The 288,358-nt window shown below is 37.2% G+C and overlaps 7 protein-coding genes and 12 non-coding genes across 27 annotated transcripts in view; 16 read left to right on the forward strand and 3 right to left on the reverse strand.

Annotated features, from left to right (window-relative positions):
• ghrhr2 (growth hormone releasing hormone receptor 2) overlaps window positions 1-4,462 on the forward strand; it is a 10,734-nt gene extending 6,272 nt beyond the window's left edge. Inside the window, exons 7-13 of the mRNA XM_035956937.2 lie at window positions 811-964; window positions 1,044-1,104; window positions 1,187-1,253; window positions 2,757-2,848; window positions 2,932-3,061; window positions 3,772-3,813; window positions 3,901-4,462. Coding sequence (XP_035812830.1) covers window positions 811-964; window positions 1,044-1,104; window positions 1,187-1,253; window positions 2,757-2,848; window positions 2,932-3,061; window positions 3,772-3,813; window positions 3,901-3,993 — 639 coding nt within the window. The 3' untranslated portion in view covers window positions 3,994-4,462. The remainder of the gene's footprint in view (window positions 1-810; window positions 965-1,043; window positions 1,105-1,186; window positions 1,254-2,756; window positions 2,849-2,931; window positions 3,062-3,771; window positions 3,814-3,900) is intronic.
• Window positions 4,463-6,735: 2,273 nt separating this feature from the next.
• Window positions 6,736-15,759, forward strand: LOC111581339 (S-adenosylmethionine synthase-like). The gene is made up of 9 exons (XM_023289483.3): window positions 6,736-6,946; window positions 9,675-9,752; window positions 10,754-10,876; window positions 10,982-11,094; window positions 11,215-11,358; window positions 11,982-12,200; window positions 12,588-12,770; window positions 13,150-13,283; window positions 13,416-15,759. Exons 1-9 carry the CDS (start codon window positions 6,751-6,753, stop codon window positions 13,516-13,518), a joined length of 1,293 nt encoding a protein of 430 aa, XP_023145251.2. The 5' UTR covers window positions 6,736-6,750; the 3' UTR covers window positions 13,519-15,759.
• Window positions 15,760-16,098: 339 nt separating this feature from the next.
• On the reverse strand, window positions 16,099-54,012 carry LOC111581336 (transmembrane protein 150A-like). The gene is made up of 8 exons (XM_023289480.3): window positions 53,593-54,012; window positions 51,302-51,383; window positions 43,909-43,956; window positions 40,513-40,599; window positions 38,080-38,147; window positions 31,067-31,194; window positions 19,611-19,788; window positions 16,099-18,157 (listed from the first exon to the last, which is right to left on the reverse strand). The coding sequence occupies exons 2-8, from the start codon at window positions 51,364-51,366 to the stop codon at window positions 17,910-17,912; spliced, it is 822 nt and encodes a 273-aa protein (XP_023145248.1). The 5' UTR covers window positions 51,367-51,383; window positions 53,593-54,012; the 3' UTR covers window positions 16,099-17,909.
• Window positions 54,013-58,394: 4,382 nt separating this feature from the next.
• Window positions 58,395-76,435, reverse strand: LOC111581330 (elongation of very long chain fatty acids protein 6-like). 2 transcript variants are annotated; one of them, XM_023289472.3, is made up of 4 exons: window positions 76,192-76,435; window positions 70,339-70,470; window positions 67,289-67,440; window positions 58,395-64,210 (listed from the first exon to the last, which is right to left on the reverse strand). In XM_023289472.3, the coding sequence occupies exons 1-4, from the start codon at window positions 76,287-76,289 to the stop codon at window positions 63,780-63,782; spliced, it is 813 nt and encodes a 270-aa protein (XP_023145240.1). In that variant the 5' UTR covers window positions 76,290-76,435; the 3' UTR covers window positions 58,395-63,779. The 2 variants fall into 2 exon arrangements, with proteins under 2 accessions (XP_023145240.1, XP_054860498.1); XM_055004523.1 differs by having other exon boundaries at window positions 76,179-76,425.
• Window positions 76,436-90,142: 13,707 nt separating this feature from the next.
• Window positions 90,143-221,353, forward strand: LOC111572927 (PH and SEC7 domain-containing protein 1-like). 7 transcript variants are annotated; one of them, XM_055004477.1, is made up of 17 exons: window positions 90,143-90,456; window positions 128,530-130,949; window positions 133,240-133,357; window positions 135,955-136,504; window positions 137,856-138,323; window positions 150,390-150,584; window positions 154,117-154,197; window positions 157,064-157,176; window positions 160,230-160,288; window positions 162,998-163,087; window positions 191,171-191,214; window positions 201,387-201,580; window positions 202,978-203,048; window positions 206,799-206,956; window positions 209,316-209,460; window positions 210,989-211,132; window positions 213,735-221,353. In XM_055004477.1, exons 2-17 carry the CDS (start codon window positions 128,799-128,801, stop codon window positions 213,999-214,001), a joined length of 4,848 nt encoding a protein of 1,615 aa, XP_054860452.1. In that variant the 5' UTR covers window positions 90,143-90,456; window positions 128,530-128,798; the 3' UTR covers window positions 214,002-221,353. The 7 variants fall into 7 exon arrangements, with proteins under 7 accessions (XP_054860452.1, XP_054860451.1, XP_054860454.1 ...); XM_055004476.1 differs by lacking the exon at window positions 90,143-90,456 and adding an exon at window positions 111,939-112,084; XM_055004479.1 differs by lacking the exon at window positions 90,143-90,456 and adding an exon at window positions 111,939-112,084 and having other exon boundaries at window positions 150,393-150,584.
• trnaf-gaa (transfer RNA phenylalanine (anticodon GAA)) lies at window positions 103,913-103,985 on the forward strand. The gene has a single exon. It is a non-coding gene; the product is annotated as a tRNA-Phe (tRNA).
• On the forward strand, window positions 104,483-104,555 carry trnaf-gaa (transfer RNA phenylalanine (anticodon GAA)). Its single transcript has one exon. It is a non-coding gene; the product is annotated as a tRNA-Phe (tRNA).
• On the forward strand, window positions 104,726-104,798 carry trnaf-gaa (transfer RNA phenylalanine (anticodon GAA)). The gene has a single exon. It is a non-coding gene; the product is annotated as a tRNA-Phe (tRNA).
• On the forward strand, window positions 105,119-105,191 carry trnaf-gaa (transfer RNA phenylalanine (anticodon GAA)). The gene has a single exon. It is a non-coding gene; the product is annotated as a tRNA-Phe (tRNA).
• trnaf-gaa (transfer RNA phenylalanine (anticodon GAA)) lies at window positions 105,632-105,704 on the forward strand. The gene has a single exon. It is a non-coding gene; the product is annotated as a tRNA-Phe (tRNA).
• Window positions 106,537-106,609, forward strand: trnaf-gaa (transfer RNA phenylalanine (anticodon GAA)). Its single transcript has one exon. It is a non-coding gene; the product is annotated as a tRNA-Phe (tRNA).
• On the forward strand, window positions 107,176-107,248 carry trnaf-gaa (transfer RNA phenylalanine (anticodon GAA)). Its single transcript has one exon. It is a non-coding gene; the product is annotated as a tRNA-Phe (tRNA).
• On the forward strand, window positions 107,419-107,491 carry trnaf-gaa (transfer RNA phenylalanine (anticodon GAA)). The gene has a single exon. It is a non-coding gene; the product is annotated as a tRNA-Phe (tRNA).
• On the forward strand, window positions 107,643-107,715 carry trnaf-gaa (transfer RNA phenylalanine (anticodon GAA)). Its single transcript has one exon. It is a non-coding gene; the product is annotated as a tRNA-Phe (tRNA).
• On the forward strand, window positions 108,182-108,254 carry trnaf-gaa (transfer RNA phenylalanine (anticodon GAA)). The gene has a single exon. It is a non-coding gene; the product is annotated as a tRNA-Phe (tRNA).
• On the forward strand, window positions 108,546-108,618 carry trnaf-gaa (transfer RNA phenylalanine (anticodon GAA)). Its single transcript has one exon. It is a non-coding gene; the product is annotated as a tRNA-Phe (tRNA).
• trnaf-gaa (transfer RNA phenylalanine (anticodon GAA)) lies at window positions 109,083-109,155 on the forward strand. The gene has a single exon. It is a non-coding gene; the product is annotated as a tRNA-Phe (tRNA).
• Window positions 221,354-227,418: 6,065 nt separating the features above from the next.
• Window positions 227,419-288,358, forward strand: part of LOC111567460 (inhibitor of nuclear factor kappa-B kinase subunit alpha-like) — a 78,243-nt gene continuing 17,303 nt past the window's right edge. Inside the window, exons 1-27 of one of the 2 annotated variants that reach the window (XM_055004490.1) lie at window positions 227,419-227,557; window positions 228,014-228,132; window positions 231,051-231,145; window positions 232,222-232,339; window positions 234,373-234,442; window positions 234,537-234,625; window positions 234,701-234,790; window positions 235,382-235,506; window positions 238,827-238,934; window positions 239,130-239,265; window positions 240,562-240,756; window positions 243,233-243,335; window positions 243,448-243,571; window positions 246,681-246,832; window positions 246,924-246,985; window positions 247,082-247,191; window positions 252,430-252,479; window positions 252,589-252,694; window positions 253,329-253,476; window positions 255,186-255,322; window positions 258,899-258,998; window positions 270,275-272,561; window positions 273,615-273,655; window positions 274,844-275,021; window positions 281,297-281,524; window positions 284,651-284,769; window positions 284,979-285,279. In XM_055004490.1, coding sequence (XP_054860465.1) covers window positions 228,028-228,132; window positions 231,051-231,145; window positions 232,222-232,339; window positions 234,373-234,442; window positions 234,537-234,625; window positions 234,701-234,790; window positions 235,382-235,506; window positions 238,827-238,934; window positions 239,130-239,265; window positions 240,562-240,756; window positions 243,233-243,335; window positions 243,448-243,571; window positions 246,681-246,832; window positions 246,924-246,985; window positions 247,082-247,191; window positions 252,430-252,479; window positions 252,589-252,694; window positions 253,329-253,476; window positions 255,186-255,322; window positions 258,899-258,998; window positions 270,275-270,280 — 2,229 coding nt within the window. In that variant the 5' untranslated portion in view covers window positions 227,419-227,557; window positions 228,014-228,027 and the 3' untranslated portion in view covers window positions 270,281-272,561; window positions 273,615-273,655; window positions 274,844-275,021; ... (1 more) ...; window positions 284,651-284,769; window positions 284,979-285,279. Of the gene's footprint in view, window positions 227,558-228,013; window positions 228,133-231,050; window positions 231,146-232,221; window positions 232,340-234,372; window positions 234,443-234,536; window positions 234,626-234,700; window positions 234,791-235,381; window positions 235,507-238,826; window positions 238,935-239,129; window positions 239,266-240,561; window positions 240,757-243,232; window positions 243,336-243,447; window positions 243,572-246,680; window positions 246,833-246,923; window positions 246,986-247,081; window positions 247,192-252,429; window positions 252,480-252,588; window positions 252,695-253,328; window positions 253,477-255,185; window positions 255,323-258,898; window positions 258,999-260,472; window positions 263,363-270,274; window positions 272,562-273,614; window positions 273,656-274,843; window positions 275,022-281,296; window positions 281,525-284,650; window positions 284,770-284,978; window positions 285,280-288,358 lie in introns of those variants that run through there. The other variant, XM_023268609.3, reaches the window with a different exon arrangement.
• LOC111567465 (zinc metalloproteinase-disintegrin-like 2d) overlaps window positions 269,232-288,358 on the reverse strand; it is a 26,569-nt gene continuing 7,442 nt past the window's right edge. Inside the window, exons 9-23 of the mRNA XM_023268616.3 lie at window positions 288,261-288,358; window positions 288,100-288,181; window positions 286,875-287,014; window positions 285,075-285,261; window positions 284,692-284,781; window positions 281,302-281,500; window positions 280,410-280,512; window positions 280,161-280,326; window positions 280,001-280,081; window positions 276,780-276,864; window positions 275,080-275,200; window positions 274,833-274,992; window positions 274,706-274,747; window positions 273,284-273,334; window positions 269,232-271,928 (exon numbers count right to left, since the gene is read on the reverse strand). The exon at window positions 288,261-288,358 is cut by the window's right edge and continues 72 nt beyond it. Coding sequence (XP_023124384.2) covers window positions 271,800-271,928; window positions 273,284-273,334; window positions 274,706-274,747; window positions 274,833-274,992; window positions 275,080-275,200; window positions 276,780-276,864; window positions 280,001-280,081; window positions 280,161-280,326; window positions 280,410-280,512; window positions 281,302-281,500; window positions 284,692-284,781; window positions 285,075-285,261; window positions 286,875-287,014; window positions 288,100-288,181; window positions 288,261-288,358 — 1,734 coding nt within the window. The 3' untranslated portion in view covers window positions 269,232-271,799. The remainder of the gene's footprint in view (window positions 271,929-273,283; window positions 273,335-274,705; window positions 274,748-274,832; window positions 274,993-275,079; window positions 275,201-276,779; window positions 276,865-280,000; window positions 280,082-280,160; window positions 280,327-280,409; window positions 280,513-281,301; window positions 281,501-284,691; window positions 284,782-285,074; window positions 285,262-286,874; window positions 287,015-288,099; window positions 288,182-288,260) is intronic.

The following is a 288,358-nucleotide window of genomic DNA, read 5'->3' on the forward strand; positions in this document are numbered from 1 at the left end:
CAAAAAGTGAGAGCAGCCTCTACACTGTGACTAAAATGTTAATGCACACAAATAACGTGATTTAATTAATGAGAGTTGTATAACCCAAAGGATGAATGCAAGAAAGATCATTTCTTCAGATTTTATCCAAAACATGTCTGTAAATCCTGTTAATTACAGTCTAATTTATAAGATGAGGTGAAATAAGATAAGATGGCACTTTATTAGTCACAAAAGAAATCCTCCTACTAGATAAAAAAATGCAATAACATGAGAATAAATGCAATGTCTTATCGAACATCAATAAAATATATGCACCATACATTACTAAAAATGAAAATAATAGGCTAAAATAAGACTAGAACAGAAAAGTAAGAGGTGATACTGATAGTGATTCTGAGGTGGTATGCTAATATAACATTTTAATATTACAAACGCTTTAAAAATGCACATGAAATTGAAATATTGCAATCTTATTAAACTGGTTTTGCACAAACTGCAGCATTAACACTACAGGAAACTGCAACATTGCAGTATTTTTTAAATATTTTTACTTAAAAATTACAAAAAAGTATTTTTGATCTTCAGGTTTGTTAAAGATTAATGTGCTGCTTAACAATTAATCAGCCTAATTTCAGCTGCACAACTGGCCTTGATTGATCAAACTTTAACGCAAAACTAACTTATATATAACTGAAAATGCTTTAAGCTTGAGTCTTCAGCATACTGAATCACATTTTGAACGAATTACATGAGATTACACAAGATTTTTTTCTTGAGTTTTTGTCTTAACCGTCTGCATTGTAAAAATTTCCTTTTCTGTCCTCACAGTTCCAGTGCAAAGCCGCAGTGACCTTCTTCCATTTCTGCGTTCTGTCGAACTTCTCGTGGCTTCTGGTTGAAGGTTTGTACCTGCAGACGCTGCTGCTGCTCACCTTCACCCAGACCAGGAGGCTGCTGTGGATCTACGGCGTCCTCGGCTGGGGTACGTCATGAATTAATGAGCTTCCGTGTTCAAACTGGACTTCATTCTGCAGGTTCTGATGCGTGTTCTGGTGTTGTAGGTTCTCCATGGGTGACCAGTGTGATCTGGGTCCTCCTGAAGACACAGCTGGAAGATGAAGGGTAAGAAATGAGAGTCAGTCAGTCAGTGTGTGAGAATATTTTACATTTCGATATAAAGGAGGGTGTGTTCCTGTGTGTGCAGCTGCTGGGACAACCTGGAGAGCCGCTTGTGGTGGATAATCAAGATTCCCATTCTGCTGTCCATCTTTGTAAGAACAAACTGTGTCCTTATTTTCATCTTCTTTTGTTTAGTCTATAAAAGTTTGAAAAAATGGCATCCTAAAATGTCTTGTTTTGTCCACAACCCAAAGATATTCAGTTTACTGTCATAGAAGAGTAAAAAAAAACAGAAAACACTCAAATTTCAGAAGCTGGAATTAGAGAATTTTTACCTATTTTTCATTAAACCTTAGATGCATAAGTGTGTCAAAAATTAAAAATGGGTACATGTGAGGTTGTTTTGTAATATCTTTGTAACGAAAAGTTTTTGTCATTTAACATTCCAGTTATTCCTCAAAAAACATGTTTCTGATATCATTCCATTTAAAATTTTAAGTTACCTTTTATACTTTTAAAGAAATGATGTTTGTATTACTACTCCAAGCTCTTTATCACTGATAATATCATGCAAGAGGTGAACAAAAATGTCTACAGAATGGATGTTGACATTCTTCTATTGCTGTTCTGTGTAATATTCTACTTTTTCAATCATCAAAATGTTCAAAATCTGTTACGAAGTGAAAAATAAACATATATCAAACAATAAATCATTCTTGTGTGGACAAAAATACAATACAAACAATGATATAAATTATTATTCTTAACCAAAATGGCATAAAAACATTTATTTTTATATGGGTAATTTATGGAAGAGTGTAGGGTCCAATCACTGGAGCATCTAAGGTTTAAAAAATATACTCAAATCAATCGATCAGTTATCAAAATAGCTGCTGATTTATGTAATTGTTGCCAGCTAATTGATTAATTAGTGCAGCTCTAGCCGTCGTACAGCAGCTGGTTTCCTCAGCTAAACATCAAGACTTATGACAGAGAAAGTCAACCTTAGTCTTTCCAAGTATAACAAATTAAATCAAATGTAATGTGTTATTTAATGAGCTTTACGGGTGTTTGTAATAGAATTTTGCTGCTTTAATGTTTGGCTAGAGTCATTTGTTTCCCTCTTAATGTTAAGATAAGCTAATTGGCTGCTTCTGTTCCTTCATATTTATCAAACAGATGCAGCATCTTCCTGTTTCTTGCAATGAAAAGCAAATAACTTTGTTTTCCTAAATGTCTGCTTGCTTTAAAACACATGATCCAATTAAAAATATTTCAGATAACGACAAATGATTAAAATGGTTAAAGCTAGCTGCGATCTGCAGATATCAGCTTTCAAAGTAAACATTAGAAAACATAAGGATAAGACTGTTTTTAATTAATGCACTAATTCAGTTTTTTCTAATCCAGTAATTTATTGTTGAAAAGATGTTACAAAACCTTTAACACGGGAGAATATTCAACTGAAGAAGCAGCTATAAACCATTAACAGGTATTAAACTAACAGGCTGCAGCTACCAATCAGGTCAAATTACAAGAACACCTGGAATAAATGCATACAGTAATTTAGATAATATGCATAAAAAGGCTCTTTTAAGTGCTCGATTCCTGCACAAATAACAGTTCAACGTTTACTGTTTGTGTTTTATCCACAGATAAACCTCCTGATCTTCCTGAACATCAGCAGGATCATTGTTCAGAAGATGAAGGCAAGAAATACAAACCAAAGTGAGACACGAGTGTACAGGTAATGAATATTCTCATACCTGTTGTCTAACCTTGTCCTCCTCCTCTTATTCGTCCTGACCTGTCCTCTGCTGCCCCCTGCAGGACTCTGGTTCGCTCCACTCTGCTCCTCATCCCCCTCTTCGGTCTCCACTATGTGCTGTTCGCTCTGATCCCAGAAAATGTTGGCGTGAGGCCTCGGCTCTACCTGGAGTTAGTTTTAGGCTCATTCCAGGTGATAAATCCCTCAAAAAAATCTAATAAAATATCGATAGATTAGTTAGTTAGTGTCCAGTGGAAGCACATATTAGAGCTGCAACTAAGAAATATCTTCACTATTACTCCACTAAGGAATGTGGTGGAGTTATGCGATGATCAACGTTGGTTTGTGTGTCTGTCTGTCTGTCAGCAACATTAATCAAAAACAGACCAATGGATTTGGACGGAATTTTCAGTGAAGGTCAGAAATGACACAAGGACCAAGTGAATAGATTTTAGCAGTGATGCGGCTGATAGTCTGGATCCACGGATTTGTTAAAGATTTCTGTAGCATTGTGAGACAGCGGCATGGCGTCACTGTAACTATGACAGGTTTCGAACAGTTAAGGAGGATTTTTTGAGCAAGTTCCGTACAAATTTGAGTAATTTCTATTTATTTTGCACATATTTCAGGTAATCTTTGACAAATTTTGACATTTAGAGAACACACTTATTTTCTGACATCAAATTTGAGTCATTTTGGACGTGTTTTTCTTGTTTTTAGTCATTTTTGGAACCTTTCTAAGCCATCCTAGATGTTTATCAGGTGTTTTGTTTCATTCAACCAATCATCCAGAACCCACTATATTAATTTCCGTGTCATATATCACACAGAAAAACACATTTGACAGATTTTTTTTTTGCATGAAAAAGAAATAGAATAATGAAGTTTTCCTTCTGTTGCAGGGTTTTATCGTTGCCGTGTTGTACTGCTTTCTGAACGGAGAGGTGAGCTCAATTCACGCTAAAAAACTGTCATTAGAGCCAGATTTGTCCAAACAAGCAGCAATAAAAACACCATTTATGCTCTTCCAGGTCCAGAAAGAAATACAGAGAGGGATGAGAAGATGCTGTCCAGAGACTAAAACCAGCGCCATCAATCCGCCAACCCAAGAGGATGTTCCCTGATGTCAAAATAAAGGACATAAACCCAGCTTTCACACTGGTAAATTTCAGTCTCTAGTGATTTAACTGTAATGCCTGCACAAGTTTTTCATACTGGTTGTGTTTCAAGTTTTTCCTGCACCATCATGGTTCAGTATTTTAAAAATATCCTCTTTTAACTCAGTTGTAAAGCTTCATCTAATAACTTTTCAGACAACAGAGCTGCTTCTAAACACCTGAAAGTCACTTAAACTCATCTAATGCCACAAATGCACTGTGACATACAGATGTTTATTTACCAGCAGATGCTATTAAATACAACAGATTATACAAAAAGAGATCAATATTTGACGTTTACTGTATTATAATTATACTTCATCACTAACTGCACATTGGTATCTGCACAGAAAGATTGTTTTGTCTGTAAATGCATCCAGTATTTTTACAATTAAGTACAGTGTGTTAATTTAAGTGAATGTCTGATGTTATGTTGTCCATAAATAATAATAATAATAAATTTATTATGAGATTTAATTATTTGTGTTATTTTTTAAAATTTCAAACAGTATAAAAAAACTGCATACTACAACTACAGCCTTATATCCTGTGGGACAGTTAATATATAAACATGAGGATTACATGTAGTGTTTCAGTAAGTGTAGTTGCTGTATGTTGTACAAATGACTACAAAGAGTCACAAACCAGCAAAAGGTGCAAAATGAACATAAGAAAGAAAACACTGCAATGATGAATTAAAAACATACGAAACGGTACAACAAGCAGAAAGAGAAACTGATCACAAGACACAAACTAACAAAAAGAGGTACAAAAATAAACACAAAGATGAAGAAACAGAAGCAAATTGATCACGAATAAACAAAAAAAATCACAAAAAGAAACAGAAAAATGCAAATATGTACAAAATGGTCAGACAAAAAACGATCACCACAAGATACAAAATGCTTAAAAAAACTGATTCAAAACAGTCATAAAGAGACACAAAGCAACACAAAAGAGATGCAAACTGAACACAAATAAATGTAAAATTAGTGCAAAATGGGAAAAAGAACCAAACCAACAAAAAAAAGAGGGAAGAGATGGACACAGGTAGAACCACAATGACTGCAAGGAGACTGTAAAACAGCACAAAACCATTGAAAACAACGTAAAACAAATAAAGAGAGTCACAAACTGATCACAAGACATAAACCACATGTAAATACATGCAAAACTGCAACAAACAGACAGAAAATGAGCAGAAAGAGACACAAAATGACCACAAGAAGATGCACAATGGCCACCAAAATATTCAAAACAACCACAACCTGCAAGAAACAGAACAGCTATAGAGACACTAAATCAGCAAAACTACTCAAAACAACACAAAGAGAATCAAACTGATCACAAAGAGACACAAACCAACAAAAAGAGATGCAGAAAGAACACAAATACATCATCACAAGATGCAGAATGCTTAAAGAACAGATTCAAAACAATCAGAAAGAGACAAAAAGCAACACAAAAGTGATACAAACTAACAAAAAAAGAGATTCAACAAGCATGAATGCATGTGAAATGGGCACAAATAGATGCAAAATGGCAGGAAAAGGCACAAACGCATGGGAAAAGAGATGCAAAATAAACACAAATACATGAAAAACAACTGCAAAGCAACACAAACCACTCGTGCTTTGCTTATTTTACGTCTCTTTCACTCCACAGTTCTTCCTCTGATGCTATATTTACTGGGAGTTTTTGCAGGTCTGTTCCCAGAGGCCTGTAATCTAACAATTCATCCATGATTTTATTCTTTCTTCAGCCTCTCCTCCACATTATTCCTGCTCTCTGGGAATGTCGTGTTGGCAGCAGCTCCGCTCAGGGGCCCCCAGGTACAAAGAAACAAAGCTCAGGCATGAATGAGTCGGCCGAGGAGCTTCAAAGTGATGAAACCGAAGCATGCTCTGATTTATTACATGGATTCCAGTTTGATGAGTCCAGATTCTGACAAGGAGGAGTTTGAAAAAAATCATGACTGCAAAGAGTTACAGACCAATGATAAAAGGTGCAAAAAGAGCCCAAGAATCAAAACAACAGCAAAGAGATTTAAAAAAAAAAAAAAAAAAAAAAAGACAGAAATTAGATGCAAAAAGGTTGCAAAATGATTTAAAACATGGTATAAGAGACACAAACTAATAGCAAGACAAAAAAGGGGCACAAAATATACGCAAAAACCTGCAAAGAAGTGGAAAAATTAAACTAAAATGACTTAAAAGAAGAAAAATAGATGAAAACCGAGCACAAGACACAAACTAAATGCAAATTCTTGCCTGCAACATGATCTCAAATAGTCAAAAAGGGATGAGAAAGGGCCATAAATGCCAAATTAATACACAAAATGACTGAGAAGCATGAAATAGCTCCAAATATGATGCACAGTAGTGATCTGATTACAAAACAGAGATGCAAAAACCACCAAAGCACAAAACTACTGCAAAGAAGTGTTAAAAAGTAACTAAAATGACTTCAAACCAAGCAAAAACTGAGCAACTGATGCAAAAACCCACCAAAACTAAACAAAACTACTGCAAAATGACTCAAAAAAAAGCAGAAGCAGATCAAACAAGTCACATCTCGCACAGTACATGGAAAATGACCACAAAAAGACACAAAATGACCACGAAAGATGCAAAACAACCATAAAAACACAAAGAGAACATAAAAACAACCCATCAGCACCACCCTCCCCGTCCTCCCTCTGAATGGTCTGACCCGGCGGTTCACATGGTGCCCTCCCCCCATGTGGAGGTCCATGTTGTTCCTCCACATTCATCCAGCTGCACTGATCTGAGAGCCACACAGGAGGAACTCTGCAGCAGCACAGTCGCAATGAACGGGAGTCTGGACGGAAACTACAACCAGGTCCAGCATGGCGGATCCTTCATGTTCACCTCAGAGTCTGTGGGAGAAGGACATCCTGGTGAGTGGAGGAGTTATTATCATGTGTTCATGTTCCACGGATCATCGGTGGCTTTGAGGAATGTGAGGATCCTGATCTCTGCATGAAGGCACTGAACCGCAGAAAGTAGATCCACATGGGACTGAGCAGTTTTCATTTCAAAAGAGAAACTGTACTGTTGTAACTGTAAATCAGTTTAAGTTACCTTGAAGAAATTACTTTGATTTAGAGAAAATAATTTTAATAAATACAGGAGGTTATGATCGATATATAACTTTTTTTCCCACACTCAGTCACATTTTCTTTCTTTTTATGTGTTTTTTGGTTTAAATAATCATTTTTTTCCCTTGTTGGAGTCACTTTAATATCTGTGTTAGTGCAAATACTTGTGTTAAATAAAGTACAAGTAGCTCAGATTTAGATCAACTTTTTTAAGTTGTAAACAGTATTGTGATGGCTTGTGTTGACATAATAACTTTGCTAAATGTACTGACTTAATACTATGTACCAAGCAAAGTCAAATGTGTGCATTAGTTGATTTAAAACTAAATTCAAGTTGATGTAACGTAATGGAATTGGCTTGACAACTACGTTTTTCTTAACCTAGAGGTCAGGACATCAAGTCCTCTCTCCAATATGTTATTCCTCTGCCAAGGCTCCGCCTCCTTGGTAATGGTATTAACATATTATGTGACGATTCCCGTTGGTTTGTCTGTCTGTCTGTCTGTCTGTCTGTCTGTCAGCAACATTAATCTAAGCCAGACTAACAGATTCGGATGAAACTTTCAGGGAAGGTCAGAAATGACACAAGGACCAAGTGATTAGATTTTGGCAGTGATGCAGCTTATAGTCTGGATCCACGGATTTATTAAAAAATTCTGTATCGTTGCCAGATATCGGCACGGCGTCACTGTAACCATGACAACAAGTGAACACTACATGATCACATGATTGTGATCCTACTACAAATCCACCACTGAGGACTTATCAGGACTTATCTGTTAGAAATGATCTAAGGAACAACTGATTAAATTTTAGGGGTGTTTCTGAATCCCATCAATTCCTGCCGCCTGCTACATATTTAGGTCACGTGATTCAGTATCCGTACATAACGTACACATGAAGAACACACACCTGTGCTCAGCACAAGGTCATTTTGTTTGTGGGTACATCTATATTAGATGGACACATTCTATGGTGCCGTGATTTCTGTCATGGATTTTTTAAAAGATTTCAGCTGTCAGAAAACAACTGAGCAGCCTTGGAGGAGTACTGCGCTCTCCGAGTGCTTTTCTTTTTTAAGTATGTAACACTCCAAATTTCCTTATAAATAACATGGAAAAACTAGTTGGAACAACTTCATTTTTTATGAATAATCAACATGGACTTTTGTGTTTATACAATCATTATAAAAAATGCTTTTGTTTACAGAAGAAAAGCTCATTCCTCTGACAACTCAAATTTCAAAAAATTTGTGTAAAAAATGTGTTGAAAGTGGCTCGAGGGACAATTCCAAAAAAAAAAAAGATCTCAGAAAGTATTTGAAAAGTTTCGAGCAAATTAGAAATCATCGAGCCGAAAGACCCTGAGTGCTTGAAATGGAATAAGCCTCAGTCATTCTGGAATAATTGGAGTGATTTTGAAGAACAGAGAATCTGCATAAGAAATAAAAATTCATCTTAATCAAGCTGACATAAGCAGTTTCAAACCTTTCTCATGAGATGCCATGAAGTTAAAACATTAACAGTAAAACCCTAAAATATTATTTATTGTACAAAATTGTACAATGCTCCATATTACATAAAGTTGCTCTATATTAATTAAAGTTACTCAAAATGAGTTAAAGTTGACATATAGTACTGTTCAAAAGTTTGGTGTCACCCAGACAGTTTCCTGTTTTCCATGAAAACTCCCACTTTTATCCATGTGCTAACATAACTGCACAAGGGTTTTCTAATCATCAATGAGCCTTTCAACACCATTAGCTAACACAATGTAGCATTAGAACACAGGAGTGATGGTTGCTGGAAATGTTCCTCTGTACCTCTATGGAGATATTCCATTAAAAATCAGCTGTTTCCAGCTAGAATAGTCATTTACCACATTAACAATGTCTACACTGGATTTATGATTCATTTAGTGTTATCTTCATTTAAAAAAAAACTGCTTTTCTTTCAAAATAAGGGCATTTCTAAGTGACCCCAAACTTTTGAATGGTGGTGTAACTATATTTTTGAAGTTATGGAGTAAAAATGACAATATTCTTGTCTGAAACTAACCATAAACACTTTATGACAGGTTTGATTAGAAAGCACTTTACTAAAAATCATGGCTCTTTACAGTAGGTTTAATCAAGCCAGAATTTATTTATCATCATTGTCTTTTTTTTTTTTTGCTATATTGTTTTTATATGTCTGTAACCCTGCATGTTTTTATTTTATGTGTGGGACAATGGATGGAAATTAGTCCGACTTATTTACTGCAACCTTGTGTAAACTTAAGAGACTGTACGTTCATTAAAATGCACTGTCCTGTCCAAATAATTAAAGAAGAAAAATTTTAAAAAGAGAAATATAATCACCAAACTGAAGCTGTTAAGTCCAGTAACTCCTGATAGGTCGAAGTTCTCTGAAGGAGCCGCTAAATGTGATATTTACAGTCTCTGTCTAAACAAGGAATCTGACATCAATCTGCAGAAGAAACAATCCTACAGACACTGATGTATTTAAAGTAATTTCTTTCCTTCCAGATAAAATCTGTGACCAGATTAGTGATGCTGTTCTAGACGCTCACCTGAGACAAGACCCTGATGCTAAAGTGGCCTGTGGTGAGTTCATTAGCTTCCATCCAGCAGAGGGAAGCAAAACACAAGAAAACTGAAGCGTTTTCTCTCATTTTCACTGAATTATGAGCAAACTTCATTTGATAAGAAAGAAAAATCCAAGATGAGTGCACCATTCATTTATTAATTCAGTTCATGCACACAGTATTCCCTGGTAGTGTAATTATTTGTTGTCCTTAAAGGAGAATTATATCTATTTCAGACATATTCCAGGTGTTTTGGAGTTCTACTGCACATGAGAACAATGTTATATGAAGCCTTTAGTGTTTATAGAAAAGATTGCAAATACATTTTCTTAACAGATGACTACAAGATGGACAAAACATCTGTAAATGTAAGCTTGTCACTACAGATTTCATAGATTTGTTACCCCAAATAAGAACATAAAATAATCTTTATACATTACCCACAGAGGCAACTGTACCTCAGATAGGGGCAGGTCTTTTTTTTCCCTTCATTACTGGGTGTTTTTTAACTCTCAAAATGTTAATTATGAGCTCATACAACCACTAAATCTACTGTAGAAAAACCAATTTAGAGCCACGTCTTCAATTGTCACCTGGTACCTGAATTTTCTGTTGTCTTTTTTGTAAATAATGACAATTCCACCATAATTTGATGCAGAAACGACACAAATATTGCATAAAAATTCAGCAGAATCCAGGAAATAAGATGCCAGACCCCTTCCTTAATGTGTCACTTCAAACTTTGAAGTTTTTTTGACTCATGCTTACCTCTACTGCAGTGCAGAAGCTCCATGCTGCAAACATAACACACCTGAATCTCCACGTAATGTTTCCTGGTTGAGTTGCACTGTGGGTAATGTAGGCAGCAGGTTCCTGGAATAAAAAAGTTGATATCTAAGGATCTGCTGCATGAAAAACAAGGAATGAAATGTCAAATTCAACTGATTTAACAGAAAAGTACAATTACAAAAGCCGTAATAACTTCAGTCTGACTTTGTAGTAATTTTAAATCCATTCCAGAGACGGTGTGTAAGACTGGGATGGTGCTGCTCTGTGGAGAAATCACATCTCGAGCCACTGTGGATTATCAGAAGGTGGTGAGAGACATCATCCAACACATCGGCTACGATGACTCGGAGAAAGGTGAGAAGAAGCTGAAGTGAACATCTGCAGGGTTGTGTTGCTGTCAGAGGGAATCTGCAGCTTAAATCTAGTATATTCACATAACAGTGTGCTTTCTTTGTCCAGGTTTTGACTTTAAGACCTGCAACATCTTGGTGGCTCTGGAGCAGCAGTCTCCAGACATCGCTCAGGGAGTTCATGTGGACCGACCAGAGAGCGACATTGGAGCTGGAGACCAGGTCAGTACAGCTCATACATCTAAATCCTGGAGGAATTCCTGAGGAACTTCCTTAAAAGAGACCGAAACCAGAGAATAAACTTTCTGAGAAGGCCTCAGCTGTACTCATGTTGTGTTTCAGGGTCTGATGTTTGGATACGCCACAGATGAGACTGAGGAGTGTATGCCCCTCACCATAGTCCTCGCCCACAAACTCAACGCTAAGATGGCCGAACTGAGACGAAACGGGACGGTTCCCTGGTTCCGACCAGACTCCAAGACTCAGGTAAGATCAACTGGCAGGAAGGTTCCTCAACATCTTGGAGAACTTGTGGATTCAGTCTGTGTGATTCTGGTTTAGGACAATGTTTTCAACTTGGTTTTGAACTGATTTTTGTGGAGGTCTTGGTCTTATTCTGAACTCAATTATGACGTCGCAAAAACTAGTTTCGGACTGTTGTTCTGCTGTTCCTGAGGTGGTTTTTGAGCATTTTGGAAAACTCGGCACACTTTTTTTGTGGATCCAGTTTGTCTCTCTGTGTGAATACAAACTGACTCTATGATGGTAAGATCAGATCTCTGGTTCTGGACCAGGTTTCTGACTGTTTTGGACTGATTTTGAATTGGTGTTCGCCATGTCTCGGAGTTGGGTTTGGAATATCTTGGCCAACATGATGTTTGGAGGAGGTTGTACATGATGTCTGACACACAGAGTTCAGCCTCCAGCTTGGCTGTGTGAGCGAGTTGGTAAGGAGATGAAAACCACCAACGTTGACCACCAACGATACCACAGAACCAAGAAGAACAATCTGGCAAGAAGTGGAGGGATGAGCCAGGGTTTAGCTACTACAGCTTGTATATGCTGTAAAATCTGGACTAAATGTGAAAATTCTTTCCACACTCATGCAGGTAACAGTTCATTACATCCAGGAAAACGGCGCCGTGATCCCTAAAAGAGTCCACACTGTGGTGATCTCAGTGCAGCACGACGACTGTGTGAGTCTGGAGGAGCAGAGGAGAGTCCTGAAGGAGAAGGTCATCAAGGCCGTGGTGCCTTCAAGGTACCTGGACGAGAACACCGTCTATCACCTGCAACCCAGCGGACGCTTCGTGATCGGAGGACCTCAGGTGAACGTTTTACAGAGGCTGAAACTTCAGGAACACTTATAGCAGCTTAATACTACTTTCTTTTCTTATTTGCTATTTAAATGTTCTTTGTAAATTGTCATATGATTCTTTTAAATCACTTCTTAAGACCCACTTTTATAGACTCGCCTTCCAGTAAAGTTCTCTTTTATTTCTCTTTTATCACTATGTTCTATCTGTCAAAGCACTTTGTGAATGTTCTTCTGAAAGGTGCTATACAAATAAAATTATTATTATTGTTCTTATTATATACGGAACTGTACAAAGCTGCAAATAGCAGCTGCACATAATCTTTATTAATGTCATCTAATTTCAAGGACACAAGAGCACATGTAAAATAATAATATAATGTGAATGTTTCTCTGTTAGGGTGATGCAGGAGTCACAGGGAGGAAGATCATCGTGGACACGTATGGAGGTTGGGGAGCTCACGGCGGCGGAGCTTTCTCTGGAAAGGATTACACCAAAGTGGACCGATCAGCCGCCTACGCTGCCCGCTGGGTGGCAAAGTCTCTGGTGAAGGCCAAACTGTGCAGGAGGATTCTGGTGCAGGTGAGAACATTTGACAGTAAATGCTTCAAAAGTCCTGCCATTCCCATCCCAACACCTCCTGCACCATCTTTAAAGGTCTTTTAAAGATGGTGCTAGGAGGAAAGAAGGAGGTCCAATAAAGAGAAATGAGATGAGCCTGTTATAACGCAGCATCAGTTCAGGACCTCAGTAATGAAAACTAGTAGAAAAACCTTCCAATAAGGCTGAAATAGCAGCACTTTAATTATTGCACATGGCTTTGGAACAATCACAGACACAGTGTGGGTGTTTACGTAATATTTTTCACTAGCGAATCCTGACTGAGGCCTGAAATGCAGATTGCAGATATCACCCAGACATCATCAGTATTCTCCCGTGTGTCTTTCGTCTATATTTTTAGGTGTCGTATGCCATCGGAGTCGCTCATCCTCTCTCCATCTCCCTGTTCACCTTCGGCTCCTCTCAGAGAACCGAGAAAGAGCTGCTGCAGATTGTTAATAAAAACTTCGACCTCAGACCCGGAGTCATTGTCAGGTCAGGATTACGCTGATGATGCTCCTTTGTTCTTCTTCTCCTGCATTATTATTATGGTCAGATATACAGCAAAATTATACGTTAGCTTGGAAATGGTAGATTGTTCTGAATTTATCTTAATCTGTGCTGCAGAGACCTGGACCTGAAGAGGCCGATCTATCAGAAAACAGCCTGTTATGGACACTTTGGGAGGAAGGAGTTTCCCTGGGAGATCCCAAAGAACCTCAACTTCTAGTGTGAGATTTATAGATGTAGAAGCTGTAACCCAGTAAGAGAAAGGTTCAGGAAACAAAGAGGGTGTAGATGATGCTATTTCACTGATCTGAGGTAGATTTGGGTGAGAGGTGTTCCATCTGGGACATATTGTCACCTGCAGATGATTTGTTTCACGGTTTTCTTGCTTTTCTGTTCAAAAATAAGTCCATCCATCCATCCATTATCTATACACCGCTTAATCCTCACTAGGGTCATGGGGGGGCTGGAGTCTATCCCAGCTGACTCAGGTGAAGGCAGGGGACACCCTAGACAGGTCACCAGTCTGTCACAGGGCTACATACAGAGACAAACAAGCACTCTCACATTCACACCTACGGGCAATTTAGAATGATCAATTAACCTCAGCATATTTTTGGACTGTGGGAGGAAGCCGGAGTACCCGGAGAAAACCCACGCATGCACAGGGAGAACATGCAAACTCCATGCAGAAAGATCCCGGGAAAGCCGGGACGCGAACCAGGGATCTTCTAGCTGCAAGGCGAAAGTGCTAACCACTACACCACTGTGCAGCTTCAAAAATAAGTGAATGACCAAATTTTAAAAGATTATATCTGTGCATATGTTTATAAAATGTAGAGAATGATCTTTGTTTTCATTCAAATTCTGCTCAGTACCAGCAGAATTTCTGTAGCGCTGGGTGACCTGCAGCTGTTGTGATTATTAACAGTAGTTTTTATGGTGTTTCGTGGTCCTGAGGTTTTGTTTTGCAGCATAAAATCAAAGCTGTATGTTTGCTTTGAACATGAAGCATCCAAATAAAACTGTTTTAGAAGAGTATTAATTTCCTCAAGACCTATCGGCATTTAACCCGCAAAGCAAACATAAGGCGTGACTTCAAAAGGTGATAAAGACGAGCTAAAAACCCTCAAAAGTTAGAGGCTCAAAAGTCTTTTTCTCTATGCATCGTAACATTTATAGTGTAGATTTCTTTATTTTTGTAGACCTCAAAGAGTTCCTGCTGGTGTTATTGTTCCGCTGGATAATTAATGATGCTAAAGTTATTTACAATAGCTGACAGAGGTTTTTTTAGTCTGGATTTCATAAGATGTGCTCTCATATGGTGATAAATATGAGACAAAGAAGTTTCGAGGCTCATAAATCAAAGAAAATGTGTGCATCTTTTCCTGCAGGCATCACGACATTTTATCCATTGGAGAGCTGACTGCAGAGTTTCTGTAGGTGTTCATGGTACTTACAGTAGTTTATGTAGCTTTTATGGTTCCACTGTGTTGTTTTTTAACAAGAAATCAAATCTCCATGTTCGAGATGAGTGTTTAGAAAAGTCTGAATCTCTTTAACCCTCATGTCGTCCTGCAGGTCAAAATTGACCCGGTTTAAAGTTTGAAAATGTGGAAAAAATATATATATTTTCACAGTGAAACTTCTGATGTCCACATTTTCAACATTTTTGGGAAATCTCTGAACATTTTTTAGTAGAAAAGAAGAAATGTTAAAAATGTTTAAGGACATTCACATAAAAATCAACCAAAATCCAATGAAATTCGCTGGATTTTGGTTGATTTTTTTCTGAATGTTCTTAAAGAAAATATCAGAAGATTTACTGATGTATATATGCAATCACTTTAGATATTTTTAGTATTTTTTTTGAAGATTTTTACTAATTTTTTCAAAATATTTACAAAAATTTTCTTGCCAAATTTGGGGAAATTTTTAAAATAACACTTTTAAGGAAACTTTTAAGGAATTATTGGAATTTTCTTCCTGAAGGTTTTGCAAATTTTTAGAAATTTGGGGAAATTTTCTTCAGATTTTTGGGATTTTTTTCAGACAAGGAAACAATATATTTTGGTGCCTGTAAATGAAGACAACAGGAGGGTTAAGACCAGCAGTAAAAATAAAAGCTTCAAACTAACCGCAAAGCAAACAGAAGATATGATCTCAAAAGGTGATAAATATGTACCAAAGACGTTTCAGAAGTTTGTGTAAATCAGAGAAACCCCATACATCATTTTATACTGTACATTTCTATATAGTTTGGAGAGCTGTCTGCAGGCTTTATTTAGCGAATTAAAAACACTTTTTTTACTGTTTTGTTTTTCAGTAAGAACCTTCTCTCTGTATCTTCCCCCACAGTCCATAAATTGCTGTCATGGTTTTTAGATGATTTGCTGTGATAACAATTTGAATTTTATCTGCAGACAAAGAAAGCCAAATTAAAATGAGATATAAATGTCCTAAAGATGCCTGGAATGTTGTTATTGTTTTATTGCTGTTAGGATTCAGTTCAGTGTTTGATGTATGATAGACAGCAGCAGACATTACATGCTTCTGTAACCTGCATCACTGTCCATACTTTAGATTAAAGTTGTGTCTTTTTTGGGGGTTTTAAACTTGTGCCCTTTAAGAAGGATCTGAACATATTAATGGCATGTGATCCAAAGAATAGGGCTTTTTCCTGAATAGAACCCTGTGAAACTGCACATTTCTTATCTAAAAGTGAAGCATCACCCCGTCCCTGGAAACAGTCCGTCATTTCATCAGCGATACATATCTGATTGAATTACATGAAATAGTGAAATCAAGTTTTTTTCTATTTATTTTTTGTCTGTATATGTTACAGAATTTCGTTTCTTAGAAAAGCATTTCTGTTTATGATCAAACACAGCATTATAATAAGAAGCTCCTTTATAGTTTGGTCCCATTAATGCTATATAAAGTCATTTTCACTGAAAGAAATGATACAACTTTTTTTTGGCAAACAGCTGATAAAGGACAAAACAAGTTATACAACAGAACAGAGCTCATCCGGGAAATACAGCATCTTTAAAAAGTATTGATTCCCCTGGGAAGTCTTCCCCTTTTATGCTTTTCAACACAGTCAATATAATTTTACTTAAAAGAAAAAAGAATTTACAAAAACAGAGTCCTTCATGTCCAAGTAGAAACAGATTTATACAAAGAGGCTGGTGATCGAGGCCACCGAGACTCCTATGACTCCTCTGAAGGAGTTACAAGCTTCAGCAACTGAGATGAGAGGAACTCTGCATCCAACAACTGTTGCCTTTTCATCACCAGTCAAAGTTTTATAGGAGCGTGACATCATAAGAGAATAAGAGAGAGACGTCACTGAAAAAGGCTCATTTTAAGTCTGGAGTTGAATTCACCAGAAGGCCAGTAGGAGATGCTGAAGTCCAATAGAAGAAGGTTCTTTGGTATGATGAGACCAAAAGTGAGCTTTTGGTCCAATCAGACTAGATGACTGTGAAGCATGGTGGTGGCAGCATCATGATGTCAAGCATGGAGGAAGAATCATGACGTGAAGCATGGTGGTGGCAACATCATGACGTGAAGCATGGTGGTGGCAGCATCATGACGTGAAGCATGGTGGTGGCAGCATCATGACGTGAAGCATGGTGGTGGTAGCATCATGACGTGAAGCATGGTGGTGGCAGCATCATGATGTGAAGCATGGTGGTGGCAGTATCATGACGTGAAGCATGGTGGTGGCAGCATCATGACGTGAAGCATGGTGGTGGCAGCATCATGATGTAGGGAAGCTTCTCAGCAGCAGACCTGTGAAGGTCTAAAGCACATTCCATAAGTGAATGCTTATGGAATCACTTGTTTTACATTTTATAATTAATTGACAATATTTTGTAAAAATCTGTTTCATTTTGACCTGAAAGTCTGTTTTGTAAATTGTTGTCAGAAAGCCACATTAAACCTATTATGATTCAATGTTGAAAAGCAATCAAAGTAGAAAATTTCCAAGGGAAGAGAACAGTATTTCTAGGTGTTGTAAAGTCCAGCTATGTAGGAAATATTGCCATACAGAGATGCAGCAGGTATCGTGACTTCAACGATGGGATAAACTTAGAAAAACATTTACACTGCTGCCAAAATTTTTGACCACAAACGCACACTTTCACAAACAATTCAGGCACTTGAAGTGAAACAGATTATTTTTGGCACACAGTAACGTCCATCTATTGTCAGAAGTTTTTGGAAAGCTTGATCTTGTCGTCAAGGTGAAGAGCGAAAGCTGATGATGTAACAAAACTTCCTGAGTAAAAGCATCATGGGGTTCGACGTCTGAGCGTCTAAACATGGGAGGAAACTCCAGCGCTGACGCCGCCGCACATCTGAGGCACTTTCAGGACAAAAAGGCGACTCCAGCCAAGAGTTCAGAGAGCGATTGTTAGCAGAACTAAAACAAACGTGTTCAGAAAGGCACTTGAGGGCAGATGATGCTGTGCAATGTTCTGCAGCTTCTACTTTTACAAAGCAGGATAGAAGTCTGTCAGTCTTTGTGCAATAGTGAGCATGGCAGGATGCAGCTTCCAGGCTCCAGAATCCACTCTAGGGTCTTCTGACTGACCTCCAGCTCAGTTAGAGAATCGACAGACCGTCCGGCTGGTGGTGGCCTGGACCTCCGCCTACGTCTGCTTTGTGGTTGGAGGTGGAGAAGCTCTGCAGGCCGCCTCCTCTGGACAGAACCATCAGCGTGTCCCCCGACATCTCCCCGAACTCGAAGGCGAACGTCCCGTAGAAGAACATGATGAGCATGCAGTAGACCCACTCGAAGATGGCGGAGGTGTGCTGCAGGGCGAAGCTCTCCTGGCAGAAGAAAACTCCACCTGGGGATCAGAGGTTAAGGAGAACAATGGCCGCACAGCAGGAACGACGGAGGGTCAGCAAACACACCGTTACATAACCCCTGAAACAATTCTACATCTGTGGCCTGTATGGGAGTGATATCTAGTAGCGTTTTTGTAGTTAAGACAAACTTTAAAGAAGGTTTATCACAGCGGCGGGTTAATAGCGGTATGTGGGCAGCCAACAAAAATATTCAAACCTTCCTTTTGATGATTTATATCGCAACTTTAACAGGACTTCTCAAGACAAGACTCATGAATCCCTCTAATATATTAATATTAGGCACACAGTTTTATTACTTTTACATGTTAATATCTAATAAACAACAAAGAGATATCAGTTAAATTAAGACTTAGATCTATCTATCTATCTATCTATCTATCATCCATCCATCCATCCATGCATCCATCCATCATCTATCATCCATCCATCCATCCATCCATCCATCATTCATCCATCCACCCATCATCCATCCACCCATCCATCATTCATCCATCCACCCATCATCCATCCACCCATCCATCCATACATCATCTATCATCCAACCATTCATCATCCATCCATCCATCCATCCATCCATCCATCCATCCTTTTTCTGATCTGTATCGCAACTATAACAAGATTTTCCGTATGTCACTAGACACAGACTCAAGAATCCCAATAAATGTCCCCTTGTCACATCTAACGAAAACAATGATTTATATCTGAAAAACAAACAAGTAGCAGCTACAGAAATCACAACTTTACAAAATTTTTTTCTCCAGATAAAATAAATTCAGCATGTTACAGATAATTAAATCCCAAGTATCGTAACTATTTTTTAAATCTCAATTATTTGGTCTATAAAATGCCAGAAAATGGTGAAAAATATCTATGTCATAAAGTCCGAAAATGTCTTGGATTGTTTACAACCCAAAGACTTTCAGTTCACTGTCAGAAAGAAGCAAATAAACCAGAAAATATTCACACTTAAAAGCTGGAATCAGATCATTTTGACCCTTTTTTAATTTTATAAAAATGCTACATAAATGGATTAATCAACTATTGAACTAGTGCATGAATAATATCTTGCTCCTGCCACCATTTCTACAGCCACTAGAGGGCCACTAAACAACTGAAGCCGAATCACACGACCACTAGAGGTCACACAACAATAAAAACAACAGGTTGTAATAAGTTGTTGGCTTCAAAAATACCTTAAACACTTCAGGAAATTGTCAAATTTTACTAAAAATATCACACCAGAGTAATAGCTGAATAGTTAGAACAGCTGGTTCCCTGTCCAGTCCCCGGTTAGAGACCATTGCATCAAGTCTTATTGTGTTTTCCCACATTACCTCTCTCTCTTTCTACTGCTACTGGGAATCAAAGGCCTAAAAGATCCAAAAAACAATGATAAGTGTGAGTAGAAACACAGATAAGGTTGAAGGATACTGAGCACCAGGGCGACCAGAGCCAGCAGAGCCATCCCCACCCGGAGGTGACCCATCCGGTACTCGTCCTGGGTTTTAGCCAGTCTGTAGGTCAGAGCCGACTGGAGGCAAACGAACAGCATGCTGGACGGGAAGGCCACTCCAGCTCCAACGTAGTGCAGGACTTTGGCAAAATCCACCTGAAATACAGACAGAAAAACAGAGAAAACACTCAGTGGATCAGGCAGGAGATGTCAGACGTGGTGCTGAAAAGATAAACTGGTAATATACAGTACACTATTTTAAAAAAAAAATCCAAAATCAGAAAAAAATGTGGGGAAAAAGGTGAAAAAAATCAGTAAATATCAATAAAATAACTGCATTTACAGCTGATTTAAATAAAGCAACAGTGCGTAATTTCATGGTCACATATCGGAAAAGAAAAAAGAATAAATCACAATTAGATTTTTTCTGTAAACATTCTGTACAGTTTTGACTTTTTTTTAAATTAACATGCAAATTAAAAGATTTTTTCTGTGATTTTCCTAGATATTATCTGTAATTTAACAAAATATATAAAATCCTTAAAATATCAGTAATTTTCATTATAACTATTATAATACCACCAAGTTATTTAGCATTTTTCAGTCCTTGACACATATAATTTTCTTTCAAATAATGGCCAATATCTTTAAAATAATGCAGTTTATTGCTGATTTACATTCAGTAAAACGAGTCAAACACTGTAAAAGAATAAATCACCACCTGTAAAAATACAGATTTTTAATGTGGACGTGATGTTTTGACACGTTTTTTACAGTTACAGAATCTTTAGTTGACAGAAACACAAACTCACACTCAGAGATCATCCTGACCTCACACTGCTCACTGTTAGAATATTACAGGACAAAAAGAACAGAACAATCTGCACCAGAAAACCCGAATGAAACCGATTTTCAGTCCAAACCAGAGTCAGAGTGAACTAACAGCTCTTACAATCACCTGTTATTCAGCTTCAGCATCTCCACAGGAAGTTCATCCCTGTATTTATGATATTTAAAATAATACAGCAGCCAGCGTGATGATGACGCATCCTGAGAGGTGCATGATGGGAGCGGAGCACAGCTGTTTGGAGCTGTTTAATGACAGGGCAGAGCAGCAGAAAGCAGCAGACGCTCCTTCAGTCTGAGATAAATGTGTGATTATTCTACATAAAGCAGGTGGAAGCTCTTTGTTCCGTTGCATCGGATTCAGAGCATAAATTAACAACAACAATGATTCAATGGTTCAATAACGGAGCTGATGTTGGGACAAAAAGGTCAAGTTTGACGTGTCATTTATTTTTCACAAGCGCAGACGAGGCCATGCAGTTGATTTTACTGATATTATACACTGGCTGGCCAAAAAAAGGGGGCACCACTTGGATTTATCTAAGCAAATCGGTCAGAGCCTTCCACTGGATTATTACTGCAGCGATGAAACAACTTCTTTAACCCTAGCTGATGCAGTGAGGAGCTTCTCATTTCTGAAACTACCATGTTGGAAGACATAAAGGATGTTAATCTGTCTCAGAATTATCAAATTATTGGCCTGCATCAGGCAAAGAAAACAACTAAGGAAATAATCAATTTACCAATTCAGGAATTTCAAGGGAAAAAATGATCCAGTGAATGAAGTCTTACAGGAACCTTCATCTTTGTCTGAATCAGTCCTGATTCCTGAACCTCGTTTTCAGCATCGAGCCTCCGGACGTAAACAGCGTTTGTGTTGTTTATCGTGCAGCAGATGTGGTGTGATGAGACACACGTTTCTCCAGAACATCACCCAAAGAGCGGCCGCCATGTTTACTCAAACACCTCGTTATATAAGACGGAGATGGAAAGAGGAGGAGGGTCAGCAGCCAATCAGCAGCCAGAGCAGGGCCCCATCTAATTACTGGATGAAAGACGCTGAAACCGAGCCGTGCACGGAGCCCACAGTGCATGTGAAGGGGCCCAGATGTGGAGACAGAGCAGCTGTAATGTGAGACGTCGACCTCAGTTCAACACGTGACTGAATATTAACTCCTGGATCTCAAAACACACGACTGGAGGAGGAAGAAGGATTCAGATCTCTGACTAAACTCTGGAAAACCCACTGCTGCAAAAAGACATCAGTTTTATTTTTACTATTATTATTTTTTATTGTTATTTATTATATTTTATATAATTTTATTTTTATATATATATATATATATATATATATATATATATATATATATATATATATATATATATATATATATATATATAAAATTATCGAAATTTGGGATTTACAGATTACATATTTATGTACAAAAATAACAAATTGTATAATATATATAATTTCAAAAATAATATATAAAAATAATAATAAATATTATTTAGATATTTATTATATATGGTACTTTTGAAATTATATGTATATATATATATATAATTTATTATTTTTATACACATACACTCACATATATATTTTTTCATATATATACGTATATACATATATACGTATATATATGCATGTATATATACATATGTGTATATATGTGTATATATATATACACACACACAAATATATATATAAAATCTGTAAATCCCAAATATAGAAAAAATGAAAAATATACATAATTTATAATTTATATATATTATTTTTGCTTTTTTTTCTCAAATTTGGGTTTTGCAGGGTAAATCTGTAATCTGTATATTTTTTTTTAATCTGGATAAACTTAATTAAATTTTGTGCTAGAAGTTGAAGCAATTCATTTATGTTTTTTTAAACAATCTGCAGCTCCTCACAGCTTTGCAGAGATTTATAGCATCATTCTGTCTCAAATCATCAAACTATTTCTGCTCGACCACCTTTCCTTTGCCTGGAAATTCAATTCAAATCAGAAAATATGAATATTTATAAAGATATTTCTGAAATTTTACCTCAAAAACTTTACTAGATATTTTTTTAAAATCTTCTGTTGACCCACTTTCGGCATGTTTTAAATTTAAGGCTGATTGAAGAACATCTCAGGAAGTATTAAGGATAAAACCCTGAAATTTCCACTGTTATTTTCACTAGTTTTGTTTTACTGTGACAAACAGCTAAACATGTTCACAAAATATTATTTACTTTTGCATTATCATTTTTTTGGAAAATGTGTGGAAAAAACATGATATTTGTCAAGAAGGCTCTAAAAGGCATTCTGTTTTTATGCTAGTTTTATGTCTTATAAACTTAATTTAATGAGCTGAGTGAGCTGTTCAATAATCACACATTTACCTTAAATCAACTGGAAAAGATGAGCTGATTTGACTGACTTCCTTCATGATGTTTTACAGTGCGGCATATATGCTCAGTTTCTGCATCACAACACTTTTAGAACAAGCTTCAGAGGGTTTTTTCTTTCTAGTCAGACTTCCTTCATGCATTCAGAGTATTTTCAGAAGCTATAGCTACATTAATTTGTCATTTTCAGCTCCAGAACAGGAGAGAAGAGGACGAGGTTCAGTAAAAGGCAGTAAAACTCTGACTGCTTTCACACTCTTTTCACTGCAGACATGTTGGCAGGTAAAGCGCAGGTGTAACTGATCACATTAAAAGCAGCTGCATTCCACGTTGGTGATCTAACTCCAGCCATCGGTACCGAACACGCCGAGCATAACATGTGCTTCACCTGCTGCAACAAGTCAAACATTCTGCAGAGACGGAGGTGAAATATGGCGTTCTTTAATGGCAGGTTAAAAGAAAACCATTACGTGCTGGATCTGTGATATAATCTGTATTTTAATCTATTTTAAATCATGTACCACATTAAAGCAGCGGTGTCCAACATGAGGCCCGCGGGCCAAAAGCGGCCCTCCAGAGGGTCCAATCCGGCCCTCAGAGTGTAAACATTCCAGAGAAGACATTAACTGCAGATTGTAAATTAGTAGAACTATAAATTTAAAATAATTTCTAGACAAGTTGTTGTGATCATGAAGTAAAATATGATATTGTTTATTGTTCTTTTGTCTCATTTTTTTGATATTTTGTCGTTTTGTTGTTTCTTGTCTTTTTGTCTGACCTTTGTCGTTTGTCTCATGTTTTTGTCATCTTCTTTCTCATTTTTGTCATTTTGTGTTTTCTTTTTGTCTCGCTTGTGTTTTCTGTCTTATTTTTGTCATTTTCTATTTTGCTTTATTCGTTATTTTGTGTAGTGTTTGTATTGTTTTGGGGTTTTTTTGGTCTTGCTTGTGTTGTCTATTTTTTTGTAATTTTGTTTCTTGCTTTTGTCATTTTTTGTCTCGTTTGTGTCATTTGTCCATTTTTTGTCGCTTTGTAACTTTTTTGTCTCTTGTTTAGTTTCATGTTGTTTGTCTCTTTTGTTGTCATTCTGTGTCTCATTTTTTTCCTGTTTGTGTCTCATTTTTGTAACATTTTGTCTTGTTTTGGTTGTTTTTTTTTGTCTGACTTCTGTCATTTTGATCATACAGTAAAATACTATATTATTCACTTCCAGATAGCTGTGACTAAATGTTGTGCTCCTTTGTTGACACTCTGTGATCTGGAAGTTGTACTGTGGAAATGATCAAGTGAGGCTGAATGTTGTTGAAATTTAACTTATTTTTCTTTACAAATTTCACCCCAAAATAAGTGCAATTTACTGCTCCAGGTATGTATTTCTATGACACACTGAAATGCATGAGTGCAGTTATGATAATGTGAGTTTACACGTGAATAAATTAATGCATTAACTTGTCACTGTAGAATTCCTGAAAGCATGTTTTGTTCCTGACCTTCAGGTTTAATGCTGCAGGCTCTGATGGAAGGTAGGAGAACAGAAGTTCCTGCAGGCGTGATCCTGTATCTGAAGTATGTTCCTGTAAAAACACGCCTGTACATACATGTGCTGCAGCTCCTCTCTACTATAAACCTGCCTTAAAGTGAGCAGTTGCAACAAATCAGCGACCTTTACGTTCAGAATAATGTTATTATGAGAGCATGCCTGCAAACGGAACTGCACCGGAGTGTAGCGAGGACAGGAACGCTGACTAACAACACAAAATATGCCGTTTTTTTTTAACATCACAACACCGCAGACGACTTTCAGACAGAACATCAAAGCAGGTTTGACTTGCAAGGTCTACAAAGAGCCGAGAGGAACATCAGAGAGGCATCATATCTATCCTTCACAGCAGCCTTTAATGACATAATCCTGTCCAGACTCCACTTTAAATGAGATAGTCTGATTATTTTACCACTAGATTTACATAAGAATGATAACAAAGCTGCAAAGGAGCAAAACTGGACTCACAGTTTACTGTTAGGAGGCAAAAGTGAGGAGTTTACGCACGTAGACGCCATAAACAGCTGATATGAGCAGCTTGTTATGATGTAACTGCAAGTTTTTGATGCCTTTTCTCTTCAGAATTTTCTGCCATTTCAAGCATTATTTGTAGAGCTATCAGAGGGAGCTGCATCATTAACCCTCCTGTTGCCCTCATTTATGGGCACCAAAAAATATTGTTTCCTTGTCTGAAAAAAAATCCAAAAATTCAGCAAAAATTTCCCCAAATTTCTGAAAATTTGCAAAATCTTCAGGAAGAAAATTCCAATAATTCCTTAGTTTCCCTTAAAAGTTTTCTTTTAAAAAAAAAAAACAAAAAAAAACAAATTTGGCAAGAAAATTCTTGTAAATATTTTCAAAAAATGAATAAAAATCTTCCAAAAATCCTAAAAATATCTAAAGTGATTCCATATATATCAGTAAAACTTGTAATATTTTCTTTAAGAAAATAAAATCCAGCAGAATTCACTGGATTTTGGTTGATTTTTATGTGAATATTCTTAAGAAACATAACATTTGTTTTTTTTTTCCACCAAAAAATGTTCAAAGATTTCCCAAAAATGTTGAAAAGTGGACATCAGAAGTTTCACTGTGAATTCCCCCCCGCCATTTTCAAACTTTAAAATGGGTCAGTTTTGACCCGCAGGACGACACGAGGGTTAAATCTGCCTTCAATCCATCTCCTGTCTTCAGTCTGAGACTAAATCGTCTTTTTACTTCCTCAGTCAATACTCCAGAACAAGCAGCTGAGCTTCCAGTCGAGGTTTAGTCGTTTACAGGTTGATGTTTACATTCTGTGCTCAGATTTCTACATGCACTGAAAGCTTCTACTTTGAAGCAGCTCCTACATATAATCACCTGGAGTGTGGTAAAATAAAAACAACTATTTAAAGAGCTCATATTGTGCTTTTTGCGGGTTTATCGTTTGTATTTGTGTGTCATGTGGCTGCTTTTTTGTGCACGTTCACCATTTGCAAACTTATGAAGCTCAATATCCACAGTAAAGGTATTTTTCTCTCCTCTCCTTCCTGAAAGCAGCTCAGTCTCCACAAAATTACGTTCCTGTACAACTAATTCTCACTTACATTTTGAGAAAAACCTATTTTCTACCGGATTGTGTTCGTAATGAGTTACAAATATGTTTCTAAGCAACAATTTATTTCACTGCTTCACTTAAAAATATGAAATAAGTCATAAACATTTTGTCCCAATTGGATGGAGTGAAATAGATTGAATAAAACATTAACCTTTAAGAAAAAGACGTGAAGCTGACGGAAAGAACCAAGTCGTGTTTGTAGTACAGGATCAGCTGCTGAATTGTGGGTAATGAAGTCCTAAACAGACACTTGATTTAAACTGAAAATTTCAATGTGTTTCTCTTCGATACAACCTGCTGCTATAAAGACAGAATTTTATCGGACTTTAATGACGCTCCTCCTCAACCAATCAATCGTATATGAGACAGGGTGGGACTTGTCGCCATGGTAACCCAGGAGAAGCTTCAAATACGGAGTGAAAAGGTCATACTTTAACCCAAACCATGACAAGTATAATATTTTCCAAAACCCAATGATGTAGTTTTGATGCCTAAACTTAACTAGAAAACAAGTGAAAAAACAAAAACAGCGACAGAAAACCAAACTCAAGGCTGAACTGATGATCCCTGGTCACGAACTATATTTATTTCAGAAAGAAATTCTGTTCCCCTTCAAACATAATTTTGTGGTTTGTTGAATCACCTCATTTGAAATTTCTTCCATTACTTCTCTACGTCATCATATTGCATAACTTCTGTCTAACGAGTCTAAAAACCCTAAAGCGTAATCAAGTGCAGAGAGCTCTGACAGAATTCAACGTAAAACTGGTGCCCTCCACAAAATATACACAACCCAAGTGTGGATGATGCAGGGAGGAAGTTTCTCCATCAGTGACGGCGTCCGGCTGCTTGTTGTTGTGGGTTTTATCAAGCGTTTGTGGAGCTGTTTGTAATTTCAGTCAGACGTACAATTTACACGACTTTCCTGAGGTTTGTTAATTAGTGAAAAATGTATAAACACAGTAACGTCCCAAACACAGAGCAGCTCATCAAACTGAAACACAAGGCCAGGTTTGTGTTTTTTTTTATTTAAATAGCTTGTTTCCATTCAAAGTGTTCTTCGTTTTATACCATTTTGAGCTCTCAGAAACCTGCAAATTGAAGAACAACAGCAGTGGCATCCATCCAGTCAGTTAGGATTATTTCTTTTCTGCCTGAAACACCTCATTTAAAGTCCAGATGACGTATTGACATCATCATGTAACACATTTGCATAACGCCTTTCTAATTAGCTAGTTTAGGACACACTCAAACAATGAATGAGCCACTTCCCTGTGATGATTTCCACATTATAGCTCTTCTAATTTATCCAGAGATCTAAATTTATAGTACATAAGTAATATTTATTTGCTTTCATTGGACCAGCTGACCAATCAGCTGACCTAAGAGGGCCTTTAAAGAAACAAAAGCTAAAATGGAGTGAAAAAAGGTGCTGCAGTAATGTACAATATGAGCAAAATAATGCGTTTTTTGAACATTAATGTCTGTAAACATTTTCTAGGAAACCCCAAAAATAAAATTAGAAACCCCTAAATGTGCACAGTGTGGGCTCTTTAAATGACAGTAACTTCAAAATGGATGTTTTTGCTGCTGTAGAGTCTCGACAGCTTTCTGTTTTGAGGCACTAATGAGCAAAACTTAACTTTTTCCTGTAGAACACAAGATGACAGAAGATTTATCGAGAGTGTCTAAAAAAAGGAGCTTTCAGGGACTTCATCTAATGAAAAATGCTCCATTACCTTCACGAAAACGTGCAAATATTTCCTGTATTATCATATGAACTGTCCTCTGGAGATCCTGAACAGTCTAGAGTGAGTTTATGCAGCAACAGGTGTGATTAGCAATGCAGGGAATGTGTTGCTCTTTTACATTTCGTCCATTAACTCAGAGTATGTGTGTGTTTTATCTGGAGGGAGGCAGGATGATCCTTTGTGGTCGTCTCCAGTGTTACATTCAGATCCTCTGCTTCCAGTTGCCATGACGCCAACCCATAACTCATGTAAAGTCTTATCTAAGCAGCAACGACTCAACGCTGTATAAAGTCTACGAGTGAGAAACATAATCAAGCTGAGAGAAAGAAGCAATTTTTAAGACAGAAAAGGGCACAGAATTGCATTGGAATCAATCTATTTTGTGTTGCCCAGCATAAAGGCCTCGTGTTACGCTGCAGAAATAACAATCCGCCCCGCTGACTTTGTTGTTCAGCTACACCTGCGATACAGAACAGATCAAACGTCCAGCAAATTTTCAAAGAAAGCAGCTGCACAATAGCCAGACGCAGCTTAAATCGCCGAATGATTGTTTGGAAATTATGTAACTTACGTTTTGAAAGTGCAGCATTTATGAAGAAAGAGAACTTTTATTTATTTGTGATTTATTTTTCTGATACAAAAACCAAACCCTGAATTGATTACATAAGACTGATTATGTAATTTGGAACCTTTCAGTGGCATAATCTGATTTATTTCTCCACCTTTTGAAAGTGATTCCTGGTTTCTTAAAAAGGCTAATAAAACAATAAAATGAGCCCAAATGAATTGAAATGAGTGTCTCTATTAGAAACATTAAAATCAGGACCATGTTAACTAACGACTGGGCTGCAGGACAAACATTAAAGAGTCTTTTTGCTGTTTTTGTCTTTGTGTTTGCTCTCCTTCACCTTTAGCTGCACATCACACTCATTATATTTAACAAAAAGACTGAAAAACCAAACAGCACTTTGTATTCTGTAATAATTTGTAATAAGTTTTTCATTTTGTTTTGGAAATATGCACCACTAAAGCTCAATTCAAATTTAAATAAAAGTTTACAAGTGTGATATTGAGACAAGGTGCACTCAAAAACAGCACTCCTGGATTAAAAAACAAAGTGGTACAAGTATTACCGTTACTCTGTCAAGGACCACAGTGGAGTTATATGACGATCGGCATACGTTTGTCTGTCCGTCTGTCTGTCTGTCTGTCTGTAACATTACTCAAAAACAGACTAACGGATTTGGATGAAATTTTCAGGGAAGGTCAGAAATGACACAAGGAACAAGTGATTAGATTTTGGCAGTGATGCAGCTTATAGTCTGGATCCATGGATTTGTTTGCCTTTCCCCAACTCTACTACCCATGTTTCCTGTCTCTCTCCACTGTCCTATATAAAAAAGGCAAAAAAAAAAAAAAAAACACTTATCAAGATCTAGAACGTATTTTAAATTTGTGGTTTTACAAATGTACAGTTTGCAGTTAATATCTTCTCTGTCATTTTTACACTTTGCAAAGTCATCTCACGGGTCGGACTGGACCCTCTGGCAGGCCGCTTTTGGTCCGCGGGCCGCATGTTTGACACCCTTGAGTTAGATTTTGCAGAATGCTAATGTGCTTTTTGGGGTATTTCTGACCCACAGTCCTCTGCACAGCAATATCATATCTGTCATCTACACTACTGTTCAAAAGTTTGGAGTCACTTAGAAATAGAATAGAATAGAATAGAATAGAATAGAATAGAATAGAATAGAATAGAATAGAATAGAATAGAATAGAATAGAATAGAATAGAATAGAATAGAATAGAATAGAATAGAATAGCTTTATTGTCATCATACATGGGAGCATGACGAAAATATAAGTAGCTGCCACTGGACACTGCACTGAAACAAGCTAAATTAACGACAATAAATAATAAAATCGAATGTACATATAAAACAAAACTATACTAAGAATTCCAACAAATGCAGAAGAGGCCAGATATATACAGTATAGTCAGGAGGTAATGAGATCATATAAAACCCAATAAAATAGAATAAATATGGGCAGGAGATTGCAAGTAAGCAGCATTATTAAACGTGACACTGCGTTATTGCTTTGAGTTCAGAAGTCTGTAGGAACACAGTAAAAAACAGTTTCTCAGCCTGTTCATCCTGCATTTTAAGGATCTTAAATGTCCTTGTTTTTGAAAGAAAAGCATTTTTTTTCAATGAAGATAACATTAAATGAATGATAAATCCAGTGTTGACATTGTTAATGTGGTAAATGACTATTCTAGCTGGAAACAGCTGATTTTTAATGGAATATCTCCATAGAGGTACAGAGGAACATTTCCAGCAACCATCACTCCTGTGTTCTAATGCTACATTGTGTTAGCTAATGGTGTTGAAAGGCTCATTGATGATTAGAAAACCCTTGTGCAGTTATGTTACCACATGGATAAAAGTGGGACTTTTCATTGAAGTTGTCTGGGTGACCCCAAACTTTTGAACAGTAGTGTTTGTGTCTCATGAGAATACAAACACACCTGAACAGCTGAAAATGCACACACAGATGACACCTTATTTTGTACTGGTTGAAGTTTAAGATGCAATATAATGACAAACCGACTGTACGCATACTGCATTGCATGAAACAGCACATATTTGTAATGGCAGCTGTATCTACTTAAGGTAAAATAATTTCTTACATGTTTCGGAAAGCATTTGACATGAGAAATAAGTGGTGTAGCTGCTGAGTCTGAACTGATTTTAGATCAGCAGCATTAATTTAAAAGTTGTTTGGGAGTTTCTAGAGGCGGTGAGTCACATTGGATGCCTAAGAACTGCATAAACAAGCCAAGATCTCGACTTTACGCGAGTGAGAAGTGAAAAACACACTCCCTCCGTCTCTTATAACACAACACATGGCTACTAGAATGCATTGCCTGGCAAACACAATGAGTGGAAAACGCATTCTGTGGACACGTACCATAAAGCTGATGTTATGATTTTAGCATCTGTGAGTACATGAGGGTTTGCCAAAGTCCAGGTGACGTAAATTTCAGCATCTGCCCAAATCTGAAAGAGTCCATGTAGACTTTCCACATTATCGTTGCTGTTTTTTTACTATCTTGGGTCCCAGAGGGTTTCTCACTTTTGGTAATTCAGCCTTGAATTTCCAGTAGATGTTCACTTGTATGCTAGTAAGTAGCTAAAACTGTGTTATCTACCAACAGACGCCAACATCAGAATGATTACAGACCTTTCTGTTCTGTGTCGGCTCATTCCTTCAAACTAACATCCAAACATTTACCTGGAAGTTTCCCACCATGATGAGCCCGGCGGCACAGATCCAGCCGGTGGAGAGTCCGGCCGTGTTCAGGACGCAGTTCTGGTGCTTCTCGATGACGTGGGCGTATCTCAGCAGGCCGATCAGCATCACTGCAGGAACCAATGACGAGAGGGAGAAAATACAAATCAGGACAGAGACAGCCTGAAGCCGTTTGGTCACACAGTGAGGGAACATGTTGATTTCTCTTCCAGGAACTCTGCCCACAACACAAACTGCATGCTTCTTCTACAAACAGCAGAAAAACAACCTCAGGGTCACGTTTTACATTCAACAGCTCACTTTGCATCTCATTTTATCATCCAACCACTTTCAGAGTTTCAGCTGAGCCACGTTAATCTCTTCTTCAGAATCTCAGTTTATGGTTTTTCCTGCACAGAAAAAGGTTTTATTGTCTTCAAAACAGATTTGAAGGAACATCAGCAGCAGCAAAATGATACAAATTTAAATTAAAAGACAATTTGTATATATTTTTAAGCAGTTTTGTTATTTGGAGTTCCATTTACCTAAAGATAACAAACATTTTTTCAATCAAATAGTCAGAACTAACAGGAAAATGCATGGATTTCTGTCAGATAAGGTTTCACAGATTCATTGCCTTTCCTATACATACTCCAGTCATGTTTACTGTTGTTTCTTCACCTCCCAAAGACTCATTCTGAGCAGGAAAAACCCTGCAGTTGAGGGAAAAAAAGCTCATCTATGCCAATCATAGCTATTTCAGTTCAATTTCTGGAAAACATCACAATATACAGAGGTTGTTGTGGTCTTCGTTGTTCAGTTCAATTCAGTTCAATTCAATTCAATTCAGTTTCATTTATATAGTGCCAATTACAGGTCAGATTGTCTCAAGATGCTTTACAGAACCCATATGACTGAACCCCCAGAGCAGCGCTAAGGCAACAGTGGCAAGAAAAACACCCTTTGAACAGGAAGCTGTTGTGTTTTTCAACATTCATGTCAGCATATTCATCTGATTGGTGAATTATCTATAAAGTCCTTTTCAGACCTATGACACGAAACATTGCGGCCTTGATTAGTCTGTTAAAGAGACGACACTGTCATCGGACAGCCCCATGTAAAGACACCACAGTGATGGAATAAGCAACGATAGGTTTGCAAAATATGTCATGCAGCAGCAGTGGACAGTACAACGAGGATATAATGCAGAATAATGCACTAACATTCACTTTCCCCTGGTGTTCCCCAAGGCTCTGTTCTCGGCCCCATTCTTTTCATTATTTATCTTCTCCCCCTCAGCCGTATATTCCGTATATATAACATTCAGTTTCATCGCTATGCGGATGACACCCAGCTCTACCTTTCCACCAAACCCACCCATCCATTCTCACAAAAGCCAACAGTTTCATCATTACCACTGACAACTCCTCTGCCTCCCCCTCCCCTTGGGTCAAGAGTTTGGGTGTCATCTTCGGTGGTACTCTGTCATTCCAAACTCACATCAGTAACATCACTCAGTCTGCATGCTTCCATCTCCGCAACATCAACCGCCTACAAACAGCTGGAAGCAACAAACTACACATCAGCTCCTGTTAAAGGTCACATATTGTGCATTTTTCAGCAATTTAATCAAACTCTCATGTCCTCACAGCGTGTCTTTCAGTTTCTCAGCTCAAAATCTTGTAAAGACGGTTTATTTTACCATTACAGTATAACAGGCTATAAAATAGACTGTTTTGTTATGAAAACGCAATAAAAAAAATCATTCTAAAAAATGCTTTTTCAACCTTATTGTGAGGAAAAGTCTCTAAAGTTTAAAAGCTTTGTTAAATAATCTTATTCAAGAGTTTAAATTCAAAAGGTGCGGTGTACTGTACAAATTGTAAAGCGCCTCAAGTGTGCAAACAGATAAATGAAACATTACAGGAAATCTATTGCCACAGTTGCAGAGAATAAACTTTTAACCTGAGATGGAAAAGCAGCATCAAAGCACCAGAGAGCTCAGATGTAAAAGGTGAAGATGCTGCAGATCTGTGGGAGCAGATTCCTGACGTCTGTTTACCGATCGGCTCCATCAAAGCTTCGCAGCAGTTTCCCGCTGTTCTCCCACACTTCATCTCACATCTGGCGCTCATCACCGCTAACGGCCCACAGCGACTGTTTTCACGTTCCTGTCGTCGTCCAGCAGCGAACACAGCGGCCTCGTTCTGATGATCGAGCGTCCGCGGCGATGAGAACCAGTGTTTGGGGTTCTGTACGATTCACACAGCGAGGCGTCGACCTCCTGATCCACAGGCCTCCAACAATTAGCATTCTTCTAATATCTACGCACACCTTGGAGTTAAACAAACTCCCTCACAAGCATAAACCCAGTAATGTTTATGAGAGCGGAATCAAAAAAAAAAAATGAAGGGAGAAGCTTTCGATGTGGGAAAAACTTCCAGAATGTGAGCTTAAACGTGTAAACTTACAGCTGAAACGACTAAATCGGCAAAAAATGGCACATTTAAGTCATTTTATGAGAAAAAATGTCAAATATTCCCCTTTTACAGCTTCTTGAATGTGAAGATTTGTTGTTTTCTTTTGTCACACAAAAGGATGAGCAGCGATACATGGAAGCATTAAGGTTTAGCTCAGATATTTAACTCACAATCTCTCATAATTTATCATTTTCTGATGCTACAGGTATCTGCAAAGAAAAGAAATGATGTTGCATACAAATATATGAGATAAATCAGCAACAGAACTAATAAAAAATACGTCATTTAGAGTTTAAAAATGGCTTCTTCAAAGTCAACTAAGCAGCAGCAAAATGCAACATTTACAGGAAGATGCTAGACTTAAATATTTATTGATCATCCATGACATTAAACTAAGAAATTGTGGCATTTTTAATAACTTTAATTTTCATATCCTGTGTAGTTTGACCTGTAGCAGAACATAAATGAGAAGCTTTATTGTCATTATGATGCAGTTCTGACAGCTTTTCAATGAAATGTGTCCTATAGTGGTAATATTCTGATCATGAGTGCAGAAAAATCTGGAACGAAAAGCAGAATTAATCAAATTTTTACTGCAGTGCTACAAAAGGAAGTCATTAACATTATTTTACTGTATTGAGACTATATTTTAGTGCATTAACATTCTATTTTAGTGTATTAACATTCTATTTTACTATATTAACGTTCTAGTTTACTGTATTAACATTCTTTTTTACTATATTAACATTCTATTTTACTATATCACCATTTTATTTTACTGTATTACCATTTTATTTTACTGTATTAACATTTTACTTTACTATATTGACACTATATTACTGTATTAGCACTCTATTTTACAGTATTAAGACTCTATTTTATTGCATTAACATTCAATTTTGCAGTATTAAGACTCTAATGTATTAAGACTATTTTACTGTATTAACACTTTATTTTACTGTATTAACATTCAATTTTAATGTATTAAGACTTTATTTTACTGTATTAACACTTTATTTTATTGTATTAACATTCTATTTTATAGTATTAACACTATTTTATTGTATTAATATTGTTTTTACTGTATTAAGACATTATTTTACTGCATCAACATTCTGTTTTACTGTATTAATATTCTATCTATCTGTCTGTCTGTCCATCCGTCCGTCCGTCCATCTATCTATCTATGTATATTTTATAGTCTTTTATTGTTAAAATACATTGAAATCTTGTGAATTTAAAGCTACAATCCATATAAAGTCAGCAGCCAAATCACCTGTAATGCAGAATTAAAGGTGTAAACTCCATGAACGGACAGAAACGTAAAAGCTCTCCTGATGTATGTGTTTAACAGTGAAATGTAAATACTGAAAGTCTGTCTGCTGTCATGTTTATGTGCAGTCATGGAGAGCCGAAGGACACTGGGTTGGAGTTAACAGCCAAGATAAATAACCCTGACACGGAGCTGGGACGGGACTCGTTAAACGTCCTGCAATTTCTCAGAAAATCTGCAAGAAACCAGGTGTTCACTGGGGAGAGGAACATAAAAGACTAAAGGCCGAAGGCTTCAGTCAGGACACTTAAGTATAAAGTTTAACCAGTTAGTGCAGAATATTATACATTATACCAACCTGACATAAACTCCTAAACCTCCAACAGAGCTGTAGATACAACAGGACCTATGAAAATGACCAAATAGAGCCTAACAGTCTGAATTAGACCTATAGATACCATATAAAGCTCAATATCATCATATCATAACTTCTTAGTGCTGTAATACCGACAAATACTGATAAATTAGTGTGACTTGTGTTGCATCTAACAGCATTTACATTATTGCACATGTGGACATTTACTTCCAGCAGAGTGTCGAGATGAGACAAATGATCTGCAGCACTTTATAGTCACCTTCCACAAACACATGAACCACCACCTCCATCATGCAAACATCTAATAATTACTTCAGTGTCACCTTTTTTGTCATCAAACACAAGATGTAAGCTTTGATTTTACAAAATCTGCATGTCCAGAAACATGAAACAGTGTATGAACAGTGTAAAAGCACTTTAAAGGTCGATGATGTGTTGTTTCTGCATCTTTGTGCTGCCCGATGTGGACATCAAACGTGTCTGTACAGACAGCTATATTCATACTACTATATATATTTAATAGTACCTGTTGGTCTACTGCAATGATGGCCTCACATCAACACAGAAAACATGCAGGACTCCTGCAGCTGCTTCTGAAAGGCCGTGACTTTGCACCTCTTACAGGAAATAACAGCTATTTACAGGTTTAACCATAGCACCATGTCAGTGATTATTCCTGAAATGAGCCAAGCAAAGTTTTGACATAGCACAGGCTTTCTGGAGAATTTAGAACTTCCCAATATGTTTGAGCAGATATCAAAGCTCCTCCAAAGTCCTGCAGCGGCGACTCCAATCACAACTGTTCAAACGGTCAATTTAAATGGTCAAGATGGAGAAGAAGAAGTCGGTGCGTTTATAGTGCAGACAGTCGGCATGGTGAAAAATCTTGGTCAGCATGAGGACATCTGCAGATGAGACCCTCAGACTTGGGTGGATAATGAAATTTTGCATCATGCAGACCCCTGCAGAACTATTTGAATTGGCCTTTATATTGTTCTTGAGGTGTGCTGAATGCTACAGAATAGCCTACTTCTGGAGTTTGCTGAATTGACATCACAAGCACAGTGGGCTGTTAAAGCACAGGACTTCTGGAGAATTTAGAGCTTCCCACTGTGTTTAGGCAACACCAGTGGAAACTTAAAAATCAAAGTAACTCCAGATTCCCACAGCAACTACTTCAATTAAAATTGTAAGTTACACTATAAAGGTGTGGATGATGGAGAATCTCTTAGTGCAGCTTCTCATCATAACAACCACTGAGCTACATGAGGACGTCTGTAGAGGGGACCTTTGCAGACTTGGGTGGATGAAAAAATTTGCATCTTGTGGATTGTTCCTGAGGTGTGCTCAGTGCTATAGAACAGCTTACTTGTGGAGTTTGTAGAACTGACATCCCAAGCTCATTGGGTGGCTGGCCATAGCACAGGACTTCTGGAGAATTTAGAGCTTCTCACCGTTTAGGCAACACCAATGGAAGTACCTCCAAAGTCCTGCAGCAACTACTTCAATTACAACTGTTTAAAAAGGTGTACATGATAACTAGATAAAGAATTTTCTTGTAGTCTGTCCCAAGCATCATTTGTTTTCCTGGTGCATGTATAGTCGTTGCTGTTGCAGTGCAAACAGCCTCAACAGTTAAAGGTTTGGGGCAGTAAGCAGACATTTGCAGGCTGTGGAAAGCATGAACTAGCCTCATGTAACAGTGATAGAATTTGTATATGCATATGTATCAGAGTTATGGGGTTTATCCTGGTTTTGATCATGTTTAGGATACAACATTTACATGACGGCAGAGAAACCTGGTTCTGCATGGTCCCGTATACATGATAAATACTAGCATCCTGTAAATTAGTTGTGCAGCCAACAAAAACCAACAGTTTTTAAATAGTTAATTCCTGAAACCATTAACTTTAAACTAATTAGTGTCTCGCAACCTATTCAAAATTAACCTAAATGTAGTAATCAATTTGATTTATTGTAGGAAAAGTATTTGTTTAGACTAATCAACTAATCAGTAAAATAGTTTTAACTTCCAGCTCCAGCTCCCCTTTAGGACTTCACTATCGCTGCCTTCAGATCAAGATGTGCTGAATGAAGATCAACTACAAATCAGAACCAAGAATCACAAAAGCATTTTTCTAACCCGGCATCCTGTTTCATATTTCCTGCAAACATTTTCATCATTATCTCCAATAACTTCTGCCTTCCATCAATGACAGAATCCTGCAGAGTTCGGACTGTGGAGGTTAAAGTTCAGCTTAGATGAACTCTGGCTGCAAAACCTGGCAGAATATCTGCATGGTGCCTCCACTGAAGCTTCTTCAGTCTCTGTCTTAACCCCAGGAACAAGTGCTTTGCTCTATTTGATGTTGAACTTGGGCGTTTACAGTGAAATCGTCCAATCTAAGTATTGATACAACCCATTTATGGTCAATTCTTAGAGTGCAAATTATCAGAATCCCCGCAAAAGCAAATAAAAAAAGAAAATCAATACAGACTGTGCATGTAGGAGCACTGAACCCTTAGCAAAACACCCAAAATAGAGTGTTTAAAGCAGCTTCTGCACACAGAAAAACAGAGTGGCTGCCCTAATGTTCAGAGGGCGAATTCTCGTGGGTCATGCAAGGTATAAAAAAGCACCATTCATGGCATAGAGTAAATTCTTCCCTCACATTGAGGGCCGAGGCGGGACCTGGCAGCGGGTTGTGGGGAACAGAGACTTGGCTGGAGAGTCTGCAGCTGAAAAAACAAGCCTGAGGAGTCCAGCTCAGCCAACAGCAGTATGTTGGGTAAACATGAGTGAAGGTAAAAAAAAAAAAAAAAAAAAAAAAAAGATCTCTGCACAAACACACATATTTCTGATTTTTGAGCCTGCATTCATACTCACCCATGAAGGATCCGGTGCTGCATATGAGGCTGAAAAAGCAGCTTTCAGGTGGCAGAGTTCCACATTTACTACAATGAAAACAGAGCAGGGGAGGGCGGTTAGTTCAGGCACACATCCAGGCCGTAGTTCAGACGAGTTCTCAGAGAGTTCCAACCTCGACCTCCTGTTCTTTCTGTCGTACACCTCCTCATAATTTCTGGTCCTGTGTCTTTACTGTGCAGCTCTCAGTTCCTTAAAAATAGTCATGAAAAAGCAGAAAGGCCTCATACGTGTCCTCAGCTACTCTGTGGTATTAAAACACTGCCAGGCATTTTTTCTTGGAAACTCTATAAATGGACAGTTTTTCTGGGAGGTCGAAGAAAGAAAGACGCTGAGATCTTTATCTATAAACCACAAAAACCACATTATCACAGAATTTTCCTCAAGACAAGCAGAGGAAGGCATCCACAGCAACAGAAAGCCCTCGTTCATCAGCCTGGTTGTCTTTGTATGAGGAGGGGAAATCAGTGTTTACATTATGTGACTTGGTGGAGCAACATTTCAAAGTCTGCTGAAGGATCTACTACACTGGACAAAAGCTCTGCTTCCTGTAGAGGTGAAGAGTCAGTCAGACAACAAACTGTGCACCAAACATCTCTGAAGCTGGCTAAAACAGACAGAACTGCTTTCTGGATGCTTTATTTTCTGGTTTTTGTGTTTTGTCTAGATCAGAATATAGTTAGAAGCCAACGTTTGGGCAACTCACAGGTTGGTATGTTTACCGAACCTGTGTAGGAAAAAGAACAATTTGTGTCTATATGTGCGCTTTAACAGCCCAACTTGGTCCTAATGTCGCAAAGAAGAAGCATCTGAGTAAGGTTTAGTTTAACAAGAGGGTTATTCCATCTCAAATCATCAGATTTCTTCTGCTCAAGATGATCTGATTTGCTTGAAATTTTTGTTAACCATGAATTACGGAGGTTTAAAATGTTAGCTGTGAAATTTTGACCAATATATCAAATACTTTCTGAAATAATAGTTTGTAAAAATTGTTCGTAAATGCATTTTTAGCATGTTTTATGACACAGCGAAAGTTTAGGTTATGCTTAAAAAACAGTAACCCAGGAACTATTTTAGATAAACTTACTCTGGGCGATGCAATGAAATGAATAAGTGACTTTATATGGCTGCATACAAAAGGTACTTTTCTTAGTTGTAATTGCAGAACAGTTCTATTCACTTCCACTTGGATTGGACTATCAATGTGGATGTTTGATATCAGCCTTTTTGCCAATAACCGATATGCTGATATTGTCCAACTCTCAATTTCTGAGTCCGATATCAACTGATGCTGATATATGCGGGCTATTTAACTAATTTTAGGTAACATCACATATCTCCTGTCATGGAATTAACACATCCATTTTAGTTTTTCTCATTTTTCTTAAATGTAACATGTATGAACTACTGGATTCCTTGATTTCCCCATTAAGAGAGCTGCTCAAAACGTCTACTTTTTCATCAGAATTTCTGCCTTTACATCTCATAACACATATAAAATTGTGCATTAACCTTTCAGTCATGTACAATATATTAAGTATACATTTATTTAAAAACACAATGATCCTTTCTTTAAATGTTGATGATGCTTTTTATTATTCATTTATTTGATTCATTCATTCAAACTCTGATTACACTGAGATATGAAGGCCTCCTTTGCAATGTAGCCGAGTAAGACAATAAAAGATGTCGGCACAAATAACAAACTTAGGTAGCAAAAAAATATTAAAAGACAAAGTTAGAAAAATAATATAAACGTTAATCAGGGCATTTAAGTGTTAAAATATCAAATAGGAACCGCAAGTTGAGCAAAAGCTTGTAAGTCAGGACTTTGTTAACTTCTCTGGCCTTAATTGACTCATTTGGACTTTAGAAGGGACTTTAAATACACCATAATTACAACTTAAATGTCTTGTATTTCACATTTTGTCCATGAATCCCACTGATTAGTTTGCTCATTAATCACATTTTCTACTGAACATCAAGAAAAACAATCGAGTGTTTCTTCAGCAAAAGAGGACATTATTTAAAAAGTGACCAAAAAACAAGCAACGATTTCAATTTTAAAAAACAAAACCAGACATTCCGGAGCGTAAAGAGTCGACTTCAAACCGCAGACTGCAGCAGAGTCAGGCTGTTATTTCACATCATGGACGTTTGTGGTCACATTGTGTGTACAGCGAGTGTTTTCTTGTGTTTGACTGATATTATTACTATTGTTTGAGCGGAAAGCAGATCCTTGCGTTTCGTCATTGTGGCTTTTAGAAGGCCGGGACTCAATGTTCTCAGTGCGGAGCCGCTTGGTTCATTGGGGACCAGAAACATTACAGAAACCAGACGTTTAAATGTAGAACGGTATGAAGCTATTTAATCTGCAGAGGTGGCGTCACGGACCTGATGAGTGGGATGTTGTCCAGAGTGCAGCACAGCACAGGACCCCTCTGTAGTGGAAGAGGCTCCTCACAGGACTCATTGTAAAGCCTGCAAACACACACATGCATTCACTTACTGCAATCTGTAAGCAGACGCTGTACACATTTAGAGACTTTTTCGAGTTTAGACATCAGCTGCTTTCTATAGATCAAAGTTTAAAGCATAAAGTTTCATAAAGCAAGCAGCAGGCCAATTATCCTGGACCCAACAGGACCCAAGCATCCCTCCTAAATGCTTTTTCTGCCTATGTGCTTACTATTATTTCTATAATTAATACTCTTTTTTATTGTAAATACCAGAAATTTTTGCACCATATTTCTTCAACCAGCACAATTTGCACATTAATTGCATGTTCTTTTGTATACTAGTTTTCTTATTTTTCTTAAATGTACCGTGTATGAACTACTGGATTCCTTGAATTTCTCCAAGGAGGAGAATAAAGTATCCATCCATCCATCCATCCATCCATCTCCATCCATCCATCCATCCATCCATCCATCCATCCAACCAACCAACCAACCAACCAACCAACCACACACATGCATTCACTTATTGCAATCTGTAAGCAGATATTGTACATATTCATAGACTATTTCAAGTTCAGACATCAGCTGCTTTCCCTAGATCAAGTTTAAAGCATGCTTCATAATGAATCTCTCTTAATGCAGGAAAGTAAGCAGCAGCAGCAGCAGCAGCCTTAAAACTCTGTTAATGGTTGAGCATCGACAGCATCACTTGTGGCATCAAAGCTCTTGTTCTACGCAACAGACAGTAGAAAATGAACCCAAAGTGTTTTTTAGGTGAAAGGTCCCTTAAATACCCAGCTGCCTGTGGTGTTTGGATTATACAACTGTGAGACGCACAAGGGGTTCTGGTGCGTGGTAAAAATAACAAATTCCCACACGGGAAAGCTTTTCTACAACACAGTAGATCAGTAAAACTTTAAATGGACTTTACAGGTTATGAGAAATTGTTTTTGCAACCAAACATTGTTTTATTTGCAGCTTTGGGTACAGTTGAGTGTCTTAAACATTTGATGGTCACATTAGGTTCAGCTTTCAATTGAGTTTTTTATTATTTATAATCTCTCAAATAAAAATTCTACGTGACTGTTACAAGTTAACTTACGGAGTCCCTCAAGGCTCTGTCCTCGGTCCCTTTTCTGTTACTTTTTGGTTGTCACTTTTCATTTTCATACAGATGATTATCAGATCAATTTTTAATTTGACTCCAACACAACTGGGCAAAAATACAATCCTGTCTTACAGATGTCAACTAGAATTACTGCACTGTGGTTGTACGCCTCTGCCAACCAATCAAGACGCAATTTACGTCCATGTCAATCCAGACTTGGTGTTTTCCATTTTGAATATAAAACGTCATCACAAAGGTGGTCTAATAATTTTTTACATGACTGTATCTTACGGCCTTTTCAAGCAACAATTTTGGCTGTTTCATATTAAAAAAGCTTTTTGTATAGAGATGTATGAGACAAATTATCTGAAACTGGACATATAATCTAATTCAACAACAGTTACACCTTTTAAATATCTTTATAAACTTTTCACACACTCAGGTAATGCAGATGTTTACTGATAAGTTTCTTCTAATTTATGTCTTTAGAAACAATTTGACATAAGGTAAGAAGTTATTAATGTACTTGGGGTTATTAGTGTTGTTTCTGCACCAGCTGGGAAGGTTTTTATTAAAGAATCAAACAGGTGATTTAAACCATGTTTGTGCTGCACATTCCAAAGAAGTCGCTTAATATCACAGATGACAAGTTCCTCCTCTTTCCCTGCATTTAAACCATCTGTCTGCATTCTTTATCTCGGCTGCAGCTTTGGTTTACTGAATCCCGTCGTTTCACTCCCACTTTTCCTTCACATACTCTTCCTCATGTCAACATTTGTCTTTATTTCCTTCATGTCTTCATTCCTTCTCCGTCTTGTGCCTCTCAGTGTTTGACTTAAGACTGAGCAGCTTCCAAGAACCCAGGAGAAAAGATTCCTCAGTAAAACGGAGACCACCAATCTTGAATCACTGCTACATAAATAAACCTGGTGAGAAAACTGGATTTTATCTTTCAACAAGTTTCACAGTTTTCACAGCGATGAGTAATTATTCACAGTCAGCGAGAGAGCTGCTGAGATCTGTAATACATAACAGTCACTAAAAGTACATCAACAGTGTTTTTTCCTCACAAATAGTCTCCAGATTGAGTACATTTGAAAATACGCGCGTCATTTTTGAGCTTCTGGAAAACCAAAAAAGCTGAAAAGTAATAATAAAGCAACAAGTTTCTGTCATGTGTCACTAATTTGATCCATTTACCAATTACTGTCCTCCTTTGCAAGCACTCAGTTCTTTACACAACCAACAAATAAGAGGCAATATTTATTTGGTATCATGTTAGTTATATTTAAGTTCATTTAAGTCTAAGATTCGCTCACTTTTAGTGCTGTTTTTGGTGTCTACAACTCCTGGAGGATACATCTGGTTCTTTAGTTGCTCCACTTTGTTCACCAGCTAGTTTCTAACTGCGTCTGTTTGATCCGGTATCGTACAACTGTTTTTTAGAGCTTTTTCACCTGCAATTTTTGCACCTTTTTTGTTCAATACAAGTAATTTTGCACCTTATTTCTATCACCAGCACAAGTTGAACATTAACTGCACAATCTTTTGTACATTAGGTTCCTTATTGTTCTTAAATGTAGCATGTGTGAGCTACTTGATATGTTGAATTTCCCCAAGGGGGTAAATAAAGTAACCATCCATCCATCCATCCATCCATCATCCAACCAACCGACCAACCAACCAACCAACCAACCACTAACCAACCAAGCAACCAACCACTTAACCAACCAATCAACCACGCAACCAGCCAACCACCCACCCATCCGGCTGTCCGTCCGTCCGTCTGTCCGTCCGTCCGTCCGTCCATCCATCCATCCATCCAACCAAGCATCCAACCAACTACTTAACCAACCAACCAACCAACCAACCAACCAATCAACCACTTAACCAACCAACCAACCAACCAATCAACCACCTATCCATCCATCCATCCATCCGTCCATCCATCCAATCAATCAACCAACCAACCAACCAACCAACAAACCAACTTATGAACCAACTGTTCTTAAGAAACAAGAGTTTTCTAATATTCTTTTTCCATGTAGCTAAATACATTCAAATTCAAACATAACATAGGAAAATCAATAATTTAGAATAATTAAGAGACAGAAAAACAGTCTTTCAAACTCATATTACATATCAAAGAAGCGTGCGTGTGTGTGTGTGTGTGTGTGTGTGTGTGTGTGTGTGTGTGTGTGTGTGTGTGTGTGTGTTTTGTACCAGTTTTGCACAGGACAGACATGCTGGTTGTAGAGGGACATCGCATATCTGTAGAAATAAAGAAAAAAAAACAGATTATTTGGTTACAAATCTGAACAGTCAGGATGATTTAAAGATTTTAATACAGTTTGGACATAATCTGTGATTTATCAGCTGTGTGTTTGTCAAGACTTAAATCAGTTCCTGTGCAGCAGAAGTTCTGTTTCACCCACTGAAATGTAGTATTTGAAAGCAGAATCAACACCAGTCCAGGCTCCAACATATTTCTTCACTAACAAAACACACATGAAATACCGCCGAGTCGTTTTCACACACTGAGGCGGTTCGTCTTCATCACACGTGCTCAGAGGCTGGATTTTAACTTCCACAGTGAAGCCACTGGTGCTTTTTAAATCCCTTAAACCTGTCAGCGAACCAATGAGCGACTCCACAAACACACAGCTGAGCAGCAACACTGAGATAATTCAATAGACACACAAATGAAGCTCATGTTCAGAGGCAGCAGCAGCAGATGTTGGCTGGTCAGATATCTCACAAACAACCAAATGGATTTCCATGAGGTTTAATGCAGATATTCATGTTCCCCAGAGGATGAACCCTTCTGATGTTGGCGATGTTTAATCTGGTGCCAGCATAAGGTTTAAGGCACGAAGGTTCAATAGTTGACATTTTGCACAAACAATCATGTCCCACACATAACTTTAGTCACATTAGTTGATGTTTTTCTCACTTGACATTTTGAACTAAATATGTAAGAGTAGATTTATGTAACACCGTTTGTAAAAGAAGACATTTTTACAAAAAAATGTCATAAATTAAGAGTATTTTCATTTCTCCAGGCATCACTACACCTGATTCTTGTTTTAACTGTGACCAAATGTAAATATTTTGTTATGTCAGGCTTAAATAGATCATGAATATCAAAATCATGTTTTAAAAAAAAGCACTAAAAAAACACAAGGATCGAGGAACTGAGGAAACGCAGTCCTATATAACACATGCAATGAGGAAACTCCAAATAAAATAAAATAAAATAAAACATCTATTATTAACACTGAGATAGAAGTTAAAAGTAAATAAAACTGAATAAAAAATTAGAAAAATGAAGTAATAAACTACATTAAATATACTAACATGTAAATATCAAAAAATAAAGAAATATATATTACTAACACTGAAATAGATGTCAAAAATTTAAAAAAATGAATAAAACATTATAAAAAATAAATAAGCTACAATAAATATACCAACTTGTAAATATAATAAAATAAAATATGTATCATTTACACTGAGACAGAAGTTAAAAATTTTAAAAAAGAATTTAAAAATTATTTTAAAAATGACGTAATAAATTACATTAAATATACTAACATGTAAAAATCCAAAAAATAAAATATCTATTATTAACACTGAGATATAAGTCAAAATGAAAAAAACGGAATAAAAAATTTGAAAAATGAAGTAATAAACTACATTAAATATACTAACATGTAAACATGAATAAATAAAACAAAATAAATTGTCTATTATTAACACTGAGATAGAAGTCAAAAATTAAAAAAATAGAATTAAAAAATTCTAAAAAATTAAGTAACAAACTACATGAAGTATACTAACGTAAATATCAGTAAATAAAATCAGTTATAATAATAATAATAATAATAATAATAATAATAATAATAATAATAATAATAATAATAATAATAATAATAATAATGATAATAAATAAAAAAGATCTATTAAATCAATCAAAAGCCTGACTAAAAGGTAAGCCTTGAGTTTGCTTTTTTTTTTTTTTAAATCAAAAATAAGCTCAAGATTAAGGATTGTATGGATTAAAAGAGTCTCCAGTGTTGCAATAAACTCTCAGGTCTTTCCAAAACAACAAAAAAGACAAATGATACCACAGATAAGACACACAACACTGAGCAGAACAAGCTGCTGATAGACGTTACTGTACACAAAGTGAAAAACAAGACTATTGATCACGGATAAGACTCAGGTCAGAAGAACAAATCTATTTTTACTTCAACAAACAATAGCAGTGAGATAGAAAGACGGAACATTGAGTTTTGAGCTACTGTTTCACCATTTGATGGACTGATCATATCTACCGTCTCTTCGCAGGTCAGAAAAAACAACAAAATTAAAGACAGCGTGGGCAATAATCTTTTAAACTAACTCTTAGCAACATAATCCAACATGTTAAACTATTCCTTCATGGTGCAATGACCTTAACTGACCTAGAATATGAAAATAATTGTGAATTTTCCCAGTGAGGGATCAGTAAAGTTGATCTTATCTTAAACCGAACATGTGATTCAGCGACTGACCCCTAAATCTCTCTGCTCTGTGGAAACACTGCCTGCAGTTCAACTGAAAAGTTTGAATTTTCATCACAAGATGGTTGGTCGCAGTAGAATCAATGATGACTGCTCAGCTATACTAAGGATCACAAAATCTTTAGTTTTTTACAGCTTAGAGCAAACGGTTTATGAGTGATAACAGGTGATTTTGATTCAATATAATAATAATCAATCATCATCATCATCATCATCTATTTATATAGCACCCTTAAGAACAGTGTTCACAAACTGTTTTGACAGTTAAAACAGACAATCAAGCAAGATATAGGAGACAAGTCAGAGCAGTCAATTAAAATAAATAGCAAAAATGACAATAAATTAAATGAATAATCAGCTAGATTAGCAATCATAACAACAAAGGAACTAGGCAGCTTAAAAATTCCATCCATCAACCCAAGTAACCATCTATCCAACCAACCAACCAACAAACCAACCAACCAACCAACCAACCATTAAAAAACAAAAAAAGCCACAGAATTTTAAAAAAATAGAAAGACGACATCACACCAAAGAACCAGGCAGCTAAAAGTAAAATTTAAAAAAAGAGAGAACATCTAAAGTAAACAGGGAATAATGCAGAATAAAACACTAAAACTAAATAAAGCAAAAAGCAAACTTCACATAAAAGCTAAAGTCTGTAAAAGTGGGTTTTCAGAAGTGATTCAAAAGAAGTTACTGACTCTGCAAGTCTCATCTCCTCAGGTCGTATATGACTCTATATATATATATATATATATATATATATATATATATATATATATATATATATAGAGAGAGAGAGAGAGAGAGAGAGAGAGAGAGAGAGAGAGAATATATATGTAATATTACCAATATGACAATTGTTTGCTGAGATTTGTCTGTTTTGTTTGGTGATAAGACTGCACACACAATGCATTCATGTTCAGTCAGAAAGTTGAAAATCTGATGTTTAAGTGCAGAACTTATTGTGTTTTTACAGGATTTGTTTAGTGCAGATGATTTATTTTGAGGGAATGTATGAATTAGACATCAAACAAGGTACATTTACAGACAGGAAGTTGAAAATCTGATGACTCTTTCTGTGTTTTTTAGAAGTCCGGGCTCTGATAAATGGTGCAATTTTGCTGTTTATTTGAAGACAAAATGCTGGTTTAAGCTGTTTAAAAAGTGACAGGTTGTCTGTTGATTTGTGGCTAGATGGTGAAATCATGCAGAAGATGCTCTTGAGGAGCTAAGAGATGACACAAATCTAGTGTAAACACAGTTCCACAAACACTGCAGAGTTTCTGTTTGATAGAAATAATTCATTCAGCTCTGGTTAAAATGTAAAACATCTCCTCATTCTTTCCCACTAAACCTCCTCACAGCTGGTGGAAGCTGCAGTTTCTGGGTCCAGCAGCTCTTCAGGATTTAAAGGCATCAACAGACAGAAAATCGGGGATTTCAGCCTCATCTCTGACGACTTTAGAGACCCAACGTGAAACTTCTCGTCCACTAAACAAAAGGTGTGAAAGCTGTAAATCAGATCACATCGAGGAGAGAAAGGAGGTGAAGAAAGCCTCTGTTTCTGCATCCTGAGTCTGCAGAAGGTGTTAATCAGGGAAGAAGTGACGAGCTTCACGACCGCCGCAGAGCCAATGTTTAACCACAGATTTGTAGTTGGTTTCTCAAACAATAACTAGAAAATGTGACGGTGAGCAACCAGGCGAGACGTAAACTCACTCATTCCTGACATGCAGCTCAACGGGTTTGCAGATCTGAGGCGTTTCCTCAGCTAAGACTCCTCAGTGTTTATAAAGAATGTGACAAGGACTAGAAACTCTGAACTGAAGCTGTGCAACATCAGTTACCATGGCGATCTAGCATTTTAACACAGGGCCGCCTTTGAGTCAACGCAAACGCTGGACATCAGGGCCAACATACGCTCACTAACCTATTGATCACATGTACTTTCAGGAACAACAGCCATAAAACTGTAAAACAGAAGAACATGACAGAGAAAACAGCAGCTCTTGTCTAATTCTGTCAGAATGAAGCAGCAAATGCTCAGTTAACCCTCGTGTCGTCCTGTGGGTCAAAATTAACCCGTTTTAAAGTTTGAAAATGTGGGAAAAACAATATATTTTCACAGTGAAACTTCTGATGTCCACATTTTCAACATTTTTGGGAAATTTTTGAACATTTTTTGGTGGAAAAAAAAGAAATGTTAAAAATGTTTCTGAAGAACATTCACTAAAAAATCAACCAAAATCCAGTAAATTTTTTTGTGAATGTTCTTAAAGAAAATATTAGAAGTTTTACTGATATATATGGAATCACTTTAGATATTTTTATGATTTTTTAGAAGATTTTTACTCATTTTTTGAGAATATTTACAAGAATTTTCTTGCCAAATTTGGGGGATTGTTTTAAAATAAAACTTTTAAGGGAAATTTTTAAGGAATTATTGGAATTTTCTTCCTGAAGGTTTTGCAAATTTTCAGAAATTTGGGGAATTTTTTTGCTGAATTTTGGGATTTTTTTCAGACAAGGAAACAATATTTTTTTGTGCCCATAAATGAGGAGAATAGGAGGGTTAAAACCACTTTACATCCTAAACATCATTCATTATATCTGTAACCTTTTCTGCATCTTCTTATGTCATTTTAACATGCACACAAAATGAAAAATAAAATAATAAAATAGAATAAAATGGAAATAAGGCAGAAACTGAATCAGAAAATTAAAAAAAAATTAAGAAAGTGGAATAAAATGTAGAATAAAATGCAAAAAATATTATAAAATTAAAATAAATTAACAATAACGTCATATTATCTGAAAAAAATATAAAAAAATGAAACAAAAAGAAATTGAAAGACAAATGTATGTGGTTAAAATAAAATAACATAATAACTCAGGACAAAATAAACAAAAAATGTATATTTGAATAAATTTAACAATAACATTGCATTTAAAAATTAGATTAAATCTAAAAAATTGACACAAATAAAAACATTCTAAAAATAAATAAAAACAATAAATATTAAATGAAAGAACTGAATGATAAAAGAATATTAAATAAATAAAATGAAATTAAAATAAAATAAACAAGCACATCCAGACACATTCTGTCACTCTTGTATATATTGTTGATTTTTCTATTATATATTTCATATTATATTTTTTTAATCTTATTTCACTAATTTAATTTAATTTTTATTTTACTTTACCTCAGCTTTATCCCCTAATATTCTGTGTTGTCTTATTGTTCACCCCTTTATTGAATATCCATGCTGCCAGAACAACTTTATTTTAATAAAACCATCTAAGTCTGAGTCTTAAAAGCAGCTCTTACTGTATGCAGATGTTCCAGCTGTGAGTTCAGATGACTGAGAGAAAACAAAAAGGAAGGAAGGTGGAGGATAAACGTAGCGACGCCAGGATCAGATCAGGGAGGAATTTCAACAATGACTGCGGCACAGTTGGTGAATAAACAGCGAGCTGTTGGTGTTGGCCTTAAAAAGAGGAAACTTTCTACATGTGAGGACTTTGAACAGTCAGCTGAGTTGAACGCTGAAGACTCTCATGAACATGACCAAAGATTCTCATGAACACGACTAAAGACTCTCATGAACACGACTAATGGCTCTAAAGCTGCTTGTTGGTCCTTAAATTTCATTTTTTACTGATTCTGAGCCACACAGTTGAGAAATGTACATTATTTTAGCCAAACTATACACAGTTTTATCCACTTCAGGTGCTTTTACAACATCTAGGGTCAACTATTTTAATGCACTTTTGTCTGACAGCAACAACAAAAACTAACATTTGGTCCAAAATGAACCTGCAAGAGTCATTTAGAGACCTCAGGAGTTTAATTATATAATACCTGTCCTCATGTGTTTGCATTAATCTCCAACACAAGCAAGAACTGATTTCCATTTTCCTAATGCTGGTTCATTAATTGTTTCTCAATTTAACTAAAAAAATCTGCTTTCCTGAACAATATCCACTTTTTGCACAATCAGGAACAATTTGCATTAGTTTCCCCATTTATTTTCAGGTTACATGATTTCCATTTTTATATGACTAACTTTAATTATGTTTCTGTTTAATTGTATTTTATTATAGCAATTTTTTTTTTAGAATTTATCAGTCATAATATAAACAGACAAAAATATACACAATGGTTATAAAATAAAATGAAATGAAAGTAAATTAAAACAACTATAATATTAAATCAAATTAAAAATAAAATAAAAATAATATTAAATTACTTCAAAAATTTTATAAATAACACAGAAACTGAAGCAGAAAATGCACAAAATAAAAAATCGGCAAATACAATAGAATAAAATGTAAAAGATTTATTACAATTTTAGAAATAAGACAGAAAATGAAGCAGAAAATGCACAAAATAAAAATAAAATAATGAAATTTAAAAAATTATAAATTTTAGAAAAAAGAAACTGAACCATAAAATGCACAAAATAAAATAAAATAAAATAATAAAATCGAATAAATGCAAAAATTACATAAAACTAAAATAAACTAACAACAATATCATATTACATGAAAAAAATAATTAAAAAATCTAATAAAAATAAACTGAAACAAAAATAAAAGAACAAAATAAAAATTAGTTAGTATAAAATAAACAAAAAAATAATATGTTTGAACACATTTAATAATATTATTACATTTAAAAATTCTATTAAACCTATATATATATATATATATATATATATATATATATATATATATATATATATATATATATAAAATGAACACAATAAATATTAAATGAAAAAAATATTGAATGAAAAAGAATATTAAATGAAATAATGGAAGGAGGTTTGTAGTTAGAAAAAAAGGATTTTGAAAGATGCACATTTACTTTAAAAAAAATAAATTACATGGGGAACCTTTTTCCTGAACAACAAAAACACTAAGTTGTCAATCAATTTTTCAGATTCAAAACATTTAAATAACTGCTTCGTTTACACACAACAAGTTCCTATAAATGCTGACATTGGGTGTATTTAAGAATAAAAGTGGGAGAAACTCACACGACCCATATTCCTGTGATGGTGAAGACGGGCAGACTGACAGGAAGAATCAGCCACAGGGACATGATGCTTCAGTACGGAGCTGCAGAGACACAAAAACACCAAGTTACACTTTAAAAAAACCTATAAATGAACTCAACACGAGCAAAATCAACTGTTAGGATGATCAAATAACTGTTCAAGCTGGTTATAAAAGTTTAAAAATGCCAAAAACCTTCTTGTTTCAGCTCCTTAAATGTGAAGATTTGTTGTTTTTCTAATGAAAGTTCAATATCTTTGAGGTTTGGGGGGTTTTGAGTGATTAAATGGTTAACTAACTTAATCAGTTAAGGAACGAGATCAATACTCTCACAAAGGGCTGCATCAGACGACAGAACATTTGCCAATAATTTACTGATCGATCACCAGACTCAGGTGTGTTTTATTTCTAACGAAGGAGACACATGTTCATATAAGAACATTTTCTGAAGCTGCTTCTGAACTTTTTTTACTTGGTAAAATCAGCAGAGTTCTCCTTTCAGATGCTCCTCGTGTTCAGATTAACATGTGAGGGGCTAAAAGGAGTTCTGTTGCCCCTCCTTCCTGCCCCTCTGCAGCTTTTCTACATTAGGATGTAATTTTTCTAAACTGATGCAATTAGGAATGGACACAGTTTGAGTGACTGGAGGATAAAACAGAGCTAGAAAAAAGTAAATGAATAAATAAAATATAAATAAATAAAATAAATAACTGTAATATAAATAAAAACAGCATATCCAAAAACTTTATAAAGTAAACAAACAACCCATAAATAATTATATGGAGCTGAAAATTGCTGTTTGTTCCATAAAAAATTATAAAATTAAGTCAGCAAATAAAGAAAAAAAGCAGAAAAATGCAATAAAATACAAATATGAATAATGATAGGGTAGCCCAAAAAAATGTGTATATTTCACTAAATAATCCAATTGGAAATTATGGTGCTGCCACCCTTTAAACTCCATAAATAGAAATAAATGAATAAATAAAAATGGTTAAAAATACAATAAATAAAAATAACATCATTTTAAACTTCTGTCTATTCCACAGAAAGAATAATAAAAATCATGGAAAATACAGTGCTGCCATCCTAATCAAGCATTTATTGTTAAATAAATAAATAACCACAGCCTTTTAAGTTCTGTATATTCCACACACAAAAATCCAACCAAATATGGGAAATTCCAGCACAACATGTAGATGAAATGCAAACAATAGTGTTAAAAATAAATAGAAATAATATAATAATATAATATAAATAAAAACAGTATATCCACAAACTTCCTAAAATAACAAAACTAAAGTAAACAAACAACCCATGATATGGAGCAAAACACCTCCACATGTTCCATAAAAATTACACAAAATCAGAAAAATAAAGAAAAACGCAAATAAATGAAACGAATAAATGAAAATGATGGTGCTGCCATCTTGATCAAGTGCAATTCAAAATGTGTGCAAAAATGACTCCAAATATGTTCATAATGACTCAAAATGACAGAAAATCATTCAAAATGTCTGGAAAACTATTTAAAAAAAAGACTCAAAAGTGTCCAAAGTGAAATAAGTTCTGTCCAAATGGATTTGAGAACGATGCAAAAATTTTTCCAGAATGACAGAATGATCACCTTAATAACCTAAAATCTGTCTGAAACGGCCCAAATTTTGTCCAACATGACTCAAAATCTGCACAAAATCACAGATATTGTCTAAAATGTCTTGAAAAATCACTCAAAAGTGTCATAAATGAAATAAGAGCTGTCCAAAATGATTTGAAAATCTAAATCTTTTGTACATGGCACAGAGAAGTCATGCAGTATTGGAAATACTGGTGCTGCCATCTTGATCAAGTGCAAGAAATAGTATTTAAAAACTGAAATATTGTCAAAAATAAACAATAACTTGGCTTAAACTTTAGTATATTGCACAGAAAAATCATGACATATAGGAATACAAGGCTACCATCCTATTTAAACACAAGAAATACTTTTTAAAAAAGTAAAACAGGAAAAACAAGTTTAAAACGTAAATAACAGCATGAATATAACGCAAATCCGCACCAAAAATAAAGTAAAATCCTCCTTGAGCGCTTCTCATTTGCAATAATAAACACTTTTGTTCTCTGCTTTCTGTCTTTACATTAAAACTAATGTCACTTCTTCACATAAAACCTAATTTTTTCCTCTGATTCTGTACCGGAGAAGCGGGACTTCTACGCTCCACAGAACTTTTACGCGCAGCCTCGGTGCGTAAAGCGACGCGTCTGAACTCACCTCGTTGTTTCAGAGAAAAAGCTTCATCTCAGCGCCTCCAGACTGCACGGAAAGTGGCATAAGTCCGAGCTGTTGCTTCTAGTTTCATCGTCCACATGTGAGAGAGTCGCTTTAAGGAGTTTTTTTTCATTCATCCTCCGTCCACAGCCTCGTGTGTTGTGATCAGAGGAGGAGAGAACAGCTGAAGGCACAAACTTTAACTCCTCCCAGGAAAACTCACATTTTTCCCCCAGCTCTGCTCTATAAACTCTCTTCATCCACTAAACTGTCATAAAATCGGTCATTTTAGCCATTTTTGAGTTTCTAAAGTGAGCGTTTCTGTGCGTAAAGTGGACGTTGTTGATCATTTTGTCTCCGTCTACTTCCCGGAAACTGATTTCACAACCGAATTGCGTGTAAATTACGCATCAGTCGGTGGTACTCCGGTCTGGAATCTGAGATACTGGAGTTCCAGGGTTTTTTTTCTCCTTAAAGAGCTCAACATGTTTTCCGAGAAAGCAGCGATGCTGCATTCAGGTACCAACTAAAAGCTCGGGATTCCCAGTTGTCTGTCGTGGATGGAAATGATGTGTGATTTTCTGCAGCAAAGAAAAAATAATTACTGTGTTTAAAATGTCCACAGAGGAAAATATTACAAAAGATTATTTTTATTTTTATTCACTTACTTATTTGGTCATTTATGTATTTAATTTTTCCTGTCGTGATGCGTTTGTGAATGAAACACAAGAGAATAGATAAGATAAGATAAGATAAAGTTCTTTATTTCTCCCCACTCCAGGGGAAATTTACATTGTTACAGCAGTTTTATTTACAATATATACAAGGGTGGCAAAATTTTTAACAGAAAAAATAAAAATAAAAATAAATGATGGGAAATGTGGTTTGTACGGTAAAATAAAAGTTAAATTAGCAATAAATGTAAGTTTTTAACATTTGTTATTACTTTTACTTGCATGGAGTATTTCTACATTGCGTTTTTCCTACAGTTAAGTCAAGGATCTGAATATTTTTCCATTAATGTTGTGTCACATCCTGAGAAAAATGCCAAAATATCTCTGAAAAAAAAGCATCAAAACATCTAAACTTTCAATACTTGGCATTAGAACTACAACAGAAGGTTTCTTTGCCTGACAAGCTGTGAAACGCTGCTGACTTTAAAACCAAAGCACTTGATTTTTAGGGAAACATTTGAAGGTAACACAACATTAAGGAGTCTATCTGAGAGGCATAAACTGGATTTTAAAGTTTAAATGCATCCACTTTTTACTATATATCTAACTTGGAATGGTTTAATCTGAAATAAAATGCTTTATACTTTACTGTTGTATTTAACTAATAAAGGTTTAAGGCCCAGTTTTCATTTTTATCTCTTGTTGTTGCTGCACTTTTCTATGATTTTCAGCAATAAAATCAATGTAAAAATAGTTCATAATGAGTAAATGTTGTAGAAGTACAGACATTACTCTGCACCTGTGAGGCTTATATTATTATATCTCAGAATTAAATGTTTATTATGAATAAATACATGAATCTGGCAGGTTGTGTTATGAATATCTGGGGCAAAAAGAAGAAAAAGGAAGTTGATTTCACCCAAAACACTACTTCCTGTACAGGTACTTACAGTCTTAAAGGTTTATTTCACCCAAATGATGCTTTCCAACTACTTTTCTGTTCTCAAATAGTATTTTCTAACTAATAAATCTCAATTTAAAGCTTTAATCTACCCTAAATACAATTTTTTGTCTCATAACTTATAGTTTTAACGGTTTATTTCTCTCAAAATACACCTACCTGTTCAAATATGTGTAGTTTGAAAGGTTTAGTTCACCCAAACAGTTTTGTCAACCAACAAAATGTGGTATCAAAAGCTTTTTCTACCCAAAGTACCAGTTTCTGTCCAAGAACTTGTAGTTTTAAAGGATTGTTCCACACAAAATACTACTTTCTGTCCAAGTACTTATTATTTAAAGGTTGATTTCACCCAAAATACCGCTTCCTGTTTTAGTCACAAGTGGCTTTAAATCTGTCCAAAACGGCAAAAAATTTGCCTAAAATGATTTAGACAGAGATAATATGGATAAATACATGAATCTGGCAGGTTGTGTCATGAATATTTGGGGCAAACAGAAGAAAAAACAAAGTTCTGCAGCACAAGTATATGTTAACTTTTGAACTTTTGTCTAATCTTTGGTTATTTTTGTGACATATTGGGTGATTTCACCTCTTCTGACCTCAAAAACAGGAAACCATCTAAGTGTTTTACTGCAGATTTGAACATTTGAAGAGAAAAAAAACAGTGGAAATCTCTTGGTTAAATCTCTGCAACTCTTGTTTTTAAATACAAACTCTGAATTAGTAAAGTAAGTGACAGTTAGGTAGTTGTAGAGGTGTAAAAGAGATTAAATAATAGTTTAAACAGTTGAAGTTGAACGCGGGTAAACATGGAAATACCCAAGAGAAAAGTATGTCAGAACTGCACTCATAAAATCAGCCTCTGCAGACTAAACAATAGGTGGAAAATCAGATCTTTACTCATCAATAAACATGTTTTGTTCAGGAGTTCTTTGGTTTGTTTTTTTCCTAGAAAAGTCTTTTCACAGTAAAAGTGTTTCTAAGGAACAGCCTGAACTCGTGTAGATTCTCTATTTGGCCACATGGAGGAGCACAGTTCTGATTTTGTTGTTGAACCTTTAATAATTTATTTTCCATGTATCAAAAATGCAGTAAAAGTAGAACAATCAGTAGATTTTCTGCTGTCTGCTTGTGTTCTAGTATTATTATAAGGCATAAAAAGCAACACTGGAATGCAAAAATAGTCATTTATAAGCAAAAAGGTCCTGCTTTCAAAAGGTTTACTGTATTATAAGCCTGTAATCAGCAAAACACACTTTAGCATAGATGTACTCAATGTACCAAATTACTAATTTTACGCATTTATGTTTATTTATTGTATTATTATGGATGATTTTATGTAGTTTTAATATCATTTTTTAAATGTTGACACACATATGTGACCAAGTAAAGCAATAAGAAGTCAGTACTTGTTAAATAAATGCTGTACAATGGATTAAAAAGTACAAAAAAAGTACAATATTACGCTGTGAAATTTAAGAAAAGTCATTATTTTTGAGCAGTATTTCCACCACTGGTCATTATTGGTGTTTGTTTGTTTGTTTGTTTGTGTTTTTTTGCACAGTTTTTAACATAACGAAGCTATAAAACTTGTGTGAGGGCACCTGAAGGCATCGTCACGTGTCTCCCAGTGTGACTGACCATCCAGAGGTTCACAGCTGGTTTACATTAACGTGTTTAAATAGAAGCTGTACAGTGTGGAGCTGCTATGAGCTGCCACTAGGGGGCGCTGCAGGCTTTAATATAAAGTCACTATCATAGAGACTGGCCTCAATATGACGATTTAGTCTCAAAACAGGATTATTTTACTCAAAAATGTCTTTTTCAGTTGATCTCTAGAGACATTTAAACACAGATGACATAACAACAGATGAAAATGCAAACTACAAAGTGAAAGTACTCAGTAATGATAGAAGAAGTCAGATACTTTGGTAATTAGAGACTGAATAAAGTTAGAAGACATAAAGAAACAGATTCTGAAGGCAGAACAACAACTGCAGCTTCAGGACTACAGTTGTAAGACTCTAGTTTGACACAACAGCGCCACCTACTGAACTGGATAGTAGATAAAGAGTATAAAGTATGGTTTTAAAAGTGAATTTGATTCAAAAATAGGACTTTCTGCCCAATTACTTATAGTTTTAAAGGTTTATTCTACACAAAATACTACTTTCTTCACAAGTACTTAGAGTTTTAAAGGTTTATTCCACCCAAATATGACTTTCTAACTTAACAAAATTTGGTTTAAAATGTTGATTTCACCCAAAATACTACTTTTTGACCATGTACTTAGAGTTTCAAAGGTTTACTTTAACCCAAATACTACTTTTTGTTCAAGGACTTGGAATTTTAAAAGGTTATTCTACCCAAATATTACTTTCTACTGAACAAAAATTGGTTTAAAATATTCACTTCACCCAAAATATTACCTTCTACTTGTAATTTTAAAGGTTTATTCCATCCAAATGACACTTGCTAATGAACAAAAAGGAGTTGAAAAGGTTTATCCTGCCCAAAACAGTATTTTTTGTTCAAGTATTTATTGTTTTAAATTTTGATTTCACCCAAAATACAATTTTCTGTTTAAACACTTGTAGTTTTCTTTACCCAAAACAATAGTTTCTGTTCATGTACTTGTAGTTCTAAAGGTTTATTCTGCCCAAATTACTACTTTTGTCCACGCACTTATCATTTCAAGGTTGATTTCACCCAAAATACGACTTTCTGTTCAAGTATTTGTCGATTTAAAGGTTGATTTCACACAAAATACTACTTCCTGTTTAAGTACCAAATTACCTGAAATCTGTCCAAAATGACAAAAGTTTGTCCAAAATAACTCAGAAATTCTCCAAAATGATATAAACATGTCTAGAAGGATTTAAATATTGTCCAAAATTACTCAAAATGTGGTCCAAAATTAACCAGAAATCGGAAAAAAATTGACAAATAATCACTAATTGCTAATTCTATGTCATTCCAGACCATTTTTGACTCATTTAGACCAAATTTGACATCAATATGTACATTCCTTCTTGGTTTATTCCAACATTTGTTTAGGCTGTAAATGTAAAAAGTGGAGAAAACAGCAGAGAAAACTGGAAAATCTCTAAAAAATATAACAACGAAGGCAGCAAACGGACACATTAGAGAAGTTAAAACCAGCAACCAGAGACGTTTCTAACCAGAATGGGTTTATTGTAACAACATTTCAACGTTAGAAGCCCTTAAATTGTGTTTGTTCCTTCGAACACAGCTGACGTTAGAATCCACAGGCGTGAAAATCAGTGTTTCACAAACATTAGGTTCACATTAATGCATGAGAGGAAAACAAAAACAGAAGCAAAATTTGGCACATAAATGATCCAAAATTACAATTAATTCCAGTCTGACAGAACAAGTTTCAGGAATCAGTTGGTCTCTGGCAGTTTTTTCTCCTCAACGTAACCCTCATGTCGTCCTCTGGGTCAAATTGACCCATTTCAAAGTTTGAAAATGTGGAAAAAAAGAAATTTTCACAGTGAAAACTTCAACATTTTTGGGAAATTTTTGAACATTTTTTGGTGGAAAAAAGAAATGTTAAAAAAAAAAAGTTTAAGAACATTCAGAAAAAAAAATCAACCAAAATCCAGCGAATTTTGCTGCTTTTACTGATATATATGTAATCACTTTAGATAATTTTAGGAGTTTTTTCTGGAGATTTTTATTCATGTTTTAAAAATATTTACAATTTTTATTTAGTTTTTTAGTTTTTTTACATTTTTATTTCTCGCAAATTTTTATTTTATTTATTTATTTTTTTTTTTAAATAAAACTTTTAAAGGAAAATTGCACCAATTTTTTTGGAATTTTCTTCCTGAAGATTTTATACATTTTTATAAATTTGGGAATTTTTTATTTATTTATTTATTTTTTTGCTGTATTTTTGGATTTTTTTCGGACAAGGGAACAATATGTTTTTGGTGCCTGTAAATGAGGACAACAGGAGGGTTAAAGGATGAGAAAGACAAACTAGTGGACTGGATGTTGGAGCTGAAATTATCAAAACTTCGTCTTTTCTAAAGCACAGACATAAATGTAAACCCCCTTCTGGATCAAACACCTTTAGTGGTCGGACATGACGGCAGAATTAACTTTAAATGAGCCAAACTCCTCCTCAGTGTTTAACTTCATGAAAGAAGCAGCTTCTGTGATGAAAGTCTACAGTAAAACACAGGACATGGTCTGGAATCACAAACACAAAAACTACAGTGCAACACATTTAAACATCAACTATCAGAGGTTTTAAGAGTCTTTCTTCACGTTAAAGAGGCAAAAGTGGCTTCACGATCAGTCTGTCAGCAGATTAAATGTAGATAATCGTGATATTTGGATGGAAAAAGCAACAAAATGACGTCTATTTTACACGTGTGACGCTTCAAGAAAACCGAGTGGTTCAGGTGTAAAACACACTTTGGTCCAGGGCAGGAAATCCCTGCTTCGAATACCGCGTTTCTTCCAGTTTTCTGCCTTAAAATAAAGGCAGAAATGCTTCAAAGCAAACAGATCCATTAGTATCTTTTATTTGCTTTAACAGCTTAAGAAAATTAATTTTGGTCACGTTTTGAGACATTTTGGACCATTTTTAAACCTATTTCAGACAAATTTAAAGTCATTTAGGACACGTTTACATCATTTTGGATATTTTTTTTATATTGTAAATTATTTTGCTGCTTCTTTGGATAAATTTGGAGCAATCCTGGACAATTTCTGATTCATTTCAGACAAATTTTGAGCATTGTGGAGAAATTTCAATGACTGCGAGCAGCTTTTTAAAAATAATTCTGTGCATTTTATGGACAGGTTGATGTTACTTTGGCCAATTTCGTCTCATTTTGGGAAAGGTTTGAGGCTTTTGAACATTTTTTTTTAGTATTATGACAGGTTTAGGTCATCTTGGACAGTTTGGGTTTTTCAGTCATTTGGCCAAAGTTTTCTAATTTGGAAAAAAGTGTCATTTATGAAAACTAAAGAGCCACAACCAGTAAAAAATTCTTTATGGATAAATGTTTTCTCAAATAATTGATTGTTTATGCTGGTAACAAAGTGGTGAAAAATTGCCAGACAAACTGGAAAATGTCCAATAAATGGTCATATAGAACAATGAAAACTAGAAAATGTTTTTAAAAAATGACTAATCAGGCAAAAGTTCTTTTTCTGGTTGATTGTAGAAATTAACGGCAGGTTTATGCACGTTTTGCTTAGTTTTTTGGCATTTTCCCTTTATATTTTGACAGGATCATTAAAAAAAAGTCAAGAAATATGAGGAAAGAGAGCAGCAGAAGGCCAGCCTTTAAAGATGTGGCTCAATTATAACAGCATAAAAGCCACGTTTTTGAACCCCAACCACTCAGTCGACCCAAAATCAAACTATCTAAACGTGACAAAGGCAGTGCAGTGTTTACAGTAATCCTGTCTCTGTACGCATCTATACATGTGGTTTCTGCAGAATGTGCAGCTTTTAAAGAAAAGCATGAAAACATTAGGATTTTAACTTTTACCCTCAAACAATCCACCTCCTGGGAGCAGTTTGCTCTGGGACGGCTTCCTCTCATTAGTCAGACGTTTTAAAGCAACAAACAGCACATGAGGTAAGAGCAGACATGAAGGGAAGGTCAGGTTACACTGATGTTCAAATCAGTCGCTGTGTTTGCAAATAAATGCCAACTGAAGCAGTCACGAGCTGTGTTTCCATCAAATGATCAAACACATTTATGGCAAACTTTTGAAATGTTGCAAAAAACATCTAAAAGAAAATGCAAATTGGACTCGTTTTCCATTAATCATTGGAGCTAACAAATGAGGCTGCAGGTGGCAGTATGTTGCACAAAGACAGCAATCACAAACGCATTTAAAACCAGAAAGGTGACCCAAAATGACCCAGACTTTGTCTAAAAGGACTCAGAATTTGTCCAGAATAGCAATACTTTGCCTCAAAACTACGCAAAAAATAGTCCAAAATGACAGAATGGTTGCCTAAATAACTGAAAATCTATCTGAAATGGCTCAAATTTTGTGCAAAATTTACTCAAAATCTGCTTAAAGTGACAGATATTGTCCAAAATGTCTTGAAAAATCACTCAAAAGTGTCCAAAGTGAGATAAGATCTGCCCAAAATGATTTAAAATTTGTTTCAAATATCAAAATCTTCTCCAAATTGACTCAAAAAAATGTCAAAAATAACAGAATTGTCCTAAATGACCAATAATCTGGCTAAAACGGCTCAAATTTTGCCAAAATTAATTTAAAATTTGCCCAGAGTGACTAAATCTTTGTCCAAAATTACCCCATTATATGTTCATAATGACTCAAAATGTCCAAAATGACAGAAAATCATCCAAAATGTCTTGAAATTTGTCCAATAAAAGAACCAAATTGTGTCTAAAATGAGTCTAAAATTATTTGAAATGTGTCCAAAACAACAAAACCTTAACAAAAATGACTCAAAAACATGAGATAAACGTGTCTTTAATGACACAGCTTATTTTTCAAATGCTGCCAATTCTATAGACTTTCTTCTAATGCAATCCTTCAAATTGTGCATAAAAATCCTTAATGGAAACACAGCTGGTGAGTCATTTACTGTAGCTACAAACAGTCCAGTGCAAAGGTCTGTGGTTTACATGATGAGCAGCACTGGGAGGGTTCAACGCTGAAGCCTTCATCAGGTCGGTGATTCTAGGAACACGATTATTTCCAAAGGCAGCTTCAGATCTGCATATTATTAGTGGAAAACATCCCTTTGTCATCAGTGCATTAGTATTTATTCCCTTTTAGTTCCTATGCTGCTGGTTGCAGTTCAAAACAGACACTATTTTAAAGGAATGGTTCAACATTCTGGTGGAGGCGGTTAGCCTAGCTTGGCATAAAGGCTGTAGAGCCGAGGGAAACGGCTAGTCTGGAAAACACACCTCTAATACTCACTAGTTCACACATTTCTCTGCCATAGGAACGAAATCAGACAAGGTTCCCAGTCAGGATTATTTCTAGGTAAACAACAGGTGCTAACAGAGACTACACTGGCCAAGTTTTGGAGAATCTTCTCTGTAAAGAAAGCAAAATCTAAATTTATCCAAAAATCTAAACAGCAAATGGGTCAAACTAGAGCTTGAGTAACAAATCAGTTGGTCAATATTGTTGTTTGATATCGGATACATCGAATATAATGCAGAAAAAGACACTAAAAGGTCATTTAGAAATAGTGTCATTGCATAGCTTGTCCAGCAGGGCGGCTCTGATTCCATTATATCCAAGATTTAGCTGTCTGCAGCACATGTAGCAGAGCAGTCAGTGGTGCTGAGTCAAATGGTGTCTTCATGGGGAACTGATAACTAGTACGTGGAATACATCCTGTAAATATTACTCAAACATACATATGATATATATAAAATACTGGCCAATAAAACAATATTAAGATTGAAGATGTTTTTACCTTCTCAAAATCAGCATTGGCTCCAAAAATCCACAACCAGTTGGGTGCTGAATCAAACATCTCTGCTCATATACAGGTCACATTTCATATAGTTAGTGTTAGAAGTGCTTTTCCAATCCCCTCCTTCCAGTCTTTATGCTAAGCTAAGCTAATTTCGATCCTCTCATCTCACTTTCAGCATAATTACCTAACCGTCAAATCATTTCTTCAACAATGCAAAAATCAACAAGTGCTTCTATGTCAAGGACTCACTTCATAGTTTCAACAAACAAACAAACATTATGGCACTTTTCCACCAGCACCTACTCAGCTTGACTCTACTCGGTTTGTGAGGTTTTCCATTAGGTAGGTAGGGTAGGGTAGGTAGGGTACTATTTTAGTACCTACTCGGCCGGGGTTCCCAGCGAGCTGATAACGTGACGTCTACAGAGTGCAGGCCACTGACTGGACAGGGAGTGACGACACACGAGAGCGACTCCTTCATGAAACCAAACCCGCCATTTAAAAAAAAAAAACTGGCAATAGCGACGGTGAACATTGCTCTTCATGGAACTTGGAAAAATTTGAATATGACCCAGCAGCAGGTATACCGTCGTTCTCCATTGATGTGTTGCGTTTGTGTCGCACACAAATGACGTTAAGGGACTTCTGGGCTGCCGTGCTACGACGACTCCACCCACGATCAGGTGGTACTCGATTGTAACGGAAAACCACCTAAATCGATTCAAGTCAAGTCGAGCCGAGTAGGTGCCAGTGGAAAAGTGCCTTTAATAAACCCCCTCTGACGAATGTTTGGCCCCCGTACGGCTGTTTTTAGCTACCGGTCAAAAGTCTACGTAGCCAATGCAATAACTTAAATGAAGTGCGGTCTACTCCTCTCTAGTCACCCTCCATAGCTACTCAGGAGGTCGTATTAAAATGTGCTGAGTCCGAGTCGGTCTCCTCTTCCCAAACGCTCTAAATCCGTAGATGTATCATTGTTTTTGTTGTCTAGTACTGGGACTTGGACCACGTTCATGGCTTCTCGATGTTGGTCACCTCTACTGATGGCACAATTTAACACGACCGTGAGCGCAGTACAGACGAGTTACTCGACCTTTTGTCCTTTCTCCTTGGACGATCCTTTGAGGTAGCTGTTGTAGAAGAACGAGGCGAACAGGACCAGGTAGCTGAGGTACATTAAGGAGCCCCACGTGATGTTGTGCAGGTTGGACGGACAGCGGACCTCGTGCATCCAGCGGTACACCAGCCCCACCACGGCGAGGCCCATCACCATCTGCAAGATCTGGGTGGCCGTGATGATCATGGCGAAGGGACGAGGCACCCGGAGGCCGGCGGCCCGGGCGGCGTAGTACGTGTACATGAGCGAGTGGACCAGGTAGTTCATGGTCATGAACCAGCCACCGCCCGCCACCTGGTCCTTGTAGGAGTACCAGGAGTAGAGCAGCACGGTGATGTGGTGGTACCAGTGCAGGAAGATGAGGCGCTGCTTCCTCAGGACGATGAACACCGTGTCTCCTGGGACAGACAGCAGACAGGAAGTTATTTACACACGGACGCTGATGGGGCTTGTTCTTGAGGACTCCATGTAAGTTGTTTGAAATGTGTAGACGTGGGCTTTGTACAAAACAGCGTTAAAGGGACATGTGTAGGGAAATTATGTGTAATGTAGACAGGGATATGTGCAATACTGATTAAGAGAAATGTGCAATATTATCATGTGCAATAGTGACAATGGGAAATGTGCAATAGAATGTAATAGTGTCAGAGGGATACATGTAGAGCAGGGGTCAAAACCAGCCCACCAGAAGATCCAATCCAGCCCGTGGGACGACTTTGTAAAGTATAAAAATTCCAGAGAAGATATTAACCCTCCGTTTGTCCTCATTTACGGGCACCAAAAAATACTGTTTCCTTGTCTGAAAAAAATCTAAAAATTCAGCAAAAAAATTCCCCAAACTTCAAAAAATTTGCTAAACCTTCAGGAAGAAAATTCCAATACTTCCTTAAAAGTTTCCCTTAAAAGTTTTATTTTTTAAAAAATTCCCCAAAATTGGCAAGAAAATTCTTGGAAATATTTTCAAAAAATGAGTAAAAATCTTCCCAAAAATCCTAAAAGTATCTAAAGTGATTCCATATATATCAGTAAAAATTCTAATATTTTCTTTAAGAACATTCACATAAAAATCAACCAAAATCCAGCAAAATTCACTGGATTTTGGTTGATTTTTTTGTGAATGTTCTTATAAAAACATTTTTTTCCACCAAAAAATGTTTAAAAAATTCAGAAAAATGTTGAAAATGTTGACATCAGAAGTTTCACTGTGAAAATCTTTTTTTTCCCCCCACATTTTCAAACTTTAAAACGGGTCAATTTGACCTGCAGGACAACACGAGGGTTAACTGCAAATTGTAAATTAGTAAAACTAAAAATTTTAAATAATTTCTAGACCATGACAAGTTGTTTTGATCATCAAGTAAAATACTAGATTGTTTATTGTTCTTTTGTCATTTTGAGTCTCATTTTTGGGATATTTTGTCTCGTTTTTGTTGTTTTTGTCTTCACTTTTGTCATTTGTCTCATGTTTTTGTCATTTTGTTTCTCGTTTTTTGTCGTTTTGTGTTTCCTTTTTGTCTCACTTGTGTTTTTTGTCTTATATTTGTCATTTTGTGTTTTGCTTTATTCGATGTTTTGTATCGTTTTTGTCGTTTTGTTTTTTTTTGTCTCGCTTTTGTTGTTACTCTACTTTTTGGTTGTTTCTTGCTTTTGTCATTTTTGGTCTTGTTTGTGGCAGTTGTGTAATTTCTTTTCCGTCTGTCCATTTTTGTCGCTTTGTAATGTTTTTGTCTCATTTTTTGTCTCTTTTTGGTTGTTTTTTTGTCTTTTTTTGGTCGGTTTTTTCATAAAGTAAAATCCTAGATGATTCAGATCCAGATAGCTGTGACTAAACGTTGTGTTCCTTTGTAGACACTCTGTGATCTGGAAGTTGTAATGTGGAAATGATAAACTGAGGCTGAATGTTGGTGAAATTGAACGTATTTTTCTTAAGAAATTTCAGGTTGTTGCTGTTGGATTTATTCCCAGTTATTACCAACAGGAGCCACACCTATTAAACTAAAACCCAGGTAGTGATGAACCAGGATTACTCTTTATTTCTGCTTTAAACAGCTCAGATTACATTGTGTTCCTTCATAATGAGGTTCGGTTCAGTCTGTATCCTGTGGTATATCATTGGTCTGAGCAGCAGGAAGGTGAAAACGTCCTTCCTGGCTGCCATCAATCAGCACTAATGGAATTTTCTTGCCACCTCAGCATCCGACTCCATTTCCCAGAACGATTTCTTTCCGACGGAGACGAGATTACATGGAGACAGAATCATCGTCCAGAGGAGCAGCTCTTAAGATAATTGTCTGCTGATACGTTTACTGGAAAGTTTAGAGGTTCAAACAGTGACATGATTTGGTCACTGAAGGTTAACGTTTGGTTCAGAGTAAAACCCTGTTTCAGCTGCATCCCTACCTGGAGATACAAATATCATCTGGATGGTGAGTTCTCAGACTGTTCAGATCATGTTTTTATTCCCATTTTTACTCCACTACTCAACAGGCAGCAGTTTAATCTGAACTACTCGTGTTCGACCACATATTTAATCTATATTGTTGATCTGTTTTGTTCTACTGGCATATTTTATCTGCTTTTCAGGGAAAAAGGGGTTGAAAGGTTGAAGTTACACGGATTAATTCCACATTTCAACAGCATTTAAATAGCTCTATTTTCATGTGTATAGGATCTGCTACACATTTATTTTTTTAACAGTCAACATGTAAATAATACTTGCATTCTGTAACTTTAATCTGTAAAATAACAGGTCAGAAAATTATTTAACATTTTTCAATCTGTAATATATGGAATACTTTCCAACAGAAAATATCTGTAAAATAGCATCATTTTTTGAGGACAATTTCACGATTTGTAAAAATATTGACCGTTTTTAATGAAGATTATTTGCAATTTACTCCTGTTTTTACAGTCAACATGTAAGTTATACCTTTATTAAACTTAATTTTACAAAATATTATCTGTAATTAAAAAAAACTGGGAAAATCTGGAAGGTAACTTCTTGTATATATGTGTGTGTGTGTGTGTGTGTGTGTGTGTGTGTGTGTGTGTGTGTGTGTGTGTGTGTGTGTGTGTGTGTGTGTGTGTGTGTGTATATATATATATAAAGAGGAAATGGCTATTTGTAAAACACAGATTTTTAAATGTTGACAGTATTTACAGTTTTTTTCTGTTTTTACATGTAAATTTACACTTTTTTCTGTGATTACACCAGTTATTATCTCTAATTTATCAGGGAAAGTCTGCAAAAAAACAACAACATTTCAATAGCATTTAGCACCTCTATTTCCATATGTATGGAAGTGTAAGTGGAACCTCAAAAAATTTTAAAAACTTCCAATTTTCTACCAAAGTGAGTCCATATTTTTTCTTGCCGACCTCCGAACCAGTAACATTTCAGTAGCCGCTGTGCCTCTTTAATAACTGTATATGTGGATATTTAGGTCTTAATGAGCAGAAACTAGAAGAATCCTCACCCAGCTCCGGAGCTTTGCTGAGGACGAAGGCGTAGGCCCAGAACTTGGTGACGGGGGCGCTGTAGAAGCTGTTGTCACACACCGACTGTCTGAAGCCGCTGTTTGCCAGGACATGCAGCATGTAGAGTCCCGTCCTGAACGCCCCAATGATGCTGCACAGGAAACACAACCAACAGCAAACAGTTCAGCACAAACATTTTCACTGTTTCCAAACAACAACTCAAAGGATTTCTGAATTTTCAGCAGAATAACCCAAAACTGACCCTCAAAAACACAAAATTATAGTGGATCTGTAGTTTCTTGTAATAAATTATGCAGTTCTACATGTCTAGGATGCCTATTATGCTTAAGATTTTATGGCAGAATATAATATTTTTCACATATTATCAATAATTCAAAAGGATTACTTGCCAATACACAATTAATAAGGATTTACTAAAGCCAATGTGCTAGACAAAGGTAACAACATAATAATAATAAGGTTTATTTATAGGGTTCTTTTGAAAATTAAGGTTACAAAGGCCACAAAATAAAACAGACAAGTCATGAAATCAACATGTATAAAACGAACATGGTGTTAAAGAGACAGCAGATGACGGTTTCCACCACAGAACATTGATAAATAAAATAACAGAAAAAAAATCTAACAAAAACAAGAAAGGCTCTTCAATTAGTAAGTAAGATACAGTCATGGAAAAAATGATTAGTTCTCCCTCGTTTTCTTCAATTTCTTGTTAATTTTAATGCCTGGTACAACTAAAGGTAAATTTGCTTGGTCAAATACAGTAACAACAAAAATAGCTGATAAGAGTTTAAGAGTTGATATCAGACATTTTCCATGATTTTCTTGGTTAAAACCAAAATCCCTTCAGTTCTTCCATCAGTAGCTATAGCATTGTTCTGCCAAAAACAGTGCTTTTAGGATTCCATGATTTCTTTTCTGTCTGTTTTAGTCACATGATCCACACAGGAGTTAGTACTGATTCATAACCATTGTTTCTGATGACTGCATCCATGCGTCTTGGATGTTCTCCACCAGCTTCTGACATTGTTCTGCTGTCACAGCAGCCCATTCCTGTTGCACTAATTCTAACTAATCTGCTTTGTTTTTGGGCTTGTGGTTCTCCATTTAGTGTTTGATGATTTTCCACAGGTTTTCAGTTGGATTTAGATCTGGTGATTGAGCAGCCAAGGCATGGTTCCAATGTTCTGGTTCTCCATCCAGGCTTTAACTGATCTTGTCTTGTTGGAAAATCCAGTCACTGGAGGCAGGAAAGAGTTTTCCAGCTGATGGAAGAAGACTGTTTTCAAGAGTAGCCCCAGACATGACCTGGTTCATTGGTCCTGTTCCACCCAGACTGAAACTACCCCAGATGGTCACTGATCCACCCCCATGTTTTACTGTAGGGGCAGACAGTCTGGTTTGTAGCTTCTCCAGGCTTCCTACTAACCAGTAAGTTGTCTGGAGTGGACATCAACTGAAAACTGGATTCATCCCTGAAGAGAACCTTAGTCCAATCATCAACAGTCCAATCCCTGTGATCCCAGCAAAGAGTAACCAGCTTTCCTCTGCCTTTCCTTGATGAAGGGCTTCTTCCTGTCCTGTGGGACTTCAGACCAGCTTCAACAAGTCACTTTCCAACTGTCTTTGCCCAACAAGTCCCATTTCTCCACAGTGTCCACTCATTTTTAAGGTTCCTGAAGGTCTGATGACGATTCCTGACAGGAATGGATGAGTGACGGTCATCTGGTGGTAGAAAGATGTTTCCTGACCAGCTAGCAGTTTGGTAGAACCATGTTGGGCTTGTTTTTTCTTGGTGGAATTAACGGCTGTCTTGGAGATCTTCAGTTTTTTCTCTACCTGTCTCTCACTCATGATGTCTGCCTTTGTAGCTTCACATAATTCTCTAGTTTTAGGCGTTATGTGAGAGCTGACAACTTCTGACTTGTGCTACGGCTTGAATGTCAGCAGGAAACCACTCTAGACCTTTACATGTGCTGCTGATGACATGAAATGGCCTCTTATAGACCCTGAAATACAATGAAGCTGAAGCATGTCAAACAGGAAATAAAGTATGGAATCAGCTACATTTTTGTTGTGTTCATTGTATTCTTTAGGTAATATGAGACAGTTTTAAGTGTTGTTTTGCTTTACATCACGCCATCAGGTTGAAATTATTAAATGTTGCTGCAACAGCATTCAGAGACAAATCTCGGCTTGTTTAGGTTAAAGCAACACCAGCTAGTGAGTCAGCAGTGTTGTGAAATCTTAAATCTGAGTTTAAATCAAACCTGCAGGAGCAAGTTGATGAGTTGATTCAACAAAAACGAACACGTGCATCATTCAATGTACAGCTTCTTTATAAGCCCCATAAACTAGGAGTGTCTCTGAAGGGTGATAGCTCCACGAGTGTTTACGGAGGAAGGAGGAACCGGCCACAAACGTTTCTCATAAAACTACAACTGAAGCAGAGCTTTGTTCAAATTTTACTACAACCACAAAGACTCGCCCCACTAATGTCAATAAACTCTCTCAAAGCTGCAATCACACTTCAGTGCAACCAAACTCTGAATTATTAAGTCTTCTGTAATCTGTAAAATAACACTTTTAAAAAAATATCTTAAAAATATTTGCCATTTTTAAATCAGCAATTAGGATTTAAAAAAAAAAAAAAAAAAGATATTTTTAGCACATTTTTAAAAAATTAACACAGAAATTAACACAATTTTACTGGTTATTACCTGTAATTTCACACAAATCTGAAAAATAACAGTAAATTGATTTTTAAAAACGGCTTAAAATGTAAGTTTTTTTGCAGAGTGCAGTAGAAACTTTAAAAATTAAAGTAAATAATACAAGCTTGACTAATGTAGAGCTACAGTTTTGATCTCACAAGAACATATATGAAAACCCAACAAATCCAAGTACAACCTGAATTCCCTTTGTTTGAGTGAATCGTTTCGTGTTTTAATACATTAAATTAATAAATGATCTCATTGATTGATTGAATTTCCTGTCTATTGACCAATCAGAGTGCGGCGTTGCTCACCTGAACACGGCGAGGCTGAGCGACCACAGCACCAACGGACGCCTCAGGTTCAGTTTGGGTCGTTCCCTCATGTAGTGCTGACCGAGGAAGACGAGTGCAGCATAAAGGCCACAGAACATGAAGGACTGCCTCCTGCACAGAAGGGAAAAAAGACTAAATTTACATAATTTATCACCTTAAAAGTACTTCTATCATACAGGGCATGAATAGAATAAAAGTCAAACAATGTAAAGCAACATTTCTGCAGTAAACACCTGCAGATGTTTTTATATTTAAGGCTCCTTCACACCATCTAACTTACAAAATACATTTATTTTTAACCAGGTAAATTCAAGGTTCTAGTTTCTGCTACTGCAGTTTGTTCCAGGTCTACCTATCAATCAATAAATTAATCAATCAAAGCTTCTTTATGTGAATGAACCACTTAGTACGTACTGACTTCCTGCATAGTAAGTAAAAGCACCAAAATAAAAGAATGTGACGAGTAAAATGTATGTAAAATAAATAAAAAATGAAGTGTTAAGGAAGAAAAGATTTATTGAAACCTACTAAAATAAGCAAATATTTAAATGAAACAATAAAACACAAGTTTAAAAGATGAAGACTTTCAAATTACAAATAACTAAATACGGAATAAATAGAATTAATAAAAGCTAGTACCAAAAGTAAATATGAATTTAAAATAATAGAACAAAAGCTAAAAGGAACTTAATTCTAAAATTACAAAACAAAATAAATAGATTCCAATAAAATTGCAATTTTAAAATAAAAAATAATAAAATATAATAATAATTTTGCAAAAAAGGAGATCACCATAGCACAATTAAAAAAAAATAATATAAAAGTCAAATCATGTTACTGAACAAATAGAACTAATAAAAGCTACTACGAAAAGTAAATATGAAATTAAAATAATAAAACATAAATTAAAAGAAATTAGATTTTTAAAATGCACAACAAAACACAGAATAAATATATTTCAATAAGTTTGTAATTGAAAAAAAATAACAATAATAATTTTTCAAAAAGAAAATCACCATGGCACAACAAAAAAAAAAAATACTAAAATTAATCTGTTTTAGGTTTTAGTCAAAATTTAAAAATATAAATATTTGCGATCAATTCTCACATTTTGCATTTTTCGCTTAAATGGTAGCCAATAATTTTTCTTTGCTGCAGCTAAAATGTTTTGAATTTCGCAGAAAACATAAAATATAAAACAAGAAGAGCAGAGCTGTGTAGGAAAAATATAAGACCCAACTGATTATTTAATAAAGAACAAATTAAAATTTGTTAAAATACAGAGATCATAATATTTTATGCAGTTTTACTAGATATTATCTGTGATTTAACCAATCTTTTACTTTCGACTTTTACTGTCAAACAACTGAAAATATCTGCAAATTTTGCTAATTAAATTAAAAATTACAACAAAAATGCAGTGTACAGGTGTCTTTAACTGTACATATAAATCATTTTTAGTGGCATATAGCACCCGTAAATAACAATAAATATAAATAATTTTATAATAATAATAATAATAATAATAATAATAATAATAATAATAATAATAATAATAATAATAATAATAATAATAATAAATAATTTATTTTTGGCTGATTATATAAAAACTTTTATAATGATAACATCCTCTAAACATAATAATTTTATTTATATGATTTAATTTTATTTTTAGTGACATATAGCACCCACAAATAACAATAAATCTAATCTTATAATAATATTAATATTATTAATAATAATAATAATAATAATAATAATAATAATAAATAAAGCAATGTATCATTAAAATAATTTCATTTTTCAAAAAAAAGCAGTGTGCAAGTATCTTTTATTGTAGATATAAACACATTTTAGTGACATAGCACCCACAAATTATATAATAAATATCATGTGATAAAAATAAATAATATTATATATTATAAAAATTAATAAATAATTGTATTTTTTGCTGATTATATTGAGAATTTAAACAAAAATGCAGTGCACAGGTGTTTTTTGAATGACATCCAGCACCTGCATACAAAAATAAATAATAATAATAATAATAATAATAATAATAATAATAATAATAACAATAATAATAATAATAATAAATAATATAATAACCAATAATCTTATTTTTGGCAGGGTACAGGTATCTTTCACTGTAAATATAAATACTTTTTTACTGACTTCTAGCCCCCACAAATAACAATAAATGTAAATAACCTGATAATAAATAATAATAATAAATAATTTAAGTATACGATACAAATATTATAATAAAAAATCCTTTAAACACAAATGCAGCGTGTAGATATCTTTTACTGACATCCAGCACCTGCAAATAACTAAAAGGGTGTGTTCATGTTTGTTTTGTTTGATTATAAGAAAATTTTCCTTCGTCATACTTTGAGCTCTGTAAGGTTACAATAGAAGAGGAAGAAGATGATGAAGATCCTCCAACAAACAGCTGTTCAAGCCTAACTCACCTCCAGATGTGGAGCTCTTACATAAGAAAGTTACACAATTAGGGTGAACGGACCAGACAGCTGCAATTAAAAACAAATACGACTCGATGTGACCGTCTGCTGGGATGTTTGTTTGCTCGACACGCGGAACCTGTCCAGGTCAAACTGGAAGTTTAAAGAAAAAAGCCTCCTGACTGCAGCCTCCTGGTTTATAATCGAAGCAAAGGATGATGGGAGATTAACTGCTGACAAAAACGACAACAAGATGAAAAAAGTCGACTGATGTCGATTTTTCTTGCATTAAATTGGATTTTTGTTACAATCCTTTTGGTCTTTATGTGTAAATAAAGCGACATAAAGCTGCTGATGTGTGTGAGGTCGTTGGAGAATACAGCAGATGACTAATCCTGATTGATGCAGTATCAGTAGATGCTCCTGCTGCCTGACCCACTTTAACCTACGGGGGGTTTCTGATCTCAGGTCACTTCTGTGGGACACAAAAATAGAGTTTATTGATGCACAAGCAGGAATTTCCTTCAGAATTCAGCTTTTTTTGTGCAACTGAATCATAATTTAGGGGTTAAAATGTCACAAAAAAAAAAAGCGAAAAACGCACAAAAATCTACTTAATTGTTGGCTTTGTCTGATCAACAGGCTGATAATTAGGTTTAAATAAGATAAAACATAAAAAAGCAGCAGATTTATGATACATTACACTGTAAAATTAAAATAATTTTGTTAAAATAAGTGAAAATTTGGCAGCTGTGACAATAATGGTAAATATCTGCAAAATAATAATATAAATGCAGTGTACAGGTATCTTTTACTGTAGATATGAAGAATTGTAGTGACATCTAGCACCCACAAATAATAATAAACATAAATAATCTGATAATAATAAATAATATAATGATAAATTATCTTATTTTTTGCTGATTATAGCAAAAAAATTTAACAAAAATACAGTGTACAGGTATCTTTTATTGTACATATACAGATTTTTAGTGAGATATAGCACCGACAAATAACAAGTATAAATAATTTTACAATAATATAATATAATATAATATAATATAATATAATATAATATAATATAATATAATATAATATAATATAATATAATATAATGCAGTAGAACAATGCAATTTAACTGTCATAAACTGCAAACAAAAAAAAAATCCTATTGTATTCTGGCGTTGGCTACGGTCCACAGTAGCCTGTATGAAGGTTCAATAAACCAGCAGAGAAGCAGATAAAGTCTCACTCATTCATCACAGAGGGTCGCTACAATATGTTGACCTGTTTTTACAACTTGACCCATGTTAGTCGGTGTTTCTTCCTGTTCCCAGTGTTTCATTCTATCTAATTTCACTTCCATGGAGACGCTTTCCTTTTCTTCCAAGCATCAGAAGAGTCTGACTTACACTGGGAGCCATAATGAAGGACAAAAAGTTAGTGAATGTAGCACAATCCAAGGTGGAGTACAACCAGAGAATGGAAACAAAGCTGTCTGATAGCGCCGTGACGACGTATTCATCCGCTCCAGAAGCCCTGTGCTATGTCCACCCTCTGTGGACTATTTACTGCCCCTGTAGCTGCTGTTTCCTGTAAAATAGTGTTTTTATGGGTTGGGCTGCCGTCTGCCTATCAGCAAACCGACATGGAAAGCATGAAATGGCCTCATAAAACTTGTAAGATGGGACTTGCGAAAGGGCAGAGGTAAATTCTTTCATATCTTAACAGCTTTTACTTTATATATCCAAATTAAAACCGCAACAAAAATGGATTTTCACCATATTGGACCTTTATTTCTGCAGGAAACACGTGTGCTGTCCCTTTAAGGAAGACGTGGAATCTGCAGCGAGTTATCAGCGACTGAATCAGAAGCTTTCATAACTCTGCAGTGACACGGACACAAAGACGGAAGCAGGTTTACCTGCAGGCAGCGGCTCAAAAGAGGAAGAAGAGATAATTAGTCTCTGCAGAACTTCACCTCAGAACGAGCTGCTGAGAGAAAATTAATAATCCGCCAACTGTGAGGCTTTACAGCAAAGTTATGGAGTTGCTGAGGAGAAGAAACCTTAAAAATTCTGCATTTTCACAAACGTTTAATCACTCTTTTACAACTCTGGATCATAAAATTACACAATTTTTTAATATTATCTTAAACATTTTCCTTGTTTTGTTAAATTATAGATCATATCTATGAAAATCACAGAAAATAATTCTTAATGTGCATGATGACTGCAAAATAAACACTGCTACATTAAAATTTTTACTCAAATAGTCACTTGTTCTTTTAGAATATTTACAAATATTTGTCAGAATTTTCAATTTTCAAACATGACAATATTCCACAGTTTTTAATTCATTTCTTCTGGCACCCTAACTGACAGATTTTTATGATTTACTTTAACTTTTTTAGAATTTTTTTTTTAAAAAAGAAAGAGATACTATTTTGTACTGGCTTTACTGTTTTCCAGTCAGGAAAAGCTTCACGGTTTTCTTGCTTTTCTGTTCAAAAATAAGTCCATCCATCCATCCATCCATTATCTATACACCACTTAATCCTCACTAGGGTCATGGGGGGACTGGAGTCTATCCCAGCTGACTCAGGTGAAGGCAGGGGACACCCTAGACAGGTAACAGTCTGTCACAGGGCTACATACAGAGACAAACAATCACTCTCACATTCACACCTACGGGCAATTTAGAATGATCAATTAACCTCAGCATATTTTTGGACTGTGGGAGGAAGCCGGAGTACCCGGAGAAAACCCACGCATGCACAGGGAGAACATGCAAACTCCATACAGAAAGATCCCGGGAAAGCCGGGACGTGAACCAGGGATCTTCTAGCTGCAAGGTGAAAGTGCTAACCACTACGCCCCTGTGCAGCCCCACATGAAGCTAATGTGCTGCTAATTAAGAAGCATGAAGCTAACATGCCCTGTTAGCTGCTAATTAAGACGCATGAAGCTAACATGCTACTAATTAAGTCACATGAAGCTAACATGCTACTAATTAAGAAACATGAAGCTAACACGTTCTGCTAACTGCTGCTAATTGAACCATCCCTGTCCACACAGAGCAGATGCACAGCTCCAGCAGCTCAGCTCACAGCATCCTCTAATAAAATTAACAAAAATTTCAATTAAATCCAATAAAATATGCTTCTTAAAACCAGTTTAATCTGTTTTTTGACACTTTTGTGTTGAGTATAAACCGAATTAAAAGTAAAAAAAGATGAAGCTGGCTGGACAAACACGGAGGAGATACAATGTAGAGACAGAAACGTGCTTCTAAAGTCGGAGTTTGTGGTTTAAATGATATTTTAAAGGGTTGATTTGTGCTCTAACTTCCTACCAGTTCTTCCTACCAGTTCTCCTGCATCCATTCCAGAGCCCGTCTCTCGTCGAACCGCCGCTCGAAGCCGTACTCCGCCAGCGGGGAGCTGCTCGGTTCGCTGTCGTTCATCTTCCTGCTCCTGAAGTTTCTGGAAGCGTCGATAAAAGCGGAGGAGTGAAAGTGTGGAGCTGCGGAGAGACTCCTGCTGCTTTAACCCGCAGATATGATCAGGTTTATCAGCGGGGAAAGTCCGGAGGATGCGCTGGAGCAGAGGTCCTTCTGACGGCCTGTAGACAGGAAGCTGCTGCTGACACACGAAGCGGTTCCGGTCTGGGCTTTCAGAATAAAACATCTAGGGCGGCAAGCGAGAGGCCCTTGTTGCATCTCTTTTCATTTAGTTTTTCACTTCACTCAGTTTTTTTAAACAATTATTATATTATATTATATTATATTATATTATATTATATTATATTATATTATATTATATTATATTATATTATATTATATTATATTATATTATATTATATTATATTATATTATATTATATGTTGATCATTAGAATTTCATTTTCCATCTAGTAGTTACCATTTTGTGTTTCTTGGCTGTTGTTTTGAATAATTTTGTCTTCATTTTATTTATACTTTGTTGTTGGTTTGTGTCTTTTTCTGCTTGTTTTGCATCTCTTTACTGTCATTCTGTATCTTGTAGTTGTTATTCTGTACACTTTTGTTGTTGTTTTAGATGTGTTTGTGTTTATTTGTGCCTGTTTGTTGTTGGTTTACATCTCTTTGCGTCTGTTTTGTCTTCATTTAACTGAACGTATCTTTCTTTTCATTTTGCTTCTTTGTTATATTATATTATATTATATTATATTATATCTGTACAATAGCCAGTATACCAATGAATATGTACAGTACTTTTTGCACTAAGAACAGGATTCTCTGTTCTATATGTAATATATTTAATTTAGACTAATTCTGAGCTTTAATAACTTCTCACTGATAATTTTCATCTCTAATAATCTAATCAAGCACAAACTAAATCTCTTAATTCATCGTGGACTCTTATTTTGAAGGCGGATGCGTCCATTTGCGACTCTCCTCGCGCTCTCACTCGGTGTTTTGACGCGATCGGAGCACGTTCTGCGGCGTGCAGTGACGGAGGCGGGGAGGATGGGGCGTGGCCTTGGCGTGACGTCATATCGTCAGGCGTCAACGTAAGCAGTGACAGAATGGAGAGGAAATGGGAGCAGTCAGACCAGCCAGATGTCCAGATGTTCAGAGTTTATACCAAAATCAGCTCATGTTTCATAAGAGTTCTCTGAAGGTTCATGAGCCGAACGTAGTTTAAAGTCCAGTTTAGTCAGTTTCCATCAGTTTCTGGTCGTCCTGACATTTTACAGACACCAGTTCTGTTTCTCTGCAGTTGTTTTAAATCATTTCGTGTTCATTTTATTTGATTTTTGTTGTTGGTTTGTGTCTTTTTCTGCTTTGCTGTCATTCTGAAACTCATAGTTTCTGTTTCTCTGCAGTCATTTTAAATCTATTTATTATATTTTGTTTGTCAGTTTGTGCCTTTTTGCATTGGTTTTCTATCTGTTTGTCTATTTTGTGACTCTTTTAATCAGTTTGCGTCTCTTTTTGGCCATTTTTTTATCATCTTTTTTGTCATTCTGCAGCTTGTAATTGACATGGTGTATTCCTTTGCAGTTGCTTGAATCTATTTTTGCTCCATTTTTGCAGCTTTTTTTTGAAAAAATTGTCTCTGCTTGCTTCAGTTTTGCTCTCTTTTCTGTACATCTTCTTTTATTTTTCATTTTCCATCTTGTAGTTACCATTTTGTGTTTCTTGGCTGTTGTTTTGAATCATTTTGTCTTCATTTTATTCATATTTTGTTGTTGGTTTGTGTCTTTTTCTGCTTGTTTTGCATCTCTTTGCTGTCGTTCTGTATCTTGTACTTGTTATTTTGTACACTTTTGTTGTTGTTTTAGATGTGTTTGTGTTTATTTGTGCCCATTTGTTGTTGGTTTGCGTCTTTTTGCATCTGTTTTGTCTTCATTCTATTTGTGTTGACTGAACATATCTTTCTTTTCATGTTGCTTCTCTTTGTTTTAAACGTTAATTGAAATTCTTTTTAAAATTGTAGCATTTATTATATCATATTATTATATTATATATACAAAACAACAGCACATATACCATTATTGCTTTGTTAAAAATAGTGTTAAAAATGCAGAATTGTATTCATTATATTATATTATATTATATTATATTATATTATATTATATTATATTATATTATATTATATTATATTATATTATATTATATTATATTATATTATATTATATTATATTATATTATATTATATTATATTAATCATATTATATTATATTATATTAATCATATTATATTATGTTTTATTGTATTATATTATATTATATTATATCATACTATGTTATATAATTTTATATTATATGATTATAATATATTACATTAAATAATATTACACTATATCATATTATATTAATTATATTGTATTGTATTATACTATATTATATTATATTATATTATATTATATTATATTATATTATATTATATTATATTATATTATATTATATTATGTTAAATTATATTGTATTGATTATATAATATTGTATTATGCTATATTATATTATATTATATTATATTATATTATATTATATTATATTATATTATATTATATTATATTATATTATATTATATTATATTATATTATATTATATTATATTATATTATATTATATTATATTATATTGTGTTGAATTATACATGCAAAAAACTGCAACACATGCACAGTTATTGCTGCAGTTAAAATAGTGTTGATGCCAGAATTTTATTTTATTTTTATTCATATATTTGGTATCGATCATATTTATCAAAATGATACTAGTATTTTTTTTAATTAAAATCAAACTCCATTTTTCATATGTCTATATCCTTCATTAATTTTCTATTTATATATTACTATTATAGTTTAGATTTTTCTGAAAGTTTTCTTTGTATATTGAATATCTGTGCAGACATGTAGGCTGCTTTATGACAAAATAAGCTCAAATTAAATGTCTTGATTAGACATTTGTTAGCTTGAAATGAATATTTGCAGTTTACTTTCTTTTCTGGTCATAAACTGATTATCTTTGGACTCTGGACTTTTGATCGGTGAAAACAAGACATCTGATGATGGTGACCTTGGACTTTGAGAAACTGTGATGAACATTTTTCACATTTTTCTGAAGTTTTATTAATCAGGAAAGTAGCTGCAGAACAACTGATCCTTAAAAGTTTTCATTAGTTGCGACTCTAAATTGTTAACTTTATTGGATTTTCATTACTTTCTTTATACAGGTGTGTTTATAATCTGGGGGAAACCCTTTAACCTTCAGTTTTAGTTGCATAAAATCCTCACACACCTTCTAATTCTCTGAGAACAACTCTTTATCTTTACTGGTGCAATAGTCCGTCTGTACAAAAGGGCAGTGAGTCAGTCGCTGTACATCTGGACTTGCAGTTACGTAACGCCACACATCTGTTAGATCACCGCCTTCTGACACTTCACGAGAAACTCTGGACTCAAACCAGGGCAAAGGTATCGTCCCAGGCAGGTTCACCGTGATGCAACCGCTTATGTGAATGAATGAAACTCAAAGGAAAAGTCAATAAAAGTTGATTTGTTTCTCTCAAACTTCACAGACCTTATCGACAATGAAAAAGCAAAAAACAAAGATAAAAATGCAGCATACCTGGCTGTTCAAAATGTGACTGTTTTGTTTGTCCAAAATGACAGAGGGTTGTCCAAAAAAAAACTTCTAAATTGCCTCCAAATTTGCTCAGAATAGCTCAAAAAGTGTCCTCAATTACTACAAACATTCCAAAATGATTTAGGATTTGTCCAAATTGACATAAACCTGTCCAAAATTTACTCCATATATATCCAAAATAAGTTTAAAATTGTCAAAACTGACTCAAAATCTATTTAAATTTGTTTAAAATTGCCTGACATGGCCAGAGCATCTCAAATATGACTCAAAATCCATAAAAATTGATCCATTTGATCCCAAATTTGTCCAAAATTACTCAAAAAGTGTCCATAACATCAGAAACCAGTCACAAATTAGTCCAAATTAGTCCAAAATGTCATAAATCCATTCAGAATCATTCAAAATCTGTCCAAAACAAGTTTAAAATTGCCTTTGTTGCCTCCAAACTTGTTCAGAATGGCTCAGAAATGGTCATATATGCCAAAATATGTCCAAAAATTATTAAATAAATTCACAGAATGACTCAAATTTTACTTAGAATGGCTTGAAATCGATTGAACTCAAACATTATCCAAAACCATTTGATATTTGTCTAAAATTACTCAAAAAACGTCCAGAATGACATGAATTTGTCCTAAATAACCCCAAATGTATCCTAAATGAAAATAATTTTTTCCAAAATCACTCAAAATTTGTCCAAAATGACACTAACATGTTTAAAACATCTTAAAATTTGTCAAAAAGTGTTTTAAATGACTAAGAAATTCCAGAATGATTTAGGATTTGTCCAAATTGACATAAAATTGTCCAAAATGTACTCAGAATCTATCCAAAATAAGTTTAAAATTGTCAAAACTGACTTAAAATCTGTTTAAATTTGTTTGAAATTGCCTGAAATGACCGGAACATCTCAAATATGACTCAAAACCCCTTAAAAAATTATTCCTATGACCCCAAATTTGTCCAAAATTATTCAAAATGTGTCCATAACAACAGAAACCAGTCCCAAATTATTCCATGTTAGTCCAAAATGTCATGAACTGGTTCAAAATGACTCAAAAATTGTTCAAGACAAGTTAAAATTTCCATTAGTTGACTTCAAACTTGTTCAGAATGGCTCAGAAATGGTCTTATATGTCAAAATATGTCCAAAAATTATTAAATAAATAAATTATTAAATAAATTCATGATTTACTCAAATTTTGCTTAGAATGGCTTGAAAGTTGTCCTAACTCAAATAGTGTCCAAAACCAACTGAAATTTTTCTAAAATGTCTCAAAAGATCACATAAATGTGTCCCCATAAATAACCCCAAATGTATCCTACATTATCATAAATTTTCCCAAATCACTCAAAATCTGTCCAAAATGACACAAACTTGTCCAAAACAACTTGAAACTTTTCCTAAATGACCCCAAACGTGTCCTGAATCACTCAACAGAAAAAATTCTAAACGTTGGTGGTTTGGTGGTAAAAAACCAACTAAATGAAGCTGTGTCTTGGTGTTAAGTTCCATCTGCACAGTCTTTAACTCCTAGTGAAGCAGATAAAATGAAGACAATGGACAGACGGCTGGAGGTCGAGGTCACGACTGTGGAAAAGATTCACGGCTTGGTCACATTCTCTAAGAAAACAATGAACATGAATACATTATTTCTCTGTTCTCTGAATGTTAGTTGTACGAATTCATTCTAATGCAACCTGGGAAAGTAAGAAACACAAAGCATGAAGGCCACCTGGTGGACAAAAACATGAAGCTACATCCGGCTTGGAAATGTCTCTTTGTTTCAGAGCAGCAGGTTGATTGATGCTGTTAAACGGGAAGATTTAACCAGCAGAGCAGCTGTCCAAAATGACTGTAAATTTATCCAAAATAACCTAGAACATGAATAATTGATGCAAAATTGGTTCAGAATGGCACTGAAATTGTCTTGAATGAGCTTCAAATTGTCCAAAATCTATGAAAATTTGTCTAAAATTACTTAACAGTTATCTAAAATGACATAAACCTGCCCTTAATGACAACCAAAATGTCCAAAATGACTCCAAATGTGTCTACATTGACTGAAGCATGTTAAAAATGACTCCAAATTCATCCAAAATAAGTTTCAAAATGTCTAACTTTACTAGAAAATTGCTCTGAAAAGCTCAAAAATGTTACAAATGACAGAAGTTTGTTGAAAATCACCTGTTATTTGTCCCAAATTACTCAGAATATGTAGAAAATGACAGTAATTTGTCCAATCTAACTATCCAAATAAAATCCTGTACAAATGATTGCAAATTTATCCAAAGTAATTTTAAAAAATGGCCAGACTTATGTAAAATGGCTTTGGGATTGTCCTGGATGAGTTAAAAATGGTCTAAAATCAATTAAATTTGTCCAACATGATTTAACAATTGTCTAAAATTACATAAACCTGCATTAAATGGCCCCAGACATGTCAAGAATGACTTAAAATTTGTCCAAAATGACTTTCAAATTTTCTAACTTTACTAGAAAGCTGTTCTGAAGGCTCAAAAATATTATAAATTACAGAAACATGTTGAAAATGAGCCATTCTTTGTCCCAAATTACTCAAATATGTGGAAAATGATAGAAACTTGTGACTCCAGATTTACCAGAAATAAGTTTAAAAGGGTCTACATTGAGATTTAAGATTTAATTGCACTTCAGAGTCATAGTAGAGCAACTGTCCAAAATAATTCAGTTTATCCAAAAGACAAAAACCTGGGCAAAATGACTGCAAATTTATCCAAAATAACTTTCAAAAATGGCTAAACTGATGCAAAATGGCTAAGGGATTGTCTTAAATGATTTAAAAATGGTCTAAAACCAATGAAATTTGTTCTCAAATTACTTAACAGTAGTCCAAAATTACATTAATCTGCCTTAAATGGGCCTAAACATGTCCAAAATGATTCCAAAATTGAATAAAATGACTCCAAATTTGTCCAAAATAAGTTTCAAATTGTCTAATTTTACTATAAAGTTATTCTGAAAAGCTCAAAAATTTTAAAATGACAGAAACATGTTGAAAATGGCCCATTCTTTGTCCCAAATCCTTCAAAATAAGTAGAAAATGACAGAAACTTGTCCAGACTTGCCCAAAGCAGTTTAAAAGTGTCTATGTGACTCACGTTTGTCCTAAATGACAGAAACATTTTAGAAACTACTCAAATATTGTTTAAAATGTCCTAAACATGTCCTAAATGATCCAAATGTTGTCCAAAATCACTCCAAATGGATCCAAAATGACAGAAACCTGTCAACAATTATGTAAAATTTATCCAAAATAAGTTAGAAATTGTTGAAATTTACTAGAAAGTTGTTCAGAATGGCTCAAAAAATCTTAAATGATAGAAAACTTTCAAAAGTGACTCAAATATTGTCCAAAATCCCTTATAATTTGTCTAACAATTAATCAAAAAGTGCCCAAAATGCCATGAGCATGTCCTAAATGACACTGAGCTCTAAATGCACTCAGAAACTGTCCTTAATGAGTTTAAACTCATCCAAAATGACTAAATATTGTCTTAGATCAGTACAAATATGTCCAATAATTGTAAAATGTCAAAGCATGAAGACCATCTGCTGGACAAAACCATGAAACTACATCCAGCTTGTAAATGTCTCTTCTCCTGTGCTGCAAAAAACTGCAGACGTTTTCTGTTTCCAAACAAGCGCTTTGTTTCTAACAACAGACCATTTGACGCATGAGGACGTTTAATTGGTCGTCAGAGTGTCAGAGCAGCAGCTGGTGGAGGACAGAAGAGTCTGCAGAGGAAACAAACCGAGTCTTTCAGCAGCCCAGCTTCTACTAATCGCATCATTTAGAGAGTAGAAATGTTTATTTTGGGGGAAGTTTTATTATCTGGGCATGTTTCTCTAGGAAATTTGAATTTGTGGCACCAATTTGTGTCTTTTCTGCATCGATTTATAGCAGAAATGTCTTTATTCATGTCAAGGAAAACAAAAACATGTTATGCAGTGAGACTTTCAGGCTTTCCGTGTTGCTTTTAAAAAGTAATTCTCCTCTACATCATTTGTTGAATCTTTGAAACACATGCATCTTTGTCAGAAAAGACAGTCATGCATTTTGGTTCTTTCACAGGTTTATTAAAGGTTTTCTGGAAATATGACCAAATCTACTGGGTCAAAAATCTACATACCCCTCAACTAGACGCTTTTAGTAGCTGTCTACAAGCTTCTGGCAAGTTCCTGGTTGCATCTTCAAACCTGAAAATCTGTAAAATCTGCTGACTTTCTGACACAGACTGGTTTCTTGATGAGGTTTTAGTCAGAACTTTGGGGAGGTTGGTCTAAAACCTTAATTCCAGCTTGATTGAACCATTTCTTCACCACTTTTCATGAGTTTGGGGTCATTGTCTCGTTGGAACACCCAACTGCATCCACGATCCAACCTTCTGCTGATGATTTTAGGTTTTCCCGAGGAATTTGGATATAATCCTCCTTCTTCACCAAAAAAGCCCCAGAGCATGATGCTGCCACCACCATGCTTTGGTATTCTTGGGGTTAAAGGTCACCTTCTCTGCTCCAAACATATTTCTGGTCATTGTGGCCAAATCTTTAAATTTTTGTTGTTTTGTTGTTGTTGAAATGAACAAGAAATTGAAGCAAACAAAGGTGGTCTAATAATTTTTTACATGACTATATGTAGCATAAACAGAACATTAAGCCAATATTTAGAGTGAAAGTGGAGATTTTAATGCTCTTTCTGCTGTCCACATTATAAACACATCAGTCAGACAGCAGCTTTACACCCGTTGTTGGTGAAGAGTTGAAGAATTAAGGGATTACATGGAGACGTAGGTGTAAATGGACAAATTAATGTCTTAAATCTCAGTCCTGACAGCTACATAAGAAGCCAGCAGACACACATAACGCAGCCAAACTGCCTCCCTATGGTAGATATCTTTAAATTATTCACTCTCCTGTTCTGACTCCATTTATAACGGATCCAAAGGGATTAGAGCAGGAATTATAGCTGCTGCCATCTAAATGCATTTGAGGTAAATTGGCGTTGATGCTTCAGGCTGGAAATGAGGTTTGACGGTTGAGACAAGCGTGAACATGATCTTCAGTTAATGTGAAAGGGAACACGTTTCAGTGGAAAAATACCTGCTGGTGATGGATGATGGGATGCAGTTTTATAGAATACGTCCATGAAGCATCAGTGACACTAAAACTGAACCAATAATACATGAAGGGAAATAAATAAGGAGGTTTTTCTGCCACATTTGGAGCCAATTTTCTGTATGTTCCACAGCTAGCAGCTGCTAAACTAGCTAAACAAGCTACTGTTGTAATTATACACTTAAATGATTTGACTGAAAACATAGTAAAACAACTGAACAGCCTCCAGAAGTTCACATTTTTTAACATAAGAAGGAATTTTGCAAAGAAATCAGAGATCACTGAGGTTCCCATAGAAATGAATTGAGTTCTGGTATTAAAATAAACTGAATTGTGAGCCCTCAGGGTGTCATTTATTTCGTGTTCATTTTGGAGTTATACATATTTTTTGTTGTTTGCATGACTTTTCTGCATGTTTAACATTTATTTATGTTTAATATTGTACATGGTCCCATTTTAAATAAACTGTTAATAATAAATAATAATAATAATAAAAGCTGTATAAGGAGCAGTTGTTATATAAAGGAACCTTTTTATGCAATTTAAATTTTATAATTTAATCTTCAGCCATTTTACACACATATGACTCATAAATATCTTGTAATATCAGCATTTTAAAGTCATATTTTCCAAACTTGCACACCCAAAAAACAAGATTGAAGAATGCAAAGGGGAAAAATGTTAAAACAATGCCAAAAAACAAATCAGACAGTCATTTAAAGCTCAGTTTACTAATGCACTCCTTTCATATATTGATCTTCAAAAGCTTCTTAATGCAGTGAGTCATTAATATACAGAAGAAAATGATACCAGATAAGCTTAGATTTAGTTTTTCTATTGTTTATTTTCACTATTGAGTATTTAAATGGAGCAGTTTTAGGTTTTATTTTTGTGTGTTTTTCCAGTTTCACATCACAAGAGTTGCCACAAAAATGAATCCAGACTGTGATTTGGTGACACCTGGTGGTAAAAGTTTTTCGAATGAATTCTTCTGTCCCTCAAGACAAGAATAATTACTGAAGCATTTATATGAAAGCAGCACAAACATTGCAGCTGATTTCAGCTCCAAGTACACCCAGATAAGTTTATCTATCCAACATGAAATGGTTAGATTAATATAATGGAATGAGAAGTACAATATCTGCCTTCACAGTGTGGTAGGTTCAGTTTTATTAAAATGGTATACTTTCTGAAAATTAGATCCCAACTTATAATTTCCTTGCTATGATATACAGAAAAAAATATGAAGAATAAACAACACAGAACTGATGATTCCATCTTAAACACAATATATCCTGAAACCACTTTTTGTTTTACTGGTCAGCTTGTATTTCGACATAAAGCGAACAGAACAACAACAGACAGTTGTTCTGAAGGGCTCAAAATGTTATAAATGACAGAAATGTGTTGAAAATGACCCATTATTTTTTCCAAATCTCTCAAAATATGTAGAAAATGACAGAAATTTGTCCATTTTGACCACAAATTTATCTAAAATAATTTTAAAAGTCTCTACATTGACTCAAAATATGTAGAAATGACAGAAATGTGTCCAATCTAAATACAGATTTTCCCTAAAAAAGTTTAAAAGTCTCTACGTTGACTCAAAATTTGCCCTAAATGACAGAAACTTTGCAAACAAGTCTTCAAACCTGTCTTCAATTTTTGAATTTTTTTAAAATTGTGTAAATTTACTAGAAAGTTGTTCAGACTGGCCCAAAAATTTTGTCCTAAATGACAGAAAAGGTTTGAAAACTACTCAAATATTGTTTAAAATGTCCTAAACATGTCCTAAATGACCCCACATTCTGTCCAGAATCACTCAAAATATGTCCAATTATTTAAAATTAGTGCAAAATAAGCTAAAAAATATAAATGACAGAAATGTCTTGAAAATGACCCATAATTTGCCCCAGATCACTCAAAATATGTGGAATGTGATAGAAATTTGTCTAAAATACTTTTAAAAGTCTCTACATTGACTCAAAATTTGTCCTAAATGACAGAAACTTTTTGAAAATGACTCCAATATTGCCAAAATACAACATAAACATGTTATAAATTATCCTAATTTGTCCAAAATTACTCAAAATATGTCCAAAATGACAGAAACCGGTCAACAGTTATTTAAAATTTGTCCAAAATAATTTTCACATTGTTTACATTTACCAAAAATTTGCTCAGAATGATGAAAAAAACATGTTACATTACAGAAAGTTGACAAAAATGACTCAGATATTGTCCAGAATCACTTAAAATTCGTCTAACAATTATTCAAACATTCTCCCAAATGACTTCTTATTTGTCCTAAATATAATTAAGTTCATCCAAAATTACTTTAAAACTTGTCAAAACGTATTCAGAAACTGTCCTAAATTAGTTTAAACTCATCCAAAATGATGAAATACTGTCTCAGATTGATTAAACTATGTCCAATAATTGGAAATTACACCAAGTTAATACTGTATGTAGTTGAAACTCTAATTCCTGTATTAGTTCATGTAAAACTAAACTTAAGTCGCATGCAATAAACAAAACTGTCTTGATAATGTTATTTTAAATAAAGCTTGAGTTCAGGTTTTAAAGCTCCTCCCAACAGAACATGTCTGGACAAGTTCAGATAGTTAAGATTGCACTTTCCTGAGGCAATATGTGTTCAAATACACAACCACAGTTTTAAGGAAACAAGATAATTACCTAACAATTATCTAGTTAAATGATTTAACCTCTTTAAAGATTCTACATGAACAAAACATGAAAAAGATAAAAACTCATTAAAAAATATAATCGAGGCAACTTTTTTTCTGAAATGACAGTAATTAGGCACAACACTTGAAACTGAATTTCAGGTAAAATGGAAAAACTTGTTGGAACAACCTGATTTTATGAGCAACCAACTTTAAAACTTGTGTTTATTTTACCAATGAATTAAAAGGCTGTAATTAAAATGCCTTTGATTGTAAATGTAGTTTGTTCGTTAAAGATAATTTCAGTAAAAGTTATCATAACTCAAAAAGACGTATGGAAACTGTATGTTTTTTTACATTTTATTATTGTCATTATTATTGTATTATTATCATATTTATCATTATCAACATTTTTGTTGTGTTTCATGATGTTATTCTTCTATTGTTGCTAAGCATTTTTAATTATTTTTTTATGCTTACATGTATATTTCGATCAAATATATCTGATAACATATTTAAGGAAAATTATGTTTGCTCCAATAAAGATCAGTTAAAATCGGTTTCTTTTAAGACCAGTATTGTCTGAACCATAAATCCATTTTTACACTCAATATTAAACAATTACCAATATTTTTTGTTACATTTATTAAATTTTATTTTAATAGAACGTAATAAAAACTTATTAAATTCATAAAAAAAATTATACAATTCATGAAAAAAATAATTTTAATTTATTGAATTAAATGTAATTTTTACATTTTTTTGACGATGCATTTCATTAAGGGGTGGGAATACAGTGCCTAAAACGAGTCTTGGGCTTTGTTCAGTTTATTTCCTGTTTTATTTTGACATTTCCTGTCCTTATGTGTCTCTTGTCGCTTTATTTCCTTTAACTTGATCGGCTGGCTGATTAAATCGGTAGATTATAGCCCTTTTCAAAATAATCGTCATCGGCCGGAGTCGATATATTCTTAATTTCTCATAAAACAGTAAATGCTGTTGAGTGTCAGAGTCGCGCAGAATGATGTCCTAGTGCCGTTTGTCCAATACATAGAGCTCTTTCTCCATTTAATCCTCAGTAAGTACAGGAGTTAGCTACAGCCAGGCTACATTACAGGAGTTAGCTCCAGCCAGGAGACATTACAGGAGTTAGCTGCAGCCAGGAGACATTACAGGAGTTAGCTACAGCCAGCAAACATTACAGGAGTTAGCTACAGCCAGGCTACATTACAGGAGTTAGCTACAGCCAGGCGACATTACAGGAGTTAGCTACAGCCAGGCGACATTACAGGAGTTAGCTACAGCCAGGCTACATTACAGGAGTTAGCTCCAGCCGGGCTACATTACAGGAGTTAGCTACAGCCAGCAAACATTACAGGAGTTAGCTACAGCCAGGCTACATTACAGGAGTTAGCTCCAGCCGGGCTACATTACAGGAGTTAGCTACAGCCAGCAAACATTACAGGAGTTAGCTACAGCCAGGCTACATTACAGGAGTTAGCTACAGCCAGGCGACATTACAGGAGTTAGCTACAGCCAGGCGACATTACAGGAGTTAGCTACAGCCAGGCTACATTACAGGAGTTAGCTCCAGCCGGGCTACATTACAGGAGTTAGCTACAGCCAGCAAACATTACAGGAGTTAGCTACAGCCAGGCTACATTACAGGAGTTAGCTCCAGCCGGGCTACATTACAGGAGTTAGCTACAGCCAGCAAACATTACAGGAGTTAGCTACAGCCAGGCTACATTACAGGAGTTAGCTACAGCCAGGCGACATTACAGGAGTTAGCTACAGCCAGGCGACATTACAGGAGTTAGCTACAGCCAGGCGACATTACTGGAGTTAGCTCCAGCCGGGCTACATTACAGGAGTTAGCTCCAGCCAGGAGACATTACAGGTGTGGGCGGAGCCGACAGGTGAGTTTATAACAATGTTGTGAAATTAACAATGACTCAACATGTTGTGAATGTTCTCAAGAAACATTTTTAACATTTATTTTTTCCACCAAAAAATGTTCAAAGATTTCCCAAAAATGTTGAAAATGTGGACATCAGAAGTTTCACTGTGAAAATATATTTTTTCCACATTTTCAAACTTTAAAACGGGTCAATTTGACCCGCAGGACGACACTAGGGGTTAAGGAGGAAAACTCTGAGGAAACGTCTTACAAAGTGAAGGTCAAATCCTGAGGTAGGATTTGTTAAAACACATTTCTGAGTGGAAGATGTCTCTGAATGCATGTTTTTAACAGATTTTTACCCTGCTGAAATAAAGGATGCGAGTGTTCCAGCACTGCCTTCCAGAGCTAAACTGCGCTGGAGGATGCAGGGACTGGGCATGCCCAGCCCGGTGGGGAGGGAGGAGAGGAAGCAGACACACGCATGGTGAAGAGTTGAGATGTCTGACAGTAAAATCCCGACGAGGAGCTGCTTCTTTCACGGCATCACGTCTGTTTCCACCTGACACGTCGTCCCTCCCATCTCCTCACACGACGCGCACGGTCACGCACGGCAGAGCGGCGGGGAGGACGCGATAGATGTGGACCGCAGTGGCACCGGCAGCGCGCCGCCTGCAGCAGACGGCGACGCAACAACAGCTCAGCATCTCCGGCACCGCTGCAGCCGCACAGCCAACACCGGCAGCGCGTCTCCTGGTGAGTAGCCGCTCCGGTGCACGCTTCACCGCCGTGTTGCGCCTTTTCAGCCCCCGCTCTTTGCGTGTTTTTCCCTCATTGTGTTGTTGTGTTGCTGCCTTGGATGCACGCAGTCAGGTGCATAACTTACAGTGAGTGTAGCTGCTGCTGCATCACCGACACACCGAGCCGGACCTGTAGGTTGCAGAACCACCGGAGAAAGGTCACGGTTACCGGTGTCATTGACGCAGCTGTGCGTGCACGTCTCAGCCCCGCACAGCGCCACTAGCAAGTTTGTGTCCTTGGCAGGAAAAGTTGGCTCTGGAGTGTTTTTATCCGAGGTGAGTGTGTACGTGAGAGGATTGTAGATAAGTTAGTCTGCACCTGGAGACGTACAGGTGAATGCAGCATGGTGGTGATTAGTGCATGAGCTGTTACAGGACGTGCACGTTCCCTCTTAATGACAAATAATTCACATTTATTGCCCTTCTTACCTTGATTCTTGTATAAATGATGAGAATTTATTAGGAATGAAAAGCAGGAAATGAAGATTATCATTCAAATTTAATCTTTAATCATCATTTAAAGCTTCCCTATCCATTCAGAGACTTTGCTGTTGCAATAATTAGTCAATAAACCAATTAGTTGATCAACTAAAATGGATAGTTTAACCAAAAAACACTGGTTTTCAATGACAAAATAAGGCATTAGAAGAGTTTATTTCTGGCCTTTTTCAAACAAAACAATATTTAGCAAAGTAATTAGTCCATTAGCCGTTTAGTTGATCAACAAAAACTCATTTGCAATAAAATGTTAAACAGAAATCTACTGGTTTCAGTTTATCTATTACATAGAGATGATCATTTTTGGTGTTTTTTTTTTTTTTTTTTTAACAAAATAAGCCATCTCAATCAACAAAAAGATTCAAATAACCAGTTAACTGATCAACAAAAAGCTGATTTGCAATGTTTTTAGGCCACAATCTACTAGATTCCACCTATCTATAGTATTAAAATTCATATTTTTTACTGATTTTGACTAAATACAGCATTTAAAATTTTATTTTTTCTTGATATTTCTCAAGGAAAAGATTAACCAACAACATAACAGGTTAATTGACCAGTTGTCTGATTAACAGATCAATGATTTGCACATTTTTTTAAAAGCAAAAATCTACTGGTTTCAGCTTATCTTCTTATTTTTTAATATTATAGTGAATATTTTAATTTTTTTTGACAAAATAAGGCATTTGAAGAGTTTATTTCTGGCATTTTCCAAACAAAACAATAATTAGCAAAGTAATTAGTCCATTAACCATTTAGTTGATCAACAAAAACCACATTTGCAATAAAATGTTAAGCAGAAACCTACTGGTTTCAGTTCATCTATTACATAAAGATGGATATTTTTAGTGTTTTTTGACAAAATAAGGCACCTGAAAATACATATTTTTTTCTGGCATTTTTCCAAACAAAACATTAATTTGCAAAAATATCTGAATAACTAGTTAGCTGATCAACAAAAAGCTCATTTGCAATATTTTTAGGCCAAAATCTACTGGTTTCAGCTTATCTATGGCGTAAAATTAATATTTTTAGTGTTATTTGACAAAATAAGGCATTTAAATATGTGTTTAACCAACACTATAACAGGTTAATTGACCAGTAGTTTGATCAACAGAGCATTGATTTGCAAAATTTTTTAAAGCAAAACTCTACTGGTTTCAGCTTGTCTTATGCTTTTTTTAATATTAGGGTGAATATTTAATTTTTTTTGACAAAATAAGGCATCTGAAAAAGCTTCTTCCTGGTATTTCCCAAACAGCAGATTAATGAGCAAAAATAATGAGTTAATTAACCATTTACCTAATCAAAAAAAACTATTTTGCAGTATTTTTAAGCAAAATTCAGTTGGTTCATGTTTGTGTTACTTTTCTAAGATAGTAATATGAATATTTTCAGATTTTATGAAAGATTATTCCACAAAATAATTAGCTGATTAGCCAATTAGCTGATCAACGAAAACTTAGGCTGCAGTTGTTTTTTACACGAATCCCGTCCCAGCTCGTCTCTTCTGCGACATTAAGCTGAATATCTTGAGAATTTTTTTGGACAAAACGTTTTTTTCCAAACCACAAGATTAATCAATGAATCAATCAGTAGATGAACCAAAAATCCTCAATTGCGGCTGCGTGAAATCTATAAATATCCTGGAGAATCTTGACAGCATCAGATTGGGCTGAATGCTAATGTAGCTCCCGATGATGAATCGCTCTGCAGGAAAAGTGTCCTCTCTGCAGCTCGGAGAGGACGAAGCTGCATGACCGGTTCAGGACCCCGTCAGACGTCCCTTCATACCAACCTGAGAGCAGATCTGTTCGCCGCTGCAGCTGGAAACATTTTGTCTTCATTTGTTGCCGTTTATGAATCCCCCATGTGGGACTCAGTCTAGACTCTGGGCTTCGGTGTGACGACGGTGGGGGTAAAAAAAAGACTCCATTCTTTTCACCTTTTCCAGGACATGCAGTGAAGTAAAACACACAGAAAACTCACAGCTACTCTATCATGTTTATTGGGCTGCTGGTCGACACATCTCTGAGGAAACTGGAGGTGTTTGTTAGACTGCAGATGTACAACTTCATGTCACTGCAATTCTGAGCTTGTGCTACAATTAGGATCCTTTTCAGGGACCAAACTCTGACAAAGATCTTTTTAATTCTAATCAAATGAAATGACGAGAACCAGCAGCTCTCAGTACTTCCAGACTGTTCCAGACTTGCATACATATATTCAGTAGTGTCCTAAAACAGCTAGGCGCTGTAGTTTTTTGCAACGATTACTCAAACCGAAGTAACTGATGCATTTGTTGGACTATTTTCTCACTGTTGCAGATTTGCTTCTCCGAGTCATTACAGCGTCATTATTTTCATATTTTCTGACCATTTAGTTCCATTATTTGGTTGCATTTGCCCAAACAGTGACAGAAGAAGAATTCAGCATTTGTAATTAAGAAAATTTAGAAGTCATACTGAGAACATAAGAAAAAAAGTACCAAAAGTAAAAGTAGAATGGGCATGGAGGTGGCATCATCATTGTCTGAGCAGTATTAATGTTGCAGCTGGTAAATGTTTGTCTATACACCAGTTTATTTGGTTTTGTATTGATAACCAGGATCTGTAAAGTAACTAGAGCTGTCAAATAAATGTAGTGCTGTGAAAAAAAGCAATATTTCCGTATGAAGTGTAGTAAAGTGGAAGTATAATGTAGGATGGAAAGCGTAATTTGTTGGATTCTGCCACTGCTCGCCAATGACTTTATACTATATATGTTTTGCTAACTCCTTCAAAACTACACTCAGAATGCAGGCCAGTATTTTTGTGGAGGCTGGCTTGCTTTTCCACTAAGGCGGTTCGAGGTCCGGTCCGGACAAGGTGTTTTATTCTGAACCAGTTCTTTGCATTTCAACAATTGAAGAACTATTGCTCCATCAGGAAAACTGGTTCCAGAGTGACACCAACACTTTTCTGCTCTACAACCAGGAACCACTAACATCAAGGACTGAAAATGTCCTGAACAACAAAACCAAGTAAAACTTTCTGACGGTCGTTAACAAAAACCCAAGCTAGACTCCCCAATCCAAAGATACCAAAGCTTCAGTATGAAATCGAAGCAGCAATGTGTGGAGAGCCAATGAAGACATTATTCGTGTCGTATTTCTTGGGTTTTGATGTTTTCATGTTGCTGGCTAGCATTTATAGAGTGGCTTTCAAAAACACAGGCTGCTACAGGAGGTCCTCGGTTTACGAAGTCCTCGACTTATGAAGTTTCGCTGTTACGTCGGAACTGATTGCAGACCAGTCCTCGGTTTAACGTACACCCTTTCATCGTAACGTTGGAACTGATTCAGTGGAACTAGTTGTTGAGCGGAGTGGACAAATACTGTATGTACAGTAGTCACACGGCGCTATAAGACAGCTTTGTTGCTAAGTTCATTATGGTTCCCAAGCGTAAGTCAGACTCTTCTGATGCTTTGAAGAAAAAGAAAGCCGTCTCCATGGAAGTGAAACTGGATGTAATAAAACGCTCGGAACAGGACGAAACACAGACGAACATCAGCCGGTTGCTTGGACTAAATTGCATGACTGTCTCAATGATCGTCAGTGATAAAAAGTGGATACTTGAACATGTAAGGTCTTTGTTTACATTTTCGCCGGTATTTTCCTACTGAGTTGTGTTTCAGTGTGAGCTAATGACAGTTTGTCGTTACTGTAGTTGTACAAATATGTAAACTGATTGATATCGTGATACACGGCTTTGTTTACATTTTCACCATTTATAAACTGTAAAATAAATAAGAATAAGTCTGTTAAAAAACCTTGAATATGTGTCAGAGGTGCCAGAAAAACTACATAAAAAGGTGGAGTACTAAAATTTTCAAAAATTGTAAAAATGGCAGAAATAACTGGTAATATCTGTAATAAGTAAATAAATAAATAAATATATAATACAGTCAAGATGTAAATAATAAATCCTTTTTTACTGAGTTTTTTTCTCGACATTTTCTTGTAATTTAAGAAAACCTGTAAAATAAGTTAAAAAAAGTACCATTCTTCAATCCTCCATGTACATTTTTGCCATAAATAACAGCAAATATTCTTAAAAAACAAAAACTATATATATATATATATATATATACATATATATATATATATATATATATATATATATATATATTTAAGTATATATATATTTTTAAGAATATTTGCCGTTCTTAAATAATACTACTACTACTACTAATAATAATGATAATTAAAATATGTATATGGAGCATTGAAAACTGGTAATGATTATATATATATTGATTTAAATATATATGATTTAAATGCATTTTTTAAACATTCATCATGTAAAAATTAATACTTTTTTCTGTGAATTCACTAGCTATTGTCTGTAATTTCACAAATACAGAAAATCTGTAAAAAAAAAAAATAGAAAGTTGTTTTTTAAAAATCTGTTTATTTTTTAGTATATGGCATCTCAACCATAATTGCATAAGACAAGTCGAGGCCAAAGTAAATTTCTACCGAGTGTCTAATGAATAAAACTCTTAACGTGCTCCACAAGTTCTTTGTTGATGACATTTTTTTATTTTGAGACAATTTCTAACAATCTAATCTGATGATATTTGAGATTTCTGCAGAGATTATTGACTCCAAACTGAATTACTGATATTTCTAGCTGTTGTTTTTCTGGTCGGAATATATGGTTGTTGATATTTTGTGTAAAAATTCAGACTTTTCACGGTATAATTAGTCCAAAGGAAATCTGTTTTTAAATTCCTCATAGTCAGACTGGGCTATTAAATGTTAAATCAGTGTGTGTTTACTGCTGGGTTTTTACCAGTGGAGCTCTAGTGTTTGTCGACAGTAAGTGGAAATATAGAACCTGAGCAGCCTCCATGATAAAAGCTTATATTGTTAGCTCTAACAACGTCTGGGTTCCATCAGCTCTTATTGGAGAGCCGGGCCTCTTTTTATCCTCATGTCGTTAATGGTGCTGAGGAAACAGCCTCACAGTGTCCAGAGCGCTTCTGAATTTCTGCTTTTTTTCTGCTTCCCACGTCTGTTTTTATTTCTTCCTACACTCTCCCACTCTTTGCTCCCTCTCGCTCGCTGCCTCGGCTCTTTTCTCATCGTGTTCTCTCAGCTTTCTTGTCTGGAGGAGAGCAGATATCACCTCTAGAGTAGCTGGAGGTGTGGTCTGAGGCGGTCAAAGAGGCCTTTTAGCGTTTGGATGATGGTGAGAATTAGCATTTTGCAATCCTGCTGTGTTCCCCCTGTAATGGCTGGTCGTCTGCTGCTCCAATCTGCGAGGTTTTTTTTTGTTGTTGTTGGCTCCTGTGCAGATGGAGCGCTTTGCAGTGGCCTGGATCCTGTGTGATTAATGAAATCTGTTGTAGAGGCGCTTCTTTCTGCCCAAACGCCTTCTCGTTCGGTCACTCAGTAACGCTGCAACATGAGTGCAGGGGATCATTCCTGGCTGTCTGCTAACGTTTCAGTGCCAGTGATCGATTTTTTTATTTTTTTATTTTTTAGCCCACAGCGTCCTGCTAAAGTGTCCAGCAGCAAAGTGAGATCACAGTTTATCAGACTCTGAGCGGCTTCATTGAGGTGTTGAGTTGCATAAATCAAAAGATTCTTCAGAATCAGGATTTACACTAATTTGACGCTATAATTGTCCAGTTTTTCTCTCGTTTGATACTATTTTGTTTGGTTTTCTCCTCGTTTTTGACCATTTTGTCCAGTTTTCTCTTCATCTATGGCTGTTTTATACACATTTCTCCTTGTTTGCAGTCATTTTGTACAGTTTTATCCTTAATTCTGTCCTTTTTTGTCAGTTTGTGGCTGTTTTCGTCTGGTTTTACACTAGTTTGAGGCTATTTTTGTGCGGTTTTCTCCTTCTTTGTGGCCATTTCCTCATTTGAGGCCGTTTTTGTCTGATTTTCTCTTCATTTGTGACTGCTATTGTCCAATTTTTCCATCATTTAACAATGTTTTGTTTGGTTTTCTCCTTGTTTTTGGCCATTTTGTCCAATTTTCTCCTCATCTATGGCTGTTAAGTACACGTTTCTCCTCATTTGTTGCTGTTTTTTGTGATTTTATCCTAGTTTGATACAGTTTTTTTACATTTATATTTTTTTGCAGTTCTCTCCTCATTTGTGGCTTGTTTTTGTCAATATTCCTGATTTGTTGCTGTTTTTTCCCATTTCCCCAGTTTATGTTCAGGTTTTCCCCTCATTTCTGGCTGTTTTTGCCCATTTTTCTTCAAATTCTCTTCTCATTTGTGGCTTCTTGTTGTCTGGTTTTCTGGTTGTCTGGTTATTGTCAATTTTTCTCGTTTGTGGCTGTTTTTGCCCAGTTTCCTAGTTTATCTTCGGGATTTCTCCTCCTTTCTGGCTGTTTTTTGTCCAGTTTTCTCCTCACTTGTGGCTGTTTCTGTGTGCAACCAGTAAACATTGCGACTGGTCCATTAATGGGGTCTAATCATTTTAAAACTAATCTAAATGCCAGCCTCTGTGTATTCCTGACCTTACACGAGTGCTGAAAGGCAGTTGAGAGTGAAGGACGTCCAGTGTTGATCCTCCTCTTGTCTCACCGAAGAGTTTATTTTTAAACCCCGTCGATCAATGAGACCGTTGTTCGGCCCCGCAGGACTCTCAAGATCACCGGCGGAGCCAATCAACCTAATCTCCTTGATTCGATTGTCCTTAACTTTATTTGTGGGAAATAGAAACGGGGAGCTGTTGCTTGAAAGCTTTTCAGAAACTCTCCTCTGCATCTGCCTGCGGACTGCTGACGCTGCTGGAAGCTGAAAGCTGGCGAGGTGGACGTTGGTGCAGTCTGTAGAGAGATGCTGCTGCTGCTGCTGATGGCCGCCTGTCACTTTCACCTGTTTCACCTCCAGCGCTAACAAACACTTTGTTCAGTCGGACTTCAGGGAGGAAATAAAAGCCAGATGAGTCCCCAGTCAGAGGTACATCATCCTCCCAACTCTCCGAGGTGTTAATGTGAGTAAATGTAAGCTGCTTTGGCTGCGAGTTTGTCGGATCCGTCTTCTTAGAGGATTAGCTGATGTTGTTGCTCGGAGCCAGATGTGATGCTCGACGTCCGAGGAAACTGAGTTGACGGCGCTGACGTTTCACTCAGTCGAGGTTTTATGGAGATAAATGAGCTGCTGCTGCTGCAAGGGCTGACTGGAGGTCAAAATACCAAATCAGATCTATTTATATGTGGATGTTTTGTCCGGTTTTATTCTAGTTTGTGGTCATTTTGTCCAATTTGATCCTTGTTTCTGGTTGTTTTTGTCATTTTGTGGCTGTTTTTGTCAGGTTTTACCCTGATTTGATGTTATTTTTGTCCAGTTTTCTCCTTCTTTGTGGCCATTTCCTCATTTGAGGCTGTTTTTGTCAGATTTTCTCTTTATTTGTGACTGCTATTGTTCGATTTTTCCCTGGTTTGACACTATCTTTTTTGGTTTTCTCCTCGTTTGTGGTCTTTTTGTCCAGTTTTATCATTGTTTCTGGCTGTTTTTGTCAGTTTGTGGCTGTTCGTCAAGTTTTACAATAATTTGAAGCTATTTTTGTTCAGTTTTCTCCTTGTATGTGGCTGTTTCCTCATTTGAGGCAGTTTTTGTTTTGTTTTCTCCTCATTTGTGGCTGTTTTTTTGTCCTTGTTTAATGCAGTTTTGTCTGGTTTTCTCTTGTTTGACTGTTTTAATTTCTTTTCCCCTCAACTGTAGCCGTTTTGTCTGGTTTTCTCCTAATTTGTCCGTATTCATGTCCAGTTTTGTCCTCATCTATGGCTGTTTTGTCTACTTTTCTCCTCTTTTGTGGCTGTTTTCATCAAGTTTTACCCTAATTTGACGCTATTTTTGTCCAGTTTACTCCTTGTTTGTGGCCATTTCCTCATTTGAAGCTGTTCTTGTCTGATTTTCTCCTCATTTGTGACTGCTATTGTCCAGTTTTTCCCTCGTTTGATGCTATTTTGTTTGGTTTTCTCCTTGTTTTTGGCCATTTTGTCCAGTTTTCTCCTCATCTATGACTGTTTTGTACAACTTTCTCCTCGTTTGTGGTCGTTTTGTCCAGTTTTTTCCATGTTTCTGGCTGTTTCTGTGAGATTTTATCCTAACTTGATACTGTTTTTTGTCCATTTTTTTTCCTTGTATGTGGCAGTTTCCTAATTTGTGGCCGTTTTGTCTGGTTTTCTCCTAATTTCTGCATGTTCATATCCAGTTTTGTCTTCATCTATGGCTGTTTTGTTCACTTTTCTCCTCTTTTGTGACTGTTTTTGTCCATATGTGGTGATTTTTATCCAATTTACCCCTAGTTTCTGGCCGTTTTGAAACAGTTCTCCTCGTTTGCCACTGTTTGATAATTTGTGCCCATTTTTCTCCTTTCTTTCTAATTGTTTAAGATCGTTTTTGTCCAGTTTTCTCCTCATTTGACACTGTTATGTTCGGATTTCTCTTCATTTGTAGCTTTTTTTGTGAGGTTTTATCTTAATTTGATGCAGTTTTTGTCTAGTTTTTTTCCTTGTTTGTGGTGGTTTCATCATTTTTTTTCTGTGTTTTGTTTAGTTTTCTCCTTGTTTTTGGCAATTTTGTCCAGTTTCCTCCTCATCTGTGGCTGCTTTCTCCACTTTTCCCTTAATTTGTGACAGTTTATGTCGAGTTTACCCCTCATTTGTGGCCATTTTGGTCTCATTTTCTCCTTGTTTGACGCTGTCATGACCGGGTTTCCCTTCATTTGTGACTTTTTTTTGTGTGTTTGTGGCCATTTTTGTCCAGTTGTCTCCTCATTTCTGGCCGTTTCTGACCATTTATGGCTGATGTTTGCTGATGTATGCCCCATTTTCTCATTTGTGGCAGTTTTTGTCCAGTTTTCTTCTCATTTGTTTACGTTTTGTTTGGTTTTGTCCAGTTTTCTCCTTGTTTGTGGCTGTTTTCTGTCCGGTTTTCTCCTTATTGGGAGTGTTTTTGGCAATTTTTCTCATTGTTTGTTGCTGTTTTGTCTGGTTTTCCACTCCTCTGTTGCTTCTGTTTGTCCACTTTTATTCTTCTTTGATTCAGTTTTGTCTGACTTTCTCTGGTTTGACTGCCTTTTCCCTCATTTGTGGCCATTTTTGTCTAGTTTCTCCACATTTGCGACTGTTTTGTATGTTTTTCTCCTAGTTTGTGGCTGTTTTTATTTGGTTTTCTGGCTTTTTGATCAGTTTTTTTCTTTTTTTTAGATGTTTTGTCTGGCATTCTCCACATTTGTGGTCATTTTGTTCGTTTTTTCTCCTCATCTGTGGCAGTTTTGTCAGTTTTTCTCCAAATTTGTTGCAGTTTTGTCCAGTTTTCTCCTCATTTGATGCCATTTTGGTCCAATTTTCTTCTGATTTGTAGCAGTTTTGTCAAATTTTCTACTCATTTGATACCATTTTGGTTCAGTTTTTTCCTCATTTGTGTCTGTATCGATATCAATCACAAACTCATCAGGAAAATTCTTGGACAAACGTCAGCATCTTAAGAAGGGCCTAATATGATAGAAAACATATATTTGGGGAAGAGGTAGGCGTTAATTAAAGGCTGGAAAGACTGTGTGAGTCCTTGGACCATTTAGAAAGTTTCAACTCAGCAGGACTTTGATTTGAAGGACCGTCATGTTTACGAGGTTTGAGTCACTGAAGGCTGTTTGGGAGGAGAAAGTAATTTTGAGAAGGACAGTTTATCTCCGGGTGTAAATCTGAGAGTTTATTGGTCAGTTGCAGTGACAGTACACAGACTTTACTGACAGAAAAGCAGGTCAGACACACAGCGTTCAAACGCAGACTGTGTGTTTGTGCCTGAATCAGATATTGTTGATGTAAAAAATCGTAGTTTGAAGTGGCTCGTCTGGTGTGTATTTGCATCAAATCTTTCTGTTTTCGTGTTGACTCTATCGATGCATCTCCTCTTTCAGTCCAGGAACATTTTGGGAGCTGAAATTCCTCCTCTAGCTGCTTTGTTCCACATCTGACTGACACATCATCTCTTTTTTGTCACCTCTTACTGATCGTTGATTCCACTGAGTTTGCTTATTGATGTATTTTTGGCAATAAAGATGAGATATCACACTGATCTCAAGGACATTTTCACTATTTTTAGAGCATTTTTATCAAATAAACAAGTAAAAGATTATTCAATTGTAGTTTTAAGAAATTTAAATTACACCGTGTGGAAAATGTAAAATGCAGGGAAATATTTCAGGCCAACTTACAGATTTATTGACTTAATAGACTGTCAGTCAAACTAATTAATTCAGGGGTGTCAAACATGTGGCCCACGGGCCAAAAGCGGTCCTCTAGAGGGTCCAATCCAGGTCTCAAACTATAAAAATTACAGAGAAGAAATTAACTACAGATTGTAAATAAGTAAACGGTAAATTTGAAATAATTTCTAGACCATGCCAAGTTGTTTTGTGTCTCATTTTTGTAAATTTTGTTTGTCTGACTTTTGTAGTTTCTCATTTTTTGACATTTAGTTTCGTGTTTTTGTAGTATTTCGTCTTGTTTTTGGTCTTTTTTTGTCTCACTGATTGTTTGTCTTATGTTTTTGTCGTTCTGTGTTTTTTATCTACTTTTTCTTTTGTCATTTTTGGTTCCGTTTGTGTTGTTTTGTGTAATAATTTGTCTCATTTTTGTCATTTGTCCACTGTTTTGTCATTTTGTAACTTTTTTGCCAAAATTTTTTTCTTTTTCTTTGTTTCATGTCATTTGTCTAATTTTTTTTGTCATTTTGTGTCTCATTTTTGTAATATTTTGTCTTTTTGTTGTTTTTTGTCTTTTTTTGTTTGACTTGTCACTTGTCTCCCGTTTTTGTAGTTTTGTTTCTCATTTTTGTCGTTTTGTTTCCTTTTTGTGTTTCCATTTTTTTTGTTGTAACTTTTTTGTCTAATTTTTTGTTTTATTTCATGTTGTTGGTCTCATTTTTTGTCATTTTGTTTCTTGCTATTGTCGTTTTTGTGTCTCATTTTTGTAATATTTTTTTTCTGACTTTTTTCATTTGTTTCATATTTTTGTCTTTTTGTGTTTCCTTTTTGTCTCACTTGTGTTTTTTGTCTTATTTTTGTCATTTTGTGTTTTGCTTTATTAGTTGTTTTGTGCGTTGTTTTTGTTTTTTTGTGTTATTTTTGTCTCACTTGTGTTGCTAGTCTATTTTTTTACGTTTTGTTTCTCACTTTTGTCATTTTGTCTCGTTTTTGTCATTTTGTATCTCATTTTTCTAATATGTTGTCTTGTTTTTTTGTCTTTTTTTTGTCTGACTTTTCTCATTTTGATCACAAAGTAAAATACTATATCGTTCAGTTCCAGATAGCTGTGACTAAAGGTTGTGTTCTTTTGTACACACTCTGTGATCTTTAAGTTATAATGTGTAAATGATAAACTGAGGCATAATATTGTTGAAATTAAATTTATTTTTCTTAAGAAATTTCAGGTTCTTTGTGATCTTTTGTAAAAACATTTTTGCACTAAAAAACGGAAAAGTTATGGTTATTTATAGGTTATTATGCTGTTATTTTATTGGTCACTTGAGATCAAATTGGGCTGAAAGTGGCCCCTGAACTAGAATGAGTTTGACTCCTCTGAATTAAAACAATGTCTTTTAATTAATAAACGTTCTTTAAGTCCTTTTGCAACTCTGCAGTTTAAAATAAATCAGCAGGGGAAACGGCACAGTTTTTGGGGACTACTTTTAGCTGAGGAGTAATACGCCGTGTAACAACGATGCAGAGGAAAACTACACCCTATCATCCAGTGTTTGTGTGTTTCCTGTAATCACAGATATGTTAATAACAGTCTGTGCATGCGACACCGAGGCCGTTTATGTCAGTTCGACCTTCTACCTCCGATGAAGTCCATCTGTCTGCATGTTTGTTCATCCTCTCCGTCTCCTTGACCTTCACTTTTAATACAGTCGCACTGCAGCGGATTCATGATTACATGATGATAATTAATTCAGGAAACATTTATTTAAAGAGGATGATCATATAAGCCCCTTTCAGACGTGCACACCTCGCTGTTAATCTGATGGCATCGTGTCTGAATCAGCAACCTTTTCCAGAAATCTTATTAGGTTGAACCTGGTAATGTTTCTGAATCACTTTTAACTGTCTGGACTGCATAACGTCACATTAATGGTTGTTACGCAGGTGTAGTGTTGAGTTGCATGAAGGGAAATGTAGGAATTTTACTACATTTTAGCACAAATATTGATTCAAAGACACCACAGAGAGCTAAAGGCAGTTTGTGTTTTTTCTGGTACACTGAACTGAACTGTCCATAAAAGTAAAATTAATGAGACTTACCAATAACCATCAACCAAATGGGTTCTTTTTCTGTGATAATCTTGGTGTCAAAACTAACTCCAACACACAAAAAAAATGAAATGCATTTATTTGTTACTTAATTAATCAAAAGAACTTTTCAAGATTCTCTGCTATTAAATTAACAACCAACTATTTTGATGATTGAATAATCAACAGCTTCTTAAACGTACAGTGACGTGATTTTACTAGGCATTATCTGTAATCGTACTAAACAGGACAAATCAGTAAAATAACAGTTTGAAAGTCATTTATAATTTTTCACCTGTTTACAGAAATTTTCTTTCAAATAATGATAAATATCTGTGAAAGCTTTTTTTTGCTAAATATAGCATATAAATATATATATTAATAGCAGAAACATTGTATAAGAATGAATTACCGTCATGTAAATATGCAAAAACCTCAAGACAAGGTAGCTGTAAATGTGGCCAGAAACCAGGCTGTAAACACGTTTATTTTTACTGTAAAATTTGCTGTTTTACATTAGAGATGTATGGGATATTGATATGCTTTTGAGGCCAGCCCCAAGTGGATATTAGAGGTTTTGCAGGTTTATGTGTGTGCTCTCAGGGCTGAAGTAGCTCAGTTGGGAGAGTGTTAGACTGAAGATCTAAAGGTCCCTGGTTTGATCCCGGGTTTTGGCAGAAGGAATCAGTTTTATCCTTGTACAGCAAGCCAACTCACAGTATGTACTTAGGATCTACCACTTTTCAGAAACAAGAAGCCTGTTTTTATTTGCTGTGTCTAAAATCAAGCACCCATTTTTTTCACAGATTGGTTTTGAGTGGTAAATCTTCCGCTGCCCATTTCTGCAAAATGCATAATTGGTGTGCATGAACGAAACTCTGGCAAGAAACAAATTAGAATCAGATTTTGCACAAAACATCTTGTAAGTAGCAAAGCAGCTGGAAAACTCAGGGGGAAATCATGTCAACAAGTTAGCTGGAAATGCAGCCAGAAACAAGCTTCTAAATGTGTTGGTTTCTGCTGTAAAGTTGAGTATTTTTACATGGGAATTCATTGGGATTGACTTGCTTTTGGGGCCAGCCTCTAGTGGCCATTTGAGTAACTGCAGTTTCTGGCACATTTGTGTTTCTTTTACTGTTCTGTCTGCAGATGTTGGTGGGTAGCCACTTCCAGGGCCGAAATAGCTCAGTTGGGACAGCGTTAGACTGAAGATCTAAAGGTCCCTGGTTCGATCCCGGGTTTTGGCATAAACAGTCGGCTTTATGTTTATACAGCAACCTGGGCAGTCACGGGCATTGACTTGCTTTTGGGGCCAGCCTTTAGTGGCCATTTGAGGAACTGCAAATTTCGGCACCCTTCTGTTTGCTTCCTTTTTTTAACCCCCAGATGTTGGTGGCTAGTGGAACACGACTTTATTGCCAAAATAGCCCAGTTGGGAGAGTGTTAGAATGAAGATCTAAATGGCCCTGGTTCAACTCCAGGTTTTGGCAAAGGGAACTGTCCTTATCTTTGTTAGTACAGTAACCATGATTCAATCAATTACTGTGGAGTGTTTTCAGAAAAGGTGCTGCCTGTTCCAACACTGAAGTTACCATACTACTAGTATAAAGCTTTTAAGAAAAAAGCTTCATGTACCAAGTTGTCCTACTACTTCTGAAATCCAGCATTTTTTTTTGTGGCTTTTTTGGGGTCAACATCTAGTGGCCATTTGAGGAACTTTTTTTTGACACCTTTGTCTATACTTTATTTCGCTCGCCAGATGTTGGTCAAGTGGACATTGGAGGTATTGCAGGTTGTTTGAGTTCTTGGAGCCGAAATAGCTCAGTTGGGAGAGCGTTAGACTGAAGATCTAAAGGTCCCTGGTTCAATCCCGGGTTTCGGCAAAGATAGTCGCCTTTATGTTTGAACAGCAAGTGCAATTGATTGATATGACACAGTCAAGGTGGTTCTTCATACTACGTCTATGAATTGTTTGGCCTGTTCCAGTGCTATACTACTGTATAGCATCCCAGCACAAGTTTTAGTATGCCAAGAAGTTGTATGAATCACAATCACATTTTGAATCAGAAACATCCTGTAAGTAGCGAAGCAGCTGGAAAACTCAGGAGGAAACAAGTTAGCTGGAAATGCAGCCAGAAACAAGCTTTTAAATGTGTTGGTTTTTGCTGTAAAGTTGGGTATTTTCAAATGGGGATTTATGGGGATTGACTTGCTTTTGGAGCCAGCCTTTAGTGGCTATTCGAGGAACTGCATTTTTTCCACATTGTTTGCTTAATTTTTTTTAGTGTCCAGATGTTGGAGGCTGGTGGAACTTGAGTTTGTAGCGGAAATAGCTCAGTTGGGCGAGTGTTAGACTGAAGAGCTAAAGGTCCCTGGTTCGATCCCGGGTTTTGGCAACAGGAACCAACATTACGTTTGTACAGCAACCATGATTCAATTGATTACTATGTTACTACTAAGTCAAGAAGCATCTTCAAAAAATACTACTGGTGTATAGCATACAAGGCCTACAGTATCTGGTTGCACTTTGCGATCCACTGTGTTTTTTGGTCATTCAGCCAGAAACCAGCTTGTAAACATGTTTCTTTATGCTGTAAAGGTAGTAAAGGTATTTTCACTTGGAAATTCATGGGGAGTGACTTGGTTTTGGGGCCAGCCTCTGCATTGGTTTCCTTTTCTTTAGTCCCCATATCTTGGTGGCTGGTGGAACATGACTTTGTAACCCAAATAGCCCAGTTGGGAGAGCGTTAGACTGAAGATCTAAAGGGCCCAGGTTTCAGCAAGAAGGTTCACCTGATTACTACACAATCAAGGTGTTTCTTCCTAGTAGTCTTATAAATATTTTGGCCTGTTCTAGTACTGAAATTATCATACTAATCTACCAGTCATGAAGCCTGTTTTTATCTGCTGTGCATGAATGGAAAACGCTGACATTGTGTACAAACAAATTAGAATCAGGTTTTGCATCTGAAACATCCTGTAAGTAGCAAAGCAGCTGGAAAACTCGGGTGGAAATCATGTAAAGTTAGCTGGAAATGCATCCAGAAACTACCTTTGTAACATGTTTGTTTCTGCTGAAAAGTTGGGTATTTTTACATTGGGATTTATGGGGATTGACTTGCTTTTGGGGCCAGCCTCTAGTGGCCATTGGAGGAACTGCATGTTTTGGCACCATTGTGTTTGCTTTATTGTTCTGTCTCTTGACGTTGGTGGGAGGCCAGCACAAGGGCCGAAATAGCCCAGTTGGGAGAGAGTTAGAATGAAGATCTAAACGTCCCTGGTTCAATCCCGGGTTTCGGCAAAAGGAGCTGTTTTTATCTTTGTACAGCAACCATGATTCAATCAGTTACTATGATATGGTCAAGCAAGGTTTATAGAAAATCTGTGGTTCTTCATAGTATTTCTAGGATTTTTTTTTTTTGCCCTAATCTGCCAGAAACGAGAAACAAGAAGCCTATTTTTGTCTGCTCTGTCTGAAATCAAGCACCCACTGGTTCACAAATTAGTTTTGAGTGGTAAATCTTCCGCTGCCCATTGCTGCAAAATGTATAATTGGTGTGCATGAACAAAACTCTGGCAAGAAACAAATTAGAATCAGATTTTGCACAAAACATCTTGTAAGTAGCAAAGCAGCTGGAAAACTCAGGAAGAAATCGTCAACAAGTTAGCTGGAAATGCAGCCAGAAACAAGCTTCTAAATGTGTTGGTTTCTGCTGTAAAGTTGAGTATTTTTACATGGGAATTCATTGGGATTGACTTGCTTTTGGAGCCAGCCTCTAGTGGCCATTTGAGTAACTGCAGTTTCTGGCACATTTGTGTTTCTTTTACTGTTCTGTCTGCAGATGTTGGTGGGTAGCCACTTTCAGGGCCGAAATAGCTCAGTTGGGAGAGCGTTAGACTGAAGATCTAAAGGTCCCTGGTTCGATCCTGGGTTTCGGCAAAAACAGTCAGCTTTATGTTTATACAGCAACCTGGGCAGTCACGGGCATTGACTTGCTTTTGGGGCCAGCCTGTAGTGGCCATTTGAGGAACTGCAAATTTCGGCACCCTTCTGTTTGCTTCCTTTTTTTAACCCCCAGATGTTGGTGGCTAGTGGAACATGACTTTATTGCCAAAATAGCCCAGTTGGGAGAGTGTTAGAATGAAGATCTAAATGTCCCTGGTTCAATCCCGGGTTTTGGCAAAAACAGTCAGCTTTATGTTTATGCAGTCATGGACATTGACTTGCTTTTGGGGCCAGCCTTTATTGGCCATTGGAGGAACTCCATGTTTTGACACCTTTGTGTTTGCTTTGTTGGTCTGTCTCCGGATGTTGGTGAATGGACAGTTTTAGGGCCGAAATAGCTCAGTTGGGAGAGCGTTAGACTGAAGATCTAAAGGTCCCTGGTTCGATCCCGGGTTTCAGCAACAGGTATTGACTTTATCTTTGTACAGCAACCATGTTTCAATTGATTATTATGACAACGTCAAGGAGTTCTTCATATAGCCTTTAAAATAGCCTGAAATTACTGTACTACTTAGTGTATAATGTACACTACACTGGTTGAGTCTTAGATTTGTAAGTAGCCTGTTTTTATCTGCTGTGCATAAATGGAAAATGCTGACATTGTGTACAAACAAATTAGAATGGGGTTTTGCATCAGAACAGCACGAAACATTTTGTGAGTAGTGAAACAGCTGGAAAACTCAGGAGGAAATCATGTCAGCAAGTTAGCTGGAAATGCATCCAGAAACTAGCTTCTAAATGTGTTTGTTTCTGTTGTAACGTTTGGCATTTTGACATGGGGATTTATGCGGAGTGACTCATTTTTGTGACCAGCCTCTAGTGGCTATTTGAAGAACTGCAGTTTTGTTGGTGGTGCTTGTTTTCATAGCCGAAATAGCTCAGTTGGGAGAGCGTTAGACTGAAGATCTAAAGGCCCCTGGTTCAATCCCGGGTTTCGGCAAAAGGGACCGTCTTTATCTTTGTACAGCAACCAACCAAAATTCCATCAATGACCATGGAGTGTTTTCAGAAAAGCTACTGCCTGTTCCAATACCAAAGTTACCATACTACTAGTAGAAAAAAGCATTCAAGGGCTCAGTGTGCCAGCTTGCGTCTGCAATCCAGCATGTTTTTTTGGGGGGGCTTTTTTGGTGCCAACTTCTAGTGGCTATTTGACAGACATCATTTTTTGACACCTTTGTGTTTGCTTTGTTGTTCTGTCTCCGGATGTTGGTGGGTGGATAGTTTTAGGGCCGAAATAGCTCAGCTGGGAGAGCGTTAGACTGAAGATCTAAAGGTCTCTGGTTCGATCCCGGGTTTCGGCAAAAACAGGCAACTTTATGTTTGTACAGCATGCATGATTAAATCAATTGCTATGACACACTCAATGTGGCTCTTCAGAGTAGTTCTATGAATTGTTTGGACTGTTCCACTACTGAAATTACCATACTACTAGTGTATAGCATCCCAGATGAAGGTTTAGTATGCCAGGCTGTTGTACAAAACCGGGAATCAGATTTAGCATCAGAAACATCTTGTAAGTAGCGAAACAGAAGGAACACTCAGTAGAAAACCATATCAACAAGTTAGCTGGAAATGCATCCAGAAACTACCTTCGTAACATGTTTGTTTCTGCTGTAAAGTTGGGTATTTTTACATTGGGATTTATGGGGATTGACTTGCTTTTTGGGCCAGCCTTTAGTGGCCATTCGAGGAACTGCATGTTTTGGCACCTTTGTGTTTGCTTTATTGTTCTGTCTCTTGACGTTGGTGGGAGGCCAGCATGAGGGCCGAAATAGCTCAGTTGGGAGAGCGTTAGACTGAAGATCTAAAGGTCCCTGGTTCGATCCCGGGTTTCGGCAAAAGGAGCTGTTTTTATCTTTGTACAGCAACCATGATTCAATCAGTTACTATGATACGGTCAAGCAAGGTTTATAGAAAATCTGTGGTTCTTCATAGTATTTCTAGGATTTTTTTTGCCCTAATCTGCCAGAAATGAGAAACAAGAAGCCTATTTTTGTCTGCTCTGTCTGAAATCAAGCACCCACTGGTTCACAAATTAGTTTTGAGTGGTAAATGTGCCACTGTCATAAGTGCTGTGCATGAATGAAACCCCTGACAAGGTGTAGAAACGAATCAGAATCAGGTTTTGAATCAGAACAGCACGAAACCTCTATTTGAAAACTCAAGAAGAAATCATGTCAACACAGATATCTTGCCATTACAGATCTACAAATTACAGTTTTTAAAAGTTTCAAGGATTTTAGGAGACATATTTGTAAAAATGTGTCTATAGAAATTGAAAAAAAAGGATAAATTAGTGTTTAAAGGTTTCATATCCTTGAAAGAACCCTTAAAGATGTTTGACTGCGGATGTTGAGTCAAATATGTTTATATTGGGAAAAACGGTGAGCAAAAGTCTTGTTCATGCATCTTTTAAATATTTCAGGAGCGAGCTTTTACTTGCTATGTCTTTGTTTCTTCAGATCCTTGAAGAGCACATATGGAGCAGCCGGATCTCGCATACGTCTCATTTTTCCTACATTTTCCATAAAACTTCTTCTATTTAACAGCCGTCGTGTATCGTAATGCATCTCCTCCAGCAGCATTAATACGTCGCTCTTCCATATATGCTCCACTGAATTATTAAAAAGCTGCCGGAGCAAAACAAACACTGTGATCACAGCATGTTCCAAAGATAGATGTTACACAACATGGCCAAAAGTATGTGGACAGCTGATTATCACCCACATATATAATTACTGAACATGTCACGTCTTGTACTGATGAGGTCTCATTAACGGCCGCTGTTCTACTTGTGGTTCTGTGCAGAGAAGTCAAATTGGGTGAACCGTGTCGAGATTTCCCCTGATAGCAGCTGAAGGTCTGAAAACCCAGCGCAAAATGGCTCTTATACGGGGTAATTTTGAGGTACTTGTACGTCTTTATACTTCTACTTCACTCCATTTCAGAGGAATGTTTATTTACTAGCTAATTCCTGGTTACCTCACAGATCAATATTTTGCATATAAATATGAAGTTTTGTTATAAATGGATTTCTTGCAGTAGATTTAACTAACCAACGTAGCTTTTTTGCGCATTTAAAAGGTTTAAATGCCTCGTTCAAAGTCCAGCTTTTTACTTCCTTTACTTGTCTACATCATTGTGTTACACATTTGCAAAACGCCTGCCTACACTGTAAAAAAAATACACTTTAACTGAAATGTCGTGAACAATTTTCAATTATTTTACATATTTTTCCTTGTTTTGTTAAATAACAATAACTAGTGAAATCACAGGACTAATTTGTAAAATATACTAGTTTGCAATAAAAGAAAATTGAGCAGAAACTTTAAATAATGTTCACATTAAAAGTCAGTATTTTTACAAATAGGAATTCATTATTTTTTAAACATTTGACTGTAAAACACCTTTTTAAAAACTATATTTAAATCAGCAAAAATTATTATTTTAGAGATATTTTCTGTTATTTGAAAGAAAAATGATGTATATTAAGGATTAAAAGGTAAATTGTAGACAATATCCAGTAAAATCAAGCATTAAAAAGCATTCATTTGCATTTTTACTTTTTACATTGTTCTCTTACAATACGTTACTATGAATTTGCACAGTTTAATTGTATTTAAATCCGCTAAAAAATAGTATTATTTGACAGATATTTGCCATTCTTTTTAAAGTCTTTATGAAAAAAGGATATTATAAAAATGTGATGTCATGCATCCCCTAATTTATTACATCCGAATTACTGAAAAACTTTTTTGTAAAGCTTACTCATATATTTGTCACATTTGTGATTATTCTTCACTGTATTTCATGTCTATGAAAAGTATTCACCCACCTTAGAAGTTAGTTCTTTTCAACTTTGAGTCATGGTCAGTATAATTTGGTTTTTCTGGCAAGAATTTACCCCCCAAAAAAGCCTCTTTCATACCAAAGTGAGAATTGATTTCTAAAGAGTAATGTCAGTTAATTAAACATATAAAATGTGTATGCATGACAGATCAACTTTATTGATCAGTCTCTGAGGAAATTTACACGTTACAGCAGCTGGATAGACATAAGAAATGAAAGAAGCAGGACAAAAATCACAAAAAATATATTACGGCTTTAAAAAAAAGATATTATAAAGATGTGACATCATGCATCCCCTATATATGGTGAATTTATTCCATCTGAATTCCTGAAACTCAAATGTTTATAGTTAGAATACTGGTATACATGTGATAAATTCCCTCTTTTTTGTAAAGTGTAATCATCTCTTTTCATATTTGTGACCAGCTGGGTTTTAACTCCCCGTCTTTGACTTGTTTTGGAGGAGGGGGTTGACACGTACTCGAGACTTTGGCGCCCTGCAGATCCGACCACACGTCCCGTTTTCATCCCTTCACATCTGCCGCCTTTTATTTTCAAACTGAAGCTGCCTTTTAAACGCTTCACGCCCCTCTCCCGTCGTCGTCTTCCCCTCCTCCCAGCACCTCCCATGCCCGAACCGAGCGCTCCACACTGACTCAGCATGTATGTGAGAGGCAGAGGGAAGGGAAAAGGGGCGGGGCTAGGTGATATGAGCGTGCTAATAGGCTGAAGGCGAGGAAGGGAAGGGGAGGCTGGCTGTGCTGGTCGGACAGGTCTGCACCGACTGCTCAGAGAGAGAGAGAGACAGGGAGTGAAGGAAGGAAGGAGGTGAAGATGAGAGGGAAGGAGGAAGGGACGACAGAGAGGATGAGATAAGCATGAGGGAGGTGTGAATCCTGCAGGATGAGAGGAGGAGAGGTGAGTGTGAGGTTGAGATGAAAGATTCGGTGTGTGTCTGTAGTACAAATGTAGCTGCGAGAGTCTCCGGTTTGTGCTGACAGCGGCGGGATGAAGATAAACAAGCTCCCAGGCAGCTGACAGCTCTGCACGGCCATCCAGATGATCCAGATGATCCAGATGTGCACGTCAGGGGGGAAGAGACTGGCAGAGAGATGACCGGTGGACACGGGAGAAAGTGTGTTTTGTGTGTTTGTGTGGGCGGGTGAGAGTGTGAAGGCATGAATGAGATTACATGAGTGACATGAGGGACTGCATATTTTTGTATAATCGGTTCGTGTGGGCATGTCAGTGCATGCGAAGCCACCCCTGTTTACGACAAGTTCCTTCCTGGTGTCATTTGTAGCATCAGTGAGCTGCTGAGGGTGGTGATTGGTTGTTGACAAATCATATGTTTGATCGATTTCCTTATCTGATTTTATCTAAGCAACATAGCATATGCTTCCCTGTATTTGCTGTCTAGAAGTTCTTTCTTTTCAACTGGATTTTTTGGCAGGAATTTACCAAAAAAGCCTATTTCATGCCAAAGTGAGAACTGATTTCTGCAAAGTAATGCCAGTTATTTTAAACATATAAAATGTATATGTGTGACAGATCAATTTTATATGAATTTGTAACACTATTTAAAGCTGCATCAATTTTTTCTGTGTTTTGTGGGTCCAATTTTTCCTCGATAGTTGTCCTTTAAATTCAAATTTCAATTCGTTTTTATAGTGCTAATTCACAGCATACAGTGAATATAAAAAGCATTCACCTCCTTTGGAAATTTTCCTGTTTTATTTCCTTTCAAACATTAAATTGCAGTCAATATAGTTTGGCTTTTTTTGACAAGAATTTACTGGAAAAAGCCTCTTTCATGCCAAAGTGAGAACAGTTTTCTACAAAGTAATGTCAGTTAAACATATAAAACGTAAATGCATGACAGATCAATTTTATACGAATTTGTAACCCTATTTAAAGCTGCTCAATTTCTCCTCCATAGAACTTTGAGATTTAAAGAAGAATTCATTATTCACTGCACTCAGATGCTCCTTCTTTCAGTAATTGTGTGATTTCTAGCACCAGTTGACTGCACCTGTGTTAAATTAGGTGCTTATACTTATGCAATCACTCAGTTTACATTTTATTTTTTAAATTAACTGACATTGCTATGTAAAAATCAGTTTGCATTTGAAAATCAAGTTACATTGACCGCGATTCAGTGTTAAAATGCTAAAAAAGGGGAACTACCTTTTATAAACACTCTATTTTGTCTTTCTGCACCGTTCGATGCTGCACATGTGTTGTCAAGGATGTTTAGTTGGGCCTTGTTCACATTAATTCAGAACAAAACAAACATTTTTCTCTATGCAATGGCCTCTCAGCCACACGCAAATGGTGTTTTAGTTCACTGTTGCTTTGTGTAATCAACAACAACAACGGCGGATACATAACAGTCTGTTTCATGCTGAACTTCACGTTGCTGCACCACTTCTGCAAATTTCTTCAAGTCATGCCAAAGAGGTGCATTAACACTGGCAAATCCACTGCGAATTATCAGCTGCTCTACAGAGTGTTTTAGCACCTTTGGTTTAATCGCCTGTAAATTTGGTCCTGTTCTCAAGTTGACAGCTCTGAGTAATCACTTCACACCTGGCATTCGAATCCGCCTAACCTGTGATTGAATCTCTACTTTTCTCTGTGTGCAGTTAAGCTTGTGCATGATTCCTGTTTGCATTGCTGTGCGACTTTGCCTTTCCAATCAGAAAACAGAAGAAGACGTAGCAGCTTCTCCTGTTTTTGTGGCCTATTGTTGCACTTTTGGTTCCATGGCTGAAGGATTTGGGAAAAATATTGATCATTGCAGCAGATATTGTGATTTAATTTGCAGTGTAGTTTGTTCAAACCATCAAACTTCAGTTCATTTTCCACTTTGATCTGATGAAACATGATGGAGCGTTACCAACATCAGATATCATCAAAATTGTGACTGTCCTACATGGATGCGTAACCTTTATCCTGAATTGCAGCCATTGTGATTTGGTAATTGCTTTGTTTCCAATTGCAATTTCAATTAATTGCTCAGCCCTAATGTGCATTCAGGTAAAGTTTGCAGCGCCCTTCTCTGACAAGTCCAATGAGTGCTTTTATTCTTTGCATTTTTGCATTTAGTTCTGCTCTGATTTTAGTCTTCTGTCATTGATAAACAATGTAAAGTTGTTGGTTGAAATGGCTGTTTTGATTTATCCAGAAGGGTTTTTGAAATCTCTCTGGTCTGACACTGTATTGAAGAACAGAAAGTCCTGTTTTAGCCTTTCACTGAGCTGCTGTCCTCTCTAAAGTCGACCACATTGATCCATACAGTGGAACACGACCCCTCAGCAGGGATTTTAGCCTGACCTCGTGGGAAAAAGTGGCCTCTGATTTGCTTTGAAATGTGAGTTACTTTCTGAGATCCCAAAGATGTCGCTGCTAGGACAAGAAATCTGAGGATATGGTCCAATAAAACCAAATTAGATGTCGATTTTCCTGCAGGGTCATGTCTCTGTAGGTTTGGAGATGAACACAGTGAAGACAGAGATGAATAAGCATGGAGCAAAATGAGGCATGAACATAGTAGATAATTGAATAAATCCCACAAACATTGATTATGTGTCACCGTGGCATTTTAGTGTCTTTGATAAAATGCAGTTTTGGATGGATTGCTATGTAAAATAGTACGTTGATGTTCCTCTCTGGATGATTTTTGGTTATCAGTTAACATTTAATTTAGCATTATTAGGTCTGATTGTTCAGCAGATGGCTACAAACTAAAGGAATTATCATCCTCTGCTGTGAAAATACAGATTTTTGATGTGGGAATTGTTTTTAGTTTTGTAAATTGACATTTTTTAAAAATTGATTTAATAATATATTATTTGTAATTCAGCAAATATCTGTAAGAACAGTTTAAAAAATTCCGTACAGTTTTCTAATGCTTATTACACATAATTTTTCCTTCAAATAACTGTAAATATCCATAAAATTGAGATGTTTATGCTGATTTAAATTATATTAAATTATATTATATTAATAATGCAATTGTAATTTAACCAAACAATAATCAAAAGTTGTTAAAGAACAAATTACTGTTTGTAAAAGTAAAATTTTGATGTTAACATTCTTAAAGTTGTAAATTAATGCTTTTTCTGAGATATTTATACAATTAATTAGGCTAATTTAACAAAATATGGAAAATCTATTGTTGAAAACTGTTAAAAACTTTAATTTTTTCAGGTTTGTGTACAATTTAAATACAAACATCCAGAAAGCATTTTGGTCTCTCAAGTTCATTAAAATTAAATAAAATAACAAAATACGTAAAATACTATAAAATAAATTTAAATTAATATATAATACTGCATGGTCTTAGCTATATTATTACATTAGTTAGGCACTGTAGAATCTCAGCCTTAATTTGCATTATAGCTAGGAAAAGTAGTGTTTTATATAGGTTTGGTAGGGTTTTAATCCCTAATATTGAGTAAATATTAGGCCATTTAACTCTCCAGTATTCATTCTTGTTGGGTTAATTTGTGATAAAACACTTTGGCACCATGGACGTTCATTTAAATAAGCCTTGACTAAAGCAATTTAAATACGTTATCCATGTATCTTATTAGATCTAAGGCCTGTGTCCAGCCGTTTTTTGTAACTTTCCACTCCAACAATCCCAAATTCATCATCATTTCTCTCAGCTATTGGCCAGCTGTGGAGGGGAAGAAATGTGCCAAAGATTCTGCATCCAAGGCTGAAATAGTTCTCCAGAAGAGTTTTGCAGGCATCATTATTTCCCATCCAATGTGTCTGGACAAGTCATTTCAGCGTGACCCAAATCCCGGTCTTGTTTGTGCATGGATGGTTCTGCAGAGTCACGGAGAGGCTCGTTTACTTTAACCCTCCTGTTGTCCTCAATTATGGGCACCAAAGAATATTGTTTCCTTGTTTGAAAAAAATCCCAAAATTCAGCAAAAAAATTCCCCAAATTTCTGAAAATTTGCAAAACCTTCAGGAAGAAAATTCCAATAACTCCTTAAAAGTTTCCCTTCAAAGTTTTGTGTTAAAAAATCCCCCAAATTTGGCAAGAAAATTCTTGTAAATATTTTTTAAAAAAGAGTAAAAATCTTCCAAAAAAATCCTAAAAATATCTAAAGTGATTCCATATATATCAGTAAAACTTCTAATATTTTCTTTAAGAACATTCACATAAAAATGAACCAAAATCCAGCGAAATTTTTTTGTGAATATTCTTAAGAAACATTTTTAACATTTTTTTATTCCACCAAAAAATGTTCAAAGATTTCCCAAAAATGTTGAAAATATATTTTTTTCCACATTTTCAAACTTTAAACGGGGTCAATTTTGACCAACAGGACGACACCAGAGTTAAACCACAGAGGAAACAAAGCTGTGAGATTAAACTCTGCATCAACAGTAAAGACTTGTGCCTTGGTGCAGCCGCTGTGTTTATGTGGGATTCTCCATTCAGTGAGTGAAGGTAGTGAGTGGAGGAGTTGTGCAGCAGCAAGGTCATCGCCGGCGTGGCGCTAATTGAATGTCTCTGCCTTCTCTTCTCCACCAATGAGCCTCTGTGCATGTTTCTGTGCTGCCTCTGCATGAGTCACCGGACCTGGTCTTTTGTCTGAGTGTGTGTTTGAAGGGAAGCGAGCAAAGCAGCCTTGTATCGAAGCTCCGACGCTCGCCTTTTGTAGTTCCACTTCATCCTCTGTAGCTGCCTCTTTGTTGATTAGAATTCGACGAGGTGGAAGTTTGGTGTGTTTCGGGTGTTTTCTTGCAAACTGTTTGGTGAAATCAATAGTTTCTACACTATCCAGAATGGACAGTTTTTCCCTCACTATTGACAGCTCCTCAGTTCCTCCTCCCCACAGGTTAAGAGTCTGGATGTCATCCTCAATTCCTCACTTTCCTTCCTTGTAAAGCGACCATGGGTGTCGAGAAAAGTGCTTACAAATAAAATGTATTATTATTATTATTATTATTATTATTATTATTATTATTAATAATAGTGTCTTTGATCCATGAGTGAGGATGATCAGGAGCTGGCTGTCGCTCTGTGAATATCCCTCGTCTCCCCATGAACCCAGCACAAGCCTTCCTTAATCTCCCGGGGCCTTAGTGTGCGACTACTTAAACTGAACAACCTGTCATGTTGCTGAAATCATAGCTGCTAGCGTTTGGTGCCAGCAACAAGCAAGCTGAGAGCTAATATTAGCATTCGCCCCCCCTCCAGCTCCCCATTGCATCCAGGGAGCTAATATTAGAGCTGCACACGCTGACTGAGGCTTAATTACCTGTGTGATTTGACTCATAAAAGCCGAGTGCGAGGACCCGGCAGAGTTCATCCATATGTGGGTGCGAGTGCATGTGTGTGTCCTTCTGTTAGCGTTGTAACCCAGAGGGACGACAACAGGATGAGTCATCAATACCGAGCAGCTGCAGCGTTTTAGTTATGGAGGTATGGCGAGAGGTGCTTCTCTGGGTTTTACATTTCATCCAGCTACATCCCATCAGGTCTGTCACTGCTTTGAAAATGTGAGAACACAGACAAGTTTGCCAAGTTTTAAGATCCACTGGAAGGCCACAGGAGATATTTTATTATGCTCAGTGCTCAGTACTGACATCAGTCATCCTATTTCCATGGAAGCGTCAAGCAAATTTGAAGCAAAAATATATTATTTTGTATATGAGGATGGAATTCAATAGCATTTTCCTAAATAAACACACTAAGTATTGTAGATTAGCTGTAGCACTGAATACTGTTTAATACTGTAGCAACCAGATAAGGCAGGCAGGCAGGTCCATGTTGACAGCACTGTGGAGGTTTAGCTAGTAAAGGGGCACCATGACAAAGCCTTCTGTGATGCTAAATGACTTTTGGAGAGCATGTATGAGTTTATTGAAGCTAGAATTAGGTAGAAGAGTTTAATCCGAGTCATGTAGTGTTTAGTATCTGCCGAGATGGAGTTTCAATTCGATAATAATTTCCTTAATAATACACAAGTAATGTAAATTAGTGCCAGATATTACAGCTAATCCACACAGCAAAAGATGAAGCTATTTACTGTTTAGTACTGCCGTGACCAGAGGTGGCAGGCAGTTCTGTGGCAAGCAGAGAGCATTGTAAAGATTTAGCCAGTAAAGGAGCACCGTGACAAAGACTTCTGTGATGCTTAATGACTTTTGGAAAGCGTTCATGAATTTATTGAAGCTGGAATTAGCTATATCAGCTTAATCTGAGTCATGTAGTGTTTAGTATCTGCCGATACTGAGTTTCATTGGATACCGATTGTCTTGGTAATGCACAGTACCGTACAGGACTACAGTAGACAAATACTGCAGCAGGCTGTTGGAGGGGGAGTTCCCTCGTTGATTTGTGTTCAAGTTTAACTCATTCGTGTGATTGAAGTGGTCGGCTGTAAATCAGGCCCAGTGTGGCAGGTGGCGAGTGGTAATGGTCTGTTTCTTTTGTAACTGCTGGCACAACGGCAGCGTCCCACCAGAACTGCTGCCAAGTTGGATGACTGTCAGAAGACTGGGAGCTCAAGGGCACCATCACTGCAGCACCCAGGATTTAAGATTATTGTTCAGATCTGTGAAGAAGGACGGTACTAGCACCACCTTAAAAGATGTAAAAATTTGGAATTTACTTGATTCCTGTAATGTCATACATGTAGGATCATCTTTTACCAGCTTTTAACTTTAACTCAGTGAGGCCTGGACTGTTCTCAGGGTAATTCCACTTATATCTCTTTCGCCTGTATCTTGTTTTTTCAGATTTTCTATCATTTGATACAATAATACTTGCAGATTTTTGCTATATTAGACTTTATTATCATGGGCATTAACATTTCACTATGAAAATGTGATGTTTTTGCATGCATCTCATGACAGAATGCTGGCAGTAGAGATTCCTGTTTATAGTTGTGTAGGTGAGTTTGTCTGGAATCTGGCGATATCAGAGCCATGATGGTGGGAAACTGTATGATGCAGAAATTGGGAAATAAAAATGTGCTTAGTGCTTTCCAAACGGAAATATCTTTATCTAATTCACTGAAATGTTGGCATACAGTCGCCTGCTTGCAGAGGTGACAAACCAGATATGCAAAGTAGATATGTAAATATCTCTGCAATGATTGCTTTGCATAGATATGAACAGATCTGGATATTAACATGTCTATGCAGTGAGAGTTTATGAGTAATTCAAACCAGACCAATAGCTGTGGAGATGCACTGTTGGTACTATGACAGAAATATTCAAAAGAGTTTTTCTCACTGGCACTTGGTTGCACAGATAAGCAACAAGATCTACTAGAAAGGCCAAGTTGTGCCATTAAATTTGGTATGTGTTAAACCTCACTACAATAGAAACTTCAACTGAGAAGAAGGGATGTACAATGTTGATCTCTAAGGGTTAACCTATAAACATTCAAATACCAAGACACTCTACTTTTTATATAGCTGTGTCACATCAGCAAATGGTGATATTATTACTCTTTCAAGCATCACTTTAGGCACATTTCTGCTACAATGCAACCTCAGATTTGGTTCTGATTTTAACCCGTTTCTGCAGCAGCTGTTTTGGGCACATTTTCACTTGATTCTTCCAAAGTATGAATGATTAAACCTTTAAAATTTTGCACGTCTTGTCCGCAATTGTACCAAATTTTAGGTTGTTATGTAATAAAGTTTTGCTGCACACAAGGCTCATTGGTTTGAAGGTAATTTTATCAATTACAGAGCAACAGTAGTACTTTTAAACTTAACATTTCTTGTAGATAGACAAAACACACATTTTAATCATAAAAACTTTTTTTTTTAATTTAAAAAGTGTGTGGATCATTTTACTAGAAGATAACAGAATATTTTAATGGACTGATGTTGTTGACATTGAGGTTTCAGTGTTTATTGTTCAGTTCCAGATTTACCTGATGTCAGTGAACGTGCCATGTTTAGTTAGCTCACCTCTGATTGGCTGAGAGTCAGCAGTAGAGAGAGCTGGGAACGGCAGCTAATTCTGGAGCTAAGTTATGGGGTTTTTCTAGTTATTCTGGTGTTGACTACGGTCCACAGTAGCCTGTGTGAAGGTTCAATAAACCAGCAGAGAACCAGATAAAGTCTCACTCATTCATCACAGAGGGTCACTACAATATGTTGACCTGTTTTTACAACTGGACCCATGTTGGTCGGTGTTTCTTCCTGTTCCCAGCGTTTTATTCTATCTAATTTCACTTCCATGGAGACGCTTTCCTTTTCTTCCAAGCATCAGAAGAGTCTGACTTACACTGGGAGCCATAATGAAGGACAAAAAGTTAGTGAATGTAGCACAATCCAAGGTGGTGTACAACCAGAGAATGGAAACAAAGCCGTCTGATAGCGCCATGACGACATATTCATCCACTCCGCCCGTCAACTAGTTCCATGTAACCAATTCTGATGTAACGATGAAATGCTGTAGGTCAATGACGTCATAAACTGAGGACTTCCTGTATACTGCTTTGTATCTGGTGCTCTTTAATTTAAACATGGAGGTAAAGGTTGTAAGTGATCATAGGCTGTCAATTCTGTTGCTGTAAATCTTTGGAAGCTTTGTCATCTTCGCTACAATTAGAGAACCAGAACTGCCTGCAAGACAAGATACCACCAGGGTTAGGGAGGCCACCAGTCTATGTTACTGTGTAGAAGAAGAGCGTTGTGTCAGATGTGCAGTTGTGTTGCTGCTTTTAACTGTAACTCTACACTCCCATCCCTCTGGCCGACTGCCAGCTCACCTCTCCTCCTTTCTGACATCCCTCCTTCATCCTGCCGTCCTCTACGCTTTCTCTCCATCACCATCTATCTCGTGCTCCACCGACTTCATCTGGCTTCGCTACCATCAACATCTGTGTCAGTCGGATGATGAATTAATGGATCAGAGGGGCACAAACGAAGTTCAGGCTCATCAGCTCTGAGCAGGATCGATACCGGCCCTCGTCTTCCCTGCAGACTTCCTCTCTGAGGATCTGAGCCTCCAGCAGCTCTGTCTGCTGTGATGAAGTGAAGATTGTGTCCACATTAACCCTCTGAACCCCAAGCAATTTCTTTTAGCTCCTGTCATGTTTTTGGTCACTGTGGACCTATTTTTCACTATAATGTAAAGTCCTGTACCTCTATGGAAACAGAACAAGCATGGATAGAAATAGAGAGAGTTCAAACTGGTCTTCTGTGCAGTTTAACAAACCTGTACTTCCATAAATTGTAGAAAAAGAAAAGTTAAAGTAGATTCTCTTTGCTTATTTGTTTGACAAAAATTCAAAAAAACCTGGAAGCAAGATGTCCAACAATTTTCTAAGCGCCCATGGGTGTTACTAATACTGGGGAAAATGCTATAGATATTTTACAACATTTAATGTTTTTTAATTTTCTTTCATACTTCATACACAGCCTGCAGTTCAGCTGAATAGTCCCCACGACTGTTGGCTTCTCTGTTGTGCTAATGAGTGCAGAATTTTTTAGGTTTTTAATCAAATCTGGTGCAAATTGTTAATTTTTGGGCAAATATTTTGGTGATTTTGATGAAATATCTCAATTTTAAGCTAATTTCTGGTTAGGTTTCCTGACTTAATTGTACCTTTGGATTGTGGGAAAGCTGAAAATCTGATGTTGTTCCAGTTTGTATAGTTTCTTGCTCTGATAATTGGTGTAATTCTGGCAGTTTTTAAAAAAACAGAACATGTCTGTCAAACCTTCTGGTGGGTGTTGGGGTTGAGAGCATTAAGCAGAAATGAAACTTTTTGTAACTTTTGTAATAACTTCTGCCCACATAAAAAAAAACTTTATTCTTTATTTTAAACTGTAAACAACAAAATTGTGCATCACAGTCCATCTGGCCAGAGGCGTGGCCCATAGTTGGGTTATATTTCGAAGTCTGTTTCTTTCTGCTTGCTGTAATCACTTTTACAGTCAAACCCGGTGATGCCTGCTAACCAGCCATCAGTTAATCCTGTAGATATACGCGCAAAGGAACTCAAACCAGCTTGTTTCATTTTTCCAAAACCTCCCTTTTAGTCAGCCACACTGAAAGGACAGTTTACTTTTGTAAATAAACTGTCACGTGTAGAAAAATATGCATGTATAGCCAGATAGAGATCACCAATTCGGCTAGTTTCATTTGGCTAATTTCTGTTTTTCTCTTTGATCAGATTAAAAAGAAACTCTGCAGGGAACTTGCATTAGTTGAACCTCAAATATGCTGTTTGCTGGTTTCCATGACCCACAGAGACATAATACACTCATTAAATAAACTATAATTATCCTTAAAATGTGAAGCCAGCAATTTTTAGGTCTGCTTCCAGGTGAGAGAAATGTCACCTTTAAATGCCACAGAGTGCTTCATCTAGTTTAAGGTGCTGAAGAGGTTATTCCATGGAATCTGCAGCAAACTCCACAATTAACATCTTTGGGAATCATAGACACAAACCCCTATGAGAATGCCCAAAAAACTGCACATCACTTGCGGTTTTAACACCAGAATCACCCACAGCGGTTTTGAGTAAATGATTTGTCAACAGCAGCGCTGACCTTGAAAGAATCAGTTTTGCTGTGAAGGTTCTCCCTGCATTGATTTTCTGGAAGTCTGTACCTGCTCTAATGAGAACTTTTGATCTTTATCGTGCTCATAGTTCGTTGTTCAACAGAAAAATGAACCGTTGATGAGTGTAGTAGGTTAGTTTTCCTCTGTTGTCCCTGATCAGTTCTTAAAAAGTAGCCTAAAATTAGAATAAAGTGGTATAACACAATAAACACATACAGATAATACTTAAAGACTAACAACCAGACCAGTGCAAAGTACACTAAGCAATGTAACACAACCATGATTAGTCAAGAACAGTCCATATAAAACCAAAAAGCAAACTGCCGTCATCAAAACAGATTGTGATTGTTGTGCGCTATAAAAATTATATATGTATAATTAAACTGCAAAAGCAAATATGGTTAGAAGGAATCGTAATGGTAGTATAATAAGGAAATATTCTTGTTTAACATGTGTTAAATACAATTATAGCAGTAAAATGTTTACTGACAACATATTGTCTGCCAAATGTACAAGAACAATATCACGTTTTTTACGATTTTATGGCTGTACTTATTTAATACAGAAACATCTACAATTACTTGAGACAAAATTAATTTATTTAAATCCATATCTAAATAGTTTTTATTGCCTAAAGCTGAATATGAACCGATGTCTGGTTTGAGATTCGACCGTTTTGTACACCCAGTCATCCACCCCAACCACCTCCGATGCAGTAACCATGAATAAAGTGATTATATTGTTTCTAAACATTACTTGGACAACAATTTAGTCATTTAGAAACTTAATTATAATCTAACGTAGGTTGGTCTACCTTAAAGAAAAAAAATTCAAACAAAAATTGCATCATCTTTGTGAACTCTGCACATTATTTTCTCCATTAAGTGATTATTTGTTTCGTCAATAAAATGTCAGAAAATGTGAAAAATGGTGACCAGTGCATCCCAAAGCCCAACATAACATCCTAAAGTGTCTTGTTTTGTCCACAGCTCAAAGATATTCAATTTACTGTCACAGAGGAGGAACAAAACCAGAAAATATTCTGATTTTAGAGGCTTGAATGTGAAAATTTTTACTTTTTTTTCTCAGAAAAGTCTAATCTGATCAAATTCAGCTAATTACACTGTAAAAAATGTATTTGTGAGAATGTAAAAAAATCCTAAAATGTCTTTTTTTGTCCACAAAAGATATTCAGTTTACTGTCATAGAGGATGAACAAAACCAGAAAATATTCTGATTTTAGAGGCTAGAATCTGAGAATTTTGACTTTTTTGTCTCAGAAAAATCTAACCAGTTAGTTGAACATCAAACTAATTGGCGCCTTTACAAAAAACGAGCCAAATTCAGCTGTTTTAGTGTAAACTTACACTTTCTCTCTTGGTGGTGATGATTGTTGCTTCATCCCTCCACCAGCCGAGGAGCCTCGTCGTCTTCATCACACCTTTTTAAACAATAGGACCTCTTGGAGGCACCAACAACTGCACAAAGGCCTTTGTTGTTGATGGTAGCTGTGGGAACAGTAGCTCCGAGGTGTGAAACACAGAGTGTGACAAATGGAGAGGCAGTAAAAGAAACAGAGAAACGCTTTATTGCATTTTAAATGAAGGTTAATGCTGTTGTCCACAATGAATAGCAAAAGCTTTATTAGGGGGTCGGCCCTGCAGCGAAACAGCCAAACCAGAAGTTGTAGAAGCCGGATTCGTTAATGGAGAGCTAGTTGGGCTGGAGGTGAGATTAAATGTGACGTCTCTGAAGTGGAGGCTGGAGCATCGGTTGGGGTTAAAAATGGGGGAAAGTTGGCTCGCCTTCATGCCAACTTACTCACAAGTTCTCTTTGTTCTGTCAACTTGGATTTTCAACATGCACGTTGTCTCCCACTGCTACCATAAGGACGCCACAATCTGTCGCTGCTGGCAGCCGGCTGCAGATCACCATCCCGGTTTGAGTGACTTTTTTTAACACAATAGTTCTGTTGTCTGCTGCATTATTGGCATGGAAAGTCGTTCTGCATGAAACAGGCAGCGACAATTGGAGGGAATTCAGCTCGACTGAGTTTAGTATCCATAGAAGGATTGAAACATGGAATAATAAAGAAATTTTTGTGATAAGAGTTTTGTGTTTGGTACATGAATGATGTTAGTGAACTTCAGAGTTTGACAGATGAGGTACTAAATGTCCCTTACTTTTAAGTTTTTTGCATTTATTAGGCCGTTTGCATCAACATCACAGCGATTCCTGAAGTAAAATCTGATCAAATTTAGCTAATTACGCTGTAAAAAGTGTATTTGAGCTACACTTACAGTCACATACTGAATCTGCTTTGGTATCTTACCTTAAATTTTATTTTCTCCCTTTCAGCTGGTTTCTAATTTCAGTAAAAGTGCAAAAAAAAAATCTAGGTTATTGGTCCTTTAGCATTGCACATCTGCCTCCATGATGTCCACATTTCTTCAAAATTTTTAGCTGCAACTCATCTCAAAATTGTGTTGTACATTTTACATTTGGGTAAAGCAAATATTTAAGTTGGAAAATTGAAAACTTCATGTTGGCTTTTCTTAAAATTAAGTTGCAGCAATACATATTCATTTGAGAGGAGTTAAATCAGGGGTGTCAAACTCATTTTAGTTCTGGGGCCAAATGGGGGCCAGTTCTTCAGCCCAATTTGATCTCAAGTGGGCCGCACCAGTAAAATCAGAACATAATAACTGAGAAATAACCACAACACCATTTTTTTCTTTTGTTTTAGTGCAAAAAAGTACATTCTAAAATGTTCACATTTAATGAGCTATCTCTTCAGTTTGTCATTTACACATTACAACTTCCAGATCACAGAGTGTCTACAAAAAGGCACCAAACGTTTAGTCACAGCTATCTGGAACTGAACAATATAGTGTTTTACTTTATGATCAAAACGACAAAAGTCACAAAAAAGGCAAAAAACAACAAAAACAAGACAAAATATTACAAAAACAAGAGAGAAAGTGACAAAAAGATGAACAAATGACACAAGCGAGACAAAAAACCCACAAAATGACAAAAAAGACAAAACGACAAAAACACGAGACAAATGACAAAAGTCAGACTAAAAACAACAAAAACGATAAAATATGACAAAAATGAGACACAAAATGAAAAAAACGAGGCACAAAATGACAAAAGAACAATGAGCAATCTAGTATTTTACTTTATGATCAAAACAACTTGTCATGGTCTAGAAATTATTTTAAATTTAAAGTCTTACAAGTCGTCCTACAGGCCGGATTGGACCATTTGGCGGGGCACTTTTGGCCCGCGAGCTGCATGTTTGACACCCCCGAATTAAATGATTTATCTACTTAAAAACGTGGCATTGGAATGACTTGTTTACTAAATTTAGGTGAACTAGAAATTCATTTATGTTCTGTTTCCAGTGCAGATCTTCTATGACTCAACTGAACCTGTGTATATCCTGGATTCCTGCGTGAATCCTGAATGTCGACTCGTCGCATTCAGTACCAGATAAACTGTAACCAGGTCTTATCTATGCTGAGTGAAAGAGCAGGACAGGAAGTGTCGGATAATTTCCTGTTTACCCTCCTGTCAGGATGAGCTCACGTTCCCTCCGACACCATGTTTTCAGCTACACACCTCAGATATCCCTCAGAGAATGATCTGCATGGGGAGCTTTAAGGCGAAATTCAGATCCTAAAGGCAGCAGTGCGACAGAGCATAGTGCTGACATCTCCCTGGAGATTTGAGAAAGCAAATCATCTCTTTGTCAGTCATTATCTGCAGTTCCACACGCATGATTTAACGCACATTTTTAGTAAAAATGAGACCTGAGTGTGAAAAAATGACTGCAAAAAATCGAAAACTTTGCACTTGACTGAGACAAAAATGTTGGTGTTAGGATAAAATCAATGTGACAAGAAGCGGGCTGCAAGAAGAAAAGTAGCTCCAGTTACAGAAGTTAAAAAGCTACAGTATGGTTGGAGATGATGAATATTTTTACTGCATCAAACTTGCATTTACAAAAACCCCAAACAATATTAACCTCTGCCTGATTGAAGGTGTTCATGTAGAAATTAGGGCTGCCTCAATTGTTTAGTTTGATAGTTGATTAATTGGTTTGAGTAACTTTTTTAAGAATAAAAAGGTCTAAATTCTTTGATTCCAGCCTTTTAGATGTGAATGTTTTCTGTTTTCTTTCCTCCTCTATGACAGTAAACTGAATATTGTTGGGTTGTGAACAAAAAATGACATTTAGGGAGATCACGATTGATATTTTTTACTATTTTCTGCCATTTTATACACCAAACTAATCGATTAATTACTAAAATAATCCACAGATTTTTCAACATTTATAATAATAATCAGTTGCGGTCCTGTTTGTCAGACAAAATAAGCAATTCAAGGACATTTCTGATGCTGTTTCGTCATTTTACCCAGTTTTCTGACATTATATAGACCAAACAATTAACTGACAAAGACAACAATCAACAGGTTCATTAATGGTGAAAATAATCAGTAGTTGCAGACCTGATAGAGATGATCAAATTTATTTTTGTTTTAAAAATGAACTATTACCCACTGCAGATGTTAGCTGTATCTTGTCATCAATAAGCGTAGGTGGAGTTATGTGACTTGTGTGTCTCTCTTCTTGTTTTTCTTGTGAACTGGAGTGGTAAAACTTGAGATAAGCACAAATCTTTCTGAAAATGTTGATGTTTATGTTTTGAATTAACTACATTTTGAAAATCCCCTGCATTATAGAAAACAACAACCTCCAGGCTGCACCCAACCACAGTGAAAATGTGAAGTTTTTTGAATGTTTGAATAGTGCAATAAAGTAGACATGTAATCTTTTTCCCCCACTGAATTGGCCTTTGTAAACCTCGTGTCGTCCTGCGGGTCAAAATTGACCCCTTTTAAAGTTTGAAAATGTGGGGAAAAAATATTTTCACAGTGAAACTTCTGATGTCGACATTTTCAACATTTTTGGGAAATCTTTGAACATTTTTGGTGAAAAAAAAAGAAATGTTAAAAATGTTTCTTTAAGAACATTCATAAAAAAATCTACCAAAATCCAGCAAATTTCACTGGATTTTGGTTGATTTTTATATTAGAAATTTTACTGATATATATGTAATCACTTTAGATATTTTTAGGATTTTTTGTAAGATTTTTTACTCATTTTTTGAAAATATTTACAAGAATTTTCTTGCCAAATTTGGGGGATTTAAAAAAAAAAAAAACTTTGAAGGGGAAATTTTAAGGAATTATTGGAATTTTCTTCCTGAATGTTTTGCAAATTTTCAGAAGTTTGTGGAGTTTCTGAGAAGTTTCTGAATTTTTGGATTTTTTTCAGACAAGGAAACAATATTTTTTGGTGCCCATAAATGAGGATAACAGGAGGGTTAAAGGCAAAATGAGGGAGGAAAAAGTTGGCAATTAAAAAGAAAGGGGAGGCTGGGTAAAAATAAATATGCTTCTATCAGCACACAATTTCAGACAGTCTTTCCTGGAAGACATTCATGGTGTTGCATGGAAATAGTTGTGCCAAGAATGACAGTTTACCAGTCATTGCTTAAAGTAGGTGTGATTTTTGGATGTTGGATGCAGAAATGGTGGCACACAGCCGCCCAATCAGGAATGAGAGAGGTATGAGCAAGTTTTCAACGAGCCGTTCTAACAAAGCAAACCGGAGCCTTTAACTCTTTGTGGTGTGAGCATCACAGACACTAGAATATTGTCTGTGTGTCATGCGTCATCTGAGGATATGAATAAGCTAACAGTGGCTGCTTTCTTTCATTCACAGGTATGAGGAATAGGGAGCTGCTGGAGGTGTCCCATGGGCATGTTTGTCCTCTGGCCGATCAGACGCTGTGTCTCTGCTCTGCACACAGACACTCTGGGAGGCAGAAGAAAGACTGTCTAAAAATAAACTGACACCCACCACCAGCAGAAAGCCAAAACCGACTCTCAGAAAAGAGGCGAAAAAAAGGACAAAGAAGAACCTCTCTTTCACCCTGCCCGACTCCTTCCCTGCTCCACTTCTGCTTCTCTGTCCTCATTAGTGAGGAGGTCATGTCCCAGTCTGGAAAAGTCCTTCATCTGTATGTGGAAGTGAGGTCTGCCCCAGATCAGAATGCAGGAAAAGGGCCGTTTGGGGAGAGTGAAGGAGGGATTGCTCAGGGGCATTCGGTTCAGGACAGTCCTGCGGAGCTCCTCTCTCAGCTAGCGAACCAGACCACCTGCCAGACGGTCAGCAAGGCCTCTACAGCTCACCGCCTGGTTCAGGACTGCACACACAGCCAGTCTCCATCTAAAAACACTGTTAGCTTCCAGCTCCAGCAAGCCGGCAGCTCACCGACAGTCGCCAAGCGTTGGAGTTCGCCCATCCACACTTCACCAACTTTGGGAAAGGTTCCTCACGCTCCTCCCATCGGCCAGAGCGATGGGAAGCGATCTGTGGTCACCTTCAGTTACGTTGAAAAGTCGAACGTGAAGACTTTGGACAGTCCACGAAACTCTGTGTGCGAGAGACGAACCAGAGAGGAACGATCGACCCCTTCCCACGTCAGAAAACGCTTCAGCGACCCAGTTTGGTTTGGGAGTCCTGATTCATCGTGCAGCTCCAGTCCCAAGCTGACATTCCAATCTCCGGGAAGTCACCAGCAGACGTTCTCCCCCGGCTTTCGCCAGCCTCACCTGGACCCTATCGGCAGGGCAGCTACCCAGAGGGCTGTGGAGGAGTTCGGCTCCCCATTACTGAGGATTAAACTGGCCCATGCCCTCGAGCACACCTCATCCTCACGCTACAACCAACAGCCACGCTGTCAGTCGTGGGCCGGGTCTCCTGTTCAGCGGCAGAACATCAGCGTAAACCCCAAAGACCACCTCGCTGACAGGAGCCAGGCTATTTGTGGGCTGCCTCGGAGCCCGGCGTCCGACCAGCTGTCTTTCCAGTCCAGGCCCCGTTCGAGACCCGTGTCCTGTGCCGAGCCCCAAAGCCCCCTTCACTGGTCGGGAGAGGACAGAACTATGGCAGGAAGTCCAGCCTCCAAAAGACACAGGGCCTGCAACAGGAGCGCTTCACCACAAGGAGCGATCCTACAACTTGGCAATAACGGAGTCGAGGGTTTGAACCAGTTAAGCGACAGCAAATCTTCGTCTCCAGCTCACAGCCCTGAAGTCGCCCGCAGGCTGGCGGAGGAGGCCACCAAAGTATCGTCGATTTTCACCGAGGCCAGGAGGTCCTCATTGCACAACGCTTTAGGCGAGCTCACAAGCAGTTCAAACTCTGGAGAATCAGCTCCAAATGCACAACAGTTTAAGCAAACGCTTAAGATGAACATCCCTTTAAACGACCAGCCCACGCCAGCAACTGAAAACACAGACTCTCACCAGCCTGAAAACTCTGTCTTGCAGTCACATGAGACAAACTCCCATATTAACAATGACACACAGCAGGAGGACTGCATTCAGAAAGCCCAGCATCAGAGCTCCGTTTTATCAGCAGCTCAGAGTTCTCCAGCTCTTCCCTCACGTGTCCTTCGTCCTTCTCATCCTCCCACTGAGTTCAGTTCTCCCATCAGGGACCCCAGGCTTTTCCAGACTGAGCTCCGAGCACCGGATACCCCGACCCTGCACCGCCGACAGCCACCACAGTACACCGGAGACTCCTGGTCCCCGACTCTGGACCGAAGAGGAGACCTGAGCTGCTTTGAGAAAGGGGACTGCACTGAGCTTGCTCGCAGGCTCTTTATTAATCAGAGTGTTGAGGAGGCACCGGTCAGCTGGACTTCCAGACAACAGTGGGGGGACCTCACGGAGAACAACCCGGGGCAAAACCCTCAGCCTGAATCCAACAATGACCAAACTCCTGATCATCAACACAGGCAGCGCCGCCGGCCGCTCAGCCCCACGGCTCAGCAGAAAAGGGCCGAGCAGAGGAGGAGGGAGATCCTTCTTCTGGGTCCTGTGGCGCTCGACTCTGCAGAGGAGGATGAGGGTTGTGATGAGGAAGGACAGGGCAATGAGGTGGAGGGATACGGTGCACCACAGAGGGTGGAAGAACCTGCAGAGGTGGAGCAGAATGGAGTGATGGGAGGTTCGTCCTCGCGGAGCTCCAGCGGGGTGACGGGGAGTTTGGGTGACAGAGACTGTGTTTCCCCAGAGTCCAGTCAGTCCAGTCACCAGAGCAACGAGACCGGAGCTGCCACCTCAGGAATACAGGTAGGTGCTGGCTGGTTTTTATACAGGGAAATGCATTATTTTACCATATGCTGTAACTGTAGAGTTAACCCTTGTGTCGTCCTGTGGGTCAAAATTGACCTGTTTTAAAGTTTGAAAATGTGGGGGAAAAAAAAAAATTCACAGTGAAACTTCTGATGTCCATTTTCAACATTTTTGGGAAATATTTTAACATTTTTTGGTGGAAAAAAAGAAATGGTTAAAATGTTTAAGAACATTCACAAAAAAATCAACCAAAATCCAGCAAATGTCGCTTGATTTTGGTAGATTTTTTGTGAATGCTCTTAAAGAAAATATTAGAAGTTTTACTGATATATATGTAATCATTTTAGATATTTTTACTCATTTTTTGAAAATATTTACAAGAATTTTCTTGCCAAATTTGGGGGATTTTTTTTTTTTGAATAAAACTTTTAAGGGAAACTTTTAAGGAATTATTGGAACAGTTTTTGCAAATTTTCAGAAATTTGCAGAATTTTTTTGCTGAATTTTTTAATTTTTTCAGACAAGAAAACAATATTTTTGGTGCCCGTTAATGAGGACAACAGGAGGGTTAAAAGAATAGTTTGATGTTTCAGCAATCATTAACTTCCTTGCTGAGAAGCAATAAGATGAGATGATAAAATTATCAGGTCCTTGCAATAAACATTAGAGCCCAACTGATAATAGATTTTTCGGGCTAATACCAATTTTTAGTGAGTAAAAAATTAGATAACGATACTTAAGTCGATATCGGGATATATGTGTATAGCTGTGTATACATACTCTGCTACATGTGCTGCAGATAGCGCTGAAAGTATTGTAAACAATCCCTGTGCTGACCCAATGACGTGATGACACCATTTCTAAATTATCCCAAGCATCTTTTTCTGTATCATGTTGTTAAAATTAAATATTTTCAGTGTGCATTTCAGACAACATACCGTACATGCCAATAATGATACAAACAGTCAATAATATCAGCCAACTGATATATCGATCGGCCTCTTGTGAATATGAAGCTGTAGTCAGGACACTGTTAGCTTAGTTTAGCATAAACACTGAACCTGAGCGAAGCAGCTAAATCCCCTCTCTCTCAAAGAAAACAACTGTCTGCCAGAAATGTTTTAAGGGTTTTGCTTGTGTTGAGATAAAACTAATAAGACACAACAACTAAATTAGTATGCTGTAAACATGCTGGGATGAGTATTTTTGAAAAAAGCCAGGCTAGCTGTATCTTATTGTCTCTAATCTTGATCCTAAGCCAAAGTTAACGACATTGTCTCCTGACCATAGCTTCATATTTACAAACATACAATGTTCAAAAATGCTTACTTTAAATTAAATTACACTGAAACATATCCAAACTAAAGGTATGAAACAACTAATACTAAGATAGAACAATTACATTAGCTTAACTTAAGGTCTGGTAGCAGGCTAAACAGCTCGCCTAGCTTTCCATTTCAAATTTTTTTCTGTGTATTGGTTAAACAAACAATATACAACATGTTGGCTAAGCTTTAAAAATGTTGGTTGATACACTTTTAACTTAGGAGAAATCCAGGCTAGCTGCTTCCCCCTCCCTTCGGTCTTTATGCTAGGCTAAGTTAGCCTCATCTCCTGGTAGTAGCTTCATGATACTGACATTTCCATTAAATCTGCTGCTCCCATTGTTTACTGAATACTGTCAATTTATTATATTTAGAAATGTTTTGAGTTTATGCTGACTTCTAAATGAAATTTAAAAAAGAAACTGATAAATAATTCTGCATATCTGTATCCTTAGTACTCAGCTAAAACCTGGAGATGATTAGTGTAGCATAAGGTAAATACCAGAGGCAGTGCTATACCTCTAACCTGGCAGTTACATTAGATTTTTTTTCTATATATTAAATCAGCAAAAGAGATAAAACATTCCAACTTCTGAGCTTCTTGCATCTTGGTTGATGCATTTTTATCTTAGGACAAAGCCAGGCTAGCTGCCTCCACAAACTAAGCTAGCTAAACGGCTAGCTTGGTATGTACCTTAGATTTGTTTTAATGTATTAGTTCAATTAAACAGATGCAAGTCTCTTTCAGCTAGTGAGATTCATACATGTTGGTAGATGTATTTTTATTTTAGGAGACTTGCCTCCAGTCTTTACGCTAAACAAAGCTAATTGCAGCACATTCATATAGCTTCTCTCCTCTAACTCCCTGCATCAAGGTGATTATTTCCCTGAAATGTCAGACTATTCCTTTACTGCTGCACTGCAGAGTTATGATCTCCTTTGTCTCTGCATGTGTGTTGCAGACGGACAGCGGCTGTGCAGCTCCAGTTCCTTCGCTGCACTGTCAGAGGATCGCAAGAGCAAAGTGGGAGTTTTTATTCGGGACTCCTGCTGAGGAGGCAGCTGGCAGGGGGGAGAAAAGTGAGAGCAACGTCCATCTACACTGCATCTGGTTTCTGCACGTTGTCTTTCATGTTATTCCTTTTCTTTCAAGATCATTTCACACAGATGAAAAGTCTGTCAAGTAGCAGCGCTGCTCATCACTGAATGTCATTTATGGCAGCGTGGTGAGAGTTAACCCTCATATCGTCCTGCGGGTCAGATTGACCTGTTTTAATGTTTGAAAATGTACAAAAAAATATATTTTCACAGTGACACTTCTGATGTCCACATTTTCAATATTTTTGGGAGATTTTTGAACATTTTTTGGTGGAAAAAATATGTAAAAAAAGAATCTTCTTAAAGAAAACAAAATAAGTTTTTTTTATATATATATAAATATATATATATATATATATATATATATATATATATATATATATATATTTGTAATCACTAGATATTTTTAGGACTTTTTTTGGAAGATTTTTCTAATTTTTTGAAAATATTTGCAAGAATTTTCTTGCCAAATTTTAAAATGAAACTTCTAAGGAACTACTGGAATTTCCTTCATGAAGGTTTTGCAAATTTTCAGAAATGTGGGGATTTTTTTGCTGAATTTTTTGTATTTTTCAGACAAGGAAACAATATTTTTTGGTGCCCGTAAATGAAGACAACAGGAGGGTTAATATGTCATTCTGTGCCTTTGATAAAGCTGGTTATCATTTCAAAATGTTCTATACCAAGGCAAATATAATATCTCTAGTTTCGCTACCAACTTTGAGGAATTTATGGACATATTTCTTTGTCAAAGTTTTGTTCAATTAATACAAGAACACAAACTTAATGTTAAAAATGTTCAACATAAACATTGAAAACACCAACAACAAAATAATCCTACTAACAAGTGTTGTGCATGTATATAATATGAATCGGCAAACTCAGTTCTTGAGGATTGCTATGCAAAAAGCTAAATATAAGAAAAAACTTCTTTTTTCTTTTTAATTCTTTATTTAGACAGCAAAATACAATCCCTTGGTCTTTTGCAGCAACAGTGTGGTTGTCTGTTAAACCCAAGGAAACATATTTTTTAATCTAAACAGCATCAACATGCAGGTCAGCAGTTACCTGAAAGTCTGCAAGAATTTTACAAATATCGAAGATGTATTTATTCGTCTAAACCAGGAGTTCTCAAACATTTCAGCCCTTCGACCTCCAAAATAAAAGTGCTGGAAATAATACTATTCCTAGAAATGGTTGACTCTTTAAACACGAGGAAGAGGAGAACACAAGAGAACACAACGGCCTAACAGTAATAATGCAATTTTATAGTAATTTAATATAGGCTAGTAACTGGACCCATCAGTCAAAAATAATCTTAATTCATAGACTGTAGTCCTGAGTGCACATTTAGTGGGTTATGAGCTGCAGATTCACAGGATTTTTTAAATATCTTCAGAAACAAATATGTCTTGATTGAATTGTGGCTTTTCTTAGTCAATTTTGAAAGCACTGGGCTAAACAATAACATGATTAGTTTGTGTTTTTAGGCCATTACAAGAGAGCAACAGGACTTTCAACGTTATTTTAGGACTCATTGCATCAAAATTTCCTGGTGAGGTTTTAGGAAAATATCACATTTTAGGTTAAAATACAACCCTTTAACAACATGTTTGAAGATTGTCCTCCATTTTCATTTCCATTGTTGAAGAGGAGTGACAGTAAAGCAGTAAAAGAAAAGGTATTTGAGGTATGGAGAGATAGAAAAAATACAGTTCACTCAAGACTTAATTGATAATGCAAGGTAGCTGTATGGAAAAGCTATTTTTTGTGATATAGGGCTGAAATCTGAGAGCAGCACTGGGTCACAAGCTGCTTCTCCACCATCACACTCTGTAGTTTATTTAGTCTCAGTCCCACATACACTGTCCTGCTGCCCCAAATACTCACTAGAGCACCAAATGAGTGTTAATCCACTCAAAATAGTCCTCAATAAATGAAACATTTCCACCTGCAGACTATAGTTCCCAGAAGACAAAACTCTGCATTAGTCCATTAAATATTTAGATGTTTTGTAGGAACCAAATCAACCAAATCAACCAAAAAAAAAAAAATCAACCAAAATAAAAAAAAAATCAACCAAAATCCAGCGAAATTCGCTGGATTTTGGTTGATTTTTTTGTGAATGTTCTTAAAGAAATACTTTTTTTAAAAAAAATTTTTCCACCAAAAAATGTTCAAAGATTTCCCGGAAATGTTGAAAATGTGGACATCAGAAGTTTCACTGTGAAAATGTATTTTTTTCCCCACATTTTCAAACTTTAAACCGGGTCAATTTGACCCGCAGGACGACACGAGGGTTAATAGGGTTGGGACCATCAGTTGTGCTGTGCAGAAGTCAGGTTGGTCCACAGTTGGCAGCCCTATTAGACAACTATTAGAATACATATTAAGGCAAGAACCAATCAGCTAGCCAAAGAGAAACGACAGTCCATCATTACTTTAAGAACTGAAGGTCAGTCAGTCGGGAAAACTTTGAATGTATCCCCAAGTGCAGTCGCAAAAACCACGAGGATCATCAGAATTTTCAGCCACATGCTCACATTATTGAGGTAAAATTTTATGTTGTCCCTCTGCAGATTCTCTGGAAGCCTCCACAGCGCCTCCTAGTGGTAACTCCAGCGAGTCTCCCACCCCGACTCCCCCGTCCTCCCTGCCGCTGCTGTCGGCCAACCACGAGGTGCAGCACGTGGAGGTGGAGCTGGTGACTCCTCCCCCGGCCGTCATCGGGACGTCCCCCAAAACCGGCATCATTCGCCGGACGCTGAAGTATTCGGAGACGGACCTGGACGCCGTCCCGCTGCGCTGCTACCGAGAGACGGACATCGACGAGGTGCTGCTGGCCGAGCAGGACGACGCAGACTCAGCGTTCGGGAGCAACCGGAGCGTCCAGGGAACCTCCGGGACCGGCAGCAGCCCTCTGGGGGGGCTGGCTTACGGGAGGACGGATGGGGAGGAGGTGGGGGATAGAGGAGAGGGAAGGGGGGAGGCTGAAGATGATGAAGAGGAAGAAGAGGAAGAAGAGGAGGAAATGGTGAGCTGGGCCAGCGTGAGGATGCAAGGAGACAGCAGGAAGCAGCAGTATGCAGCCGAGGAGGAACCGGAGGTGTTCGGACACCTTCTGAAGAGGTGAAACACAAACCAGAATATTTTCCTCCTTTGGCCCACATTTTGATCTGAAACTGGATCTCACTCATAACCTATTTCTCAAGTCAGTCATAAACAGGCCTTGCTTTAATTAGTCACTTACAGTAGAGTCATTTTACCAAAATCACAGTTGGAGTGTCTTTTTACTCCGTTAAGGAATGCTGCGGAGTTATGTGACGATCGGCGTACGTGAATCTGTCTGTCTGTCTGTCTGTCTGTCTGACTGTTAGCAACATTACTGAAAAACAGAGTAACAGATTTGGATGAAATTTTCAGGGAAGGTCAGAAATGACACAAGGACCAAGTGATTAGATTTTGGCAGTGATGCGGCTCATAGTCTGGATCCACGGATTTGTTAAACATTAATGTATCATTGCCAGATGGCGGCATGGCAACGCTGTAACCATGACGACAAGTGAACACTACATCAGATGCCTGCTGACGATCACATGATTGCAAATTGATCGCCACGGACTTATTGGAACTTATCCGTCAAAAATGATCCAAGGAACAACTGATTAAATTGTGGGGGTGTTTCTGAGTCCCATCAATTCCCGCCGCCTGCTACATATTTAGATCACGTGATTTGATATCCGTACATGATGTACACATGCAGAACACACACCTTAAATCAACAAAAACCTAAACAGAAAAACAACAAAAAGATTGAAACTGATAAAATAAGATGAAAAAAGAGCTAAGAGATAAAAAATGACAAAAAACGAGACAAAAAAATTGACAAAAAATTTTAAATGAAAACCACAAAAATGTTGGAAATGTCAAAATAAGATAAAAAAAACAGCAAAAAGACATTAAATTGAAAAAAAATTGACGTAAAAACAACAAAAAGGTTGAAAATGATAGAAAATGAGATGAAAAACAACAAAAAGACATGGTGCTGCTGACGATCACATGATTGTGATCCTACTACAAATCCACCGCTGAAGACTTACCGGGACTTTTCCGTCAGAAATGATCCAAGGAATAACTGATTAAATTGTGGAGGTGTTTCTGAGTCCCATCAATTCCCGCCGCCTGCTACATATTTAGATCACGTGATTTGATATCCGTACATAACGTACACATGCAGAACACACACTTGTGCTAAGCGAAAGTCATTTTATTGTGGGTACATCTATATTAAATGGACACATTTCATGGTGCCGTGATTTCTGATCATCAATAACTAATACACAGATGCTGTATTTTTGACATATGGGGGAATGAGCAGCCTTGGAGGAGGACTATGCTCTCTGAGTGCTCTTCTTGTTCCAGATGTTTTCCTCAGCTGTGTTGTTGTTGCAGTGTTACTGAGTCCTCCCTCTCTGTCCAGACCCATGGAGACGTTTTTCGACAACCACCACCCGGCCCTGAAGTCCCCCATCCTGGTGTCTGGGCCCCGCCTGGCCGCCGAGGACACCTTCAGCCGCCACTTTGAGAGCATCATGGAGTCGCACCGAGCCAAAGGGACGTCCTACAACAGCCTGGACTCCGAGGAGCTGCTGACCTCCAGCACTCAGACCGTCCTGACCTTCGACCTGCCCACGCTGACCCCGGCCATCCACGGCCCGGTGTGTCAGAGCGCCCGGCAGATCGTCCAGCTCAGCTTCGCGCCGCTGGCTCACGACGAGAGGCCCAGTCTGTCTGATTCTATCTTCACGGTGACGGGAGACTCCGACGCCACCAGAGCTCCGTCCAGCGAGAGGCTGAGCAGCGGTTCGGACGATACGCCACCCAGAGGACAGGAGTGTTCACAGCTGGGCAGCAGCTGGTACAGCAACCCCACGTTCTCCTTACCCAGGTGAGTGACCAAAACACCATTTACATTACAACGGTTTTAGGATGAAATGCAGATATTTTGATGCGTTTCAGCCTCCTGTTTACACCGAAACGGTGTTTTATGCCCAATTAGTATTAGCTAGGGATCTCTGGTAATTTGTGAATTACCCCCCCATGTCTGTGTTTCTTGCAGTACGTTCACACGGGGTAAGTGAAGTCTGTGTTTTACTCAAATTTACTGACATTACAGCCTGGATATGATGTCAAATCTGTGCACGTTGCAACATCCGCTGTTGTCACGTCCATGTGCAAAATGGCTGCCACATGCAAAAAAAACAGACAGTGGTCACGCTAAGAAACATGAAATTTAATTGCTGTGTGGGGTGAGCCGGAGTATCAGAGGCTGTTTGATGACATGATACAGAATCAGATCGTCTGGGAGGACGTTCACAGAGAACGATAAAGGACTTCAGAGAGTGGGTGAAAATTAAAGAAAGGTTGGACGACCTAAAAAAGAAGGTACCGCGACAGCTTAAAAATAACAAGAAGACCGGTTCTGAATGCATTAAGTGTCCCTATTTTGATGAGCTCGACCAAAGAGGTAGAAAAAAGCGCGCAATAAAAAAAAAAAAAAAAAAAACTAAAATACCCTCCAGTCACTAAGATGCAGATTTGCACAGGACTAGAAACATACTTGATCAGTAACTAATGATATCAGCATTGGTTTAACCCTCATGTCGTCCCACGGGTCAAAATTGACCCGTTTTAAAGTTTGAAAATGTAGGAAAAAAAAAAAAAATTCAAAGTGAAACTTCTGATGTCCACATTTTCAACATTTTTTGGTGGAAAAAAGAAATGTTGAAAATGCTTCTTCAGAACATTCACAAAAAATCTACCAAAATCCAGTGAAATTTGCTGGATTTTGGTAGATTTTTATGTGAATGTTCTTAAAGAAACTATTAGAAGTTTTACTGATATGTATGTAATCACTTTTGATATTTTTACTCATTTTTTGAAAGATTTTTAGTAATTTTTTGAATATATTTACAAGAATTTTCTTGCCAAATTTGGGAGATTTTTTTTTTTAAATAAAACTTTTAAGGGAAACTTTTAAGGAATTATTGAAATTTTCTTCCTGAAGGTTTTGCAAATTTTCAGAAATCTGGGGAATTTTTTTGCTGAATTTCTGGATTTTTTTCAGACAAGGAAACAATATTTTTGGTGCCCGTAAATGAGGACAACAGGAGCGTTAAATATGCCGTTGCTCCTGCCTCTCAGTGAGGTCAGGAAGCATATGGTTTTCACCAGCCAATCAGCGAAGATCACTCTACGTTACATCACACTACAGCATGACATTGGACCAATCAGCAGAGGCCTTGAACGTATCAAACTTTCTCTTTTCTCCGAAGTTGCAAAAAGACGGACTTGTGGCTCAGTCCTCTTCCATATTTGCTGTTGAAACGTCAAAACTAACCACGGTTAGTTGACCAACCTCACACATTTTAAAGTTGAGTAGCTGTGCTAAGTGATGATATATACAGTTCTTGGAATGTGTTTTTTAACAAGCAAGGAACCATATATGGTAACTTCATTGACCTAGGATTTCAATATGAAAATTACAAATTTTGAAAAAAAGGTCACAAAAGTAAAAAAGTATTTCAGTACTGGACAGACTTGTCTTGTAAATTAGTCCTGGCAAATGAGAACCCTGCGAGTTTATTCTTGAATCAAGCAGCAAAAACACTCACATGATGTGTTTGAATTCATTTGTTCACTTCACATCGCAGCTCTTGTGCAATTTTGATGCTGAAATAATAAATCCTGCAGCTCCAGTTGGACTCTGTGCTGCACGCTCAATCTAAGCCATGACATGTAATCAAAAAGACGTTTTAACCCGTCTTTGTCAGATCAATAATCATGCACCGTGAGACGTTCACAGGCCTGAAGTAAACATCTACTGTTCATTAGAAAGTAAAGGAGGATTGACAGCTGGAGGTTCTGTGTCATGTATGTGGTTGGTTTCTTTCTTTGTTCTTCTCTGAAATAAAGCAACAGGAGTTAAGTGTTTTTTAAAGTTATATGTATTAACCCTCCTGTTGTCCTCATTTACGGGCACCAAAAATATTGTTTCCTTGTTTGAAAAAAATACAAAAATTCTGCAAAAAAAATTCCCCAAATTTCTGAAAAATTTCAAAACCTTCAGGAAGAAAATTCCAATAATTCCTTAAGTTTCCCTTATAAGTTTTATTTTAAAAAATCCTCCAAATTTGGCAAGAAAATTCTTGTGAATATTTTCAAAAAATGAGTAAAAATCTTCCAAAAAAATCCAAAAAATATCTAAAATGATTACATACATGTCAAACTTCTAATATTTTCTTTAAGAACATTCAAAAAAAAAAATCAACCAAAATCCAGCGAAATTCTCTGGATTTTGGTTGATAAAACTGGACTCATATGCAGATATAATTGGCAGACTTTCTGTTGTTAATTCAGTATTAATGCAGCTTTGATTGCCTCCTCGGCGAGGTCGGAGCCTCGTTAATGGACTGTTGTCAGACTCCGGATGAATGAGCGTCTCAGTCTGTCGTTCTCCTCGTACAGAGCGCTGCTGCAGAGCTATTCTGGAGCTCGACGTGAAGGTCGTTGGAGGGCTGCCTGTGGTCCCTCTGCTGTGTCAGGAAGTGTGTGTGCATGTATCCATCTGTGCATGTCGCTTCGTGTATATACCTGTAGGTGCTGTTGTTGTGGATGTGTGCTTTGTGTAGTCATGTCAGGACAGCAGCAGATGGCTGCTGCAGCAATCAGGGACTCACCTTGACTGTTGGAGTCCCAAAGACTTCATTTTAACTCCACAGACTCTCACCTGCAGTTCATGAGACTTCATTACACACCTGGAACCTTTTTATTTTACCCCACATAAACCCTCCCTGTGGCAGATTCACTCTATAACCGTTATAAAAAGAGGGTGTGACAGGGAGGTAGTCTGGCTGTGTGAATGTCACCCTAACTCGGCGTGACAGCACTGCGGAGGTAGAGGGACTGCACGGTTGCAGGTGTGGCCACTAGATGGCAGGAGAGGACAGTAATCTCACTGCCAAGTGCAGGTCGACATGAGTGAATGTCATGTAGGAGGTTAACTGTGAGCAGCGGTGTGTTGGTGTGGCTCAGAGCTGGAATCCAGCGTCAGGTTTCAGCTGATTCATGCAGAAATGTTAAAAACAAAGCAGCATCAGGGCATTTCGATAGTAAAGTGGTTAAAGTACAAACTAGACGAGTGCAAATGTTCAAATCCCGACTACTACTCTCTTTCCCCCTCACCTTAAAAACAAAGCAGCTTTATTTTCGTGCACTCATGCTTTAGTTTTGGTTCAAATTTTTGATAGAACTCAAATCGTGAAGGCAAGACTGTGCACATGTAGAGCCTGCATGTCAACAAATGCTGTATCTGTTAAATTACGTAAAAAAAGAACATAATTTACTCTGATTTAAGGGTTCTTGGAGCCATAGTTAAGTGATGAAAATGAGAACCGAGCAAGTTTTCTTTTTCTATCAAGCTTGTGTGACTTTATTCGCTGTGCTTCACACTGGATAGTCTGGCGATATGACTTACACAAGGACATGTCACAATGTCAGGGCTGAATTCATGTACTGTGCAGCCCTAGTTGGACTCAGTCCAAGACACAAATGTACGCAAAAAACCCAAATAAAAAGCTCAAAATTCCCAAAAAATTTTCTTTAAAACAAAGCAGCTTCATGTTAGGTGAGATTTTTGTCGTTTGAAGTTAAAAAATGAAAAACTGTGACTCCAAGAACCATTAAGCCTCCTGTTGTCCTGTGGGTCAAATCGACCTGTTTTAAAGTTTGAAAATGTGGAAAAAAAACAAAAATTTTCACAGTGAAAACTTCTACATTTTCAACATTTTGGGGAATTTTCTGAACATTTTTTGGTGCAAAAAAAGAAATGCTAAAAAAAAAAATGTTTTCTTTAAGTACATTTGGGAAAAAATCAACCAAAATCCAGCGAAATTTGCTGGATTTTGGTTGATTTTTATGTGAAAGTTCTTAAAGAAAATATTAGAAGTTTTACTGATATATATGGAATCATATTGGCTATTTTTAGGATTTTTTTGGAAGATTTTTATTCATTTTTTGAAAATATTTAGATTTTTAAATTTTTTTTTATTTTTTAATTTTTATTTCTTGCCAAATTTGGGGATTTTTCTAAAAATAAAACTTTGAAGGGAAACTTTTAAGGAATTTTTGGAATTTTCTTCTTGAAGATTTTGCAAATTTTTATAAATTCAGGGAACTTTTTGCTGAGTTTTTGGATTTTTTTCAGACAAGGGAACAATTTTTTTTTTGGTGCCCGTAAATGAGGACAACAGGAGGCTTAAACTGAGTTTGAGATTGTATAGTATATAGTATACATAAAAAATGTATTTTCACAGTGAAACTTCCAATTTTAAACATTTTTGGGAAATATTTGAACATGTTTTGGTGGAAAAAAATGTTTTAAAAAAAGTTTCTTTTGTCAAATATTAATTTACTGCATGTCTTCTCCCATTCTTCTCCCTGCTTTCCTGTCTGCCTCACAACTGTGCCTATCAAATAAAGCCAACAAAAGAACCAAAAAAAACCCAATTCAGTTTTAACATGGATTTAGGTTTATTTCAAGACAAACCAACTTCTATCAAAACACAGTAATTATACTGCGCTAGTACTGAGCAATTTTTACTTAAATTAGTCATGTTTTTCCTGTTTTTAAACCTTGATTTGCTAGAAATAAGAAAATAAAAATAAAAAATATTATTTGCTCATATTTAGTATTTTTCACTTATTACTGGGTAATATGAAGTTTTATTTCAAGTATTTTGACCTGAAAATCAGCATTTTCAGCTTATTTTAATCTTTTTGGATACTTACTTGGGACCTTTTTTCTAGATTTAAAAATCTTAATTCAAACGTTCTTACCAAGTAAAGTTTACTTGCTACATGGACAGATAATTAGGTGATTTTCTTCTCAAATTTAGTGTTTATATCTTATATTTGGTCTACTCTTGTTTGCAGTATACTGCTTTAATATCCACTTTCGAAACCAAAATTGGAAGAAATAGCTTAAATAATAACATTTCCAAAAAGTGAATAAGTGATTGGGAATTATGATTTGGATAAATTAGATCTAAAATGTGAAACAAATAGTAAAACAGCTGTAAACCTACTTTTGACCAACCCTGTATTATGCAATCTCAATCAAAGCCAAATATCTGCAAAAAAGACTCAAATAAAAGCATTAATACAACTTTTACAACCAAGCAGCTTCATTTTCATAAATTCATGCTTCAATTTTATCTCAGGTTTTTGTCAACAAACTTGGTGTTTTTTAAATGAGGTAAATAAAAATGAAACTGTGACTCTAAGAACCCTTAAATTCTGATTACATTATGTTTTTGAATTCCCCTTGGGATTAATAAAGTATCTATCTATCTATCTATCTATCTATGTATCTATCTATCTATCTATCTATCTATCTATCTATCTATCTATCTATCTATCTATCTATCTATCTATCTATCTATCTATCTATCTATGAATGTATCTATTCATCCATCCATCCATCCATCCATCCATTCATCTATCCATCTTGCAGGCTTATCTAGTATATTGGTCATGAAAAAAGTTTTCTTTATGTATGAAAAAGCCAGAGCATCACATGTTTGAGTTCATTTTCCTTACTTTAAATGATATACTATACAATCTCAAACTCAGTTTAACCCTCCTGTTGTCCTCATTTACGAGCACCAAAAAAAAAATTGTTCCCTTGTCTGAAAAAAATCCAAAAACTCAGCAAAAAGTTCCCTGAATTTATAAAAATTTGCAAAATTTAAAAAAAATTTAAAAATCTAAATGTTTTCAAAAAATGAATAAAAATCTTCAAAAAAAATCCTAAAAATATCCAATATGATTCCATATATATCAGTAAAACTTCTAATATTTTCTTTAAGAACTTTCACATAAAAATCAACCAAAATCCAGTGAAATTCGCTGGATTTTGGTTGATTTTTTCCCAAATATACTTAAAGAAAACATTTTTTTTTTAGCATTTCTTTTTTTGCACCAAAAAATGTTCAGAAAATTCCCCAAAATGTTGAAAATATGGAAGTTTTCTCTGTGAAAATTTTTGGTTTTTTTCCACATTTTGAATCTTTAAAACGGGTCCATTTGACCCGCTGGACAACCGGAGGGTTAAGCCACAGAGCCACAAAATATCTGCAAAAAGACTGAAATAAAAGCATTAAATGCCCCCAGATACAACCTTTAAAACAAATCAGCTTCATTTTTCTAAGCTTCGGTTTTGGTTCAGGTTTTTGCTCAGCTTCCTGATAAATCTCAGACCGTGGAGGTAAATGTTTGCTTATCGCTGATCTTATCGCACTTTTACGAGCCGCCCAGAAGCCGTGGAATCCAGGAGCGCGACAACGAGGCAAATATCTGCGAAGGCTCGTCCGTACTTTGATGAAAGTTGGAATTTCACTCCTCGTACCTCCTCCTCTTCCTCCTCCTCTCCCTCCTCCTCCTTCCCCTCTCATCACCTCTTTTCAGACAGCCTGCTCCGTCAGACAGTGGCTCATTGTGCCGAGCCGAGTGAGGGCTCAATTATGCGAGGATACCGTTAAAGCCGAGGCCGACACCGGGGGAATTCTCTCAGGACCTCTGGGCATTGTGCTGCCTCTCTGTGAGACAATACCAACAGGTGGCAGAGCTTAATCTCACGGTTATGAGCACTCCTGCACATGAAGCGAATCCACCATGGCCTCCGATGTTTACTAAAAGCTGCCAATTCCTTCCCTCTGAGGGCGGTTTAAACCTGACACCTCGTATCTTCTCTGTAGGTGTGCGATAAAGCTGACAAACATACAAATAAGGTGGACTACAATCACACCCAGAGGATGGGCTCACTGAGTAATTGGAGATGCAAGGAGAAAAAGGGACTGAGAGAGGAATGAATGGACTGTAGGAGGTTTTTTAGCTGAAAGACAAGCCAAGTCTCATGCCATGCTTCGAATCCAAGGTCAGCAGGGGACAGTGAGAGTTTGCACAGTGGAATAAGGGAGGGAGAAAGAGAGAGGGAGAGAGGGAGGAGTGAAAAAAAGAGGGAAGAGAAACAACAGCAAACAGACTCGGAGGGGAAAAGATAGAGCCGGAGAGGCACCGCAGGACAAACGGCTCTTTTAGCTGGGGGGAAGGAGGCTTACTGTGAAGATCAAATGACAGCAAACACAGAGCGACAGTGAGAAAGTGGCCGGAAAAAAAGAAAAGAGGAACCCATGAAGTTGGATTTAAAAGCGAGCCGAGGAAACTTCAGATGTCTGCTGGCCTCTTGGGAGCGACTACAGGTGTTACCTAGATCTGGACGGTGATGCGTTCAGGGTACGAGTCGAGGGGGAGACGAGGGCTCAGCCGGAAGCGAAGTGCCGGTCGGGAAACGGGAATGCGGACGACGTCGGTCTTCTGCTGTCATGTTTCCAACGCAGCCGGGGAGGAGAGGTATTTGGCTAATAGGCGGTCCTGCCACAGGTACGTCTCCACCCAGGAAACCTGTCCCACCTGTATTTCACATGAAGATCTGATTATCGGTTGTCCAGAAGGAAAATTCAAATGTGCTGTTTGATGCATCAGGAACCTGTTCACTTCCCTCATACAGCAGTATTATTTGATTATTCTGGAAAATATGCCACTCATGAACTCAAAAGCCTCAATGTTAAAGTGGAAACACTGAACTGTATGTGCTTTCTAGAGTGTACGATCTATCCTGAAAGCAAAAAATTACCAATTTCAAGCTTAAATAAATATACTTTGGTCCCTTGGCAGCAGGAGAAAAAGAGAATTATATCGATATCACAGTTTAAGTTCAATATTTACTCTCTTTTAGCTCCATTTTTGGTCACCACCAGCTTTCTGGAGGGACATATATGGCTGTTTAAGGCATCAGGAACCTGTTCACTTCCCTTTATACAACAGTATTATTTGATTATTACAGAAACTCGTGAACCCAAAAACCTCAATGTTAAAGTGGTAACACTGAAATGTATGAGTTTGATTTATTTCTCTTGCAACAATAAATGTGATTAAATTGTGATAATAGGTCCCCTGACTTACTTTCTAGTGTAAGATCTATCCTGAGACCAAAATGTTACCAGTGTTAACCTTAGATAAGTATATTTTGGCTACCTGGCTGCAGGAGAAAAAGAGAATTACACAGATATCACAGTTTAAGTTCCATATTTTCTCTCTTTTAGCTCCATTTTTGGTCTCCACCATCTCGTGATGGACATATATGGCTGTTTAAGGTGTCAGGCACCTGTTTGCATCTCTAATACAACAGTATTATTTGATTATTGTAGGAAGTATGGAACTCATGAACCCAGAAGCCTCAATGTTCAAGTGGTAACACTGAAATGTGTGTGTTTGATTTGTTTCTCTTGCAACAATAAATGGGATTAAGTTGTGAGAATAGCCCTGCGACAGACTGGCGACCTGTCTAGGGTGTCCCCTGCCTTCGCACCCAAGTCAGCTGGGATAGGCTCCAGCCCCCCCGCAACCCTAGTGAGGATTAAGTGGTGTATAGATAATGGATGGATGGATGGAAGTTGTGAGAATAGGTCCCTTGGCTTACTTTCTAGAGTGTAAGGTCTATCCTGAAAGCAAAATATTACCAGTGTTAACCTTAAATAAGTATATTTGGTAACTTGGCAGCAGGAGAAAAAGAGAATTATATAGATATCACCTTTTAAGTTCAATATTTACTCTCTTTTACCTCCGTTTTTGGTCTCCACCTCCTGAGAGATGTATATGGCTGTTCTTTCTGCACTTGGTGGTTTGTTGGTTCACCACTTGAAATTTCTCAATTGCTATTCAATCCAATCGCTGTCAAATCCCAGAAAATAGCCTTTCATTAGCTTCACATTTGCATTTTTTTGACATTATTCAACAACTACTAGATGTATTGTTGTGAAATTTGCATCCATGTTCCTCAGAGGATACACCAAATTGGCTTTTCTTTAACTTCACTTCTAGCATCAGCAGGCTGACAATTTTGGCTTTTAGTAAGATGGTTTGCCACCTATGGAATGAAATGCAGTCCAGATATTCATGGTTCCCAGAGGATAAATCCTGATACCCCTTCTTTATTCCTGTTCCTTAGCACCACCAGCAGGTCAGCAGCCTAGCCCACTAGCATTCTGATGCTTTTTTGCTTTTAGTCAAGTGTCTTCGCAGCTATTGTATGGACATTGTGTTGCCCAGAGGGTGAAACTTAACAACTTTGGTGAACTGTTGTCCTCTCTAACATGACAAGAGGTCAGCAGTTTTGTTGGCAATAAAATTTGATTCCAGTATCCAAGCAGCAGGTTGATGTTTTTGGCATTTCCTTAAATGTCATAGCAAATATTGGAAGGATTGTTGTGAAATGCCTTAACCCTCATGTTGTCCTTTGGGTCAAAATTGACCCGTTTTAAAGTTTGAAAATGTGGGAAAAAACTTTATTTTCACAGTGAAACTTCTGATGTTCACATTTTCAACATTTTTGGGAAATCTTTGAACATTTTTTGGTGGAAAAAAATAAATGTTAAAAATTTTTGTTAAGAACATTCACAAAAAAATCAACCGAAATCCAGTGAAATTCACTGGATTTTGGTTGATTTTTTTTCTGAATGTTCTTAAATTTTACTGATATATATGTAATCACTTTAGTTATTTTTAGGACTTTTTTGGAAGACTTTTACTCACTTTTTAAAAATATTTACAAGAATTTTCTTGCCAAATTTGGGGTATTTTTTTAAAATAAAACTTTTAAGGGAAACTTTTAAGGAATTATTGGAATTTTCTTCCTGAAGGTTTAGCAAATTTTCAGAAATTTGGGGAATATTTTTGCAGAATTTTTGTATTTTTTTCAGACAAGGAAGCAATATTTTTGGTGCCTGTAAATGAAGACAACAGGAGGGTTAATACATCTCAAATTAGGAGGCTATATGAAAGCAAAAATCTATTTTTGAGTGAAAAACTGCTATTTTTTTTTTTTTTTAAAAGCACATCTGGCTTATTTTAAGACACCTAAGCTTGACAATCCTGGTAAAACAGAGCTTAAAATAAGTTTTCCCAGCTAATTTTAAGATCTTAATATTCTAAATATCATATCTTATTTCAAGAAATCATACCAAGCCATTTTTCACTTGTTCTATTGGCAGATATTTTTCACTTATTTCAAGGTAAAAGTTCCTTAAAATAAGTTTTTTTTTCTTGTTTTGAGAGGGGCATTTTTTCCAGTGTGGATGTATTCTTGTCAAATTCAGAAAGTCATGTTCAATGTTTTGATTGATGTCTACAAAGAAATACCATTAGCAGACGTTAGCGTGTTAATAAACTAAACTAAGGTGGTGAAGCTGGTGAACATTCTACCTGTTAATCGTCAGCGTAACGTTGACTCTTTTGTCTCGATCCTCTGTGTTCTTTGTGAAACCACGGCTGACCTTCAAACCCTGCTAGCTCATGTTATTAATCACTGTTTGCTCTGGTGTGATTTGCCTGACTAATGCTCCATCTAAGATGTGTAAATGAGAGAAGCAAAGCCGTGGGATTGGGGGTTTTCTTGGCTCGCTCCTCGGGCCGACAAATCCAAATGAGAGCTGGCCTTCTTCAGGAAGTGTTTCTTGCTTTTTTGGATTACAACTCCGGGCTGCTGGACGGTCTTTGTTTTCTGTGGCCGGCTGACGTGACCAGAATGGACTCGCAGCTCAAGTCGCTGTCATGTCAAATATTCAGCGGATGAACTCAGAGACCTCGTTTCTATCATCCACACTTCAGCAGAAGCTGTAAAAGCAGCTCTCTTTTTACCTCAGTGTGACATAACATGCTTAAATTATCAGAATAATTCAGATAGAACTAGTTTAGCACTGCTGGCTGCCGGCTAATGCTTCAGAGGGGCTTAATTGGGAAATGATAAGGAAAAAGGAGATTTGAGTGCAGCCATTAACCCTTGTGTCGTCCTGCAGGTCAAAATTGACCCGGTTAAAGGTTTGAAAATGTGGGAAAAAATATATATTTTCTCAGTGAAAATTCTGATGTCCACATTTTCAACATTTTTGGGAAATCTTTGAACATTTTTTAGTGGAAAAAAAAATGTTAAAAATGTTTTTGAGAACATTCACAAAAAAATCTACCAAAATCCATGATTTTTATGTGAATGTTCTTAAAGAAAATCTTAGAAGTTTTCCTGATATATATGGAATCACTTTAGATATTTTTAGGATTTTTTTGGAAGATTTTTACTCATTTTTTGAAAATATTTACAAGAATTTTCTTGCCAAATTTGGGGGATTTTTTAAAATAAAACTTTTAAGGGAAACTTTTAAGGAATTATTGGAATTTTCTTCTTGAAGGTTTTGCAAATTTTCAAAAATTTGGGGAATTTTTTTGCAGAATTTTTGTATTTTTTTTCAGAGAAGGAAACAATATTTTTTGGTGCCTGTAAATGAAGACAACAGGAGGGTTAAGCTGTATAATCACCACATTATGTTTGAAGATTTGTATATAGAAATTAATATAAAAATGCTCTTTGTTTACTCAGTTCTCTATTTACTCGTCCTTTGCCACGTTTTTCAATCTCACTTCATTTCACACACATTTGTCTTTCTTTTGAGCTACTTTCTCTTGATCTGCTTCACTATTTTCATGTCTCTCTTCTGTATTTTACTAATCTTGGCTCCATTATGTAACAGCTAGAGCCTCTGATTTAAGGACAAATCAGATATTAGTATTCTTAAATTATTAATATACTGGAGTTATTAGTTTTATTATTATATCACTATCATTCATTGCTCCTTCTTTTATCCTTTTTTCACAGTTCTTTTTAATTATTTACCGCTTTGTTCCACTTACCTCTCCTGAACCATAATGTGCTTCGTTTCCCATCTTTTTTTTTTCCTTTTCCATTTATTTCTTACCGTCCATCTGTTTCTCAGTGCCTCATTTTAATCGCTCCCTCTGCTGTGTCTTCCACCTCTGACCCTCCTCCCACCGACCCTCCTCTCAGCAGGGAAAAGGCCCGTCTGGCGACAGACTCGGAGCTGGACCAGGACCTCAGCGACCGGCTGGGTCTGGGCAGCAGCGACACGCTCACCAACGGCAGCCACCGGGCCGACGTGGCGGCCGCCAAACGCCTCGCCAAACGTCTCTTCAACCTGGACGGCTTCAGGAAGTCCGATGTGGCGCGACACCTCAGCAAGAAGTGAGGAGGTTTCTTTGTCTTCTAAAGTTTTAGTGTCAGAAGACAGTTTGTTTGTTGTGTTCAAATGCACAAATCATTCCAGAACTGGAGGACGTTTGGGCTTCAAGATTTTCGAGAAATAAACCTTCTCTTTTACAATTTTCTGCAACATATTAGACAAAAACAAGACATAAAACAAGACACAAAACAAAAGACACGAAACAAAAACAAAAAACAAAAACAAGACATAAAATGACTAAAACAAGACACAAAACGACAAAAATGAGACAGAAAACAGCAAAAACAAGACACAAAACAACAAAAACAAGACAGAAAATGACAAAAACGAGACACAAAATGACAAAAACGAGACACAAAATGACAAAAACAAGTCATTAAAATGACAAAAATGAGACAAAATGAAAAAAACGAGACAGAAAACAAAAACAAGACAGAAAATAACAAAAACAAAACATAAAATGGCAAAACTGAGACACAAAACGACACAAAAAGACAAAAAACCAAACAGAAAATGACAAAAACAAGACACAAAGCAACAGACATGAAACAGAGTGGTAGCTTAGCTCAGCTTCCACATCAATGGTAGCATTTTTATTCCATGTTTTCTGTGTTGTTTGCTAACCCTACTCTAATCACAGTAACAGGGTTGCTAATCCATGCTAATGTGATCTTTTTCTCAGCAGTAGAAGCTAGATATTTAGCTGCTGTTACTGCTGACCAAGAGGACAAACTGACTGATGAAAAACAGTCCAAAGAATTAGTCTGATCCTGATAATATGAGGTAGAGTGAGACATTCAATCAAGGCTGACAATGGGATGAAAATATGAAAAATAGAAGAGAGGACATAGCTTTGCTCTACCTATTCTTTAGGAAAACTGTTTGGTGATGGAAACAACAAAAACAAGACATAGAATGACAAAAACGAGACACAAAACAACAAAAACAGACATAAAACAACAACAGTGAGACAGAAAACAAAAACGAGACAAATGACAAAAACATCAATAAGGTTATGCTAACTTGTTGTGGGACACATAGACTTTTTTCACCACACAAAGTCAGAGTTTATCAGCTGCAGTAAAATCATTTGTCCTCAGGTTGAGTCCTGAGCTCTGTCACAACTGTCAGGAAATTGTTATTTGACTGATGGTAAACCAGTAGCTGAATTATCGTCACACGTGGACAGAGTTTTCAGTTTCGGAAATCATAAATAAACCAGTCTGTAATTTATTTATACAGTTTGATAAGCTGCCGTGAGTTCAGATTTAATCTATTGTTTGTTGCATCATTATGCATTTTACATCACTTGGTTTTTTAATCTCACATGCATGACAAATATTGCATGTGCACTGTGGCTGTCTCTGTGTGAATGAAGCCATGAGAAGAATTAATGTAGAAGTGACCTAAGTCATAAAGACAGAGTGCTGTGACTTTAACAGACTGATGTCGCACCGATGTTTTGTCTGAAAGAGGTTTAAATAGACTAACAGCAGCTTACTAGCAACAGTAACAAAGCTAAAAGCAACTATATGAAGAACGCAGCGCAGCAACTTCTTAGACGTGCATTAGCAACCACTGCAGTCACCCTAGCAACCATACTGAATCCCATAGCAACACTGAAGAACACCTTAACAACAACATCTTTACCACCGTCTAACCACAGACTGTAGGTACCACATAGCAACCACAACGATCTACTTAGCAACCGGCCAGGTGTGTGAGCCCTACAATAAGCTAAACTTGTTAGCAATCACTGCTAACCTTGGTGTTATGACTCATCTTGGGTTGCACCAACAAAGAATGATTAAATCTGAGATTAGTTCTAATCAAAGGTGGGGCTAAAATGAGTAAATCTGGATCACCAGAGCTGTTTCACAATTAAAAGCAAACCTTTTTTCAGTCAGTTTCTCATGTCAGTCGTCGTCGACGTTAACTTGTGGTCATTCAAACTCAGACATGGCAGTGTGCAAAAAATGGAATTTGCACTCACCAGTCATTGTTCTGCTGAGATCCTGTTTGTGACGGCAGTTTGTTGTGGAAGTTCAGCGATGTCGAGAGAGGATGAGGAGGCAGACACAGAGAGACAGACTGGAGACTCAGACGATTTAACCTTCATGTCGTCCTGCGGGTCAAAACTGACCCGTTTTAAAGTTTGAAAATGTGGGAAAAAATAGATTTTCACAGTGAAACTTCTGATGTCCACATTTTCAACATTTTTGGGAAATCTTTGAACATTTTTTGGTGGAAAAAAAGAAATGTTAAAAAAAAGTTTAAGAACATTCACAAAAAAATCTACCAAAGTCCAGCGAAATTTGCTGGATTTTGGTAAATTTTTATGTGAATGTTCTTAAAGAAAATATTAGAAGTTTTACTGATATATATGTAATCACTTTAGATATTTTTAGGATTTTTTTGTAAGATTTTTTGAAAATATTTACAAGAATTTTCTTGCCAAATTTAAGTTTTTGTTTTTTTTTTTTTTTTTTAAATAAAACTTTTAAGGGAAACTTTTAAGGAATTATTGGAATTTTCTTCCTGAAGGTTTTGCAAATTTTCAGAAATTTGCTGAATTTTTTTGCTGAATTTTTGTATTTTTTTTTCAGACAAGGAAACAATATTTTTTGGTGCCTGTAAATGAGGACAATAGGAGGGTTAAAGTAGGTTTAGAGTAAAAACTAAACTAAGGTTTAAAGAGAAGTTCAAGTTGAATCTATTTTAATGATAGTTCTGTGATTTAAAGTCAAACCAGGATTTAATGGGGTTAAAAATGAATCTTTTTTTTGGTGCAACTAAGCTCATCTACTGCATAATCATTCTGAAACTAACTGACATCCAACTGTCACAAAACAAGCAGCTAAACATTTTAAATTCCCGTCTCAAAATGCTAAAAAGCAGCTGATATGAACACAACATATTAGCACCAGCAGTTTCTGTTTTTTCTACATGACTTTTCCTACTAATGTCACTACATGTCCCACCAGTTATGATGCTGTATATAAACAATAAGAATCTATGTAGGACTCGTCTTATCCATGTTATGTATTCTCTAACTGTACTGTAATTTGCATGTTGTTGGATAAACCTCCTTCCTGCTGCATCTTATGTTTATTTAATGGATGCTAATCTACCGGGTCTGGTGCTCGTTCTCTCTGCTGTACGTTTACTGTCTTCCTGTTACTTTCTGCCTACAAAGTGCTGCGTTTTTCCTTCAGCGGTGCTCAATCAGGCCGTCAGTCTGTCAGCTGCTCGCTCGTGCTGATGAGAAAGAATTCGGGATTAAAGGGTTTCCTCACTTTCTGACAGATGCACCCTGGGAATCTCCTCCCTCTTTTCTTTCTTCTTCCTCTTGTGTTTTTCTCGCCTCCGGTTTGCATCTCGAGCTGTGAACGCTGACTGACTGACAGCCCAAACTGAGCCGTTCACTGAGAAAGCTGCCATTTGACGTTTTATTACTTGTTTGTATGTTGATTTTTATTGTGTCTTACACCCCTGTTTATATTATTTTCTGTCTTTTTGTTTGCTTGTCTGCAGTAATGACTTCAGCCGCATGGTTGCAGAAGAATATCTCAGTTTCTTCAACTTCACAGGCCTCGCTCTTGACCAAGCACTGCGGTAAGAAAGTCAACAAAAAACAGTTGTAGTCCAGCTTTTAAAGCACAATTTATACATTTCTTTTGGTTAAAAGTAGATGTAAACTGTACATTTTTATGTCATGACTGTGTTAAAACATCGGTATTCACATTCTCCTGTTTCCTCTGAGTGTCCTCGTGGTTTTGATTTAACCTCAGTTACATGGAAACTTACATTTTTGATGTCTTTATGCTGGCTTTTAGCTGTCAGCTGCTGGTAAACACTGCCCTCTAGAGGGCTGCTGTGGTGCTGCACTTAAAATGGAATCAGTTTGAACAGTATCTACACTAAATAATTAGGTTAATTCAATATTATGTTCATTTTATCTATTCAGATTTATTAATACTGGGTTGGATCCTGCATTTTGTGCTACTCATCGTCTTATTTATACTGTTGCAACATTATACCATTATTTAAATTGAAAAATTTGGTTTAGGTCTGGATTTTCCTCAGAAAATACAGAGATCCTTCACTAGAGTAGAAGCAGAAATTATACTATACATATTGCAAGAAAATAGTGCCGTTAAAAGTATTTAATGTGCAGAGACCTGTCACATTTTCATGTTGCACAAGATATAATATCATTGTATTATTAGTACCGATGTATTAATGTTTAATCCTCTAAACCCCAATGCGTGTTGGCACATTTAAAGGCCATTTTATCTTATCAAAAATCTCCTAAATTACACAATAAACCATAATAAAAATAGTTGGATGTTTAAGTTTCTGACTGTCCTTAAGCTAATCATGTGTGTCAAGCTTAAAATCATGATATTTCATCAAAATTACTCTATTCTACACGTTTTATCTATTTAAAAACATGATCTAAAATAAATAAATAAGTAAAATAAAAAATTCAGAGGAACCGAGCCGCCTTGAATGACTCAGCTGCTCAGTCACGTCATTAAAATTAAGGGACTATTTGGATGAACTGCAAGCAACAAAAAAGAGGCTGGTAGCAAAATAAAACTTACTTGAGTCATAAAATGAATTCAGCATGGCTCAAAAATGTTAAACAGAGGCATGAAGTTATTGGAAGATACATTAAACATGGTGAAACATCTTTCTAAAGCTGATAAATGTACAGAAATGTAAATAAATAAATATCTATAGCATGTAGATTCTCCTTGTTTCCAGTGCTGGTACCACCTCAGGGCACTAAATAGATCATTTTGGTAGATAATTTTGTACAATATATACATGTTGTGCACAAAAAAATAAATAAATTCAACTTTCATTTTTTCTTTATTTATGTTTTATGGCATTTAACTGCATAGGATATATATTGAGTTCACTTCTAGCAATGATTTTGCTGTTTCCATTGAGGTGCAGGACTTTATATTGGAGTAAAAAATGAACCCACGATGAGCAACAATGTGAGCAACAAATAACTAGAAACTGCTTGGGGCTCAGAGGGTTTTTAATCCAGCAGTAGGTAACTTCTTATAGCTTGTTTGGTAGTTGTTGTTTTTTTTTTTTTTTTATCAAAATGCATCATATTTTATTAGATGCAACTACAGCTGTTGTGTAATGTAGTAAAAAGTGCACTACACAGACATGTAGTGAAGTAGAAGTATAGACTACCTCAAAACTGTGCTTAAATATAGAACTTGAACTAATATACACTGGAAAAAATGCCCCTCTGAAAACAAGAAAAAAACTTATTTCAAGGAACTTTTACCTTGAAAAAAATCTGCCAATAGAACAAGTGAAAAATGGCTTGGTAAGATTTCTTGAAATAACATGTGATATTTAGAATATTGAGAGCTTAAAATTAGCTGGGAAAACTCATTTTAAGCTCTATTTTACCAGGATTGTCAAGCTTAGGTGTCTTAAAATAAGACAGATATGATTTAAAAAAAAAAAAAAAAGTAGCAGTTTTTCACTCAAAAATAGATTTTTGCTTCCATGTAACCTTCTAATTTGAGATGTATTAACCCTCCTGTTGTCTTCATGTACAGGCACCAAAAAATATTGTTTCCTCCTACAAAGATTCCTCAAATTTCTGAAAATTTGCAAAACCTTCAGGAAGAAAATTCCAATAATCCCTTAAAAGCATCCCTTAAAAATGTTATTTAAAAAAAAAAAAAAAATCACCCAAATTTGGCAAGAAAATTCTTGTAAATATTTTCAAAAAATGACTAAAAATATCTAAAGTGATTCCATATATATCAGTAAAACCTCTAATAGTTTCTTTAAGAACATTCACAAAAAGTCAACCAAAATCCAGTGAATTTCGCTGGATTTTGGTTGATTTTTTGTGAATGTTCTTAAGAAACATTTTTAATTTTTTTCCACCAAAAAAAAAAAAGTTCAGAAATTTCCCAAAAATGTTGAAAATGTGGACATCAGAAGTTTCACTGTGAAAATAGATTTTTTTTTCCACATTTTCAAACTTTAAAACGGGTTAATCTGACCCGCAGGATGAAACAAGGGTTAAACTTATTTTGAGTTTTCTTGTAAAATTCAACTCAAAACAAGATAATTTCAAGATTGTTTGACTTAACAAGATATTTAAGATGCATTGTCTTAAAATAAGTCCCTCCAACTGCTGAAATGTCTCTTGTTAGGTGAATTAATCTTAAATCAAGTGGGATTAGACATTTTGACTAAAAATAAGACATATAGACTTGGTAAGATTTTGAGTTTTTGCAGTGTATTTGATTGCATAGTGGGAATTTGATTTGTTAAATCCCATTAATGTGAGATTGTAGCTCATAAACAGTAATGAAACACTCCGTTTCTGTGCAGTGACGGTGCTTTTTTAGCAGTTTAAAGCAGGTCATCTTTATTCTGTGACCAGTTTGGTGTTTGGTAACCATCTGCTAACTCTGTGTTTGTGCTGCAGGACTTTCCTCAGGCAGTTCGCTCTGATGGGCGAGACTCAGGAGAGGGAGAGGGTCCTGTCACACTTTTCTAGGCGTTACTTGGACTGCAACCCTAAAGTCATGCCATCAGAGGGTAAGTGCTGAAGGGGAGTGTGCTCACAAGCAGCAATGGAAAATTTTGCAAAAAAAGAAAAAAACTACATGTCTATTCTTGAATATTTAATGCACCCAGGAATCCTTAAATAATCAGCTCTGGTGTGATTTAAATATATCAATTCAGCATGAGAAATTGGTGTTGGAACACAGCGTGCAACATAAATAACATAAATAAATCATAGATATATGCATGAGTGACTGTTTTGACATAATGTGGATCTGAAATGATGGAGGCTCTTGCCATAAATTCCAACATTTTAGGTTTATTTACATGAATAATTGTTAAAACATGATGGTGTTTCTTTATTTTGATGTACTCAGCATTTCCTGGAAAGCTGTTAAAAATATTAATCAAGCAAAAAAAGCTTGCTGCTGTGAATCTTACCAACATATACAGTGCCTATAAGAAGCATTCACCCACGTGGAAGTTTTCTCCTTCAAATGCTTTTCAACATTGAATTATAGTCAAGATAATCTGGCTTTTTTGACCTTATTTTACCAAAAAGACTCTTTCATGTCAAAGTGAACACAGATTTATACAAAAAAAAGTTAAATAACTAAAAATCTAAAATCTAAAACAAGTGATTGCATAATTATTCACTCTGAAGTGACAAATTCAACACGTGCAGCCATTTGGTGCTAAAAGTCACAGAATTAGTGAAATGGATTAAGGTGGCAGTATCATGATATAAAGCATGGTGAGGGCAGCATCATGATGTGAAGCACGGTGGTGGCAGCATCATGATATAAAGCATGGTGAGGGCAGCATCATGATGTGAAGCACGGCGGTGGCAGCATCATGACGTGAAGCATGGTGATGGGAGCATCATGATATGAAGCATGGTGGTGGCAGCATCATGAATGATGTGAAGCATGGTGGTGGCAGCATCATGATGTGAAGCATGGTGGTGGCAGCATCATGAATGATGTGAAGCATGGTGGTGGCAGCATCATGAATGATGTGAAGCATGGTGGTGGCAGCATCATGATGTGAAGCATGGTGGTGGCAGCATCATGAATGATGTGAAGCATGGTGGTGGCAGCATCATGATGTGAAGCATGGTGGTGGCAGCATCATGATGTGAAGCACGGTGGTGGCAGCATCATGATGTGAAGCAAGGTGGTGGCAGCATCATGATGTGAAGCAAGGTGGTGGCAGCATCATGATGTGAAGCATGGTGGTGGCAGCATCATGATGTGAAGCATGGTGGTGGCAGCATCATGATGTGAAGCATGGTGGTGGCAGCATCATGATGTGAAACACGGTGGTGGCAGCATCATGATGTGAAGCACGGTGGTGGCAGCATCATGATGTGAAGCACGGTGGTGGCAGCATCATGATGTGAAGCAAGGTGGTGGCAGCATCATGATGTGAAGCACGGTGGTGGCAGCATCATGATGTGAAGCACGGTGGTGGCAGCATCATGATGTGAAACACGGTGGTGGCAGCATCATGATGTGAAGCACGGTGGTGGCAGCATCATGATGTGAAGCACGGTGGTGGCAGCATCATGATGTGAAGCACGGTGGTGGCAGCATCATGATGTGAAGCATGGTGGTGGCAGCATCATGATGTGAAACACGGTGGTGGCAGCATCATGATGTGAAGCACGGTGGTGGCAGCATCATGATGTGAAGCATGGTGGTGGCAGCATCATGATGTGAAGCACGGTGGTGGCAGCATCATGATGTGAAGCAAGGTGGTGGCAGCATCATGATGTGAAGCAAGGTGGTGGCAGCATCATGATGTGAAGCATGGTGGTGGCAGCATCATGATGTGAAGCATGGTGGTGGCAGCATCATGATGTGAAGCATGGTGGTGGCAGCATCATGACGTGAAGCATGGTGATGGGAGCATCATGATATGAAGCATGGTGGTGGCAGCATCATGAATGATGTGAAGCATGGTGGTGGCAGCATCATGATGTGAAGCATGGTGGTGGCAGCATCATGAATGATGTGAAGCATGGTGGTGGCAGCATCATGAATGATGTGAAGCATGGTGGTGGCAGCATCATGATGTGAAGCATGGTGGTGGCAGCATCATGAATGATGTGAAGCATGGTGGTGGCAGCATCATGATGTGAAGCACGGTGGTGGCAGCATCATGATGTGAAGCAAGGTGGTGGCAGCATCATGATGTGAAGCATGGTGGTGGCAGCATCATGATGTGAAGCATGGTGGTGGCAGCATCATGATGTGAAGCATGGTGGTGGCAGCATCATGATGTGAAGCATGGTGGTGGCAGCATCATGATGTGAAACACGGTGGTGGCAGCATCATGATGTGAAGCACGGTGGTGGCAGCATCATGATGTGAAGCACGGTGGTGGCAGCATCATGATGTGAAGCAAGGTGGTGGCAGCATCATGATGTGAAGCACGGTGGTGGCAGCATCATGATGTGAAGCACGGTGGTGGCAGCATCATGATGTGAAACACGGTGGTGGCAGCATCATGATGTGAAGCACGGTGGTGGCAGCATCATGATGTGAAGCACGGTGGTGGCAGCATCATGATGTGAAGCACGGTGGTGGCAGCATCATGATGTGAAGCATGGTGGTGGCAGCATCATGATGTGAAACACGGTGGTGGCAGCATCATGATGTGAAGCATGGTGGTGGCAGCATCATGATGTGAAGCACGGTGGTGGCAGCATCATGATGTGAAGCACGGTGGTGGCAGCATCATGATGTGAAGCAAGGTGGTGGCAGCATCATGATGTGAAGCAAGGTGGTGGCAGCATCATGATGTGAAGCATGGTGGTGGCAGCATCATGATGTGAAGCATGGCGGTGGCAACATCATTGTTGGATGTTTCTTATTAATTTATATTTTTAAGTAATTAACATTAGTTTGTAGAAATCTGTGTTCACTTTGAAATTAAAGAGTCTTTTTTTGTAAATTCTTGTCAGAAAATCCAAATTATTTTGACTATTATGCAATGAATATGAAAAAGTTCCAATAAGAGTGAAAACTTTTTACAGATTCTGCATATCTGTGGGAAACTAACATGTTGTTTTGATCTTTTAGATGCAGTCCACACTCTCACCTGTGCCCTAATGCTGCTCAACACTGATCTCCACGGTCAGGTAAGCGATGTTTGGGTTTGTTTATCTGAGCTAATCCTGTCTGTGGACGCTTGTATGCATAAAGCTGCTGTACAGAAAGTGTGCAAACGCTCGCTGCAAACAAAGCAAAGAAAGGTTTTAAAAGCTGCGTTCTCGTCAAAAGGCCCTTTTGATTAAGTTTAGTGAATGTGCGACTGAGCCTGATCACCATCTGATCTGCAGGTCTGCCCGCTGAGCTTCTTTCACCGTCATTAATCTGCAGCTTTTATACTCAGAGCCTTCTCTTTGCAAATCTGGGCCACTGGCGGCTCGTCTCTGTGATAGTGCAGCTCGGTGGATGAATGATTAATTAAAGTAGCTATCGAGGTGACGGGATTGGGGATGAGCTCTGAGAGGGAAGTTTCAACACACTTTAAAGGATTTAAATTGACTTTTGTTGTGACTCTAAGTAGAGCTGTCTTCATCATCTTGATCATTATGATGGAAGAGGGGCTGATTGATACATTGATAGAGGATTAGGGCAGATTATTTAGTGATTAATCCATTATTTGTACTGAAAATGACAGAAAAAATGTGAGAAATGTTCATCATAATATCCTAGATGAGTCCAAAATGACAACTTCTTCTAGCTTGTTTTGTCCAAGTTAAATGTAAAGTGATATAGAAATGAAAAAAAGAGGCTGAATTGTTTTGGGTTTTTTTGCATATGAATGCCATTTATTAATCATTTAAATGTGCAAAACAGTTAAAAATGCCCTTGTTATTGATTATTAAACAGTTTTTACTTAAAATTTGGCAATATTTTTGTCGATACAGTGACAGAAATCCAATATAGACATGAAAAGTTCATTTTAATCTAACTACATGAAAAGCTTGATTTTTTTTTATTCAACAACTGTTTCATTGCAGTATGAATCTCTTCAAACCATTACAAACATTTCACAAAATGGCAGAAAACCTTGCTTTGAAGAAAAAAGTTTCTAAGAGAACTTAAAAATAGTACAAATTCTAACATTTTAGGGTAATTTAAATTTACAAAGTAAAAAATGATGCTAAAATGAAGCATAAAGCAGGTAAACGTGTCTAAACATAAGCAGCATCCAAGGAATTTTGCCTAAAAAGTAGCTTAAAATTGCATCATTTTGACTTAATCAGTAACTATCTGATCAAATAATATGCAAACAAGCTTATGAACTATTATATTTCTTATACTCCCAGTTTTAAAGCCCCTGATCAGGATTATAATCAGTGTCACCAGCTTTTCTGTCCAACCTCACTTTAAAAAAATCCACTGCAACACTCCAGTGACAGTATTTAATATTAATCGTCTGCCTCTTTTTAAATCCTGCCAGGCGGGGCTGTGATTAAACTTCTAAATATTTTCAGCTGATAATAAAGTGTTTAAAAATAGAGAGAACAGTTGCAGTTAACTTTTCACTTAATTCAAGAACAAGTGACATTTTGAGTCACTTATAGTGACATAGTTTTTATAGTATGTTGTGTAATTCAGTCTGGAAACTTAACCTGACCTCTGGTGCAAATGATTTATTCTTGGCAATGCAGAATAAAGGTATTTTGATGAATTATTAACTATTTAAACTTAAATTTGACTGATTTGACGACAAAACATGACAGATTATTAGTTCAAGTTCTGTTAGAGGCTGAAAATATGATTTTTTTTAGTTTTTACAGTTTCTAGCTCTGAGAAATGGCATAATTTTGGCCATTTTTAAAAAAGATAATATACCTTTCAAAGCTGGTTTTTGGGTTCAAATACTTAAAGAGTAGAAGGAATGGATAGATGTACTTAACCCAAATCACTCATGGCTTCTTGATTATACAGAATCTTGTGCAAATAGTTTATTTTTGGCCATTTTTTCCCATGTAAAATAAATATTCTTGATGAAATATTGTAAATGTAAGCTTAAAGTTATTTTGATTAAATATTACTTATTTAAACTTAGATTTGTTAGATTTTCCTGACAAAACTTGACAGATTATTCAACGGAAATATGATGATTTTTTCTGTTCAGTTTTTACTCGGATAAATGGAATCATTTTGGACATTATTATAAAATCACATGCTATTTAAACCTGTTTTGGGGGTTTAGATAGTTAAAAAGTATTAGGAATAAGCAGAAGAACAGAAATCAGAAATACTGATATTGTGTGCCATTTGGAAACTTCACCTCAGTCACTTACGGCTTCTTGATTATACAGAATTTGGCACAAACGGTTTGTTTTCTGTGATTTTTCTTAGTTATTTTTAATGAAAAAATACAAATGTAAGCTTAGATTTGGTAGATTTTTTCTGACAAAACATTAAAGATAATTAATTCAAGGACTGTTGGAAACTGAAAAGGTGATGTTTTTTTTCAGTTTTTACAATTTTTACTCCGATAAATGATGTCTTTTTGGCCATTTTTTAAAGATATCCTGCCTTTAAACCAGTTTTTTGTATTAATGAATGAGTATTAATGAAATAATACAAATTTAAGCTTAGATTTGTGAGATTTTCCTGACTAAACAAGATAAATTATTAGTTCATGGACTGCTAGAAGCTGAAAATGTGAGGATTTTTCTATTTTCACAGTTTCTAGCTCCAAAAAATTGCATCATTTTGGCCATTTTGTTAAAGATAACATGCCTTCCATGGGTTCTGATAGTTAAAGGACTGTGAGGAATCTGTATTAGTAGGAAATAACGTGTGAATTTATATCATTTCTCCAGAACATCGGTAAGAGGATGTCGTGCACGCAGTTCATCGGCAACCTGGAGGGACTGAACGACGGCCAAGATTTCTCCAAAGATCTACTCAAAGTAAGCGAGTGTCGGGTCTAAAATAGCTCCAACGCACACACAGACACACAAACATCCCTAATGAGAGCGAGCAGGCTGTGTTTGCCAGCACTGTATTGTCGCTCAGATCTGTGCGACTGAGCCTGGCTGCCTGGCTGCCGCTCGCTGCCAGCTGGCGCTCGCCTCCTCTCCAGAGGCCTCCAATCAGAGCCCTGCCTGGGTCCGCCACTTCCTGGTACGCCGCAGCCTCAACACGAGCTGGAAGAACGATATTAACCCTCCTGTTGTCTTCATTTACGGGCACCAAAAAATATTGTTTCCTTCTCTGAAAAAAAAATAAAAAAATTCAGCAAAAAAATTCCACAAATTTCTGAAAATTTGCAAAACCTTCAGGAAGAAAATTCCAATAATTCCCTTAAAAGTTTTATTTTAAAAAATCCCCCAAATTTGGCAAAAATTCTTGTAAATATTTTCAAAAAATGAGTAAAAATCTTGCAAAAAAATCCTGAAAATATCTAAAGTGATTCCATATATATCAGTAAAACTTCTAATATTTTCTTCAAGAACATTCACAGAAAAATCTACCAAAATCCAGAAAATTCGCTGGATTTTGGTTGATTTTTTTGTGAATGTTCTTAAGAAACATTTTTAATATTTCTTTTTTTCCACCAAAAAATGTTCAAAGATTTTCCAAAAATATTGGAAATGTGGACATCAGAAGTTTCACTGTGAAACTTTATTTTTTTCCCACATTTTCAAACTTTAAAACGGGTCAATTTTGACCTGCAGGACAACATGAGGGTTAATGCAGTCGGCAGCAGGGGGATCTGTGCATTAGATTAGCCTATTAGCTTAACCCAGTTGGTCACAAAAGACGGTGCTGAGGTTCAGTCGGAGGCCTCGGGGCCGCGTGGTGCGCCGAAATAACCCAATCAGAGCGGGTCGTCCGTCCGTCGGCGCTCCTAATGACGACGCTGCTGATGGAGTTTAGTCTTCTGAGTGGTCCGTCGACATGCCACTAGGCCCCAGAGCGCCAGTCAACAAGTTGTAATGGAGTATTTATAATGCATGAGGGAGAGAGAGGCCACGTCCTTCAGCCCAAATGACGGGAATGAATTCTGCAATGAAAAGCCCCTTATTAGGAGCAGATAGTATCCACGCTGCGAGCAACGAGCCGTGCATTAGCTGTTTTATTTATGCTCACATAAATCCAGGAACAGTCTTTTTAATCAGGCCCTTCCACTCTGCACCAGCTCTTTTATGCTCTCCACTTTCTTACCCTAAAGCCAAACTCTCTTGTCTTGGGACTCCCTAAATGTTCCTCCTTCCCGCTCTCTTGCTCCGTCCTTATCTGGGCTCTGTTTAGCTCCGTGTAGTTTAATCTCAGCGCCGCCGTTATCTTTCACCTCCACCCAGTTCTAGCTTCCTGACTTCTGTCATATCTGCCTCTGTCCTCGCTTTTCCCATCTCCCCTCATCCTTTCCTGGGTTGTATTTCAGCAGATATTTACTCGTGTTGAAGGTCTTACTGGTTAGCGTTAAACTAAAACAATCAGAGAGGTGTTCTTATTTCCCATAGCGGCTGGGATATTTTACTTTCATGTCGTCCTGCAGGTCAAAACTGACCCGTTTGAAAACGTGGAAAAAAATCTATTTTCACAGTGAAAGTTCTGATGTCCACATTGTCAACATTTTTGGGAAATCTTTGAACATTTTTGGTGGAAAAAAGAAATGTTAAACATGTTTCTTCAGAACATTCACATAAAAATCAACCAAAATCCAGCGAATTTCGCTGAATTTTGGTTGATTTTTATGTGAATGTTCTTCAAGAAAATATTAGAAGTTTTACTGATATATATGGAATCACTTTAGATATTTTTAGGATTGTTTTTAGAAGATTTTTACTCATTTTTTGAAAATATTTACAAGAATTTTCTTGTCAAATTTGGAGTATTTTTGTAAAAATAAAACTTTTATGGAATTATTGGAATTTTCTTCCTGAAGGTTTTGCAAATTTTCAGAAATTTGGGAAATTTTCTTGCAGAATTTTGGGATTTTTTTCAGACAAGGAAACAATATTTTTGGTGCCCATAAATGAGGACAACAGGAGGATTAAACCTTTGAGTCCTTGTTCTTTGCAGAATGAAATGTAAAATGCAAAGCTAATATAAGCATTTCATACAATTATCAATTAAATTCAAAGCAAACTTTTGTTAACAAAAATTAAAATTAGGCTTGTTGAATTGTGTACTTTGCGGCAAATAAGTTATTGTCAGAAGGTGGCGGTGTTGGCAGAAATTCAAAAAAGCTGGAAGCAAAACAAGTTGTTGAAAATTAAGAAACAAATAAAAATTTATCAGTATATGAGAGAAAAATGGAGAAAGGTCCTCAGGAATTGTTTTTCAGTTGATAAAGTTGTAAATTGTGGTGCAAATGGTTTATTTTTGGTGATTTTTCTTAGTTATTTTTAATGAAATAATACAAATATAAGCTTAGATTTGGTAGATTTTTCTGACAAAGCATTAAAGATAGCTAATTCAAGGACTGACGGAAGCTGAAAGTGTGAGAATTTTTTCTATTTTTACAGCTTCTAACTACAATAAATTGTGGAATTTTGGCCATTTTGTAAAAGATAACACGTCAGCTGGTTTTAACCATATTTCAGAGATGAAGACAACTAAATACATGGAAACAGTTGATCAATAATACGAAATAAATGTTGTCTACGTCAAAAATTAGTTGAAAAAAGTGTTTTTAACGCTTTTGTAAAAAGTCAAAAACCACCTCAAACAATTTTTTTTGCTAAATTTTGGGCGTTTCTTCAGATTTCCAGTTACTTTTTCTAACGTGATGCTTCAAAATGTGTATAAGAATGTTATTAAAAAGTAGTCTGACTTATCAAAATCTAGCTGTTCTCTTTTAAAGTTAATGTCTATTTAGAGCAGGGGTGTCAAACTCATTCTAGTTCAGGACCGGACCAATAAAATCACAGCATAATAACCTATAAATAACCATAACTCCTAATGTTTCCTTTGTTTTAGTGCAAAAAAGGACATTCTGAAAATGTTCACATTTAAGGAATTTTCTTTTCTTTTCATCCTGAAATTTCTTATTCTTTCTTTCTTTGAATGTCTTTCTAAATTCAGTTTCAACAACATTCAGCCTCAGTTTATCATTTCCACATTACAACTCCCAGATCACAGAGTGTTTACAAAGGAACACAACATTTAGTCACAGATATCTGGAACTGAATGAAAAAAGAGATGAAAAACTACAAAAACATACAAAATATTACAAAAATGAGAAACAAAATGACAAAAATGAGAAACAAAATTACAGAAAATGAGACAAACAACACCAAACAAAATAAAACAAGAAACAAAAAATTACAAAACAACAAAAAAATGGACAAATGACAAAAATGAGACAATAAATTACACAAATGACACAAACAAGACAAAAATGACAAAAGCGAGAAACAAAACAGCTAATAATAGACAACACAAGCGAGACAAAAAACCCCGCAAAGCAACAAAAACGTTACGCAAAACAAAGAATAAAGCAAAACACAAAACGGAAAAAATAAGACAAACACAAACAGGACAAAAAGGAAACACAAAACGACAAAAACATGACAAAATATTACAAAAATGAGACACAAAATTACAAAAGAACAATGAACAATCTAGTATTTTACTTTATGATCAAAACAACTTGTCATGGTCTAGAAATTATTTTAAATTTATAGTTTTACTAATTTACAATCTGCAGTTAATGTCTTCTCTGTAATTTTTACACTTTGAGGGCCGGATTGGACCCTCTGGAGGGCCGCTTTTGGTCCGCGGGCCTCATGTTTGACACCCCTGATTTAGAGCAATACTTCATCAAAGGTTTTTTTGCAACTGAAACGTAAACCTAACTTTTAAATAATGATCTGAACAGTGAAGATCTTGTAACATCTGTAGCCTCAGGAGCTTTAAAACAACCTCTGAATATAAAATAAATGTATTCGGACGGACTGGTCAGGTCTGCAATATTTGTAAAGTATCACATTGTTTGGTTTAGATCTGCATTATTTACACCAGAATGCATGTTTGTCCTGCAGAGTATTTCTGTCGTTTAGTGTGAGAGTTATTCATTTAAAATATATGTAGTGGGAAAAGAATTCTGACTTTTGACCTTGAAAATACAAGAAACCCTAAATATTTGACCCTGTTTATGCGAAATTACCACACATTATCAATAAATGCATTTTTTGTTACACTGAAAACATTTCAGTAATTTAATATAAATAGATAAATAACATATAAAAAAGAAGAAACAAGCTGTAAACTCACACTGACGTATCAGTTTAGGCTTGTTTTTACTATTAACATGTTAATTCATGTATTTTTTAGTGATTTTACTCTTAATATGTTTAACAAAATAGGGATCATCAGTAAAATGACAGTAAATTATTTTAAAAATGAACAATTTTTCAATTTTTTTTACAATGCAGTCTGTTTGTTTGTGTTTTTTTCCTGTCCTCCTCTTGTTCTCTGTTATCGCCTCATGATTTCCTGCAACTAAATGACTTGTAACCCCTCGGCACCTCCTCCACCCTCCATGTATTCCTCATTTCCTCCGCTCATTTCTTACTTTCCCATTTCCCCTTCGTGTCTGGTCTCTGTGTTTGCTGTAAGTACATTAGCAAAGAGCCACAAAACTGCCTCCCTCTCATTTCTGTCACACTGTTCGACACTTAGCATTATCTATTGAAAACTTAAAATTGATTGGTTCCTTAAAAATAAGAAATTTTTTAGTGTTGGGTCATTTTGGTAGAATTTATTTTTTTTAGTTTTTCTTGTAAACAATAAACAAAAAAAATATCATTTGTATTTATTTGTGTTTGTCTAATGCAGCCACACCTTTTAAAACACAAAAAAGATTTTTCCACAGATATTTCATGGTAATATTTGAGACTGTGGTAAATTTTAAGGGCGTTTAAGGGAACGTGTTTCCACCACTGTATATGTATTTATTCTAAAAATGCCAAAAATAACCAGTTTGCATTAATTCAGATGCAAACAACAGTTATGTGACAAAAATTCTGAGTTTTAGGTTGAACTGCAGGCTGTGTATGTGTATGGAAACAAATCAGAATGTCTTCAGTATGTGGTAATTGTGTGTTTTCTTATTGGTCTTGGTAACACTGGTTGGTACTTGAGAATATGTTGTTCATGTTGATTTGAAGTTTTTTAATTTCAAGTCATCCAAGAAATTCAAGTTTAATTTCCTTGTTTTTATTATTTATAGAATTACAACTGTGTCCTACTGCACAGTATACATTTATGAGTTTTCTCTACTTGTAATCATGACTGTGCTGTTTCCAGAGAGGTGCAGGACTTTATATTGTAGTGAGAAATGACCCAGCTGTGACTAAAAATGTGACAGGAACAGAAACTAGTTGGGGTTCAGAGGGTTAAGTTGCAAGTAAACATAATTTAGAAAGCAGTTTAGCCAAATCTCAGCTCTTAACTTCAATTCTCATTAGAAAAATAAGACCTGAATTGTAATAAACCAGAATAAACCTGCACCTCCGATAGTTTGTAAGACTGGACTATCAAATTATGCATGTATGTGATTAGGAATGAGTGTTTAGCTGAGCTGCCAGAAGCCTGTCAGTCCCTCACATGTCTGCTGACTGATCTCGCAGCGTGTTGGAGGAAATATCCTCCGGAGTGCATTAAGATAGTTTATGGGCTCATTATGAATCCAAGAACAAGAACATGCTGATTGAGACAAACAAGCGGCAGCACTCGATCGGACACGTGCTGCATGTACACGTCAATCCGTCCCCGCTGCTGCTGCTGGGTTTTTAACAACGTCGAGTTGGTTTCCATATGTGCCACTGCTCATATTTTATGAACATTTAATTGAGCTTCTAACTCCGCTGCAATCAACTTCCTATCAAGTTAGGCGAACATATGGCCTGAAACTAATGCATGAATTAATGTTGCTCTGTTCAGGGCCGCAGCGAAACAAAACAAAGCATAAAAACACAAGAACTAAACAAAAATAACTCCAGGCTAAATAGACAGTTGTTTTCAAACCTGTCGATGGTGAAAAACATGATGCCACAGTTTCCACTACACAAAAACACTGAAATTAATCAGAGTTTGCAGTGTATTTGTGCTGTAAAATATGAGTAAAATGAGACAAAGAGGTTCACCAATATTCTTAAAGGACTTTTAATTCTAATTTTATAGAATTAATGGATCAGATGACTACAGCTCTGCTCCTCTCTTCACCTTTACACCATGCTTTCCATTCTGCTGCTTTACTTATTTGGTTCACTGCTCACGAAACAGCTTTAAACACTATTAAAAGTCACTGTTCGCCCTCTGATCAGCACCAACCAGCAGACAGACACAGTTAGAGACTAACCTGAGAATATAATTCAAAATTTAGCAGCCAAAGCTTTGCAGAATCATGACTTGCAAACTAGTGGGGAGTAGTTAAAGCTTGATGCTGGTTTAATTATCTCCAGAAGAACTTAACCTTCTGAAACCCAGATTTTTGCTTCTTGTCATATATTTTCTTCACTGTGGGCACATTTTTCACTCCAATATGCAGAGTGTCTCTAAAGTCTGACCACATAGGAAATCTTATTAACTATATAACAATTTTTTTGCCTCCACAGATTAAATATGGCTTTGTCGAAAGAAGAAAGAGTTGAACTGGTACTTCTCAGTGGACGTGAAGGATGGACATATCAAGAGATAGGGTTAGGGTTAGTAGGGTTAGTAGTGTTAATGTTCATAGGGTTGAGGTTAGGGAAGTGATTTTTTTTTTTTTTTTTTTTAGTCTAGCAGGAATTTTAGCCGTGACCAATCTTTTAGTTTCAGCTGATACATTTGGTCGTCCAGAACGGTGTTTGTCCATGACAGTGCCTGTTTCTTCAAACTTTTTAACCGCCTTCACCACCGTGGAAAAGCCAAGTGGAATCCTCCTTAAATGACGTGCATTAAATTCATCTGCTATCTTTTGATATATCCATCCTTCACGTCTACTGAGAAGTACCAGTTCAACTCTTTCTTCTTTCGACAAAGCCATATTTAATCTGTGAAGGCAACAAAATGATAATGAGATTTCCTATGTATCCAGACTGACAGGGACACCCTGTAAAGTCCTGCACCTCTGTGGAAACAGCACAACCACGGCTGGAAGTAGAGGAAACTCACAAATGTCTTGTGCAGAATAATACAGTTACAATGCCATAAGTTCGACATAAAAAAGACAAAACAAAAGGGAATTTCTTTGAGTATTTATTTATTTTCCAAAAAATGAAAAAACCTGGAATCGACATGTCCAACATTGTGTTACTCATACTGAAAAGAAAAATGGTGGCTCTAGCTGTTCTACTACTTGATTTTTTTTTTCTTTTTGCTTCCCATCCTTTCTGCACTGCTTGCAGTTCTGCCAAAAAATTCCTGAATTTCTGTAGCATGACTGTTGATCGCAGCTGAGACACTAATTTCTTTTTGGTTGCACCAAGGCCCACAGAATATTTGTTTTTTACAGGATCTGGTTGGTGCAAATGGTTTATTTTTGGCAAAATTTATAATGAGACACATAGAATGAAATATTTTAATGAAACATGATTTGATTAATTTCCCAGTGGAACAGTGCATCTCAAACGACTGGTTTAAGGACTATTGGGAAGTCAATAATCCCACAATTCTTTCTGTTTTTACGGTGTCTGGCTCAGATAAATAGTGTAATAGTTCAAATACAGCTTGCTTTTCACACCTCCCACCTGGTTTGAGGGTTCAAGAGGGTTTTCTTTCATCAATTTTCTGAACATTCTTTTAAAATTTGCAATAAATTTAGGTGTAAACTTGACCGGTGTCACTGGCACTAGCTGTACCTGCTCAAGCACCTTGTCTTTGTTCATCTCCACTGTTTCTATGTCATGGACGTGGAGATGCAGTAAAAATCGTGAAGTCTATTACTTCAGTGTGCTGGAAAGTGCAAGAGCCGGTAGTGAAGGTGAAGCGTCGTACACTCGGTTCAGGAGATTGCTCCATTCTGCTGCTCTATTGTGGTGGCAATGGGAAACATATCAGAGGGTTTAATCAAAAGACGCTGAACTGGTGAGAAGGAGAAAGAGAGGGAGAGTCCAGAGGGAATAATCGAGAGAGTCGGAGAGAGAATCTGTGACAATAGAGAGAGCAAGATAAAGCCATAAAACAAGACAGGAAAAAAAAGCTAGAGAAAGAAAGGAGTTAATTGATGATGAAAGAAGAAGTGTCGCCTACCTGAGGGAGGGACGTGGAAATAAGTGTCATGGGGATGCAAAGCCGCTCTCATTATTTTCCAGTCCAGCAGGCAGCTGATTTCTGTTTTAGCCACCGGGTTCAGTGGTTCAGAACCATTTTAATGTTTGCTGCTGTCAGAATAAAGCTCCACCATATGGCACCATCTGTAATAATCACACTGTGCTGCTCTTTATGATGTGTTTTTCATTTTATCCACAAATGTGTCCAAAGTGTACAAGTTAAACCTTAGTTGTCGCCTGAGCTGCAGCAATAAATGCCCAGAATTTATCTATGTGGAGGTATTTTATAGAAGACAAAGATTATAGATGGATTTTGCAGTGGAAATAGTTGAAGTTACATCATATTTCTTGCTGGAAAGTTGCTCAAACAACAACATGAGACATGAAATAAAACCCAAAGCGACCACAAAGAGATGCAAAATTATTAGAACGTTGGAAGGTGGCTTTTTCAAGATTCACGGTGCCAATATTCCCCTTTGTAGTTACTACTGAGAAAGACTCAGTGCTTGCAGTTCCGTATAGTTATATAGATGCTTTGGGCTAAATGCTAGCGTCAACATGCTAACATGCTCCACATGCTGAATGTATCTTCCAACAATTTGCTCTTCTAAATGTTGTTTTGAGCCATGCTGTATTTATTTTATTGATCAAATATGTTTAATTTTCCACTCAGTCTCTTCGGTCGTCTCCTGTCTGCTCTGTGGAAACACTGCCTGCAGTTCAATCAAGAATTTTGTCACCTGATTGCTGGTTAACAATGGCTTTACGGTTTTAGTTTTGGTTAAATTTAGTACTGGTCTATCAAAAAGCTAAAAATCAGATGCTTGTTTTTCTATTTTGACAGTTCTTTCCCCTGGCATGGAAACCTGGCATTTCTTTTAAAGATAACATCCCTTTCAAACCAGCTGGGGTTCAGAGGGTAAAGCAGCAAAGACACAAGTGGTTTTATGAATTTTTGTCATGGGTTCTGCCTACATCAAAATGCATACTACAGAAAAGCTATTTGCAGTTTTCACGCTCTAGAAAAGATGTTGCACCATGCTGAGTGTATCTTTCAACACCTCTGTATATCATTTGAGCCATGCTGCATTTATTGTATTGATCAAGTGTGTTGTAATTTCCTCTTAATCTCTTTGGTCATCTTCTGTCTTGTTCTGTTGAAACACTTCCTGCATTTCAGTCGAGAAGTTGAGTCACAGCTGAGTCAGTTGTAGCTTTACGGTTGCACCAAGAAGCACATATCAGACATTTAAGTTTATTATTTTGTTGGTATTATTAGTCTTTAAAAGGTACGCCATATGTGATACATTTGGAAAGTTGAAAATCTGTTGTGTCCTTCAGCAGAAAACAGTGTAATATTGGTGTTTGTTTTTTTTTAAAGAAAACATATCTGTCAAACATGCTGGAGGTTCTGACGGTCAACGGGTTAATTATTGAGCATTAGAGATGCTGATAGGTGGATTTTATTACCAGTGGAGCCAGACTCCAGTCCCTCCAGTCTTTATGCTAAGCTAGGCTTCATGTACACTACTGTTCAAAAGTTTGGCATCACTTAGAAATGTCCTTATTTTTGAAAGAAAAGCAGTTTTTGTTCAATGCAGACAACATGAAATGAATGATAAATCAAGTCTAAACATTGTTAATGTGGTAAATGACTATTGTAGCTGGAAACAGCTGATTTTTAATGGAATATCTCCATAGGGGTACAGAGGAACATTTCCAGCAACCATCACTCCTGTGTTCTAATGCTACATTGTGTTAGCTAATTGTGTTGAAAGGCTCATTGATGATTAGAAAACCCTTGTGCAGTTATGTTAGCACATGGATAAAAGTGGGAGTTTTCATGGAAAACATGGAATTGCCTGGGTGACCCCAAACTTTTGAACAGTAGTGTATATCCAAATTGAGTGAAACTAGTACCAGTCTCATCAGCTAAATTTTCAACCAAAAAGCAAATAATTATCCATCCATCCATCCATTATCTATACACCCTAATCATGTAGACCCTAATCCTCATTAGGGTCGCGGTGGGCTGGAGCGTATCCCAGCTGACTTATGCAACATGTCCACTAGATGCGTGTTTCCCGCTTCTGGTGATACATCTGAAAATCGCCTGCTTGGTGGGTGTGTACTTGAGGCCAGTAGCCAGTGTTCAACTCCTGCCAACCTTCTTCTCTAACTATCCTGCACCTGATTGGACAAAAGTATCGACTTGGGAGCTGTCTGCTCCTGGATTTCAAGCCGGACCAACATGGCGGCTTGGTCACAATCTTTCTCTTCTATTACAAGAACACTTCAGCGAAAAGTATTTGAGGCAAGAAATAACCTGTGTAGTAGATGAATCTGTCCTCATTTTAGTTCACCAATGGCTAGTTTAGATGTTTGACGAAAGTTTTGTGATACGTCGGATCTCCGCATGCCGCATGAGATTTGCGTAAAGTAGACGTCGAGTCTACTTTATGCAAATGAGCCGTGCCTGCTCCAGGTAGATGCACAGGATCGCAGCTTGAAACGCTCTGCAACCGGACCAGTATGCAACGGGGTGCGTTTCACATAGACAATGAATGGGATGTGGGAAGTTGCCGGATTTAGTGGACACGTACCTTTAGCGTGAAGGCAGGGGACACCCTGGACAGGTCACCAGTTAATTACAGGGATATATATACAGACAATCACACTTGCATTCAACCTACAGACAATTTAGAGTTACCAATTAACCTCAGCATGTCTTTGGACTGTGGGAGGAAGCTGGAGAACCTGGAGAAAACCCACATATGTACAGGGAGAACATGCAAACTCCATGCAGAAAGATCCCAGGAAGGCCAGGACGTGAACCAGGGATCTTCTAGCTGCAAGGCAAATGTGCTAACTACCAAATCAAACTTGAAAATGATCAAAAAGATAAAAGTTGACACATTTCCCTTTGGTGTCTCTGCAAGACTGGGCTGTAAACGTCAGAGTTTTGTGACATGTAATAACTTGTTCATTTTAATTATTCATGTATTTATTAAGGTTTTCATATCATCAGTTTCTGCAGAGCTGCAGTATTTTGTCTAAATGTGTCTGATGAGTGGCTCAGTGTTTACCACAAGGAGGAGTGATGAAGACTTGTGGTCCCAGCGCCTCAGTAAGCTGTTAAGCCTTCATAACCTCTTCATGTTCCTTCTCCCTTCTGTAGCAGCATGCATGAAAAACAGAGCTGCTGTGTAGCTGCTGTGTAGCTACTGTTACCCCTTGCAGAATTTGAAGCTCTGGCTGCTGGCTCAAGCCTGTGCTTTAGAGGAAACTTTCTTCCTTTTATTGTGAGGCTCAGAGTTACATCGGTTTGCACTCCCTCATTCCCTCTCTTCTCAGCAGTGCTCAGGGCTTAAAGCTTGAAGTGGGAGCTAATGATGCACTGAAGTAGGTTACCAGCCCGCAGTCGAGCAGGAGAACAAATTCTGCTGAAATGAAAATGTTGTACAGCTCAATCAGACACTGAAGCGCGCTCTTCAAACAGTAATTAGGTACACTGATGTTATCGATTGCGTGGCAGCATCGATTGCGAGGGTGAGGAAGGGGGGGAGAAGACGGATGACTTATTTGCTTTTGTAAATGAGGGAAGAGGAAATCATTCTCGCACGTGTCCCTGCTGTCGGCCTGGCTCAGCTATGAATGTGTCTGAAAATCTGCACAGGAGACGCAGCGCCAGCCCGGGCAAAGACAAGCAGCTCACAGCTGAGGACAGATGCTACCATTTAAACGCACCGCTATGTGCACGCACGAAGACAGAACACGCAGTGGAAACGGCAAAACATGCGACTTCTGTGTGAACCTCCTGCAGCTTCGGTGTCTGAACCTCACATGACTGCGGGGTCATGAGATGGGTCGTCCTCTTCTATTTTTAACTATTTACAAGCACTCCAGATCCGAGCAACCCTTCGCTCTTCCCCTCTCCTCCTCCTCATATGGCATACTGCCCTTTACTAGTGTATTGCTGCTTTATTTATGGGGAGAAACCTTCTTCCTGCTGCAGAAGATATTGGAAGCAGTCGCATTAAACTCCATGAAAAAATTATAAATTCTCCTAAAGCTGAGGACGTTTTTGGTAAATCAGAGAGCGGTTGGCTGCAGGTTGCTGAATGTTAAAGGATGAGTCTGTATCAGTGTAATCAGAAAAACCCACAATAAATTAGTTAGAAATATCCCTGCCAAGGAGCTCCATTGAAAGCACAGCCATTGTTTATTTTGACTCAGTCCCACATGCACCGTCCTGCTGTCGCAAACACTCACCAGAAATCAACAATGCACCATGCCCAGATCTTTCATTTTAATTAAAAGCAAAGTATATGGTAATTTTTAAAACGCTTATATATTAACCTTGTATCCAGACCAGGCAGGCTTAATAAAACGCAGCCTGCTGCCATTTTGAAAAGGTTCCCAAGTGTGATGCACTGAATTGGACAGATTGCCTGGTAAATCTGTGGTTATATCGGTTGCAGAATTGTTGTGCTTCGTTTCTGTTGCAGCAAATTTGGTAGATGTGCAGCTGAGGCCTTTCAGAACAGGTTCAATAGCATCAGTTTTGCCAGTTCAATGTTATAAGGCTGTTATTTACATTAAACACATAACGTATGCAGACTGTTTGTGGAGCTGATGTGCCACAGAATGTAAATTTTTAGTGGCTACATGTGCAGCACAGAAGAATGGTCTGACTGCACCTCATTAAGAAAACGCTTGTTTGTATTTCCTGAAAGCAAACCAACCTTGGTGCTACAGCAAAGAGACTCAAAGATGTGAATGTAGGAATAATAATTGTTTTGGTGGTACATTTACATACAGGGAGGCAAGCACTGTCATTAAAATGGATAATTCACCCCCAAAAAAGAAGCATGGCCGCCTTACTGCACAAAATCCTCAGCAAAACTTGAAATCATGAGTGGTAGTTTAGGAGCTCATACAGTCATGGAAAAAATTTGCATCAAAAAACAACGGTTATGCAACAAAGTACTAACTCCTGTGTGCATCATTTGACTAAAACAGACAGAAAAGAAAACATGGAATCCTAAAAGCTGTTTTTGGCAGAACAGTGCCATAGATATTGATGGAAGAACTGAAATGATTTTGGTAATTATCAAGAAAACCATAGACAATGTCTGATATCAGCTCTGAAATTAAACTCTGATGAGCTATTTTTGTTGCAGTCATTATGTTTGTCCAAACAGCATTACCTTTAATGGTACCAGGCATTAAAATGAACAAAATGAACAACAAAACAAAGGTGGTCTAATCCTTTTTTCCATGACTGTAGATGGTTGTTTTCTGTAGTGAAAGGGGTTTTGAAAACAGTAATTTGTAGATACTGGAAGGGAAGGAGACGTAAAAACCCACAGTCTACATCTGGTGAGTCAGACTATTTAAAACCAGTGCAGCACTAAGTTTTTCTGTGAGTTTTTCACAGAGTTTGTATAATATGAATTTGCTAACATCTATAGACTGAAGTTGACTCTGGATGAGATAAAGTTACTAAGCAACCGACAGCTAGTACTGCCAAAATAAATGATCAAGATTCTGTTTAATACAACTGTGTCATTTCCTTTATAAAAATAAAGATAATTTTTTATCATTTTCTCGTGTAAAAGGGCTTATTTTCACATTGGAAGTCCACATTTTCACAACCATATATGCATCACTTATGGTACATGCCAATATAACCTGTTATTTCTACTCTAAGCTGACATGCAATGCATTCTAGTAGAAGTGTGCTGTGTTTCGAGAAACGAGGCGTTACGTTACCCTCTCCTCATTTCTTCTTGTAAATCAGGGGTGTTTAGTTGCCGTTTTCCATCTCTGGAAACTCCCAAAAACTTAAAATAGCCAGTGATGATCTAAAATGAAGACAGACTCAGCAGCTACATGGCTTATTTCTCACCTTAAATCTGTTTTTGGGTATCTTTTCGGAATAAAAGTGAGACTTTCCAAAAGATGTTGGTGTGGTTTGAAATCCAGGAGTGTATGAATGTTGCAGCCAGTGTTTACATGGTTTTATTTCAAAATTCATAGAACAAAAGTTTTGTCCTCATAGTTACAGAGCTGGTTCTGACTGAATTTGGATTTTTTTGAGGTAGAAATATAAAAGAAAAATAGCTTGAGGGTATAAACAGGAAAGAATGGACTGTGGGCCCACTATCTCCAGCCTTGTTTTTTTCTTATCTTGTAAAGTGAAAAGCTAATTTTAAGGCCTCAGTTTTGCAGCCTTGCTAAAAAAAAAAAAAAAAAAAAAAAAACAAACAGAAAAGAATCCTGTGGGAAGGCTTAGAGATGTGCCTGCGGTCAGTAGTTTGAGACCTCTGCGTTAAGTGCTGTGGTGTTTTTAGCATGTCAGAGCTGAGAGATCAGCTGTGAGTAAAACCGTGCAGCTGCCCTTTTGAAGCCAGTAAATAGAAAAATCTGTAGATGCAGCACTGAAGAAGCAGTAGAAAAAGAATGGAGGCTGCACATTTGTCCACGTGGATCAAAAATGATTCATTCTTTATTTTGATTTGTCCACTCAAGACGAGATTTTTTTTTTCAAGCCACTCGCATCCTCAGAGATAAACGGATTTTCTCTTCTCCAGCACCTGCTGTCCAGAGCAACAAATGCTACAACCAAAAGCAGACATTGATGGGATCTTGGACAGTTTTACTCCACTAGAAATAAATATATGAAATGCAGCGTTATTGATGGGGAAGGGGCTGAGGAAGATGTAGCGATCAAGGAAAGGCAGAGTGTGAAGAAGAGACAGCTGCTTAGGTCAGCGGAGACATGTGGCGGTGGAAGCATCCCCCTCTCCCCGAGCTGTCTGGACTCTCTGAGAGGGACAGAAGGAGACATTTAGACAGGATGTGAAATATTGAGTGGGAGGGAGGCAGGGAGGGGAGAGACTGACAGATGATAGAGAGCATAAGGTAACAGAAATGACACTTTTATTCTGATCTGTGCCGCCATTTCGGTTTGCTTTTGTCGAGCAGGTGTTCTTTGTCGGACGTGATTCGAGTAATTCGGGGTTAAGTGCCTTGCTCAGAGGCACTGCGATGGTCGCCGCCCACAGAGCGAGGGAGGAAGGGTAATTGTCAGAGCGAGGACTGCTTTTACCTCCCGCTCTACCAGGCTGCTGTCTTGATGCAGGTTGTTTGGGTTTTTGGGCGAGTTGTGTTCCCCCCGGCTCGCTGATGTTCCTTTTCTTTTTCCTCCTGATAGAGTCACAGACGCCAGGGGGAACATCTCGACTCACCAAAATGTCCACACTGATGTCAGAAGACAGATGCTGCTCATGAGGGGGGAACTCTCTTTCGTCTTTTTTTTTTTTAGTTCATGCTGCATAGTACAGCAGGCACAAATTTAACAAAGAACCAAGAGACAGAAGAACAGGAGTCGGGAGTCAAGTATTAAAAAAAAACACAACAATCTCATTTTCTCCAATATTTTCAACTCTTTCTCTGTAGTGTAATGATATAAGCCATCTAACAAGCCTGTCAAGGAGAATATACATTTCTGTGTTTGTTTGCCACACGCTTCAGGTAGCCAGAATTGCCTCGTGATAGCCCAAATCTGGCAGAATAGAAGAAATAACTTGGCCTTAGTGTGTTTGCCAAAGTCTTGCCAAACTCAGTATTGGCCAAAGTACATTGGCCTGAGTCCTGGAGCTGAAAATGAGTCAACATTAAACAATTTTCCACTGCAGGAACTTGCTGGCGGTTGCGTTGGCCTGAACCTTTGTGCATTGTTCAAACCACAAGAACTGCCCCTGTGGAAGCATTGTGGAGAGAACAATGCGTACTTCAGCAAAGGTACTTCTCAGCGGGACTAAAACGCTGCTGTCTGGGTCGTAATACTCCCTTTGAGAGGATGACAAGCGCCACTTTTTCTGCCCTCTTCAGCGACATCGCTTAACATTGCCATATATGTTCTAAAATTTACTATTAATTGGTATAGGAAGGGGGCTGCACAGTGGCTTGGTGGTTAGTACTTTGGCCTTGTAGCTAGAAGATCCCCGGAATCTTTCTGCATGGAGTTTGCATGTTCTCCCTGTGCATCATGGGTTTTCTCCAGGTTCTCCAGCTTCCTCCCACAGTCCAAAAACATGCTGGGGTTAATTGGTGTTTCTAAATTGTCTGTAGGTGTGAGTGCAAATGTTATTCTTTGTCTCTATGGGTAGCCCTGTGATAGACTGCTGACCTGTCCAAGTCTCCCCTGACTTCTCCCTAAGTCAGCTGAAATAGACTCCAGTCCCCCCACCATCCTAATGAGGATTGAGTGGTATATAGATAATGGATGGATGGTATTGGAAGGAAGCTAAACCCAATTTGCTTTGCTTCCATTGTAAGACAGGTACATTTTCTCTGCCCAAATTAGTACTAACGCTGGTCGGAGGTCATTAAGCGCCACATAAGACTTTGTCATGGTGCCCTTTTATAAAGCTAAACTGCTAAACAATGCTGTCCGCTTGCCAGCGCAGAACCCCCCGCCTCCTCTGGTGGCTACAGTATTATATAGTACCTAGTTGAACTGCCTGGTGTACTCTAGCTAATTTACAATACTTGAATTGTGTATTACCTAGGCAGATTGTATTGGGTAACAAAATCATTTTGATTAGGGTTAGCAAAAGTTTAAGGTTTTGGCTGAATAGTAATTAAGTAAATGTGTCCTGCTTTTTGCTTATTGTATGTCCCCACCGAGGTCAGCCCGAGGTCACCAAAACATAACTCGACATGAAAACTTTAGTTTGAATTTCCCTGAGAAAAACCTTTACTGTTGTCAGAGATACAAAGAGATCCTCAGACCCTTTGAGTATTTCCTTTTCATCCATTACCTTGAATGTTTCTTTATGCCGTTCATTGAATAGTGTCCTTTTAGTTCCCTCTTAGGATTTGCTTATTGATTTCTTTGCTTTTTTCACAGTAATAAACATCAACAGCTGTGGCTCCATTTTGGGGTCATTTGGAGTTCTTCAATCTGTGAGACAGCAAAAAATTCGGCAAGTAGTATTTGAAAAGTGACGTGCACAGCAGCAAAACACCAAGTATTTTAAAGTCTGCGGTTTGTTTACATTGTACATGATAATTTTTATCAATGAGGACAAATATAAGATGAATGGACGAGACCAGGGTTTTCCATCAAATCCTCTCAGTCCATTTAATATACAGTCAGGATACTGTTACAGATCTGTTGTGATTGTAGATCTTAAAAAAATCTGTTCATTTGTTGTCCCTACTCTTGATTGACAGGGTCATTAAACTCTAGGTCACACTCCTGGAGCTCCAGATTTTGAAGTCAATAATTGTATTTGACCAGCCTCCCTTAGGGAAACCTTTCATTCATTTGTCCTGTAAGAAAAGGTTTCAGTCAGACAATCAGTCTTTTCTATCTTTTTCTCTCCTGCTTTCACTTGGCCTAAATACTGTGTGGTTTCTGTTTAGTTTTCTAGTAGCTGTAATCACTGACAGGAATTTGATCTGGCTTCATGTAAGTTTTAGTTCTGTCCCTAGATATGACACTCAGATTGTTCTTTTCTGGATTTCCTGTAGAGGTTGTGTCTGGTTGCTTTTAAACTTTGATGTGAGGTGGGGTGAGTTAGCAGAATAAAAGCAAAAGTGTAAATACCGATGAATAATTAAAGTTGTTTCTGGAAGATTTAAAAGAACTATTTGCTTTCTTTCCAAGAGTGAGTTTAACATTATACTGTCCTGATTTGAGTTCATACTTGTGCACCTGCTGGAGGTCATTAAGCTCCAGAGAAGACTTTGTCATGGTGCTCTCTTACTAGCCTGACTCACCGGATGTAGGATGTTGGATTTAGATATGTTGGCTTTGTCCTTCCTTACAGAATTCACAATATAGGCTAACGTAACAGTGGTTACAGCCTTAGCGTGGGGCTGCCCATTTCCTCCAGCTCTGTACAATCAGTTTTCTTCCCAAAATGATGAACTGTTCCTTTAAATCAGTTTGATAGCTTGGTCATAGACACCTTTTCTTCGCTGTCCATGGGCAAGAAAATTGTTTAAAAAATTTATCCCCAATAAGCATACTTCCTAGAAGTCATTAAGCCTCAGAAAAGACTGTCATGGTGCCCTCTTGATAGTTTAACTCATTAGATGTAAGATGTACACTACATTTCAAAAAAATTGGGCTTGCCCAGGCAATTTCATGTTTTCCATGAAAACTCACACTTTATTCATTTGCTAACATAACTGCACAAGGGTTTTCTAATCATCAGTGAGCCTTTCAACACCATTAGCTAACACAATGTAGCATTAAAACACAGGAGTGATGAAAAATCAGCTGTTTCCAGCTACAATAGTCATTTACCACATTAGCAATGTCTAGACTGGATATATCATTCATTTAATGTTATCTTCATTGAAAAAAAATGCTTTTCTTTCAAAAATAAGGACATTTCTAAGTGACCCCAAACTCTTGAACGGTAGTGTAGATATAAGCCAGCGTCCATTTCAGTTGTCTTTCCTTTTAGAATTTACCATATAGGCTAACATAAGAGTTAGAGAAGTCAGACAAGACTTTGTCGTGGTGCCATCTTGCTAGTTTGACTCTTAAGATGAAAGATATAGGTATAAGCCAGCGTTCATTTCAGTTGTCTTTCCTTTCAGAATTCACTATATAGAATTGTTTAAAATTTGCTTCCCCAATAAGTATACCTGCTAGAGGTCATTAAGCCCCACAGAAGACTTTGTCATGGTGCCCTCTTGCTAGTTTGATTCTCAAGATGAAAGATGTAGGTATAAGCTAGCATTCATTTCAATTTCCTGTCAGAATTCACCATATAGGCTAACAGAACAGTGGTTGCAGACTTAATGTGGGGCTGTTTCCTCCAGCACTGTACTATTAGCCTGCTTCCCAAAATGATGAACTATTCCTTTAAATCAGTTTGGTATCTTGGTCACAGACACCTTTTTTTCGCTGTCCCTTTGCTGCACATTCTTCATATGTTTCCTCCTGCTCTTACCTTACCTCCCAGCACACCACCTCTGCATACTAATTGCTGTCGCGAGTGTATTTTTAAAGAAGTGTCCCTGTGTATAACCTCGGCTGCATGTGTGTGTATATGCATGGACGAGGCAGCTGGAAGTCTGTGATTTGCTGGCGATGACTGAGAACAGGAGGGAGGGAGGTTTTCGCATTGACGAAGCGAGAGAGAGAGAGAGGCAGAGAGAGGGAGAGCACTGTCCCTATCAGCTTCTTTCTGTGATTCGGGTGGCCAGCTCTCCTTTTCCTTTCCTCCTCCTCCTCTTCCTCCTCCTCCTCCTCCTCCTCCTCCTCCACAGCAGCAGCAGCAGCAGCAGGGAGAAGGGAAGAAAGAAAGGAAAGATCGCAACAAAAAAAAAAACGAGGGATCAACAACCAAGAGACGGGGAAGGTATGAAAGACATCAGCGGCAGGAGAGCGGCGTTTTTTCTTCTTCTTTTTTCATTTCCCTCCAAACACCCACAACCGCCGATGGGAAGAAACCAGTGCAAAGAGAGTGTGAGAGCAAATACTGACTGAGAGAAGTGGATCGTAGAGGTGGGGGGGATGAGGATGACAGCGGACCTGCACTCGTGGACAGAAAGCAGGAGGAAGAAGTGAAGCAGATGATCTGACAATCAGCGCTGTGACTGTTAAACTGATGGTGTCCATTTTACACCGGGAGCAACAGGAACCTCCACTCTTCTTCCTCAGCTCTTTCTGCATCTTTTTGTGTTTTTATTCTTTTTACACCGTTCAATTTATTTCCCTGATATCTTTGGGTTTGTGACGAAATCGAGGGTGCTCTTTGGAATCCCTGCTCTGAAGTCCCAGGGTGTCCGTGCCTCCCTCCCACTCCTCGGTATCTCATTTTATTGTCTGTTTTTTTTCCTACTGTGCCTTCATATAGGCATAAAGAGCTTACTGTATGTGTGTTTTTTACCTCCATCTGTTTCATGCTGGCTCTCCGTTCACACCTCTACCATCTGGGAGAGTGTCAGCTTCTTTGTGAGTGCATCTTTTAAGGACAGTAGTGTGCTGTCCTGTCGAGGCGATGCATCATCCGGCTACAAACTGCAGTTTATTTCTCCCGTAAGCGTCGACGGACGAGCCGAGGAAAAGTTGCAAGTGGTTCTCACCTGCAGGAGAGAGTCTCACCGTCTCAGAGGATGTATAATACATGGCTGCCTTATCAATAATTCAGCATCAGGTGGGCCCGCTGAGCCTTGATCAAGACGTCCAGGGTATGAGAGTGTTGGGTTTTGATGCCTGCTGATAGCTCGGTCTGCCGATGCCTGACAGCAGCGTGATGATGTGTTGCCTCCCTCCGCGGCCTCCGCTGATCACCAGCTACTTTCTTTAATCGCTGAATTCACTCCCAGCTGTCTGTTGGCACATCAGCTTCTCCCAGCGTCTACTGGACTGCTTCCAGAACCTCATTTCAGACTGGGATCAACTTTTCTTTTTTCCTTCTAGCAGCAGCGGCAGCGTGGTTTTCGGCAGGACTTAAAAATAAAGCCTGAATCATCTGACTCTGAACGATCTCTGGACTCTTCTGTGTAATCTGTGCTCCCTGACCATGATCGGTGTTAACAGCCTGCACTCGGCAGGGCGCCTACGCTCGCGCTCTCTTTGCACTGTGCGCTATGGAAGGGACTTCCGGATGATGGACCCGTTCCGCTATCCCAGAACCCCGCGCTCACGCTCCCTCAAGCCCCTGGTGTTTCCAGACCTGCTGGGCAAAGCTCAGGACGGACAGAACCACCCACAAGCCCGGAAGAGGAGGAAGGTACAGAAAACTGTCCTGATCATTTTAAGTTATCACACAGAAACCCAGAGACGACTCATAGTTAGTTACAGCACGTCTTAATGGGTGATATCATAATTTGTTTATTCATAGCCACCTACTGAAGCCTCTGAACCCTATAACCCGGCAACAGGTTTTAAAGGCATGTTGTTTCACATCAATTACATCATATATCAGAGCAAAAAAAACTCTGTAAAAACCAAGAGAATCTTCATATTTCTATCTTTCCTGCAGTCCTTGAACTACTCATCTGTGACGTTTTGTTGAAAAACAACCAAATCTAGGCTTAAAATCATAATATAGAACTGAATAATCCTATATTCTAAATGGATCTCTATTGTCTTTGTTATAGAACAGTGGAAGGCAGTTTTGCATCTATTTGAATTATCATTTAATAAACCAACACAAAGGCATCACAGAAAATATGCTAAAATACAGAGATTGCATTGCAATAAAAGGGCACGATTATTGTCATGAACCTCATTGGAACTACTTTATCTGCATGTGTTATTTAAAAATCGTCCAAAAAATAAACCATTGGTGAGAAACAGACTCTGAAAAAAAAAAAAAAAAGTAAAACATTTTTAGAGTCATCATTTAAGCCACAGAAACTCCAAACCTGCCAGGAAGTTTGAAAAACGTGTTGTTTCAACAAAATGATATCGCTTATTTGAACCAGAAGCCACAACATTTCATATCAGTTCATTCTGTGATACATTATTGATGATTGGTGCCAAAAATCAATATTTCTCCTAAAACATGCAGCCTGGTGCAGTGATACTCTGCTCCCTGTGCTCCTGCAACACTTCTAGCACTCACTAGAAGTCTTTGTAAACGAGTTATATTTAACAGTTTAAATGTGCTGCTGTTAGACACTTTAGTAAACATAAGATTTGAAACCACATAGGTTAACAAGAAAAGCACACAGACAGCGCAGTACTCCTCCAAGGCTGCTCAGTCGTATCATTTCTTGAAATCTTGAAAAAAATGTGACAGAAATCATGACAACATCCATTTAACATAGATGTACCCACAAACAAAATTACCTTGTGCTGAGCACAGGTGTGTGTTCTGCATGTGTACGTTATGTACGGATACTGAATCACGTGACCTAAATATGTAGCAGGTGGCAGGAATTGATGGGATTCAGAAACACCCCCACAATTTAATCAATTGTTCCTTGGATCATTTCTGATAGATAAGTCCTGATAAGTCCTCAGTGGTGGATTTGTAGTAGGATCACAATCATGTGATCATCAGCAGGCAGCTGATGTAGTGTTCACTTGTTGTCATGGTTACAGTGATGCTGTGCTGCTATCTGGCAATGATACAGAAATCTTTAACAAATCTCCACATTCATCCTAAATTATTAGAAATTTGTCCCGGAACTTGCTCAAAAAAATCCTCTGTTCCTGTTCACAATCTGTCCAAAATGAGTTAAACATCTAGGATGGCTTACAAGGGTTCAAAAAATGACTAAAAACAACAAAAACACGTCCAAAATGACTCAGATTTGACCTCAGAAAAGAAATATGTTCTCAGTATGTTTCTCAGAAATGACCCAAAATATGTGCAAAATGACTAGAAATTACTCAAATTTGTCCAGAACTTGCTCAAAGCAAAATCCTCCTTAACTGTTCAAACCCTGTCCAAAATGAATTAATTGTCTGGGATGACTGAGAAGGATTTTTTAAAAATTACTAAAAATTTGTCCAAATGACTTTAAAATGGCTTCAAACTATTAAAATGTTCTTTAAAAAGTAGTACAGTTTTCAGCAGTGCATTTTGGTGGAAAAAAAAAAGAAATGTTAAAAATGTTTCTTAAGAACATTCACAAAAAAATCACCCAAAATCCAGCAAAATTCACTGGATTTTGGCTGATTTTTATGTGAAAGTTCTTAAAGAAAATATTACAAGTTTTACTGATATATATGTAATCACTTTAGATATTTTTAGGATTTTTTTTGGAAGATTTTTACTCATTTTTTGAAAATATTTACAAGAATTTTCTTGCCAAATTTGGGGGATTTTTTTTTTTTTTTTTTTAAAATAAAATTTTTAAGGGAAACTTTTAAGGAATTATTGGAATTTTCTTCCTGAAGGTTTTGCAAATTTTCAGAAATTTGGGGATTTTTTTTGCTGAATTTTTGGATTTTTTTCAAACAAGGAAACAATATTTTTTGGTGCCTGTAAATGAAGACAAAGGGAGGGTTAACCATTAGTAGCCAGAGTGTGGATAAAGGCCTCGGCTTGGTGCAGCAGATTATGTCCAGCCACCACTCAAGACTAATGGCTCTCATTTGTCGGCACTCGGTGACGTTGATGAAGCAAGTAGGTGAAGGTGACGATCATCCATCCTCGTCTCACCGAGTCTCCAGACTGAATGAGTCTGATTGATTTGTACTCCACCTCCGTTTGCACAGTCACTCCACTGCGAATACTGCGCCTTCCCTCAGGAGTTACAGTACAAATAAGTGTATTTGTACAAATGAGAAATATTCCTTAGCTGTGACACAGTTGTTCTGGAATTGCATCACTTGTACTCGACACAGAGAAATGTGGAAATAGGTGCAAATATATATATTTTAATATGTGTTTAACCTTTATTTAACCAGGATGTCCCTTCAGATTAAAACATTTTCTTCTTAGGAGATCAAACCAAGAAACCACGCTGTTACACAGGTCCAAAAAAATGATAACATCAAACATGACAACAAAAAAGTACAATAAACAACCACGGTACTAAACTAAGCAGCGCTGTGCAGCCTCTTTGCTCTGCAACCTTCAAAACATAGTTTTAGTAACAGATTCAGGCTGGAAAGGGTGCAGCTAACAGTTATTTTCATTGCCAATTAATCAATTGATTGTTTTCTTGATTAATCAATAAGTCGTTTGCTCTGACAAATGTGGAATTTGTCAATTAGTGTCTCCCAAAGCCCAAGCTGTCGTCCTCAAATGTCTTGTTTTGTCCACAACCAAAAGATACGGTAGATATATAGATATATATGTAGATAATGTTCACATTTTTAGCCTTTTTTTTCTTTATTATGAAAATAGTTGGACATTGCACCTTTATTACTGACTCAAGTTTGTGTTTTAATTATCAATTCATGGATTTTTCAAACAAAATACAAACAATGTCGTGTTCCACCTGCTTTTGTTTGCCTTTAATCCTCCTGTTGTCCTCATTTACAGGCACCAAAAAATATTGTTCCCTTATCTGAAAAAAATCCAAAAATTCAGCAAAAAAAATCCCCAAATTTATAAAAATTTGCAAAATCTTCAGGAAGAAAATTCCAATCATTTCTTAAAAGTTTCCGTTAAAAGTTTTATTTTAAATAAAACAATCCCCAAATTTGGCAAGAAATAATTTTAATTTTTAATTTTAAAAATTAAAAAAAATAAAAACTGTAAATATTTTCAAAAAAGAAGCATTTTTTTTAAATATTTCTTTTTTTCCACCAAAAAATGTTCAAAAATTTCCCGAAAATGTGGAAGTTTTCACTGTGAAAATATTTTTTTTCCCACATTTTCTAACTTTAAAACTAGTCAATTTTGACCCGCAGGGTGATGCGAGGGTTAATCATCTCCCACTGGTATTTTTCGCTATTTGTTTTACATTTTATGCATCAAACAACCGCCTTACTGCTGTCTCATACACATATAATCATTACATTCAAATTTATTCCATCATTACATTCTTCAGTTTTGTTTTGCTGCCAGATCATCTGAAAATGAAGCACTTTTTCCCTCACTCGTACATAATAAGCCTCAGATCAGTGCACTTCTCTGCTTAAAAATTCACTGTTAATATTTGATGTTGACCAGATTTGTGCTACAGAAGCAGTTTGTCTTCTGCTTCCTGGGAAGAGGCTCGTCTGTTTTTCTGTCTGATTATTAAAATGCATGAGTGCGTTTTAAACGTCGTCCGAATGCTGAGATTTTTTTGTTTTATTTTACAGTAGAGCGAGTGAAACAGAACCAAATCTGCAACGGTCCACGCTGGACGCTCGTTAATATTCATGAAGTATTTGTGATTAGGGGCCCCGTTTCAAAGAAAACGCAGCAAGTGAACCTGATTAGGCACGCGGAATCAAAGCCCATTATAAAACCAATTTCATTTGACTTAAACTCACAATGCACAGAATGATATTCATAATAGGTTGAGGGTCTAAAACGACGAGCAGCAGCACTTCTTTAATCAAAGAAGTGTAATGGAAAATGAGGTCCCCCCCCCCCCCCCCCCATGGCGATTATGACGTGACGGGGTGTCGGCCTACGAGGAATTCAAAGGTGAACGAGGTGGAGATGAACTGCCTCCAAGTGTCCTCTCCATCACCTCGCCTATCACATCTGTCTATCAGCTGCGTGGATCTGAAGCTCTGAGGACTCCCAGCTCCTCTGCAGCACACTGGCTGTGAAACGGAGTCGCTATATCACATTCAAAATCACCGGCGGCCACTGAGTGAAAAGTGTCTAAAGGTCCCGATTGTCACTGCACATTCTGAGGAGGTTAAAGCCAAATGTGTGGAGCTTCACTTCATTAAACCTCCTCTCTGCTGCGTCGCTTTTTTTCCTCCTGATCGTGACGATAATGAAAGTAAAAGAGGGGAAACAATGACCCAAAAACACTACAACAACTGGTGCAAAGGAGTTGAAATGGATTTAGAGATGGGAAAACATAAACATAACCCAAATAAGGTTTGCAGAAACGAAGCTTACATGCAAATACATGCAGTGCTTCTTTGCGCTAACTGGTGATGATGCAGACTCTGAGAAAAACTGAGATATACATTCGTTTTCTCCAGAGTCAGCCCTCAAAAACCACTTTACGATACAATTAAAATGCATTCTCAATTAGGTTGAGAGGGAAGCATGTTTCCTGACCTATGTTTGTGACGTACGGCGGAGTTATGTGACGATCGGCGTACATTTGTCTGTCTGCCTGTTCGCAACATTACTGATAAACGGACTAACGAATTTGGATGAAATTTTCAGGGAAGGTCAGAAATGACACAAGGACCAAGTGATTAGATGTTGGCAGTGATGCGGCTTATAGCCTGGATCCACGGATTTGTTAAACATTTCTGTATCATTGCCAGATAGCAGCGTGGCGTCACTGTAACTATGACAACAAGTGAACACTACGTCAGCTGCCTGCTGACGATCACATGATTGTGATCCTACTACAAATCCACCACTGAGGACTTATCAGGACTTATCTGTCAGAAATGATACAAGGAACAATTGATTAAATTGTGGGGGTGTCCCATCAATTTCCGCTGAATGTGCCACTACATATTTAGGTCGTATTTAGGTCATATTTAGGTTAAGATTTCATCAGAAATTATATAACTGAGCAGCCTTGGTGGAATACTGCGTTCTCTGAGTGTTTTTCTTGATTAGCATCTGCTTATACCAAGTTCCAATCCCATACCATTGCAGAAAATATACACACTTAAAGTATTTTACTAGCTGTAGTATCTGGTAGCCTCTGGTTAATACTGTAGCGACCAGAACAGCCACCATGACAAAGTCTTCTGTGTCCTTCAGTGACCTCCGGCCAGCACACACAGCCAGGTTTACTCAAGCTGGAAATATCTTAAACAATCCAGTCTGTTCATTCATTTTTTTGGCTGTAACATTAACAATTCGTAATTGGACACCATTTTCTCGGTGAAGATTAACTGGAGCTTCTTACTGTTTAATACTGTAGCGACCAGAGGAAGTGTGCAGTTCTGTGTCGGCAAGCAGACAGGATTGTCGGGGTTAACTCATAAAGGGGCACCATGACTTAATGACTTCCAGCCAGCCCACGTGAGCAAATATAATGTTCATGTAGCCCCAGTGAAATTTGCTTTTGCTTCATACATTTTGTTGTTTTAAAATGTTTTCCGTGATTGCTTCCGGGTCTTTTATATATAAACAGTTTCCCAGTTGAGTTTATAGGAATTGAAAGTTTACACCTGTAAATTTGAAACACATCAAGGAAGCTGGAATTACAAATTGTTTTACTTTTTAAAAGAAAAATATACTCAAACCAGATATTCTGCTAGCACTGGAGAATGGTCTGACTTCATTAATATTCTGCTATAGAAGGGAACATTGCTTTGATGTGTTTGTATTCCTTTAAACTGATCATATTTGTATTGGTTAGCGCTAAGCCCGGGATGTAATGATGGTGCCCCTGCAAAATAGCATAGAGGGAATTGTTGTGATCGAACATTTGCATACAGGGAGTCCATAAAATGGCAAATTCACAAAATTTTATTGCACAGTCTTTTCAAAGCTTGAAATTTTCAGCATGTAAGTTGCTCCTTGGAGGTTGTTGTAGTGTGCAAACGGCAGACATACTTGAAATCTACATCTGGCAAGTCAGGCGACCTAAATTTTGGACTTTAGCATTGCTGATGAGGTGCTTTAGATGTAGTAGTGTTGCTTGGTTTATTACTTAATTAAAATTCTGCACTTTAATAATGAATCAATCTAAAGTAATTTAATTACTCAGTTCAAAACACAAAGCAGCAAATCTTTACAGTTGAAAAATTGTAAGCAGCAATTGTGTGCTTTAAAAATGAATGAAATGACCGTTTCAGGTCTGCAGCATGAAAACTAATAATTACGGCTAAGTTACCTTTTTTTTGTTCTTGTTGTTCCCAAAGTGTAACTTAATTTTGCCCCTCGCAGGTCGATGTTATTGCTTCAAAGTCTAAATTATTCATAGCCTCGTGTACGTATCGACAGGCCGGGTAATGGCTTTGTTAGCGATGTGGCGGCCGGCTGATTGGATAACTGATGGATTGTGCGGCGAAGAAAATGAGTTAAGCTCGGGCGAAAGTGCGGCGAAAAGAGATGGCTTTCCTCCGACTACAGTTTATTGAATGAAGCCCTTCACAGGACAAACACAATGAGGCCGCCTACCTGTAGCCGTCTGATCAGATCTCCACTTGAGCTTGTATTTGTCTGAAAATGTGATTTTCTTGTTTTCCCCCCGCAGGCTCTTTACAACTCGATCAAGAATCAGAAGCTGCAATGGACACTGTAAGTCGTTTTGCATTGACTTCATTTTACTATCACTCACCTTAAACTGCCATTTGTTTCCACCTGTCCGTCCGTCCGTCGTCCACGACGCGCTCAGAGGAAGGCGGGAAACAATGACGGGGTATTGATGGGCTTGTTTGCGTTCTCAATCATGACGTGAGTGTTGTCTGGCATGTGAGGGAAACATTAGTGTGTCAAGGGTTGCTATTCTGGATCACAGCTCTGGAGCGCCTCAGAGATGCCAATTAAGTCAGCTTTCCAAGCTTTGTTGCCATGGCGACGGCACCATGGATACGACTCCATAGCTACCGCATTGCTCTTTCCTCCCTGTGTTCTCTCAGCGAGCGCACACACACACTCACACACACACACACACACACACACACACACACGGCAGCAGAGAGATAAACTGTACATGTAAATATTCGTACGTATGCGAACACGATGTCCCCCTCGCACTCGAGAGAATAAAAAGATAAACGGAAAAAGAGAACGAGCCGCAGAGAGAGAAACTCCATCTGAGCGGCTCTTTTACCTGCATTCTGTACAAAGGTGTGACCACAGCCTCCCACTGCCTTTCCAAAAATAGCAGCAGCAGCGCTCCCGAAGCAGCCGAATAAAAAGTGGTCAGAGGAGCAGATCGAGGAGGAGATCCACAGAGAGGCAGGCAATCCAGTTCTGACATATAGACGGCTATTTAAGCAGCGAGGCCACGCTGGCATGGAAGAGATGTCATTTCTGGGCACGTAAACACCATGAAAAGCAGGAGAATCCACCTGCCAGTCCAAATAAATTACAGATTAAGAGATTGTGGCGGTCTGAGGCATGTTCATTTTGTATTTTTTTGATATTTTAGTGTCACTTTTGCCACCGTGTTCACACCCCAATGCATATTTCATCACATTTCACTTGCGTTGATGCAAGTTCTGCATCGATTCAGAGGCTGCAAACGCTCGCCACAAAGCCTGCCTTCTATTCTTGTCTATGTTTAGGTCGGCCCGTCTTTGATTCACTCATTTACTCCCAGATTGGGGCTCGATGGAGGTGCGATTTTCATACACTAAACACAAACTGGTGTATGTGAAATCTCCTTACAGGTGTGTGCGTTTGTGGGGGGTTTTTTTGCGCCCCGGTGCAACAAAAACGGTGGATGTTGTTTCACACCCCCGCGAGAGAAAAAAGACACGCACATGGCCACTGTGAGCGGTGCAGTTGGATGCACCCACATGTTCTCCACAGACGTACACAGAGCACACATGCTTCCTCATTGAGCGGCGGGGGTGGAGAGCCGAGGGATGGAGCTGCTGCTGCTGCTGGTGGTGCTGGTGGTGCTGCTGGTGGTGCTGCTGCTGCTGCTGCTGCTGCTGGTGGTGCTGGTGGTGCTGGTAGTGGTGCTGCTGCTGCTGGTGGTGCTGGTGGTGCTGGTAGTGGTGCTGCTGCTGCTGGTGGTGCTGGTGGTGGTGCTGGTGGTGCTGCTGCTGCTGGTGGTGCTGGTGGTGGTGCTGGTAGTGGTGCTGCTGCTGCTGGTGGTGCTGCTGGTGGTGCTGGTGGTGCTGCTGCTGGTGGTGGTGCTGGTGGTGGTGCTGCTGCTGGTGGTGCTGGTGGTGGGCATCGTGCTCTGAAAGGGAGACGCAACAAGTCGGAGATGCAGGAGGATGCATGGATGGCGTTTGGAGAAAGATTCTCCGCTCCTTTATTCTTTCTAATCCCTTTTCTCTTCCTCCCTCGGTGCCTCTAATCATCCCGTCTTCCTATTGTCTCACCTGCAGCGGGAGGCCAGATTTGGTGGCATCAACTCGAATCCTACCGACTGTAAGGCCGGGGTATTAAAAGCTCGGCTGCTTGTGCCAGCTTTGCCTTTTGCGAGCCGTTTAATGCTCAATAATCTCTCATTTAAACGTAACAGAAATCTGGTTAGGGGCCTTAATTGAAGAGGACACCTGCACCTTTAAATAGATGAAGATAGATGACTTGATTTACTGATCTGAATGGAAATATAGTGTAGCGTTTTTGTTGTTTAATTAAACATTTAATTGGCAGATATTTAGGTTGAAAACTATGTTTAGTGGTGAAATAAAATGACAGATTAAATAACAGAGTAAGAGGCGCAAAGAGATGCACAAATGTCCCTCTCCTCTTTCACTCCAGCTGGTTCCTGGTCCAGCAGCTCAAACATCCCAGAATGCACTGCTTTAACTTTTCATCTGTCCAGGTCTCACCAGAAAGGTCTCTTTCTCTTTGTTTCATTTCCTTTTCTTTCTTTCTTTCTTTCTTTCTTTCTTTCTTTCTTCTGCTGTATTCTGTCTTTTCTTGTCCCTTTTTCTTTCTTTTTCTTGTTTTTGTCTTTGCTGAGATTTCTTCAATTCCTGTAATTTCTTTCTTTCTTTCTTTCTTTCTTTTTCTTTCTTTCTTTCTTTCTCTTTCTTTCTTTCTTCTTTTTCTTTCTTTTCTTCTTTTTCTCTCTTTCTTTGTTTTTCTTTCTTTCTTGTTTTTCTTTCTTTCTTTCCTCTTTTTCTTTCTTTCTTTCTTTCTTTCTTTCTTTCTTTCTTCTTTCTCTTTCTTTTTCTTTGTTTCCTTCTTTTTCTCTTCTTAGTTTCTTTCTTTTTCTTTCTCTCTCGCTCTTCTTTTTCTTTCTTTCTTTCTTTCTTCTTTCTCTTTCTTTTTCTTTGTTTCCTTCTTTTTCTCTTCTTAGTTTCTTTCTTTGTCTTTCTCTCTTGCTCTTCTTTTTCTTTCTTTCTTTCTTTCTTTCTCTCACTCTATCTCTTTCTTTCTGTCTGTCAGTCTTTCTTTCTCTCTCTTTTCTCGCTCTTTCATTCTCTCTTTCTTTGTCTTTCTTTCTTTTTTGTCTGTCTTTTTCTTTCTTTCTCTCTGCCTTTCTTTTTTTGCTCATTCTCTCTATCTCTTTCTATCTTTGTCTTTCTTTGTCTTTCTCGCTGTCTTTTTTCCATTCATCCATTATTATCATCCATCCATAATATCATCCTCATCCATTACCATCCATCCATTATCATCTATCCATCCATCCATCCATTATCATCCATCCATCCATTATAATCCATCCATCCATTGTCATTCATTCATCCATCCATTATTGTCCATCCATCCATTATCATCCATCCATCCATACATCCATCCATTATCATCCATCCATACATCCATCCATCCATCATCCATCCATCCATCCATTATCATCAATCCATCCATCCATCCATCCATCCATCCATCCATCCATTATCATCCATCCATCCATTATCATCAATCCGTCCATCCATCCATCCATCCATCCATCCATTCATCCATTATCATCCATCCATTCATTCATCCATCCATTATTGTCCATCCATCTATTATCATCCATCCATCCATACATCCATCCATTATCATCCATCCATACATCCATCCATCCATCATCCATCCATCCATCCATTATCATCAATCCATCCATCCATCCATCCATTATCATCCATCCATCCATTATCATCAATCCGTCCATCCATCCATCCATCCATCCATCCATCCATCCATCCATCCATTCATCCATTATCATCCATCCATTCATTATCATCCATCCATTATCATTCATCCATCCATTATCATCCATCCATCCACCCATCCATCCATTATCATCCATCCATCCCTCCATTATCATCCATCAATCCATCCATCCATCCATCCATCCATCATCATCAATCCATCCATCCATCCCCCTGCTCTCAGCTCCACTTTGTCTCGGTGTGAAGAGGGATCCAGGCGGTTACCAGGCAACAGGCTACGAGCTCATTGGCTCCGTCTCAGCCTCTCGTTCTCTCTCCGATTCCTGCATGGGGTTAACTGCTGTTATGTGCTGTTGGTTACTCATAGCTTGGTCTCGGGGGGGTTCGGCATCCAGCCATTTTCTATTTTCAGGCTGAACTTTTGCACTGGTGCCGACCGGCGAGGTAACAAGTGGAATCGCTGCGTTACCTCGCTGGGCAGATGCTGCTGCAGCCCAAAGCATCTATCATCTCCTAATGTGACAAATCCCTTTACCAAGCAAAAGATGCATACCGTGCATTGTAGGGGATTATTTAGGAGAGAATGGGATTATCGCCGCTGTGGAGACGTTCATTGTTGGTATATTCAATCGTTGAATGTTTCAGAAATGTGTAATATACCGACGGATAAAATAATGTTCTGTATTTGGACTCAGAGAACAGAGGCAACCAAGAGATTAAAGGTTCAAATAGATGCTGTTATTAAAAATAACAAAAACTACCAGTAAGAAATAAATATTCAAATATTAGATATGGATTAAAGGGCTACAAGAAATGCACAGTAAAAAAGAAAAAAAATCAAAATAAAACAAATGCTAAAATGTGATATGACTAAGACACAAAGGGATCTTATAAAGTTTAATTTACATAATTTAAAGAAATAAACTAAAGCAAAGAAGAAAAATGCAAAACACTAAATCAAAAGAAAAAATATTTAGTAAAATTTAATTAAACTGTAAAAACTAAAATACATTAGAAAGAAAAAATGGACGAGACTACAACATTGCAACATTAGGTGATAAAATATATTTTTTTTAAAAACAAAAAGGTAAAGGCAGACATTTTCAGAGTTTTTTTCCATTTGTCATTCTTATCCCTGATTTAAAAAAAGGATAAAAATCTAAGAAAAATATAAAATTTTCTAATGGATTATATTTTAAAAAATGGCAATGATTTAGTAAAAAGAAACAAATAAAAACACAACAGAAATAGAAAAATAGGCTGGAAAAGGAAATGTGCAAAATGAATTTGTTGAGAAAGCATTTTACAAAATAAAACTAAATTATTTACAAAAAGAAAAATGCGAATATATGAGCAAAAAATGCTAAAAATTGACATTAAAGCAGTATTAATATTAATAAAATACATTAAAAATAAAAGGGGCTTGTGAAGGAGAATATGCAGGAAGACAAAAGCTAAAGTCGATGATGAAACATTAAAACTGGGTAAAAATTGGCACCGAAACAGTAAAAAATGTTATTAAAGCTCATTTAAAAACAGAAAAGGGGCTAGTTATGTAAGAAAGACAGCCTTCTAAACAGAGATTCTTTTAACTTTTTGGATGAAGAGTTGGAAAATAAAATCATAATGAGACTCTTCTTCCCAGAAATTCAGACTCACAGTTAGAAAGAAATGAAGCCTCTTCATTTAGACTGATACTTCCTCGAGGCCCATTTCTAATGAATGGAAGCTTCAAATCAGCAGCAGCTCCCAGCCCCAAAACTCAGTTTAATAAAGAGACAAGTAAATCATCCATCAGTGCTCCAGTTTCTTCACAGCAAAGACTAACAGTCACATAATCAGACAAGCTGTAAACACTTGAATCCGAGTTAAAGGTGAAAACATCCAACATGTCACTTTTGTTCTGTTATTGTACCAGAAAACTTGGTACTGCAGTTAAATTGGAGAATATTTTTTTATTATTAGACAAAAATATGGCTAAAAGTATGTAAGATTTTTAGTAATTCTTTGATGTAATGTACGGTTCAAATGATATGAACAGAAACCAAAAGAACAAGCAGAATTCAAATAATTAAAATGGTAGTGCAGTATTGATGGCATAAAATATTAGCTTACTAAATAAAAATGGTGAAGTTTCAATGGAGAGAAGTTATTCATCCTCTGAAGTCCTAAATCCATCATTTAAGTAATTTTTAAAAATTTCGAAATTACACCATTTCTCATAAATTACCCTGCTCTCAGCTCCACTTTGTCTCGGTGTGAAGAGGGATCCAGGCGGTTACCAGGCAACAGGCTACGAGCTCATTGGCTCCGTCTCAGCCTCTCGTTCTCTCTCCGATTCCTGCATGGGGTTAACTGCTGTTATGTGCTGTTGGTTACTCATAGCTTGGTCTCGGGGGGGTTCGGCATCCAGCCATTTTCTATTTTCAGGCTGAACTTTTGCACTGGTGCCGACCGGCGAGGTAACAAGTGGAATCGCTGCGTTACCTCGCTGGGCAGATGCTGCTGCAGCCCAAAGCATCTATCATCTCCTAATGTGACAAATCCCTTTACCAAGCAAAAGATGCATACCGTGCATTGTAGGGGATTATTTAGGAGAGAATGGGATTATCGCCGCTGTGGAGACGTTCATTGTTGGTATATTCAATCGTTGAATGTTTCAGAAATGTGTAATATACCGACGGATAAAATAATGTTCTGTATTTGGACACAGAGAACAGAGGCAACCAAGAGATTAAAGGTTCAAATAGATGCTGTTATTAAAAATAACAAAAACTACCAGTAAGAAATAAATATTCAAATATTAGATATGGATTAAAGGGCTACAAGAAATGCACAGTAAAAAAGAAAAAAAATCAAAATAAAACAAATGCTAAAATGTGATATGACTAAGACACAAAGGGATATTATAAAGTTTAATTTACATAATTTAAAGAAATAAACTAAAGCAAAGAAGAAAAATGCAAAACACTAAATCAAAAGAAAAAATATTTAGTAAAATTTAATTAAACTGTAAAAACTAAAATACATTAGAAAGAAAAAATGGACGAGACTACAACATTGCAACATTAGGTGATAAAATATTTTTTAAAAAAAAAACAAAAAGGTAAAAAAAATAATAATAAGGCATATTGCAGTTAGGAAAAATTGGTTGAAAAAAATGAAGATTGATGAGAAAATATTGACAGAATTCAACGAAACCGTAACAAAATTAAAAATATTTAACAGGGATGAGAATTTTCCGCGGATCCGTGGAATTCCGAGTTTTTTTCCGCCGAAAGTATAATTTTTGTGAATCGTGTAAATCCGTTGAGAAAATTGTAGGGGGGTAGGGGTAGGCAAGCGGCCGGCCGGCCGACACGTCGCGAGGCGAGGCTTGAATTTGAATTTGCTGAGAAAGCATTTTACAAAATAAAACTAAATTATTTACAAAAAGAAAAATGCGAATATATGAGCAAAAAAATGCTAAAAATTGACATTAAAGCAGTATTAATATTAATAAAATACATTAAAAATAAAAGGGGCTTGTGAAGGAGAATATGCAGGAAGACAAAAGCTAAAGTCGATGATGAAACATTAAAACTGGGTAAAAACTGGCACCGAAACAGTAAAAAATGTTATTAAAGCTCATTTAAAAACAGAAAAGGCGCTAGTTATGTAAGAAAGACAGCCTTCTAAACAGAGATTCTTTTAACTTTTTGGATGAAGAGTTGGAAAATAAAATCATAATGAGACTCTTCTTCCCAGAAATTCAGACTCACAGTTAGAAAGAAATGAAGCCTCTTCATTTAGACTGATACTTCCTCGAGGCCCATTTCTAATGAATGGAAGCTTCAAATCAGCAGCAGCTCCCAGCCCCAAAACTCAGTTTAATAAAGAGACAAGTAAATCATCCATCAGTGCTCCAGTTTCTTCACAGCAAAGACTAACAGTCACATAATCAGACAAGCTGTAAACACTTGAATCCGAGTTAAAGGTGAAAACATCCAACATGTCACTTTTGTTCTGTTATTGTACCAGAAAACTTGGTACTGCAGTTAAATTGGAGAATATTTTTTTATTATTAGACAAAAATATGGCTAAAAGTATGTAAGATTTTTAGTAATTCTTTGATGTAATGTACGGTTCAAATGATATGAACAGAAACCAAAAGAACAAGCAGAATTCAAATAATTAAAATGGTAGTGCAGTATTGATGGCATAAAATATTAGCTTACTAAATAAAAATGGTGAAGTTTCAATGGAGAGAAGTTATTCATCCTCTGAAGTCCTAAATCCATCATTTAAGTAATTTTAAAAAATGTCGAAATTACACCATTTCTCATAAATTACACCATTTCTCATGACCAAGAAACTGCATAGTATAGTATAGTATAGTATAGTGTGGTGTGGTGTGGTGTGGTGTGGTGTGGTGTGGTGTGGTGTGGTGTAGTATAGTATAGTATAGTATAGTATAGTATAGTATAGTATAGTATAGTATAGTATAGTATAATGTAGGACAGTATAGTATAATGTAGTATAGTATAGTGTAGTGTAGTGTAGTGTAGTGTAGTATAGTATAGTGCAGTACAGTACAGTACAGTACAGTACAGTATAGTATAGTATAGTATAGTATAGTATAGTATAGTATAGTATAGTTTTGTGTAGTGTAGAATAGTATAGTATAGTGTACTGTAGTGTAGTGTAGTGTAGTGTAGTGTAGTATAGTATAGTATAGTATAGTATAGTATAGTATAGTATAGTATAGTATAGTATAGTATAGTATAATGTAGGACAGTATAGTATAGTGTGGTGTAGTATAGTATAGTATAGTATAGTATAGTATAGTATAGTATAGTATAGTATAGTATAGTGCAGTACAGTACAGTACAGTATAGTACAGTATAGTACAGTATAGTACAGTATAGTATAGTATAGTATAGTATAGTATAGTATAGTATAGTATAGTATAGTATAGTGCAGTGCAGTGCAGTGCAGTGCAGTACAGTACAGTACAGTACTGTACTGTACTGTACTGTATTGTGTAGTGTAGAGTAGTATAGTATAGTATAGTATAGTATAGTATAGTACAGTACAGTACAGTACAGTACAGTATAGTATAGTATTGTGTAGTGTAGAATAGTATAGCATAATGTACTGTAGTATTCACAAGAATAAGGAAGTTCATATGAAGGGAAGCACAACAGACCATCTTCTGCTCCATGAAATGAATTTTATTTTGAAGGATTTCTAATATGAATTTATGCAATTAAAGCTGCAGACGAGCAGTAGACCGCTTTTCCACAACTAGGAGTATAGTATAGTACAGTACAGTATAGCATTATGTAGTATAGTGTAGTGTAGTGCAGCTATTCAGTTAAGTTTGTATGATCTCAATAGAGACCTGGATTCTAATAGTCCAGAGTGAAACTTGCACCTCTGATAGTTTTAAATGACAGTGAGTAAAAATCTTACAGGAATTAAAAATAAAAGCTCACATTAAAGACAAACTTAAGTCTGAACACATTAGGTATAAAAAATCAAGATATTAGATATAATATAGTGTAATATAAAATAAGGGTGCAACAAAAAACAGATTAAAGATGAATAACAGCAGCCATGTTCAAATCAGTCACCTTCCTAAAATAATGGCTTAAGTCATGATTTTGTTTTTTTTTGCCTAAATCATCTCATGATGCCGGCCACCTCTGGTAAAACATCCACAGCTGAACAGATGATTCAAATCTACCCCTGTTGTATAAAGGCCTGGCTCAGAGGTGTCAAACATACGGCCCGTGGGCCAGAACCGGCCCACCAGAGGGTCCAATCCGGCCCGTTTTGAGACTGCAAGATGTATAAAGGATGCCAAGTTTCAGGAGCAAATTAAACAGTGAGTAAAACTCATTTATGTAAAATGCTGCTTTAGACACTTGAAAACGAATTGTACTTTTTGTTGCACTAAAACAAAGGGAAACATTAGTTATTTATAGGTTATTATGCTCTGATCTGAGATCAAATTGGATCTGTATTTGGCCCCTGAACTAAAAAAGTATCAGAGTTCAATGTGCTGTGGCTCAGTTTTTTCTGTTTTCTGAAAAACCTGAAAAATGACTATTTTAAGAAGGTGTCAATATTTTTACTGACTTAACACCTATGTTGGCTTGTAAATTTCAGATTTGTAGACTGAAAATGGCCACAGAAGTTTAATTCTGGGACAGAATCAGGTTTCCTATGTCTTGAAAAGTCTTCAGAGCCTCAGTTTGTGTTGCAGTGAAGGCTGTTCTGCTGCTTCTTCTTCTCCCTGTGAGCAGTCGCAGTGATGCATCTGGCCCTCTGGGTAAAGATGCCCCTGTTTTTCACCTCAAAGCTGGAGCAAGATAGATGGTGTCACTCTGTTCCTGTGCTGCCTTCTGATCAAGGAGACTGGACTTTGTTCTCCGGAGCACCGAGAGGGAAATGTACAGTTAAAGCTTTGAAGAGTCAGGTTTCCCCCAGTGATGCGGCGCTTCATAAACGTCTTGGAGAGCAAAAAGCACCGACATTACTCATGTGTACATGTGAACGAGTGTGAAATCGCTTGTCCTCGTGCGACAGAGCGCAGGGAGGCGAATGGAAAGGATGAATGATGATGTGTTTATTGCTAATGAGACATGACACATAAGTGTTGATCACCATGGAGTCTTGTGGTTGTCTCCATAGAGACGAGGAAGAGCTGCGGAAGTCGTTTTCGGAGCTCGGGGACAGTCTGTGCGAGTCCAACACCTCCAGGTCCATGAAGAGGGTCGGCAGCAGCGGGAAGCCCCTTTCGGATGAGACGGAGCCATCGGGAACGCTGCTCTACAAGAACGGCTTCCTGGTCCGGAAAGTCCACGCCGACTCCGACGGGAAGAGAAGTACGAGATGCAAAGCTCATGTGCAGTTTTCATCAGTTCGTATGAGTCTCACCGCTGCCATGTAGACGAGTACAGTACCAACACTATTATATCAGTCTTGAAGAGCAGGAACATAGCCTAGTTTCACTGCAGTTAAACCTCAGTTTAAATCCAGCACACACCACTGTAACGCTACTTTCATTCCAGTTAAAACAACCCATATAAACAATCATATTAGCTTTAAAAATTTAGTTACATTTAGCCCATTTTTGAACAGAAACCTCAGTAATCATGAGAATAACAAAGCTCATATGAAGGGAAGACAAAAGGCAAAACCCACAATCTTCTGCTCCATGAAATTCATTTTATTTTGAAGGATTTCTAATATGAATTTATGCAATAAAAGCTGCAGACGAACAGTAGGTTACTTTTCCACAACTAGTAGTATAGTATAATATAGTACAGTACAGTACAGTACAGTATAGTACAGTACAGCATAGTATAGTGTAGTGTAGTGTAGAAAAGTGTAATATAGTATAGGATAGTGTAGAATAGTATTATATAGTGTAGTGTAGTGTAGCATAGAAAAGTGTAGTATAGTATAGAATAAAGTAGTATAGTGTTGTATAGTATACCATGGTGTAGTGTATAGAAAAGTGTAGTATAGCATAATGTAGAATAATACTTATAGTATAGTATAGTATAGTATAGTATAGTATAGTATAGTATAGTATAGTATAGTATAGTAGCACAAATTTTCATTGAAAATGCTTTTGTTTGTTAATGTTTTGATTAAATAAAAGAGAACTTATTGTTTATCATTCAGTGCTGATCGGCTCCTTGTAATATGCAACCGATCAGAAAGGGCTGGAGACCTCAAATCTCAAATTTAAGTGTTTAAGGTCGCCTCTAAAACCTCTTTAAGCAAACCTGAACAGCACAAAAGGAGGATTTACTGGAGGACTGTTGTGGTAGAGTACATTTTTACAGCTCAGTCTACGTAATAAACTAGAAACTGAGTGTGTATTTTAGTGTGCAAATGTAAAGAATGCAGCACATATAAGACACAGAGCAGTGAAATTGTGCAAATACATTCAAAGAAATCATTCAGCTGATAAAGGAGCAATTTGACTTGAAACTTGTGGATAAAAATCACCTGCAATAGAGAACACTGCATTGTTTACTTTGCATGTTGGTGATTCCTATTTAAGTGTATTTATATTTTACCATTTTACATCTTTTATGATTTTTATTTGTTTAAATTTGGAGAGCGATTAACTGCACATACAAAGCATCTCCTCCTGTTAGTGTCCATTTTAATGCCGTTTGTTTAAGTGTAAAAGTAAAACCTGACAGCCTGATATCATATTTGCATCCATGTAGTAATTACATTATTTACGTGCTTTGTTCTCCTGCAGCACCAAGAGGGAAAAGAGGCTGGAAGACTTTCTACGCCATTCTAAAAGGGCTCATTCTCTACCTGCAAAAAGTAAGTTCCTCCTATCGTTGTACACACAGTATTGAGAATGTATATCACCTGCATGTTTACTACTGCCAGTAAATAAATTAAAAAAACAGGCTGAGCGATTTGTAACAGCTACTGCTTGATATTCATTATTCAACCTTTTAAAAAACGCTTGACTGCATCTCCGTAAACATCCTGTTTCACTCTGATGCCAGCAGAAGGAGAATCTTCATCTCAGTGGTGTTTGTTTCTCCAGAAAAAGAACAGAAGTTTTTTTTTTTTTTAAAACCCGATGCTACCTGAGGTCAGAACTATGAAGCCTGTTCAACACATCCAGGCTTTCTTTGTGTGAGTCGGCCCGACAAAAACTAAAACCTCAGTCAGAGTTAACGGATATCACCAAGGTGGTTTTCAGCTTTCATTGTCAATTCAGACTTTCGGCTTTAAACTCTGTTCACGTTAAAGTGGGCGTTGGTTCTTCTGCTACACAAAATAAAACTCCAGCTTCCAGCTAGAATAGTCATTTACCACATTAACGATGTCTAGACTGGATTTATCATTCATTTAATGTTATCTTCATTGAAAAAAACTGCTTTTCTTTCAACAATAAGGACATTTCTAAGTGACCCTAAACTTGTGCACAGCAGTGCACCTCGTTAACCCACTAATGTCGCTTCGTAGTCCAGCCCTCAGCTCTCTGAGAATGCTTTATTTAAACTAGATATCAGGGACAACAGCAGGCCGTCCAGCATCAGGGGGAGTCTTCCTGTTTACAGTCTGAAAGCTGTTGTGACATAACGTCCTGGCAACCTGCAGAGAAACCATACGGAGCTAAAGGACCTGGCTGTGGTCCGGGTCAACCTCTGCCAGCACAACAGAGCCGCCGCTGCTGCTGCTGAGAAAAACGTGATCGACTCAACCTGCAGTCAGACTCTAGCTCTGTTCTCTAGAATAAAAACAATAAAAACTGTATTTATACGGCATTGTTCAAGACAAAGTGCCTCACAGAGCAGGAAGAAGAATGCTCAAAATTGCAACGAGACAAATAAAATCATTCAGTTAAGGACGAAATATAGAAAAATAATATGACATTAAAACAAGATACGCTGGCGTGTAAAGATATTCTTACTAAATGTGGCTCCACATGTTATAAATATGCCATTTGACTAGTCTGTACAATAAAAATAAAACAAGCAGCAAGGTGATGTGCTGTAGCATTCAAAACTATGAAAATAACAGCAAAAACCTGCAAAATGGTGATTTTTTTTTGAGTAAAAATACAGTAAAATAGCTTAATTCTGTGGTCACACTTTGTAAAAAACATAACTTACTAATAGATTATAGATTTTTTTCTGTGGACATAAAAAAAAATTAATAAAAATAAAATACAATAATAAAATATAATAATAATAATAATAATAATAATAATAATAATAATAATAATAATAATAATAATAATAATAATAATAATTGTATATTTGCTTTTATGGTCACTCAAAGACACTTTACAGGTAGGAAATGCATAAATAAATAAATAAATAAAAAGAACAACAGTGAAATAAAAGAGAGCAGATATAAAAGCAGAAAACATTAAAAGCGATCTTAAAAAGGTGACTTTTTATCAGAGATTTAAATATGTGGAGGTGTGAGCCGTCTCACATGTGTGGTGGGTTTATGTACAGGTTTTTTTTATTTTACAGCCTACATGTAATTTAATAAAATTTTTATTTAAAAAAACAACAGTTAAAATCTGTTCATTACCTGTTTAAATCTTACAGTCTCTAGAGAGATGTTTCACCATGCTGAATGGATCTCCAACTTGCTGCTCTGCTCCCTGTTTCTGAGCCTTGCTACATTTAATTTATTGATTATTTATTGATTATTTATGCTTTATTTTTCTGCTCTGTACTATGCTAATAATGAAAATGGTTAATTTCTTGAATGAGGCTTTAAAATATTGAAATTTTGATGAAGTTGTTAAGCTTAGATTTGTTACAGATGATACGTTTAAGGACTGTTGGAAAGTTGACGATTCTTTCTGTTTACACTAGTTTCATGCTTTGATCTTTTTTTCAAGAAAATGTAATAATCTGAGGATCTCAGGCTTAAAAGGCAGCAGCAGTTCAACAATTTAAACAGAAGCTGAACCATAAAATGCTTCTAAAGTCAGTTCTAAAACTACACTGTTTGTTAAAAGCTGAGTAAGTGTAAATAAATGATAAAACAACAAATGTATTGACAATAAATGACAGTAATATAAAGAAGATGTTATAAAAGGGCATGTAGACCTGTTTGAGATCAGGTTGAGAGAGAAAAACTTGATTTTTGAATTGGTCCTGAACTGGATTGAGGTGTGTTTTGCATAAATAAATATAATATTTAGAGAGTTTGGAGCTTAGATTTGAAATATTTGTCTTCTTTTGCTCAACAGAATATAATTTTGGAGAAGAAACATTTATATTTCTAAGGAACAATATGTTTTTGCTTAATGAAACTCAGGTATTGTATCTCCACGATTATCAAATCACATTATAGCAAGTTAAAATAAACCAAATGTCACCCAGACAATTCCATGTTTTCCATGAAAACTCCCACTTTTATCCATGTGCTAACATAACTGTACAAGAGTTTTCTAATCATCAATGAGCCTTTCAACACCATTAGCTAACACAATGTAGCATTAGAACACAGGAGTGATGGTTGCTGGAAATGTTCCTCTGTACCCCTATGGAGATATTCCATTAAAAATCAGCTGTTTCCAGCTAGAATAATCATTTACCACATTAACAGTGTCTACACTGGATTTATCATTCATAATGTTAACTTCATTGAAAAACAAACTGCTTTTCATTCAAAAGTTGGGACATTTGTAGGTGACGCCAGTAAAAATATAGAAAAAAATATAGCAAAAATACAGTAAAAATATAGAAAAAATATAGTAAAAATGCAGTAAAAATATAGAAAAAATATAGTAAAAATACAGTAAAAATATAGAAAAAATATAGCAAAAATATAGCAAAAATATAGCAAAATTGCAGTAAAAATATAGCAAAAATACAGTAAAAATATAGAAAAAATACAGTAAAAATACAGTAAAAAATATAGAAAAAATATAGTCATTTACCACATTAACAATGTCTAGACTGGATTTATCATTCATTTAATGTTAACTTCATTGAAAAACAAACTGCTTTTCATTCAAAAGTTGGGACATTTGTAGGTGACGCCAGTAAAAATATAGAAAAAATATAGTAAAAATATAGAAAAAAATATAGCAAAAATACAGTAAAAATATAGCAAAAATACAGTAAAAATATAGAAAAAATACAGTAAAAATACACTAAAAATATAGAAAAAAATATAGTAAAAATATAGCAAAAATATAGCAAAATTGCAGTAAAAATATAGCAAAAATACAGTAAAAATATAGAAAAAATACAGTAAAAAATATAGAAAAAATATAGTCATTTACCACATTAACAGTGTCTAGACTGGATTTATCATTCATTTGATTTTATCTTCATTGAAAAACAAATTGCTTTTCTTTCAAAAATAAGAATATTTCTAAATGGCCCCAAATTTTTGAACGGTAGTGTACGTATATTTTTGGGTTTTGAAAGTTCTCAGTCTTTGTGCTTCTTACTCCAGAAGTCGATGAGTTTCAGGTTGAGACTGGATGAAGACGGAACTGTGTCTTTGGAGAATATCGGCTGTTTCTAATCAGTATCTTCTTTAATAAATGTGTTAATCGTAATGTTTATTTCTGCGTTACAGGGCGAGTACAGGCCTGACAAGCAGCTGTCAGACGAGGACCTGAAGAATGCCGTCTCCATCCATCACTCTCTGGCCATGAAAGCTTCCGACTACAGCAAGAGACCCAACGTTTTCTACCTGCGCACCGCCGACTGGAGGGTTTATCTCTTCCAGGCCCCGTGAGTCTTCATGCTCCTCGCTGAGCCGGAATAAACACAAACACGTGATGTCCGATCAAACACACCTACAGTGAACAACATGCATGGATGGATGGATGGACATCAACATCCAAACCATGAAGAATGTGCATAAAAACAAGCTCCAGTTGACCTGCAGTCCCCGTCCAGACCATCCTGTACAGTCCAAAGTTTTACACATTTTGGCTTATTTTCATCTTAAGTTCAAATGAAAGGAAATCTGAACACAGTTTATTGATTTTACTTGAACTTAAAGCTGATTTGGTTCATTTCCACCTGGTGTATTTCTAATTATTTAGGTTCTTTTAGAGATAAAACAGACTAAACAGTGTACATGTTTGCAACAAGCACCAGCTCCCTGTGGTTTTCCAAAAAGCCAGATTTTTACATGAGTCACTTTAAAGGTTTGTTTTCAGTCTGACTCAGAGGAAACACAGAAATTAGCTGCCTGCTACAGACATTTAGAATTCCTCTGCACACGTCATTTTGTCAGCACGTGTCAGGCAAACTCTCTGGAAACTCAGCAATCAAATACATTTGACTAATATTAGGGTGCAGGTTATTTGCTGGGTAAAAATAATAATAAATATAAAATATTATAAAATGACAGCAATATGACAACTTTTAAGGACAATTTCTGAAATAAAATAAATGTAAAAAAAACAAACAAAAAAGACACAATAAGATAACAACTTGTAAGATTGAATTCTAAAACAAAATTAAAATAAATTACTAACAAGAAAACAAAGAAGTGTGTAAGATCGATTTCCAAAATATAATGAATATAAAATAAAAAATATATAAGACACAACAAGGTAAGGCTAAGAATTATATATTATTTTAATAAATATAAAATACCAAAAAAAAGACAAGACAACTTGGAAGGTCAAATTCAAAAATAAAATTCTAATAAATTACTAAAAAAGATTTAGCAGTTTGGAAGTCAGGATCCAAACATTACATCCTATACTTTATGGTATCTCAAGTATAAATGGACGGCGACAGTCAAAGTTTAAGGCACATTATTATTATTTGTATGTAAACTGAATTAAACAGCACGTGAGGACGTTTGTATTCAAAGGAAAAAGACGTTTAACCCTCGTGTCGTCCTGCAGGTCAAATTGATCCGTTTTAAAGTTTGAAAATGTGGAAAAAAATATATTTTCACAGTGAAACTTCTGATGTCCACATTTTCAACATTTTTGGGAATTTTTTGTAGCATTTTTTGGTGGAAAAAAATGTTTAAAAAATTGTTTCTTTAAGAACATTCACACAAAAAAATCAACCAAAATCCAGCGAATTTCGCTGGATTTTGGTTGATTTTTTTGTGAATGTTCTTAAAGAAAATAGTACAAATTTTACTGATATATATGGAATCACTTTAGATATTTTTAGGATTTTTTTGGAAGATTTTTCTCATTTTTTGAAAATATTTACAAGAATTTTCTTGTCAAATTTGGGGGATTTTTTAAAAATAAAACTTTTAAAGAATTTTCTGAATTTTTTACAAATTTTCAGAAATTTGGTGAATTTTTTTGCTGAATTTTTGCATTTTTTTCAGACAAGGAAACAATATTTTTTGGTGCCCGTAAATGAAGACAACAGGAGGGTTAATGCACCCAGTGTGTGAGTGAAGAATCAAAGTAACTTTCTAAAACTTTTGCTCAAACCAAACTATCTTTGTTCCCTCATTGGGGGAAACCAGGATGCTCTGATCACCTACATCCAGCCTGCAACCCGGTTACACGAGTGCCTCTAAACACACTTCTTCTTTTTTTTTCCTCCAACTTTGTGGTTTGAAGACGACTCTCTGCTGCTCCACATTCAGCTCATTTACCAGCTGTGGATCCAGCCGTGTTCGTGTGCACACGGACGGCTTCACATGTTGAGCGTGGTGAAGGTGAAGGTGTGTGGATGTAAAACAGGATCCAGGAAGTGGCACACCACTGGCCACATGTTCCATCCCCCAGGAGGACGGCTCTGTGCTCCAGTTGCAGTTTGTCCCAGATACCGAACCCTCCCAGAGCCTCTCGTCTCTCTTTGTCTCCACCTCGCCTTCCTTCTCTCCTCGGGGATTTAGGCGAGGCTGTCTGATTCCGTATGATATTTCTCTTGGGCCCCTAATGGGTCTGTTAGTGTAAAACAGGCCCTCTTCTCTCACGCCTTAATTGGCTCCAAAATAATTTCTTTGTCAACAGCAGCTCTTTTCTCTCTGATAATTACCCCTTTGATGCTGTAATCCGGCCGAGGATCAGCGGCTTTCTACCTACACCATGTGTTTGGGGGTTGGGGATTTGTTTGTTCATTAATTTCGCCTGTTTCTTTGTTTGTTTGTTTGCAGGAACGCGGAGCAGATGCAGTCCTGGATCACTCGCATCAACACGGTGGCGGCCATGTTCTCAGCTCCTCCCTTCCCAGCAGCCATCGGATCCCAGAAGAAGTTCAGCCGACCGCTGCTGCCGGGGACCATGTCCAAACTGACCGAGGTACCGCCACAATAAGAGACGCTCATCAGCCAGAAAGGAGGACGAGTCCAGTCCAGTCAAATTTAATCAAGTTCACTGAGGCAGCACATTTTAATACAGTTAATTATGCGTTATACAGACATCAGCAACAAAATAATATAAATATGAAATACAAAAAAGAAACAATAAAATAACAACTTGTAAGACTGATTTCTAAAATAAGATAAATATAAAATGCATACAAAAAAACTGACACTGAAAGATAACATTTTGTAAAACTAATTTCTAAAGAAAAATGTTAAAAAAAACTAAATTTGTAAGATTTTGATTTCAAGAAATATAATAAATGTAAAACACAAAAAAAGACACAACAAAGTCAGGCTAAGAATGATTAGTGAAATAAAATAAATATAAAATAACAAACAAAAAAACAGACACTGAAAGATAACGCCTTGTACGTCTGATTACCTAAAATTAAACTATTTTCAAATACAAAAAAACTCTGTCAAAAATATAGAAATTTGTAAGATTTATTTCCAAAATATAATAAATATAAAATACAAAAAGCAAAAAGGGTACAACGAGATAACACTAAGGGTGATTTCTGAAATAAAATAAATATGAAATACAAAAAAGACATGGCAAGACAACTTGGAAGATAAGTTTCTAAAATAAATATATAAAAATAATTTTAAAAAGACAACATTGTAACAAGTTGTGAGTTTGATTATTGAAATAAAACAAATTTAAAATACCCAAAAATGATGTCAAGATAGCAACTTGTAAGATCAATTTCTACAATAAAATAAATACACAATATTAAAAAGAAAAACACACAACAAGATAACAACGTGTAAGATCAATTTTGAAAATAAAAAATAGACAATACTAAAAAAACACAAGATGACAGCTTGTAACACTGATTTATGAAATGAAATAACCACCACCAAATCACATAAAATTCCCTGCTAGCAAGGTCTGCATCGCTACCTTTAGCAGTATTTTAATTATATTAAACACTTTCTGACCAAAATAGTAGCTATCAACAACTTTGATAAAACCAGTATAACTTCATTCCTATGAGACAGTCAGTGTACTTACCCTGGAAGAAGTGCAAACTATCCTCAGAAGTAGTTTGTCGTGAGCTCCAGCAGAGGGCGACTTTAAATTCCCAGTCAGCTTGACCTTTTCCATCTACTACTGACCAATCAGGCAACTTTACTACTAATAAATAAATAAAAATAGAGGAGGATGCTATTTGGTTTCCTCACATCAGAATCACCAACAAAGATGCAGATGTTTGACTTTTTGTAACGTTCATCCTAGAAAGCTAAACAAATCTGTGATCCATTGCTCTTATCTCAGCAGCATCTATCTGTTACTGTTTGTGTTCAAGCTATTTTAACTGTGAATGAATTACGAGATGAGTAAGAAATGAGGAGCAGGTGTGCAGGTAGTTGTGTGAATCAGTGGGACAGAATGAAAAGAATGACAGCAGCAGATGTTTATTGTTTACTTCAATGTGTTCTTCTTCACTCTGTGCTTCCAGGAGGAGCAGGTCAGATCTCATGAAACGAGATTCAGAGCTATTTCCACCGAGCTGGCCGAGCTGCGATCGTTTCCTCCCGACCGCAAGGTGAAAGGCCGCGAGCTGGAGGAGTACCGGCAGCGAGACGAGTACCTGGACTTTGAGGTGAGGAATCATTGTGGGCAGTCAGGCAGCTCTCAGGAGGATGTTTTCCACCGCAGGCCGGTTTTAGGACGACCTGAACCTTTGAACATCTTCCAACCTCAGAAAACATCCCTGGAGAACCTCTGGAGAACCAACAAACAATACGAACAGTAAACACTAAGAGATGGTTCATGTGTGCTTTAACCCACAACAGAGGAGCTGATAACTGAAGGCTTTACATCCCATTTTACTTCTGGAAACTCTGGAACAACAAAGAAACCTGCAGTCTGAGAGCAAAGCTCTCTGTTAGGGAAATATGGTGCAATAAGATCTTTAAGATAAGATGGAGTTTGGTTATTAAGAGTTTTATATGTGAAGAGAAGGATTTTAAAATCTGTCCTGGATTTTACAGGGAGCCAATAAAGAGAAGCTAATATGAGTGAAATTTTTAGAGACTTTAGATTCATCACAACGCAGTCATGGAGGCATCCGATCGTCTTAAACTCATTTATTTATCGAACAACCAACTCAAATATACAGACAGAGTCATAAAGAATTATCTACAGTCACAAGGAGGGAGTCAACATCAGCATCATACGGAAGTTTCTCACTGCAGGAACGGCTCATTTTAGTGCAACTTGAACCTTTAAACATGCTCTAACTTTAGGAAGCAACCCTGTAGAAATTCTTATAGAACCGTTTGTGGGGAAAATACCCTTAAAAACTGCTGTTAAGGTCCCAGCACTGATTGGTTAAACTCACCAAGCATCGTTTTTCTGTCCTCTTGATGTTCTCGTCAAGCAGCAGTCTCCTCCATTCTAACATCAGCATCAACAATTTAAAATGTACCTTATAAGCTAACACAACCCACCTCCACCTTTCTATTTCACCACTTAACACTGTTTGTCGTTGTTTTAGCTCACTTGAAGTTAAAGTTATAAAGAAGTTAACATTATAGTCGAAGTTGTCAGATTTTACACTGTACTGTAAACGGAAAGCTGAAAAACTGATTAAAACTAAAGCAAGAACTACTTCTCTGTGCAATAACACAATTAGAACTGTATACGAACACTTTAATTATCCTAGTACAATGTACATTTTTACATCTTATGCTTATGTTTTTCTATTTATGTTATATTTGTAGGACGTGTTTTTCCTTGAATGTTTTTTCTTCTTCTTAAATTTCTAAGACTTTGAATGGGAGCAACTGTAACGGATCAATGAAGTATTTCTGGTTCTGTTTTCTGATTCTGAAGAGAAGGGATGATTTCCGGCGGAGTCTGCATGGTATTTTAGTTTCAGAAATGACTAGATCGTCTTTCTGTCACTGGACTCACTTTACATGCCTGGCTGTTAAATGAAGCAATAAAACGTAATTTTATTTGTTAAGGACCCTTTTTTAAAATAATAATCCATGCATTAGCTATGTACCGCTTAATCTTCATTAAGGTCGCGGGGGGCGGAGTCTATCCCAGCTGACTTAGGGTGAAGGTAGAGGACACCTGGACAGATCAGCAGTCTATCACAGGACTACACGTAGAGACAAACAATCACATTCACACCTACGGGCAATTTAGAATCACCAATTAACCTCAGCATGTTTTTGCACTGTGGGAGGAAGCTGAGAAAACCCACACATGCACAGAGAGAACATGGAAACTCTATACAGAAAGATCCCAGGCCGGCACATGAACCGGGGATCTTCAGGGCAACAGTGCTAATCATCGAGTCACTGTGCAGCCCTAATAATAATGATAAGAAAAACAAAAGCACTCAGAGAGTACAGTACTCTGCCAAGGCTGCTCAGTCATTGTAACATTTTTGATGGATAAAATCTTGAAAAAAATTCATGGCAGAAATCACGGCAACATAGAATGTGTCCATTTAATATAGATGTACCCACAAACTAAATGATGTTGTGCTGAGCACAGGTGTGTGTTATGCATGTGTACGTTATGTACGGATACCGAATCACATGACCTAAATATGTAGCAGGTGGCAGGAATTGATGGGACTCAGAAACACCCCCACAATTTAATCAGTTGTTCCTTGGATCATTTCTGATGGATAAGTCTGATAAGTCCTCAGTGGTGGATTTGTAGTAGGATCACAATCATGTGATCATCAGCAGACAGCTGATGTAGTGTTTACTTGTTGTCATGGTTACAGTGACGCTGTGATGCTATCTTGCAATGATACAGAAATTTTTAACAAATCCGTGGATCCAGACTATAAGCTGCATAACTGGTAAAATCTAATCACTTGGTCCTTGTGTCATTTCTGATCTTCCCTGAAAGTTTCATCCAAATCTGTTACTCTGTTTTTGAGTAATGTTGCTAACAGACAGACAGACAGACAGACAAACGTACACCAATTGTGCCATAACTCTGCCGAGGCTCCGACTCAATGATAAAAAAACAATTCTGATTTATTACGTGCGCGATGACCGGTCCGCAGAACATTTTCTTGCTTGAAACCAGTCTGTGGTGCACAACAGGTTGGAGACCACTGATTTAGGGGTAGTTCCTGTAAATGTTCATGCTACCTTCTACCTGCAGATTAAAGCCACCTTTAGTTATCAAATTCTAACTTTATTCTGTCTCTTTCTCTCCCATCTTTCCAGAAAACGCGATACGGGACTTACGTGATGCTGCTTCGAGCTAAGATCCGGAGCGGCGAGGAGGACCTGTCGGTGTTCGAGTCCCAGCTCCTGGAGGACAACGGCCTGCAGAGGGCGCACTCCAGCCCCACGCTGCAGGACAGCAGCCAGGCCAGCCTGGCCAGCAGCACCAGGGACGGAGGCAACAGCAGCAAAGCCAGCGGCTGCAGCGGCACCAAGCCTCGGCAGGAAGGCCAGAGACACAGCTACCGGCAGGCCGTGAAGAAGTGAGGCGGGGCGGGGGGCCGGGAGCGGCACGGCGTTGCACTGCCAGCATCAGGCCGTCTCCCTGCACGGGCTTTTATTTGAGATCCAGGAGGGTTTGGAGCTCTGCTTGAAGGGGGGAGCAGGAGTGAGGGTCTGACCCCACGCCCTCCCCCGACCACGACGCCCCACCCGGCACCCCCAATCTTCTCATCCAACAGAGGAGGTGCAGATCCTGTGACTGGCGGAGCGGCTGGAAGCAGCAGCAGTGAGGTGCAGGAGGTCACAGGTGTGCAGGGTTGAAGGTGTCTTCAGGACCTGGGAGCAGCAGCAGACTGAGCTGAGCAGCCTCACCAGGAGCTGCAGACGGATGACCGGGGCTCCACAGGGCCCTCATCCAGCATCCTTTCCTCCCCTTCCCTTCTTTCCAGGCACCTCACATTCTCCCGCCTTTTTTTTCGTGACCTTGCACTCTGTTTTTTCGGGACCAAACACGTTTACACACTTTAACTTTGTCATCGCATCGCATCCGGCCGACGGTTTGGCTTCAGCTGAACCGCTGCGGACTTATCGCCGGCTCCTTTCTTTTTGCCACATCACCACGGTGTGTTCACATTCCACACAGGAGCCGGAAGGTACAGCTTTTTTAGCTTCTCTGCGTTTCCCCTGAAGGCGGCATCAGGTTGAACGAGTCGTCTCTCTTCCGTTAGTAGATGTTACCAGACTCCTGATATGCAGCGACAGAACTGCATCTCACAGACAGAGGTGGTGTTTTTGTTTTTGTTCTGTTTTCCTTTGCTCTACTCGAACATCTTTCCCAGTTTGCTTTGCTTCTTGTCCCGTGACGTGCTTCTGTTCTCCTTCTACTTCTTGGCTGAATGTTGTTTTCTGCAGTGATCCGCATGCCTGCATCCAGCGCAGCTTCTTTTAGGGCCTTTTTACTACTCTGAGCGCAGCACCAAATCAATCATCCTCTGGGGGTTGTTTTACATCGTTCTCCTCATGCCGGTGCCATAATCCAACAACCTTTCGTCTGTACTTATAGCCGCTCATTTCTGCTGTAAACCCTGTGTTGACACTCACCGGGCAGACCCTGAATGTTGTTGTTTTCTCTGTATTTTTACGGTATTTTACAGTCATTTGTTGTTGTTGAGCCTCCTGTGTGTGTCAAGTGTACGATGAAATATGATATTGAAGATGTAAAAGGAAATATGTTACCCATACTCTTTGTAAACACCCAGGATATGTTGTATATAACGCACCACCTGCTTATATTGTAGGATACATGATGGTATATTTACAATATATTCAGCACACTGATGTGACGATGCATTATAGGTACACTTATCTTCGTGTAAGTCCCGCAACATGATAATCACGTGTTGCTTTTTTTTATTATTTAATATGAATATTATAGTATGTACCTATCAAAGATTAGTAAAGGTTGTTTTTGGCGGCGGGTTTGCGCAGGAAGTATTCCAAAGACAGCGCATGGTTTGCTACGAGCATGATTTTAGTCGGATCAGGGCTGATTGTGTTCTTAAAGATGCATGAAAAAGGGTGAGGAATGTGAAAGTGTGTGTTTTTAGGGGGACGGACTGGTCTAAAATATGGAACCATGTAATGTTTGGTAGCCATATACACCTCATAGCATTACCGATGCATAGCCATTTTCTACTCAGGCTTTAAAAAAGAAAAAACACACCTTTGAGCAGCTGCAGCGCCAGCGTTCAACCAGCAGGGAGAGCTGTCAACATTTCAGCCATAATCACACCTGCTGCACCTGCAGTCAATATGCACGGCGTCGTTTGCTTAAAAGGAGGCGACGCAGGGCTAAAAAACTACTTAAAAAACAAGGAAACAGGACGTGTTTGTGTTTACCTGCGGATGTGGAGTCTGTTTGTGTGTTGGGAGTGTGTGTCGGCGTGTGCATGCTGGGAACTGCGCTGGTTCCTTCACTTTGGGTTTGTCGTCATCCAGCAGCAGCTCCCCGTGTCGTTGTACTTTAGATTTGTACAGTTTCTAGTACAGATGATTGAATATTCAGGCTTCAGCATAGCAAAGTGTTTGTCTCTCAGTCGTGTTCCTGCTGCAGTGTGGAGCTCAAACATTTACAGGTTGACGGAATATTAATCCAACAGTGTTTTCGCCATCGTCTGAGTCATTGTTACGCAAAAAATCTGAAACATTCTCAGCTCCAGTTTCTCCATCATGAGGGTCAATATACAATTGAGGGACTTTTGAAGTTGAAAATTGTCCAAAATGACTTGAAAATGATCCATAATTACAGAAAATTAGTCTAGAATGACATGAAATTTGTCCTAAATGACTTGAAAATTATCCCAAAGACACATAAATGATCCAAAACAACAAGAAACGATCTGAGCGGATATTAAAAAGTGTCCAAAATGACTCAGAAATTGTCCAAAATGACTCAAAACTTGTCCAAAATGACTTGAAAATGATTCATAATTACAAAAAATAGTCCAGAATGACATGAAATTTGTCCTACATGACTCGAAAATGATCCCAAAGACACAAAAATGATCCCAAATGATGAGAAACGATCCAAGCTGACATAAAACTTGTTGAAAATGACTCAAAAATTGTCTGGATCAGTATATAATTTAGGGTCTTTGAAGTCCATGGGATATATCTTCATACGCCTTTAATAAAAATAACAAAACTAATGTTTTTTTTATGTTCACAATGATCATGTCTTTACAAATTCCGTAATTATTTATTATGGAAACAATCACTTATTCATAAAAAATGACTTGATATCACTAAAACATCAACTAAATAACCGTCCGAATTTAATACCAACCACCTTCTAATTAGCTAAACAATAATAAAATGAGCTGATTCAAAAAATTTTTTGATTGTGTTCTTTTTATTAAGTTGAGATGACTCAAAACTTGTCCAAAATGACTGAAAAAATGTTCAGAATAACTTGGAAAATGATCGATAATTGCAGAAAATTTGTCCTGAATGACATGAAATTTTTCCTAAATGACTGGAAAATGATCCCAAAGACACAAAAATGATCCAAAGTGATGAGAAAGATTCAAGCTGATATTAAAACTTGTTGAAAATGGCTCAAAACTTGTCCAGAATGACTTGAAAATGATCCATAATTACAGAAAATTAGTCTAGAATGACATGAAGTTTGTCTAAAATGACTTGAAAATTATCGCATGTCAACAGGTTTACTACAATATCTTTATAAATAACTTTCAATTTTACTCAGTTGTATATATAATATTTAGAAGAATCTTTCTCTAAAATGCCATGTGGTGTTTGGTTATAGGTGACCATTTGATTTTAGACCTGAAAACAGCAAAAATGTCAACTATGATACAAAAAGTCACACAATTATATATTGACCCATGAGGATTTATGTCTTTTTATTTGTCTTGTGTGACAGTAGAACTGACTGTCTTTGGGCTGTTTGTCAGTAGAGCTGCAACGATTAGCCAATTAATCGATTAGTTGTCAACTAAGTAAGTCATTTTTTAAGCTAAAAAGTCTAAATTCCATAATTCCAGCTTCTTAAAACTGATTATTTTATGGTTTATTTCCTCTTCTATGACAACAAACTGATTATCTTTGAGGACGTCATTTGGGGCTTTTGATTTTCACCATTTTCTAGACCAAACTAATTGATTAATCAGGAAAATGATCAATCATTAGAATAATCATTGGTTGCAGCCCTATCCGTCAAGCAAAATAAATAATTCAAAGACATTTCCGATGCTGTTTCTTCATCAGTAATGGAAATAACGACTTATTTTCATCTCGTCTTGGGCTTTTCTTGTCTGCACTTCCCACCTTTTTTTTAAACTTTTTCTTCTCCGTGGCTCACTCTGGTGTTTTTAAAAAGGTTCATGTGTATATTGTTGCCATAACTGACGCCCTGTACCTTTTAGCAGTTATGTAACTTGACTTTACAGTTGTGTATTTATTAATAGTGTTTGACTGTGCTGTTTATAATGTCAGAAAGCAGCCAGACTCACGTTGAGCTCCTCAGCGTTCACTTACACAGAAATCTCATGCCCACACTGCGTAAATGTAAAAGCACTTCTCAGATTTTCACTCCTAACAAGCTGTCATCTGAGTTACTTTTGGACTGACAGTAACATCTTTGTGCACGTTTGAATCGTTTTAGTACCACGTTGTCAAAACATTTCATGAGAAGCCGGCTGCAGCTGCTCTGAAGCTTTCAGTCATCTTCAGGTTTAGAGAAGAGTCACATTTCTACTTTGTTTTGCTGCTTCCCACATCCAGAAATCATTCATTAATTTACAGCTGTTTGGTCAATTGATTAATCTCTGCAGTCTTTAACCCTCGTGTCGTCCTGCGGGTCAAAATTGACCCATTTTAAAGTTTGAAAATGTGGAAAAAAAATATATTTTCACAGTGAAACTTCTGATGTCCACATTTTCAACATTTTTGGGAAATCTTTGAACATTTTTTGGTGGAAAAAACGAAATGTTAAAAATGTTTCTTAAGAACATTCACAAAAAAATCAACCAAAATCCAGCGAATTTCACTGGATTTTGGTTGATTTTTATGTGAATGTTCTTAAAGAAAATATTGGATATTTTACTGATATATATGGAATCACTTTAGATATTTTTAGGATTTTTTTTTGAATATTTTACTCATTTTTTGAAAATATTTACAAGAATTTTCTTGCCAAATTTGGGGGATTTTTTAAAAATAAAACTTTTAAGGGAAACTTTTAAGGAATTATTGGAATTTTCATCCTGAAGGTTTTGAAATTTGGGGAATTTTTTTTCTGAATTTTTGTATTTTTTTCAGACAAGGAAACCATATTTTTTGGTGCCCGTGAATGAGGACAACAGGAGGGTTAATCAAAACAAAACCACTTAAATGTGTTTTGTTTTCTTTATTTGTGCACAAAATCAGTTTGGATTGTGAAGATTTTACACTAATATTTATGTAATTTATTGTAAAAGTATGTGATTTTCCCCTTAAAGTCCTAAAAGATAAGATTCTTCAGTTTAATGCACACAAGATAATAGATTATATTAACATTTCAGATCAGCCACAACACTAAAACCACAGGCAGGTGAAGTAAATCACATGGATTATTAAAGATTAATGAGATTAAAGAAGCCTTTATCATCAATGCACATGAAAATACAATGAAATTCTGCTCGTCGTAGTGGACACTTTTTAAGAAAACGTCACAACTGGATAAATAGAATGTAAGACTATATATATGGAAATATATATAAAAATTGTGATTATAATGCAGTTTTCTGTTGGAAACCTTGAGTCCTGGCATTCATGTGGAAGTTGCTTTGACAAGAGCCACCCATTAAAACGTTCTTTAGTCACGTCCCAACAGAAGAAGCCTTCCTCCGCTGAAACAATCTGCCCTACTAAACTGTAAAACTGCTCAGGAATGACTCGAGGAACACGACCAAGAGCCTCAAGACTCCCCAGATCACAAGCTGGGAACAAGCTTGATCCATGGCGACAGAATCAGCTGTCAAAGCACCAGAGTCTGACACCACAGGACACCTCTAGATGTCCATATTTCAGTGGGTCAAAGCTGTTTTGGCAGCACAAAAAGAACCTACACAATAATAATGTTTTAATTAATGTTGTGGCTCGTTGCTGTGACTCCTGCACAAGATCTCAGATCAATAACTTGGTTGTAAAAGTATTTAATCTCATGTTTAAAGGCCAGATTAGCTCGTTAGCTTTGAAATCAGCTGACTGGTTCATCTGGGGCTCAGTTGCCAATTTTGGCCTGATGTCTGCACAAGATTAAAATAAGCTCTGTGAACTTCAGGATCACTGGAAGAACAGGTTTTGAATTCTGTTCAATAGAACTGCAACGATTAATCGATTATTTGTCAACTGTTACATTAATCACTGACTGATTTGATAGTTAAATTATTGGTTTGAGTCATTTTTTACTTAAACAAATAGCTGAATTCTCTGATTTAAACTTCTTAAATGTGATTATTTTCTGCTTTCTTTCCTTCTCTACAACAGTAAACTAAATATTTTTGTGCTGAGGACAAAACAAGACATTTGTTATCTTGGGCTTTTTCACAATTTTCTGATATTTTAGAGACCAATTAATAATCACAGATAATAGTTAGTTGCAGCCAGATACGGCAACATTACAACCCTGATGTTGGTTCTCAGAACAGGTTAAACCGCAGCGTTGTGTTTCATTTCTGGCACGAAAGGCGAGTGTAAAGTGAAGCAAAACCAAACCACATGTCAGCTGCGTTCATCGTATTTGATGCTTCAGCAGCGGCAGCATTTTAATAGCACAGAAATCAAGGCTGAGCTTCAAAATTCAGCATTAAACACAAGATTTTACAATGAAATTACAAAAATAGTCCCTCACAGAAGAAGGCAAATCATTTTGAGAGTAAATAATTACTTTTGTGGTGAAACGTAGAAAGTATAATCAGAAATCTCACATTTTGAAGAAAAAACTGCATTAAAGTCGACCGCAGAGAGTTTATTAAACAGGTAGACATTAAAATCCATAACAACTGAAGATGTAATGATTCATTTTAAGCTTAAAAGTGTTAAATTTGTGAGGTCAGATACCAGTGTGGCGAGTAAATAATGCAGATTACTTGCAGTAATGGACTAATTATGGTGATATTCTGATATAAGATCCAAAAAGCGACTAAATCAACCCATTTAAAGAGAGAACATCCACTGATTCCTGCTCTTTAAGGCTCCCTCTGCTACAGATGGATGTCTAAGAAAAGAAAAGCAGCTCTGCAGAGTCTCTGAGGTCCTTCCTTCCTCACCTCCTCTCTCATGTCACCCATCGCTTCCATCAAAGAGCAGCTGCTGGGTCTCTGGTTAGTGTGGAAATGTCTGGTTCCCGTGGCGACGGCGAAGCTGTCAGACGCAGGAAACGCTCCTTTAAACTGCTCCCATCATTCTGAATGTAAATAAAGCATGAGATACTACGGCCTGCTTTCATTTCTACTACAGTTAGAGGGTTAATATATAAGGTAGGTCGACGTTTTGTTCCTGTCCTTGAGCTCATGGTCATTTTTCTTTCTTTTTCTTACTTTTTTTTCCTTATTTTCAATCAATGTGAATGATATTTAAAGCTGTCGTTGTGTTTTAGAGAATCAAGCCAGCTTATATGAGATCTTTTTACACGTTCGGAGGTTCTGATCTCATCCATCTCAATGTTTTTTAGACCGGTGCAGGTAAAGGCAACGTTCATTTGATGCTAAACATTACAGTGAGCTACGTGTGTCACTGCCTTGTTGAAAACTCACCAATGGAAAAATGTTGTTTGTTGAGCCTCTCATTCTGGGAGGCGTAGAAGATCAAAAATAAAAGTGTTTTGAAAGGTTTGCTGTGTCCTGTGACTGAAGTGTTGCTGCTCAGGTACTCGGCTTGAGTGCATTTCTGAGGTATTATGAGTGTTTTTATGCAAATTTAATGCTAAGACACTTTAAAAATGTGCATTAAACTGCGATAAAACGGTTCAAACTTGTGACCTACGGTATTAAAATGCTGCTTATATGTTAATGTATGAGTAAGGATGACCCAATGACACGGTCTATAATAACCAGGAGCCATTCTGATGCATGATTAGTACATTTTTATGTGCATTTTCAAGATAAGAGCTGCTTGCACTAACTTTCACACGATTATACCACAATAACGCCATCAAAACTGGATCCTACACCTACTAAATACTGGAAAATGACAGCATATGTGGCACATAAAATGTCAATTTTGAGTACTTAAGTAGTGCAAATTATGCAATATATCATTTAAATGACAAAAAAAATCGTGTTTGCTGTGAACGTGAGTTTGAAGGACGCTGAGGATCTTTTTGTTTTCCATTTTGACCTATTTTGGGTATTCCAGCGCTGTTTTGTGCACAATAACAAAATAAATGTCACTTCTCTGCTGCTGAGGGGTGGAAATCAGTTCACTCACGTACCAAATGAGGTCCTGATCCACTTTTATTCAGTCCACATACAGCAAATAGTGACAACATGTGGTTCCAATCACAGCTGTAATAACAAGTCGATGCAGCCAGTTCTTAGTTTTAGTTCTGCCACCACATGTGAGCATGAAGTAAACTTAAATTAAACCACCTGTCAGCTGCATTCATCATATTTCACCCAGATTAAAGATACCATAAAAGATATATTCCATTAATATTGGTATAATTAATAAATATAAGAGAATTCAATGTAAAATTTTCAATTAAAATCTTCAAAAACCCTAAAAGTTTACTTGAAATAGTGATGTTCATATTAAATTCTAAAAAGTTGATCTACAAGCTAATAGATAATAGACAACTAGATTCCATTATTTGAGCCTTAGTACATTAGATTGCATACATCTTTTTAGAATTTTCCTTAATTGTCACCTGGCCCCTGAATTCAGTTTTTTTTTTGTTATGTAAATAAAGACATTTCCACCATAAATTTAGGCAGAAAAACACAAATTAGTGCATTAAAAAGAATCAACAAAATGTCGAACATTATGTGCATAAGTTCAAATAAAATTTTTTTTTAATATGCCCATGGTGGTTGCAGGTCAGCTCAAGGAGGAATCAAGAATTTATATATAACACAAAGTTAAACTGTGACCTAAGTAAAGAAATATTATATATATATACACATATATATATATATATCCATCCATCCATTATCTATACACTGCTTAATCCTCACTAGGGTCATGGGGGGGGCTGGAGTCTATCCCAGCTGACTCAGGTGAAGGCAGGGGACACCCTAGACAGGTCACCAGTCTGTCACAGGGCTACATACAGAGACAAACAATCACTCTCACATTCACACCTACGGGCAATTTAGAATGATCAGTTAACCTCAGCATATTTTTGGACTGTGGGAGGAAGCTGGAGTACCCGGAGAAAACCCACGCATGCACAGGGAGAACATGCAAACTCCATGCAGAAAGATCCCGGGAAAGCCGGGACGCGAACCAGGGATCTTCTTGCTGCAAGGCGAAAGTGCTAACCACTACACCACTGTGCAGCCCCTATATATATATATATATATATATATATATATATATATATATATATATATATATATATATATATATATATATATATATATATTTTTTTTTTTTTTTTTTTTTTCTTCTTCTTCTTTTTCTTATTATTATTTGTAAATTATGCAGATTTTTTTCTGATTGTTAACATTTGTCACAAATCTTATATAAAATCTAAAAAAAATTCACTTCTCTCTATATTGCAGCATCTAAAGGAAAGAAGGGAAAGTGCAGTTTTTATAAACAAAATGTTTCCTTGTTCATCCTCAGCTGCATCAAGAAGCTAATTTTTTTAATTAATCAGAAATTAAACAGTGAAATATGTGATCTAAAGGCAGCTTAAACACATAAAATTCAAATTATATTCACTGTAATTAGTCACCAAAGCCAGCTTATTAGTTATTAGGAATCTAGCATCAGAGGCGTCTCCTAAACATATTGATCTGTGTACAATTCAGCAAAGTCTTTCATAATAATAATAATAATAATTATTATTATTATTAATTATAGTGCATTTTTAAAATCCAGGATAAAAAGTGCTTCACAAAGCAACAAAATAAGCAGACAAGTCATAAAATCATCAGAATGTGAAATGAATAAAATCACAACCCAGTGTTAAGAAAATCAGGAAATACACTTCAGTGTCTTCAGAAGAGAGCCTCAGGGTCCTGACAGCAAACACTTGGTCTCCTTTTGCTTTCACCTGGTGCACAAGGAACTAAAAGATTTTCAATTTTTCAATTCAATTTTATTTATATAGCGCCAATTACAGTCAAATTGTCTCGAGACGCTTTACAGAACCCATATGCCTGACCCCCAGAGCAAGCCAAAAGGCGACAGTGGCAAGGAAAACACCCTTTTAACAGGGAAAAAAACCTCGAGCAGAACCCGGCTCTAATGTGGGGGGAACCATCTGCCTGCTGGCCGGGCAGGTTGAGAGGGACAGAAGAGGTAGAGAGGTAGAGATAGAGGGGTAGAGGTAGAGATAGAGGGATACAGATAGAGGGGTAGAGATAGAGAGGTGGGGGGGTGGGACACAAGGACCATAAAACACAGCCACACATCTGAAGCATCCAGCATCCAGCTCTGGGACCAGGGACACTCGGAGAAAGGACACAGAAAGAAACAGAGTGAATGTAATGCAATAATGGTATATATAGTAAATACATAGGTAGTTAGAGAAGGGCTCAGTGCATCCAGAGAGGTTCCCCAGCAGCCTAGGCCTATAGCAGCATAACTAGGGGCAAACTAAAGGGACGTCAAGAGGGGAAGTCAGTTGTGCAAATGAAAACACCAGCTCACCCCGTCAGGGTCCCCCAGTCAGCCCTAACTATAAGCTTTGTCGAAAAGGAAGGTTTTAAGCCTGGTCTTAAAAATAGAGAGGGTGTCCGCCTCCAGAACCCAAACTGGGAGCTGGTTCCACAGGAGAGGTGCCTGATAACTGAAGGCTCTGCCTCCCATTCTACTTTTAGAGATTCTAGGAACAACAAGTAAGCCTGCAGTCTGAGAGCGAAGAGTTCTGCTAGGGTAATATGGTACTATCAGGTCTTTAAGATATGATGGAGATTGGTTGTTAAGAGCTTTATATGTCAGAAGAAGGATTTTGAATTCTATTCTAGATTTAACAGGGAGCCAATGAAGAGAAACCAATATAGGAGAAATATGATCTCTCTTGCTAACTCCCGTCAGTACTCTGGCTGCAGCGTTTTGGATCAGCTGTAGATGTTTCAGAGAGCTATTGGGACAACCTGATAATAAGGAATTACAGTAGTCAAGCCTAGAAGTAACAAATGCATGGACTAGTTTTTCTGCATCACTCTGAGACAGGATGTTCCTGATTTTCACAATATTTCTCAGGTGGAAAAAGGAAGTCCTACAGATTTGTTTTATGTGCGAGTTAAAGGACATGTCCTGGTCAAAGATAACACCGAGGTTCCTCACAGTAGTACTGGAGGCCAATGTAATGCCATCCAGAGTAACTATATGCTTTGAAAGCAATTCTCTAAGATGTTTGGGGCCAAATACAATGACTTCAGTCTTGTCTGAATTTAGTAGTAAGAAATTATAGGTCATCCAGGTCTTTATGTCCTTAAGACAATCTTGCAGTCTAGCTAGCTGATTAGTTTCATTTGGCTTCATAGATAAATACAATTGAGTGTCGTCAGCATAACAATGGAAATTAATACAGTGCTTCCTAATAATGTTGCCTAAGGGAAGCATGTATAATGTGAACAGTATTGGTCCTAAGACAGAACCCTGAGGAACTCCATGATTAACCCTAGTATGCTCAGAAGAGTCATTGTTGACATGCACAAACTGGAACCTGTCTGATAAGTAGGATTTAAACCAGTCCAGTGCTGTCCCTTTAATGCCAATAGAATGTTCTAGTCGCTGTAATAAAAGTTTGTGGTCGATTGTATCGAATGCTGCACTAAGGTCCAATAAAATAAGTATAGAGACCAGTCCATTATCTGACGCTATGAGAAGGTCATTAGTAACTTTTACCAGAGCTGTTTCTGTGCTATGATGCACTCTGAAGCCTGACTGAAACTCTTCAAACAAGCTATTCCTTTGTAAATGTTCATATAATTGATTTGCAACTGTTCTTTCCAGAATTTTAGAGAGAAATGGGAGGTTGGAAATTGGTCTATAGTTGGCTAAAACATCTGGATCTAGAGTGGGCTTTTTAAGTAAAGGTTTGATTACAGCAACCTTAAAAGCCTGTGGTACATAACCTGTTACTAGAGAGAAATTAATCAGATCTAACATTGAGGAATTAATTAAAGGTAAAGCCTCCTTGAACAGTCTAGTTGGGATAGGATCTAAAAGACATGTTGATGGTTTGGATGTAGAAACTATTGAAATGAGTTCAGAGAGATGTATGGGGGTGAAAAATTCTAAATATCCATCTGGTCTTACAGCCAATTCTAAAGTATCTGTACTCGATGATACATCTGTGACATTTGCAGGAAGGGCCAGAGTAATTTTTTCTCTAATCGTAATAATTTTATTTGTAAAGAAGCTCATGAAGTTGTTACTGCTCAAAGCTAAAGGAATACAAGTTTCAACAGAGCTCTGACTCTTTGTCAGCCTGGCTACAGTGCTGAAGAGAAACCTGGGGTTGTTCTTGTTTTCCTCTATTAAAGATGAATAATATGTTGTCCTGGCATTACGAAGAGCTTTTTTATAAATTACTAGACTTTTTTTCCAAGCTACATAAACTTCCTCTAAATTAGTGGAGTACCACTTCCTTTCCAGCTTTCGGGATGCCTGCTTTAAAGTCCGCAGCTGGGAATTATACCAAGGAGCAGGTCCTCTCTGAGATAGAACTTTCTTTTTTACAGGTGCAACACTATCAAGTGTTGTACGCAGTGAGGCTGCAGCATTATTAACAATATAATCCACTTCTGTGGGGGTAAAATTATAATATTTCCCTTCCATTATATCAGTAAGTGGTGCTGGACTAAATAGAGAGGGTATTATTTCCTTAAATTTAGTCACCGAATTGTGAGACAGACATCTACTGTAATGACATTTATTCTTAACTCCTATACAATCTATTGTTGTAAATTGAAATGTTATCATAAAATGGTCAGAAAGAAGAGGGTTCCGGGGAAATACTGTTAACTGTTTGATTTCTATGCCATAAGTCAGAACGAGGTCAAGGGTATGATTAAAACTATGAGTTGGTTTATTTACATGTTGAGAAAACCCAATTGAGTCTAATATTGAATTAAAAGCAGTCGTAAGGCTGTCACTGTCCACGTCAACATGAATGTTGAAGTCACCCACAATAATGACTTTATCTGAGCTGAGCACTAAATCAGATAAAAAGTCTGAGAATTGAGATAAAAACTCAGAGTAAGGAGCAGGAGGACGATATACAACAACAAATAAAACTGATCAGAAAATACAACTAGACTGAGGCCATGAAGGGCTTTAAAGATTATCAGTAAATTCCTAAAATCTTTGCTAAAACTTACTGGAAGCCAATGTAAAGAGCCCAAAACATTTCTCACTTTTTGTTGCCTTTTGTTATTAGTTATGAAGTGGTGCAAATATAGAAATAAAACTGAATTAAATTGAAGTCATTTTTAAGTGTAATTTTTAGGTTTATAAAAACAAAAAATGTAACTCAATTCCAGGTCGGTGTAACGAGTTATGTGAGATGCATTCACTGTCATTTGCATCTTTTTATTCTTGTGAATTTTTACTACTTTTTCTTTGTCAAAAGTTACATATTTGCATGGTTTTGTATTTTTATGGTGAGATGAATCATCTCATTGGTGGTATTTGGTTTAAATTCGTTCTCTGGTGGCTGCCAAAAAGTTCGAGCGTCGTTGAACGCAGCAGGCGTTGTGTCCCTGAACGCACCCCGCTTCATTTCCAGCCGGGGTTTGGTGGTGACGTATAAATGGGAAAGTACAGCGCCGCTGCATCGACCTGAAAACAAGAAGACTCTGACACAGAGACTCACTTTCTGCCGACGACGGCTCATGACGCTCTCATAGAAACCCCAAGTAAGTCTGAAAACGCTCTTTAACGGCGGCTCGACTGCCAAACATTCACAAAAACGCCGCTTAATTGGCGTCGACGGCTTCATTTCCTAATGCTACGGAGCTAGTGAGCGGCGCCGTCTATTTCCTGGCCTATGTGTATATAGGGGCTGTTGGCTAGCTGTAGCCTGCTGCTCGCTTGTTAGCAACACAAAAACAGTTGCTTGTGTATTTTTCTTACCTGTTATTTAACATTAAGCATGCCACTTAAGGACTGAACAATCTATTGTGCCACACCTTCACTTATTAACCATTTAATTTTTGTGCTAATGTTGACTGACATTAGCCTGGCACCTGTACCAGGATGTAGCCCTGCCCCTGTGTTTTGTAGACATTTAAAGAGGTTAGTCAGTTATAAAACAATAACAATGAATGCTGTTAAGTTGCTGACTTGTGTATTTTGTCCACATTTTGGTCCAGCTCGCGTTTCAACCATGGAGAAACCTCCCTTCAGGCAGAACCAGAACTGCGGAGACTGGGAGCTGAAAGAGAGGCTGGGAATGGGCGGCTTTGCCCATGTTTACCTCTACCAGCATCAAGTGAGTGTGGAGATACAAACCCACACACTAAACCCGTGCACAGTATGCTCCAGAAGTTAGTGCAACATCACTTAAATGTCAAATGATTAAAAACTGCATCACCTTTCAGTAACAGCAGTATTTTTAAGAGTATTTCCTCTTATGAACAATCAAAAACAAAAGCTTTGGAAGGATTCTAAGAACAGGCTCCAAATGCAACACAAAGCACATGTGATCTCTGAAAACAACCTGAGATTGAGCTGTCGTTTCCAATTAGCCTAGTTGCATTAATGTAGTTGTGTTATTACCAGTGGACCAGTGTAGTGCCACTATTTTTATGTATTTTATTTAACCTTTATTTTATCAGGTAAGTTAGTTGAGAACTATTTTCGAAACGACCTGGTCAAGAGGCAGCATACAACAAGATGAACAGCAAAAACAGGTTACGTATACAGCAAATCAGACACAAAGACTTTTAAGAATAGAAAGTTTTAGGGACTTTTGTCGAGAGTTCCAGTCATTAGCGGCATAAAAATTGAAATGAGGATCGACCAAGAGTGGTACAAACTTTGGGAGTGAGGAAGTGAATGAAACTGTTGGAACAAAGAGTACGAGTGGAGCTATGAAGGGTGAGTAATGAGCGCAGATAAGGTGGTGTTTTACCAGTGAGGGTTTTATAGATGAAGAGAAGCCAGTGTAATTGTCTACGGCAGTGAAGAGAAAGCCAGTTCACCAGTTAGTACAAGCTGCAGTGGTGGGAGCTCCGGTAACAAAGCGGATAGCAGAGTGATAAACGGTGCCTAATTTATGGAGGAGGGTTTTTGAAGCGCATCTATATAATACGTCACCATAGCTAATCATAGCTGCAGCAGTCCAACTTCAAAATTTAACGCCCCAAACAGCGCTCTGATTGTGCCTTCTATCTCTGACAAACAGCTGCTTCAGACTTACTACAGGGTTTATCAGTGGATGTCAGTTTCTGGGACAGCTCAGACAGTTCATAGTGTCAGTCGTTATGGATACTGTCCAGGAAATATAACCTTGCTTTGCTTACGAACATAAAAATATGCATTAAGGATATTGGCATTCTTTGATCAGATGAGACCAAGATAAATTTGTTTGGCTCTGATGAGGTCCAGCATGTTTGGTGTAAACCTGTCCAGGGCTGCAACAGTCAATGCGTAGTCCTGACAGTGAAGCACGGAGGTGTTACAGTGATGATGTGAGGCTGTTTAGCCCCTATTGTTACAAATTTGCATCATACCACTTTCATTCAGACTGCAGCTGAGATAGCGATCCGTTCCCCCAATGCCGGTTTGTGCACATTCAAAACGCCCCTCGGAATCTTTTGCAAGCACTGGTTTCTGGTAGGACTGGTCGGAGTGGGACTTAATTATTATATATCTGTTGTTGTTGTTATTATTATTATTATTATTATTATTATTATTATTATTATTATTATTATATGTATCTATGTTCTATGTGTAATAGATAAATTAGCAGTCTCCTTATTTTAGCATCAGCTGGAAAGCAAAAACACACAAAATGTCCATCCATCATCTATACACCGCTCAATCCTCATTAGGGTCACTGGGGGGCTGGAGTCTATCCCAGCTGAATTGGGGTGAAGGTTCACCTGGACAGGTAGCCAGTCAATCACAGGGCTACATATACAGACAAACGATCACATTCACACCTACGGACAGTTTAGAATCACCAGTTAACCTGAGCATATTTTTGGACTGTGGGAGGAAGATGGAGAACCTGGAGAAAACCCACTCATGCACAGGGAGAACATGGAAACGTTATGCAGAAAGATCCCAGGAAGGCCTGGATGAGAACCAGGGATCTTCTAGACCACTAAGCCACTGTGCAGCCCACAAAAAAATGTTTTTTTATTTAATTGTAAATAAATTCAGCCATCAAGGGGTTAGTGCCACCTTAAACAGAGGCTGAAAGTGAACCAGTCTTGTGACCACTGACTTCTTTGTGTACTTTTTGTAACGTCCTTTTACTGTCACCTATTGTCCTGTTTTTCATTGTATGTTTCACTGTTATGTTTTGTTTGTGTACTTTTTGTCGTGCTTTTATTGTGACCTGTTGTCCTTTGTGTCACTGTTATGTTTTTTTTTTTTTCTGCTTTTTAAAAAATCTGCCTAGAGACTGCGGATGTAAATTAACATTGTTGTTATAATCCGGCATATTTTTGTCTACTGCCGTCTAAATAGATTAATGTGCACTGTCCCTATCAAATAAATAAAAACATAAAAAGTGTACAAGATGTTGTGAAGATGACATTATAGGTGCAGTGGCTGACTAGACGACTGCCAGTCTGCAGAGTCTGAACAGAAGAGGAACGTAAACTCCAAAGCACACTGCCAAAATCACACAAGAATTCCTGAAGAAGGTGAAAGTGAAACTGAAGCAGCTGAAAACTGACTGGTAGAACATCTCTCCTGAATTTTTTTTTGCAACACTGATATCCTCCATGTTGAAGAGAGTGAGTCTGTCATCAAAAATAGAAGTGGGAAAAAAAGGTTTTTGTCTTGATAATGAAAGGTATACAGCCTTATGTTCCCACTGTAGAGCCTGAATCTTTAGTACATTAAAGTGTTAGTTTTTAATTTTTCACAAGAGGAAATACCCTAAAATAATCCAAGCAGTGAAAGGTGAATCATTTTATTATTAAAGTGAAATTACATTTAGTCACTACTGTATACTGCAGGAAAGAAGAAAGCTAAACTTTACAGACTGACATCAGAACATTTGTGCTTAGTAATCAATAAATTAGTATAATTAGCCATCTATTCTGACACCTCACAAGAAGAAGCAGCTTATTCCAAAGTACAACCAACCTGCTATTTTTGGGCTTTATGTATTTGTGTAATAATGAAATCTCTGTTGCCTGTTTTTTTTTTTTTTTTTTTTTTTTTTTTTAGGAAACAAATGAAAAACTAGCTGTGAAAATGTGCCGTCTGGAGCTCACACCAAGGAACAAGGACAGATGGAGCAGAGAAATCCAGATCATGAAAAAGTTTGTTCTTATTTCATCCACTTTCAGTCTCATACTCAGATCGTTTCTGCACAGTCGAGCTGCACAATGTTGGGAAAAACTGCAGCATATATTGTGATATGTAAAAGTGGCTTAGTAAAGATAGTTTGGGTCTAACTTAGCAACTGTAATATGGTAGCCAAAGCACTGCAGCCTGGTCCACTTATTCAGGGCCTTCATCATGTTCACTGATTTATCTGTTGTTGTGTAGATTGTCGTCTCTTATCGAAGCCTGTCATCCAGGAAAAACTGGGCTTTTTAACAGAGGATAGACTTACATAGGCCTTTGTTATCTCTTGTAGAGGCATAATGTTCCTTTTGGCAGCTTTGTTCTTGTGCTTTCCAGTATTTGGGGTGGCAAATTGAGAAAAATAAGGCCGTGATGATGGCACATATCGCTAGTCATATTTTTAAAATCATCCTTGTTGTGATAAGTTATTGCATCAGTGACTCTCTCTGACATTTTGAGCCTTTCTCATGCTCTCCACAGTAGTTTTTCGCTTTGGATAGCATTCAGATCTGGCTTTTGCACTTGTCATACCGAGCTGAATGAAGCAGTTTAATAAATCTGTTTGTGTTCTCTTGTCGTGACAACAATTACAAGACAGTGCTGACAAAGTACCCGCACCTTTCTGTCACCAAAATACTTCCATGTAGCCGACGTCGTGTTTCTGCTGTAAAATCTTCCTTTTTTCTCCTGTTCCACATTTTGCTGCACACGTATAGAGTCTGTACACCTTTTTAAATACAGTTTAAAAAACACTTCAACAACCAAAGTAAATGATTTTCTGCCAGACAGGTTAGTCTTGGAAAAACAGAACCGTGCAAGTTATGGCATTTGCCTTGCTTCACATCACCCTTTGTGCGATGTGATTATTATGCCTGCAGCCGTCGCAGCGTTGATGCTACAAATGATATATTGTGCAGCCCTGCATCCATGCTAAGTTCTTAATTACCTCCAGAAACCTGCAGACACTGTTATAGCAGCGTTGCAGCAGTGGATGACTGTGCAAAAAAAAAAGTAATGTGGTTACATCTCCTCCTCCTCTCTCACTCAGGTTGAATCACATCAATGTTGTGACAGCTCGAGACGTCCCAGAGGAAATAGAGTACATAGCCTTAAATGATCTTCCACTGCTGGCCATGGAGTACTGCTCCAGAGGAGACCTGAGGAAGGTGAGCGCCTGGAAGGCAGATTTAGACTTCATTTGGACGGAATTAACGTTTTGTAAGGTGGTGGGAGAGATTTTAATAAACATCCTGAAATCCTGTTTGAAAATATAGAAAAAATGCGTCACATTTTTTCATTTTCTTTCATGTTAAAGTAATCCAGTGATTGAGGTTTAGATATTTTAAATTGGAACTACTAATCGAACAAATACAAGCTAAAAACAGGTCTCAAATTAGAATAGCAGTATCTACCTGCAACTCTCCTCACAACTTTACTTTCTAACCTATACGTTGGTGTTAATTTTCCTTCTTCTTACAAATGTTACACTAAACACCTTCCCAAAGCCACTTTTGTTAGTTTGAGTTTCATTTACTGAAGCAGAATACATATTTCTGTTTACCAAAAGCTCAGAAATGGGAAACAGAAACAGGAAAACACACAGATTTCTGTCAGATAAGGAAATGCAGACTCATTTCCTTTACTGTACGCAGACCGAGCATGCTTCATTTCATGTATAATCACCCACCAAAGGTCCATCTGAACACACGTTTTCCTCCTTTTTCACACAAAAGCTGGTCAGAGATGCACTTTGAAATGTAAAGACGACGCTCCAAACTAGACTGAAATTACAGGAGCAGAGTTTGCTCAATAACAAGAGGTAAATACGGCTGTAATTATAGGAGTGAAAATGTGTTTTCTCTGGACTAGATTAAAGTCATTGAACAGGGCTGTATTAAAATCATCCCACCTCTCCTGGAGAAATAAATCCTTTAAAGGGGCTTTAGTGGAGCTGAGTATTGAGCCATTAAACTGTTTGGTAATAACTGAAGTGTGCTCATTTGTACGGACAATTTCCAGCAGATATTTTCTTTTTTACCATTATATTGCAGCAAAATTGTTGTGCATCTGCTTGGACGGCTGTAAAATTAGTTCCATGTTGAATTTGCTAAAAACGAGACTTGAAGAAAAGCGTTGTGTTGGTATTTCTACTAAAACTTAGGTTGAATTTGTCTTAAATTCAGCTTCAGTCACAGGACAGAAGTGTGAAATCTAAAGATCATCTCATACATTATTTATGCAGCATGTCGTACATGATACATGCAGTCATGTCAAGGTGTGAAGCCAGCGTTGGCAAGTTAATTCAGCCTGTTCTCATCTTCCAGGGCGACCAGTAAAGGTGGATGTAAAAGGTGTCCTTTGGTGTCAGTGACATCTGCGTAAATATTTGGTGCTGATAAGAGGCTGAGATTTGTGTCCCGTGTCAGACCAAAATTACTTTCACACTTAATTTTGTTTTATTTTGAGACTTTGGTTTTGTTCTCTCTCGCTGTTTGGTTACATTTAAGCACCAAAACTGTTTGGTTATGCTTAGAAAAAGATACTAGTTTGGGTTAAAATAAACTTTTTTTATGAGAAAAGACAGATGGCAACATATGGCTCTGGATTCATGGTGTCTGTTTCTGATATTCGTGGATTTTTATAGATCTATGAGACTAACCTGTGCATTAAAAAATAATGTTCAAGGGTATCCAGAGGTCTGACAAAGCAGCAGTATGTCAAGTCAGATTTATTTATAAAGCACTTTAAAACAACCAGAGTTGACCAAGGTGCTGTACAGAAGAGTAAAAACATGATCAGAAGATAAAAATAATGGAACTAAAGACAAAATACACAATAAGACATAAACAATAAATAGACTAAACAGACTGCACTGCCCATCCCAGATACAATATATGTGCACACGGAAACAACAAACCTACGTGATGTGAAAAACCAAAGAAAAGAGGTGGGTTTAAGGAAGGTTTTAAGGAAGGTTTTGAAATTAGACAGTGAGGAGGCCTGTCTGATGTGTAGCGGCAGTTCATTCCAAAGTTTTGGAGCTGCATGGTGATGAGTTTCAACAACAACGCATATTCACACACTTAATAAAATACATGAAAGAAGTCAACAAGACAGTATAATATAATATTGAAGTGTGTTTTTGCACGATATTAATCAACAAACTCACCACATTTCTGTCCTATATTGTGCTTTCCAGATGCTGGGCAAACCTGAAAACTGCTGCGGTCTGAAGGAGAGTGAAGTGCTTTCGTTACTCAATGATGTTGGTACGTCCACCGTTTCTTCCCTGTGCAGCTCGTTCATTCATTCATGCGTTCGTTTTCTTTTATCACCGCGTTAAACTGCTGACTTCTGCTCCAGGATCGGGTATCCAGTATCTGCATGAAAACAAGATCATACACAGAGACCTTAAACCTGAAAACATAGTGCTGCAGGACATCAACGGGAAGGTAAACTGCGGCGTTTTGAGTCTGTGCTTGCCCTGTTTGACTGCACGTCTTTTATAACCTGCTGTTATTCTGCAGCTGGTTCACAAAATCATCGACCTGGGCTACGCTAAAGACCTGGACCAGGGCAGTTTGTGCACGTCCTTCGTTGGCACGCTTCAGTACCTGGTAAACAAACGCTTAGTTTTCTCCTCTCGGTCTGTATTGTTCCAATTGTGCAGTTAAATCTTTTACTTTTCTTCCTGCCTTTGTCTGTTTTTACGTGTACAGATGTATAATTCATCTCTGGATCAGACTTCTGGAAAACCTGAGGGCAGCAGAGAGTGTTGATATTTTTAAAAGCAAACTCAAGACCTGCCTTTTGATTGATTTGATAGATGTTAGCTATTTTTTACTCTTCTTAAAACTGATTTCATGTATTGATTTTTCTATTCATTCACTTATTTACATACTGTTATTATTTATTTATCAATATTACTTAATTTTTCTTATCATTTCTTATTCTGTTTTTGTAATTTTTGCTTCTGTTTCTGTCTCTGTTTTAATAATAGATATTTGATTGATTTATCTATCTTATTTTGTTTCATTTGATCTTATCTAGTGTTTCCTCAGTTTCTCAATCTCTGTATTTTGAGTCCTTTACTGATAACTTGACTGTTGGAGTGGAGGGTTGTTTGTCTTCTTTTATTGTTTGTGCCATATAAATAAAGACTGACTGGTAGATTAACATCCTTGTGTTTTATTGTTTTCCATCTGCAGGCACCCGAGCTGTTTGAGACTAAGCCATACACTGTCACTGTGGACTACTGGAGCTTTGGCACGATGATATTTGAATGCAGTTGCGGTTTCCGTCCGTTCCTGGACAACCTGCAGCCCGTGCAGTGGTAAGACGCTGACCTGTCACACGAAACAGTCATTTATTTTATCAGGCTGTCGCCGTTTGTTGGAGGAAGGCATATTTAAGACGTGATAAATCAAAGCAAAGTTACCTTGAGGAACCTTGTCGGTGTGCAGCAGAGGTGGAGTTAAACGGCTGCAGCAGCCTTAGCGCCTAAATGCTGCAGTTTGCATCAGAAATCTCAGTCAGATCTGGACACACAGACATGATACACATATTTTTAGATTCAATGTGACTTTTAGCTCACAAGGACGTCATTATTTCTGGTGTCCTTCATAAATATGCATCCATATGTCAGCTTAACCCTCTGAACCCCAAGCAGTTTCTAGGTGTTATTTTTGCTTCCGTCACATCTTAACTCACTGGGCGCTCATTTTTCACTGAAATATAAAGTCCTGCACCTCCGTGGAGTTAGAGAGAACTCCAGAATTGTCTTCTGTGCAGTTTAGTACCGTTATAATGCCATAAATCGTAGAAAAAGAAAACACTAAAGCTGGGGGTCCTCGGTTTATGACGTCCTCGACCTACGGCATTTTGTCAGAACGTCAGAACTGGTTACGTGGAACTAGTTGAGAGCTGAGCGGATGAATACGTCGTTACGCGGCGCTATAAGACGGCTTTGTTTCCATTCTTCGGTTTAAACCTCGACAAACTTGATGTTTTTCACACTACTGTGCACATCACCTCTCAGATTATATTTCCCCATGCTGAATGTATCAGCATCAACTTGCTGATAACGAGCTTCTCTGTGTGCTGTTTTTGAGCCATGCTGCTTTTATTTTATTGAGCATGTTGTATTTTCATCTTCAGTGCCGTTTCCTATCCACTCTGTGTAAACACAACCTGCAGTTCAGCTCAATAATGCCTGAATTTGTGTCACATGACTGGTACAAACAGTTTATTTTTGTTGGATTTTTAAATCAGACATGTAGATTAATGTGATTTTGATTAAATATCTTTCCTGACATCACATCACGTCACACATGATTAGTTCAAGGACTGTCCGACAGTTGAAAATCAAACGATTCTTTCTGTTTTTACAACTTCTGGCTCTGATAAATTTTGGGTAATTCTGACTTTTTTTCCCAAAGATAACATACCTTTCAAGTCTGCCAGTGAGTTTTTGGGTTCTGAGGATTACAAACCTGCTCCTTTTATCAAACTTAATGAAAATCAGCACACTTTCCTTCAGTGTCACAGTGATCCAGTGGAAGCTGTTTGTACATTCGTGGGTACACTACAAACAGGAGCTGATAATAGCTAATTCATGCCACTTTTCACTAGTGTCAATTTGCCCACATTATCCCACATTATCCCACATTAACCCAGATATTCAAGGGGAAAGGGAAGCCACATATTACCGTTTTATTCCGCCTGTTGAAGGGTTTTACTATTAAAAAGTAAACAATGAGCTTCACAAATGCGGGTAAATTGGATACAAACACAGTATAATTAAATCAACTGAGACAAACGACAAAAGAAAGAGACACAGTGGAAGCCAAATCAAATAACATAATAATACTTTCTGGTTGTTTATCACAGCGACAAAACCTGAGCTGATTGGCCGTTCAAACAAAACACAAGTGAGGAAGTCACCTCGTGTTTTAAAGTGATCATTCCTACATTTAATACACCTGTTAGTAAAATTGAAACCATAGCTACTTCTTGATTTACCTGTTTCAAGAAGCAAAAGGATTTGGCAGCGTAGCAAACTGTGGTGCTCAGTGAGTGCAGATTGTTTGAGCTGATATGAAAGTAATAATCCAGACGGAGACTTTGAAAATGTGGTCTTGGTTTGCCTCCACGCCAAAATCTGCTCCAGTTAGTCTGTGATGTGAAAAAAAACGGAGCAGCCTCAGGATTATTTAATGGCAGATTTTCAAAAGATAATGAAGTGAACAGTGCTCAGCAATCATGTAACTTGTCTATATAAAGCATATTTATGTTTATGTAGTGATAAACCTGTTAAGATGTAGTCAGAAGCAGGAGTCTGTTGTATCTCTGTTCATTATGAAGCACACAGTGGGACGTTACTGTAGCCTTCAAAACATCTGGTTTTCCTCATGTCTGCCAGTTGGCCCTCAGTCATAACATTCAGCTTATAGACTTTATGACTTGGGTCGCTTTTACTTTGAGGAGGAGTCGCAGTTATGGAATTAGACTAGTTAGAATACACAAAAACACACAACAATATGAACAAAAAGGAGTGATCCATCTCATTATTTATGCATTCATAAATTTGTAAAATTAAAGTCTGGTCTTTGTGGCTTGAGATAATTAATCCAGTTCTCCAATCGTAATCCGCCCGCTACATATTTAGGTCACGTGATTCGGTATCCATACATAACGTACACATGCATTTTCCTTCATCTCTCCTACCTTTGTACCTTTGTGTTTAGTCCTCTTGTTGTTGTTTTTTTGTAAAAACAAGTCATTGTGAGCGTGAACCAAACCAGAACTAAAATGCAGAAATATGTGATTGTTCCTCCTTCAGTCTGGACTGAAGTGACTGAACTAAAAGTGTGAACTGAATTTAAAATAAATACATTAATGTCAGTAATGCCTACAGAAAAGGAAACGGGTTTACGGATGTTTAACCCTCGTGTCGTCCTGCGGGTCAAATTGACCCGTTTGAAAGTTTGAAAATGTGGGGAAAAAAAAATAAAAAATTTACAGTGAAACTTTTGATGTCCACATTTTCGACATTTTTGGACAGTTTTTGAACATTTTTTGGTGGGGAAAAAAAAAAGAAATGTCAAAAAAAGTTTCTTAAGAACATTCACAAAAAACTCAACCAAAATCCAGCGAAATTTACTGGATTTTGGTTGATTTTTATGTGAATGTTCTTCAAGAAAATATTAGAAGTTTTACTGATATATATATATATGGAATCACTAGATATTTTAGGATTTTTTTGGGAAGATTTTTACTCATTTTTTTGAAAATATTTACAAGAATTTTCTTGGCAAATTTGGGGGATTTTTTTCAATAAAACTTTTAAGGGAAACTTTTAAGGAATTATTGGAATTTTCTTCCTGAATGTTTTTCAAATTTTCAGAAATTTGGAGAATTATTTTTTTTGCTGAATTTTTGTATTTTTTTTCAGACAAGGAAACAATATTTTTTGGGTGCCTGTAAATGAAGACAACAGGAGGGTTAAAGAAATTGCTGCAGCGTTGGTGAACTGAAAAGGCATCTTCCGAGACTAAAAGTCTATTTTAAAATGTTTTTGTACTGAACAAATTTCAATTTTTGTAACTGAGCAGTTTTAAGAGCATTCATGATTGTGTTTGTTTCCCTCCACAGGGCCAGCGAAGTGAAGAATAAAGGTCCAAAAGACATCATGGCCACAGCGGAGCTGAATGGAGAAGTCAGGTTCTCCAAACATCTCCCCTACCCCAACAATCTCAGCAGGTCAGGACCCTGGGACAACTGAAATCTCTATAACGAGAAAACCTGTACAAACTACTCATTTATTGATTTGTTTTCCTGTCTATGACGACAAATTATGTTGTCAAAATGTCGCAGTGCTGCAGTAATTAAAAACAACAGAACAGCCTAGAGCATGTGGACTGGAGCTAATTTGTCTCCTTGAATATGCATTTGTAGGACGCTGCTGGAGCCGATGGAGGAGCTGCTTCAGCTGATGTTAAAATGGGATCCTTCGCTGAGAGGAGGCAGGATAAACTCCGAGACCAAGAAACCCCAGTGCTTTGAAAAGCTGGAGCAGATACTGAGCATGAAGGTGAGTCACTAGAAGAGCTGCTTGTCTTATACTTTCATTTCAAGATCCACTTTGATCAGTGTTCTTCATCTGCATCTGGGTCAACAGTTAACACTTGCATGTCAATCTCTTGTTACTATTTATTATGAAGGCAAAGCAACTCTTTGCACACTTATTTTATCATCAACAGACTCTTGCATGCTGTCAGACTTAAAAGTATACATTTTTTGCACATTTTGGGGCTAGATCTTACAAATAGTCCAGCCCCGGACATCACAAGTAAATGGATTTTTGCAAGTTAGACAGTGTATGGGAGTCTGTATGAAACATTTTAAGTTAGAAATGAGTATATATTGTTTATACAAGAGCTAAAACAACCGATTAATCAGTCGATTGACAGAAAAATAATCTGCAATGTCAGTAATGTTCTGTCATGCGATAATTAACTGATTATCTGTAGACTTTAAACTGTTGGTTGGACAGTTGAAAAATTGTATGTGACCTTTTTCAAATTTCTGACAAACAATAAGTAATTAATTTGTCAAAAAATTATCTCCCAGTTAGTCAATAATAAAAACACTTACAAATACTTGCAGTCCTAGTTTCAATATCGGCATCCATTATGGCCCTGAGTATAGCAAACACTGCAGCAAATGATTGGTTCATATAATTCAGAATATTTATCGGAATTATTTGTATATTTTAGGTGCGAAATATTCCTGCTAAAACTTACCAACTGTTTTTAATTTTCTTTATGAAATCCAATATAAATGAGATTTCTTTCTCCAATTTGCATTTTATTTAGTTTTATTTCATTAAACGTGCACTTTATAAACTTCAAAATATTTTCTGTTTTGTTTTAGTTGACTTGTGATTTTCTCTGATTTGCTCATTAGCTAATCTTTGCATTGCACATTAGCACAGGTTTGCTTATAATAAGTAAAAATAAAATATATAACTGTGGCCTTGAATATACAAAACACTGCAACCAACGATGGGTTAAACAAACTCTCGGGCACTCTTAGCATATGATTTGTTCACCTGTCCTTCTTCTCTACACATTTGTTTTAGTTTTGCCCAATGTTCTCGCTCTTTTACGCTGGAACATCGAGGAACTTTTTGAACAGGCAGGAACATTATGGCTCCCCAAAGTGAAACCAAAACAACTCCATCAGTTTAGGAAGCATTTGATTTGATGTGGAACAGAGCTTCGATGATATGATATATATATTTATATTCAAGATGCCACAGCTGTAATCAGGATTTAATTAACGGCACAGCCTGATTAAATAGTGTTTTGTTCTACTCTCTCTTTAGGTCGTCCACATCCTGAACATGACCACAGCTCAGGTCCACTCCTTCCAGCTGACTCCAGACGAGAGTCTCCACAGTCTGCAGAAGCGCATCGAGATCGAGACAAAGATCGAGGTGGTGAACCAGGAGCTGCTGCAGGAGACGGGAGTGTCACTGGACCCCAGGAAGCCTGCTGCACAGTGTGTCCTGGATGGAGTGGTATGTTTATAAAAAACACACAATCACACAGTCATTGGTGGCAGCTGCAGTGTTCGCCAGACCCCTGAAAATATCTGTTTTGTTTATGTTGAATGGTCACTCTGCAGATTAAGTTCCTGTACACGTTGGCAGAGAGGTTGTATTTCACCTGGCACAGATTCCAGCCTTTAAATTTGATGATAATGACGCGTGAACCCTTTTTTGTTGCAAAATACAACCTTTGATTTTTTTTTTTGACAAACTGTCAAAGTTAAAACCTTCATCAGCGAATGTTCTGGTGGAAATCTGTCAACAACAAAACAACTCAGCATGTCTTTCTGACATTTTACTTAAGGAGGAGAACTGTCCCACACTTTGCCTGCATAGTCAGGCACAACCTTGCTTTTTTCTGTCTTATGATTGCACAAAGAGTTTCATTCTACACAGACAGATCTAAATCTTGTACCTGAAAACTGACATAGTAAACGGGTGTAAAGATGGTTTATTTTTTCTCTGTATAAGTTGAGTGATGTAGACACAGCTTTTCTCAGTGGTTAAGGCTATGCTAACGGCTAGTGGCTAGAAGAAGACAGCCACAGATTAACCTGAAGCAGAGTCTGGAAAACAATAATAATACTTCTGGATCTGGATCTTAGTGGGCAATTAAAGTGATAAAACTGTAAATTATTATGAAGATAGAGAAGAACAACAGGAGACAAACTGATCGATCTCAGTCGATCCCACGTAAACGGAGGAGAGTGTTCTAATTTAATCCCTTAACGCTGATCGTTGCAAATTCACAACATACCGCTTTCACTCAGACTGCAGCCGAGATAGCGTATGCATTCCCCAAATGCCGGTTTGTCATTAGTCAATACGTACCTAGGAACCCTTTAAAGCACTGGTTTCATGTAGGACCGGTCGGAGTGGGACCTAATTATTATGTATCTGTTATTATTAACATATCTCTATTCTATGTGCTGCAGACAAATGAACAATCTCCACATAATTTAGCATCAGCTAGAACGCAAAAACACAAATAATCAATTTTTTAATATACACTGGATCCCTGGTTTACGATGTCCTCAACCTACGACGTTTCATTGTTACTTGGAACTAGTTGGCGAGTGGAGCGGATGAATATGTCGATGAAGACGGCTTTGTTTCCATTCTCCGGTTGTACACCACCTTGGATTGTGCTACATTCACTAACTTTTTGCAATTCATTATGGCTCCCAGCGTAAGTCAGACTCTTCTGATGGCAGTGCCTGGAAGAAAAGGAAAGCCGTCTCCATGGAAGTGAAATTAGATAGAATAAAACACTTAAGTTGTAAAAATAGTGCAACAGATTCTGTTGTCTTTTCGTAAAATGACTCATACATGCATGGAAGTCGTTGGTATTCATGACTTTTCCAAAGAACTGATTGATATCGTGATGCACGGAACAGCGATGGATGGATGGATGGATGGATGGATGGATGGATGGATGGATGGATGGATGGATGGATGGATGGATAGGTACTTTATTAAATCCAAGGGAAATTCAAGGTTTTGTTCTGCTTTGTTTACATTTTCGCCGTTGTTCCGACTTTTATGGTGAAAATCGACTTACATCGATGTGTAGGAACAGATCTCTGACATAAGCCAGGGACCTCCTGTAATTGTAAATAAATTCAGGCATCAAAGGGTTAATCACTCGTATTTCTATTGTGCATATTCAGGTGTAGGGCTGCACAGTGGCTTGGTGGTTAGCACTGTCGTCTTGCAGCTAAAAGATCCCCGGTTCGCATCCCCACCTTCCCAGGATCTTTCTGCATGGAGTTTCCATGTTCTCCCTGTGCAGTGTGGGTTTTCTCCAGGTTCTCCAGCTTCGTCCCACAGTCCAAAACATGCTGAAGTTAATTGGTGATTCTAAATTGTCTGCAGGTGTCAGTGTGATTTTTTTTCTCTTTATGTAGCCCTGTGATAGACTGGTGACCTTTCCAAGGTGTCCCCTGCCTTCACTCTAAGTCGCCCCCCGCGACCCTAATGAGGATTAAGTGGTATATAGATAATGGAGGGATATTCAGCTATAGTCACCATTATCAGTGAAGAAGTGTATGATGCCTGCTATCACTTGTGGTTAAAACATTACATTTAATGTATATAGGTTACAAATAAAAATCTGTTATTGGCTTTGCTTGAGTACCAATAATTGGTGGCAGCCCTTAAAAAACAACATATTGTTTGATCCGTAGTTGCTCCATATATTCTCTCCACTGCTTCCACTTGTTATAAATGCAAAAATGACCACAACATAAACAAAACAGCAAGATGTGTGAAAACGCAGAGAAATCTTAAAATGATGCAGAAAAAGCTTCATCCCCCAGCATTATGACTCACCCCACACTGACTGAATGAATGTGAAGGGACTTTAACCAAACAGTGAGGTTCCTTTGAAACACAGGAAAGGTGTTGTCAGTCTGTATAAGTGGTGATTTTCTTTCCTCCTGTGTAGAGAGGATGGGACAGCTACATCGTCTACCTGTTTGACAAGAGCATCACCACGTACTCCGGTCCCTTCAGCGCCAGGCGGCTGTCTGAGAAAGTCAACACCATCGGTGAGTTTATTTTGAGTTACTACTGCGCTGATGCTATCTGATCTACAAGATGACAGTGCTGTTGCCTCCTCCAGTCTGTGAAGTTATCGTCGGCCACATTTTTCCTTCGCAGTGCAAGACGCCAAGACGCAGCTGCCTCTGGTGATGTTGAAGAAAGTCTGGGGGGAAGCTGTGAGTTACATCTGTGGCCTGAAAGAAGATTACAGTAGACTTTTCCAAGGACAGAGAGCTGCCATGTGAGTCACATATTTAACCACAAATCATGCAGTATGAGCTTAATCAACTGCAGGGTATAAAAACTCAGATTTTTGTGCATTTTACAAAATCATAGCAGCAAAATAGCAGAGCTTTCTTATTACTTTTAACTCTCTAGATTTAGTTTTTTGTTCTTGGTTGTTAAGTTAGTTCATTAAAAGGCCTCCTCAATCACTTTGGGAGTAACAAAAGCTCCAACTAGTTTTATCTTTTTGGAAGTTGGTGCATTTTATATTTCATTAACAGCCATGCCCTCAGTGCGCCCCCCACCCTGATGTTTTACCCTGTTTGATCATCAGATAGCACAGCAGATACACCGGCCTCAAATTTATATTAAAGTTATGTTGCAGACGTTTTCTGTGCAGGAAATTGCTGAGGTAGAAGTTTGTTTATTTCATGTGTGCAACATATTTACAGCCTTCCTCTCAGAACTAAGGTCACGGACTGTTCAGGGCGTAAGATACGCCAGAACAAAATGCAAGTGATGCCAGTTATGCAGCTTATGTTTGGAACTTGTTCTATTTATTAGGAGAAAGTTATAAAAGAGTAAATATTGTTTATACAAAAACTGAAATAACAGACAAGTAATCTGCAATGCCAGTCAGTCAAATAATTGAATATCTGTAGACTTTCTAAAGTTGAAATTGACATGTTTTCTGAAAAATAAATTATTAATTGTTAGAATAATCTGCTGGTTAATTAATATCTCGCAGCCCTAGTTTAAACACAAGCAGCCATTATAGCGATATTGAGATCACACTTATTTATTCGGATTATTAATAGGTTTTAGAGACAAAATGTCACTGCTGTCGTACAAATATTAAACCACAAATGATGAGGTACAATATGAACAAAACTCGAACTTTTACATTGTTATTTACAAATATTACAGGAGTTAACAAACTCATAACAACAAAAAACTACCTCTAAATGACTTTTTTCTACCTTAGATTAAGTTGGTGTTGTTGGGTGTTGAGTCAGTTTATTAAATGGCCTCCTCGATTAATTTAGGTGTGATAAATTAGTTTGATTTTTTGAAGTTGGACTTGATGTTTTAACCGAGCTGAGTCTAAGTAAAGCTTTTCAATTAATATAAGTGCCCCAATTTCATATTACAGTTATGTAGAAGAGATTTGCTGTGCAGGAAATTGCTGAGGTAGAAGTTTGTTTTGTTTTTTTTGTTTTTTTTAATGTGAGGTGCACGAAAGGCAACATATTTACAGACTTCCTCTCAGAACGAAGGTCACAGACGGTTCAGTATATAAGATGTACCAGTACAGCATGCAAGCTATGTCAGATATGCAACTTCAGAGAGGCGAGTTGTCTTTGAAAAAGTTTCTCTGCGTATCAAACATGGTATTTACAGAAGGAGCATTTTTCTCTTATCTACCATTAGCTCAGTTATAAAATGCCTTTGGTATTTGCAGTTTGCAGGCAGACTGAGACTTTTATACACCTAGAAACTAAAAGTGGGATCGTCTCAGCAGTGGATTGGGCATTTTTGTAGAGTTTTGCCAACAAAATCAGACCTGTTGCAAACACTGTCACTGCTGCTGCTAGAGGAGCAAAGAAACTGACTTAACTTACCTTCTTATTAATTATTTTAATTAGTTATTGCTTCCTTGCAATGTTGCTGCTTATTTGACTCCAGGTTTATTATACGATTAGGAATTATTAGAAATACTGATGGGAAGTATTGTTTTATTTTAAATTAAAATAATTACTGGCCTTATTGTCAAGGACAAGGTAGTCTTTTCTTTGAGTATGACCACACTGTAAAACAACACAATAGACAACAAATATGACTATTACAATCACGTAATACTGTTTGAACTACAGTTTTTTCATAATTCATACTTGCATTGTCGGGTATGACGACTAGACGGGTAATAAATTGATTATATGTGGCATTTAAAAGTTTTTTAGAAGCATATTCATTTTAGTCAATTCCTGTACAACCTTATTGCAGCATTTAACTGCTGATTGAATATTGACAGTAATTCTTAGACACGTCCCTACCTCTTGTCTTCTCTTCTTCACCTTACCCATAATTCATATCGCACGAGGTCTGGTTAATACATGAAGCTCATCATCCCCAGTACTTCTACTATTTTTGGCCGTAACTCCTTTCACTTTGCAGCAGTTGACGACTGGAACATCTTACAAAACACCCTCAAACTTTCAACTTTGCCGTCACTCTTCACCTTCAAGCTTAAACTCCAACAAATTTCTCCTGCTGATCACTTTACTTACACGCACGCGCGCACACACACACACACACACACACACACACACACACACACACACACACACACACACACACATATATAATATACACACACACACTTTCCTACACCTCATGCACATTTTTGTCACTCATGTATAAACTTCCATGCTTCGTACTTGTTGACCTGTTTACTTTAGTTCTATGTTATGTTTATATGTCTATTTGTGTCTGTAGTTTACTTGTGTATTTGTTCCTGCTGGCGCCTCTTGGACAGGTCATGTTTGCAAATGAGAACGGGTTCTCAAACATTTTTATCTGGCTAAAATAAAGGTAAAATAAATTTTAAAAAATAAATTTCTCATCAGTTTAATAATAATCTAAGTACACTCACAGAATTAACGCCCATGACTATGCTGGGTATTCTATTTGCCAAAATAGTAGTAATAATAATCTCTTTATTTATATAGCACCCTTAAGAACAGGGTTCACAAAGTGCTTTGGCAGTTAAAACATGCAACACAGACAAACAAGATATAGGAGAGAAGTCAGAGCAGTCATTTAAAATAAATAGTAAAAATGATAATAAATTAAATGAATACTTAGCTAGATTAGCAATCATAACAACAAAGGAACTAAGCAGTTTAAAAAAATAAATAAGATTGAGGGTTAAAATTAGAAATTAAAAATCAGAGAAGTCAGAATTTAAAAAATTATAGACGACATTTAGAAAGTAATCATGCAAGAGAGAGATTTTCAGTTTTGATGTTGCATTCAGACAAACAAGATGCAAAACTACACACAGATCGAACCTGTGTTTCTGCTTTGTTGTTGTTTATTTCCCTTCGTCCTTCTTCTCTCTCCAGGTTGAGTCTCCTGCGCTACAACACCAACCTGACCAGGTGTAAAAACTGCATGTTTGGCTTCTCCCAGCAGCTCAAGGCCAAGCTGGACTTCTTCAAGAGCAGCATTCAGTACGACCTGGAAAAGTACAGCGACCAGATGCACTACGGCATTTGTGAGTGTTGGCTGGCAGCTGTTTGCTCTCGATTCGATGAAGCTGAGCAAGAGGAGGTTTGTTTTGATGAGTTGTCTGTGTTTGTTCAAAGCCTCTGAAAAGATGCTAAAGGCCTGGCAGGAGAACGAGGAGAGAGCAGCAGCTTTCGCACAGGTAAGACGTGTTTTTGAAAAATAAAACTGGCCTGTGATGTTGAGCAGCAGACGCTTGCTGTGGCAGCTACTGTCTGATTCTCGGTTTGTCCTGCAGGTGGCGGAGGTGAGCCATCTGGACGATGAGATCATGGCTCTGCACTCGGAGATAGTGGAGCTCCAGAGGAGTCCTTACGCCCGACGCCAAGGAGACAAGATGGAGCAGCTGTGAGTGTTAATGTGGTCCAACACGAGCACACAGTCACACACTACCATCATTAGCTTACACAGTTATCAGCATCATTTTACAAGTATGTAAATTATTACTCAAGCAGAGGTTTTAGTTACTTTGCTAGCAGTGTGGCTAAAATAAGTAGTAATATTTAATTTTCTGGTTGTCTGTGAGAGAAATGACTGTAATGAACTTGTGTTACCGCCTAGATTTTTTATTTATTTAGATTTTTTATAGATTTTTTAAAATAAATTTCCAATGCCAAACACATTCACACTGGCGATCACTTGAATTTCCGATTTGGTTTTGCGGTGTTTATCGGTTAGTGGGTTTATTTTGAGAGTTTGGCGGCACAGACTGAACAGTGTCGAGAGGATCACATGCAGCAGAGGCGCTCCGGACGGACTCCTAACCGGGAATATTGCGATTACACGCCACTGCAGGCGCCTGAAGCTTAAAGCGGTTAAGCTTCCACTCAAAAGTGTGTTTTAGCCAGTGATACTTCTCATTAATGTGTAGAATGTAGGGATGGCTACTCTCACTGATACTGCTTATAAACCCAGTTCTTGATTTTTTTTTTTTTTTTTTTTTTAAAAAAGCAGAAAAACTGTTAGGAACAGAATTAAGATTACTTTTTTCTGTTTATAAATTAACAATTTTGAGTTACGCACAGCAGCAGCATTGTTTTGAACAAATCACTATAATAGACTACAGTATAATATCATCATTTAAATCTAAAATACATACGATAATTATTTCCAGCAAAAGAAACAGAAACATTTTGAACAGATCCCCTCATAGAAACTAATGTTGTAGTGGTGGGAATGATTAGAGCACTGTGGACACAGGTTTTACCCACTAAATAAAATATTCATTATTATATAAAAAAAATCTGTTTAGAATCAGACTTAAACGCTCCAACTTGAACAGACAATAAGTAAATGTAAGTACACTGTGCTGAGCTCTGCACAGGACTTTTTCTTTGGCAGTGTTTTTACTGTGTAATGTTAATAGTTGAAGTACTTCTTCTACTGCGTATACAAACATCCAGTTAAAGACAGCATCCCCTGCTTCAGGCACTTTAACTGTGAAGCTGATTATCTGAAGGAGAGTTCCAATTAAGCTGTGACTATTTCAGACTTAATTTATCAGCACGGCCACAGCGAAACAATGAGCTCGTTCATGGATATTTTTTCAATCATGGACTCATGTTTGCATGATTTAATTAACCCTCCTATTACCTTCAAATTTACTAACATCTTTTATCCTTGGGGTCAATTTGACTCCAGCAATTAAAACCTCTAGAAAATAATTCTAATTAAAATTCTTCCCTAAGTTTGTGTCTTTTTGTTGACTACCTAAGTCACCTTTTCAATAAAACAAACCCCACCCATTTCCCTCATACATCCAGAATACCAGAAGTATCCAGATCACAATAAAATCTCACTGACTGTCTCTTTTTGGTGTTTTAATGGCTTTATATTATTTCGAAGTACATATTTTTGTTCTCCATGACATATAATGAAAAACAAGTTATCAAGAATAGTAACATGGATTATGTTCAGGAAAAATGAACACAGTTTCAAAAAGTTTAGGGCCCTAAAGTTCTTTGAAGATGATAACTTGCATTTCGTAGTGACCTCAATATCATCCAAAACAATCAAAACTAAATTGTGTAAAATGTTGATATTTCTTATGTTTTCTAGCTAAAAGCCTCAAAGAACACTGATGCGTACAACATGTACACAGAACAATGAAAACATATCACATTAATTTGATGTTTATCGAAATTAGCTTAGAAAATGTAATTAAATATGAATAAAAAAAGAAGATGTCAATCATTTATTTAGAAACATTAAACACTGAATGGGGCCAAATCGACCCCAAAGACAATAAGATGGATTATGTTCATTTTGTTGTTTCTTACTTTAGAATAGCGTTACTTTTAAACCAACAACTAAGTAAGGAAAGTATGGTTTTACTTTTGCAGCAAGGTAAAACCAAACTTTCCTTACATTGATTACGTTGATTTAAAAGTAACGCTATTCTAAAGATAATAGGAGGGTTAACTGTGTGAGCTGCTCATATACATATCATACCTGATTAGAGGGATAAACTGCGACCTCAGCTGTGGAAAACTGAACTTAAAATCCTGACACAGACAGAGAAAGATAAAGATAAAGAAAGATATGTGTCTTAGTTTTGCAAAGATAAAATGCTTCAAGGACGAATGTCTCATGGTTGGGAGAAAACATGTGTAAAGGCCTCTACACACTGTGGGATTTTTGGCCGTCCTAGACGAAATACAACAACTGTGACAGAATGGTGGCCATATCTTTGGTTGTGGCTCTAAATCGGTGGTCCTGTGTTGTACAGTGAGGCGGCCGTTGTCATGGTGACCAAAGACAAGCTGCCATAAAATTCTTACTGTTAGAAATTTGGGGTAATCGTCTCGTAGTGTGATGCTGCTGGACCTACGACAACTAACTAACCAATAGACATGATGTACTGATCAGCGCCACACTGGAGCTAAACCCAGATAGATGATTTGCAGAAAAAAAATGCATCAAAACAAGTATGTGGGATTTAAACAAAGAAGACAGCCTGGTAGAGTTGTGGCAGCAGAAGCCTTTCTGACGTGTCTTCCAGCTCGTACCATCAAAATATAATTTTGTTTATGACGTTTACATGTACAGGGTTGGCCATAAGTTTCCATACACAGGAAAAATAAACATTTTATGTTGGACAACCGTTTTTATTTATATAATGTGCTCTATGTGATTACCATTGTTTAGAAAACACATATTAATCTGTGTTTTCCACTGTTGATGAACTTGCATTAGCACAGTTGAAGATCTGCTTGTAATGGCGTTGGTCATACGTTCCTGGAGATGATTTATGTCTCGTATCTTCACCTGATACACCATGGCCTTCAAGTGCCCCCGAAGATAGCATCAAACGCATCTTCTAGGGTATCTGAAACATAAAAAAATACACATTATACATTTTGCTATGTATGGAAACTTATGGCCCACCCTGTAGTGTGTTTTGTTGGGAAATTGACAGACCATAGCAATAAATGCAAACATAAAATGCTAGTAGATGCTAACAAGTACTTACTTCAAGTTCCCTTTGCAAAATTGGCATCCCAGTTGACCTGTCTTTCCGAACCACAACTGCGTCCATGTTCTCCTCCTCCTCCTTTTTTTGGGATTTCTCTCCAAACACATAAATGTCAGCAGGGCGAGGACTCCGTTCATGTTTGGCTAGTGTCCCTGTGATTGTAGGAGCTCCGTTGATGTTTGGCTAGTTTCCCTGTGATCGTAGGGTTCATGTCTGGCTAGTTTCCCTGTGATTGTAGGGTTCATGTCTGGCTAGTTTCCCTGTGATTGTAGGAGCTCCGTTCATGCTTCGGTTGTTTATTTTTCATGGATGGACGGCGCACGCTTATGATATTTTATTCTTGTGCATTCACGTCGAATCACGTACATCATAGGCTGAGATTCAGCTGCGTTTTCATCGTGCAATCTGCACAGAGAAAACTTCACGTCGCGCCCAAAGATTATTAGATTTGTGTCGTACAGTGTAGCAAACTGTGGACTTGTAAGATTGTTAAAATCACACAGTGTGTAGAGGTCTTAACACAGCGTTCTTGTAAACACTGATAGCAGAACTGCTTATCTCTCCTCCAGTATTTAAACATTTTTATTGAACACCAAGTCAGTACCCAAAGGCAGCACAATGAATAGATTCTAAATTAAATTTAAAAGTTGTGGCTCTTAAATAATGAGACTAATGCTGTAGTTCAGTTTTATTCAATTCAAGCATGTTTAAACTTTTAGTGATTGTTTATATTTGATGATTATAAAGCACATAGTTCAGGCTGTAATTCAGCTGACAGCAGCACAGTCATGTAGTTTAATAGCCACACATCTTATATTTTACAGCACATCTGAACCAGAGTTTATACTCTGTGGTTTTACAAACTCATGTTGTCACAGTTTTAATTTTGTTTCAGGCTGTAAAGCTCAGTCACGCCTTTTAAAGTTATTCCACAGTGAACGCTGAACTGAAGCTTGATGTGAAAGAAATGTAACCGCAAATCAAGTCGCAGTAGCTTCAGAAAAGTCACAGAGAGACTATTTTCAAACACATCTTATGCTAGAAGGCTATTTTCAAATTCCTCAGTGTGTTGCAGAAACGCTGATAATTGATTTTCAGTGAAGTAGGAGGCATTTTGTATCCCGTAATTAAGATTTTGAAGTGACAAATATTTGCATTTTTATTGATTCTCGGATTTTCAAACAGGAAGGAGGCTTGGACATCATTTTAGAATTTACAAGGGAATTTCTGATGGAGAAATGTTGTCAGACAATGAATTATTCTGCAATACATGTCCTTGAGCTTGAGGTTAGCATTAAGCTTCATAGCTGACCTTCTCAACAATTATGGGATGGATAGCAGTAAAATCATTCATGTTCCCAGCACCACCATAATTATTTGACTAAACACATGCAAAACTCATACCATTTTGCTCAAAAATATAACTTGACAAACGCCAGGGCTGCTTGTGTTTCTCTTTTCTGGTGCTATTGGACATTACTGAAGCAAAGACAACAAGTTTTGAAGAGTCTCAGTTCTCTTTTTCACTGACGTCTAGTAGAGGCATCTCCTCTGTAAACCCTGTGATCGCCACAACCCCCAACTGTTTAGTAAACAGAGAATGACACATCAGAAATGTGCACAGATGCTTCCACCATCACTCATATCACAAAGTAAAGGGAGCGAAGTAAAGACAATTACAGCGAGGAAGAAATGCACAGTTGGTCATGAGTTTTTTTTATCCTCTACATCACTGTAGCGTGCAAGAAGTTTGTAGGAAGTGACTGTAAAAGTTTGGCCAATAGCGTTCATGCACATCCAGCAGACCTTTGGAAATGTTTACACAAGCCGCTGCTTTCTCTTACTTTTCCTTTTGTAAATCCTGGGAATAGTTGTTGTGTCACGAGCAGGATTGCAGTCAAGAGTTTCGGCTTTGAAAGGATTGTTGTTCGAAGACAAACCGTCTTCTGTGCTGCTCTAAAGGCTTTGACTGGTGTCTTTTCCGTCGGGCAAACAGAAGAGGAAGCGAGGATGTTTGTAGCATTTTAAACACGAAGTGTCAGATTGTAATCTAAAGACGTTGAAAAGCTTCAGCTGAAGAGTTTCAATGCAACTAATTTGTTTTATTGCAGAGAAGAAAAAGCCATCGAGCTCTACAAACAACTGAAGATGAAATGCAAAAGTAAGGAACAGTTTAATAATTGCAGTAGCTCTTCACGTAATCTCTTGCTAATGTGTTGTTTTTTTTGTTTTTTTAGAACTGAATGTGTGTTTGTATTTTTTTCTCTCAGTTCCTGACTCAGATGTGAGCAGCGACAGCTCAGAGATGGTGAAGGCCATCATCCAGACTGTCCAGAACCAAGACAAGGTCCTCAAAGATCTGTTCACACACCTCAGGTTAGACTCCTCAAGAGGTGTAATTGTTTTTTTGGCAGGAAAGTAAGGAGAAGAATGGGTGAAGACCTGCAGCAAAGGGCCATGAGCTGGAATCGAACCCAGGCCGCTGCGTCGCAGATTATAGCCCTGGTTCATGGATCGCTGGCTCAACCGGTAGAGCTATCTGGGCACCAAGAGTTTTAATTGTTGTGTTTTATTCACTGTGGGTTTATTTTTATTTATTTGCTGCTTTTGCACAATTTTCTAACATATTCATATTCTGCTGGTTCTCATTCCATTTCATTTACCTCCCATATTGTAAATATCTGGCCTCCCTTGCAGAGGTTGTCATTTTTAATACTGTTTTGTTATATATGTACATTTGATTTTATTATTTAATGTTGACATTTTATTACTTATTGCTTGTTGTTGTGCACTGTCCAGCGGAAGCTATTTATATTTTCATCATGCCATGTATGATGACAATAAAGCCATTCTAATTCTAATTTTACAAATGGCAAAATAATCTTCCCTGTGTTTTCCTCAAAATGTCTTTATTTGCTTTCTCAGATGTCAAATCAACACAACCATTTACCGTTCACTAAATCATTCCAGTACTGACTCTGTTCTATTCTGGCCGGCCTCATTCCAACAGTAAGATCCTTATCAGCAAACAGAAGATCATCGACTTGTTTCCACGAATTGAGAAAACTCTGGAGAGCATCAAGGACGCCGACAACGCAGTGATGCAGATGCAGATAAAGAGACAGAGAGAGTTCTGGCATTTACTCAAGATCGCCTGTGTAAGTAATCGTGTTTTGTTTATTATCGTCCATATCAGTTTTGTAGATTTTTGCTTTTTTCTTTGACTAAGAAATACAGTATACGTTCTTACAAAAGGCTGCCTTTGCTTTAATAATCTGCTGTAGCTAAATTAAACCACACTGCACTGTCTTGGGGCTGAACAATGTACAAAAAGCAGTCATGTTTTAAAATACTCTGACAGATATTATGACATATGCTTTCTATGTCACATAATATGAAAATGAATGTGACTTTTGCTGTTGTCTATACCAAACAAGAAATGTTCCCTTAAGTCTGGAGAATATAATTTACAAGCTGCTGCTGCATCTCTGTAGCCATAATTCTTCATTTATAACATGTTGTGACTCATTTTAGCTTTAGCAACAAATTGCAGCTGCTGCAATTTAAATATTGCACTTGAGCATATTACAGTTTTGATACTATTTTTAATTAATTACTCAGCCCAAGCTGCACAGTTATTTTCATTATCTCGCTTCCTGTGGCTCATTATTTTTATAATTAGCTGATTTGATCTCAAACAATTATGATAAATCTTTACAATAAGATTATTCAGCCTCAAATCATCACCTTTTTAGAGCAATTTCTGCTCAGCTATCTCTAGCATTCTATAATAATATATAAAAAGACATTTTGAAATTCCAGCTGATATATCTAATGCTTTGAGGTTTCAAAAAAAATACATAAGAAATACTCGCTGACCCACTTCTAGCATGTTTTTTTCACACATCAAAATCTCCTTAAGTCTCCTCAAAGCCAAAGATTAGACTGAAGTGGCATCTGAAAATGAAAAATATGCCAATATTTAAAAAAATATTTATTGTCTTATTTATATTTGGAGAACGGTTTTGAAACTCCAGAACTTTTTTTTTGCTTGACTTGTATCAGGCTATCCAGCAATATTTTTGTTTTTATGGTACAACTTGTCATACCTGCTGAGTAAGTTTAATGAAAATGACTTTATTCTCATTTTTGTGACAAATTATTTCACATTAAAAACTTTTCTGTGTGTTTTGTTTTCTATTATGGCCTACGCTTGAGAAGACATCATTAGTTAACCTCTACTATATACATTTTTTTTGGAAATATGTCCTCAAAGATGGGACGTTCAGCTCCTCCATAACTGGAAATTATTTGACCTACATGTTCAATATTTTAGATTCTGAATCAATGACATGATGAGAAATAAAAGTGAAAATTTTAGGATTTCATCTTTAATAGTTCCTGAGATATTGTCATTCAGAAAACCTCAAATTTCAATGTGTGAACAGGGTCAACAGGCCATTTTTTTCATATTTTTTACCTTGGAAAGTATTTGATATATCAGTCTAAATTTTGACAGATACCATTTTAGATATTCATAATTTATAATTAAAAGCCAGAGGCGGTCGATCAGAAAGTTCCTGACGATTTCATGTTTGGTGTTTTTACTTGAGAAAAAAAAAAATACTAATAAAACTGTCAATTTAATTAGATCTAACAGTCAATAAACCAACCACCTCAGCTCCACACTGTGTCCTGCTGGTCATCGTTTGCTCCCCAGCTGTGGTACTTTCTGTTCCCTGTTACCTCCTCAGACTTCTAAAATACTAAACAGACTTGGAGGACTTCCTGCCTGCATTCCTGCTCTAGGACAGAGACATTTTTTTATTATTGCTGCGTGAACCGGTGATCTGTTGTTCTCCTTCAGGCCCAGAACTCGTCACGAAACTCGATAGCAGCCAGTCCGGAGTCGTCCAACCTGCTGCAGGTTTCCCAGTGGTCGCAGTCAGCTCAGCCAGTCAGCTCCCCACACCCACTAACATCCCTACCTGGGCCAAATGACAGGTAACACACTCATTCATGTGGTGTTTTCAGAAAGTACTTTTCTTTTGACTCATCTCATGCCTCTCTGTGGGGAAAAATGGTCTAATTTCAGCTTAAACTGGAAACACAACATGGTTAATTCAGGAGTTCAGACTAACTTTTTTACTGGTAGCATAGTTGCAACCAACTTTCTTCTTTCCTACCGCCTTTTTTTTTGGTAAAGTGAGTTATTAATCAACCTTACATGTTGATGAACAGCTGTCTTAATGAGCATAATGTACTTTTACATTAATGGTAAAGAGTCATAGGAGTTCAGACATGATATTTGCAAAATATTTTAATCAAAAAATAAAGTAACTGTGCCACCAGCACATTCCTAGAGATTGTCTGATATTATTCCTATAATCTGAACACACGTTAAACTTAACGACAATATCCCGATGTTCCCTAAACGCCGGTACATGCTCGCTAGCAGGTTGTACTCGTGACCAAAAATAACCTTGAAAAGAGTAAAATACGGTGCTCTAATGTCAGATTTTCTAAAGTTTAAACCAAGTCATTTTATCTACATCATTGTTTTTTACCAGCGGAGTTCGTTTTAAACGTCAACACCTCAGTTAATCATCTTCATTTAATTGCAGGAAGCCAAAAGCATGATTGTGATTAGTTATCATTTGTCTGGCCATCAAATGCAGCCGTCATGGTGGAAAGTTTGTCTTTTCTATCTTTCTGCCTGCATCTGTACCCTTTTTATGAGCTACTTTTGCTCTTATGAGACTAGATGAGAATAATTATGGATGATTCATTGAAAACGCATATTTATATAGAAATACATGCAGCCATATGGGTAACTACTTTTAAGAATGAAGAATAACTTCTGAACACTTAAATATGTATCTGGAAACACATGTGGATGACTCTCTTCATCCACTAGCCTCCTCCTTTGTCTCTTCGTTTAGTTTTTTACAATAATCAGCTATAGATTGTTTGTTTGTTTGGAACCAGCAGCAGTTAACAGAGAGGAGAGATTGTCGGAGCAAAAGTACAACTTTCCATCGCTACGGCTAACGCTACAGCTACCAAACCGTTGAAAGATCATCATACAGTCACGTGAAATTTTACCTCACTCATTTCACAGTCTGGAGCCCTTTCAATCAATCAATCAAGTGCGATTCCATTCAGCGTAGGCGATCATTTTCCTCCATCTAATCCGATCTTTTGCTTTCTGAATTGTGACTGTGTAGCCATGATGCCAGCCCGTCTATCATCTTCATTCTCATCTCTTCCCATTCATTTTTCCGGTTGTGACGATATATTCCAGGGTCTCTTTCCTTATGATGCGTCCAAAAAATGTTGCTAGCTGTTTCCTAATTTTGTTCAATGGCATATAATTTGTGTTTAGTAATGTTAAAACCTCTTCATTGCTTGTTCTGGCCGTATAAGACATACGTAGCTGTAAAACCACATCTCTGATGCAGTGATTTTGTTTGACATTTTATTATTAATGATCCAAGATTCACACCCGTACGTCAGAACTGGTTGAATGTAGCAGCTGAGAGTCCTCATACGGATGCTAATCACAATGAAAATGCCCTTTAATTGCATAAATGTTAACCCAATTCAAGGTAAAATTGAGTGGATTAACCTCAGTGATAACGGCTTGGAGTCCGTTTAGATTGCATCTTTGTTTTTGCACATCTGGAGCCTGCAATGTTTTTTTCTCTCTTCTTTGCTAAACTTAACAGTCACTTTCAGTTACAATCATGAAGTGTAGGAGTTTTCAAATGCTGTGATTTATTTATTCGGTTGGGGTCTGGGCTCTAGTTTGTCCCAGTGTTTCCTGTGTGGAAGCAGGTTTTAGAGATAAAGCTCTAAAAATCCACTACACGATGGCAGAGGATAAAGTTAGCAGCTAGCTTAGTGAAGCTTGTGGAGCATTTAGCAGCTAAGAGACAAATGTTTTTATGTTCTGAGAGGTTATAGAGAGCTTAAATCATCAGCTGGACACTTACATGACTCCATATCAGTGCTTAATTGCCATGTTTACATGAGACCTTTAATTCCTCTTTAATTCGGAATTAAAGTTAATTCCGCTTTAAAATCTCCTTGTAAACACTTAATTCCGAATTAAAAAGTTAAATCCGAATAAATTACCTGGTTTATTCCGATGTTAATTCCAAATAAACTAATTCATGTGTACGTTCTATTCATGTATACAGTTAATTCCGCTTTAGTTAATTCCGCTTTAGTTAATTCTGGTCATTCTGCGCATGCTTGGCTCCTCACGTAGCGATGACGTAGCGACGTACACAGCTTGGTCGTCTGCCTCCCTTCTACGGTATTTTATCTCTCTTCTCCTTCTCAAGTGATGCAACAGAAGTAGTACGCCATTGTCGAGTTGCTGTTTCAACACGACAATAAAAAGCAAAGCGAAAAGCTTGCTTATTAGTTGTTCCTCCATGTTGTTGGGGAAAAGAAACGCCGCAGCAAAGGGAGTTTGTTTTCTTCCGGTAAACAGGGATACGTCACGTCCTCTCCCTGTCCAATCAGAATCCTTTCCAACGCCCAAGCGTTAAAGCAGCATTAAGGAACGGGATAAACGTGCGGTCCATGTAAACCTTAATTCAGAATTAATATTTCCATGTAAACGCGAAGCACAAAACTTTAATTCCGAATTAATAATTCCAAATCAAAAAACTTCATGTAAACGTGGCCATTGTTGCTTTGTGCCTGCTGCATGTATATACAGTGGTCCCTTGCCATTTCTAAATTGCATTTGGTCTCGCAGATTTTTCACTATATCGCAGGATTATGCAGTATTTAGATATTTTTCTATATTTATTGTGGCGAGCTGTGTTTGAGAAGGACGCTGGAAAAAGGATACCTGCCTTTTATGCACTGTGCAACTGGCAGATGCTTTTATTTTGAAACACACCGATAACAACTTTAGAGAAAATGTGGCAGGAAGTGATCAAAAACACTTCACACTCACGGTCCTGACAACATAACACTTAACCAAACTAACTAGGCAGACTAAAACACAAACACTAGTAACACTAACATAGACCACAATAATGACATTTAAACCCCTTTTTTTTCTCTTTTTTATTTTTATTCTCATATTACTTGCTCTAGATTTGTTTATATATTTATCCCTATTTCTTATTACATCATTGTTGCACTGCCTGCTCTACGTACCTTTTAATTGCCCCCTGGGGACAAATAAAGTTTTCTGAATCTAGACAAGGGACCACTGTATATCTATATGTGGACAAGTTTGACCCAGTTTTTGGCTGCACCAGGGTAGATTTATGTGCCAGTTACTTAGTGCTGTACTATAATTGTATGGGTAGTCTGTCAATCAGTGTAAAAAATGCATCCATTCAGTGTTTGTAAAACATGAGAAAAGCCACAGGGTTGAGTACTCGACCTCAGTCTTTGACACGGCAACAGATGGAGTGTGATAAATGTATAGACATGCTGTATTAGGTCAGTGAATTTTAGCTTCTGGGATTCCCTGCAGGTGGTAATACAGTCAACACTTTGTACACATGAAGGAGGTCCACATGTGACTGACTTGTCTTCTGTATGTTTCAGTGATGCTGCCCCACGGCTGCTGCAGGAGAACCAGAAGTACCTCAGTCAGCTGACCAGCCTGATGCAGGAGGCTGCAGACGACCAGGCCAAGAGCATAGTGGTGAGTTCACTACATTTAACCAGTAGAGTGCTGCCTTTAAATTAGCCATGGTTTTAATCTGTGCAGTCGATTTCTGCCTCAGAAAACCTTTAAAGTTTTTTGAATTTCAGTCCTCAGTTGCTGATGTTGTAGATCTATTGACAGTATCTAAAAAGTACTTAATATTAAAGGTATGTTTTAACTAGGAGACAGTCACTGGTATTTAAAGAAAGCTTCTTAAAATGAATCTACAATTTAGAAAAGGGTTCAAATGTAGACAAGAATATGATAAAGTTGTTATGTTGTCTTACTATGCTTTAGTTTGCTCATTTAAACATATCTTATATTACTCTTTTAAGATCATTTCGATTTGAAAGAAACTGATTTGTAGCAAAGAAAAAAAAGCATAAAGATCACGCAGAAATAAGGTTGACCAGACACAAACACTGAAATGAATTTCTAGTGAAGTGAAATGTTGAAGAATTAGGGGTGTAACAGTGCACGAAAACAAATAAATGCACAAAATAGACTATTCTGTGCATTTATTTCCAATAAAAGAAAATGTTCTGGTGTCTAATTCACCATAATTCTTGCAGTTGTGGCACCTAAATGTTCTTAAATACAGTCAATGAAAAAAGTCTGAACTGTTGACTGTAAAATAAAATTAAAAATGTGCAAACAGGACAAGTGCAACGTATTCATAAATGAGTAAATCATGTAAAAACAGCGGCACAGTTAAAGCTTTGGAGCTGCACAGAGTCTCACTAACATTCTCTAGTTTTGTCGACTTTGGCAACACTACCATCTTGTTTGAATAAACTTTATTGTTTGCGGACCAAGTCGCAGATTCTGGCTGCAGAAAGGTTGATTCATTTGTTTGTGTGCTGATAATAATCTCACAAATCTGCCAGCACGCTGTCAGTGAAACATTGTGGAACTTGCACGTCAGATTTTTTTGTTCCAGGACACAAGGACATAAAGGAAATATGAAGGAAAAGTCTCACCCTAAACATCACACACTGAATGTTTTGTGATTTATATACTTAAAGTTACACCCCTAACAAGCGCAAAATTTTCCCAAGTCTGTGCTTTTACCAGTAGTGACACTAAAGAGGAACAAGTGTGTGCTCATAGCAGAATGTTTTCTATTTATTTTTTGGATTATTGAGTCTTACCTTTCCAGAGTGTTAATCTGACACCTGACTGACAGAAATCAACACAGTAAAATCTACAGTGTGTATAACAGGAGTGTCCAGTGTGTAATTCAGTGCATATTAGTTTGGGTAACAAAGGATTTATCTAAATTATAGTAATAAATATGGTTTGTTGTTATACAGTTAGGAAATCCACTTAAAGACACTCCATCAAATGATCTCCTGTAAGATGGTGAAAATATCCCCCCAAAAAAGGGGGAAAAATACAAATATAATTCGTTTTTTTGTTGCACAGACGTATGATATTCATCTGGTTGTTCATTTGATTTTCCTCTTTCAAGGACCAAGACTGGAGCTGGACGAAATACGAAACTTTAACCACAAAATTAAAAAAGCGAAACGCGTAAACCTCGTCCTCCATCCCCGCCTGTTCTCCGAGTAACACTAAGGACTGTAAGCTGGTCACGCAGCAGAGTGGCTTCAAACATTGTACAGTTGTACATGAACTCGGGACATTGTCTTTTCAAAAAAAAAAAAAAACCCAACAGCTTTCCTGATCATCTTTAAAAACAAAAGACGGAGTTCACACATGCTCCGTGGTGTCGGTCTACTCCCAACTTTGATGAATGATCTTGTTTTTATATGACAAAACAACAAAGCTGTGTCTCTCTACTCGTTTTCCTTATGCTGCACAATATTCATCATAGCTCATAAACAAAAAAAAATGCTGATTTCACCGTCGTTGCAAAATTGTAGCACCAGATTTGAGGGTTTTTGAGGCGGATCGATCACATCGGACAGAAACACACGAGCTAGTTCGACTCTGCGACATGCAGGAAACACAGGAAGTGGTCGGGGGGAGGGTGGTGGGGTCCAGGAGGAAATTACAATCAAGCAAACAGCACTTTGATACTCCCAAATATCCTCTCTGTGAAGAGTAGCAGAAACGTTCCAGGCTGCCAAAACTGTTGCAGAATTTACAGAAACTGTTCCTATCGCTCATAATCACTTTGATATATTTTACTATCAACATGTGGGGGTTTAAATTCTATCTAGGTATGTCCTTTTTTTGGGAAATAATGTTATATATATCATAGGCAGAAGTGTTTTTGTCTTGTTTTAATCGACAGACGTGGCTGGCCATTATGTTTATAGGATGTCTATACTGTAAATGTGTCTTTTTAATTGTCATGCAGATGCAGTAGGTTTCATTGTCTCATTCATGTGCACATAGTCGTTCAGTAGGTGGTTTGTTCATGTCAAGTAGAGTTGAAACGATTAGCCTGTGGTCAAATTTAGCAAAAAAAGATTCAATTTGAGAAAATCGGAAAACAAAATTCAAAATAATGTGGATAATTGCATCAAAATAAACAGTCAGTGGAGCTATATCTTCAGTCAGTCCTAGACGAAGAGGTGACGTAAATAAAAGAAGAAGAAAATTATGATGACATGGAAAACATGATGAAAATTCGAGTCTACATCTATGCTAATACAGTTCCACTTTTTTCATTTAACTTCTGCTATGTTTTCAGCTAGTATCCACGCTACTCCAGAGTTTTAGAACCCCAAAATGGAGACTTTCTGCTGTCTCTGTTTTGGTTTGAAAACTTTGAAGTTGCCTTTATTCTGGACAGGCGACGGAGTAAATGGAGAATTTTTCAGAAAGGATTATGCAGACACCCATGTTTGCCTTCTGGCTGGGTTTATGCTTCTATCATATGACTGTTTTTCAGAAGAAAACAAAGTGGTGGTTAATTCAACAAAAATATCAAGTTAGAGGCTTCGCTGACTTTCCGCTAGAGACTGTTGTGTCATGAAGGTAATGTCTGGTGTTACCTTTCACCTCTACTGTTCTTCCATAGTTAGTATGCACAGAGCATATTTCTGAAACTGAGCTAAAACGCTGCTCTGGATGGAGATCATTTCTGTTTAGGAGTGCCGTTTTAAAGTGAAAACATGTGGATGTAGCCTGACTTTCAGCATTGTGTTCACATGCTTTATGTAATTTTGGGGGGGCGGATTTAGCATTTTGTTTTCATTGATAAACCAACTTTTCCACCTCAGTAAATGTGAAAATTTTGGCAATATTTAAACTTTATCCCAGTATTTCTGCTGCTATATATAACTGGAAACACACAAAAAAATAAGTTTTCATGTCAAAAAATTCTCTCTTTCTATTCTCACCAATGTGAGAATTTGCTCCTTTTCTTGGTGATCTATTCAGGTTGATAGTTTAATCCACAGACTGAAGAGTGAAGCCTTAACTCTGCATTCTTTCCAAGAACCAGCAGGGGGCGACTCCTCTGGTTACAGAAAGTCTATGTGGAAATCACCCTACTTCTCCCTTGATTTATGAACCTTGGGAACATTAACCTATTGAGTTCATGGCCTCAATCTCCAGTTTCAAATCTCTGTCGAGACAGAATGACCATGATTTTGGAAATTGTGGTCCAGTTTAGAGGAAAATAGATGATAAACAGGACATGTTTAATGATGTGGCTCTCTTGTGATTGAAATCAGGGTTTGCAGTTTTCTGTCAGATCCACCCTTCGCTTGTCACATACTGTTTAAAAAGATCAAGATGGCTAAATTCTGATTGGTAGTCCACAAACCAAACGGTGACGTCACCGTGGCTACATCCATCTTTTACAGTCTGTGGTGGTTTTATTTTACCAGCTATCAACAACATGAAACCGAAGAGCAGCAAATCCTCACATTTTAGAAACCGGAAGATGAAAACATTTGGCTTTTTCACTTGATTATAAAAAATAAAGTTCTGCCCAACAGTTAGTCATTGGGGTAATTGTTTCAACTCTTCGCTCCTTGCCACCATCCATCCCAAAGCAACATTACCCATCTAAGTGTGACAGTCTGGTTTCCTCGACTGCTGATCCACAGCAACATGAATCCCAATGATTGGATCTTACAGCAGAGACGCTCACAGGAAACACAGAATGGTAAACCGTTGAATGCACTGCTGGTGTTAATTGCACGGCCGGTTACTTGGTTCCTTTGGGCAGAGAGACGCAAACCTTTTTAGTTGTATTTATGAAGTTAAAGTGCAATGTCAAAATGTTTTTTGTATTTAAGTCAATCAGTCAGTTTTCTTCGCATTTGAGTATCGTTTCCATCTGATGGTTTGAATTTGTCTCTGAATGTTTAAGTTTTAGAAATTTCATTGTATGAAGATCAAATGTTTACCTGGTAATGAAATAAATGACTTTGACACGACTCCTGTGATGATTTGTCTGGTTTTGGTTCGATTAATTATTTAATTCCAGCTCATAAAGTTTGATTCTGTGTTTCAGCATGTGGTCAACTTAATTACAGAAAACGGAATCAAATAGAGATGCATGATGATAACATCATAGTCGATACAGACTTTAAAATGAAATACTGATATCAATCCACAATCAACACTGACAGGCAGATAACACCTGTCAGGCTTAAAGTTTAGTGCTGTTTCGTAAAAATCAATTGCATGTTTAACTTGAATTCATCTTTCCCTAGTGAATGTGTACATTTGAAAACCATTGTATTTTGTCTCAGTGCATTGAAACATGGGCCAACATGATAAGAGTTAACTTAGTAATGTGTTAATTCCACTATATTGGAGACATGAAGTTTTCTGCAATTGGGTTAAAAAAACCCATATATCTATATGCGTTGGAAAATATCAACTCTTTGAGCTTCCCCCCCCCCCCCCCATGGCTGTTCCCAATGCAACAATTTCAACCTTGATGTTAGCTACTACCGCACTAGAGTAAGAACAAATAGTAGATGGGAGGATGTGAGAAATAGAACAACGGCAGGTTTGTTATGCTAACCTACATTGTGACTTTATGATGTTGATGCCAATGTTAGAGGTCTGCTGGAAGAGGACATCTGAAGGGCAGAAAAATGACACTTGTTGTCCACTCTGACTTTAACTAATCTGTGCTTGAATTCAACCAATCATATTGAGACCTTCTTAATAGTTTCTGAGGTTTGTTCTGACGTAAGTACTGTGGGATTGGTACTATTTTCCGACCCAATAACGGCCTTGAAAGAGGTTCGACAGAGGCAGTTCTTGTAGCACAAGATTCCTGGAGAATTTAGCACTTCTGACCGTGTTCGGGTGCCATTGATGGAAAGCATGTTCATATCGAAGCACCTCCAAAGTTAAAATCTGGTGGAAAGATACTAGTGGATCTCCAGATATGTTTAGCTATGTGAACATACCTTTAAAATCTGGAAAAATGTTCCCTTTACAAAGGGAATATAGTTGTTGGTTTGTGGTGAACAAGATCCAGGATCCTCAAGACCAAACTTTTAGGACAATTACCCAAGAATATGAGCAGCCGTGCTCATGTTCCCTGTACACGTATATATTTTTAACCTGCTTGTATAGGCGCAGGACATTCTGACCCGTGACACATACAGGACCTTCCTGTGTGGTCAGCATCCCGACAAGTGTGAGTAAGCCTTCTTTCTGCCTTTGTCTCATAATTTACCATAGGGACTGGTAGTTTTAAACATGCAGCCTTGTTTGATATTAAGTGCACCTGACCTTGAGTGTTTGGCATCTTTGTTTCCCGCTGCCTTTGGTCTGTACAGGAAGTTGCAGAGACGGTAAAAGGATGGATTGTAAAGATGTGGATGATGGCGAATCTCCTTGAACAGCCTCTCCTCATAACAAGTCTTTGTTTTCCTGGAACATGTGCAGACCAGACAATTCTGACGTCTGCAAAGGGGTTCTCATAGAGTCTTGTGGACGTTGGCATATGAGAAAACTTGTGTCTTACGTACCCTTCCAGACCCTTGTGGATGCAGAAAGTAAGAATTGGCTCTTAGATTTATCTTGGGAGATCCTTAACCCCAAGCTGGAAACAATGGGTTGTCCATTTCACTAATTAAAATCAGGTTTAAGAACAGAGGAAATGGCTTGCAGTTGTGGAGTTGTACAAAAGGCAAAAGGAAGGAAAAGTCAACAAGTAAAAGTCTGGTATGAGTTTCTGTCACAGGATTTCATTCGCTGTAACTACAATGTCTTTGCTCAGAGAGGTTTTAAAGTTGTGACTCAGCAGTGGACACTGTTGGAAAAAGTACAGCAGCAGCTTGTCTCAGTCTGAAAAAGGAAAAGCTGGAAACAATCGAGATAATTTGACTCAACTATTTAACCAAAGAGGCTCAACCTTCGATCTGAGTGATTAATAGTGAGTCACTAAGCCGAGCAGATTATCTCGTTCACTTCTTCCTCCCTTCTCATGACCCGTTTCAAGGCTTTTCTGGCTCAGTTCAAGCTTGACTGCTTTGCCGTTTGTGTCAGGAAATGATTTGTTACAAGCAAGAGGAGTCATGCCAGGTCACTTCTGTTTCCCTTACAAGTGTTTCAGATTACGATCTGAGTGTTTGGCACATCTGCACACTGAAATATTTAATAAGCTGTCATCTGTGATATCCTCTTGTTTTGCACTGGGCCTGAGAAAGCCAGAAAGCGGCCAAAAAAGATAAAGTTTAACAGTAAAAGCTCTTTCTGCATTGTCCTGTAGTCTGTTTAGCTGGAAAGTCTTACGGTTTTCTTGTGGATTATTCTGAAATAGGAGTTTAAACCAGAATAAACACACAGATGGCTGCACGGTTGAGTCAACGCCTTGAAAACCCTTTGAGGAGGGATGTCGTCATCGCATATCATCTCCTGCAGAATGTGAACAGTAAAACCAGCAACAAGCAGAGACGAAGCCTCGCTGAAGAACAAACGGCTCTCATTGTAAACCGGGATGTTTTATTAGCTGTTTGGTTTGTGAATCAGACTGAATCAGACGGTGAGAAACCAACCCCCTGCTCAGGAACCACATTCCTCGAAACTCAGCTCCCATGTCTGAGCTGCCGATCTGCAGCGGTGCTTGAAGTGTGGTTTTCCCCACATTTTTACTGTTAGATTTGCACATTAACACTTGTAGGGGTTAGTGTGAAGGACAATTGATGCTCTGCTCGTCTTCGGTATACGTTGATTTTGTAGAAAGAAGAAATGTTTTCCCCAGTTTGCTGTGGAAGAACTTGGCTGACCTGCTCAGAATCCTGACCTCAGCTCCATCAAACACCTTCAGGATGAACTGGAACACTGACTGTGGAGCCAGAACTTATCACCCAACATCAATGTTGGACCTCAGTTATGCTCTTATGGCCAAGTCTGGTGGAAAGTCTGAAACCAGAAGAGACGAGGCTGCAGATTAATGACATGCTGATTAATCAAGACTGAGCTGTTTGGGTGTCCACATATGTTTGAGAACATAGTTTTAAAAATGTCAAACTTGCAGAACCCATACAGATGTTGTTGGTAGGTATAAACAGTCTCAAAAACAAACTTCTAGACACTTGACATGTTATAACCCCATGCTTATAATCACTTTGTCTGCACATAATGTGACTTTATGGACATATTACACATACAAGGCCTTCCTTTTTAATCAGTTTGCCAACAATTGTGACAAAACCCTTTCCAACATGCACATTAATCCATTAATCTGAGCATGTCTGCCTCATGTCTGAATAAGCATACTGTTTACCTTAACAGTCGCGATAGCACTTACTAGGTCGGATCTTGTAAAATTTCTTTATCACTCACAATACGATACAAGTCTGAACCAGTCAAGTTAAAATCATTGTTATTTATACAGTACATTTGAAACTGACATTTCCCCAGTAGGTATGACGATCGACTACTTTGAGATCTGGGAAGTGATTTTAGGGAAGTTTTTTTTCCCCCACATCTAAACACAGAGATTTTATCAACAATGTATAATTCGCCATATAGGATAACCTAACAAACCTTCATTGTTCTATTTCCTACATGTTCATTGAAGTACAGTTACATCCACTAACAACTATTTGTCATTGTTTTGGTGCATTCAGACTTAACATTGTAGTCGAATTCTACACTGCAATGGAAACGAAAATGCCAAAAGACGCAATTACGAAGATGTTTCTGTAAACATTAGCATCTCTTTTGAGGTTCTGTCGTAGGTAGTTGCCTGCTAATGTCACCACGATTGTTTTAGTTGAGCATGTTAGCGGATAAGTAGAGCGTTGGACAAATTTCAGAGTTTGACAGGGTTGCAACTTTCATGGTAGTTCAGCCAATATTTGTCAAGACAAAGTCATAAGAGTTTCAAAAGATACTTCAGTTTGGACTACAGTGGTAAAGTGACCAATATTTCCTTCCAGCTAAAAGCTGCCGACTAATGTTTACCACGATTAGCATTTTAGTTTAGTATGTTACTGGTTTAGTAGAACATCGGACAAATATTTCAGATTGTGTGCTAATAATTGCAACTTCTGCTGAATTCCAAACACCAGTTGTCAAGACAATGTCATAAGAGTTTCTGAAGAAAATTAAGTTTGGAGTAAAGTGGTCTATCCATAAATAGTAATACTAATGTTTACTATGATCATTATTTTAGTTTAGCATGTTAGAAGTTAAATAGAGCGTTTCAGATTTGACCTCATGATTGTGTCAGGAGAGGAGTTAAAGCATTGATAAAGTTATTGTAGTTCATCCTGCATGGAGCATGGAGTGTATGTACCAACTTTCACAGCAGTCCAGCCCTCAGTTAACACAAAGTTGTAAGAAATTCAAAAGATACTTTAGTTTGGACCAAAGTGGGAAACAGACCGTTATTTCCATCCAGTTAAAAGCAGCCAACTAATGTTTAACACGTTCAGCGTTATAGTTTAGCATGTTGCTGCTCAAGTAGAGCATTGGACAATATTTCAGATTGTGACCTAATAATTGCAACTTCCTCTGAATTCCAATTAATAGTTGTCAAGACAATGCCATAAGAATTTCTAAAGAAAATTAAGTTTGGACCAAAGTGGTCTTGCCATAAATAGTAATGTTAATGTTTTATACGATCATTATTTTTAGTGTTACTATTTATGTTCGGAGTTAAGTAGAGCATTGCAAATTTGACCTTTGCTAAAGTTATTGCAGTTCATCCTATGTGGAGCATGAATGTATGTACCAACTTTCACAGCAGTTTAGTTTGGACCAAAATGGTAAAAAGACCAATATTTCCACCCATATATGCTACTATTTGGCCACCTTACTTCTGCCCCAACTTCCTCCATATGGAAGCTATCTAATAATGTTAACCACCATTTTAGTTTAGCATGTTAGCGGTTAAGTAGAGCGTTGACGGGATGATTGCAGCAGAAGAAAAGTTAAAGCATGAACACAGTTATTGCAGTTTATCCTGAGTAAAACATGAATGTATGTCCCAACTTTCATGGCAGTCCAGCCAGTGGTTGCCAAAACAAAGTCATATGAATTTTAAAATATACTTTAAGAGGTAAACCAAGCAATATTTCCATGCATAAATGCAACTGTTTGGCCACCTCACGTCTGCCACAAGTTCCTGTAGTGGAAAGCCGCCTGCTAATGTTTACCTCAGTCACCATTTTAGTTTAGCATGTTAGCGGTTAAGTAGAGCGTTTGCGATCTGACCCGATGGTTGTGACAGAAGGAAAGTAAAAGTTATTACAGTTCAGCCGGCATGAAGCATGAATGTTTGTACCACTTTTCATGGCAGTAAAGCCAAGAGTTGTCAAGACAAAGTATTTTAAATTAGTTTATATGAAAGTGAACCGGCCAACATTTCCATCCATAAAAAAAAACAAACAACAAAAAAAAAAACAATACTGCTTGGCTACAAGGAAACTCTAACATCTGCAAAAAGCTAATATTGGCGCCAAGCGTTTTTCGATTCACTTTTAGAGTTCTTTGTTATTTTCCCACAAGAACATTGAGTTTGTCTTAAAGTAGAAAGAGAAAAACCCATCAGCCTTTCTGTCCAACAGTTAAATTAGCTTAGCAGGAAGTCTGGATGATGAGAACTCTGACTCACTGCTGCCTCCCTTCCTGGAGCTCCTCACTAGAGAGCAATAAATATGAATTAACTGTTAACTGATGTTCGCTGGAAAGAACAATAGGAGGCTTATCAGCAGGTTAATAAAGATGTTACACAAGGACGAAAGAAAAGCAACACAGGACACTGATGAAACTCGTTTCTCTGACATTGTTTCTGTAACACTGAAAAATGTGTAATCTGCTGATGCAATATGCTCTTGAAATAAAGTGCACTTTATTCAATGCAACAAAAAGCCACTCATAGGAAAGTTTTAACAATCAAGTCATGTTTTAGTACTTTTGGAGCACTTGATTTAACATGTAAGGTCTAAAAACCCTGTGACTGTTGCCCCAGAAAGATATCAGTGCAGTAAAATAAAAACTGAAAAGTAATTGCTCCTTGAGGCTCAGTCATACACCCAACTGGGACTGAAAACAAACAAAGGAGAAGTGATTCAGGTTGAACCACAGTAACATACCGGTCATCTGAAGTGTGCAGAAACTCCCACACTGATGTACCATGCAGAGGTTTTCAAGTACAATGTCAAAAAATCACCTTGTAGAAGGCACAAACTGGCCTTAGACCCAGTTTAGGGACTGTGTGAAAACTGAAAAAGGAAACTAGGCTCCCGCTTGGCTTAGAAACAACTCCCACCTAATATTTTATAATGTAACAGTGTTCAAGTTTGAATTAGGATTCCTGCAATAATTGTAAATTATTCATTTGTTTAAACTTGCAGTGCACAACTTTTGCTCAACCTTCTGGCAGTGAATGTAATTATAGAAATGTTGCTGCACGATTATAACATATGCCTCGTCATGCTGTCTTTCTTTTAGTCTGTTATGTAGAGTTTCTTTTTAATCTGCACCATCAAAAGCTTTTCTTGAATGCCTCCTAGGTTTTTCCACCAGCTTGGTATCTGCTGCTACAGTTGTGGTTTCGGTTGCTACCGGTGCACTAGCTCAAGATTAAAACCAGATTAAAACTCCCACAGAAATTTACCTGAAGCTAACAGGGTTTAATCAGCATTGCGTGAACTCATTTGGCTTGAAAGTAGCACACGTTCACTGATATGCAAAACTAACACTAACTTAATATGGGTAATATTGAACTACAATTACAGATTTTTTGGCCACTTTTGTGCAGCAGAATCAAGTTATTTTTCTAAATGCAGCAGTTACAGAATTTTATTAGTCATTTGAAGTCATGTTTGTGTCCAGCTATCAACCTAAGTCCAATATTCTGTCTCTTTTAGCTCTGATTTTGGTCTCCACCACCTCCTGAGGGAAGTATCTGCCAAACGCTCCACTACGGTTACCAGCTAGACAGGTAGTTTAAGGCGTACGATGGCATCTGCTGCTGAAAATAACATCTGTAAGGCACATCTGTGTGTCCGAGTGATGTAAATCCCAGCTTAAGAGTGGGGAGAGTAAACCAAAACAGTGAAGTTTCTCGCCAAACAATGAGCCAAACCTCGCTATAAAGCTCTGTAAAGTGACATAAAGCTACAGGCTAACCAGGTAAATGTCTGTAGTTTCATGTGGATAAGCGACCGCTTTTACACTGTTAAATTTTCACATTACTATTTTAGACATTGATAATATTAAAAAACAATTCATTATAGCTGTTATGTGGAGCTGATAGGCTTTAATCAGCATTGTGTTTGGCTTCAGTGTAACGAACAAGTTACATTCAAGCCAAACAAGTTGCAAAACTAAAGTTATTTTTCGCAATCAAACAGTTACATATCTTTGTCATCAGTTTGGAGTTGTGTTTGTGTCCAACTTTCAATCTGAGTCCAATGTTCTGTCTGTTTTAGCTCTGATTTTGGTCTCCACCACCTCCTGCTGCTAAACACAACACTGTGGTGGCCAGATACACTACTGTTCAAAAGTTTGGGGTCACCCAGACAATTCCATGTTCTCCATGAAAACTCACACTTTTATCCATGTACTAACATAACTGTACAAGGGTTTTCTAATCATCAATGAGCCTTTCAACACCATTAGCTAACACAATGTAGCATTAGAACACAGGAGTGATGGTTGCTGGAAATGTTCCTCTGTACCACTATGGAGATATTCCATCATAAATCTCCAGCTAGAATAGTCATTTACCACATGAACAATGTGTAGACTGGATTTATCATTCATTTAATGTTATCTTCATGGAAAAAAAACTGCTTTCAAAAATAAGGACATTTCTAAGTGACCCCAAACTTTTGAACGATGGTGTATGTTTCTATTTTGTTTTAAGTCCGTAGAAACCACAGAGATACGATGTAGGTTGTTGCATGAATTCAATGCAGGAGTGTTAATCAAGCTTTAGGCAGCTCAATGTAAAGCTAAACTAAAACTTAAATCTAAATAAACCTGCCCTGCTCTCTCCATTAAAAAATGTTCATACAGTCCCTAAATTAGACATTCAATAAATATTCAAAAACAACATTTTCATTTGAGCATCTTATAAAAGTGCAACAAGATAAAGTTAGCAGAAAGGACAGTTTAACAAACAGAGAACAATCACAACTGCAACAGCAGTTAAGTTCAAATGTCTGCAACAAAATAAATCACTTTTCCACAGCAGCTGAGCAGCTGTTGGTCTTGTGTCTTTTAACACATTCTCAATCGGTGAAGATTCGACTGATCAACTTCCTGAAGAGGAAACTTTTCCAAACTCTCTGGCCTCTGTGACTAAACTTGACGATGCCTCAGAGTATCCATCTCTTCCTGTATGTACACCACGAACACTTTGGTTGAAGTTAAGTCTTAATGAGAGTTTCATGAGCGTCTGAAGGCTTGAGGCTTCACTGGAGGCTGAGGAGGAGTAGAAGGTTTAAATCTGGCTGCAGGAGGAGGGCTGGGCTTCACCGGAGGTACAGGAGGGGGACTGGGTCTGGCTGCTTTGTGCTGAAACACAAAACAACATGGGTTTTAGTCAAAATGTGTAAAAGTGAAGTTGCTGCTTCTGCACACAGACCTGCTGAGGATGGGGGGAGGGTTTTATGTCATTTTTAGGGGAATTTTATCTGGTCTCAACAAAGAGTAGCGGAGCAACCCATGACTGAGATTCAGCTACAAGATTAGACTTGAATGATCCCCAGAGGGAGTCGCAACAACTCAAGACATAGAACAGAAAAGCACAACTATTAAAAAGTAATGAATAAAACTAAATAGGCATGCGTTATGTATCACGTTGCATCTATTGTGTAAAATACATGCTTCATTGTCACAACTAAATAGTCACTGTATGTTCAGAGGCCTTAAACACACAATAAATATTAGAAAATGACTATACAGAGAAGAATATCGGTGTACAGGAACAAAAGAACCAGGACAGTTATTAGTCTTTGTCTTGTTTCTGTTTGAAGCTTAATCATTCTTTCATAAAGTGAAATTCAGGTTGAAAGTTGCTGTTTTGCCAAAGTTTAGGAGGCGCAGATGGTTTTTACATGTTAACCAAGTGTTGCAGGAGCAGTGGGAGCAGAGCGTCGCTGCACGAGGAGATTCCATCGATGGGGATGGCAGTTAAATTTAAATCAGGTACGCTTTTTGATTTTTTTTGGCCCAGTCTTTTAACTTTTTGATCGCACCTTGTAAACGTTTCCTTTTGTGCAGTTTTATTTTATCGTCATAGACTGAGTTCTAGAGTTTAGTTTTCTCATTTTTTTAAGTAAAGCAAACTGTTTTATTCAGAATATATCTGTAAGTCCTTGGACCAACAATAGGTGGATCTGCTACTGAAAATAGGTGAGCAAATTGAAACAGTGTTGAATTAGACAATGGTCGCATTTGTTTTTTTCTAGAAAAGGGTCATGTGGTGACCCAACAACAAAGCGTTGGTGTTCCAAAAGTCTTAAGTTTCTGGCCATCCAAACGAAAACACAACCCTAAAAACTAGCAGTGTTTCCAAAAGTCTCCATTTTAGGGTTCCTAAACTCCAGAGCAGAGTGGATGCTAGCCAGTTGAAGGTGAAAGGAATCATTGCAGATGTTGTCCTTAAAGGAGTTTAATTTTTTACACATATTATTGCTCAAAATAGTTTCATTCATGGCTGCAACTAATCTGCTATTCATCCCATCATAGTTCCCAGCTACTGTGGAGACGCCTTCACGTTTACCCAACAGTTAAAACCCCAAAAAACAATCAGTTTACAGCGAATAAAACTGAAAAAAGTAAAAATGCTCATATTTTAGAAGCTGTGACCAACATGTTTGGAATCAGTTGTTGTACCACTGAATGTTTTCACCTGTAAAGAGACTCACCTGTGTTTTATTGAGCAGAGGTAGAGGTTTGGATGGAGGTAGAGGTTTGGTCTGTGGTGAAACAAGAGAAGAAAGTCAAAGAGACATTTGTGCTTCATTTTCCACGTTAAACATGCAGATTTTAGAGTTTATCTGTTTAGAATGCAACTTTCTTTACTGCTTCACAAATTCTAAACAGATCGAACTGATTCATGGACGCCGATCTTAAACCTTTACAGATGTGGTTTTCTAACAGTTTCTACTCAGACTTTCAGCTTCCTCAACTAGAACCAGATGGTCGACATGAAATCTGTCGTTTGTCCAACGTTTGACTCTTTAATTGTCTCATCAGACAAACATCCTGGAGCCTGAAGCAGCAAAGATAAAGTCCAGGTTTGTTTTGACTCGTATCTGAGCTCTACAGAGGAGGACCGCTGACTTTTGTCTTCAGATTTAGAACTTTTTTTTATCAGTATTCACAATTTTTGTCAGAATTCCAGCTTGTTTCCAAATTTCTGACTTTTTATTAGTCAGATTTTCCTACAGTTCAAACTTGTTCTTTAAAATTCAGGCAAAAGAAGTCGGAAATGAAACTTTTTTCTGAGAATTGTGAGGAAAAAAGTCAGAACCCAAAAGTTTTTTTTTTTTTTTTAGAAATTCTGTTTTTCTCCGACATTAAAATTACAATTCCAATTTTTTTTTTCTCAGGATTCTGAAGTTAAAGTCAGAATTTCAACATTTTTCTCATAATTCCAACTTTTCTCTGACAATTCCCTGATTAAAGTCTGATTTCTGATTTTTTTTTTTCTCACAATTCTCAGAGACACATTTGGTCAAAATTCAAACTTTTTTCCATCAAATTTCTGAAATTAAAGTCAGACTTTGTTACAGTTCCACATTATTTATTAAAATTCAGACAAAAGAAGTCAGAAATTAGACTTTTCTCTGAGAATTCTGAGAAAAAAATCTGAACTTTTTCAAACTTTTAAAAAAAAATTCTGAAGTTTAAGTCAAAATTCCAGCTTTTTTTCTCAGGATTCTGAAATGAAAGTCAGAATTGCGGCTATTTCTTTAAGAATTCCAACTGTTCTATGAGATTTCACAGATTGATGTCCGATTTTTGACTTTTTTCTCTCAATTCTTGGAGATTTTTTTTTCTAACATGAGAATAAAGTCAGAATTCCAACTTATTTCTCAAAAATTCTGAGAAATAAAGTTCAGAAGTCAAACATTTTTTTCAGAATTGGTCCTAAATGAGAACTCTAAATTTGACAGCAGGTCTAATGTTCCTCTGTAGAACTTGGGTAGCTCCTCCTCCTTGAATTATTTAATGTGACTTTCTGAACTTTAGCAGAATTGAGGCTGAAGTTTCCATCTCTGATCTGATCCTCAGTCTGCATTATGCATTAGATCACGTTAAAGATTAAAAAGGAGAAAGCTCACCGGCTCAGTTTCTGCTGATGGGTTGGATGCTTTCTTTGGTGGCTGCAGAAGAAAAAAAGCTCTTTGTGAACATTCTGGTGGTTTACAGTGAAACTCTAAGACGTGGTTAACGTTGTGATGTCTGTACCTGAGGAGCAGGTCTGCTGGGCGTCACGGCAACCATCAGAGGGCTGCAGGCCTGAGTGGCCGTCGACTCCATGAAGGTGGGCTGGCTGATCTGAGGTCTGTCTTTAACGCTCCCCTCCTGGAACATCGGGTTCAGCTTGTCTGGAGCCGAATGCACTTTCCTGTGGAGACAACTTTAATCAGCTGTGAGGTAAAAAAAAAAAAAAAACAACAGCAAACGAGAAGCCAAAAAAAAAAAGAGAAACGACCTTTTGGAAGTGTAGTTGTCCATGTTGTCCTTCTTGCAGCACATCAGTCCAGCGACCAGCACAATTATAACCAGCAGGATGGAAAGAGCTGCACAGATACCAGCTATGATCCCAGTCTGACCTGCAGACACACAAAGAACAATCACACTACAGTTACACAACACTTTCATGCACAATTTATGTCATTTTGTCTGAAAATGAAACTTTTAAGTCAAAAAAAATGCACAAAATGTTCATAGATTTACAAAAAAAAAAGTTGTGATACTGGTTTTTAGCCACGTCAGCAGTGGAGATTCAGGGATGTAAATGCTGTCCATTCAGTTCAATCTACAGTGAAATATCTGAAGAATTATTGCATAAATTACCCGTAAATTTGCTTTAAACATTCATGGTCCTGAGATGATGGACTGTCGACTAACTTTTAAATTAGTGGCTTTATCGGGTAAAAATTTCACTTTGTTCGATTATGTTTTTTGCAACGAAACGGCTGCAAAACTCTCAGTATTTACACAAAACTGTGATGCTGCAACGCTAATAAATGAAAATGATAACAGCAGAATATCAGCATGTGCAGTCAAGCCCGAAATTATTCATACCCCTAGCAAATTTTAACTTAAAGTTACTTTTTAATGTAAATAAAAGTTGAGAAATGATTTTTTTCCACAATGATGCCTCATGTACATCATCTTGTTATCTTTTGGGGAACACCTGTGTCATTTCCAATCAAAAAAAATCCTGCTGGTTGAATAAAAGTAACTTTCAAGTCAAAATTTGCTAGAGGTATGAATAATTTCAGGCTTGACTGTAGTTTAAAGTAAAGTAGTAACTCAGAGCACAAGCAACTAATACAAATGAAAACACGAGTTATTACTGTTTGGTTCACAGAAAATGTCTAAAACCTCCTAGACAGGGAAGAAGAAGAAGCATTTTTATGTTTTTCAGTGTTCTGACATAGTTGGACACTTGGAAAATGATGTAGAAGCTGATTCCAGGTGTGATAAATCAAAGAAATTCAACTTTAATCTCTGCTTTTTTAAGATTTATGGCATTAGAACTCAGTTATACTACGTAATGGACATTTCTGAGTTCTCTGTATGTCTAACAGTGATTGTTCTGTTTACATAGAGGTGCAGGAGTTTATATTAGAGAGAAAAATGAGCAAACAGTGAGTAAAAATGTGAAAGGAGCAAAAAAACGCCCAAAAGTTGTGTGGAGTTCAGAGGGTTAAATGAAAAAAATTGTTATAAAATGAAAAATTTGTGATGGAGGGGCAGGTTTAGTACTCAGTAAAGCTTAACTTTTGCATACTACCAAGAATAAACAAGACGTCCTTTTGTCATTCAACATATTTCGTAATATTCTGAGGAAAACTTGTGGTGAAGCCTGTTTGCTAAAAATAAATCCTGGCTTCATAGTTTCTTCATTTTGTTCTGTTCAGAGAACAAACTGCTTCTTCTTCCTCTTCTGCTCTGAGAAAAGTTTCACAATGCATAAAGTTTCACAATATATTGTTTTTGGAAAAAGCTCTGAGATTTAGTTGAACATATAAGCATCAGTTGTAATGAATCATTCCTGCTTCTTACTGGAAGAATGATTCATCCAGCTGGTGTGACCTCCTTTTGCCTGGACTACTGACCTTCTTTTCAACACAACAGTTTGTCCAGAAAGTTGATCGTTAAGGTTTAAGACATGTTGGGTACCTTGAGGTAAATCGGCATACTGGACATCGCAGTACGGAGGAGCCCAGCCGGGATCACAGTGACACTCGTTCCTATGATTACACACCTAAAAACAAAACATAGATTAGAGATGTGAGTCAGTGGAGTCTGATTTTAGCTTTAGTTTCAGGAAAACAGAACTTTACAGTCGCCTGATTCAACACGATATAATAAGTCTTTAGTACAGCCAAGCTTGTGTGATGCTTCTGTTCTGGAAATTAATGCAAATCAGTGCATATTTGGACGGATAATAACAGACAGATAACAACTCATTTGCATGTTTAACCCTCATGTTGTCCTGCGGGTCAACATTGACCCGTTTTAAAGTTTGAAAATGCAGAAGAGAAAAAAATTTTCACAGCAAAACTTCTGATGTTCACATTTTCAACATTTTGGGGAAATTTTTGAACATTTTTTGGTGGAAATAAAGAAATGTTAAAAATATTTCTTAAGAACATTTGCAAATCCAGCGAAATTCGCTGGATTTTGGTTGATTTTTTTTGTGAATATTCTTAAATAAAATATTAGAAGTTTTACTGATATATGTATAATTACTTTAGATAGTTTTAGGATTTTTTGGAAGATTTTTACAAATTTTTTGAAAATATTTGCAAGAATTTTCGTGCTAAATTTGGGGGATTTTTTAAAATAAACCTTATAAGGAATTACTGTAATATTCTTCCTGAAGGTTTCACAAATTTTCACAAATTTGGGGATTTTTTTTTTTGCTGAAGTTTTGGATTTTTTTTCAAACAAGGAAACAATATTTTTTGGTGCCCGTAAATGAAGACAATAGGAGGGTTAAATTAAAAAAAAAAAACAGAAAATCTATAGTACTAAAAAGGACTGTCTCAATCTAAGTAATAAACTGAGGAAGTTTTCTGCTGATGTCTTTTGGGAAAATTAACCAAATCTGAGCTTAAAATCGTGAAATTTTATCTGACCCACTTTATTTCTACATGTCTTATTTAAAAATATGCCAAAAATAAACAGTTTGCTCAAATCAAAGTCTGGAAAAAACTAAAAATTCTGCACTCGTCTACGCAACCGTGGAATCTCTTTTGAGTGTGCATTTCCAAATTTTAACATGTTTTGTGAGCTTTTTGCTGCTATTTTGTGGATGCAGACTTGAAATTAAGTCATTTATAGAACATTTTTAAGGCATTCTGGAAAGTAACAAATTTTTTGAAATATCAGAATGTTGGCCAAATTAAAAAAAAAAAAAAGGAAAAAAGGTATTTAATTTAACTTTTACAACTTATTGAGCATGTTTGACAAGTTGTGCCCCAAAAATGAAAAATATTGATTGAGAGGAACTGATTTTACACTCAGAGATTATTTGATCTATTTGTCCAATATTACAGTTTCTGAATTAATGACATGATGAGAAATAACTGTGAAAATTTGAGACTATTTTCTTTAATAATTCCTCAGATATTATCATTGAAACATGAAAAAAAACAACATGCTGAAGGTGGGCCGAGAATTTAAAAAAAAACTAAATTAACATATCAAGCTAAAATTTCCAAAATATTTCTGTATTTTATGGTATATAAATTTCAGGAAAATTAGAGATGATCAGGCAGAAATAATTTCTTATATATCTATATTTATATTCAGTCTAAAAATATGATGATTTGAGATGGAATGATATAAATGTAAACTGTTTGAAAACAAAAAAACTGAAGAGAAATGTTAAAATGAAAAAGAAATAAAGCAAAAAAAGACAAAACTAGAAAAGCAGTCAGAGATCACAGTACTCCTCCAAGGCTGCACATTCCCCCATATGGCATTATCAGAAATACAGCATTGATTTATTAGTTATTGATGATCAGAATGTGTCCATTTAATATAGATGTACCCACAAACTAAATGAGCTTATGCTGAGCACAGGCGTGTGTTCTGCATGTGTACGTTATGTACGGATACCAGGCAGCTGACATAGTGTTCACTTGTTGTCATGGTTACAGTGACGCTGTGCCGTTATCTCACAATGATACAGAAATCTTTAACAAATCTCCACATTTGTCCAAATTGATCAGAAATTTGTCCACAACTTGCTCAAAAAATCCTCTTTTCTTGTTCACAATCTGTCCAAAATGAGTTAAACATCTAGAATGGCTTCAAATGGTTCCAAAAATGACTAAAAACAACAAAAAAACATCCAAAATGACTCAAATTTGACCTCAGGAAAATAAGTATGTTCTCTAAATGTTGTCAAAATGTGTCAAAAATGACCTGAAATATGTGCAAAATGACTAGAAATTACTCAAAAAATCCTCCTTAACTGTTCAAACCCTGTCCAAAATGAATTAATTGTCTAGGATGGCTGAGGAGGGTTAAAAAATTTTACCAAAAATGCGTCCAAAATGACTTTAAAATGTCCTCAAACTATTAAAATTTTCTTTAAAAAGTAGGAATTATTCACAGTTACAGTTTCATAAACGTTCATTTTCCTCAGCGGTGGATTTGTAGTAGGATCACAATCATGTGATCATGTAGTGTTCACCTGTTGTCATGGTTACAGTGACGCCGTGCAGAATTGTCACTTTTTTCTCAGAATTCTGAGGTTAAAATCAGAATTTTAAATTCTACAGTAGGTTTAATTCTTTTCTCTAGAACACAGGTAGCTTCTGCCATGAAAAGCGTCCAAATAAAAAGACAAAAACAATTCTAGTTCTAGTCCTGTGTCCTTGAGTGAACTGTCCATTTTGAAACTTTCCTCTCAAAGATTTCCAAATTAGAGCTGCAACTATTTTGGCAACCTTTAGTTTGAGTAATTATTTAAAGGGGAAAAAAAAGTCTAAATTCTCTGATTTCAGCATCTTAAATGTGTTTATTTCTGGTTTGTTCTCTTTGATAATAAACTGAATATCTTTGTCGGACAAAACGACACATTTGGAGACGATATCTTGGATTTTATGAAACACTTTTGCAAAATTTTCTCTCAATTTATCGACCAGATAGCTTAAATTGATGATTAAATTAATAGTTAGTAGCTCCAATTTGAAGGTAGGGAAGCTGTTTAATCATAAACATCTGTATAATTCAGTTAAAAAGCCTCCAACTCACAGCAATCAACACATTTTATATCTACAAACACAATAAAATTCTTCCTCAGAGCAGCTTAAGCACACCAGCATGAAAACATGACAGACTAAACTCAAAAAAGACACTAAAAAACACTAAAATAATCAACTCACCCCGTTGTTGTTGCATTTCTTGGAACATTCCTCCTTTTTCCCGTAAACAGAAACGTCCACACATTTGTTGTTGAGGCAAACCTGCAATAAAAATTAGATTTTTTTAAGCAAAAACGTCCAACATAATGTAGAAAAAGTCTCCTTGTCATGTTTTATTTACCTTGTTTGGTCCACATGGGGCTCCATTGGGCACCATGTCGAGGTTTCTGCTTTTATCGTCCTCCACGGCCAGTTTGCATTCTCGGCTGAACACGGTGTAGGCGGCTCGTTTCCCGGTTATAGATTCACCGCCGAATTCACAGAATATAGAGCCGCACTTCAGATCTCTGCAGAGTAAACACAGAGATGCAAATTAATCCAGACCATGGTGAGAATTCACCGTCCGTCTGTTTGATGCAGCGATACGTACGCTAAAGCACAACGAGTGAAGCCGAATTTGGTTTTCCCACAGTTTGCACCTTCTTCCCCTCGTTTGTTCAGGTTGTAGCAGATATCTGGAGCATCTCTGGCCCCTAGAAGGAGAATCAAATGGAGCTTATTGGTTATAATCTTTAGGCTGTTGGGAAATTTTACATAAAAGTGGACATATTTTAAGTGAAAATGTGGCAATGGCTCGCAAGAAAACAGCAAAAATGATTGAAACATGCAGATTTAGTTGTGTTTTATCAGCATTAATTAGCATCTTAACTGGCGCCTCAGTATTTAGTTTTTCCACCTTAAATTACATCAATATTTAGTTTTTTCACCTAAAACGACCTCAATATTTCCTTTTTCCACTTTAAATGACCTCAGTATTTAGTTATTCCACCTTAAATTACCTCAATATTTAGTTTTTCCTCTTTAAATGAGCTCAGTATTTAGTTTTTTCTACCTTAAATTACTTCAATATGTATTTTTTCCACTTTAAATGACCTCAGTATTTCGTTTTTCCACCTTAAATGACCTCGATATATAGTTTTTCCACTTTAAATGACCTCAGTATTTAAATTTTCCATTTTAATTGTCCTCAATAGTTTTTTTCCACCTTAAATGACCTCAGTAGTTAATTTTTCCACCTTAAATGACCTCAGTAGTTAATTTTTCCACCTTAAACGACCTCAGTAATTAATTTTTCCACTTTAAATGACCTCAATATTTAGTTTTTCTACTTTAAATGACAATAGTATTTAGTTTTTCCATCTTAAATGACCTCAGTAGTTAAATTTTCCACCTTAAATGACCTCAGTATTTAGTTGTTCCACCTTAAATGATCTCAGTGTTTAATTTTTCCACCTTAAACTACCACGTTGTTTACAGGGTACCTGGTCCAAACAGCCTCCAGCAGTGCTGCTGGCGGTTTGGGCAGCGTCCGTCGTGGCAGAAGCTTTGACTGTGGCTGTAGCAGGGTTTTCCGTTCATCTCGAAGCTGTCTTCTGGACATTCGTTGGACGCTCCGGTGCAATATTCAGGAAGGTCGCAGTCGCCCACCGACTTCCTGCAGACGCTGCCGGACGCTTTCAGCTGAGGGTTGAAGGAACGTTTCAGGTCAGATCAACCGCAGAGACTTTTAATCCATCAGTGTGTTGAAGGATTAGCTTTATAAATTCTGCTCAATCATCTCTGATTTGCTAATTTTGCATATTTACAATGGTATAAGTGAAATTTTAGCTTGATATACCAAACACTTTCTGAGATAAAAAAAAATCCTTAAAAATTGCCGTCAACCTACTTTTAAAACATTTTTTCGCCTGTTGCAATCTGAGGCTGTTTGAGCGACAATATGTGGAACCGTTACAGACAAAAACCTGAAATTTTCACCGTTATTTCTCATCTTGTCATTAATTTAAAATCTGTAATATTGGACAGGTTGATCCAATAATGTCTAATGATGGGTGAATTCAAATCTAAAAAAAGCAGTCATGAAAAATCCAATTTTTGAGCACAAATTAACAAAAAAATTGAAAATACACACTTCAATTAGTGATATTTTCTGAATCATATGTAGCTGCATGTCAATAATTTAAAAAAAATCATGTAGACAGCTTTTATTTTGAAGTGCATGGTCACAAAAAATTTTTAAAAAGTTATTTTCGTTGAGCTTTTTGAGCAGATATACCGCAAAAACAAGAAAATCCAAAAACATCTCTGGAGTTTCAAAACTCAGTGGAAATTTCAGGCTTTTATTTTGAAAAGCTCCTGAGATACTGTCATTCAGCCTCAAATTTCAATGTGCAAAATCAAAACTTAAAGTTAAATCAAGCTAAAATTTCACAAATATCTTTATCAATTGTAAGTGTAACGGACAATAATTCATGTTTATCATGTGTGGTATTAATTATTACCTCAGAATAATTGTAGGTATAACTAATTCCTGTTCTATTCTAGCCTTATTTTGGTTTACATATGTTAAATTCAGTGTCTTATCTTATTTTTTTGCATTGCATTTCTTATGCCATTTTGTTTTTTTTCTGAGCAAAATCTAGCAGAAGAATTTCCCAGGGGGATAGTAAAGTTTTATCTTATCTTAAATATCAGTATTTTATGGAAATTTTACGTGAATCAGAGATGGTTTAGTGGAAAGTCTTCTGAAAAGTTGATGATTTGACATCAGTGTTTATGTGGTTCTATACCAGCCTTGAAAGTGTCATCTGTGGAAGTATGTGGTGAGTGACAGAAGAGAACCAGCCTCTGTTTCTTGTTAGTCCTGTTGTAGTAACAACCTTATTAACAGGATGGGTCTCTCTAGGAAGGTGGAGCTCAGCTGGCTTCGTTTTCAGGACAGTGTAGCTCTACACACCAGGTTTAAATTCTAATTAGAATATTAAAGTCAGGAGTCGAGATGTTTGGTAAATCCAAACTATGAATGGCTTCAGCTGCAAAAGTTCTTCATGGAGCAATTTAGATCAAAACGTTGGAGTCTCTAAACAGATTTAAACATCATTAAAGACCCTAAATCTTGGCTGTACATGTCGTTTACTTAAATCTGAGAGTCCATAAAGCATCTTTTTTCAGTTATTTCTACTGAGGAAAGAATATGTGGCTGTTTAGAGAAAAAGCATCATTATTCAGGAAGTAAACCAGTCATATAGTTGGGACTCATCACGCTGCTAACCAAGAAAATGGAGAAGTTTTGGATCGTGAATTGTGGTTTTGACGAAAGACTCTTTCATGTCAAAGTGAAAACTGATTCTTCAGTCTTCACAATGTAGTTACATCCAGTAGTACTGATACTACAATCAGATTATCTCCATTTTATTACTTGGCCAAAGAACGGGACGGAGTTATGTGACCATCAGCGCATGTTTGTCTGTCTGTCTGTCTGTTAGCAACATTACTAAACAACAGACTCACGGATTTGGATGAAATTTTCAGGGAAGGTCAGAAATGACACAAGGACCAAGTGATTAGATTTTGGCAGTGATGGGGCTGATAGTCTGGATCCAGGGATTTGCTAAAGATTTCTGTATCATTGCCAGATAGCGGCACGGCGTCACTGTAACCATAACAAAAAGTGAACACTACGTCAGCTGCTTGCTGATGATCACATGATTGTGATCCTACTACAAATCCACCACTGAGGACTTATCATGACATGCATCAGAAATGATCCAAGGAATAACTGATTAAATTGTGGGGGTGTTTCTGAGTCCCATCAATTCCTGCCACCTGCTACATATTTAGGTCACACACCGTATCGCAGCTTGAAACACACTGTTGCATGCTGGTCCGGTTGCGGTGCGTTTCCAGCTGTGATCTGGTGTGTTTACCCAGAGCGGGACGCATTTCATTTGCATAAAGTAGACTGACTTCTACTTTATGCAAATTCGATGTGGCGTGCGGAGATTCCACTCATCGTGAAACTGTCCTCAAACATCTAAACTAGTCATCGGTGAACTAAAATGAGGACAGATTCAGCTGCTGCAGATTATTTTTCGCCTCAAATGCTTTCAGAAACACTTTTCACTGAAGTGTTTTGTTGAAGCCTTTCAGTTCAGGCATATAGTTTCTGTAAAGCGTCTTGAGACAATTTGACCTGAAATTGACGCTATGTAAATAAAATTGAATTGAATTAAAAGAGAAAGTTTGTGGCTGAGCCGCTGTGTTTATCTGACTCGTCTGCTGGTCTGTCAAGCTGAAAGCTCGGTCACGTGACCACATAGTGTCCCGCTGAAGCTCAGCGCTGTCATCTGACAACGTTGTGTCCCGCTAGTGACCGCCCACCATGCGTGCGATTTTCAGGTGCGGTGCTTTTACATGCGGGAAAAACGCATCTAGTGGACACGCGGCTTTATAGACACTGGTGCTATGACTACGGTTTACATGTTTTGTTGTTTTCTTTGCTAAATTATGTGCTGATGCTTTTTCATTGATTCGTTCATATTTAACCTGGACTTACATTGAGGTATGAAGGCCTTTTTAACAGTTTAGCTGAGTGACAAATAAAAGATGTTGGCACACAAATAAGAAATTTACATAGTAATAAAATATTAAAGGAAAAAATGTGTAAAATAGTTTAAAAATTAATTGGATCAAGGAAAACAAGAGCAGCTGGTGGTAGAATCTGCTTTTTATACTGGTTATAAGGAGCTCTTGAATTGATTTCATGCTTTTCCTTCATGTGTTTTTACATTTAACCTGCAAATATGTCTTTATTCTGCATTTTTGGCCCAGATTTGAAGCTGTATTCGAGGCAGCTGAGCAGCTTTTAGTACCTGACAGCCGTCGCAGCACTCTCCATGAGCACACTGAGAGCCTGCAGTCAGCCGGCAGGTCGAAGCATCACAGCACGGGTTGGTACATTCCTGGAAAACAAGAAGAGAAAACTCTTGTTTAAGCAGTTCCACCCTGAGCTGGACAGCAGTGATGAAAGCTCAGGGTTAACAGATCAGATCTAAACCTCCCACATGAGCAGCGTCTGCCAAGAATCCCTCCTCTGTGATAAGAAGTGAGGACAGAACTATTTAAACTCTGTAAACAAACGTCATCTCCTCACACACAGGAAGCCACGCCAGCAGCTGGAACGGAAAACGGAGTCTCCCTTCACCAGAGGACGCGTTTAAACGCCCCTAAAGCGACAAGTGGCTTCGTGTTTTACCTCCTCAGTGCCACAGTCGCAGTCCTCCCCGGGGTCCAGCAGGGCGTTCCCACAGCGGGGCCCCGAGGCCAGGGTCCGGACTGAGGCCGGCCGCTGCAGGCAGCTGGGCTGAGCTCGCTCCAGGAACTCGGCCAGCTGATCCATGCTGCAGCCGCTGAAGAGCTCCGGAAACGCAGCGTTTCCCGTCCTGAGGAGGAGCAAAGAGGTTCCAGATTCACAGAGGATTCAGAGCTTTGATTCAACATAAAGTCTGAACTATACAGCAGGGAGTCAGACTCATTTAGTTCAGGGCCACATGCCGCCTAATTTCACCTCTAGTGGACCGGACCAGTAAAATAACAGTATAATAACCTATAAATAAATACAACTCCTAATTTATCCCGTACATTCTGAAAATGTTCACATTTAAGGAATTATCTTTTTACAACACATCATGAACAACCTGAAATTTCTTAAGAAAATTCAATTTCAACAATATTACACCTCAGTTTATCATTTACACATTACAACCTACAGATCCCAGAGTGTCTACAAAGGAACACAACATTTAATCACATCTGGAACTGAATGATACAGTATTTTACTTTATGATCAAAGTGACAAAAGTCAGACAAATAAAGACAAAAAACAAAACAAAAATATCACAAAAATGAGACACAAAGCGACAAAAAAAAATGGACAAACGACACAAGCGAGACAAAAAAGACACAAAACCACAAAAAACAATGAATAAAGCCAAACACAAAATGGCAAAAATAAGACAAAAAACACAAGCGAGACAAAAAGGAAACACAAAATGACAAACACATGAGACAAACAACAAAAGTCAGATAAAAAAACAACAAAAACAAGACAAAATATTGCAAAAATGGGACACAAAACAACAAAAGAACAATGAACAATCGAGTATTTTACTTTATGATCAAAACAACTTGTCATGGTCTAGAAATTATTTTAAATTTATAGTTGATGTCTTTGTAATTTTTACACTTTACAAAGTCGTTCCGTGGGCCTGATTGGACTCTCTGGAGGGCCGGTTTTGGCCCACCAGCCGTATATTTGACAGCCCTGCCTCAACTGCTTCGAAGAAAACATATCGGGCTACGTAGCATCACCAGAAGGAGGCGCTAGAGACGACATTAACTGTAATAAACACAGTAGAAGAAGCTGGAAGCAAAGACAGCTGTTCAACGAGGCAAAAAACTAAACTTTGTCCACAGAAAAATCGAATTAAATCTACAGTTTGAATGAATTTAATGTTTACTGCATTCAAACTAATTCAAAAAAGGAGTTTCTATCTGCTGCTATGAACTTTAACTCTTTTTTAAAAAAGTCAAAAACCATCTCAAGTGAGCGAAAACAGTTTTTTTTTTGAAATTGGGAAAGTTTTTTTTCAAATTTGCTGTTTTTCTAAAAGGTTTCTCCAACATAATATGTCAAAGTGCACCTTAAAATACTTACAAAAGCATGTTGGGGTGGTTTTTTTTAGTGAATTTAATGTTTACTGCATTCAAACTAATTAAAAATAATTTCAAAAAGGTGTTTCTATCCACTGTCTAACTCTTTTCCAGAAAAGAAAAAATGATCTCAAGCAAGCAAAAACATATTTTTTGCAAAATTGAGGAAGCTTTATTCAAATTTAGCCTTTTTTCTATTAAGTTTTTCCAATATAATACATCAAAATGCACTTTAAAATACTTCACAGAAGCACATTGTGGTGTGTTTTAGTGAAACATTCCCCAGAGCCCTGCCAGAGTAAAGAAAGAATCCAGCGTTTCTACTCTGCTTTCGGGTTCTTACCTGAGTTTTTCTGCCATCACACAGTTCCCGCTGCCATACGGACCACAAACACACCCCGCTGCATCATGGGAAAGACCGAAGTTGTGTCCCATCTCGTGAGCGATGGTGGAGGCGAGGCCGATGGGGTTGTCATGGTGATCCTGGAGGAGGAGGAGGAGGAGGAGGAGGAGGAGGAGGAGGAAGAGCACATCTGTCGCTTTAAATCAGGGGAGTCAAACTCATCTTATTTCAAGTTCCACATTCAGCCCAATTTGATCTCCAGTGGGCCTTTGTTGTAGTGCAGAAAAGTATGTTCTGAAAATGTTCACATTTAAGGAATTCTCTTTTTACAAAACATCATGAACAACCTGAAATTTCTTAAGAAAAATAAGTTCAATTTCAGCAACATTCAGTCTCAGTTTATCATTTCCACATTACAACTTCCAGATCACAGAGTGTCTACAAAGGAACACAACATTTAGTCATCTGGAACTGAATGATGTAGTGTTTTACTTTATGATTTTATAAAATGACAAAAGTTAGACAAAAAAGAAAAAAACAACAAAAACAAGACAAAATATTACAAAAATCTGGCGCAAAATGACAAAAAAACAAGACAAACAACACCAAACAAAACAAAAAAAGAGACAAAAAAGTTAGACAAATTACAAAGTGACAAAAAAGGGACAAACGACAAAAACAAGACAAAAAAATTACACAGATGACACAAAAAAGACCAAAAATGACAAAAGATGAAAAACAGAACAACAAAAAAGTAGACGAACAACATAAGTGAGACAAAAACAACACAAAACGAATGAAACGATACAAAACAACGAAAATGACAAAAAAAATAAGAAAAAATGCGAGGCAAAAAGGAAACACAAAACGACAAAAACAAGAAGCAAAATGACAAAAACACAGGACAAATGACAAAAGTCAGACAAAAAAAACAAAAACAAGACAAAATATTACAAAAATGAGACACAAAATGACAAAAGAACAATGAACAATCTAGTATTTTACTTTGTGATCAAAACAACTTGTTCTGGTCTCGAAATTATTTTAAATTTATAGTTTTACAAATTTACAACCTGCAGTTAATGAATTTTTACACTTTGAGGGCCGGATTGGACCCTCTGGAGGACTGCTTTTGGTCCGCGGGCCTCATGTTGGACAGCCCTGCTTTAAATCCTAAACATTTCACCACCACCTTCACCTGCAGCTCAGAACTCGTCTTTCCCACCTGGTTGACTCCGCCTGAGTTCCCGGTGCACATGGCGAACTTGTTGGCGAGTCCGACCGTGTCTCCTTCGAAGTCTTTGCCGCTGTCGAGGAGGAAAGTCCAACATCAGATGAAGCTGTGTGTTTTTAACATCTGGACTGATGTTGGACGGTGAAACTCACGTCACAAACTGAGCGTTGTCATGCTTCGTCCTCTTCAGGAGGTCGGCCTGACGCCAGACCAGGAAGTTGTCCAGAGTGGTTTCTGAGTTCAGCTCGAC

The sequence above is a fragment of the Amphiprion ocellaris genome, chromosome 18 (genome assembly GCF_022539595.1).
Source record: "Amphiprion ocellaris isolate individual 3 ecotype Okinawa chromosome 18, ASM2253959v1, whole genome shotgun sequence".
NCBI lineage: Eukaryota > Metazoa > Chordata > Actinopteri > Pomacentridae > Amphiprion > Amphiprion ocellaris.

Coding starts and splice junctions, on each gene's coding strand:
- LOC111581330 (XM_023289472.3), bottom strand. CDS start 76,289: ATGAACGACAGCGAACCGAGCAGCTCCCCGCTGGCGGAGTACGGCTTC. Junction 70,471..76,191: donor GAATGGATGCAGGAGAACTG/GTAGGAAGAACT, acceptor CCTTCTGTGCAG/GAGGCAGTCCTTCATGTTCT. Junction 67,441..70,338: donor CTCAGCCTCGCCGTGTTCAG/GTGAGCAACGCC, acceptor TTTCCTGTGCAG/CATCATTGGGGCGTTCAGGA.
- LOC111572927 (XM_055004477.1), top strand. CDS start 128,799: ATGTCCCAGTCTGGAAAAGTCCTTCATCTGTATGTGGAAGTGAGGTCT. Junction 163,088..191,170: donor TCTCCAAAGATCTACTCAAA/GTAAGCGAGTGT, acceptor TTCCCCCCGCAG/GCTCTTTACAACTCGATCAA. Junction 206,957..209,315: donor GTTTATCTCTTCCAGGCCCC/GTGAGTCTTCAT, acceptor GTTTGTTTGCAG/GAACGCGGAGCAGATGCAGT.
- LOC111581336 (XM_023289480.3), bottom strand. CDS start 51,366: ATGTCCCTGTGGCTGATTCTTCCTGTCAGTCTGCCCGTCTTCACCATC. Junction 40,600..43,908: donor GTCTGTCCTGTGCAAAACTG/GTACAAAACACA, acceptor GTGTGTTTGCAG/GCTTTACAATGAGTCCTGTG. Junction 19,789..31,066: donor TCATGGTGGGAAACTTCCAG/GTAAATGTTTGG, acceptor TCTGTATTTCAG/GTGGATTTTGCCAAAGTCCT.
- LOC111581339 (XM_023289483.3), top strand. CDS start 6,751: ATGGTGCCCTCCCCCCATGTGGAGGTCCATGTTGTTCCTCCACATTCA. Junction 6,947..9,674: donor TGTGGGAGAAGGACATCCTG/GTGAGTGGAGGA, acceptor CTTTCCTTCCAG/ATAAAATCTGTGACCAGATT. Junction 9,753..10,753: donor TGATGCTAAAGTGGCCTGTG/GTGAGTTCATTA, acceptor AATCCATTCCAG/AGACGGTGTGTAAGACTGGG.